Below are 263837 nucleotides of genomic sequence, written 5' to 3' on the forward strand. Positions count from 1 at the left end.
ATCCTAAAATTCCAGGTGATGCAAAACTTGTGGCCATAGCTTATTATAACTGAACAGTAAGGATTATTATAACTTAGTTTCCTCCCCTCTACCTAACACCTCTCTTGTGCTCCAGAAAGCAGAGCAGGGATTCTATAAGGTTCTGTTGGTTTCTATGGCAATATCCTCCAGTGAATGTTCCTACCCCCCCCCCCCCCCCCCCCCAACCTCCTCTCCTCTTCCTGCAGGTGCCACAGGGACAGGAATGCATCCTCTTAATGGAGCTATTTCTGGATATCGTCAATCAGACTCCACCTGGGGTTGTGGGAGACTGGGAGAGTGATGCTGCCTAATTGGTTACCTGGCAATCGCGCCTGTCTGCATGAGAACCTAAGAAGGTTATACAGCACAGCACTTCCCCTAGGGACGGCTGAATTCTTCAAATTTGAGAATATGCAAAATACCTTACATAGACTATGCATATAAGAACATGAGAACATGAGAACATTTAGGAACAAGAGGAGGCCATTCAGCCCATCGAATCTCGTGCTGTTCCTAGTAGCTGAATGATCTTAGAGGATCCAAGTGTTTCTGCCTCAAAAACATGACAGGCAGCCCATTCCATACCCCCACCACTGTGAAGAAGTGCCTCCTTCCCTCTGTCTGAAATCTATCTGCACTTCATTTCCAACTGTGTCCTCTGGTCCTGGTATCTGTACTGAGCTTAAAGTAAGGGTTTGGGTTAACTATGTCAACACTTTTTAAGATTTTAAACACAAACATATCCCCCTCTGATCTGGGTTACAGTCCAAATATTCATTCCTTTCAGCCTTTCTTTGTAGCTCAGTCCTTTAAGCCCTGTGATTAGTCTGGTTGCTCTTCTCTGGACTCACTCCAGGGCCATAATGTCTCTTTAGTGTTGTGGTGACCAGATCTGGACAAAGTAAGGACACATATATTCTAAGATGCATTGGCTTGAAGGTGAGCGCCCAATTTTCAGAAAATGTCAAAGCTTTCTTTTGGAAGCCATTGACTTAACAAATAAATGCACAGAACCTACCTTGAACTTAATCCTGAGACAAAATCAGATGGACGTGTGAAGTGTCTACCAGATAAAAGGGACCTGTATCTGTTTAAGTAGTGACAGACAACTGATTCAGTAAAGAATGCATTCCAGAACATTGCATGTATCAGGCTGGGTAATAACAGTTGTTGTGCTTGTGTTCCTATGGCTTTAAGATGAAGTGTAGGAATCAGCTTTCCAATGTAAGGTCAGCACACACCAAGATCTAACCTACAGACAGACACAGCGAAGAGTGCATTCATCTGGTCCAGGTGAACGGAAATTAGCTTCACTTGAACAGCTGGATTTGTATGCCTCTTTGATATGAAAGGTTACAGCACCTTTTACGAAAATAGATTCCAGGCAAAAAATACCCAGGCTGCATCCCAAAGCATCCTGCTACAAGGTTACACTTGTCTTTTTTTTCACTTTTGTAACCCAGTTTTAAATCGGAACAGGAGGTGGCTTACATTGTTTTAATGTCAGTGGGCTAGCAGTTTGGAGCTTGCATTAAATAAGCTAAGAGGAGGCCCCTAATTGAGATATCTAAAGGTCATTTTTTTTTTTTTTTAGAGTAAGGAACACCTGATTTATTTACATTTTCATCGTGGGGACAAGTTACAGTGTCAGCTCACCTCGATCCACTCAGAGCTGAGGCTGTGAAGAATCAAGAGACGACAAAACTCATTTCATTAAAACCTGATTTTAAAATACCTTGAAATAAAAACAAACAATGCTTTTCTGTACACCATTTAACAAGGCTCTCTGTGCCTGGACGTCTTCAATTAAACCGCAATGCATGCTATTGATTAGCAAGAGGTAAACTTGGGTCTTACTCTTTATTTAGTGTAAGGGGGAGGGACTCATATAAACACGATAGAATTGATAGGAATGATAGTTATTATTGTTTCCTGTCTTTTGATATCCCAGCAGCTGCAGTGTTCTTGCCATAGGCAAACTCAATCAAAATGATCCCCTGTTCCATGACGCTATCAGCTTGCAGGCTTAACAAAAATACTGCATTCACTAACAACGGACTAGCAATCACATGCCTTTCAAGGAAACTGGCTTGAATATCGCCACAGAACAGGGAATTAAACAGATCACATAGCGTCTCTTTGTTATTAAGAACCACGTTTTGAAGCTCCACATCATGTCAGGATACAGTATTTTAACTGAGTGCATCTCTTTAAGCATATAAAGAACATATTGCCCCAAATTCTCTATTGAATTACATTCTTGTACTTGCATCCTAGCCATTAATTATACAATGTGTAGCACACCATGCAGACAGAAAGAAGAGACACAACAACACAATGTTTTCAATAGCTGTTCATTTATACCTCCACCAATTGTTCAAAGGTGATTAAAAAGAGTGAAGCCCAGTTATGCTGAATAAATCACATTATTTTACAAGAATTCAAGGCAGACACACTGGATCAAGCAATACAATAGGATATTGTAACAAGCACTGAAAAACCCATGGAAAAACCTGCACTGTATAGCCCACACTGCTGGTGTAAACCGACTGTTCCTCGCATGACTGGTTTATTTGTTCCCTGGCATTATTCTGCAATCTATAAAGCTGGATCTCTGTATTGAAAGTCATGATGTAATAACTGAGGAACCTAAAACACTTTGCAGACTGGTCGTCAGTGGCACATGGTGGCCCTACATTGTGTTTAGCAGGTTGTTCTATGTTTTGTCTAGCCCCTGTACAGTACATTACAAACTTTAAATTCAGTGATGGAAACACATGTTGCATAGCAGTTTGATCCATTCCTGGTTTTACTATGAGTTTAATAAGACACACGTGAGCTTGTTACCTATACACTGGGGCTGATAAAACCTGGAATGGGTGAAACTGCCATGCAATAGGAGTCTTATTTCTATTATTGAAATTCTAGAGCAGATTACCTTCAAAAGAAGATTCTTTCAGCTGTTACTATTTGCAAACCTGGCTGGAATTTAGTAGATTTAAAAAAAAAAAAAATCATGACCATTTTATGAAGATATAAAAAGTGTACATTTCTCACATAAATCAATTAAAACATTAGTTCTAGAAGATAAATGTAATAAATGCATAGATTTGTACTCAGTAATTATATTATATAGAAGTCATTATCATTTTACTTTGCTCTGTGATGTATCTTTAGTATGTTTTATTTCACATGATTTTTGTATAGCAAACAGCTTCACCCAGTGGTCAATTGTTGTAACTGTGGTGAATGTCAAATGGTAAATCAAATCTGCATTCACTGCATGAGCAATGCCAGTTCATCACAGATATGGTTACATCTCCAATATATCTTTATTTTCATATTAGATCAAGTTTATGCTAAAGAACCTGATTGTTGAATTTGTCTTCTGTATTATTCAGGCTGAAATCGACCTGTTTAATGAAGTATGAATCATCTGACTGTAATCAAACTCCAATTTACAATCAAACAATGACATGCAGTAATGATTCATTTAATTAAAGCTGCAGTGTTCCCTCTTTATAATCAGTTTTAATCCCAGCCCATGACTTTTGATTGATTTAGATGCAACCAATTGCACATGACATGATCAGCTAGTGATTTTATCCCACTTGGTAACCCATCTAAAGTGTACATTTTCATAGCAATGTTGCAGTTTTCCCAAGCTTTTCCAATAGTTACTATACATTTAACATAGTTTACCATGGCATGCAATGCTTTTAGACTTGCTTTACCATGCCTCTCTGGGCTATGCTATGCTTTTACTATGGGAAACATTTCAAAGGGATAGTACTGCTCCATACTTGACCTATTTGTACAGTACAAGCATTATTTGTTAAATATAAATGTCCACTGGGAATAGAACTTTGTCACCTAGGGACACTGCACCTTTAAATAAAGTGACAGGCATTTGTTCACACAATTACAAACAGAGCAAGGGAAGGAGATGGCTTCACTTCTGCACGCTGCAGTATTTAGATGACAGTTTTCATTTGATTCTCTCATGTTAAACAATCATGGCCAGGAATAGAAACTCAATAATTTACTCTACCGTATTGTCAATGTCAGCTTCAGTATTCTCCTTTGCTTCTGCCTCTTGTTCATGTCCTACTTCCTCAGCTTTGTCTACAGCTCCCTCATTCCCAGCCTTATCTTCAGACTGGGCTGCTTCTGTTTGCTCGGCTGGGCCCTCTGTTTCTTCCTCCTCTTCCTCATGTAGTTCTTTGCTGTCATTCTTGCTTTCGTCTGCTTCACCTTCCAACCTTTGTGCCTGAGCTTCTTCTATGGGTTCCTCAGCCGTATTTTCTGACCGGATTTCGGTCTCCTCAGCAGGGACCTCATTTCGTTCTACGGGTTCCTCAGCCTTATCTTCTGACTGGATTTTGGTTTCCTCAGCAGGGACCTCAGTTTGTTCTATGGGTTCCTCAGCCGTATCTTCTGACCAGATTTCGGTCTCCTTAGCAGGGACATTTCGTTCTACGGGTTCCTCAGCCTTATCTTCTGACTGGATTTTGGTCTCCTCAGCAGGGACCTCAGTTTGTTCTATGGGTTCCTCAGCCTTATCTTCTGACTGGATTTCGGTCTCCTCAGCAGGGACCTCATTTTGTTCTACGGGTTCCTCAGCCTTCTCTTCTGACTGGATTTTGGTCTCCTCAGCAGGGACCTCAGTTTGTTCTATGGGTTCCTCAGCCTTATCTTCTGACTGGATTTTGGTCTCTTCAACTGGGACCTCAGTTTGTTCCTGAAGGTCTTTTTCAATGTTCTCGCTTTCTGCACTTTCATTCTGAGCTTTAGCATCAACAGTGGCTTCTTCCTCTGTCTTGAATTGTGTCTCTGTTGTATCATTCTCACTAACCTCTACTTCACTGTGTTGCTCTGCCTGGTCTATTGGTTGAGTTTCATCTACAGGGGCTGCAGAACTTACTTCTTCCTGCAGGTCCTCCATCACTGGTCGAGCTTCTATCTCTGGTTCATCTTCCATGGCAGTTTCAGCTTGTTGCCCCTGGTCGTCTTCTGCCTTAGCTTCATTCACAGTAGCAGCAGGATCAGCTTCTGCTTGGACCATCGATTCTTCTGAAGGTTGGTCACCAGTTTGAACTTTCCTTGGGGTCTCGCGATCTTCAGTTGCATGGTCTCCTTCCTCAATCACACTTTCCCCTGCACCAGTTGCAGCCTCTTCTTTTGCCGCTGACTCCAAAGTTTCTTGAGCTGAACCTTCTGGTTCAGTAACTGGATGAGTTTGCAGTTCCTCACCACAAATGTCCTTGTCTGCGACGCCGACAGGTAAAAGTTCATGGGATGGCTCCTGTCCCAGTTCAGTTGCACAGACATCTCTGTTTGCTGGATCACCAGCTTCTCCAACTCCCATCAGATCGATATCCAGTTCATCAGCACAGATGTTGAGGTTTGCAGTGCTGGTTGTTGCTACACAAGCTGCTTCTATTAATTCAGTGCCACAGATGTCAACAGGCTCCTTATCTTTACTTGAAGTGTCTCTGAATAAAGATGAGAAGAAAAGTTAGATATGCCTATTGATTAAGAAGGATTCTTGGTGCATTTATTTTACTTTGCAGAGAAATACTAAATTCAAATTTAAATATTAAATTATAAGCAATACAAAGCTGAATTTTATCTTTAATTGATGCTTTATCCCAATCCCAATAATGAATGAATTGGCATGTAAACCAGTTTTATAACCAGTTGTATAACTGGCATGTTGTCCCTATTTGGGGAAAAAAGGCTTTGATTCTATGTTTTTTCAGAACCTCTGAAATATGAAACCCAAGTGAAAACCCTGCTGTTACGGTGACCTTATCTACAACCCCCCTGTGTATTCTGGGAGCTTCGTTGCATTCATTGTGTGATTATGACTAATATCCCAGCTCCCTGCTAAAGCAGGACACATAAATCCAAAATGCCCGTGCTTTAGCAGAAACAACTGCAAGTGAATTTTGGTGGCATAACAATCAACGGATTTGCTTGTGTTTGTTAGCGTTGTTGAATGCAAAGTGATCTGATTAGATAATGAGGTATAGTCTTGTTTGTCACAATGTTGGTTAAGCACAAATGCAACGGTACTCTCCATGTTAACTCAATATTACACCAGGGGTGTTCATTGTTTGAGTTTGCAGCGCCTGTCTATAACACATTTGCATATGTACTGTTATGTATCTTTCTAACAATAGTACTACTGTATAGAATTAAATGCAATTTTCCTCAACATAGCACACTGTCCTCCACTATACATACAGTATAAATCAATGTAATGATGAGAGCACTTGGGGTACAGTATTTGAGGAATCCCAATTTGCACAGTATTGTATCATACATCTATACTGGAATCCCCATTGCTAATACCCATTGCATTCTAAACGTTTTATTTAGTTTGTTTGTTTGTTTGTTTATTATGGCGTAATGTATTATGTTAAACGTTATTATTAATAACAACAAGGTACATACTTTCCTTGAGGGTTATACAGATATAACAAGCAATGGTGTTACTGCATTGTGAGGGTGTCACTTAATGTCACTCACAACAGCATGGAACAGTGACTATTGTTTTATATAGAGTGAATTGTGTTGCATCATAAGTTTTATCACAATTGGAATTAGATACATGCATACAGGTGCCTCAACTATATCCCTGTAGCTGGATACTGATATCTGTGCACTATCACATCATTTCCCTTAGTAAATGTGAACTGATTGTGTTTCGTTCAATGTATTTACACAGCAGCTACCAGAACAGCCTTGACAGCATTTTACTCTTGGGAACAATGGTGGTGTCTCATTAAAAAAGGTTTATCACTGTTATTAGTTAGTCGTTTCCAAAGAGGCATCCTAAATAATACAATGTCAAAGTTGGTTGTGTCACCAGACATACACAAACACACATGCTTTCAGGTCTGATTCAAATTTGTAATAAAAAATAGTTAAATTGTCACTGGTTCACAGCAGAACTGCATAATAGTTTCCCAGCTGAAAAGATTTTCATATGCTTTTATTTGCAAATTATTGTTCAAAGGTGCAGGTGTCGACTATACTGATCTAAACAACACAAACAAACAAACAAAAACTGTAACAATCGGCCTGACTTTCAAGGACCTGAACCAGGCTTACATTCTTAATTAAATAACTTAAGATCTCATGCTGAGAGTCTATGATTGCAGAGTTTGCCCCTCGTGGTTTTTAAATCTATTTCTGTAAATGCTTTAGCTGCAATGTCATTGACACAACTGTTCTAATCCTTTTGCATTTCAAAATGCAATTTATAACACATTTTTTTACTTTTAAAAACTCTATGATGATAAGAAAAAAACAAACAAAACAGATGCAACCTCCCTTAGTAACGGAGCCCTATTTGGAAGGACAGACTCCATTCATTTTAATAGCATATATCTAGACTAAAAAACAACACAGGGTATTTACTGAAGTGTTCTTTCCTGCTTCTTGACAGTTAATAAGTTTAAATTGTTTTACACATTTAAAATTGGTGTGAAGCATGAAAATGGTACTGAAACTAATGAAAGGTTTTTAAATGAATACACTTATATCTTAAGTCTGATGCTCAGGTGCATTCAAAACACACTATGCACTATGTAAGGATGATCTATTATTATTAAGCGAATGCAAGTCTGCATGCTACCATGTCCCTCCCCCACACGCATACACCCCCACACATCCACATACAAAATCATACACCAATTCCCTGTCTCCGGTATTAATTAAAAGAACTGAAGGCGCAGTCTTGAAGCAGCTACTGATGTTTGGAATTAGGGTAATATTTTTTTTATGTCCTCTTTCTGCTACTGAAGATGCAATTAATCATGCCTTATGCCACTGTGGTCTTGTGAGACTCAGAGAACTAAAGAATTGAAGGAGTCTTCATGGGCTTGCCTGTTAAATTCTGTGTTACTTATACATAAAACGTTTTATTATAGGGTAAGGGGTTTTTCTATGCTTAACACACACACACAAAAAAGTGCCACAGTACACAGCATCTCACTTTCCAATTGTGCTATACTGCTGCCCCAAGAGATGCCTCTGAATATGTCTACGCACTAAATCTGCACTGTTCTGACCTCAATTCATGAGCTACAGCATGCATGTACAGTGCACCAGTCCATCTAGTGCTCAAATGTTGTAACACTGAACTTTAACAGTCAGACACACCTTCATATAGATTTGTACATACATAAATCATTTTGCCCAAAAGCCTCGAACACAGGCTTACATTTGGGTTTTCAAATGAAAATGAATATACTGTACTTTGGAAATACATACTTTGTCTCCAGGTGGTCCTATAAAAAATGTAGCCACAAATACCATACATTGCTAATAACTTTAGAGATTTTAAAGTATTTCTGGTTTGATTTTGTGTTCAAAGTATTATGCTGAAAATAATTTGTCAATATATTTGTTGAATTTTATAACTACATTTTTCCTTGTCAAAAAGCTGCTCACACTAAGCAAATGCTTAGCATTCAACTAAAATAATATGTTTCACCTGACAAACTAATACAAGCATGTATATCATTATATATGATGTTTATTATAAATATTGCACGGACTTATTACAATACAAAAATGAGATCTGTGCGTGTCCCTGTCCTGCTGCTGCACTCAAATCCTTCCTACAATGGCAGTGGTGGTGATGGCTCTTTGGCTGTCTGCTCTTGTCTGGCTGACATGTAGAAAACGCAACTCACTCATTCTCAGCTTTTGCCGATTTCTTCAACTTTTGCCGGACTGCATAACCTCTATAGGAAGCCTGGATCTTTAAGATGGCTTCTTCTTTGTCAGGGCTGTCAAAATCCATTTGCTCCCCTGCCTTTGTGAAAAGAAAAATGGTTTGAAACAAAACCCGACTGGCCCAATTGTTTTTCTACGAATGGTAACTTAAATAGTAAAGTCAGAGAAAGAATTGACACAAAGTATTTGATGCCAGTCTTGTTGCAATTGAAAATGCTTTTGCATACGATAGCTAACGATCAAGCAGCAACTGGTAATCTCAAATAGAAACCCTTCCACGGCAGGTTTGAAGCACATCCCAAAAACTGGGCAAGATCAAACACATCCAGCTTTTAAATGCATCTAGGAATTACACTTCAGTTTCATTAAACATGTGGTTTTTTAGGACTTTAAATAACAAGATTTCAGCCACCGTAATAACACTTTGCAATACATGATTATTCTCTGCTCTGGTTGTGACAATACTACTCCACCTAGTGGTTTAAATCTTGAATAGTTATTTTGAAGTAAATTAACCACAAGGATTTCTATGGTCACCATACATAAGGTGATTTAGTAGTCCATGGCACGTATATGATGCTTCCTTAAAACTTGTGTGATTCTTACTTACCTCTCCACTTAGCAAATGTGAATCTGTCTTTAAAGGAAAACAAACATAATGCAACATTAATGGAATGAACATGATGTAGATAAAGTGGTGACTTACTGATCTTCAACATTAAAACCTAGTGACCTTAGCATAGCAACAATATATTATCCATACCCTTTGATTTTGTACCTAGGTTTTCTCTTAAGTAAATAAAGCTGAAATGGTTGACTCTTTAAATATATGTGACTTTTACTACCCTGTGTTCTGTATGCTTCCCATCTGCTTCCAATCGCCTGTCTAAGTCTCATAATATCAGCTCCTTCTCAAATATTTCTGTATCAGCAGAGGTAAGCTAGCTAATTATTACAATACAAATGCAATAACAACAATGGAGAGACAAACCAAACTCAGTTAACACACTTGTATTTTATATTATACCCAAGACAGATAGACAGCTATACAACAGAGATTGAAATAGATTATTTAGCTGGTAAATGGCGACCTGGTTTACTTTCAAATGCATAGGTCTGAATGATATTAACATTTACCTTAAATGCATGGTTATTGTAAAACCTGTCTTCAATTGCTGCACCCCATTCCACTGGATCTATGCCGCTTTCTAGAAAATAATAACTTTGATTTATTTTACCCCCCATAAACATGGCACTAAATATTAGCCACTGGGCCATATCAAATACATAAATCAATACAAACACACAAAGGAAATATGTGAGCATGTACAATAAAGACCCATAGCCACCAACTATTAAAATGTTTTGTAAATAATTGTAGTGTCAATAAACGAATAAATAAATAAATAGACGAATGAAGGAGTGCATGCTTACTCTCTCTCTCTCGGAGCAGTCTTTTGAAGTACTGAGCCGCGAATGCGGGAATGTTTTTGGGTTGCTCCCTCAAGACCTCCCTGGCAAGCCCCTGCAGGACGTTCCCAAACCCCCGGGGAACGCGTAGCGATGTGTTTGAGAAAGGCACCGACATCTTCACTGCTTACAGCTCACGGGTATCTAGTATGAAAAAGAAACGTTTTGTTTTGTTTTGTTTAGAGTTTATTGCAGCCTCCATATTCACATAATGATGACACCTGATCGGTTGAGACATCGATTGTCATCTCTTGTGAATTGTATGTGATGAAAACGCATGGTCTACATTTAGTGACCCACCTTCTACTAATTATTTACATCCTTAATACAGCGACATGCTGTTTGGAAGTGTAATATATTTGAACCTTTATGAACTGACTTGGTGGAGCTGTTAAAGATGCTAACTATTTATTTATTCAGTACTATTGTTATTATTATCATTAATGTTTATAATACATAAAATGTTACATCAGAATAGCACTACGCGATCATTACATTACTAACTTTATATTTCCAAGTGCTATGTCCAGCATGCAATCAGCTATGTCCTAAATTATCGTCTCTATACTTTATCAAAGCAAATATGCGTATTTTATAACTGCATTACATGCTTCTGTTTTTGAAAGTCCGTTCTGTGTCTCTATTATATTGATGTTTTTTTACAGTCGTAATGTTTCTTACCTTCTGTCTGGAAAGCAAGTTGCGGTTGCTGTTGGAGTCGTCTGCTGCTAGGCAACGAACTGACGGGCCTCCTTTCCACGGGCCCTAGTGAGGGACAAACTTCACGCAGCGAGCACCGTGTTGCTGTTCAGCTGGTACCCGTGTGTTCATCCGGTCTTTTCTCACGAGTCCAAGGTAAATGTTTTACAAACACAATGTTATGGTAATATTACGTAATTGTAAAATACATATAAATAACATTAAGAATTGTCTATTAAACTTCCAGCTTTCTCTAAAATAGCTGAGAAGGTTTCCTATCCTAAACTGCAAACGTTAATTTTGTAAATAAAATAATAATAATAATAATAATAATAATAATAATAATAATAATAAAATCCTTGCAAAATAAATGGCCATGGTTGTAAATAAAGCCCCCAAAACGGTTGGAGTTACCAATAAGTTAAGGTACACAGGTAGGCCTGTACTGTCTGGGTACATTTGGCAGGTAATAGTTTCTATACTTTAATACTGATATACTTACATGTAGAACCGGGACGCATATATTTAAAAACTACACTTTTGTATAATTGTATAAATACATAATTCCAGTTCCATGTAAAGCATACAGCAGCATGAAAAGAGCGCAGCAACACAAACAAAAAAGATCACAACCAATCCACCTGTGATCAGGCTCTGATTATAAAACAATGCCCGAGTTATCATTGGTGTTAATGCAATGCTTAAATAGATATGGTGTTAGTGTTGATCAGGGTTGGAATGTAAGCATGAAGCAGCAAAGCATCTCCATACAGGAGGTTGCTCTTGAGTATCTGCTAATACTGCAGCTCCCGCTGAAACCGATTCAAAGTTCCAAACAACCCTACTGTTGCCTGACTCAGTTTCACAGCGACTGTAATGTGTGCTGGGCTGTGCTGCACTGTAATGTGTGCTGGGCTGGGCTGTGCTGTACTGTAATGTGTGCTGGGCTGTGCTCCACTGTAATGTGTGCTGGGCTGTGCTGCACTGTAATGTGTGCTGGGCTGTGCTCCACTGTAATGTGTGCTGGGCTGTGCTCCACTGTAATGTGTGCTGGGCTGTGCTGCACTGTAATGTGTGCTGGGCTGGGCTGTGCTGTACTGTAATGTGTGCTGGGCTGTGCTCCACTGTAATGTGTGCTGGGCTGTGCTGCACTGTAATGTGTGCTGGGCTGGGCTGTGCTGCACTGTAATGTGTGCTGGGCTGTGCTGCACTGTAATGTGTGCTGGGCTGTGCTGCACTGTAATGTGTGCTGGGCTGTGCTGCACTGTAATGTGTGCTGGGCTGTGCTCCACTGTAATGTGTGCTGGGCTGTGCTCCACTGTAATGTGTGCTGGGCTGTGCTCCACTGTAATGTGTGCTGTGCTGGGCTGGGCTGTGCTGTACTGTACTGTAATGTGTGCTGGGCTGTGCTCCACTGTAATGTGTGCTGGGCTGTGCTCCACTGTAATGTGTGCTGGGCTGTGCTCCACTGTAATGTGTGCTGGGCTGTGCTCCACTGTAATGTGTGCTGGGCTGTGCTCCACTGTAATGCGTGCTGGGCTGTGCTCCACTGGCACTTTGCAAAGTCATATAGAAAGAGGAAGCACGCTTGTTTATAATTTGATCATGTTTAGAAAGTGGCTGGTGCTCATCACCCCCATCCTGACACATCCTCCTTACAGTTTCTATTCATGCAATCCTCTACCTGTAGTAATTGCTCAGAGGCGTGCTAAACAATGCAATCCCCTTTCTTAAGTCTTAGTAGTGTTATCAACATTATACAGCTTACTGATAATACGTTGGTTCTGTGCATCTGTATAGATATATTCTATATACCTCTCTGTCTATCAGAGGCTAGATTAGTGTGTATAAAAGTAAGAGTGACGTTTGTTTTACTTCCTCTTCTGTGCACTAGATGATGGTGTTAATGCGTACTAATATACAGTTGTAGTCAAAAGTCCACAAAAACAAAACTTATGCTACAAAAGATTTTTCCTATTGTTTGTCTTCAAGAAATTTCTAGAAATTATAAATTTCCATTGGGGTATGTAAACCTTTGACTACACTGTATACTTTGGCTTTGTAAACGTCTGGATGGTAAATATGTTTATCTAGGGTGTTCCCCTATGCGATAAGCTGTTTATCAAACAGCAACAATAACAGCAACTACAGTCAAATTCGATTGGAGAAATAGCAACAACAAGGGCAGAATGTATTTGAATCACATTTAATAAGAAGCCAGTTAAACACATCCACTATAGACCATATAGAGCATGCTTTACAATGAAGGATATACAGGGTCATAAATATAATGTATTGCAAATAGGGACCTATACAATTAAGGGGATTTATACAGGAAACTAGGGTAGAAGCAAGAATAAAACGGTTTCTACAGTGCAATTATAAGGAAGTTTGAAGCAGGTACAAAAATATATAAATAGTAAGAGTGAAAGTAGTTGCTGATTCTTTTTTTCATTATTACAGTCCTGTTTTGAGATCATTTTTCATTATGTATTTAAATTTTTTTAATACAATTAGACATCCATTTTCTGTTAACCTTAAAAAAACAAAAACATGGCTGTTTGGATAATTAAAAGAGGCCTCTGTGTAGCAAGCAACCCAAAAATCTAACTGTCCATAAGAGTCTCTTCTGTCTTGAAATATCCCTTATAAAAGTTTTGACGGTATTTTTCCACTTTTGTCATGCTTTTCCCATGGTTATACAATGCCTTTCCCATAGTTTACCCTGGTTTGCAATGTTTTTTTTAATATGCTTTACCACACCTCGCTGGTCTTTACAATGCTTACCAATGCCATACCATGCTTTCACTGTGCTTTGTTACACTTTGCTATGCTTTCCCTGTGGGTCCAGTTGTACATCCACTGCTGGACCTCCTGAACAAACCTAGCTGTTTCCTCTGACTCATAGTCGTATAATCTCCCATCTGACTTGACCTCATTGCAACAGTAAGTGCGTGGTTTGCAATAAGATGGACATTTTGATAGCAGAACAACATAAACCAAATGTTGCTTTTGCTCTGCCCTATTCTTGTAAATGAGAAACTAACTAAAAAAGAAATAGGGGAATTACAATTCCATGAGAAAAAGATGTTGACTCGATAATAAAACCCTGTGCTCTGGGTATTTCTAGAGATTTTAAATTTGACGTCTGCTGTTATCTCCAGAAGGTGGGTAGAGGCACAGTAGTCACATCTGTCTTGATGAATTAAACACTTGAGAAGACTAGAGATAGCATTTACCTAAATACACTAAATGGTCATATAAAGGGTATTTTCGGCTGTATTTAGCCTCCTGAGCACTGTATAAAACAGAGGCTTGCTGGAGTTTCTGTATGCGTGTTCATTTTGCTCCAAGGGCTTCTGATTGGATGGTGGTGCCCGGAGGGGGTATGGGTATGTAAATTGGACGCCCATTTTTCCTGGCTGGGTTCATGTTGGGGTCATATTGCATTGTTCAAGAGGCCTTCCCTTCACTGTATTTCCTGTACAGTAGTAAAGCTGACACAATAATCACAAACAGGGGGTATGTGACCATTCTGACCGGGAAGGAACCTAAAAAAGGAAAAAGATTATTCATACCAAAAAAAAAAAAATTCTAGAGGCTTTAACCTTGCTACATTTCCTGCACTGGTCGTTTTTGGTTTATTTCCACTTGCAGTCCGTTCTCAGTTCAAACTATCTCCACTGTCTCTCAGATCATTGCACTAAACCCATGGAATTCGACAGTTGATAGGAGATCCATTTTTCATCACTTACTTTCTGGGTTGACACGAACCTCCTGCTGCATGGTTCCATATGCATTGCTTGCTCGACACCAGTAAACCCCGCCATCGCTTGCCCGCCCTTTCATTGTTGCAGTGCTGTTTGTTCCATTCCCCAGTATTGCGTTGCTTGTGTTAAACCACACGACCTGGGAAGCTGGCTCACTCTCCACAACACACTGCAGTTCCAGGTACGACCCAGGAGGGCAGTAGAGGGAGCGTCCCACCAGAGGCTGGAACCCGTCACTGGGAGACAGCCGGTGATAAACCATCTGGTTTAGTGGGGGATCTACAATGACAGAAAATAATGAGGATAAAACAACTCCATTCTCCTCTCACCATCATCCTGAACCTAAATGGACTGTGAACCCAATTCATAAACTTTTAACACTGTTACAAAAAGCACAAGACTGCAATGAATTCATTGGCGCACTAATGATATTTAAACTGGGAACGCATGTTTCAAATGTAAGCGTGTCTTACTACGATAGCATGGAAAACCTTCAATATGGTGACAATTTCTGATGAAACTAGTTTGCGCCTGAATTATATTTGAATATATTAGCATTATCAAAACACCATGTAGTGCCATTATATTAGATGTCTATATGGCAAGGCCATAATTAGTATTTAATTTGGCCCTGGGTTATTAAGAGAATGATTACAAAAGCAGTCTTTTCATAGTAATTTGTGTTGCAGTGGTACTTACATTTTACACTCAAATGGACGTCTCTTGATATTTGCGTTTGGAGTGCTATGTGGGTCACGTTACAGGTGAATACCATCGCCTGGTCTTTGGCTTTGGGGAAAAGCCGAAGATACCTATAGGCAGAGAATGAGCCATCTTTGTGTTTCTCAAGGTGGTCAGGTTTGTCACCCGAGCTCACCAACGCCCCCTTGTGAAACCACTCGATGCCAACGCTCGCTGGGTAAAATCCACGAGCGACACATCTTAGAGTAAACTGTGCACCTGCTACCACTTCTGCATGTTGATCAATGCTTATGGAAGGACGCACTGTAGGGTGAGAAATGTGAGAATCAGTGAGGTTGTTCGTGCCTGTGACTGGCTGACAGAAGTTGTATGGCTTTGGGATTAATTGGTTAGTTTGCTACTATCACTACTGTACCCTCTTCACATAGAAAGTGTGATTGTGAAGGAAGTGCATGGCATGCAGTTGGTTGGATAGGTTACGAGTCTTTCTAAGCTTTCTGTTGTAGAACCAGGTGTAATAGTGTGGCTCAAATTACTTTCCCTTTTAATGATATTTGTTAGTTTTGATTAGAATGAGGGATTTACATTGCAAACATTATGATTAAGCCAATAGTTCAGTATTATCCCCTGGTTCTTGTAGGATCAATTTTATTTTATAGATTATACTGTGGCACAGTTCAATGCTGGTAGCCTTTTTTTTTGTTTCTTTTTTTATAAAGAAAAAAAAGTTGGATGTAAAAATGATTTTGTACTTTACCGTAAACCTCCAGTCTAGTGCCTTCTCCTTCACTGTCAATAGATTGTATTGAAGATGGAATCTTAACTTCACAGTTATACACTCCAGAATGGTTAAAACTGATATTGGGAATGTGTGTCGTCACAACGCATTCAGATACGTTATCCAGGAGAGCTGGATGAAGCAGCACACAGGCAGTGCTGCTTTTATCCAGGTAGTGTTTTTCTTCTTCTGGTTGTCTTTTGTACCATTTGCCATACACCCTGTCATCCCCGGTATAGTTGAAAGAACAGTTCATTGAGACAGAATCCCTTTGCAAAACTGTGAGATGTGAGGGCTGTGAAATCTGCAGTTCATTGGCAAGGAGACCTAGAAAAATAGTTTGGACATTTCAAGCCTTCTAATATTCATCAAAATACTGCTGCCCGCTTGATTGCAACAGTCTATCAAAAACACCCTTGAATTTATTTGTTTTTTTTTTCTGAGTTACAAAATGGCTTCGGTGGATGATTCATAACCTCCTAAACAGCTCACGGAGTGAGGCAAGCAGGTTGGAACACTAACGAGAGAAACATACACAGTGTGTCGATGCCATGATTTTCTTTCCAAACCTTTAACCTGTGAGCTGCCTGCCACACTTCAGCAGTTGCTTTGGCTTCACAGGTAATGATGTTTGTTAATTACTGTGTTGCCTGGCAGTGGATTGATAAAGGCCAAAGATAATCTACCATGTGTCATAAAACATCATTTAAAAAATGCAAACAGTGTTTTATTGACATTTAAAACATACAGAAAAAGAAGAGATCACATTTCATACTGTGATTAAAATGTATATTGGCACTGCTCTTGAGATTTTATATATATATATATATTATATAGTAAATCTTTCGTCACTTTACAGTAGTGTAGTTCCATATTCCCGCAAAGAAAACCATACAAATTTTAAAACACAAAATAATCCATCATTAAAATATATATAAATTAAAAGATAGTTGTGTGGAATGCAGTATTTAATTTTTATTTCATATTTTTTTTCCATAAGAAAATCACTTTCAATGTTGAATAATTTTTTTTACCTGTGACGCACAGTAGCCCCAAAACAGCAGTCCGCATCCTGAAAAGTGTAGGTCTTGACTGGATGTAAAATGAAGATGTTTAATGCCTTATTCACTAGCGCTACAGTATGCTTCTATATTGCTTTTACAAGGTGACCTTTTACTGAACAAAATCCGGCTCACCAGCCCGCTTTATGAGAAAGGAAGTTGTGGGTTTTCTTCTACAAGAACAGAGCTGACCAGCCTCTATTGGCCGCCTTCTTATTGCCACCTACTGATTAAGACTTTTTAATTATTATTTTTTTGTAGCCTGTTTATCAGTATGTGTGTGTGTGTGTGTGTAATTATATATAAGATAGATATATAATGTGGTATTATTTCTGGATGTATAGTAATTGTTTGGAATTCTTGTATTGTTGTATTGTTATTTTATTAAGTATGGGCTACTTAAGTCTCTCTTTGCTTGCACTGTTGAGATGTACCTATGTGGGCCCTGCGGGCACAAAGTGAATAAGCTAAACTAAACTAACACAGTCTGAGTTAAATCCTTGTTACAAGGATATACCACAGTCTTTAAACAAGTATGTGTATCCACAAATCACCCAGCTATGAGTACAACCTTTGAGATAGCAGTATCATGCAGAAGACAATCACTGTGGCCGACATTCACCATTCGTACATGTAAAAAGGTTCACATACAGATGGATGTACAGACAGACAGACAGACTCCTCCTACATCCTCAGAATCCGATATTTTTAACATGGACATTTTTTTTTTTTTAGAAATCATCTTTTTACTTTTTCTCCACTCAATAAATCACTTCATGTTGAAGTTGTGTGCATGCTGCACATCCCCAGGGTTTTCATGATGTCTTCTGCAAACTACCTCAAGGTTCTGTTACATTAAAATAATACTCGGTGTAGCTTCAAAATGAAATGTACAGGAAATATGACCCCAGATTGTCCATCCTGTTTGACTAGCCGGTGTTGTTTTTCGAATGAACAAGCCCATGTGTGTGTGATATATATATATAATATATATATATATATATATATATATACACACACACACCACATTCAAATAAAAGATTGCTTTAAGTACAAACCCTTTATTTGTACTTTAGTATTAAATTTAATACAGGCAGTATTAAATCAGTTTTCTCTATCAATCAATCTATTTTATATAGCGCCTTTCATAGTGGCCCACCACCACAAAGCGCTTTACAAGATGTAGTAACAAGAAAATCCATAATACTTTAAATACAGAGAAATGCATAATACGTGATATGCACTAAAAAACAATGCATATTACATTAAATACAGTAGAAAGTGCATAATACATGAAATAGTAGCTGCAACAAAGCAGCTAACAGCAGATATCAGGCTTAAAGAGCATGGAAAGCAAGAGAGAGAACAGGTGGGTCTTGAGAGTTGATTTAAAGCGAGTGACGGTGGGAGCATCACACACCAAAGCCGGGAGAGAGTTCCAAAGAGTCAGAGCCATGAAGCTAAACAAGCGTTCTCCGAGTGTGGTGCATTTTTGCTTGGGGATAACAAGCAGGCCAGAGTCGGAGGACCTCAGCTTGCGAGCAGGGACATAGCGGGTCAGCAGGTTGAGGAGGTACTGGGGACCTGTGTGATGAAGGGCATTGTAGGTGAACAGGAGAGTTTTCAAAATAATCCTGAACTTTACAGGTAGCCAGTGCAGCTGGGCAAGATGGGGTGATGTGATCACGTTTTTTTACATCTGGTAAGCATCCAGCAGTCAATTTATGGTGCGTGCCGGGAGACCACCATAGAGAGAATTGCAGTAGTCGAGTTGAGAGGAGAAAAATGCATGACAAAGCATCTCCACATCCAGGAGGGAAAGGTAGGGACCTCTAATAAAGAATACAATAACACTACAGAGCAGATACTTCAGTCTTGCAGAAAAACAAGTTCTCTGAGTTGAATTCACAGTTCTAATAGCAAAATATGTAGAAGGATTCCCAATAGGACACCTGTGAAGACAATAACAAGAGGTATTAACTTGACTGCCGTTGTTTCTCAGTACCATAACCCATTAACTTGCTGTGCAACCAGCAATCGACAGACCAGTAATAATCAATGCATTGGAATTCAAGAAGCAAAAAGCCTTCAAATACAACTTTATGTGCAGATTACTATATAGTTAAATATATAATACATGCATTGGAAAACTTTATTATTACACATATATTGACAAAGCCTAAGGAATAAATGTCACTTGGAAAACAAACAAAAGAAAAAAAAAAATCATTCTGTCCTCCTTCACAGTCTAGTGCTGTACATATGATTATAATAAGTCTTACCAGCCAGAGAATACTTGAGGATGACGGCAGCATCTGAAAATAAGACCCACAATAAAAGATACAGTGAATAGTTATTTGTAACAGAGCAGAACTGGGTAGTAATTGAGCTGCATAAGTGGGGGGTCTAGGGGTTGCCTGGTCAATCAAGTGGACATCACTTTTAAAACTCTTTCCTTTGTGGTACTGACCATGCCGCTGTTCCACTGCTGGCTGGGATTTTTAATAGGATATTCAAACTTGAAAAAGCCATTCTGGTCCCAGTAAAACGTCTGCTAGCTGTCTCTTACTTGTACCAGCCAGAGCAGAGGCTCCTTGAATAAACAGCTTCTTTAGTGACCGGGTAATTCAAGTCTGACTCGTTCAGCTGGCATGATATGACTTCTTTGCATAACTCTTGTCGAGTTACGGTTGCTGGATTATTAATTTAAAAAAATGACAGAAACACAACAAAGCCCGGAACATCATGTGAAATACATTGCTGCAGTTCTGTGCTCTGTAATCGGAGTAGGTTACTAAAGCTTACCTTTAACTGAGAGTTCAACAGAGACCGTTTTGAAGTCCTCCTTATCAAACACTTCACAAATGTAAGTCCCGGCATCTTGCTTCAGCACCTTCTTGATAACGAGGTAGACCTTGCCCGGGTCGAAAGCTAAGTCATATCGAGAGACTGCAGTCCTACTTTTCCGGTCTTTATAGAAAATCTGTGTGCCGTTTACTTTCCACGTCACAATGAGAGAAGCGTCATTTTTGTAAGGGTTTTCACATTCGAGCCTGGCATCCTCTCCAACAGTTGCTTCCCAAGTTCTGTCAGCTGTAGTAGTTAGTTATGAAGACAAATAAGAAATGATGCCTTGATTTAACCTTCCAGTAACTTTAGCAGAAAAGAGATGTGTGCATTAAGCAGGCTGCAGTAGTAAAGGGAGTGATTCCATCCATGAGTGCACACTAGCCAACAGCGACGTAGAAGACATCACATAAACCAATACGCTATTTTGGGATTTTATGTCTTAAACGACAGAATCGGCTAATGTGCAATTAGCTTAAGACTATTAGTTGCATGCTTTATTCATTGTTCATATGCCACTCAATGTTTTGCTAAGTCACAGTTCTAGTGAAACATTTAGCAATGATTGGTTTAATTCATTCCCAAGCGCTAGTACATGCAGTTAGGAAGCTAACTAAACATGCTGCACTAGCACAGAGCATTCAGCTACACCTTGATACTTGATGTGCATGGGATGTGTCTTTTACACAACGTTTTGTTTCCGTTTTCAGCACTACAGAATGAATAACTTATTTTGGAATCCATCCTGCCTTCAGTCCAGTGACAGAATGATTGGAGGTGTTGTGCTCTTCCAAATTGCACAGCGTTGCTGTACAGATGTAAAGAATGAATTAAATTCAGCTGCTTAATTTAGGTGTTTTTTTAAAGGTTTCCACACATTGCACTGGCTACATAACCAGAATACTATTCCAACAAGGGCTTGTGAGTTATTCACCCATCTTCATTCGTGGAATAACCTCAGTACCCCATGACTTCATGCAGTATATATTTAACTGAGTTAATAGATATGTGTTCAGCAATAAGCTGAAATGGACACGCAAAATATTAGTGAAGCATGGCTCATCCATTGCATTAACATGAAATTCCACTTACCTGCAGTGCTTCCTTCAAAGACAGTTAATAGTAATAGGGCAATAACAGTTCTGTACTGGGGTGCTGTCTTCATCTTGGTGTACATCTAAAGATTTGGAGGAAAACGTTTCATTACAATTTCCCTTTTTAGAGTCAGATATTTTTTTTTATTGCCTACAAACTCTCAATCATTTTACGGATGGAGATGAGACCTGCTGCACAGCAATGTGATCCATTCTGGTGTTTCTACAGTAGGAGTTTAATAAGACACACCTCAGCTTATTACCTATATACTGTGGCTAATCACAGTATTCTGGTCAAAGCATGTGGCTCTTATTGGTACTTGTACACAGCGCTCCAGATAAGGTTCATTCAATGCAATTTAACCCCTGAAATACCCCAGTTACTGTATGGGAATGAGAGGCTGGACTTTGCTATCTGTGCCATGTTTTCTAAGGCTGAGGTGATACATCGATGTATCGTATCGTTTGACAACTGTCGATAGCCAATCCAGTGCATCGTTTTGTGTGAAGGGTTTTAACAAATGAAAAGTTATTATTTTTTTTATTAAATTTGGAATCTGCAGTTATTGTTTGCATTAAGCGCAGAGCTTCTCTGCTCCCCTCAGGTGTGACTCTCTGAATCTGCATGCGATTGAGCTCACCTTCACCCCCCTGCCCCGCCCCCTGGGAGTGTTGACTGAAGGGATTGCATCTGTGCAGGAGTCTTCAAAGTAACAGAGCGAGTAAAGAGCATTGAGCTAGAATTACAAATACTGTATGGAGCGAGCTACAATGTCTTTCGATGTTTGACAATTATTTTCTGAAGGAAGGCATGAAAGGAAAGCAAAGAAAGCAATACCATTCTTATTCAATTTGCATTAATTGGATAACATGCCAGCCTGCTATCTGTGCCATGTTTGCCCATCTGTGCTATGTTTGCCCATTGTTTTCATATCAAAATCCATTTTAGGCCAGGATAAATACACATGGGCGACGTACAGAGTTTCCCCCTCTGTGAGACTCAACTTTGTAATAAGTGGCCCAGATCGATTTAACCCCCAAAATACCCCCAGGTACTTATTCAATGTGTGTTCTTATCTGGAGCGCTGCTTGTACATTTTGATGTTAAACTAGACTCCAGCAGATAACAGTTTTGCATACACATGTGATTGCATTTAAAATCCATAGCTTGAATGTAATAAAAAAAAAGGCTTTGAACAATGACTGTAGTAAATGTTCGGGGATATCACGAGGTGGGAAACACATTGACAATACCGAATCACATGAGAAGTGTGTGACTTTCAGTTACTAGAAAACATTTAAAAAACATGTATTGCACGCTTGAACAGTCAATTGTGGAAATCAGAAGAAACTTCCTTAAAATGAAAGTGTAGTTGAGCTTGAAACCAGTTGACTTTAGTACTGTACTGTGCACTGTTTTTATCCGGGCAGCAGTGTGGAGTAGTGGTTAGGGCTCTGGACTCTTGACCGGAGGGTTGTGGGTTCAATCCCCAGTGGGGACACTGCTGCTGTACCCTTGAGCAAGGTACTTTACCTAGATTGCTCCAGTAAAAACCCAACTGTATAAATGGGTAATTGTATGTAAAAATAATGTGATATCTTGTAACAATTGTAAGTCGCCCTGGATAAGGGCGTCAGCTAAGAAATAAATAATAATAATAATAATAATAATCCAGTGTGTTCAGGGCTCACGTTGGACCAAATAAGACCATAGAGGGGCCCTACTCACAAAACATTAAGCACTATTTGAAGGAGTTTTTGTTTGGCTTAAAAAAAAAAAAAAAAAAAGTTTTTAGAACTGAAAACTAAAAAATAAACTGCCTGAAAATGTAGTCCTACGTGTCAGTCTAGATCATTATAGTTTATAACAGTAAACATTCGTGATGTAATACTACAGTATCACGGTTTATTGTAATTCAGGCTTACAACAAGGATGATTGTAATGGGTAGGCCTGCATGGTGTGGAAACAAAGAAAGCGTTTTGTGTGAAATCTGCCTTGATGGTGCTAACAGACCGGAAATACAGCGTATAGTCACAACGTTTCCGAGAAACTTGAAATGTACAGCAAACAGTTTCAGACCGTAACCGACCGGACCCTTAAAAAACACCTTAGTTTCCCCTTTTCCCTTTACAGTTACAGAAAATAAAATGCATTTCCCCCTCTTTTCTTAAATTAAGCCCTGATGTTATTTGTAAAATAAATAAATAACCTTGCCAAACCAGCTGCTTAAATCCCAGTCTTTTAAAAACAAAACAAACAAATACAACAACCTATAAACAATCAATACTTCTATTTAATACATATATAATACAGACATAAACCCATATCGTCATATTCTGCAAAACTGTAAAATCGCAACCTCGAAAGATGGTCTATCTATCTCTTGCACAAATAAATTTTACTAATGATAACGGGACAATGGACTGCACACGATTTCGATTAAGTAGAACCAATTCAAAGATCATTTTAACTTGTGCTGCACTGAACAGTAACGTACAGAGTTCTATTTCATGAAGACATATTTCACTAACCGAGCCTTAAAAACATGTTTACCTTAAAAGACTACATTCAAACTGAACTGAAGTCAGTTTTATTGCAAACATGCAGCTAGCCATTATGAAACGAGATTCAGTAATTTTTTGACATCAACATTTTCACAATCCACAATATACAATGTAAAAAAACAATTCGAATTACCTGAGGCCAGAACAAGAAACCCATTCCCAGGGACTGAGTGCTGAGCTTCACATCACCAAAATCACAGCGAGGGCGTGGGCACATTTAAGAGGCGTGTTTTTGCAATAAGAAAGCCCACCACAATGTTTCCATTTTTAACGCTAGCGTTAGAGTGTTTTTTGTGTGTCATTGAGTTTTGCCGTTTGTACTTATTTCTAAACAGGATTACCGATTGAATTGAAAAACATCAACAGAAAGTATATTTTATTAATTTTTTTTTTCATATTTTTTTCTGTTTTTTAAAACAACCAAAGTCCTTTTTGTTTTTTATTTAAAGCAGTAAAAAGGAAAATCTGCTTCTTGAAGTCACAGTATTTGTAAACATGCACAAAGTGTTTTTTTTTTTGGTATTGTATTGCACTGTATTTCACTAAATAGTTAAGTAACTTGGCTACACCCCGTGGAATTACGCGCCCGCGTAATTTTACGCATAAAACGCATAGGCGCTTAATATTAAATAATATCGCCGTTAACAGAGAAGGACAGGGAAAAATGTTGGATCATACTGAGGATCAAGCGAACATTGATCGATGTTGCCAGAAAATGCGACGACACGCGTCTCACGATGAAAATACGCCATCAAAAGAGAGTAAAAGATTTGCTTTCCTTTGCTTTGCACCCTGTGAAGGTGGCACCCGATGCGATCCGGTGCGCTCTACCGCCCGGGAGATTGACATCGACAGGTGACAGTCTTCCTAATTTGAAAACATTAGCTTTCAGATACATATTTGCTTGCTACGTTGATCAACCGCAATAACCGTTTCATATGCCACAATGCATGGCTTGGTTTGGCAATATGTATCGTGGTGGTGCATTGAGATTTACATTTCCTGTGACACTGTTTGAAATGGCATATAACCATATGCATTTACAGATGGCACTGCCAAAAAAAAAAACAGTATCATTTGAATCGGATGTTTAATTTGGAGCACTGCAGAAAAATTCAGTTTTCAGTACTTAACTTTTTACTCAAATTTCAAAACATACAGTATTATTCAGGAACTATGTAACACGAAACAAGCAATTGTGCTAACTAAATATTGTTTGGTTTACACACAAAAAGGATGCATTTTCCACAGCTGTACAGTCTGTTTTTACTAATATGTTCAGTTTATCCATTTGAAACTGCAGATTAAATTCAACTACACAAGAATACAAATAGCATTACAGTATATTGCAAAATATGCAAGCCACAAAAAAAAAAAACTCAGTTGTTTGTTCCATATAAAATAGTTTGCTTTTGGGGAGCCTGCAGGGGGCAGAATCCACTGCAAAGCACTCCTTACCTAATTACAATGCATCTGCTGCCCACCCACCCTTAAAAAATAGAAGTATGACAACAGAGTGGAAAAAAAATATGTATTTATAAACATGTCAGCACCGCAAAAACACGAGTGCTTTATCTGCAGAGATAACACTGTGACACACATTGCAAAACCAACACAGTGCTATTACAGTACAGCATTTAATACAGCTTGAAACTAGACACGTTTGTATTTGTTTCTATGTGAATGTGTGCATTCTGTATGGAAAAGATATCCCGCAAAGCAATGAGATGGAACTCACGCCTTTGCGATGCTACGTTCCCACCTCGGCTGGATTCATTCGCTAAGCTCAAGAGTCTTTGCTCTGGGTCAAGGGTGGCCAAAGCTGGACCCAGTGTCCAAAGAATTGCCTTGCCGGCCTGTGTTTGGACCCCCCTGCTCTGTGTAGACTGCTGTGATGGGTGTAAGCAGAGTTGTGGTGAAAGGGCTTTACTTTCACTTGGAATGTATTACTTCCCGGTCCTCCTGGGTACACAGCAGTTAATGCACATGGCAGCTGGGGTTGTTTCGTCAGCAGCACGGTTTGCTGGAATAGTTAATGACTGCGTACTCGGAACTTGTGCTCAGTTTCCTTGTGACTTCCAGCTGGCTTACATGAAGTCCTGTGTTGTCTTGGAGACTGTGCGGATGGGCCGGGTCGAGCTCTTCATTGGTCCAATCCTGAGTTTAGAAAAATACATTAATCATTGAAATAAATACTGCGCAAATATATTCAATTCGATCTACACTTTTTTTTATAGCTTAGACCCCATTTGCATTGATCTGGGATAGATGGGTTTACCTCACCTGCGTGTCATCGGAACACAGAATCTCCGGAATGCGCCTCTGCTCAGGTGTGCTGCAACCCCTTCCAGAAATAAGAATGTCAGCATAGGGGACTTCTTGAATACTGAGACAGTCTGGGTGAAAAGAGAGGGAACATACAGCTCTGATTCGTATAAAGCTCTCATCTCTGTTTATGTCTGTTATCAGGTATGATGTCCTGTAAAGACCCAGGTCACACAACAGAAAACCCTGCAGCAACAAGCTGGCACGATTCTAGCAACAGAACAACACAATCATCAATTCGGCTGGAGTCAGTTTAGCGTTCCAATTTAAAGCTATTTCCAAAAGTAAATGATGTGGCCTTGTGTATTTTTTACTTACCAGCAGCTTCTTGTGACACAGAACTTCCCCTCCATATCGCGGCATATTCAGCTGAAATTGACAGTAATGTGCATGGTTAAATGGTAGCTTGTTTTGGCAGTTTATGACCAGATATCTCCTTCTGCCACCATAATGTATCGTAAACAACTTCACGGTCCAGTATACACAGCACACATAGTATAAAATGTATTATTTTTTGGGGGGAATAATATATTGTATTTAGTGTTTCGTAATGTGGTTTTTAAATATACAGGGTATCCATTCCTGGGTTTTGAAAACTCTTCTTTTTTAAGTAGATTATAGAAATGATTGAGCTGCAGAGTACTAATTATATAGAGAAGAAACCTTACATACACTTTTTTTTTTTTGAATGAGGGCATTTCTCAACCTGAGAGGGTTAGCAGATAATAGACTAGGATTATGCTTCAATAAAGTACCAGACGCAGTGACTTCAGGGAAGTACTCCAGGTCCTTTCACCAGGCGCCAGGAATCTCAGCATCAAGCCCTTGTTAAGGCTGTACTGAATTAACTGCTGTTGTAGGAATTGTTCATGCAGCTACATGCATGTGCAATGTATTTTAATCAGGGTCCTGGTTGCTCAACTCCTAATCATGACTCTTAATCAATTAAAAAAAAGACTTCCTGGGAAAACAAGGAATGAGTGCATGTTTCAAAACTGAAAATGCACAGCTATTTAATTTAAACAGCAAACTTTAGCGCTGGAGAAAAACTGAAGAAAAAAAAAACACAGAAAAAAGGAATTTGCCAGAAGGTGATCAATGAGGCACGTCCGCAGGCATCTTCATCACTTAATGATAGTTTTTAATCTCATCAGACTGTACCTGATTCCTTACTCTTTTCTTCAATAGATTCGTCAGGTTCTGGGCTGTAAATGTGCGGAAGAAAAGAAAGACATAAATATCATCCCCCGAACAGCAGCTTTAAATAAAGCCTGAGGTCAGGCATGTTTTACATGAGCTGTGGATATTTTCATTCTGTTACCCGCAAAAGAAGCAGCAAAAAGAAACAGAAATTGACAGGAAAGCTGCTGATTCTCCAGTGTAGCAGATGAGATGTAACAGAATACAGCCAGCTCTAATTATTGTAAGCATTAGAGGTGTGCTGACACTCTCGTTATCACCTTTAAGAAGTATTGATCGGCAGGTATTACATAAATCCATTTATTAATATGTTGGTTTCAAAACAAGAAAAGCTGGCTGTTTATGGCCTTGGTACGGCACTCCGGCGGCAAACAATGTCAGCCCCCTGGATGAGAGGAAAATTCGCTCTCAACCGGCTATTAAAACACTCCGCGTGGAAGGTGATCGGTACTCGGTTGTAAAGGTGAGGGAAGGACACATTATTGAATGGATGTATTTCATGCCTGCCTGTTAAATACTTCAAGGAAATTACGAGTGCAAGTATCAGCACAGCCCTAGTAAACACATTTTGTAAACCTCAGTTTGTGGATGTGTAAGCCAATGTGTTAAATGCCGTTGAGTCGGTAGCTACAGGTAGATTTAGCTTCAGTACTAGAGCCCCACCTCTCTTGAGACCCAGTAGCCTGATCTTTCCACTACTTGCAGCAGAGGTAGGTTATAAATGTGTGCAGAAAATCCCAACACACCTTATTATATTGAGTTGATTTGTGTCTTACCTCAGTGAGACAACAAGAGAAGGGTGACCTGCAAAAAAAAACCCAGCAAAGCTGTTTGAAAACATCTGCATTTCTGACTGAGACCGGAATTAAATAAAAGTTTATGGTACCATCATAGCTACACTTTAACATGGCTGTGGTGCTGCCTGCCATCATGTTGATGTAATCTATACCACCCAATGGATGTTTCTTTATTAAAACAATACTTATTGAATAAGAGTTATCTGAAATTAAAGTAATGATACTTTATGATACTGATTGCTCAGTCTCCTGCCGCTTTATTATTTCAAAAACGCTTCCTGTGGATACCAAGGACCGAGTGCAGTACTAGGTGTTTATTTGATCGTTTCCACACGTGCGACTGGTTTAACACACCCCGATCTGCACTAATCCAGTGCTAATCAAATTCTCCAACGTTAGGTAGTAAACTGTGAGAAACACCCAACTTCCAGACTCGATACCGCTTACCAAGACAATTCACAGCTGCAGGTAATCTGCAAACTTTTGCTTTTGCGGTGACATACAGGAAGTCTGACGTGACTGATAGAAAAGTGCAGCGTTTGTGAAAAATAGGCAAACTGAAAAGAGAAATGGTCCAGCGTTACGCTGAGCCTGTGAAATCCCCAGGGGGGATTGCTAAATAAACACATTCCTCAATTTCACTTCTCCTTGTGATTTGAAATAGTACAGAGTCACCACCGAATGTAGTCTGGAATCAGAGAAAAAAGTGACAGGTCTATATCTGGATTCGGCTTTCACTTTTTTTCTTCTTTAAAACAAAGGGACGGTCTGCTAGCTGCAGACTGAATGCAATAAATATTTGAACAGGAACAGGAAAGTCCACCCAGCAAGCATCTACCCTGGCTAGCACACCACTTTTAATATTCTGGTGTTCCAGCTTCCCCTCATCCAGACATGATTTGAACCTGGGACAAAAGCTTAGGGGATTACCCTGCTGACAATTAGCTTTCTAACACATTTTTTGGTGTATTATGTTTATGCATGGTATGTGTCTTTATTTGGCATGGATAAGGTGTGAGGTTACCTGTTATTTTACTCACCTTTCCATTTTCTTTTACTGGTAATATAGAAGTAAATGGCCAACGCTGCCAACACAACCACCAGAGTTACAGTCATAGTTGCTAAGAGTTTTACCAAGTGGAATCCGCCTACAGAAAAGTAAGTTGCAGTAAGTAAGTTATGTCTATATCTATCTATCTATCTATCTATCTATCTATCTATCTATCTATCTATCTATCTATCTATCTATCTATCTATCTATCTATCTATCTATATATATATATATATATATATATATATATATATATATATATATATATATCTATATATATATATATATATATATCTAGAATCACAAAGTGTTGGACAGAGATGTTATAGCTCCATTATAATAATAATAATAATAATAATTTAACTACATTCTCCCAAAATATTGACTCAATCATTCACAGACTGTTTTTAACTATAAAGAATTATAAACAGTAGCTCACCATTCATGCATTATTATTTAACAGGCAGTTTTTAAATGCAGCATTGCCATCTTAACTTACTCGGCTTTTGCACAACAATTGTGATGCTGGTGTTTGCTTCCCCGTAACTGTTGGATGTAAAACACCAGTAGACCCCTGTGTTTGCCTCCTGGATTGCAGTCCATCTTAACTCCTTGCTGAGTATCTTCCTCCAGGACGAGTTTGGTTCTTGTCTCTTCCAGTCAATGTGGGCGGGTGGGTAGCTGTCCACAAGGCACTCCAGCTCCAGGAAAGAGTTGACTGTGCTCACTATGACATCAGAGTTCACCGCTATGAGCCGAGCGTCCGCTGTATGAGCTGTGCGGAAAACCAGACTAACTGACCGAGGACCATCTAGACAGGAAGCAAATGATTGTGTTGATAGCGTTAAGCCACATGCGTCCGATGGAGGGCCATTCCACTCCAGGTTTAACAGGTAAAATGATTAACTAACGTCAGGGTCTGGATGGAAGTTTAACTAGTTCAATTAAACAATTTAGAACAGGGTTGGAACAAAGATCAGGAGTGGAAGAGCCAGCTGGGGTCACCCCTGCATTAAGCAATACCTCAGTAAGTTTAAACACACAGTCATAAACTGGAAAGTTCAAATACATACATAAGCAACTAGAAAAACTACTTGGTATTGAAGACTCCAAATCCAGAGATATTACTACTACTATACTTGTGCTTGTAGATTCCTATTCTGACAGCAGCTACACTTTGTCCCTTTCTTTTCAGTGTGGTTTTGTGATGATAGTCGAGAGGAGCCTCTGCAGTCGGGATAGTAGCCTCTCATACTTACAGTTAACAAGCAGGGAGAGATTGCTCATCACTGGCTGGATCAGAGATGCATGTGACACTTGGCATGCAATCATGTCTTTGTGATGTGTGACGTTGGGGATGAAGGTGATGCTGCTAGTGGCATTGAATGTCCCGTCCTCATTGTCCGAGAAGTACTTCTCAGCTCCTCTTTCAGACATGTGGTGTCCGTTGTGCAGCCAGCTTACTGTGATGTTGCTGGGGTAGAACCCGGAGGTAGAGCAGGTCAGGACTGACTCCCTGCCTGCAATCAGCTGCCTACGTGGGGTGACCACTGGCAGACTGGGCCGGCCTGCAAGAGACAGCATGTATTCAGTGCACCCCTGGGATTCGGAAGACTTCACACTGCGCTAGGTAAAATGAAAGAAATGTATTTGGCTGTTTTTTTTTTTTTTCCCCCTGCACTTCTTTATGCTACCCAGTATTGCTTTGTTCCTTACACAGTGAGCATTGCCATTGACTGTCAATATAACAGCCGTTGCCTAACTGTGAATTAGCCACATTTGTGAATTTAAACAAAACAAAAAAAAAACCAAGAAATAAAGAATTTACTAATATTTCACCTGAATAAAAGTAAACGGTGCTTTACCTTGAATCCGTAGGTCCGTTTTGCATTCTTCCCATTTTTTAAGAGGATATGCCTCCACATCCTCCACCATGCAGTAGTAAGACTCCGGCGTGTGGCGCACAGTGATTTTCTCGATGGTCAATGACAGAGTGCATCGGCGAGCACTGGATGAACTGATATTGACACAGTCGCGGCTGGTTTCTGTTTGTTTCACAGCTTTGTTGTCATACCAGTACTCTCGAAACCATCCAGTGGAATTATATGTGCAGTTGAGTGTAATCGAGTCTCCCACAAAAGCATGGACTACCGATCGCTGTAGACAACTAACTATGCAACCTGCAAAGAAGATTGAGAGTGTGTCTTTACTGTCACAACCATGATATCAGATGTGTCATATTTGAAAATGTTAGCAGTGTAATGTGAACCGATGAACGCTCATCCCTTTGTAGCTGCCACTGTTGTACCATTGTCCCTCAGCATAACTATTGCATCCCCATTGCTTTAATATTGTGTCACTTCTACACAACTTGGTCTCCAAATATTCTTTCGGTATCTGTTTGCAAGGAAGCTTAGAATAAATTAATGTTCTGTCTATATATTTGTTTTTAAATTAAAGAGGATAACGAAACAGAATTGAATAAAATGTTTCCTTTATTTTAAATTAAAACTGAGGGGAATGTTCTTATCTTGAAATAAATGAACAAACACATGTTTAACATCACTGGAATAGGCCACCTGGGTACCTATCCTCTTGCATTTTACTATTGAATGATATCAAATGCAAAACACTATTTCATTACTGGAAAAAAAAGAACTTACCTTGCATGGAAAAGGCCCATAAAAGCAAATTGAGAAACATTCTTTGTAAGCCTGTGTTCAGCTGAGGAGATTATGCTTAAGCACACACTTTTTTTGTCGTCTTCTTTTCACCTTGCTGGTATGCACAGATAGAGCCCAATTTGCATTGCACTGTGCAATAAACCCAAAGGTGTTTTTTTTTTTTCGGTATTGCGAAAGCGTGTCGCTGGGAGGAAGTGGCTGAAGCATGGGTGTGTGTGCAAGTCTTTGTGAAAACAGCATACAATCTAGCAAAAGCATATTATACATAGATCTTAGTAAGTCTTTTTTTCAAGTCTTTGTTTAACAAGTCCCTAAAAAGAGAGGACTTAAAAAAGCATGCCTTGTATTGTACAGCTATGGCGAAGTTTTGCATCACCCTATAGAATTCTATCTAAATGAAACCTGCTGAATAATGTTATGTTAACGTATTGAATTACACACCGTTTTATAGTTTTCCATACACTGAACGAAAAACTGACACATTTTAAAATGTGACGTTTCAAAATCTCAATGAAATACTGTGCTACTATTATGGCTTCCGGTAGACTTTTGCGATATCCTTTTGTAGTTTGATGTTAAATAAAATATCTAAATTGTGTTCATATAGGTTTTCTTAAATTCTAGGGTGATGCAACGTTTTTGGCCATAGCTATAGGGTACGTTTTACACATTCTTACTAGGAATAATCACGGTTGTCTATTGTAGTCAACCATTTTTCAATAATGTCATGAGCCCAACTTAATTAAATTGAATTCAAGGGTTCTTGGGTATTCTTAGATTTGTGTGGGGGTGGGGGGGTTCTAGTGCTGTAATGTTAACAGGTAGTCACTTTTCAAAATAATAAATTGACAAATTATTTTAAAAAGGAGTAAAAAAGGATTGTGAGTTTTGCCCATATATCCCATGTAATGAAAAGGCATGTATTGATCTTAACTGGGTACTCCTCGGAGTACAAACAAGATTGATGCTTGTCGCATGTACTGCTTGCAGATGTGATAAACAGAGCATCTAACCTCAAGTGAAAGTGATGCTCTTAACACCTTAACCAAACAGGGCTCTGAAGATGGAATAAAAGCATCCCCTCTAAAATAGATTTCTGTTAACGGAAAACATCTGTTATATCAAATAGACACCTGAGTGTTTGTGTTTGAGAGATGACGCAATTTGAAAGAAAATGTCCTGAAAAAACGAAGTCACAGAAATAGTTCCCCACCAAAGTATTTTGTTAACAATACATGTTAAACACATTTTATTTACAGTGCCAGTCTCAACACAATTAAATACATTATACAACTTAAAACACAGCTTTCTTTACAGATTAACCAGTCTTGTGGAAAATACATTAATTGCAGTTTTCAACACAATACATAGAAACATGAAAAAACAACTTTGCTGATTATTTTACAATTGCTTATTGTAAAACTGAAAAAAGCAGGTGAGCAGTGTTCACTTCAGTGGAAAACAAGTTGTGCTTATCACATGTGTTTTTATCAGTAATAGTTACGATGACTCATTTCTTCATAAGGACTTGTTTTTAAAGCCGGTACTGATTGGTTAAATAATTCATGAAAGGCTGGTTTCACAGACTCTACTTGGCTCATGTCTTGAAAGATTAGTACTGTGAAACCAAACACAATTCTCTAGTCAGTTTCTTTTAGAAGTTCATGCATACAGTAGCTAAAACAATAGTTAAAACACTGAAGATATGAGTCGACAAGATTATTTTTCGATGGCTTTATTTGGTTTTAAAGAAAGGACAGAGTATGTAAGCCTACACTTATTATTGCTGTGAAATCCACAAATTAAACTTTGTTTTGGTTGGGTATGTATAAGACTGTTCGTTTTTCAGCTGTCTGCCGTTTCTCCCCTTTGAGTTCCAGAAGATTACTGTGATCAGGAAAAATGATCACAATAAAAAGAAGGACAGGGTCTGTTACCTGATACTTGGTTAAACATTCACCTGGTCAATGTCACATTACTGAATAGCAGTGTTGCTCTTTTTGGTCTGCTGTAGGAGATACCAACGTGGAATCCCTACATAGCAAGTAGGGCAGTCAATTCCACTGTCGTGTAATGCAGACTGTAATAAATAATGCTGTGAAAAGTGCATAACCTGGAAAGTAAAAAAAGAAAAAGGTGAGGAATCCTTTGTATTTGTGGTTTTGTTTTTCCATGTATTAATACATCGCTACAGCTCTCCCTCTTTATTTTGCTATTTGACTTGCACATCAAAAAGATATAGAAAACCATGAATTACTGAAGGCTCTTCTAAAGTAAAAAATAGGACTTGTAAAAGTTTACTGTCCACGTGGCCTAATCGCCAGTTAACAGATATCGATGAATCGTGAGCTATCGAGGGAGCTCTGTATTAAAACTCACTTTGTATGATTTCTAAAATACAGAATAACTTTGGAAGAGTTGTAATAAAATAAAACTTACATGAGGGTTTACAACAGGTAGTGCATGAAGGAGACAGTGAGCGACCTGTAGAATATAAAAAAATATATACAAAAAAAAAAATATATATATATATATAATATATATTATTATTTATTTCTTAGCAGACACCCTTATCCAGGACGACTTACAATTGTTACAAGATATCACATTATTTTTACATACAATTACATTATTTTTAACACATTATTTTTACATACAATTACCCATTTATACAGTTGGGTTTTGACTGGAGCAATCTAGGTAAAGTACCTTGCTCAAGGGTACAGCAGCAGTGTCCCTCACCTGCGATTGAACCCACGATCCTCCGGTCAGGAGTCCAGAGCCCTGACCGCTACTCCACACTGTTGATTCTTGTTTAGTGCTGTATTCTTTAAGAATATGTTTAGTGGTACTGTAATTTAAATGTCACCCCTGCCAGTATTTCACATCAAACAGATTTTCATGCATGAATCAGGAAGCCTGAATGTATGTGTTCAACGACATTGCTCGCATGACAGTGTTCTGGAGGGAGGTGGGTAATGTGGTTTCAGAGCGGTAGAACTAGCGGCTAACAGACATATTGTGGGTGGGCTGATACTGTGACCTTGCTTGTCACTTGATCTGCTTGTGTCTCAGATCAAGTGATACTGAATGGGTAACAAGCGAGTTCAGACTAGAAACCCTCAGACATTTTTACTGCCGTACTGAAAATATTCATTTTATGAAAAATGTCAGTGCCCCAGAGGAGATGAAAATTCACTTTCGACTTAAAGTGGAAGGCAATTGCCATCGATGGATACTCAATTGTAAAGGGAAGAGAATTATAGCTTTTCTGGGTTTGAAATCAACACATGAATGAATGGATTTATTTAATACCTGCCCATTTTAAAAAATACTTCTTAAAGGCAGTTGCATATCGGCACACCCATAAGAACAATTGCAATGTATGGAAAGTATTTTTAAACATACATTGAACAGCTGAATTTGTAGAATTTATTTAGATAAAGCTTTGCATCTGGCGAGCGACACAGAGCAATTTTGAATTGTGCGATTGGCCAGTCATTGGATTTGAATGAATGCGAGATAGAAACCATTAAGATCCAGTAAAAAAATAAATAATAATAATAATAATAATAATAATAATAATAATAATAATAATAATAATATTTCTCTGTAGTGTTGAATAAAAGTCATTTAGTGCTAGAACTCAACACTTGTATAAACCACTATATACTGACCTTCTAATGAAATATCTGTGACGTAATCAGAATGATCATTTTGTTTATAAGCTGAACAGGTGTGGTTCCCCAAATCCTCCCTCCTGACTTTTTCAATGACGAGGGAGAGCTTCCCGGGGCTGTACTGAAACACGTATCCGGGCTGGCATCTGTGGATGCTTTTTTGCTTTACAATGGCACACAGCAAGGTATCGTTCGGGCTCTTCCAATGGAGGACCAGCTCTGAGATTGGACCCTGATCTTCGAAAGGGTATTCACATGGCAGTTCAACGCGCTTCCCCGTGCTTGTTTTAAGGTGGTTGTTAACACTATCTGAAAAATAAATATATATATATTATACAATATGATACAAGAGGCCAAGCCCGAGTACAGTTTACACCATTTTCGGTTGAAGGAAAAACTGTTTATGTTATCAAAGTAACAAACAACTCCAGCACACCGCTTTGAGTCCTCCAGTCAAACTTGTCTGTTGTTTTAAGGAACGTTTTGGAGGGTTTTATTTTTATCTCACAAGAAAATGCTGCAATTTTTAATTTTGAAAACATGTTCAACAATGAAGTTTCTGATTCGAATGATTTAAATGCCAATAGCTTTTAGAAGATAAGAACATAAGAAAGTTTACAAACTGGAGGAGGCCATGGTTGTTAGTAGCTTATTGATCCCAGAATCTCATCAAGCAGCTTCTTGAAGGATCCCAGGGTGTCAGCTTCAACAACATTACTGAGGAGTTGGTTCCAGATTCCCACAATTCTCTGTGTAAAAAAGTGCCTCCTATTTTCTGTTCTGAATGCCGCTTTATCTCCACTTGTGACTCCTTGTTTCTTTTTTCAGGTGGAAAAAGTCCCTTGGGTCGACATTGTCAATACCTTTTAGAATTTTGAATGCTTGAATCAGATCTCCGCGTAGTCTTCTTTGTTCAAGACTGAATAGATTCAATTCTTTTAGCCTGTCTAGAGCAGCAATATCCTTTTTGTAGTGAGGTGACCAGAACTGAACACAATATTCTAGATGAGGTCTTGCTAATGCATTGTAAAGTTTTAACATTACTTCCCTTGATTTAAATTCAACACTAAGACTGCATTGTCTGTCTGTGTGACTTACCTGTGGCTTGCAGGAGACAGAGGAAAACCAGCAGTCCTCTAAACAGTGACATAGCGGTTCCTTCTCTTACCCAGAGCCTGTGGTTATTCCTGAAGGTTAAAAGAAAAACAATCAGACCTACATACTGTGCAGTATAATAGCAGATGACAGTCCTTGGAAATACCCAGGCATTCTCAGCACTGTGCGAAGCAGCACTGCAGTCAGTTTTAGCTTTGTCATTTTTCAGTAAGCATTAATGAGGAACTCACATCAGCTCTAACACCATCATGCTGGTGTTTATTTCCTGCGCTTTGGTCCTCTCGCTTGCTTTTTGGCATGGAATGAGAAACGGAGGGAAGCAAGCTGACTAACTGGAAATCAGCTGACCTGACTAGAGATGAAAGCAGACTGCATCCAGATATATCCAATTCAGCACAGCTAGTTCCCTTGCGAACTACAATCCTTTTCTTTTCAGTTCTAACCCTGTCATATTCCTGGAAGTGCAGTGTGCCCACATCATACAAGACTGAACAAGATGACAGTATGTTGCATAAAATAACAAGCACGTTTAACCCTGCAAATCCATTTATGGAGTATCCACAGTAAAGCTGAGCTCTCATCAACCACATATGAATACTAGGTCAGGAGATTACACATTTAATCAGAGGCAAGGTTAGCGGACAAAGCTATACTGTTCACATCAGGGATGTTTAGCTTGTTCAGATGATTCCAGCATAGGGGCTCTAGATGTGATGATTTTGTGGTTCTTATACCAGCTGTGAAAACCTTGTCTCTCTGTCCGTTCCTTGTTACAAGGTTGAGTTCACAATTGCTATTTAAAACAAACTGGTAACATAAGATGAAAGTACGGGCATTAAGAAGCTGATTAATACATTAGGGTTGGCCAATGTATGATGGATGAAGAAGTAAAACATGGGCATGATCCTTGACTTTCCTCCTGGGGTTTTGGTCTGTCCATTTTCATTGCTACGGCATTGCACCAGGCAGGAACAACCAGTACTTGAAACAAAAGGAAAAAACAGGTGCTCGGAAAGTATGAGCACCCAAAGTGGAATATTTGATTGTGCCTGTATATAATAATTAATAATAATAATTTATTTCTTAGCAGACGCCCTTATCCAGGACGACTTACAAGATATCACATTATTTTTACATACAATTACCCATTTATACAGTTGGGTTTTTACTGGAGCAATCTAGGTAAAGTACCTTGCTCAAGGTTACAGCAGCAGTGTCCCCACTGGGGATTGAACCCATGACCCTCTGGTCAAGAGTCCAGAGCCCTAACCACTACTCCACACTGCTGCCCCTATAATACCTATAATATGTATAGGTATGCATCCTTTGTGACAGAACATTGCAGAATTCCTGTATTTGTTTGAGTATGCATGCCAGCACCCTAGGATGAAACCCTGCATCTTATTAATACCGTAGATTATTTATAAGAGCCCTATTTCACTCTAACTATCGCTGGAGTTATCGTGTTGCAAGGACAGGAAGGGCTTGAATGTCACTCTCAGTTAACCGGGTGTCGATTTCATTGTCTCTGCCTTTCTCTTTCTGGCTGTTGGCTCTTGGAAGGTATTGTGATGGTTGAGTATTTTGAGTCAGGTTTCTGAAGAGCAATGGTTGGGTTGGATGTGTTTTGTAAATATCCCAAAATGCTTCCAGCTGTTGATTTGGTCGTAAGTGTAACAATAAAGGATGTGCCTAAATGGACTGCACCATTGTGGATTTTCCATTTCATAATTCCAGGTGAGTTCCAACCAAAACGACTGCTAATGTAGCTAACTTGATTTGGTAACGCCTAACACTGCTGTTCCATTTACAGAATACCTACAGTAAAACGGAGCCAAATGGAATTGTCTTGTATTGCACTGTAATTGCACTGTGGAAACACCCTAACCAATGTACTGCGGTTACAATGCGTAAACATGCTTATTTATCACATTAAACATTTTGCCAGTCTCATTTGTAATAACATTGTAGAAGACACTTCATTAGACATTTGAAGGTAGAAATGTTTTGACTTCTATAACTAAAAAACAAACAAATCCATAATGCTTTCTTCTTCTCATTAGCAGTATTAACCCTGTCTACGGACTGTGACTTCAGCTGTGATAGAGACTGCATCATATCCTGCCAAGGAGGCTATTATTACACTTCAGGAAACTGCTTGGAATGTCCTGTGGGATTTTAGTAAGTTTAGCATGACTGAATAATAATCTTAAAATAAAAACTGTTTATTTCTGTGCTGTATCTTTTATAATGTTTATATTGTCTAATCCTGATGGGTTTACTATTCAGCCTATTACAACAGAGTGCTGTGCCTCCAGCTGCAAGTCAAACTAATTGCTTAAAAGTTTGAAATAACTTTGTTTCTTGGTGTCAGCTGTTCAGGGGAAGGAACATCTGCCCCAAGAAAATGTCCACCTGGTACCCATAACTACTTCACCGGGAAAGCGGATGTAAAAGCATGCCTGGTATGAGATTCCTCTACACTGATAAATTCTACACTGCTTGGCAGCCCTTCTGGACGTATTTTGATCAACTCAAGCTCTATTCTCTTACTTGACTTCCCCAGCACTGTATTGTGTGACTGTGTTTCTGTGCTTTTCACAGCCTTGCCCTCCAGGCTCCATCAGTACAGAGGAGGGAGCAGCCTGCAAGCCGTGCCCAGCCGGTACCTCCTGTGATCCGGGTTCCGGTGAGCTGAGGGCCTGCCCCCAGGGGCAGCACTCACCCGAGGGAGTCCTGCACTGCCTGCCCTGCACTCGGGGCTTCATCTGTCCTGATGGCCATGTTAAAAAGGTTCATTATTAGGATTTCTTTTCATTGTATTGTTGCTGTTTTAAAAATCTGCACATACATGGTTCCACGGTTAAAAACAATATGGGCCCTCAGGCATGTAACACGCCCGAATATCTTTATAATTGTTTTGATTTGCTCCGTCTTCTGTACATGCAATGAAATCTAATCGCAATGATCTTCAGAGCTGCCCCCCAGGACAGGAGCCCAACCCCTCCCAGTCCCACTGCATAGACTGCCCAGAAGGTCACTTCTCATCAGCGGGGAGTGACAAGTGCCAGCTCTGCCCAACAGGTAACGTACTTTACTGCTGGTGTTGCCTCATCGCTAACGTTCAGTACTGTGAGCATGCATCCCTTTACCTTAGCATGGCGCGTGATGGAGATGTGTGTCTCACAATCGATACATGCAAAAGGATGTTAAAATGTGCAAGTTAACGTCTGCATTTCATGTGGTTTAGGAAGACTTCAGGGAAAGATATATTTCTGTGCCAGACTGGCAACAAAAAGGGAGACTATCAAGCGTTTGAGTCAGAACCGGTGGAGTGTGGGCGGTATACTTTGAGCTGTTGCCTGTGCTTTTTCTATAGGAAAAGTGAAGGCGGTGATGAACGCTTTTTAACTGCCTATCTTCATCTTTTGACATCCTGTGTGTCAACACTGCAGGCATAATCAAGCTCATCCTTTTCAGAAAATGGAAAAGATTACCAATTGTGATCGCTGAAGTATTAGCGGATCTGAATAGCGTCAAACATGCGTCGGATATCTCAAATAAATGCATCTCACATACGCTCTGCTTTAATGATTCTGAAACCCTTTTCCTTCCTGTATGTTATTTGACCCCAAGTCAGCATTTAAAATGACAATGGAAAGCATGCCACTGAGTTTCACATTGACTCCCTCTACAGACTTTTTGTGACCTTTCCTTTATTCTGTTTTCAGTTTCTTTATCTGTCACGTAATTCTTTGGGGATCTTGACAAATTGATTAATGCAAAAAGTTGTTGTTTCTACATTACTGCCCTTTTAATGGTGCTGTTTACATAACGGCAGTTGCACTAAAGACGCCAACAAAAGTAAAAGTCATTGCGGTGGATCAGATTCCACTGTTACTGCATCTAAATTGTTGCTGTTCTCCAGTATATCTGGATAGTGATTATCCTTTTGCAAATTTGCGTTTGCGAACTTAAAAGCTTTGGTGTTGTTTTTATCCCTTCCCAGATCATTGTGATGTTGCCGTTCTATACTGCAGTGTGTGTATTGATCCTTTCTGCTTTTATGTTCCCGTACAAATAAAGACACCCTTAAGTAGGCAGTGGAGAACTTCAGTTACGTAACGGTCAGAGTGGAAATGGTATGAAATGACACGGATTGTCATGTAATTCCTCCCATGTGGTGTTTTAAAGGAAGCTACTGTCCTCACAAAGCCACTCCCTGGCCGTTGCCATGTCCACCTGGCTACGACACTGACTGCCCCGGGCAGAAAGAGTGCAAGAGCTGCAACGGGACGTCCCACTGCAAGGGGGCAATGCTTAACCCCTGGGAGGGGGGTGGGAGAGTTCGGAGCACCGCAGCTATGGGTGCAGTGTCTTGTCGTCCCGGGACATACAGAAACAGTGAGGAAAGCCCAGACTGCTTGCTCTGTCCTTTAGGTGAGTATGTCAGAGTTAATGTGTGCAGCTGACCCTGTCTTCGTTAACCGTGTCTTCTTAAGCAACTTTTGTGTAGGCAAGAGGAACCTGGGACCCACCCAAGAAGAGGCTCTAAAACTATAAGTCTTCTGTGCATTTATTATTTTTATATATTTACTTGCAAGATAGCACTTTTCTTGTGTAGAAACAAACACCTAAAAAAGAATTAAGATCAATGACAGTTTCTATCAGACATTAATCTAGCTCCAGTCCAGATGAGGTAGATAGCGAGGTTGATCAGGTGTGTCATGTTGTGATGTTTTAGGTGCTCCGATATTTAGTAGTTTATTAAACCCTAAAAGCACTTGTCATTTAATAATAATAATAATAATAATAATAATAATAATAATAATAAATGAATAAGAAGAAGAATAGTTCCATATACTGTAGTTGTAAATGTTACGATGTGTTTGATGCTGTGCAGGTTATTACTGCCCTTGGGGTACAGCAGTGCGCTGTCCAGCTGGTACTTATGGTGCCAAGGAGGGCTTGCAGAGAGAGCGGGACTGCTCTGTTTGTCCTGCAGGTTAGTACTGTGGTAATGATATCATCCTTTCAATTTCTGCTTTAGCGCATGCCTCACGGAGGGTTATGTCATTGCAAACAGGTGATTTTATTTTACAGTCTTTCGAAACAATACGAGACTAGCTATTGAAACTCTTACTTCCTCTTGGTCGCAAACCTGTACTTCTTGAGGTCATTTACATTGGTAGGTTCTAAAAGGATATGTAGTCTCTTAGAGGTAAAGGGCTTTGTGATTGGCTTGCAGTCCTATCATTAGAGGCAGCAGCTGATTGGTTGAGTTATACAAGTTATTTCAGAACAATGGCCACATGCTCGGAATTAATTCTATGGAAATATCATATGAATTGCAACTGTATTATTTATTTATGTATAGAGATTATAGGAGCTTTGAATTAAGAGGGATTTGTGGTTATAATGATAAAGTATTGCTCAAACTTCCATTAGAATTGAGTTGGGTTTGTCGTGAGGTATTGCCAGGTAAGCAGTTAGGTTACCATGCATATCCATGGTACCGTAAACTTCCAGGGTGTTTTTTCTTGTTCCACACCCCCCAGGTTTTTACTGCCTGGAAGGAAGCCCCCGGCGCCCTGGCTCTGAGTTCCTGTGCCCGCGAGGTTATTACTGTGAGCCAGGCACCAGCGAGCCCCACATCAGCCCCTGCCCACCTGGAACTTTCGGGGAGCACTTCGGACAGACGAGCGTCGCGGGGTGCAAGAGATGTGCAGAGGGTCGATTCTGCCCAGAAGGTATGATAAATAAAAAAAACAAAAAAAAAAACATATATTATGTAGTTGATGCAAACTCTCTGGTGTCAAGATCAAAATGACAACAACAAAAATAACAAAAAAAAGAAGTGTTGTTTAGGGACTTTCCATAACCCTGCCTCCCAGCTGGCTGCTTTTCAAAATCATAGCGGAGTAAGAAAAATGTGCGTATTGACCAATATCATGTTCATTTCACATTAATGGGATCTACTGTAAATGTGACCCAAACCTAACTAGCAAAAATGGTTACTTCCGGGCTCATCTGCCTCTTGTGCAGTTGCAGTGTGTTGAGTCTGTTTCTCCCTCAGGGGCGGCTGACCCAGGCTGGCCCTGTGCCAGAGGGAAGTTCTGTCCAGCTGGCACCGTGAAGGAAATGAACTGTCCTGGAGGCACCTACACCCGGCAGCAAGGGGCTGCAAGTAAGAACCGAGCTGATGATAAACAGCATATAAACAAAATCAGACTTGAACCTCTGTGTCAATAAGTTACTAAAAACCTTCTGTTCTCTCCAAGGCCTGAATGAGTGCTTGAAGTGCCCTGCTGGGTTTTATTGCCCTGAGGGCACCAGCGACCCCCTCCCTTGCCCGCGGGGCACGTTTAACCCTCTCCAAGGGCAGGATGACGCCATGGACTGCAGACTCTGTTACGCGGGTAAAGCCTGCTCCCAGATGGCTCTTCCACAGCCTGACGTGGACTGCATGGAGGGGTAGGTACAGAGCTTGCTGCACGGCAGGCCTGGGCATGCACTGATGGCAGCCTGCAGTCATGTCACACCTTATGGAAAATGTTTGGCATATCAGCAGAGTTGTGAAAAAAAGTTTCCAGACAGTACTGTAGTACCAGAGATGCTTCCTTAGATTGCAGGAATCCCCTTTGCACTGAAACCACCCGCTTTGCCTACACAGTGTCCTTGAGGTTTCGTAGTTCCTGATAAACAGCCCCACATCCTGTTCTGTGCGGAGGCTGATCTTTTTCCAAGGGAAGTTACAGAGAGCGCTTCCAAATAATCAGTCCTAAACTAGCTCATCAGCTAAATCTATTCTCAGCAATGTTATCATTTCAGAATTGTAGAAGCATTTCTTCACATCTTAGAAGTCATTCTTTGGTGGTTTAAAGATGCAAGGAGGTCAGTTGGCCTGCTTCAGGTCATATAGTACTAGCATAGCTGAAACTGTACAGCAGGGGTCTCCAAACCTGTCTCCTTTCCTGTCTATTCTTGGAGACCCTTTTTGTACAGGAGGGATAATAAGCTGAAATTAAACTTCTTAAACCTCATAAAGCTAATGAAGCCTTCAGGTTATTGTCATTCGTTACATGCAGCAGCCTTTCTGCAGCATACTGTATGGTAGCAGTCACGGTAAATGCATTGAAGAGTAATGTCAGCTGCATTATTTGACATGCTTTTTGTCTTGTATTTATTAACAGCAGCACGTCTCCAGTGTAGATCTCATTCAGATCCTAAGCAAGTAGTAGCAGGCTCATCTCCTAACTGTGCTGCTCCTGTTGGCAGGTTCACCTGCCCTCCCGGTTCCTCCAGACCCAATGCTCTGGAGAACGCCTGTCCCCCAGGGACTTTCAGTAACCTGAATAACCTGACTGACAGGTCCCAGTGTGGACTGTGCCCCCCGCGCCATGCCTGCGTGAGAGGTGAGGAGACACCAGCTGCATTGTTAAGGCTCGTCTAGCTGTTATTTTAAAATGTATTATACATTGTTTGCATTAGAAAGGACCTGAGTTTTATGGTGTGCCTGGATTGCTAGGATTTATATTGCTAGTTAGATAGTGTGAATAGATAGATAGATATTTAAGTTTATTTTAATCCTAACGAGAAAGCATAATCCTGTTTTATGCAAAATGCTGCCTGGGCGATATTTCTTTTCGAATAGGCTTATACCTGTGGTGAGCATCTGGATTTAATTTAATGCGTCTACCCTTCAGCTGTACTGATTTTCCTTCTCGAGGTACGGGTGGAATCCAGAGACCCCCGGTTCCCTGCTTTGCTGGTCATTACTGCCCCCGTGGAACCATGTTCCCCACCCAGCACAAGTGTGCAGCTGGTACCTGGAGCGACCGGACTAACCTGGTCTCTGCGAGCGAGTGCTTCCTCTGCCCCAGGGGGTGGTACTGCCTGACTGGGGCAGGACTGCCTTCTGGGAGGTGCAGCTCTGGACATTACTGCCCTGAAGGTAAACCGCCCAAATTATTAAATATGAACGCTATGTATACTGTCTGAATGCATTTATTGTTACAGATTTAACGGTATTGAGATTAGAAAGTCTCATTCATTTTAATTCCAAAGGCACACAGTTTGGCTCCCAGTTCCCCTGCCCTGCCGGTACCTACAGCACACGGATGGGCAATGGACAGAAAGATGACTGCCGGGTCTGTCCCGAGGGATCGTACTGCACTGAGGGCTCTGCCAAACCCACGCCCTGCCCAGTGTGAGTTTAAACACTTTGCCCCATACAGTAAGCCACGGCCCTCTTATCACTGTACAGCCAGTCCCGTACATAATTGTGCAACATATTCAGCAGTTTGCACCACTAGTTGAAAGCTTCTCTTCAAATGTCCTCTTTTTCCTGTTGTGCCTTGTATGATATAGCTGGTGTCTCACGTGGTGTTTGTGCATCCCTGCAATTCCAGGGCTACCTATCGGAGGGTGAAAGGAGGAAAGGCAGCTGAAGACTGCACCCCGTGCCCTGCAGGCTATCACTGCCCTCGATTTGCAACAATCAAACCCAGGGCCTGTGGGACTGGCAGCTATTCAGTAAGGGAGAACTATATATATATATATATATATATATATATATATATATATATATATATATATATATATATATAGAGAGAGAGAGAGAGAGAGAGAGATTAACAGGCAAATGTATAGATTTGCCAGCTCATCAGTCAATCTATACATTAACCAGTAAATGTAGAGATTTACCAGCTCACATATACATTTATAAAATAACCAAGGAGTGATAGTTAATGCGTACAGCAGCTATTGTTTGAGGTGAAGACTTATCAGACCATTTCAATGGTGTGCTTGGTCCCTCCATGAGCCGTGTGAGTGGAGCAGCTGTGAATCGATCCTTTTTATATTTTTTCATAGGTGTAGCTGTGTTTATGTTTTTGTTACTCAAATGCATTAACTAACTGTAAGTTTGTTTTTTTTTAGCTATATGCATTAACTAACACCTCCTTGGAAATTTTATAAATTGACCTGCGAGTTGGAAAATGTATAGATTTTTCCGCATCTCCTTGGTTATTTTTAGGGCTTGAACTTTTTGGTTTTTATTTTCCGAAGCTCTACCTCCCTTCTAAATGTTAATTAGTAGTTGCTAAGATGTCACTGCATCCTAACAAAGAGAAAACTACTCATTACAAACTGGGTTTAAGATGTATTTTTCTTTGCTACATATCAAGGAGATTTTAAATGATTCTCAATTCTCAATTAGTTTAAAGGGACGTCATGTGATCAAAAATAAAACCCGAAAACATCAAGCCCTTATTTTATACATTGACTGGTATGATGGAAAATCTATACATTAACCGGTTAATCTATAGATTTGCCGGTTTTACAAATGAGCCGTAACACACACACACACACACACACACACACACACACACACACACACACACACACACACTGTTTTGAATTCTCAATCTCTGTCTCTCTCTCTCTGTCTCTCTCTCAGAGGAGGAGGAGAGTAATTCTTTACTCTCGTCAGTCGCTTCTGTAGTGTGTAAGAATTTGCTGATGTAAATACTGTATTAGCAGAGCTGTGCAGGAGCTGACTTGTCGAAAGAATGTTTTGTCTTTCACTTTCCCTTGCTGTTAGTTTGCACTGCAGTTGAAGGCAGTCACGAGGAAGCTGCTTGAGAAAACTGGCTGCACAGAATGATGTTGCAATCAGTGACATGCAACGCCATTTTCAGCGTGCTTTGCAGATTTTGCTATGTGTTTGAAAACCCACTCCGATTTGACTCGCTGTATTGATACATTATACCACAGCTTGCTTCTTTAGCTGTCAGTTTTGCCAGGTGTTGTTTTGTCAGGTTATACCTGGGACTTTTTGGCAACACACGGCAGCTGCTAAAATATTATTTTTCAGTACTAAGTATTATTTTATCCACTAGGATCATGGTTCGGCTTTGTGCTTGCCCTGCCTCCCTGGACACTACTGTAGTAATGAGACCACCAGCCAGGAGGCGATGTTGAGCTTGATGGTGTGCCCAGCTGGACTGATTTGCACTGAAGGTCTGGACAGGGAGCCGCAGAGAGCCACCACTCTCTGTCCCAAAGGCTATTACTGCCCAGGAGGAGACATTGTAAGCAAGGAGTGTTGACTGTATACACTGCCTTTCCCATATGAGTTAAAGCACAGTGTATTCATGATAAAGCACAGGCAGAAAATCAACCACATATACGTATGGTAAAACATTGTAAACTCCAATTTACCATGGTACATTTTGATATGGGTTCTAAGGAGTACTGTATTCCCAAATGTCCCCATAGCAATTGAATGCTGGTATTGTATCCTCTCCAATAAAAGTATTTCTTGTGACTGTACGGCCTTTCTTATTCACATTGTTTTTTTTTTTTTTACTGTTTTAAGAATGTTGTTTGAATATGCTGTCAGTAGGAAATCATTTTAAAACAGGGTGCTTTGTCTCAGGAACATTTCAAAATGTAAATCTTTAACACAGGCCGTTTTGTCATTCTTCTGTCCAAAGGATCCTAACCCTAGGCCATGCCCAAACGGGACCTACAGTGACCGTCAAGGCTTGCGAGAGGTGTCTGACTGTACCCCCTGCCCTGCCGGGCAGCACTGCTACAGCGAGTCCCAGGGGATCTCCCGGCCAGTAAGCCAGACTTCTGTTCTGTAATACAAATTATACTGTAGCTTGTGCTGTGTTAGATACACTATTCATACCTCACCTCCTGACTGCTTTCTGTTTACTGTGTTTCAGACTGGAAGCTGCCCTAGTGGGTATCACTGCCCAGTAGGTACAGGGTACCCTTATTCATTCCCCTGCACCCCTGGGTCCTATCGGAACAGCTCCCTGGGGCACAGAGGGGAGATGTGTCAGCCGTGCCCTGCAGGGTTTTACTGTACCAGTGAAGCCACTGAGATCCCCACTGTCTGCCCTAGAGTAGGTGCGGTTGAATGCCTTGGCATTATTTGGATGAAGGCACTGCGTGAAACCTTGGTCTAATTCAGTATACCTTGATCTTGTTTACCTTGCTGCATAGAATTACATGCTTTCCCTGTTCTGCAGGATTTGGATGGATGGAGCCATACTGATCACATTACTAGATGTTTGCATTTGTGTGCTTTCCCGTTGTCATTTTGTAAAAATAGACAGACCACTTCCTTCATGTATTTTTCAGAGAAATGCTGTCAGTTTAGGCCTTTCCCCTATTTCCAATCAAACTTCTTAAACTATAAATACACTTCAGTTTCTTGCAAACTGTGTAAGAACTATACAAAGTGTATTACCAGTACAAAGCCACATCCTTATCTGTCATAGTATTTCAGACTCCTGCTTCTGCCAGTTAAAGATGTCAAGAGAATTAATGATGTCAAGAGAATTAAAGATGTCAAGTGAAATGCTCATATGCAACCTGATTTCCAAACAACTGCAAGCACAGGCCCTGTGAGTGCTGTACCTACAGGCTGATGAAAATACATCATTAACAGTCCATTGCTAAACTGAGTGATTCAAACACAGGATAATCTGGCACAAGGCATATGCTGTAACTATATTAGACCCCACTGCATCTCACTAAGTGGATTCAGTCAATTCAATCAATATGTATTTTATCCCTTTGTGTTATTTACCCATTTATATGGCACTATTCAATCAAACATGGGAAGACATGTTCGCACTTCATTGACAATAATGTGAACATTCTTAAGCCCATAATATATGGCGCCTCTTGAAGTTTTGTTTTGAATAAAGCCAAAGAATACATTGCTGTATTCTTTAGTCTTCAGTACTCTCCGAAATAAAATAAACTGTACCATCTCTTTGTGTGTTTGGTCAGGGTTACTTTTGTGTTGAGGGAAGCAGCAGCCCTGAGCCGTGTGAAGAGGGGACCTACAGTGCCAGGCCTGCTCTGGGGGCTGGTTCAGAGTGCGCTCCTTGTGTTGGGGGTTGGTACTGTGCTGGTACTGGACTGACTGAACCCACTGGTTCCTGTGAAGCTGGGTTCTACTGCAGGGAGAGAGCGAGGTCTGCAGTAAGTACATGAGCAGAGTCAGATAGATCAGGTTTTATCAAAACAAATCAGTTTCCTTTGCTGCTATAGTGTGACATGAAAAGACCTGAAACCCAAGAACTTCGGAAGCAAATGATGTTATCATTGTGGATGTGTCTTTTAAGTTCATCATCTGAACTCAGTGGGGCAGTGAGGCTCCCCTTTGCTTTATGCTTGATGAGTGCTGTCTGCCTTTTACTTGGAGGATGGGGTAGTGTTTTGGTATCTCTGGGCTGCCATAGGATAGCAGTGTTGCAAGGGGGGTGTTTAAGAATGCTGATGACAGTCCAAACTAGCCAGGTCGATTTGTGCTCGTCCCTCTGCAGACCCCTGCTGATGGGCACACTGGTGGACTGTGCCCGATTGGGAGCTACTGCCCAGCTGGCTCTGCCTTCCCTTTGCCCTGCCCACCTGGGACCTTCAGTAATGCCACAGGACTCAGCCGTCCGGGGCTTTGTGTAGACTGCACCCCAGGGTAAGGAGCTCAGCTTCAGTTCACTGTTCTTTACTCTTATATGTGTGCTAAACACAATTTTAAAGTCTATTTTCACATCTTCTTGACACCCTTTTTTCTTCTGTTCAATATTCACTGCATTTTTTGCACTTCAGTTTGTAATTTTTAGATATTTCAGAGTCAACGCTATAGATGTCACTTTTGCTGTTTCCTGGTACCCAATCACTTCCAGTGATCTAGCAGCAATCAGACCACGCACTGTAATAAAAAGATGGACCAGTAATAATATTAAAGAAGCTAAACAGAAAACTGATTTTAAAGCATTGCTTGACACACTTTTCTTTTTTTTAAGCCAGAATCGCTTGTCTTTTTTTCCTATTTTGCACAGCTACCATTGCTCTGGGTCTAATATCTCTGCTCCTGCTGGTCTCTGTTCTCCTGGATATTACTGTACCGGTGGTGCCTCTGCACCCAATCAGCACGAGACTCAGGAAGGACACTACACCCTGCCGGGAGCATTCACACCCGAACCATGTGCACTAGGGACCTTTCAGCCGGTAAGTGCAAAGAGATGAGTCTGTCTGGAAGGCTGCTGCTCAGTGCTGTTATAGGAGGCAGTGCAGTGTTGTGTGATGCACTGCAGTAACAGGTACTACTGACCCCTGCAGGTGAACGAGGGAATGGCAGGTGAGATGAAAAAACATTTTAAACAGTAGTCAACTTGCTTGGGACTGTGAGCTATACAGTTCTCACCCGAGCTATTATTGCTCTCTCTCTCTCTCTCTCCCTGTCTCTCTCTCTCAGGCTCGGGGACGGTCCTCTTGTCTGGAGTGTCTAAGAGGCCAGTTCTGTAACCAGACTGGTCTGGTGCGACCTTTCCCTTGTCCTCCAGGTCACTACTGCCTACCGGGGACCATCGCACCCACTCCCTGCCCAGCGGTAAGCAAAGCCTTATTCAACTCGATTTACCCTGTTTATTCTTTCAACTGCTTTGCAAAGCACTTTGAACCTTAAATGATTGCAAGGTGCTCTCGTCTCTCTTGCAGGGGTCGTACACTGCCCAGGAGGGCGCTGGAGATACTGGGCAGTGTGTGCTGTGTGACCCCGGGCAGTTCTGCAGCATGGCTGGCCTCTCTGTCCCAGTGGGGCCCTGCAAGCCAGGCTACTACTGCACTGGAGGGGCCAACTCCTCAATGCCTGTAAATCTACCATTTACTTAACTACAGACCTGATAGCAGTAGTGCCACAGTGCAGCACAGCTTTAAACACACACCTTAAGCATCTGATATCCCCACCTTATGATGTCATTTATTATGGTTAAGTTTTTATTCGAAATTGAATTCAGTTGGGAAATGTGCCTTCTTTTATCATTTGGAAATGCATTTGTTTTGTAGCCTTTTTCAATTGTTCCTTTGTTAGGTGAACATGCCATTTGGCGACCTTTGCCCTGCTGGCTTTTTCTGCCCGTCGGGCACCAGACACCCCTCTGAAAACCCCTGCCCCCCAGGAACCTGGAATAATGGGCAAGGGGCCTGGAACCAGACTTCTTGCTGGCTTTGCCCCCCGGGGCATTACTGTCATGGTACCGGCCTGACTCAACCCTCAGCTCTGTGTGCACCTGGTAGGCTTGAAGTTGAACAAAAGTCTTCTTTTTAAATGCAAATCAAAATGTCAAGTCCTTTAATTTATTTACCGCTTAAAATATGCATTTTCTTTTCTTCTTTTGTCAGGATTTTATTGCTCGGGAGGGGCTAAGTCTTCAATGCCAGTGGACGGGGTATCGGGTGACAGGTGCCCTAAAGGTCACTATTGCCCCGAAGGCTCGGTGTTGCCCCTGTCCTGCCCAGATGGTTCTTACGCCAACATCACGGGTACCTGCAATCCGTTCTAATAGAGATAGACACTACAAAATGAACCAAGATTTGTGAGCCCTCTGAAGGGTTTTAATATACCATTGTTTTAAACTTGCAGGAGTCGCTGAGTGCCTGGACTGCCCCGCTGGCTATTATTGCTTATCAGGGCAGAGCGTCCAGTTGTGTCCGGAGGGTCATTACTGCCCCGGGGGCACAGGGTTAGATCTCCTGCCCTGCCCACCAGGTACCTACAGTCCAGAGCCTGGGAACAGCCAGCTGGAGCAATGCCAACTGTGCCCTGCGGGTAGGTCAAGGGATTGATCCTTTCCAGTCCTATGGGACTACTTTTGATATTTTGCCTATCAATAAATCTACACTAAATATATTGTATTTGCATTAAGTGTGTGTTTGTACCAGTTTGCTTTTTCATGTTTCTTTCTTTAAAGGCATGTACTGTGAAGACTGGGGTCTTTCTGTTCCTACGGGGTCTTGTCAGGCTGGCTACTTCTGTTTAGCAGGTACTATATATCTGGGTCTGCTTGTGTCTGCATGTATGAAGTCATTTTGTCCTCCAGAAGTTGGCTGGCTCGGTAGTTTAACAGCATTGATCTGATATAACAGCTAGCCTCTACCTGTATTAAACTAAAAGGTTTGAGTTGCACTTCACACTGTTGTGGCCAATAGATTTATTTATTTATTTGTTTATTTAACAGTAGATCGCAGTGGAAGATACGCGTTGATGTTAAGCCATCAATAGGTTTCACAGCAGTAGATGGCATAGAAATGTAAGCCATTTAAATCAGGGGAACAGCAGTGAAATTGGCTGAATGTGTAGCTGGACAGCAGATACCATTATCAACACCACTGTAAGGGAAACACACGTGTTAGAGTCTTGCTTTCTGAGTTATACTATGTCTCTGGTATTGTTTCAATCCCATCAGGTATGAACTTCAGGAACCCTGACGGTAACATCAGCACTGGGGTGGGGGGGCCATGCCCCCAGGGGCATTACTGTCCAGCTGGCACCAGCCTACCCGTGCCCTGCCCACGCGGGACTTTCTCCAGCAGGTGAGAGTCAGGATCGAACTGCAGTGAGAACTCGGGTATATCAGTCACCCTGGAAGAAATCATCACTGCACGTATTCAGTTTTGACTTTAAACAAACTCAGATATGGCAGGTGATAGTGATAGTGTGACGATCAATCTCAAGATCAAAGATAAGGTATTATATGTTTGAAATGGTGCTGCTGGATCAAGTCATTTTCTGTCACAGGAGCAAAGTAGTCTATGCTAGTCCTCTTTTCCATGATTAGCCTTATAAAAGTTTACCACTGTATTTTCGCACTGTATTTTTGCAGTTTTCCCCCATGCTTTTCCCATGGTTATACTATGCATGTACCATATTTTCCCCCTGCTTGCTATGTTTATTAATATGCTTTATATGCTTTGCCACACCTTGCTATTCTTTACAATGCTTACCTGTGTTTTACCATGCTTTCACTGTGCTCTGTTACACTTTGCTATGCTTTTACTATGGTCATCTTTTATAAGGGTATTGAAGGTTGTCCGTCCCTCTCTCTGATACAGACTTCACGTGGTGGAGGAGTCTGGCTGCAGTGCCTGTCCTCCGGGGGTGTTCTGTGGATCAGAGGGGCTGAGCCAGCCTGCCGGACCCTGCAGAGAGGGGTTCCACTGCACTGGCGGGGCGCAGTCACCCCTGGGTAAGAAATCGTGTTAATGAACTGTGTGAGCAAGAAGGTCAACTTCCGCAGAACTGCAGGGCTGTAATTGTATGTGCAGATTTTATAGAAAGCTATAGCCAGTGCCCTGTTTCTGTCTCCAGGGTCTGAGGGTGCAGGCGGCCCATGTCCAGTGAGTCACTACTGCCCTGTTGGGAGTGCACAGCCCCTACCCTGTCCTGCAGGAACATACAACAACCTGACCGGCCAGGCCAAGTGCTTTCAGTGTGGAGCTGGCTACTACTGCCCTGAGAAAACAAGCACGTACAGTGACTTCCCCTGCCCACCTGGCTTCTACTGTCCTGATGGTAAGAGAGGTGCTTCTCAGCAATGAGATGATGCATCAGTCACTGATGCAACCTGCTGGGTGTTATTGCAGTGACAGTAGATGACAATTTGTGTACTGACAAAAAGGGTGCTTCTGTTTTTTCCTTATATAGAAACAGTAAATCTATTTATGCACCCAGTTGACCAGAAGACTTTCTCAATATCTTGAACGTTTATCAAAGAATTGGATTTGTTTCTTTTAGTGTTAGTATGACGTTGAGGATAACGGTAGGCTGGGAGGATCAAGGCTGTAATTTTGTGCTTCATTGCTTTAAGGTACGAGGTACGCCACTCAGTTCCCCTGCCCCAGGGGCTACTATAACCCTGAGCCCATGACCCAGAGCCTAGACAGCTGCCTGCCCTGTCCGCCGGGTCATTACTGTGAGAAAGAAAGACTCACGGCTGTGTCTGGAACGTGTAAAGCAGGTCTGTGGGTTTTATTCAGTAGAACTGCAGCATCTTAATACTTTTTTTTGGTCTAATCTGTATGTCTGTCTTCCTTCATAATGTTTCTCATCTGAATAAATGGTTTTATGATTTGCAGTAAATGTTGAGAAAATGAATATATATTTACTTCAGCCCCAGCTTTGGTCCTTTTTTTTCTGAATTGATTTTGTGTCTCTTCAGGCTGGTTCTGTGTATCAGCTGCATGGAACTCCCAGCCCTTCGACCTGGATAACTACACCAATGCCAACTGCCTTTGCCCAGCCACAGCAACTGGAGGGAAGTGCCAGGAAGGCTATTACTGTCCCTCAGGGAGCTCCGAGCCCATTCCCTGTCCACCTGGAGCCTACTGCAATGGGTCAGGTAGGCACTATATACTATATACTGTACGGTGGTATTATAACAACTTATATAACAGACACTCCAGGGAACTTCACAAACTCTCTACTACTGAATACATAATATCTTTGGACTGTCTTTGAAGATTCAGATTGTCTCTGTTCCAGATACTGTTCAGGGTTCAACTAAACCACCACAGGTTTGGTATTGAAAGTTGAAATGTAGGGACTACAGAAAGTATCGTGAATGCATGGTGTCTTGTTTCCTGTTCAGGCTTGTCCCGTCCTAGCGGCTCCTGCTCCGCTGGCTATTACTGTTCAGGAGGAGCCTCTCAGCCCAACCCTACAGACAAGCTCACAGGGAACAGCTGCCCCCCGGGGAGCTTCTGCGGTAATGGCCTTCTTCCTTCCTCACAAGAGCTTATTGTCTTTTTTCAGCAACTGCTGCACAAGATGTGTGTGATGTTGTGAAATAGAGCGAGGGGACCTTGGAGACCTGCAGTTGAGGGAGCAGAGACTTGTGAAGAATCTATGTTGTGTTTTTATTGTTAATGCTGGGTTGACTGAAAATAGTGCAAGTCATAGTCTGCCATATCCATTACAGTCTATCAGTGGGGAGGTAAGCAAAACTCACTGTGCTGTCATCTGATATCTAGAAGGCTGGACAACAGAGGATGAGTCTAAATTGATCTTGCATGAGACAAACATGTGTGGATTACTGGATTAAATGAAAGCTACGTCACTACCAAAACCATCTCTAAGCGTAGCTACAGCAGTGCCATACACTTGCCATAATTCAGCCCACGTCCCTGACTGATTCATTGTTCTTTACATGTCCCTCTCCCAGGTTTTGGCTCAGGGGACCCACAGCCTTGTCTCCCAGGCACGTTCTCGAGAGTCCAGGGCCTGGTCAGCGAGTCTGAGTGCTTGCCCTGCACCGAGGGGTTCTACTGTGAGACAGCAGGTCTGGTCACCCCCAGCGGCCCATGTCGTCAGGGTAAGATCTAACCCATTCAGAGTTAATACCCCCTCTAGGCCATCAGCCTGTATCTGCCTGCACAGGTCCTACAGTGTTTGGTTGCCTTGTGTGTTCCAGGGTACTTCTGCCCTCCCGGTCAGAGGGTCAGCACTGGCTTTGCATGTCCGGTCGGTCATTACTGCCCGGAGGGAAGCCCTGCTCCTGTGATCTGTGAATCGGGCTCATATCAGAACCTGGACAATCAAGCTGCATGCAAACCCTGTGAAGAAGGTAAGAGGGAGATTTAAATGCAGAGCATATATTAAATGGCTTACTGTTTAGGGGATCTTTTAGAATAAAGACACATGTAGCATTGACTATTTAATTTTTTTTTAAAATATGATTCTAACGCTTGTAGTCAGGTACTAGCATATTTAAATACGTCAATGAGAGGTAAATGTAGATGTTTTTTAAACCCTGATTAATCCCACGTTCGTCGATGACTAATCCAGGTGTCGCTCCTTCAGGTTATTACTGTGATAACAGCCTTGGTCCGGTCCAGGACCCGTCTCAGTACCCATGCCCACAAGGACATTACTGCCCACAAGGCACAAGGTTTGCTACCCAGTATGGGTGCCCAGTTGGGACATTCAACCCCAGGATGAGGGTGCAGGATGTCAGTGGGTGTCTCCCATGTCCTCCAGGAAAGTACTGCTCAGCTATTGGCCTCGCAGAGCCCACAGGTAAAGCTTCAATTACAAAACATTATTGCAGTGAACGCATAGCATGGTAAAAGCATAGCAGCATAAAGCACAGTGCAAGCACTGCCAAATCGGCTAAAATCATAGCTATTGTAAGTATGGCAAAGCATTGTAACACTGTGTAAAGCACAGTGCTAACGCTGCCCAATCGGCTACATCATTGATAAGTACGGCAAAGAATTGTATGGTAAAGCACGGTAAATCCATACTTTTTTTTAAAGCATGGTTATAATGTTAAACTGTAAAATGACCGTGCAATTTTACATCATTAAACCTTTTAATGGCATTTCTATCATAAACTATTGTCTTGGGGTCAATGTGTGGGACAGGACTGCAAACCTGAGCAGCATTATTGCAGAACCTGAATGAAGCACATGCCACCTCCTCCTCTACTTTTTCCTCCAGGAGACTGTTTGGCTGGGTTCTGGTGTAAGCAGGGTGCCCAGACAAGAGTCCCTTCCGATGGCCTTTCTGGTGGAACCTGCTCCCCTGGTCACGATTGCCCCTCAGGTATATGATTCACGCTGTTCCTGTGTCCCCCTGTATACAGCAGTGTCACAGACAAGAGGCTCTTCCATGTCCTTTATTACTTCTCCCTGAGCACATGCTCTCTAATATGCTGTATGTCTGGTTATTCACTGCGGGGTGGTGCCTATAGTGGAGACACTCCTACCTATGAAAGTTGCATTTTGTCTGGTGAAACACAATACAGACATTCCTCCGCACAAGTTCTTGAACGTATTAGAATCTAGCTCATGGTGACAGACTTGTTCTTGAATTCTGGCTTGTGATTGGATGTGCTGATGGTTTATATATCTTAGGAGACTGTATGCTTAATTTAATCCATAACTTTAAACACCCAATGATTGCTTTATTCAGGGCAGGCTGGACCTTGTCCAGTGGGTCACTTCTGTCCCCGAGGTACAGCCACCCCCCAGCCATGCCCAGTGGGCACCTTCAGCAACCTGACCAAGCAAACATCAGAGGTACAGTATGAGGAGATACTACAGCATTGCATCACATTTTCTTACACTGGTAAAAAGAGATATTTTTTTGGATGGATGAATAGATAAATTAGTAATAAAAGACCAATGACAAAGATGCGCTTTTCTAAGAGCATCTTGTGTGATGCTGTTTGATACAGGACGGCTGTATCCCATGCCTTCCTGGTCATTTCTGTGGTTCAGCTGGGCTCACTGCTCCAACAGGGGAATGCTGGGAAGGATTCTACTGTTCCCAAGGAGCCACAGTTCCAAACAGTCCAATCAAAGACGGCAGAGGTGGTCCATGCCCAACAGGTGACCCAATCAAGCTACTTTCCACCCCACAACTCGCAAGCATACTGTGTGAGATACATGAGCCACATGCATTCAGATGTACTGTACAGTGTGCATATTTCAACTTATAGAAGTATATGGTCTACATGCAAATAAGATGTTAACACAGCTGTAGCCCTCTTAGTGTCTATAGTGACGTAATGCTATTCAGGGCTGTTTAGTGTGGGGTTATGGGGACCCTGCGAGCCCCACAGTAAATATGGTCAAATTTAAGTATTTGTATTGCATTGTGTACATGTTGTTACCTCATATTATAATGACTTCCTAACACATGTTACTATATAATTAGCATCAATAAAGTGTTTTCTAAGGGTTTTGAATCGTCGCTCATTGTGTGTTTTGTCTGCTTCTTCCCTCCAGGTCATTTTTGCCCCAAGGCCTCTGCTGCTCCCCAGCCCTGTCCAGGGGGGACGTACTGTGCAGTGGAGGGGCAGGCAAGCTGCAGCCCCTGTGTGGAAGGGTACTTATCTGAGTCCAATGAACTGACCGCCACACTGCAATCACTTTACAGTGCATGCACACTTCGTTGGTAGTCCTTACAATTACAGTCTGTAACCCAGCAGCCTATACATGTACACCGTACTAAAAAAGCCAGCTCTTACAATTAAAAAATAAATATTGCACCAGTAATAATTTAAAAAGATGCTTGGGGTTTTGCAAAACCAAGCAGACAGGATATGAGAATTATTAATGGTGACTGTATGTGATTCGCTGTTTTTACACAGGTACTACTGCCCCGTGAGCAGCTCTTCCTATGCTGGTACAGAATGTGCTCCAGGTCATTACTGCCCAACAGGAACCTCCTCCTGGAATCAGTTTCCTTGCCCTGCAGGCACCTACAACCCATTCTCCCGAGGAGCCAGCGTACAGGACTGTATTCCTTGTGACCCAGGTGTGTGAAATGCCCATTGTATGAGTGTGATCTCCCTCTACACACACTGTAGAGTGTCACAGCAACCACATGTATCATTGTGCACCCATGTCATCCCAATTGGTTCTCATAGGATATATCCATAAACATCTTGTGTCCTTGAAAACACGTTTCTTGGTTCAGCTCCATTTTATATGGGCAGTGAGTAAATCTCTATATGGTCCTTTAAGTCCATAACTTCAAAGGATAAAGGCATTAGCCAAAGTGTTTGTCTACTTGAGGGGGAGATTCATTAAAAAGATGATCCAGTATTTGTGTTTTTCACAATTAAACGAACTCTGCAGAGGCACAGTGTGCCTGTGTTTCTAACTAAAGGGCTTTCCGAACGTTTGCAAGTGTTTTTTTATTCTTTTTCCCCTGATGTGGAGAAATCTATATATGATTTATATGATCATGTTTGAACATTTCTAGGAATGATCTGGCATTACTATTTTGCATTGGCAGGACTCCACTGTGCATCGCCAGGTCTCCCCAGAGCCAGTGGGCAGTGTGCTGCTGGCCACTACTGTGTGGGTGGGGCGCTGACCCCCCACCCTAGCAACGGGATCACTGGAGACCTGTGTCCAAGGGGTCATTACTGCTCAGAGGGGTCAGCAGTCCCACAGCCCTGTCCACCAGGTCACTATAGCAACACCACTAAGAACACCGCGCTCTCAGACTGCCTGCCATGTCCTCAAGGTTTGCACGGCCAAGTTCAACCAAAATACACACCGTATGGTTTTGTAAATCGGCAACAACGTTGTGCAGCCCAGTTCTAATTTCAGCCCTGTCCTTTGTTTAAGTTTCTCATAGCAAAAGCACAGCAAAGTGTAATACAGCACAGTGAAAGCATGGTGAAGCATAGGGAAGCATTGTATAGCCATGGGAAAAGCCAGGTAAAACTGCAAAATTTATACAGGATAGTAAATGATAAATCTTCTTTTATTATTAATATTAATGTAATATGCATTTCTTTATTATAATAATACATTAGGTATCAGTCTCTTTTTCATTCTCCTGGTTTAGTATGCTGGTATTGAACTAAGGGCACTGTGCATGCACACCGTGGCTCTTCTTTCTCTTGTCTTGTCAGGGTTCTCCTGTGACGGGCAGGGCCTGTCTGCCCCCTCAGGTTCCTGCCAGGCTGGGTATTTCTGCCCCCCTGGCCAGAACTCCAGCAGACCAGCCTCCTACACCTGCACGGCGGGACACATGTGTCCCCAGGGCAGCTCCCAGCAGAGCCCCTGCCCTCCAGGAACCTACCAGGACCAGCATGGGCAGGTGAGCTGGATTACAAACAATAAAGAGCACCTGTTTTAAAATCGCAGCGCTATATATGTATAATGTATTGGAAAGAGGTGTAAGTGTGTATCAGTCATTAAATTAGACTCTTATGCCGTGCATCTACTTTACCCAATTGCAGTGTGCTTGGTTACTGAAGCGTTATAGATGAAATTTGCAAACCCACAGGCATTGTGCAAGACGTGTATTGCTGGGTTTTCCTGTGCTGGTACAATTCAGACTGAGACGGGTCTCTTGGTTGGGACACAGAACCCCACCCCCTGCCCGAAAGGTCACTACTGTCCTCCAGGTACTTTTTTATGACGGTTTTATCTGTGCACATGTAATAGCAATAGCTTGCCTGCAACAGATACCATATAATGATATTCTTACACAAAGGTGCTCTGCCGTGTGTTCAGTCACTGAAGAATCTACATTTTATATCTCTTTTACATTCTTTTAATAAACTCTATTGTACATTATTGATGTTTTATGTTGATGATATCTCTATACGTATTTACTTTTATTAATGTACTATAAACTGTACTTTTATTTAAATACTAATATTGCATTGTAACCCTGTACTGCCCTGTAACACCTGTAAGTCGCCTTGGATAAAGACGTCTGCCAAATAAATATGTAAATAATAATAATAACTGAAGGTGACATCAACGGAGTCTTAAATTAATTAACTATTATTAAATATAATCCGTTTTCAGGCACAACATTGGGTAGAGAATCTCCTTGCCCCACTGGAACCTTTAATAACCGGACAGGCCTCTCTGATGTCAGCGAGTGTGTGTCCTGTCCAGCTGGAGAATACTGCAGCTCTGCAGGGCTGTCTCAACCCACGGGGGCGTGCATGACAGGGTGAGGAATCACAGAGCGCCAGAGTCCATATGCAATCACATTCTAATACTGTGTTTCGATGTCCACAAAAACATCCAGAAAAACATATTTCTTGACTTTCAGGTTCCTGTGCTTCCTGGGGGCGTTCTCTCCACACCCCTTGGGTGATTCTACTGGAAGAATCTGCACCCCTGGGTTCTACTGCCCCCAGGGTACCACCCGCATGCTGCCCTGCCCTGCGGGGACATTCAGCACCTTGGAGGGTAAGAGAAGAGTGGGTAAAACATCAACAGACTGCGGGAGATTATGCTAGGGCCACCCTGTCTGGAGTCCCAAGACAAGGGACACTGTGGTAGGCTGACGAATCACATTGATTAGATCAGCTGCCTTGCATTTTTATTGGTGTGGATGCCAACTTGTTACAGGTGTGCTAAGGCCAGTTGAGATCAATAAAGATTACCCCCCATTCACCTGATCAAAAGCTATAGGGACAACTACAGGGAGTCAAGTTAATTGAAAAACCAAAGCATTTTTTAAATCAGATGTCTTTTAACTAAGGTCTGTCGTGGTTGTTGCTCTATGCTCAAAGTCACTTGATATTATTACTTCATATGAATGTGGTAGGTGGTCATTACACAGATCCACATATACACATGTGATCCTGGTTGCAGGCGCTGGTTCTGAAGCAGACTGCCGCTTGTGCCCTCCTGGTCTGTACTGTCAGGGTCCAGGGCTGACCGCCCCGTCTGGAAGCTGCAGTGCTGGATTCTACTGCACCGGGGGGGCAAAATCACCAGCACCTACTGACAATACCACAGGTAGCTGAGCAACCATGCAAAACGGATTTCACTGCAAAGAAACGCAAACCGTGGATGAAATCACTTCACCTTTTAATGTGCCAAGATTGAAAGGTTTAAAAGAAATTCCTTTTTAATAATAGAGGTCAAGCCATGGCTGTATTTTACAGCACTGTGCAGGAGGAAGCACCCTGTATTGCATCAACAACCTACCTGTGGTTATCCCGGAGTCAGTACTAAATATAAATGGTAGATGCAATCCTTCCCTTGTTTTCTAAAATGCCCTGCCCATAATTAAATACAATAAATAAACAAATACACAATGCGTGCAGTACTGGTTGTGCAGTATGTCTGTAAAAGTAAACCCCTTGGCTTTTGTGTTAGGTTATTCCTGTGGAGCAGATACAGAGACCTCTGGTGGTGCTGGGTATTCCCATATAAACAGGTCAACTACTGTCCTCAACCCGAGAGAGGGGTTCACAGGAAACATCTGTCCTGCTGGTCACTTCTGCCCCGCAGGGAGCTCCTTGCCATCTCCCTGCCCTCCAGGTACAATCACACCTAAAACCAATCATTTAATTCAAGCTTCAGGTGGATGTTATAAATACTAGGACACCACGTCATGTTTATCATGGCTGTTCTGGGGTTTTACATTGACTATTTCAGGCACGTTTTTGACCAGACTCGGAGCTCAGTTGCAGACGGAATGCCAGTCGTGTGTCCCCGGATCCTACTGCTCACGGTGGGGTCAAAGTTCACCAGAGAGCCTGTGTCCTGAAGGCTGGTTTTGTCCGGAGGGGTCTGTGACTGGAGAGCAGTCAGGTAAAGGGTAATAATAGGAAATTGAAAAGCATCACCCAGGCAGTTACTCGGAGGCTCCAGATATAGAACAGATTGATATAGATTAAAACAGCAGGAGCAGGGGAACGTTCGGCAAGGGAAAGGGAAAAGTTCAGCAGGATTGCCCAGCAGAGAGCAAGGGTCAGGAAGCTTTAGCACCAGTGGACAGCGATGATAAAGTCGCTCTCTCCTGGGACTGCATTCTCAAGGAAGTCAGTATTGAAGGCAGCCTGTGCCTTTGTGCTGTCAGTAAGCCTGCTGGCTTTTTCCGACCTTAATTACTATCAATTATTTCTTAATGCATTATCAATGCCCTCTAAGTCTTCCAGCTACGTCACATTGGTTCTGAGACGCAACTTTGTTCTTTTTCTCCAAGCAATGTGGTTTTGCTTCGATTTTTGTAAGTAGGTGTTCCAGGCATCTGTCATTGGTCTGCAGTAAACACAATACTATATTTTGGTACTATAACTGCTCATTATATATTTTTCCAGGTCATTTGCTTGTTTAAGCAAAAAAATAAATACATGCTCATTTTCCGTTTTGCATTTCCACTGACAACTTAGAGTGAAACGCAAGCTGGGTGCAATTGAATATATCATACTTCATATAAAGTTTTTCTGTTTACTTGCTGTAGCATATCAGTGCCCACCAGGACATGCTTGCCCCTTGGGGAGTGCAGAGCCTATGCCCTGCCCATCTGGCTCCTATCAACCTGCATCCAGACAGTCCTCCTGCAGACCCTGCCCCCCAGGTGACTCCCGTGCTGTTATCAGTGCTACAGAAGTAGAGCTAAACATCTCAGAATAGATAGCGTCATATCTTTTTTTGGTCTTTGCAGGTTTGTTCTGCCTGCAGGGCTGCTCCTCTCCTTCCCCCTGCCCCCTCGGCAGTGTGAGTGATGCAGCCGGTCTGCAGTCAGAGCTGGGCTGCTCCCCCTGTCCTCCGGGATTCCACTGTAACAGGACTGGGCTGACCGCCCCCACCGGACCCTGCACTGCGGGTGAGTGACCCAGGCCACATGGGACCCCTGTGGCAGTTTAAACTGAAGCATACATTTGTAACCTTACTGAATGAGGCAAGATGCAGTGGCTTTTGTATAACCAAGTGTGATCAAAATGGTATTTTTAAATGCATTTATCACTCCGCGGCCCTTAACTATTCTGGCGTTTCTGTTAAAGCTTGTTTTGCACCTCTGATGTGTTTATAAAGGTTATTACTGCAGTCATGGATCGAAGGAATCCAGTCCTGTCAATCAAACCTTTGGAGATGTGTGCCCACGTGGGCATTATTGCCCTGAAGGAAGCAGCCAGCCTGTGCCGTGCCCAGCGGGTACCTACCAGCCAGCCACCCACCGCGCTGAGCAGAGGCATTGTCTGCCGTGCCCGCCTGGAGCATACTGTAGCTCGGAAGGGGCAAGCCAAGAAACAGGTGGCATTTCAACACATTTCAGTGCCTTAATGCAGCAGGGGTATACCTGGATCTATTTTAAAGACATTTAATCAATAGTAATACCAGCAGTCATCATTTAGTGTCTATCTTAATGATCTAAACTATGGCAGACTGAATAAAAAACACACTGGTCCTTAAATTAAAACATTAGTACTAACTGTGGTGTTTCATGTTACCATATATCAACTACAGTAATACAGTGATTTACTGCACTTTTACTAGGCTTTTTACCATTTGTGTAACAATATCAGTAAAACTTTTTTTTTTTTTTTTCCAGGTCTCTGTTTAGCTGGATATTACTGTACAGGTGGTGCAGTCACTCCTACACCACTAGAGGGCTCCACTGAGAACACATGCCTCTTTGATGTTTTCTGCAAGATCAGAACCCCTGCTTACAATTTCTGTGTAAATGGTAGCAGTAGCAACAGGACTAAAGCTCAGACATGTTTTGATTGGTGTTCAGGTAACGCTATCCTGCTGTGAACCACTTCTGAATTATTAATAATTTGTTTGTTTTAAAGTCTGTTCTGATTACATACATAAAGCAGTCTAGAACCGTCTAGAACAGTTTAATAAATACATATTTTAAAAAATGTGCCTAAATTACCGTTGTTGTCTTTGATTTCATTAAGATTGTGGTTATGTTTGTAAACAGCTGGTCCTTGCTGTGATGGAGAGGGTGGATCTGATCCTTCAGGGAGCTGCTCCCCGGGATGGTCATGCCTGGACTGGACTCTGACTAGCAAACCGTGCTCCGTTCCCCCAATCAAAGCCTCTCTGAACAGCTCAGAGACGCTGCTAAAGAGCGCTGTGTGCTGCGTTAACTTCACTGGAGGTGTTTGTCCCAAAGGTACAATCCCACATTTCAAAAATATGTCTTATTGTTTATGAATACGTTCCAAAAAAACAAGCTGGAGGTGTGAACCGGACATGGGAAATGTATTGCAGCTGTGAACAGGAGCAATTTTAGAATTAGAATTTTTGTAACAGCTTGGTTTGTAACGTGTTTTTTTTTTATTCCTCTTCCTCCAGGATTCTATTGCCCTGAAGGTTCCGCCTGGCCCGTACCATGTGACCTTGGCCAGTTCTGTCACCGGTCCTGCCTCTCTCTTCCTACTGGACCATGTGCTGCCGGGTTCTACTGTGGGGGTGGGGCATCAGTCCCTAACCCCACTCCCTGCCCCCCTGGACATTACTGCCCACAGGGTACCCCTAACCCATTGCCCTGCCCGCCAGGGTCCTTCAATCGTGAGTCATTCTGTGAAAAAGGATTTCATTTGTGTAGTGCATCAAAATAAAAACTGGAAAGAAAACCCCAAGTCAAACAACTATAAATAATTTCATTAAGGAAAGCAATTCAATCAAGCACAAAGGGTACAGCATAAGGCTTTGAAGTAGGAGACATTTTCAAGCATGAATCTGTGCATCATGTTTCACACTCTTTCCACTGTATGCAATATGTAGTGCATACTTGAAATTCACCAGCACACTGTTCCCTGCAGCCTTTCCTGGTGGATCAACATCAGCTGACTGCAGGCCGTGCCTCCCTGGTCATTACTGTGGGCAGCATGGACTGGCTGCTCCTAGTGGCATTTGTGCTCCTGGCTACTACTGTCCGGGCTGCCAGAATTCATCCAGGCCAATGCATTACCCCTGCTCCCCGGGACACTTCTGCACCGAGGTCAGTGAAGTCCATCACTCTGCCATTGTCTGCAGCTAGGCAACTGTGTGAGTTCAGTTCAGCGAAGAAGCAAAGCACGATTGAAACAGCTGTGCTGTTTGTTAAACAGATTTGTTTTTGCTTTGCAATCGGTTATTGGAAGATTGTTTTTTTTAAGGGCAGCACTGTCACCGCGTGCTGCACTCAGTGCACACTGTTTCTTTCAGGGGAGTTCCAATCAGACGAGGTGCCCTTCAGGCACCTACCAGGCTGGCTGGGCTCAGTCTGCCTGTGAAGAGTGCCCAGCAGGGCTCTACTGCCAGGGTCCAGGTGAGAACAACCCATTTCTGAATAAAGGGAAACTGAATAACCTGTACCCAAAAAGACAAATCATTGCAGGGCTTCTGAGGACAAGTGACTGTTTATTCCTAGTGCCTGTATCCTGTATCGTTTCAGATTTTATCTGCATATGGCCACTTACTGTAGTTCAGATGGCTGCACAGTGGCTGAATGCAATAGGTTCTTATGTTTAATAAGCCTGATTAGGTTTTTGGCATGAGAATAATAAGTGAAATCTGTAAGTGAAATAAGAGAATTTTTTTTTTTTGTAGGTGTCATCCATCCTGCTGCCTGTCCAGTGGGATCCTATTGTCCACCTGCCTCTACATCAGCAAATCAGTACTTGTGTCCTCCTGGTAGCTATGGAAACCGCCCAGGTTTGGCTAAGGTGTCTGACTGCTCTCCCTGCGATCCTGGAATGTACTGCATGGGTTCAGGTAGATAGCATTTTTACTGGACTACTTTGTCTCTCTGTCTTTAAGGATGAAAAACAGTTTTTTATCAAGGGAAGCGTGCATGCAAAAAATGAAAAGAAAAAAAAAACACCTTGTGTTGATAGCAGTAATCATGCTGTTTGTTTGTAGGCAGCACCAGGCCGTCTGGGCAGTGCAGCCCTGGGTTCTATTGCACAGGGGGGTCTGCCTTTCCTGCCCCTGGTGATGGTGTGATGGGAGACAGGTGCAGGGCGGGCTTCTACTGCCCCAGAGGGAGTGCCACAGAGCATGCCTGTCCTGCAGGAACCTTCAGGTACAAGTACTGTGAAACAAAGACTTGATTTTGCAGCTAGACATGCATCATTATCATTCTGAGTTTAAAAACAATGGGGAGAAGCTGTGACCCGCAGTGTTGTTTTATACACAAGTACAGCTAAGAAACCTCTTTTTAAGACACTTGCTGCAACGTTTGCCAGACATGTTTCTTCAGTTTCACTTTTGATTTGAATGTTTGCAGCTGTTGTATTTGAGATTGCTTCTTGCAGTAACAGGCCTGGGCTCTCGGACTCTGCACAGTGTCAGGTCTGCTCACCTGGGCACTTCTGCACTGAATCCGGACAGCCAACTGTCTCCGGGCCCTGTTTGGCAGGTAAATTATCTTAATAGCATTATCTAAACTGGTTGGGACTGAAACTTATCTGATAGATAGCCCTTGTGGTATCCTCAATAAAGGTGCTTTCGAAGTAATATCTGTATGGGTTAAAATCCTATTTTTTTTTTTAGGTTTTTATTGCCTGGAAGGCTCTCGGAGTTCCACTCCTTTTTTGAAAGAATTTGGGGGTGTCTGCAGCCCGGGACACTTTTGTCCGAATGGGACAGCCCTTCCTGTGCCCTGCCCGACTGGCACGTACAGAGCAGAGAGCGGGGGGAGATCGAAGGGGGACTGCACGCCATGCCCTGCTGGTAATGTGCATTTGTCTGCAGTGTTGTCATACCGGGTCTCTGTTAGAATCCATGCTCATTATTACCTTCCGTTTTCAGGTTCTTATCAGGGTCTGGAGGGTCAAAGGCAGTGCGACCCCTGTCCTCCTGGGTTTTACTGCAGACCCCAGGCTTTGCATGCCCAGGGAGCGGTGATCCCACAGCCTTGCCCAGCCGGGCACTTCTGCCCCAGAGAGACAGAGTTTGGCACCCAGAAGCCCTGCCCCCGAGGAACCCACAGCAGGCAGCTGGGACTGACCTCCGCAGGTAACCATCAGGTTGTGTGGTCATGTTTCGTATGAGCTCCAGGGGTATTTGAAATGCTTCGTTTTCCTTGGCACACCGTTATTTTTTATTTTTGAGAAACAAGAAGTTAAGAACATAAGAAATGAGAAGAGGCTACGAAACCCCCCCGACATCGGTAACAGCTATTCAAATAAAGTTGTTCACGTCAGGTGAATTGCATCATTTCTTTGTGGGAACTGTCTATTCTGTGATTTAAGAATAACCTCCGTTCTGGTTGCAGCTGAATGCTCTCCTTGCCCGGCCGGCTATTTCTGTGGTTCTGAAGGTCTGGTTCAGCCCACCGGACCCTGCGCTCCCGGCTTCTACTGTACAGCAGGGGCCTGGGTACCGAACCCCAGCGATGGGATCACGGGCGCTGCTTGCCCCAGAGGGAAGTACTGCCAGGCAGGATCTGTTGCAGGTGGGAAAGCCATTCCAAATAGAGCGTGACAGAGCATGCATTGTAGGCAGGTACAGCAGCTCATGTCTTCTGCATTGTGCAGGCAGCTGCTATGCAGGATATTACTGCGATCTGGGATCCAGCAGACCGGACCAGAAGATCTGCCCCTGGGGGTTTTACTGCCCGAATGGCACAGACGCCCCCGTCCCGTGTGAGGCTGGGACATACAGCTCTTCAGCCGGGAACAGCCAAGCGACTGACTGCAGACTGTGTCCCTCCGGGCTGTTCTGTCAGGGTAAGGGTAAACTTAATCGAAAAGGTGTTACGGTTTTTAAAAAGAGAGAATATTATTAGAAATTACAAAAATGATATAATGGTTGATAAAAAATAACAGGACTGTAGCAAAAAAAAAAATAACTATGGAAATTAAATTAGTGATTGCATAGGTGTCTGTTTTAACAACACAGTTTTTAGTGTACATTATATATATATATATATATATGTATGTATGTAGGCGATGCCAACGCTGCTCCAGGGGGTCTGTGCTCAGAAGGGTTCTACTGCCCCCCAGGGCAGATCTCATCCAGACCGACTGCCTCTCGCTGTCCCCCGGGGCATTACTGTCCTGCAGGGTCAGCTGCCCCAAAGCCTTGTGGGATAGGAACCTTCCAGCCACGGGAGGAACAGGGATCATGTGACGTCTGTCCGGCAGGCTTCTACTGCCACCCATCCAATGGTGAGACAAATGTTCTTTAAAAAATATATATATATATTTTTGCTTTTTTCTATGGCGATGTTGTACAAATTCATGCCGACAGATTCCATCATTATAGCTAATCAACACCCTGATGTATTACCGCAGTAGCTTCCTGTGGAACAGCTTGCACCTGACTGGCAGGGAGACCCTCACTCGATTGATGTTTCTTGCTCCTCTCTTATACAGAATCGGGAGTGGTGCAGCCCGAACCGTGCCCTCAGGGTTATTTCTGTCCTCCTGGTACCGAGTCGGGCACCAAGTCACCCTGCCCCAGAGGAACCATCGGACCCCAGACAGGAGCCGGCAGCCCAGCCCAGTGCCAGCCCTGTCCTGCAGGTAAGCTGGGGAGGAAATGGGAATCTAAACGATGGGGTTTACATGCAGTGGGGTTGGGGGGATCTCTCTCACACCCAGTCCTGTTTAATCACTATTAACAGAATAGCTACATTATTACCGGTAATAATGGTACTGCCAGGTTACCGGGAGAAGGAAGCTTGCTGATCTCATCCTGTTTTCCTGTTCTGTGTGTAGGGATGTACTGTGCATTCCCAGGCCTTTCCGAACCCACAGGACCCTGCCACGCTGGTTTCTACTGTTCTGTGGGAGCTAGCAGCCCGAACTCCTCTGAATACATGGTAAACTTATTCAGTTTCATTGGGGGTGCAGTTTTACAAATCAGATTTTACTATAACTTAAAAAACTTCAGGGACGTTGTGTGTTTATTTGTTTTATGCTGCATACATATGTCTACATACATCTTTCTTTTTGATCCTTCCCAGGTTAAATCTGATGGGATTTCCTTTGCTGGTAACAATGTGTGCCCGGTCGGTCATTTCTGCCCAGCTGGTACAGGATACCCACTGCCCTGTCCTGCCGGCTCCTTCTCCAACTCTCCGGGACTGAAGGGAGCAGACCAGTGTGAGCAGTGCCCCCCTGGGTACCACTGCCACAGCCCTGGGCTGGCACACCAGAGCCAGCCCTCCCCTTGTGATGCAGGGTAACTCATTCCATCCCACTCGTCATGATGTAGAAAGATTGCGAATACAATATTATGCAGAATCCACTGTTTTAAAAAGTTATGTGGCATTCAAGCACAGACCTGCCATTTTGTACTTTTTAATGATTCACTGAAAATTGCAACGAGTTCTATTGAGAGAGCAGCACCAGCTGAAAACATCTTCCATGGGTACCATCTTTTACCAGGATATGAGAGTTTGTTTTTCTTTGTTGGTCCTGTGAGCGTCATTAAACGGTACTGCATTTTCTTCAGCTACGTATGTCTTGGAGGAAGTGCTACCACCCGTCCTACTGATGGTCTCCACGGTTACCTGTGTCCCAGTGGGTTCCGCTGTCCTGCCGGGGCTGGCATTGAGGTGCCCTGTGAGCCTGGCACCTATAGCCCTATGCCAGGGGCCAGCGTGTGCCTTCCCTGTCCTGCCGGTACCATGTGCAACTCCACCAGCACTGAGGAGCCCAGCATCTGCCCCAGAGGTAAGATGAAACGACTTATACCCACCAAGGAATGTACTTCAACAAGTAGCAACCAGTACTGGTAGCAACCAAGCCAGATTCATTTAAAAGCTACCTCCCTAAGCAGTCAGTGTTGTGCTGTTGATTTCTCCTTCTGATTTTATGCCAAGTTCAGCAAAAGAGGGTAACGTCATCAATTCCCTCTCTCTCCCTTGGGTCCCCAGGTTATTATTGCCCCCCGAAGACTGCCCTGCCCCTTCCCTGCCCCGCAGGCACACTGAGCAGCCTGGAAGGAGCCCTGTCTGTCTCTGCTTGTGTGTCCTGCCCAGCTGGACTGTACTGTAGGGGAGAGGCAAACGCAGGGCCTGACGGTGGGTGCACAAGTACTGAACATGTGTTAAAATAGATGTCAATAAATGGTCACTGCACAAGGACAGCAATATTAAGATTGTTCCAAATGCTTGGCAAATGGTTACAGTGGAGGATGTTATGTTATTGCAGATCAGGTATTTTGCTAACGATTATCGTTAATCAGTAGGCATTGCAAGTATATTATTTTCCGATTCATTTCCTCACTCCAGGCCCATGCCTGCCTGGGTATTACTGCCAGGGGGGCGCGGTTGATGCAGTACCACAGGGCTCTGCCGTGTTTCCCAAGAACGGACCCTGTCCTCTCGGTCACTACTGCCCAGCGGCAACTCTCACACCAGTGCCCTGTCCACTGGGAAGCATCAAAAACACAACAGGTGGGTCTCTCGAAACGGAGAGAGCGAAGCATGGAAACTCCATGACTCTGTCCCTGCCCTTCACCTGTGTGTGCTATGTCCCTTGCAGGTGGTTCTTCCTTGGCAAGCTGTCTGCCCTGCCCGGCTGGTCACTACTGCGCCAGCGAGGGTCTAAGCATGCCCAGTGGCCACTGTTCTGCAGGGTTCTATTGCCCTTCAGCATTTACCGCCATCAGCCCCAACGCCTTTCTCTGCCCAAAGGTGAGAGCTGGCTAATACAGGGGTGTGTGTGTGTGTGTGTGTGTGTGTGTGTGTGTGTGCGCTCACGTTATACAGAGTTTGAAAGATGAAGGGACCATGGCATGGCACAGATAATACTGCTACACTGGCATTAAGAGAGCACAAACATGTGTGGGGATCATCTGGACAGGAAACTGCTCCCTTACAGGAGAACGCATTATCCTTGTATCTCTGGTAACAGAGGTTTTACAGGCTTCTGTTGATTCCATACCCTGGCCTCTTCAGGCATTAAAAGCATATGTCTTCAAATTCCCATGAATGCCCTATATTGTATATAGTATAACTATGCATGATACTGACACCACCTCTCTCCTCAGGGCCACCACTGCCCCCCCGGCTCGGCTCACGCACACCCCTGTCCGACTGGAGAGTACCAGCCCAACCCGGGGTCTGATTACTGCATCCCCTGCAGACCGGGCTTCTACTGCGAAGAGGCCATTGCTGGAGACCCCCGACCCTGCCCTCCACACACATACTGCCCCGCTGGTACACCCCCCCCACTCACAGTAGATGTTGTGTGTAATCGCCCCCTGCCGTACTGTGCATGTGCTTTATTGATGAGCTGCTGGGTACTCTCTGCTCACACAGCTCCAAATGTCTAAGCACCTTTTAGTGGGATTTGCTTCTCAGTACAATTTAGAATTGCAGTACCTGTTGCTTTGATCCACCATCATGATAAACTGAAGGGTGAATGCTAGTTCATACTTTCATTTTTGTTATCAGCTCTAGCTGGTTGCGCCCCCCCCCCATCATCTCCCGGTTGTTGTAAGACTGAAGTACGAACCAGCCTTTAGAATTTGAAACAGTATTGTTCATGCTAGATAGATCTACCCTTGATGAATTCTGTATTTGTGTTTGTGTGACTGTAGCCACGCAGGTCCCTCAGCTCTGCCCCAACGGGACCTTCACCCCGGCTGCCATGTCCGGCCTCCAAGAGGAGAGAGAATGCTTGCCCTGCCCTTCAGGGAAGTTCTGCAGGTACTGCCGTTTTCTATCACTATGGCTTTTAACCCCCGGGTACAGTTCTGTGTGATACTGGAGTTAGCACCGCACAATTTACTGGGATCAATTCATTCATTTAATTTCAGCCTGCAGCAAATGCTGCATGGTATGGAGGTGGCCTCTCTGTGTTGACTCTTCCACCTGGTCTTGTCTCCTGTCTCTTGCTGTGCAGAGGAGGGAAGATCCAGGGAAGCTGTGCTGCCGGTTTCCTCTGCTTGTCTGGGAGCTCTGAGTTCACCCCCCGTGGCTCTGAACTGGAGAACCGCACTAGCTGTGAGTGGGGAGAGATGTGTGCCGGTCTCTGTCCTGCAGGTAGCGCTCCTGTTTAACCTTTTCAATACATTTAGCATACTAACTTTTTTTTACCCTAATGTATGTTACACCCTTTTCCATGATCATACATTGCAGCAAACTTAAATAAGGGGAATCGCCTGCTATCTACATGCATATTAACCCAAAATAACACAAATCTTTAATTGCACATGTGACATCTCTTAGAGTAAGCAAAACGATGATTCTTTTATAGTTTCTGTGTTTGACTTACAAATATTACCTGAGCAGGGTTCTACTGTCCTGAAGGGACGGAGGAGCCTAGTGCATGTCCAGCACACACCGTCAGAGCCTCGCCAGGGGCCAGCCAAAGAGACCACTGCCTTCCCTGCCCTCCACAGTACTGGTGCAAAGAAGGTAGGGGACATAAAACATGCCACTTGTGTGTTAAATCTAATTTAACATAACAGCCAGAGAATGGTACTTGGTAATGGAGAATGGTACTAATGGTACTAAAGTTACAGAATTCATTCAATGACCCTTGGTAGATTTCGAATGGTCAACTTTGCGTTCCTCCAGGGGACCCTGTCATGTATCTGTGCCCCGCTGGACATTACTGCAACGGACTGAAGGAAAGTGACCCTAAGATCACAGCAGGACCGCAAGAGTGTCCGGTGCACACATACCGCGCTGACCCTGGGGCAGGGAGCAGAGGGGACTGTCTGACCTGTCCTGCTGGATACCACTGCAACTCCACAGGTCTGCTGCATTCCATTTCTAAAGAACTCGCTTTCCTTTTAATATTTGCAATCATTCTGGGTGTAATGTTTTTCCAGTATATTTTTGTATGCACTGTTGGTCAGTGCTTTGCAGACAGAAAGATGATGTCATACCTCCCTTCTAAAGAGAGTTTTGTGGGCGGAACATGCATGACCAACAGAGCAGACTGGCGGAACATGCATGACCAACAGAGCAGACTGGCAGAACATGCATGACCAACAGAGCAGACTGACGGAACATGCATGACCAACAGAGCAGACTGGCGGAACATGCATGACCAACAGAGCAGACTGGCTCGAGAGCAGAGCTACATCTCTAATGATTGAAGTTTCTGCTCTAATTGTTTCTCAGGTCTCACAGCCTATGTCCACCACCCCTGTCCGCCAGGGTTCTGGTGCCCCGGGTCAGGAAGTCCGGTTCTGTGTCCAGCAGGAACCATGAGAACTGAACCGGGCAGTACCGCAGTGAGCCACTGTGACCCCTGCACTGCCGGCTTCTACTGTCCCGATCCGATGGTAACTGGCCAGCCCAACATCCACGGGATTCCCTGCCGTGCCTCCTATGAGTGTCCCCCAGGTGAGAGGGCTGATACTGTGTGCAAGACAGCAGCTTCCCTCCAGACAGTATAAGGGCACCTTGGGGAAAGTTTTCTATGTGTGATCTGTGAAATAGGTAATCATTTCATTTCAGGCACTGTAGGATCCCTTTGGCAACTCATTTTTTTATTCTCCTTTTCTAGGTGCAGTGACTGAAGTGTTATGCAGAGCTGGATCGTATTGCGGACCCCAGACTGGAGCCCCCAGCGCCTGTCCTGGGGGGTTTTTCTGTCCAGAGGGATCCCAGAGTTACAACACACCTGCACAGCTGTGCGTTAACTTTTTTTTTTTCCCCCTAGTTAAACTGAGCTCTAGGTTTAAGTCTATTAAATATGGTTTGAAACCAAATCTAAATGTATACAAGAGAGAATTTACTCTGTCTCTATTGGCCAGGTCTGCCCTTAAGTTAAGGTAAAGTAAAATGTGATATTCTGACCTGTAAAACCATAATAAACTAAGACAAGTAAACACTCGTTTTGGCTTGTGTCTTCTACATTCAAGATGTTGGTCTGCTTGACCTTGGTTTCCCTTGGGTTTAGAAACAGGTTTGTGATCAAGGAGATCAGAGATCTCTCTGGTGTTTTCTGATCGAGAGGTGACTGGGGATTGATCTGATCTGTCCTCAGGTGTGTGTTCCCCTTCTACTGCCCCCCGAGCAGCTCACGGCTGCTGCCCTGTGATGGGGGCTTCATGCCGGTCAATGTGAGCGGCCTCAGGGACTCGCTGGAGAGGAGCTGTGTGGAGTGCCGTTCTGGGACATACAGACCCAGCTTAGAGAGTGAACTCCACTGCCTGCCCTGCCCTGCTGGATACCACTGTCCCCAAGGTACCTCAGGATGTCATGCTATATAAAGGACAGTCTTGGGTGCGAACCTGGAGAGCTGATCAGTGCCTCTGTGTTGTGTTTGTTCAACTCAGGCACAGAGCACTACATGTCGAACTCCTGTCCCATTGGTTACTACTGCCCTGCCAGCACGGCATTGGCGGTACCATGCCCTCCCGGTTCCTACGGCAACAGCACCCAAGCAAAGCATCGTGGGGAATGTTACCCGTGCCCTGCAGATACCTTTAATCATCTGTTTGGCCAGAAAGCCTGCTTTCCATGCGGGAGCTCATCCTTCTCACTTCCAGGTAAGCTTTTGACGTTTTTCAAGAGTTCAGGCCTTACATGGGCAGCCACGGTCACAAGTTACGCTTCTAGTTTAATCTCTTTACAATCCTCCGTGTTCAAGAACATTAGTAGTGAACGATGTAGGCTTTGCATACGCAGCATAATTTGATTGAATGTTGGTGACACAGGAAAATATAATACTGTATTGTTAATATTGAATCTACCCCGATGTCAGAGCTCACTGTAGGGAAGCAGTTGAATAAAGCTGGTCTGACTTCCTCAGGCGCTGACTCCTGCATCTGCCGTGGACTGAACCGTGCCTTCCAGCAGTCCGACGGCTCGTGCATCTGCAGAGCGGGCTACGTGTACTACAATGAGCTGGACCAGAAGAGATCCACCGGCAACAGCGACATGGACTGCCAGTCAGAGGTCAGAGCAGCGCGTCCACTTACACATGGGCTAATTCACTTTTCAAGGTTTACTGACTCCAGTCGTCTGGGGCTACTAATCCAGTGCACTTAAAAAGACCACTCCTGCTCATGAGCATTGCTGCATAAACCTGCTGTGATTGTTCTCCCAGCAACCTTTCCTCCTGTATTCCAGGTGAACGAGCGCTGTGGCCCCGGAGAGCTGCGTCTGGCCTCCACGAGAGAGTGTGTCCTGCCTGGAGGATATGACTGCACGGCAGCCTGTGGGAGCCAGGGAGGGAACCTCTCTGTGGAACTTGGAATGTCAGTGTAGCACTGTGTACACCTTCTAAAACACTGTGTGTCTTTACTCAAACCTGCTTCTTATAAATAAGGTGTGCTCATTCCCTGTAATATCTGTCTAATAACTGATAACAATGTCTGTTTGAATCTCCTTCGCTTTTCAGCTGCCACTGCGCAGAGTACGTGTCGGCTGAAGAACTCTGCGACGCCTCTTGTTTCTCTAAGATGCCCAAGATTACCGCTAGCCTGGGGCCAAATGGACAACTTGTGCTTAACATCAAGGACAGAGAGGCCAGAGGGACCAGGGACAAAGTGAGCCTGTTTTTATTAACCTGACAGATCCCCTTCATTAATACAAAGCTTACTGGTATATATAACCTACAGCAAGACATATTTAAAGCCACATTAAGCCAATTTTTTAAAACTCAAAATGCAAGCTGATATATGAACCCGTAAATCCAAACCTCTTCCAGTGCAGTATTAATGGGATTGCTGCTGTGCTTCTGTCACTCTAGCATGTGGTGGATACCCTGGGTCCTGAACAGTACAGCCCTGCTGGTGGGAGTGTCCATATTGTCCAGTTTGCACCAGAGGGGGTGTTTGGATTGATTGTGAAAGGGAGAAGACTGCTTGACGTTTTTCTCTCAGGTGAGTCTTATTAATCGTCCAATTAAAAACACTTTGTCAAAAACCAAACTGCAGCTACTTAAAATCAAGACTAGCAGTATCAACACTGCATCTAAATACCATACTGTATAGGAAACGGTGGATTTATTTTACTTGGAGAGGTTTTTTTTTATATTAACTAGACAATAAATACCAGCAACTACAGAAAAAAGACCAAGGTTAAAAAGAAAAAGCATTTCTTTTTAATTCCAGTAAACAGTGTTGATAGTTCCTGAGGTTTAGGCTAATTTTTATTTCTTTTTTAAATGATGACTCTCTCATCCTTGTCCATGTCAGGAGAGAGTACGAGTCCCGAGGTGACAGAGACCCCCAATACCTTGTCAAGGAATCGAAGGAGTTCAGAACACGCTGCTGCAGCAGCCAGGATCCCCAACCCCATTGCCTGTCTCAAACCCAACGATATGATCATCTTTCAGCTCTCCCTCAACCACCGCAGTGAGACTCTGCTGGTTATCATTATAGTTCATCAGGGATTGCATTTCTGAATGTGTTTATAGAGCTTGTTCTCTTTATTTCCAGACCGCAGCCTAAGCCACTTCCCAGTGTACCAGAAAGACCATCTCTTCAACAGCAACCCCGGCTGGGATTCGGGAGCCTTCCGAAGACTAGGGCACTTGGTCAAGGAGACGCGGTTCAACTTCTCCAGGTAAGGAGCCCTGGCTTTCTATCGTGTAAGAAAACGTTCCAGTTTTTACATCTTTGTACAGTAGCATGTTGTGTGTGTGCTTCTCGGTCAGATTCGCCCATGTGTTCTTGGAGCCTGGGAAGTACGTGTTGCTGGACAATGCGGCACTGGAGCGCAGCCTCGTCGTGGTGGTCAGCGAGCATCATACCGAGTGCGAGTCCAGGAGCTTCCAGCCCTCGTCACCGGGACATCTGGTCCGACACGGCGTTCTCAAGCAGCGGCAGCTCAACTTGGTACCGAACTGGGGCGCCATTGCAGGTAATCAGAGCTCCGCATACTGAGAGATCACAGTTCAGAACCAAACTGCAGCTTTCCTATCTCAGTGTTGGGCAGCAGTTTGCAGTCCCATCGTGAAAACCACCACACAGTCCCGTCAGGTCAGAATCTGAACTGATTGGAACCCAGCGCCATTGTTCTTCGTAACAAAAGTCACAAAGAACGACAAAACCAGGAGTGCCTTCCTGAAGTGTGTTCTGCCCTGCCAGGTGTGCTTGGTCTCCTGGCCCTGGCGGTCGCTGTGCTGACAGCCTCGGCTCTGGTTCTGAAACCCATTCACGCTGGACTGAGCCCCTGGAGGAGCTGGAAACCCAAGTGGCGCAGCCTGGGAGAGCCCTGCATCCCGCCAGGTTATATCTTCACCAGGGACAGGTACAGTAGAGGGGCCAGCGCCTTGAACAACACCTACTAATATACTGTACCATCTGAACACTTACTAACACCCAGGACCCAGAGCTCTTTTACACAATCACAGCAGTTTAGCAAGCCTTATCAGAGCCCTCAAACGTCTTATTTTTATTACACTGGCAAGAAAATATCATATGATGCTTTAGGGAGGGTGACCTTTCATTCAGGGCTTTTGCTAAGATATACAGTTTACCAGATTGTTGAATTGTGAGACACCGCTGGTACTTTTGCTGTAGTTTAAACATTGTAATATTTTCCTTCCATGTCCTTTTGGAATTCTAGTTTGGAATGCTATGACACTCTTGCTTGCCGGGGAGAGGGAGAAGGAGCAGAGACAGAAGAGGAGTCTGCTGTTTTCAAAGCCGGTGAGGACGTCTAATGATTTATTGATATCAAGTAGTTTGCGTATCAAGTAAAAGGTGTTCATGTGATACATTTTGCTTATATGAACTAATGTAAAAGGTCTCTTTCTAAGGACCATTGTATTTGGAACATACTACATAATACACTACTTGTGTGTGTGCATATATATATATATATATATATATATATATATATATATATATATATATATATATATATATATATATATATGCTGTGTGTTGCAGGTAAAAGGCCAGGGGAGATGGAGCTGGAGGATTTCAATGTGCGGACCCTCTATGATAAACTGGAGGACCAGAACCTTCACCTGGCTGCCCAGCTGGCCAAGCACCGCAGTGAAATGCTGGACTTCTACAAGAGCATCTGCAAGCAGACTGAGGCTTTGAAGGTGAGAGGCTTTGACTGGACCCTCTGCATCCACAAATCAACTGCACACGCCCAGCTTATACAGCGTATACCGTATAACATTAAACTGAAATCTACTGTCCCTAGGAAATGATGGAGTGTATTGACCCTGCTAGACTGGCTGTGATAGAGAAGAAGTGGGTCCTCCTTGAAACATCTGGTCTAATTAAGAGAATTGAAGACCACGAAACCAGCAGCCCAACCAACGACATGCAGACCGAGAGCTGTAAGGAGATATTAAACAGTCCCGAGGCAATGTGCTTTACTATGAGTGCATTCCCTTAAAAAAACCATAGCAAAACCAGCAAGTGCAATGCAATGAATTTGGAACAAGTACTGCAGAGTGGTATTGGTTCTGTAACACACTGGTACTGCAGTGGATTACCACTTAGAATTGGTGCACACTATTGGCATGCAATCATCGCTATGGTACAGTTCTACCAATGAATAATAGCTTAGTAGACACTTAGTAGAGAACCTCTGCGTTTCCATTGCATGTCACTGAAGAGCTATAGCATTTACCTCAATTACATTTGCCATGGAGGGATCTTCAGTCCACTGGAACTGAAGTTAGGAAAATCTCTTGCTCGACAGACTTTACTTTGTTCATACTGATAAGAAATCTTTTGTTTGTCTTGTTTGCAGGTTCCTCCACTCACCTGCTGGAGGCGCTGTTGAGAGGTGTGGAGAGTCTGCTCTTCAGGATGAGTTCAGAGAATCTTTCTATCAGCCGAGAAGCAGCACAGAGGCATTGTGGGATAGCAGATTGCAGCGGGTTGAGCGTGCCCAGTCACTTGGGGATGGATACTGGGCGGGCCAAGGTGAAAAACACACCTGCTCCTCATACACAATAAAAAATATATTCCTAAGAAATTAGGATCCCCTGTAAAAGCTGGTCATATTTATACTGCTTTAATAGTTGCTTTACCCTACCCGTATGTGCTTTACCATACTGCCTGTGCTTTACCGGGGCTCTCTGTTCCAGGATCCCAGCACCTCCCAGCAGCCAGCTCCCAAAGAAACACTAACCGTTGACGCAAAAGAGTCTTTTCTAGACACAGGAGAGGCCTGCCTCTCAGGTGAGCTTGGTTACATTCTCGCAACGCCTAAACCATTCCTTTAATGCGCTGTTGTATCTGTTGTGCCCTTCTGTGATGATAGTAAAACAAAACTGAAATTAAAAAGCAACTTTTCAAGAATGTCAGACTTGATTTAATTGATCAAAACAGACCTATGCAACAGGGTGGAGGGAGTCTTAACCACTACGCAAAAGAGCCGGGCTCATCTGCATTCGTGGCTTTAGGGCTTTTAACCTCACCTCATCTCGACGACAGGGGACAGGACAGAATCCGTAACGGCAGTGCATCACACACCACTGTCCGTTACACCTTCGACAAACCATTTCTTGTCAGTCCTGTTATTTTGGAAGTGTCCCCTATACTGAACTTTCAATGTGTTGGTCTTGCAGGGCAGCAGCTGCAGGTTCCAGACGCCAGCTCGCGTTCTTTAAGTGAACAGGAGCTTGCAGGCTTGATCACAGCCACCCCGCTCTCCAGCACACTGCAGCAGATACTGGAGTCGCTTCGAGACAGACACGCCCAGGAACAAGGCAGGGAAACATGGGATCAGTAGTCCACCACCTCATGGGTGTTCATGTTATTGAAGTTGTACATGCTTGTAGATTGTCAGCCAAGCATTTATTTCACACTTTGGTTTTTCGCATTCAGCACTGGGCGAATGCGCTTCAGAAAAAGAAAACGTCAAGATAATGGTCAATGAAGTTGTGAGGTTTTGTTATTCATTTCCTTTAGTTAGTATATCAATGGAAGAGGGTTAAACTGGTGCTGGATATAGTCTAATGCTGAGGCTGGGGTTTCTAGCTCATGCATCAGGTTTTTAACTGATAAAGTCACTTTACTGCAGCAGTGTTTAAAGACTTTTCTGTGGTGGGAATTTGCTTGTGAGATCAGGGTGATACATGCTATTGACCACTAGATGGCAATAGAAACCTGACAAAGAAAACTACAATACAGTACCCAGTACAGTCCTGCTCATACCAAATGAAGTGGTAGCATGCTGAATGTTTGTTTGCATGTACATACTGTAGATGCTGGTCTCCAGTTTGGTATTACTAGTTATCTTTGTATTTAAATGTCAATGTCAGCTTGAAGTTTTGCAATGCTTTTCCCATAGTTGAGCATGGTTTGCTGTGTTTTCTGTGCTTTTTTTTGTTAAATACATATCAGTAACCATATAAATATAGTAATTGTAAGAAAAGTCAGTTTTATTTGTAATAACCATTGTTCTTTCCAAAGCACCCCTACCTCACCCTTTTTTCTGATTTTGATGTTAATTCTTCTTTTTGCACACAAGGCGTAGATTGAAATTAACTATGTCTATGTGTTCCCTTCAGAGCATAGCACTAGAGAAGCACCCAGGGCACAGATGGAGGCAGGAGAACTAGTTCCTGTTGACTTGGGAGCTCTGACTCCTCAAAACTTCACTGTGTTCCTGTTTGGACGCCACATTGTGCGCCTGCTGTGCAGCACCTGTGACTTCCTCCCAGTCACTCTCCTGCTGGCACACACAGTTCCGGACAGGAGTGGGACTGATCGCTGCTATCAGTATTATTATCACTACACTGGAGATTTCTACTATGACACCTGCACTCGAATCCTGTACCTGCACACAGCCAAGCTGGACGACTTGGGGGAGTTTAGTACTGTGCTCCTGCACACTATGGCACACATCAGTGCAGGTATGGCATATTTTGACGATAGCTGCAGTCATTTTACTTAGCGGTGCTGGTAAATTATTTGCATTCATTTATTGATATTTTGATGCATTCTGTTTATTGCAATGCGCAGGATCTCAGCCCAGGGAAAAGCAGTCTGCTGTGTTTGTCAGAGAGTTTCACAAGGCTATATCAGCAGTGTGTGCTGCATTCTTCCACGCTCACTGCCAAGTGGACACCTGGAAAGATGTGAAGGGAAAGGTAAGATTATCAATGCAAAGTTTATGATCCTGTAAGCCTTTGCGCCAGTAAATCTGGTTCTGGACTGTGACTCTCTTCTGCCCCTCCTGTTAACCCTATTTATTTTAATGAATAGCAGCTTTGCAATGATGGTACCTTCTTGCCCACTGTAGTGCAAGCCTAGCTTTGAAAAATGCCTTCCCGTTTCTTGGGAGAGATTTTCCACGTTGATATTTTCCTGAAGTGCACTGCACGTTCTGAAAGTGATTTGTTAACTTGTATTCAAAGGCAGTGTGGGATTCCTGTGCAAGTACAGCAGGGTCTGACCGGCAGTCCGTATTTGAAGATTTCATGAACCTAAAGGTGCCACCCGAAAGAAGGTTCTCCAAAGAAATGCTGGAGGAAAGGTGAGTCTAATTAAGTTTTGATAAACCCCATTCACTGTGCTGTACCTGGAACACCAATACAATGAGGTACTGTAAAAGTAATATCATTGGCATTCCATTGCAATACAAGTGGATTAACTTGCAAACCCCTACCAACCTGAAACCCGAGCAGGACCCTCAGCAACAAAACACACACTGAACAGCGGGCCTCCTACAGTAACACTAGGGCTCCTGTTATAATACTGCAGTACTGGGCATATGATAATGGGACCATTCTTCTAATGGCTCTTACCATGCTACTCTTGCAGAACGATTGCATTGCCATTTATAGAGCCACTGGGTTAAAGATCATTTGGTGTTGTGTGCTTGCCATTTACAGTACAGTACTGGCTTGCCTTTTGATTTGCCAATAAAATACCTGTAATGTGTTTATTGAAATTGAACATGCTTGTAGATTCTCAACCAAGCTTAACATCCCCCAGGACGTTTCTGAAGCTCTGCTATAATGCACTATTAATAGTTTCACCAGCAGAAGCTGATATAATGACTGCCCATTAAAAACAGTTACAAATCGCTCTGGGGCTCATGAAGGTGTGCAAGCAACGGGTAGCCATGGGTCGATCAGCCTCTTCTTTATTCTTATAAGCCACTAAAACTTCCTTTTGGATTGCAGGCTTAAAAAGTTCAGATCTTTTAATTTGCACCTCAATCTCCGAGAGGTAATGAAACAGAGAAGACAAACGGAGGGACGACAGGCTGCGAACGGACAAGGAGGTGACTAAATCCAAGACTAAAATACATATATACAATAAATACATAATGCAGTCTGGTAAATATTTCAAACAATGCATTTGCAATATATTTTGTAAACATCGTCACAAGTCGTATTTGTCATTCGTGTGTTGTTCTTGTTATCTTAATTAATGAATGGTTGTTTAGAACAGCTTTGTATATAATGTTCTGTTTCAGTCGCATTCCAGGTGACTTTTTAAAATCACACCTGTGGCCTCAATAGAGCTCTCAATGTGTCTTCTCTCAAAGTACAGCTGGTACACCAGAGTGTAACTATTAACCTGTCCCCCCTGCAACACTGCCCCCGGTGGATGTAAGGAATTCCACATTTATTCAATGTGGTATTTCTTACTGATGTATTTCTTACATCCAACAGGGGGCGATTCTGTAAACCGCTGTTCTTTCTTTTTTTTTGGTTTTCAGAAACAGAGCCTGAACGCAGAGCAAATTCAGCATTGCAAGTAAGTAGTAATGTGGGTTATGTTTGTTGCATGACAAGGATATCTGTTGCTACCACACGGGGTCCTGCTACCAATTGCTGTCTGTAACACAGGCGAGGATTCTGACCCTGGAAGAGGAGGCTGATGGGCTCAATGATGACTTCCTGCAGCTCACTACCCAGCTGCTGGAACAGAAGGAGCAGGGCAGGCAGCTGGAGGAGGAGCTGGAAGCCGTGGAGCAGCAGACACAGGTAGGGTGGAGACCAATAATACCCCTTACTGGAGAGCTAGGCAGGGGTGTGAGGTTCTTCTGTACATTCTATCAGCAATGACCAGCTCTCTAGGGCTGTAGGCGCTCCAAGCCTAATACAACTACTACTCTATATACTGTAGTGCCAATAGCTCTACTAAGCTTACTCAGGTTAGTGCTGTAGCTCACACAGCTTGCAACCCCGAATGTTTTCCTGTGTTTGTTTTGATGCAGGATGCACATGACACTGTGAAGGGGGATGATTTTGAGCGTATCCTGAAAGCCCTGGCCCACGGCAGAGGGGAAGCCCTGATGCTAGCGCTGAAGAGACGCTGCGTGTCCCAGAGGCTGAGTGAAATTGAAACAGATCTATCCGCGCTCCGTGTTGGAGTTCAGTGAGCAGCACTGTGACGGGTTGCTGCAGTACGGGGAGGGAAATGACCAAGCTAATATATTCATAGAGCTCCTAACGGCTTGGCTAAGGGGAGCGGCTCCTTTAGTTCACTGGAAAGTAGCTTTTTGGAGCTCCTTTTGACATCTGGTGGCAGCTGTGGGGTACATGGTTTACAAGTACATTGTTTTGTCTGCTGATTTTTATTATGGATCATTTTTGTTTCCCTTTTCTGTGTGTAAAAGTTGTGTACATAAAAACAAGAAATGCTTGCTTTAACACCGTTAATAGGGTTTAGCGCCATCAAGGTAAACTATATATATATATTTCTGGAGGAATATGTGACAGTTCCTCCATTTTTATTACAACCCCTGAATTCTTCAGAGAAAGTTGACAGTTGGAAACGATAGCAAATACTCCCAAATGGCCCACAGATTCATCACTTGTGAATAATTTGAGAAGCTTTAGACATAGAAGCACCTGCCAACCAAGTTCCTACTATCAGCCCGCTATCATGCCCATTGTTACTGAAACAGAGACACATTTTACAATGCAGAATGAATGTCTGGGGTGGAGTCTGTTGTTTGAGGGACAACCATGTACATAAGTGTGTGCTACATAGCGCAGGTGTTTTTTCTTTTCCCCCCCAACCCTACAGTTTGACTAATTTTGCTTGGAACAATTGTGTTTCCTTTTACAGTAAATATCATGTACAAAAACCAGCGCCCATGTGACTATGCTACAGTCTTTACATGTGTTCAAGCTTCGTGTGTAACATACAGCATTTTGGTTGCGTACAGTTGAAATAAACATCTGAAAGCATGTGGGTGATCTATTCCATATTGAGGATGTTTGTCATACATTTTTTTGAATGTGCTGTTATTCACATGATACCAGGCTTTTACTTTGCATGTACTATAGTTTACCAGGCATTCTAATACCTTTACTATACCTCTCTGTCCCGCACTCTGCTTGACTAATCATTTCTATGCCTTTTTTATGGGTTTGCACAAAGGCAAGTGAACCAAGACTTACAAATGCAACTGCTTATTGACTTGATGAACATTATTATCATGGAGCGAGGATGTGTCACCAGCTTGACCATGCCTCTCTTCAACTTAACTGAGGTAAGACGACACCGCCGACTCATCATCCCTCTTACTGGTTTTATTGGGGGTATGATATGAATTCAGCTAGCCAGTCCGTGGACATGATTTCTAACAGCAGTGAAACTGTTGGTGCTTTGTCTGCTGCAGATGTCGCAAGACCGGAATTCCTGAAAAGAATGAGCTGGTCAGGTGGTTCCAAGCAGACCCCTGATCGTTTTACTAGGTATCTGCTTAGCCGTTTGGTATTGTGTTAACTGGGCTGTTACCCAAACACTGACGCGCAATAGTGTAGCTACCGTGACAATAACCCGTAGCAAAGAACACCAAGATATGCTGTCTGAAAACACACATACTGCAAATTACATTGTAATATAATTCAAATAAATTAATACACGTATATTGCATTATAAGAAACTAAAGCAGATTCACAGAATGTTGTCATCAGTTTCCAAGCCAGCAGAACAGCTGATATTAATTTTGAGGACCTTAATCCATTTTGTTACGCAACTTGAAGGACCTTTAATGATAGTATATGCTGTACAATTTTTTTTCTAGAAGTGTGTTGCATAGCAGTTCTGTTATGTAACGTGCAAAGGAATATTTTCCAAAACCGTTTTGGGAATGACGTCGTGCTAAACGAAAGACCGCACCGACAGCAAAAGCTATCGAGTAGGGAAACCGAAATTAAGTTTTCAACTCGGCCTAAGGCTCAGCGACGAAGCCAAGTACGGGTAAGTTATCTCTTTCTTTGTTTTGCGTGGAGTTTGGTTGAATGTGTGCTTCCAAATAAAGCGTTGTTAACAATGCGGGCAAAGTTGCTCCATCTGCACGAGATAACAACTGCACGACCCACGCTTCTATTTATAAGTAAACCACAAGACGTTTCACAACGTTTGAGTGAATAACTAAACTGTTTACAGCAGCTATGTACAACACGATGCTCACAAAGTACTGTTTGTCTTTTTTGTTATTATTTTTTACATTTTAAATGGATATCCATCAAGGACAGAGAAGTGTGGTTCAAGAGCGCCAGCACGCCTGATCAAATATAAACAGCATTAGCACTATTTATGGGCACAAGCTTTCTAATAGGGATAGAACCACCATCGTTATTATTCATTCATTTATTATTCATTATTACCACAGCTAAATGTTTGGACAGAATATTCACGATTGGTTTTGCATCTGCATTCCACGCGCTTTGGGTGACCAGATTTAAAAACTGTACAATTGTTTTATTTGTTTTAAGAGTGCTTATTATTAGAATATTCAATTACTGTTTCCAGTTTCACATTAAATTAACGAAAAACAATAACCTCTGACTGCTGCACCTTCCCTTTCCAAGTCGTGGCCATGTTTAACTATATGTTATAACCACATGTATTGCTATTGTTACCCTCATGTTTGCATACTTTTAATTTAGCATAGTAATCTATGTTTAAAAAAAAACAATAATATTCTGGAACCATATTTTAATATGATTGCCGATTGTTTACCTAATGTAATGGGTGTTAACTGGCGCCTGGCATTGTAAGCGTTGTTAAACCTGGTCACCCAACACATGCACAAATAAAGAAAAAATAACAGACTTTAATGTGCCCTGGAGGAGCAACACAATAATGTTAGCAGTTCCACATAGCTTACTCCACGTTCTTTGAATTGAAGAGTTCTTTATCAGCAGACACACCAGGAAGCAGTTCATTAGAAAGCCCAATCTACTCAGCAATGACATACATACAGGATCCTCAGCATGCCTCTCAGTACACAACAACGACCGTATAACACAGCCCTTGACAGAGAGCTCATTAATACAAATAGACTCCACAATAAAATGCTGTTTGTGTTACCAGGTAGCCAGTCGTTACTGCACACATCTCTTATCACAAAGCAAACGCTGACTGGTCTGTGGTACCGTTTCCACTTCAGGTTTGCACAGTGTGTTTAGTTTAAAAGTCGTCTGTTCTTTTACTTTCTTTAGAAGTCAGAAGTAACTGGTTGAGGAAGGGAGGAGAGGCTGTCAGTTAAAACCGGTGGGCTCGCTGGGATTGTTTTCCATTGACTTCCTTAGAGATTGTGCAAAATATAAAGCCAATGGGCCTTGTTTTCAAAGCGTTAACTCGTAAACATTTTGTGAAGAGAGAGAATAATGTTACAAAATGACACGCAACACTTTGATAGTGCTTAAGAGAACCTGAAAGATATTACACAGTTGTTAGGTTCTCGTTTTGTAAAGCGAACAGACGTTCTAAGAAACAAGTTAATTAAACTTAGGAGTAAACGCTTTGAAAATATTGACCAATGTGTTTTTATTTCCCTCTCATTCATCCGATTTGTCTTTCTGTCAGTTTCTTCTGTGCTTCGTTCGCGAAACAGGATGTGGTACAGCGCTTGTCCTTTGGGGAGAGGAACCGTGCTTACCTAAAACACACAAACAATGTGAAATAAGATTTCACTCGCCCGGTCATTTTAACCATGACAACAGCGCTGGAATTCAAATCCGACAGCATGCAGATTATTAAAACATGCCCAATGTGGTCAGGATGCTGTTGAATCTGTATTTTCTCAGTGAAACTCACCATCTGCTCCCGGTGATGATGGAGAAGATGGGCTCTTCCTGGAGAGTTTCTTTGTTCTGTTTAAAGTGACCTTTGTATCTCCTTTGTTTCCCAGTGTAGCTACAAAAATGAGAAGATATTTATCAGGAGCAATATAAGCTTGTTCATTTATAATCGGTGCCTTGTTTGACATTTTGGGGTTGAGTACTGCAGTGAATTTATGGAGTAACGGTGCGCAAACGGTGGAAAGTTTAAGCATGTGTAATATATAGAGCATAAAAATATATATTTTTTATCATACTGTCCACAGAAGCAGCAACTTGAAATAAAAAGACTTACTAAGAAATTTTGAACCAAGATCCCTATCATTTAACATCGGGGTATACACAGGGGAAGAGCCTGAGGATCCTGCAAAGCAAACACATGTCAAATGTACAGCGTTTAATGTGCAGGTAGAAGCTGGGATTTTTCACACACTGGGAATAGTGACACTGTTTCTGAGTTCTTTGACTGTGTTTCTACTCTTCCACTGTTCAACATCAAGAATATGTCATAGGAGAGGGTAGAAATAGGGGAGCTTCTGTTTTGATTTGGTTTATCAGTCTCGGTCTGTAGCGAACAGAATATTTAGTTGCCTCGTTTGAGAGAAAATGATGACCACATGAATGAAGCACATCTGGCTGTCGTTTTGCCAGCTTATTGAAAAGTCGCCTTTGCTGTGGCATCACCTTACTGAGGAATCACCTGTGCAGGTGAGAGAGACTCACTGCTAACGCTGATGAGAATCAACTCCTCTCGCTCATTCAGGACCTCACTGGCGTAGCGCCGCTTGTTCTGAGAGAGATTCTTCACCTGCCCGCTCTTGTCCGCCAAGTCAATCTCCTCTACAGGGCACAGATAAGGAAGGACGCTAATCTGTCACACATGACAATAGAACAACAGGGATGGAAAGAAGACTCGCATTGTATAGCAGTCTGATCCATTTCATGGCTCTGCTAGGAGTATAATGATACACACCTGAGCTGGTTACCTGTACACTGGGGCTAATCAAGCTTGTAGTAAAACCTGGAATGAATGGGTGAAACTGCTGTGCAATAGGAGTCTTGTGTCCACCCCTGGAACAAAATTACAATACCTTCTGAAACTAAAATATGAGTTCATCATCAAAAATATTAAAAGACAATCTGTAGCTCATAAATACTGTGCATGCACTGTCAGCACTCACTAGTAACAGTGAGCACAGTTTGTATTAATATACATTGGTGCCCAGATTTGTAGCTTACCTTCATTTTCACAGTGGCAGTTGTGTTTAATGCAGTCTAGAAGAAGAACCGTTTGACACTGGATATTAAACAGTGCCTGTTCATGATCTGAAAAAAATATATATATATATATATCTTACAAAAAGAAAGCTTTGTCTTATCAAATTCAGATTTAATTTGAACCTTTCTCTGCGGCTCTAATTAAAGGAGATCATGTTTCAAACTGCAAAAATACCAAGAGTAGGAATCCAGTTTTCTTTAAACAGTCAAGTGGCATCAACTGGACAACCGTTTAGAAACGGACACAAACACCACTGCTTGTCTGCTTTAAGAACTCAAAGTTTGTAAGTGAAATAGTCTACCTATTCTTGCATGGCATCAATAGCAAAGAAGTCAACCTTTGCACTTGCTTCATTGCCTTTCACTAAACCTTATCAACCTAATTAAAAGATCATAAGGACGTCTTGGTCTTTTGACTTTCAGACGACACATTTTAATCCAAAGAAAGGTACAGTATAGTGCTTACCCCCGTACAGTACAGTTATGAACATCCCGGGTTCCAATCCCCCAAACTCTTTCAAAGTAAAGCTGCTGTCCTGTTAATGTCATTCAGGGAGTGCTGCTGCCTCTACTTCTGTAATGTTTCTGTACGCTGGTCTTGGTTGTTTGCAATGCAAGACTGGGCTTGTTAATGGTGTGTAAATAAATGAAGCTGCTGAAGTGCTACAGTACTTATTCATCCAAGGATGTGGCGACAGCTCCAGTGTGCCTCATGATTTATTGATGTGCTCAAGATCACAGCTGAACGAGTCCGGGTCGGAGCTGGGGTCCTTGCACAGGATCTGGTGCATTGCTTCTCTATAGACACCACTCTGTGTGCTTGTTGAGGGTTACCAGCAGAGAGGTAGCATTGCTCTGCTCTCATATTTCACAACCACGATAAAGTATCTGCACCTGGAATGATCTTATATCATTTTTAAAAGGAGTCTTGTAAAATAATTCGGGAGACTGTATAAGAATGAATTTGTTTGTTTTGTTCAGTGGTTGTTTTTGTAGGCAAGCTGTGTCCGTCACAGGTGTGTATAAGACTTTAGGTTTTGAAGATCAAGTTTATAAATGAAATATGTATAGTGTTTGCCATGGCTCACTGCCTATTAGATATATGATGGACTTTGTGTTTTGTTAGTTTCAAATTCACCACCATTTTTCAAACCTTGTTAGCTCAATGTCAGTGGTTGGCCCAATTGTAACTTTTAGGTGAGTTGTGCCATCTTCCATTTTAAAATAAGCCTGTAGTTACCAAGTTCAGCCACCTGAGGGAGCATAAAGCTTAGTGTGTCTACTATGTACTACAGTGACCATAACTAGAAATTATAGAAAGGAACTAGCACGATATATGGAGGTAAGGAGTCTTCCAGATGGAGAAAAGCAGTCATGGGAAGTCATTGTCTGCCTTTGACAATAAAATACCTAATCGGTTGTTAATCTAGACCTGGAGCAGTTTATCTGAACAGAAATGTTAAGTGCTTTGGTTGACTGTGTTTGAAGAGGGACAGGGCCTGCCTGTGTGTCTGCAGCTGTAACCTTGCTTGCCCTCGAGCAGTCAGCAGTCACTTTCCATTGGTGTTCCAGCAGATTCCCTACCTTATAAGAAACACAACGACTAACCCTGCTGGTTCCGTGTGTGTCTTTCTCAGCCGCTGCGGTGCACAGCCTGCACTGTCACAGACACAAGTGCAGACATCGTGCTCTATTGCCAGTCACAAGTATTCTGAACACCACAGCATCCACTGTGCTCCGATTAGGAAGAACGTAGAGTTTAATTTAATATTCCCTTGCTTACTGGAATGCTTGACTCGTTTGTGTGACGGACATGTGCAAAACCTGCATTTGAGTCAGGTAATGGAGTATTCTATTAGAATGATATTGGAATCACCTGCATATCTTTTTACCAAATACTGCAGAATAAACTGTCCTAACTGGGTGCCGGGAAACAAGGGCGTACGTACGACTCCCAGTTATTTTTCTGTTTTATTTATTTATAATCCTTGTTTGTGACAGTGCTCAGGGTCTCGGTAATTAATTTAGTTATTTGTTTATATTTCTATTATATTTCTACGATAGCAATTTCTAAGCAGCTGTAAATAATCCCCAAGAGAAGTAAATGGCTTTTTTTCTTTTACATAATGCAAAAACAACTATAGCAACCAGCCTGATATTGTCAGCTGGGCCTCTTTAGTGTGTTTCTGGCTGTATGTAAATGTGGATTGATTTGAATAGTACTGTCCCCCTGGCTGTATGTCTGTCTTAATATCACTTTAAAAAATTAAAACAAAGATAATCTGACATTTTACAGCTCGACATTCTGTTGAACTGTTTATTTATGGTAAGTGCAAGAGTGGAGACTCGATTCTTGTTGCCGTAGCAACAGAGCTGTTCCCTGGCATCCTTGGAATCACAAAGACAGCAGAGCTGAGAAGCTGTAGAACTGAAGGGCCTACAGGCCTCAATAAATACCAGCTGTTAAATGATTTTGTTTGTGTGTGTTGGGGGGACAGTCTTGCTATAAAGGATTTTGTTTAGGTTAGACCCAGTGTTATTAAAATTCAAATGGTAGATTTAGAGTAAGGCATGTGGTGGACTTCACACATTTATCTAGTGTTCTTTTCATCTGGCTATCAGGTACAGTGAAAAATCTTTCCCCTGTAGATCAAAGGTACTGGAAACCAAATTTCTCTGTTAATCCACACCATGATGACAGCACAGGTACAGTAACAGACAGACAGCTCCACCACTAATGAGCTTCAGTTACCCTGCCCTGGAGAGAACAGCCTCTTGGGGGATGAGCTCATGGTTTTGATGCTGCTCTCTTATTGAGAAGTACAAGACAATTACAGATATATGCTAATAAAAGGGGGAAGTGGTATTAAGTTGTTTGTGTGTGTTGAGATCTCAGTATGGGTTTGATAGGAATGGAGGATTACCAGTCTTCTGGGTGTCTTTGGGACTGTGTGGTATAGGAAAGCTCAACCCTACAGCAGACTTCTTTAATTTATTCTCCTTGTTAGCCTTCATCTTCCACAGCTAGACACTTTGGGGGGATTAAAGAGAGCCCACGTACAAAATAATCCAGTTTCTTTTTTTTAATCGCTGTCAGATAAAAGGCTTTGTAAAAGGAAATACTAATTAAGCCAGATATGGCATGCTGTCTTTGTCCGTCATTTAAGAGAGAAAGGAAATCCGTCAAAGAAGCTGAGAACTGGGATATGTTAATCTTTAAACTTTTCATACCTGGAAAAAAAGGAGGCTAAGCCTATCTTTTTATTTATTTTTTGTACACGAAGACAGTTAGCGCAGCTAGGTTTTCAGATGAGTTGTCAGAAAAATTGTTTACGCTGAAGGACTCGGTGATCCTCTGAAACGTAGACATTGATTGAGCTTATGAAGGATTCTCTGTGACAAGGACACTTTAAGAATGGACATTTCTCATGGGGGAGAAAGGCCTTGGTTACTTAGGAACATGGAAAAGTAACAGTTGAGACCAGAGCTTTGTACTTAATCTGCAAGGCTTCTGTCTGGTGTATGATGCTTTCTCCCATCCCTGCTTCCACCTGCTCTGGTGCAGGCCTATATTAATTGAACTGTCTCTTTTTCATCCCATGATAATCATACAATGCTGCCCAAAAGGTTCCATTACGAAATGCAAAAAAAGGCAAGCTCGCTAGACCTCAGCTGGCTGTGGCACGGTGTCTTAATGATCTCACAAAACTATAAATAAAACTGAAAAAAGCAAACCAAGCAGAATGGGTTTTTTTATGTGTTATTTTGGGACGAGGCAAGTCGTCAGACCCTTAAATCACTGCGCTGCAAACGGGTCGGTTCAATCATAAAATGCTGCGCCTCTAAGAGCCGATTTATTCTGCTGTATGAATTTTCTTTAAGGATCAGTGAACTTAAACAAATTACTTCACCTGATGATTCATCCCGCCAGCTGTTGCAGTGGGTTGCAGCAGAACCGTCCAGTGGGCGTGTCTATTTTAAGTAAATAAGAATAAAAAGAAGTAAAATAAGAATTTGAATAATGATCACCACGACCGTCCCGAGCCTGCCATCCACAATGCATCATGTCTGATCACTGGGGCCACATGTGCACACTGTGTGCCAGTGCAGCACGATGGAACCCACACAGGTGGATGTCTGAACAGCGTTTACACATCAGTCCACATCAACAACCTTAACACGGTTTAGCACAATTGTCTGCCACTGTTTGGGAGATGTCCAGGATTGTACAGTAGCTCAGAGCGACAGAGCTTGGTGGCGTAGATTGCACTTTTAAAGCCCATACCTTGCTGGATTGATCCTTGCTGAAAAGATCATTCTGTCCCTAGAGATATTAAAGATTATACGTTTATAAAATTGAATAAGGGCTTTGATTCTAAGAGGTTCTAGTTACAAATGTATGATGTAACACTGCCATAAAACTGCTCAGAGGTGTTTGATACTTTGAAACTTAATTTCTGTGCCTACCGTAATCAAAGTTTTGTACAGTTTTGTAGCCAAGGGGTGTGATTTAATCGACCTTAACTGATCTGGAATAAGCCACAGCATTTTAATAATGTTCAGAGCTCTTAGATACTTTGACACATGCAACCTCACTTCAATGCCTATTGTTTAAGCCACTTCATAACAAGACTTATCTGGGTTGAGATTGCATGATCTTGCACGTATATCTCGCTTAACTGTGAACATCGACAAAACCCTGGAAAAGTCATCTGCAGCAGTAAATTAGATTGCGAAAAGAAGAGGGCAGCAAAGAAAAGGCAGCTGTAGAGGAGCAGGGCTATGTTCTGTCTCCTCGTTTTAAACCTGCTAGCTCTGTAGTTCGATTTGCACAGCCAGTTTTCAGCCTGTTCAAAGCCCGTGACCGTGCAGTCAGTTCAAACTGTATTTTAATGAACTCTGCTACATAACAATTGAAATCAATATTCAGATTCTGTAACACGATCAACCAATTCCAGTACAGCATACAAACCGGATTTATATTGTGAATGTTTTAAATAAATCTTAGCCGTCCCCCACACAGCCGACATTACCAGTAACCAACATTACTGAATAATAGTACATTCTTATAGCCTCAATGTTACATAAAAATATTTCGTGACAAAGTGCAACCGCTAATGTGAGCAACACAAACATTTACATTATTGGAAATATCGAAAGTATGCGGATCTAAAATACAGATGCTTAATGATGTTTTCTAACGATAGGATAGCAAATAGGCTCCTTCTTCCCATTAAGGACCAATGAAAAGTATTAAAATATCCACATGCCATGTTTTGCATTGTTTTGATACAAGCGGTTTCAGAGTTTCTGCTGTCATGATCAGACTGGTTAGCCGGTCTCTCGGCAGACGTGTAGCTTAAGAAGCTATGGAAGCGTGCATGGGTGTACCCTTTAACGCATGCGCATTAACTAGTGTTATGTTCTGGAAACTGTGATGTAGAAATCCATTCCGAATACAAAGAAAACAGTTATGCCAATAATAATAATAATAATAATAATAATAATAATAATAATAATAATAATAATAATAATAATAATGAAGACACACGCACGCCTACATATAACGGCGACGCTGTATATACATCAATGCAAGAACTACAACTAGGGACGCGGTATTTACCAATCATCCTCCAAGGATTTAAAATAAGGCCGTAGCAAACCCCCGTGGATGCTTCTTTTTATGCTGTTATCATTAACACTTTAATAAAACAACGATTCGCGTTAATACTGCTGGTGGATGAATATGCAGATAACCGGATTAAACGATGAGGATCTTATTTAGGAGAAACGCTGCCCCTTCTGATTTTATAGGAGCTACAGTCCCGTCCCGCCCGTATTGACGTGTCTGAGGCGCTGTCCGTGGTTCTGAAGTCGAAAGGCTGACAGTGAAACGGTAACTGTTTCTCTGAGGAGGATAAGGTTTCATTAAAAAAAAAAAAAAATCTCGATACGTAACCGTGTACTCAAGAGGAGGACGGATTTTATTTTTAAAATTTTGTATTCAAAAGAGCGTGTACCTGTTGAGAACTGGTGTTTTTTTTCTGTCTTTCTACCCACACACAGGCAGACTTAACCTGGCAACTTCTGGAACCCATTATGGTATTCATAAGGAGTCTTTTTAACTCGCTTCCATTATTGATTTTAATGGGTAAGTAAGCGACCGTGCTTGCTGTGTGTGTGTGTTCGTCTCGTTTATTTGTTTTCTCTCAAATGTTTCATGCTTAATAAAAACAACTTTTCTTTATCTTTTGTGTTTTTTTTATTATTATTGATATCTGACCTTTTGCATTGTGGATGCTGTATTAATATAAAACAATATATGCAACATAACGTTATTTTAAAGCGAACCCTTATTTGCCTTTGTGCTGAACTGTGCATTGTACAGCATACTGTTGTTAGCTCGGCTAATTATTTATTCACCTGAAACGCTATTTGCGTACATTGTTTTGTGTCAGTAAATGCAATATTCCACTTTACCAATACGCGTAACCTTAACCTTAACACTGCATGTGTATTTGTTAAGGTATTCGATATTATATGTGGGCATTTTGGTACCGTGCTGAAATAATTATTAATAACAAAGTACTTTGTTTGCTGAATGTTGCTGCTGTTGGAAGCCGCAGATCGCTACGATAGCTTTACAACTTAGTAACATGGAGCGCATTTGAGAAGTAATCTATACATGTAGTGTATGTTTGAAAGCGCAGATCTACGGGCTCCTTGTTGTGGTATGTACAGTACCGTATATGATACTGTATTGCTGCACTCGGGTCGCATATTCAAAACGCTTGCGACAGACGCCGAGGACGCGCTTTCAAGAACTAGAGCTGGTTATTTTTTTGTTAATTTCTCTTCAAATTTGTACTACAAGCTCTGGTAGAAACGGGGCTGAAGACGACATTCTCATTGGTGTGTCACTTCTAATAGGAGGATAGATACATCGGGTTTATACAATCATTTAAAATATGAATAAAGTGCAGATGACCCGCTTTAAAATGTTATATCCAGAATAAAATGTAGGCAGTGCAGTAGGTTCTAGTGATTTAACAAGAGTTTAGTAGTTCTGGTTATGTCACATATTTTGGTGGGACACGGTTAAATAACAAACAGACAGCCGCATTAAGTTGTTTGATTAGTTAAGAAGGGTTGTTTGCAGACCCAGAGAAGCATTGCATACACCTGTAGACAGCAGATATATTTAATGTTGCTGTGGATGGATATACAGACGCAGACGTCAGTAGGAATAACATACTCCTCAGCATACTGATTGGAATGAAATATTCCAGACCAATCCAGTCTACAGATGTGGCCAACAGTGTTGCATCACCCTATAGAATTATTATTATTATTATTATCTTAGCTGACGCCCTTATCCAGGGCGACTTACAATTGTTACTAGACATCACATTATTTTTTTACATACAATTACCCATTTATACAGCTGGGTTTTTACTGGAGCAATCTAGGTAAAGTACTTTGCTCAAGGGTACAGCAGCAGTGTCCCCACCGGGGTTTGAACCAACGACTCTCCGGTCAAGAGTCCAGAGCCCTAACCACTACTCCACACTGCTGCCCCAACCCGTTTTGCTTCTAAAGTCAAACGAAACCTGCTGGATAATGTTACGTTAACATATTGAAATACTTGCCGCTACGGTTACCGTATTTCAGATCCTCAAAATGAGGACACTACCCAGGAGGGTTGCTGACGGGCAGGACCGATTTTTATTTAAGATTAATCTTTCGTTGTGCAAAATTAACACGGAAAAGCTCAATTTAAACTATTTCTACTTTGAACACCTGAAAATGCTTAAAAAACACAAGTATAATGGCCCGCATCAAACATGCATGTAACTTTTTACAGTCAGTACTCTGTTGCTTAGCAATCATAAAGGTCTTTGCAAGATGACTGTGTCAGATCTGTGCACCAGCTTTCCTTTGCTACCGTGCTTCTTCTTGTGCCCATGCATATTTCTTTGCAGAGCGTATCTTTCTCAGCAGTGGTGGGTTGCTCATCTGGTAGCTCTGAAAGTCTTTGCAGGATGTGTTTCTGAAGTTGTACTGTACAAGCAGAATCCATTTCAGAGACTCAGCAGTCAGGTTGTTTCTTTCCTTTATCCGTCAGTGAAGAAACTCGCTCTACATTTGCACTGTGAGAGGGAACAGCAAAGAACTACAATCTGTAACAGTTCTGAGTGACAGTCTTCAATGTTTTTGGACTTGAAGAAATATTTGGCCCATTTTGGTGTGCTAGCAAATTCTTATATAACTCTTTATCACTTTTGCTTTCCACATATTTCTTGAGATTGCTGAACTGATCAAAGCGCTTATCTAAAGAACAAGAAAACGTGTTAAGTTTGGGACTCGCCGTAGCGAAACACCGAGGATGGAAGGTGCCCACTTGATGACCCCAGAGATGTACCCTACTCAGCTCAATCCAGACGGTTGTCATGCTGATGCGCTGGGGAGACCGCACTGTGGTTGATCCCCGGAGCCAGCATCGCAACCGTTGTGTGTGCTGATGCGCCAGCGAGGCAAAATAAGCTGATCCCTGGAAGCCAGCATTACACTTCAGCCATCAACACCAGGCAGAAGGATATCGACATTATCAGATGGAAGGAAACGCAAATGGGTGGAGATGCAGATGGATCACATTCTTTTACTGTAAAGCTACGTCTTATTTGGTGCTTATCTTGGCGATAGCCAAGTTCAAATCAGCATGAAGTTTAAATCATGTGAAGTCAGATGTTTCTTTTGAATTGGTTACGTTTTGACACATAGCCTACATGTTTGGCTTGTTTAACAAGGTGTATTATATACAGTTGCACCAAACACGTTGTTTTATTTGTGTTATTTTGGTTAACGTGATGCAGTTATATTCTGTGCATACAAAAAAGGGCTATCCTGTTTTCAGTTTACTATATTTTATATTACACAATGCATTTATTTGAATCAAAACTAAAGGATTGCAGAGTACGCTATAACTAAATAAACCTGAAGAGCCTTTTGCCGATCACGAAGTACACACTCTCGTCTTTCAGGCTGTGAATGAGCCACCGTAGTTGAAGCTTCTCCATTTAAAAACGTTCGATCAAGCTCTGGTCCAGTTCTGATCCTGCTCCGGAGCAACGCAATACGTCAAAGAAACAAGATCAAATGCTGGATCCAGTACAACTGGCCCCGGCGAGCAATACAACCGCACGGCGTCTGCGCAGACGTGGCGCTAGTAAGGCATCAGCCGCAGCAAAGGGTCGACATTTGTTAATTTTTCGAAAATCCGCCCGGACGGAGATCAGAGGCGTATGGTAACCCTAACTTTGTAGTTTTCTATTTTAACGAAAAACTGAAAAATTGAATTTCAAAATCTAACTGTACTAATATTAGGGCTTCCTGCAGACTTCTGCGATATCATTTTGTAGTTTCTTTGACTACATGCTGTTAAATAAAATACGTAAATTATTCACATATATTTTCAATCCTAAAATTCTAGGAGATGCAAAACTGCTGCCCATAGCTGTAGCGGTTAGATGATCGAACAGCTTTTACACAGAGCTTGGTTTGCATTCAGATTTTTCTAATGGGATTCATCAATAGTCCATTATAATTTTGGTTAATGCATTATACTGTAATTGTGGTGCAGTGCGCTTGGTTATAATCCAGTTGGTTATTTTATCCCCATCATAATGCTTTTACACAAATGCAGTTGCACACAAAAGTAAAACCATGAGAAAAACCACAAAGTGATTTCCATAATTTCTAACTGTTCTATTAAAAGATATAAATTAAAGTAGATATTCAGCTTTATAATAAAACCGATTATTACATAACATGCATACAATGAAAAATAACATGCAAAAACGAATTTCATACTTTGACAAAAGTATTTGGGCATCCTTACATTAGTATTTTGTGTGCCCACCCTTTGCTTCCTTTACAGCTTGCAGTCTTTTTTTGTATTTTGAATCCAGTTCCTGGCATCTTTCCAGAGATACTTTTGCCCATTCTTCAACACATACACGACTTTGGTTTTCTTTTTGCAACAGCAGCCTTCATGTCAATCCACAACATCTCGATGGGATTCAAGTCTGGGGACTGAGATGGCCAATCCATAACTGTAATCTTCCTTTTTTCAGAAATCCCTTTGTATACTTCGCAGAATGCTTAGGGTCATTATCCTGCTGGAATACAAACTTCCATCCAATAAGCCTTCTATCACTGGGTAGCAAATGAGAGCATTCATTGATCCTTCTACAATACAAAGGTCGCCAGTACCTGAGGAAGAAAAACAAGCCCATCCCATCACACAAGCTCCACCATGTTTAACACTGGGCATGATGAACTTTTCTTTAAATTCATCTTCTCTTCCTCCAAACATATTTTTGCTTTTTTGGTGAAAAAAGTTATATTTTGGATTCGTCTGGTTGAATAAATCATCAGACGTCATCAAATATTCAATGGAAAACTCCAATCGCTAGTTCTAATGTACCTGTATTTGAAGTTTCCCCAATACGGAAACCATTATTCTCTGGCTCTGTTCAATTGATTCAGTTTTACATGCTTTAACAAACACACATTATATTAAAAAGACATGCAGAGATGTTGGTTGTGATAACTACGGTCCAGCCTTGACTCCATGATCGGTGGCAGGATTCTGATCAGCCGCTTTTTTAGATCAATCAAATTGACGTTTGCAAGAGCTACTCACTCAATAAATTGATCCATAGCTTTCAAAAGCAGCCTGCCCAGGGCTCTGGTTATGAGGAGAGTAGGTTGAAGAAGTCTCCCTCGATAGAGCGTAGCGTGCTGTGAAATCGATGTATGAGCTAACATGGTAACAGAGCCCACAGCTGTTTCAGGGGGACCTGCCAGTGCTTTCTCTACTTGACATCTTGTACTCTAATGGCCAGGGCTGTAACATTCGCTTGTGACTACCATCCCTACCTCTCCTCAAGTCGTTTTCTTAGGGAATGCTCTGGTTCAGTGATTCGTAATCTGTTTAGAGCCAAACAGAGTTTGTCATCTTGTTAGAAGTACCACCCAGCAGTGCTATCTCTTGAGAGTCTGGGAAGACATGGCTGTTCCACAGATCAGGAATCCTCTCTTTGTTAATCTCTCTCTGCAGCGGGCAGCTGTTGCTCAGTATGTGTGGAGGTCCCATCCGATAACTTGGCGGTGCAGGGCACTAACATGAAGCTGGCCTGTATCTCCTGTATGAAGAGGGAGGAGGTCAGTGCTGAAACTGAGGTGGAGTGGTTCTACACCTCGCCCGAGGGGGAAAACATCACGGTAGGTCAAAGGTCACTTGCTGTACTTAAAGGGATATGACCCCTATATTGTCTAAATATTTCATTTCCATATCCCAGGATGTGGCTTCCCTATCTTTCTCTGTTGAAGTTTTTGCTTTCAACCACTGAACAAGCTACATTTCTAAATGGAGCAACTATAAATCTCGCTACACAAATCACCACTTCAGAAATGCCTCTTTTCCAGTGTTAGTAAGCTTGTTAAATAAGGAACTGGACCGAAACACAGTCCAGTAATAGAATATTAAGCAGTAAGAAACATGTAGATGGTATATAACAACGCCAAAACCTTTAGTTACACATCATCAGTGACTAGTTCTTTTTGATATATATAATCTAGACAGAAAATAAAAAATAAAAAAATGTCCAATGCTTAGTTAAAAGCACCGCAGTGTTCGGTTATCTGTTTTGAGTTGCACTTTCTTCAAGAAAATCTGCTTTAGAATGAACTTTAGTTGCTTCTTCATCAATCTATAAAAAAATTTGCTGAAGTCATAATCGGCTTGAATAAAACTTGGGGCGAGCATTAAAATTTCCTCGGAGTTTCATTTCACAAAAAAATATGAGTTTACCTTGCGTTTCAGCAGAAAGCGGTGTTCACAGACATAAGACAGTTTCTTTAAAAAAAAGACAAAAACCTATGCAAGTCTGATTTTATACGACTAGCTGAACTGCTCTGCAGATCTGCATTTCTGTTCCAGCTCTTTCTATGATCCACCCACTCATGTGCAAAAGGTTGTGTCAGCCCCAGCCTGGACTTCGCTGTAAGGAGCTTCAGTAGTGAATATGTAACTGGAACTGCACTCATTTCATCATGGAGTAAGATTTGTTTAAAACATTTTCAGGATTTGTTAATGTGTAAACCGGATAGCAAAATAAAGAAGGAGCCCTGCATGCCGTTACAATTTGCCCGTAGTGAAGTGAGTTTCTTTTCCGCGGTTTCGTGGTTCATCCTTGGCAGATGTGCAGCTATTACAACGGTGTGCAGAGGGAGGTTTGCCCGTATAAGGATCGGCTGATATGGAATGGCAGCAGGGATTTCCAGGATGTCTCCGTATTCCTCATTAACATCACTCTGAACGACACGGGGAGGTACACCTGCAGGATCAGGAGATACTTAAACTTCGAGATACACAGGCACACCACCGAAACCGAGAAGTACATTGATCTGCTGGTCACAGAGGAAGGTAGGGGGTTAGGGTGGGGGCGGGTTGGGGGGTTGGGGGGTGTTCACAGAGCTCTTTTTAGGATGCATTGCAGAAGTCATTATGAAGTACTGTTCAGCTGGTCTCTTCCCAGAGGAAAGTCTTCTGTTGGATAATTTGGATAATCTCATGGCAAATGCTATTACATTATTTTGTCAGATGACCAATCCAGACATTTCTTTCACATATTTTTACATATCATTCATATGTAAATATCACATATCACTCATTAATCGCGTGTTAAATCGAGTTTGTGCCCGCCCTGAATGGCTCAATTGTCTTGTTCTGTGCAGCCGGGGAGGACTTCACTGCAGTCGTCTCTGAGATTATGATGTACGTTCTGCTGGTGTTCCTGACTCTCTGGCTGCTCATAGAGATGGTTTACTGCTACATAAAGATCTCAAGGGCTGATGAGGTGGCGCAGGACAGTGCGTAAGTACAGTAATATTCACTCACAAAATGAATCGGAAGCAGTGCGCTGAGCAGGAGAAGAAGCTGAGTAAATCCAGCCTGAAGTGTTACTAATAATCCATTGCACAAGATCAGTTTGGGAAAAAGGTGACTACATACGAGAGAATATTAAGTGGGGCTGCTTTGATTCGGTGGAAGGACAACCAGTTGATAAAAAGAACCCCAAACAAAACAGCGCAGTAAAGCAGTGCTGACTTCTTTTAAATGAAGTTTAAATACATTTTGCAACCAGATGTGTAGGATTTTTACTGTTTGAATGAGATCCTTTGCTTTTGCCAGTTTGTTTTATGATTGCACTGTACCTGTATTAGATTTATTTCTCGGTTTTCTTTTTGTGTTGTGAAAGGATTGTAGCGTGCATTGAGCATGCTTGGTTTTCTGTTTATTTACAGGACAGACTACCTAACAATACCGTCTGAAAATAAAGAGAACCCTGCTGCCCAAGTTGGCAACTAAAAGCGATCAATCCAAACTCGAATGGTATTTTAATCTTAAATGTATAATTTGCTAAATCCATCTCGCAGTTCCTCCTGTGCACAGCTGAGATTCTTCATCATGTTGTTTTGTAAATCAGTTTCTAATTTTATCATCCTGATCATCACACCCCCCCCCCCCTTCCCTTCCCTAGAAATAATTTCTGAAGAGAAAATGCATTTGATTTTAGTTTAGTCTGTCCAAATGCTTCATGTTAATTGCAATTGCAAGTTGATGAGTGAAGTGCTGTTTTAAACTCCATTTCAATCCTCTTTTGTTGTTCTGTGTTCCAGGGAAAGCATTGGATCACTGGAGCAAGGGAAGACGCCTGAACCTCCAGAACCAATACAGGGAAGGTGTACCGCACTGCATACACTGTGATGATCCAGTATCTTGCAATTCCGGACAGTATTCCTATGTGTTAGTCAGCAGTCTCTGAGCACCCACCATCGCGAGTTAACAAACCCAAGCTGAGTTGTCTTTGCGTTCGTGTAGCATGCTGTTCGGAGGACGTGGGCAGTGTTTACTTCACCATTGTTTCATTATTTTGTTGTATTTTCTAAATTACATTTGTGATCCTAAAACCTTAACCCAGGGATGACACAGCAGTCCGTGCTCTGTGTAATGTGTGCCTCACAATACTTAAGGGATCTGTCTGTATGAGAGCTCACAGAATACACGGCATTTATATGTGTTACAAATATAGATGTGTTATGTTGCGATCACAAGATAAATGATCTCGGGTACCTGACATATTTCTGACTGGAAAATGGAAAGATCCGCTACACAGTGACAGTGTTTAGGTGGCCTTAGCAATAGGAATTTGTGCATGTTACTGATGTATATATTTCTGCATGCTATTGTGACATCACAAACACAGAATTATGTTTTTGCTAGTAGTGTGTGTGTGGTATACGTGTAGTAGCCTGTAGAATATCAATGGAAGCCTTTAACTACGAGTTGGATTCAAAAGAGCTAAGATTTCAGGCAGCTGAGAGCAAGAGAGTGCTTTGTCAGATTGTGTGTGTGCTTTTCTTCTTTATTATGAAATGGTTTATGTAGTGGTATTGTTTATATATTGGTTAATCTGCTTTAGTAGTGACTTCAATATAATGCATACTGTATGTTTTGTAGGTTTGAAAGTGCTGTTGAAAAAAAGTTATTGAAGTTTCATTGGAGTTTGTAATAAGAAATAAAGAAAACCATTTAATCTGGAACCTTTTTGTGACTTTTTTCCCCCTAAGAATGATGTTATTAGAATAATCGATAATCGCAATCGGAATTATTTTCAAATATCGAATCGATAATCGAATCGACTTGTAAAAGTGATAATCGCTCATCACTACTTCATACCCCATTTCAGTTAAACTGAGGCAGGCCCCCCTTTAATTGCCCTTTTAAGAAAAGCACACCAGGTCCCCTTTTGATCTTGTAGTTGCCCTTTTAAGAAAGGAATGTTTGTTAGGGACTTGATTAGAGACAGCTGAGGGTGGTTGTGCTGTGCACTGTGTCCTGCTAGAACAAGTGAGGCAGGGTTTGCTTGCCAAGAGTAAAGTGTGTCTCTACGGTAAGCTGGTTTTGTGGCCTGACTGACTTGAAATGCTTGTTTATCTTCAGCAGGCTGCCTGTCCGGTGAGAACATTCCTTTTATTAAATGATATGCAGAGTGTTTTGTGGTACTACTTCTTTGATAGTGTTCTGAAGCTGGTGCATGTATAAGTGTGTGTGTGTATATATATATATATATATATATATATATATATCTATATATATATATATATATATCCTTGTGTTAACCACTTGTCATTAATGCATGGTGTTGTGTGTTAATCCGGAGGACTGGTTTGCAGTCGCCTCTTCTCTTTTGTTCTGTTCCTGAGCCTTTGTGAGCATTGCTTGTCTTGGAACTAGTGGTATAACTAGTTTTTTTTTGGTTTTTTTTTCTGGTCAAACCAGATTTTGAGGAGGTGTTTCCTCGTTTTGTGGAAAGGGGTTTCCAGGATAGGTGACGTGTGCTGCAGAAGAGGAGCTGTGGAGCTCTTGTGGGAGTGACCTAGACAAAACCACATGGGTGTCATTTCAAGGCTTGTTGCAAGGACTTCCCAATGAAAATATATTGATTAAGTTAAGGGGTCGGGGCAACACGCTATGGTCCACTTGAGCTGGAATGACCCACTGGGCAGATGTGTGCTGCTGGAGCCTGATGCATTCACAAGCCACGGTTCATCGCATTGCCACGAACAGTTGTTCCACAGCAAGTGACTATCGCAAGCCTGGTCACCCCTCTCATTTTCACCCGAGTCTCAGGCAGCAGGTTTGTTTCGTTTGGATGGGGGGCCTGCTTGTCCGTACGGGCTTGTACATTTTGAATGAAAAGTAAAGCAGGCTACTTGTACAAAAAGTGCGCTAAACTTAGACAATATTTTTATATAATTCATTTTCAAGTCTGAGGAACATTTCTGAGTGACCCGATTTTGTTACGTTTTTTTGCAAAGCTCCCCAGGCAATAATCTCATCAGTCGATTTGCACTGCGACACACAGAGGAAATAAACAGGACACATTCGATAGAGGCACACATCTTGTTTGTTGAGATGCTGTGTTCCCTGTAGTGTAGTGAAACATACATGTAGTTTGGGGTGTTTTACGAATGGACCGGACCACATTCTCCCCCAGAAAATAGACATCCAAGCAGCCTGACCTAAATGAAATCTTTAATGAAATGAGTGACCTGTAAAATATCAGCAAGGGGCTGAGAAACATCTATAATGAGTTCTCTGTTAAGAATAGCAATATCAGATTAATTAAAATATTCATATATACAATAATGGATTGCAAATTAAAAGCAGGTTTTGCATCTGGGATTATTTTTCTCTGATGATGTAAAATACTGCAGAATCTAGGTTATTTCTTTATTTTAAAAGGATTCCCACAGGGTCCTGCATTTTCTTAGTATATTTCTGTTCAGTTTTTTACTCCAACACAGTTTAAGGATCTTGGGAGTATTGTCTTTATGAAAAGCAAACTTTGTCATTTGAAAAACAACCCTACAGTACAGAGTTTAAAACCAGGGTTGCGATCAATTTGTTTTTCAATTCTATCGCCTCATTGATCAAAATTGCAATTAGCAGTATTCTGTTAAAATGAGCTTCTCACAGTGGCAAAACTAATTACATTGAAGTCACTGTTAGTCAATCAAATTGGCTTAAAATGAAAGCAGCTGCACAGTCACAACAATTGTCTCTAAAATATGAATGCCAGTTCTTATTCCTTTGAAGAATTTGGAATTGGAATTCGGAATAGATTTTAAAAAGGAATTGGAATTGAAAACAGGAGTTGACCCCACAACCCTGGCTAAAACTACATCCAGGATGTCTGGGGAATGAGAGGGGAGATGGGCTGTAGACTTTTCCTGTGTCCAGATATTAGGTGTCTCAGAGATTACCAGTAATCACATTGTGAATTTGTTGTAATGTTCACACAACACACAGGTTTTATTGAGGACTTGCATTGCAGATTTTAGATTTATAGGATTTGTAGTCTCTTACTTGGTGTCAAATTTGTGGCTCCTTAATTGTTCATGGCTAACACTGTTGCAATTTACAACCGCGATTACTTCAGTTCTACCTGAATAATGGCTACTGTACTTGTGTGTGTTGTTTGAAGTGCTGTAACAAGGTGTTTTTTTTTTTAAGACCTGGATGTCACTTTCTAAGCCATGTATCTTGGGTAAAAAATGGTTTTAATCTCCAGGAACCCAAAAATTACACTAATGATGCAGAATATGGAGACCCTGTGACGAATTCAGTGTAAAATAAATAAACACAAATGACACAAAATTAAAAGTTTGTTCAATACTTTATTCATACCTTCATTTTCTACTTTACATTTACTGGATAGACATTTTTATATCCTGGTAGGCAAGGTTATCGATATACCCAAACCCACGCACAGCGCAGAGTTTTTATGTGTGTGTGTGTGTGTGTGTGTGTGTGTGTGTGTGTGTGTGTGTGTATATATATATACACACACACACACACTAGATATTGGAGATCAAAACAGGTCTAACATACTTCAGTTAGCTCATGCCATGACACACCTTGAAGAACACAGTCCAGAATTTTTTTTCTTTTTTTTTTCTTTATATATAATTTTTAATTTATTGTCATCATGTTTGCTTGTGTCATTCAAAAGAAGTCACGTAACCGGCAGACTATGAATAGGTGGCTGTAAGTTCTGTTGCAATGTGGGCAAAAGGCAGTGTCTGGGATACCTGGGTTATCGGGGACAGATACATTTACATTAAAGCTATTAAACACCTCCCTGACAACAACAAAAAAATACAAAATAAAAAAATAAAAACTCCCCTCCCGTGTAAGTTCAGAAGAGCCAAGAAAAAAAAACAACTCCAGATTCCAAACTCCTCTCCAGTCACCGGAGTCCTCCGCAAATTCTAGATAGATCTCATTTCATAGTAAAGAAACCCACAGTTTAGGTCTAGTACAGACGTATCGTACGATGGCAAGCTAATTCACTTGCCGCTGCTCTGGCCGGTAAGTAAATGGCAAGCAACCGACTAACATTGCACTGCAGCATCCAGCTGGTGGGATAGACTAGGATTCAAACAGAACCTTTACAAGGAGGAACATTTCTGTTAAAAACGGACAAAAAGAGAGTCGCTAAGTTACACAAAAAAGAGGCTATTTTCAAGAAAATCCATGGAATTAATAATCGTCATCATCATCATAATGAAGTAATACAAAAAAACAGGTATCCCCTGAATATCTTATTCATTGAATCACTTTTGTTAGAACTTTGATACCAATAGCCTGCCCTTTTTTAAATCATTTTTATAAAACAGAAACATTTCCAACCATCGTGATGTCCACAAAGCAAAGACCCAGTACTGCCTCTCCCATCACCGCTACTCTTGCATTGTTCACACCACACACAGCAGAGTCCAAGCCAAAAGCATGCTCCAAGATACCAACGATCCCACCTCAATGGTGAGCGAAATGAAACACAAGCACAGTACTGAAAACCCAAAGACTTCATTTCATAACTGCATATGAAAGGACCCCCGTTCGTTGTAAAAAGTGATTTTTATTTTTTATTTTTTGGTGTATCACTTAGAGCAATCTTGCTTTTACATTGCAAACCTGTGCTGCTGTTGCTTTTTTTAATTTATTTTTTATTTTTCCCATTTCCGAATTACAATATGAATATGCAACGGCTATTTCGCCGCCTTCACAAATTCTCAAAAGGCAGCGAGCGTTCCGGATTGATTCACTTCTGAAATCAAGCGTCCGACGTGTTCTGAAGGGTCCTCTCATTGTGCACACAATTCCCTGTACAGTTACAGTCTAGGGATAAATGTCTTTTAAACTGCATGGGGAGTATGCCCAGAACTTACATTTGCATCATAATAATAATACGCCCCCATCATGTACTTCAAATATATTATTAGAGCAATGAGGGTATTCTGCCAAGAGCATACTTATTGTTACTGGAATTGGGTGTTAAGATCAAATTGATTATTAGGGATCAGGGTTCGGGTTAATTCCAATTAAAATCCATTCCCTTCAGACTGGGAATTGGAATCGGAATTGATTAAAAGGGAATTGGAATTGAAACAATGGAATTAACCCCAACCCCATTAGAGATATGAATACAATTCTCCAACACGTGTTTTGGGGAACATTTTCAAGCAGTTTTCACACTGGAGCTCAATTCAAGACTGTTTGAAAATATTGCTTTGACAGTTGCCTGAAGAAAACAACCCAGTAATATTTCACTTTCGGCCAATTGTAATATCACAACTGGTGCAGATATTTCATACTCTCGGATTGACGTCGTACTGCAAATCCATTGAGAGTAACCTCGGGACTGGGTTGATTTCTGGTAAGCTTTAGACATCGTGCTTCACTGGGTATCCAGGGGCAAGTCATAAGTACTGTATACAGGACCTGCATTTACTCTGAAATGAACAGGCATTTTATTAGTTCATTCTCTGACAGATTACCCTCAGCGTCTAACAACAAACACAGGACATCTCTCACACATGACCTGCTCAAAGACATGAAGCACAAATTCTTATTAGAGTCTGGACCACCCCTGTTTGCAAAATAAGCTGGCCAGGTCCAATTTAACTTTCTGTTGAACCTGAATATCTTGGATTGTACCATCACTGACAAAGGGGGAGCCACATATCTGTCGGGTCTAAAAAGGTGGTCCAAAGATTGCTGATGTTAAAACAGCAAAAATACTGTTGGTAAAAGTCTTGAAATATATTGTGAATACATACTGTATGTTTCCCTGAAACACATTATAGAGATATAGGTATATATTTACAAGCTCTACAATAGATTCAAGAGATCTTAACAATCATATATATATTTGTATATAGATTCAATTACAAAATGCATTTTGTACATTTAAAAATTAACCATACATTTTAAAATTAAAGTTTTTTTCTCAAAAGGAAAAAATTCAAAAGAATATTGGACCCATCATAATGCTTAACTCAATAAAAACTGTGTAATTAGAATGCTTTACTACAGCTGAGGCAGCACCCACATAGTTATACTGACATTGTGTTTGCAAATGGAACTTGAATCATATTAGGACGTTACTTCAATTTTTTTCAGATCAGGATAAAATGAAGCTCTGGGGTATATTTTGTATATGTTTGTAACTCTGTGTGGTATGGAAGTCTTTTTTAATGTATGTATTTGTATAGTTTCTCTAAGGGTTATGTCCTGAAATGTAAACCAAATACTACAATCTTTAAAAAGAAACCATATCTCCGCTATTGATATTGCAGCACTACAGCACGCCTCATGCCTGTGCTTGCACCAAAAATCACACTATTTAGAATAGGGAATGTTTTCTATGCTAACAGCGCATAATGCCACTGGTGGCCAGACTTCCATGTATCGAGCACAGATTTAATATCTGTATATAATATGATTAACCACTGTAACCCACGCTTAGCCTGTTTAAAAAAACATTTCCAATCTCATAACGTGTGAAAAACTTCAAACGCTGCACTTCTGCCTGTTCTGAATGAAGTTTTGAATCCATCAAGGGCTGAAGACCCTATCATAGAACATCGCAACCCATTCCTACAGCGCTGTAAATGACATGATCCATCGATTACAAATGCAGTAACACCGCACGGGACGCAGCTCTTGAGCTGGGTAGTGCTGTGCTCCGCCTTCACGGCAGCAATATGACAATACTGCGTCTCAATCACATCTTCCTTTTTAATATATTTACAATAAGTATATGCATTAATAACTTCGTCTGTAGTTGACGTCTTGTTTCAACAGCATTTCCTTTTGTAGATCTATAAAGTGCACTAAAACGCTTTGCTGTACTTGGGGTACGTTCACCGGCGTTTCCTTCTGTACCAAGGTCAAGCCTTTTCACAGGAACCTGCAGGATCTGTATTGAAATAGGACTGCGTTTAAACAAATGACTTTTAAACACAGTACCATGAGGTCTGTTTTAAATCTATCTGTCTTGAATCTGATTTGCCTGCCCTTTGCTGGACTCCTACTGTTGTATCTGCTGTCTTTGGGAAGGGTAATGAGGGGGCACGTTATCCTAGGATGGATGAATACAGAGCTGTACAGTGTTTGTCTCCCGCTGTCTACATCAATAGCAGCAGTATGTATTTTTGGTTTAACACAGTGTATAATTTCATCTTCTTTACAGGACCTTTTGTCACGGCATTACATGTTTTGACACTTTTTTTAGCATTGTAATTTATCAATCCTTTTTTTATTTTCTTCAAAAACTTTAAAAAGGGCAAAACCTTTTGCTTTCAGTTATTTAAGCGCACTGAATTTTGGCAGAAGATTTTTTTTTTTTGGTCGGTCAGTGTGGCTCTCTGCTGTACACAGTGAAAACAGGAGGAAATCAACACACTCTGCTGATTGGGACGAGACAATGAATGAAATGAAAAGTTCCCAGCCTGTACTACCACTGGAGTACAACGTATATGCACGGACTGTTTAGTAGAGGTGTGCTGAAACCTGAGCTTGTAATCCTAAACAGCTGTACTGCCTCGGTACAGGCGAGAGGAAAATCCGCTTCTAAAACATGTCATGCGGAACTACCATTGATTTGTACTCCGTTGTGAAGGTGAGGGAAGGACAGCTTCTTGTGTTTTGAAATCAACACATTTTTAATGAGCGATTTTTGTTTAATACCTGCTGATAAATACTTCTTAAAGGCAATTATGAGTATGAGAATCAGCACACCCCCACTGTTATAGTAATCCACTTCAAGCATATCCAGTTTTGACTACAATCCAGTGGCACTGTCTGGCAAGAACAGACCCAGCAGTATACAGAGCTGGTGCCTTCAATTCAGTTTCTCTATTGGCCACCTTAACATAGCAAGGCCCTGGCCAGGTGTTTTATCTTATCTTATCTATCTATCTATCTATCTATGCAAGCAAGTGGCCGAGAGCAATGGATACTCTAGTTATCAGACAAAGCAGAATAGACTTCTATGCAAATGAAGTCCCACACCAGAACATGTGAATCTCCTTGTGCCCTGCGTCTATTGTAAATGACAGTGTCTCTGTTTTAATTACTCCATTGGCAGTACAGGTAGAAGCTGAATACTTGAGGCGGGAGCGCCCCCTCATATTCAACTTGTTTCCCAACAGCGACATGTATTCTCTGGGAATGATCACTAGCTGGATGTGTAAGGAACAGCCTTCTGTTATACAGCCCAAAGCAGATTGTCTTTCTATACACAGCTATTATTATTTAGGGCTATTCATAAAATTGACTACTACTCCAAGAACCACTGGCAGTTCCGTTCTTAATGTTAAATCTTTTTATTTATTTTTTTTAAAATAATTAAATTTGCTTTTATTGTGCATTGCATAGGTATTTTAAAGTGTCCAATTTTATTTATGGTGGAAGTTTTCAGTTAAACGTGGGCCTTGTTTCAACTTCCCACAAGCCTTTGCTTTAACCTGCTTTTGCTAAAATACTCCGGCTGCAATATCCATGGATCCTATGGACCTTCACTATAACAATATGGGATCTGTCCTCAATTTACAAGCAAGCAGACTGTCCAGGCAGATTAAGAAGTAGTCCTGCCGTGGAGCTAGCATTGTTTTTATGAGTTTAATCTGAAATATTGTCAGGAATGTAGCTACTAATCTCAAGGATCCTATTCTTGCGTCAGTCTGTTCTGCAGTTGAAACGTCTGCCGCTGTCATTCAGACTAAGCACAGGTGTAATACCACGCATTGGCCAGCAGATGGATACATCCGGTTGGGTTTGCAAAAGGCAGTTTGGCTATGTTACTATTAACACTTCAGCTACTGCATGGACACATACACAGACATGGAATGGTTAACATTTCACACGCAACAAGCATCCTACATGTCACAGACATGCCTTGATTGATGGTACAGAGTAACAAACACAACAGACACACACTTGTTTTGTCTCTGACCCGCCTGTAACAGCTCTAAGTTTTCTCTATATACATAGTCATAATAAATAATCTGCATTATAATTCTATTCTTTTTTTTCCATCTTCAAGCATTTTCAATATATTATATTCACAGTTTATAATTCATACATTTAGAACATTAAGGTCACTCAAAAACAGTAGAAGCTGCAGCGCCCCTTTTTAAATGACAAGTTCTGAAGATCAGGTCTCTTCCCCATACTCTCTTTCTAGGAGACACATTTGTTTAAAAGTAGCTGGTAAACCCCACCCCTCTTTCAATCTTTGTTGGTTTCTTGCAGCCCCAGACAATTTTACTTATCACGATTTGTTTGAGAGAGAGTTCTATGAGACAGGACCCACCCACACCTATAAAGAGAAGGATCTCCGAAACCTTTTCAAAAACTAAGCACAATGCTTTATTATACCAAAGGGCTTTCAGTATCCATTCACAGTGCCTTGATTCTGGGCAACAGTCATGAGTGGGTTCCAAACCCTGTGGTATAACCACTGCACACGCCCAGGAATAAACCAATCTCTCATAAGACTACCTGCACAATCCCATACGCTGGGACAAGATTTTTGAATCTATTCAGATCGCTGGTAAAATGAAGGGGGTGGGGGTGGGGTCTCGCTAGACTGAGTTGTTTACAGAAGAATAATTTTCTAGCAGTAAAACTGCTTTATTATCAAGCCTCTATATTAACATGGGTTACTCCATTTTAGTAGGGACTTTCTGAAAAGTAAAATCAGTTCACCTGCCATAAGCTGGAATAGTCAATGGTAGTTAGAGATGAACCTTGACTTACACACGGGTGTGTACAGCACCATGGCATGGATCTACCAGGGGAACCTGCTCCTGCCTTTCCATGGAAGCTTAGCTTATACAGCGTGGGTGCACTGACAGCAAACAAAGGTATTATTTCTATAGAAAAAAAAAAAAAAACAACTTCAGAAAATACGTTACAAAAAATAATGATCAGTGCACCTGACTGCACCTGGTCCCCTCCACCTGACATCAGTTTAGAAAAGGGGCGCTGAAGTCCTGGTTCTTGGGTACGGTCTGGAGATGCCTGAACAAGGTCTTCAATAATATTATTAATAAAAGCCTCTCTTCTTTTAAATCTGATTTTAGACAGATTACACAGGACTTGAACTACACGCCTTCATTGAACAAGGACAGTCTAGAGAGTAAGTTACATGCCTTTTTTGGGGTTGTGTTGTGTTTTTGCACAGTACAAGCTTACAGTACAACGTTCTAGAAAAAGCCACCCCTTCCCTTCCCCCCAAAAAAATAATGAAATAAAAATATATAATAAAGGAGTGTAGGCCCAGGTTTGTGTGGCTGCGGTCTTTCCCATGCTGCCTCAGTGTAAGAGAGCTCCACTTCCTGTTTTGTGGGCGAGTCCGGCTGTTTTTCAAGTCCCCTTCTGGGGAGCAGCAGCAGCCAGTCCGAGTCCACTATCCTGTGGTTCCAGTACGTATACTAATCTTTGTTTTTTTTAATTTGTCTGTATGGATATTTATATATTGCACACCGTTCCCTTTTGGCCATTGAATTGTCTTGTCAATGATAGCGGTTTCTCTTCTCCTCTGCCTCTGAACTGTAATCCCTCAACCCAATACCCTTCTGGAGGTTTAAAAGAGAGTCCTTCATCTGTGAGAGAGAGAGAGAGAGAGAGAGAGAGAGAGAGAGAGAGAGAGAGAGAGAGAGAGAGAGAGAGAGAGAGAGAGAGAGAGAGAGAGAGAGAGAGAGAGAGAGAGAGAGAGAGAGAGAGAGAGAGAGAGAGAGAGAGAGAGAGAGAGAGAGAGAGAGAGAGAGAGAGAGGTTATTATAAACACAACTTCATTGTTACATTTCACTGTGGCTATAGCAGGGCTGTGTGGTATATTTGAGCTATAGAGTTCTACAAAGCTCAACACCCCTGCTCTTATCTCATATGATGCCATACGGTCTTTAACCCCTTCACAAACAATGCATCCATTCACAAATTCATCGATCTGGTCAGGCTTTAGCAGGAGACGCCCAGTGATCCTGAGCCACAATTGAATAATGTACAGCATCTGCAGCAAATGTTAGTGCCTCATGCCCGACCAGGCATTATTAAACAATCCGGTGCTGTGTTTGTACCTGATCTAAAAGCAGCACTGACGATCTGATTATTTTCCTTCCACTTCAGAAGCTCTGCGTCGTGGTATCGCTGCTGTGATTCCAATAGCTGGGCCCACTCCATCTGAGACTGCGGCAGCTTGCTGGAGAGCAGACATGCAACTCTGAACGACTTGCACGTACACACACACACACACACAAAATACATGCAGAACCCGATAATGCAGAGCGATTGTGGTGGAACGGCTGTTGCTTCACTTGCTGAACATCTCCCTTAACTTACTACAGCGGTACCCCACATGTTATCTGTTTATTACTGCATAACGTATCTTCATTTTACCCCCACAGGAATGTGTTTCAATCTCCCGACTAGAAGGGCAGATTGTAAGGGTTACAAAAACAACAGTTCCCTCTCTCTGAATAGCTGGAGACTTGCACGTGTAGCATTGTGCTTGGGTCTCGGGCACTGCCAGCGCCATGGGGGGGTTAAACACTCACTTGGTTTACTAATAGAGTGGACTCCACTGTGTCTCAGCCCCTGCCTGCTACAGAATGGCATTGCAGCCAGTATACTATACCTCTCGTGAAGCCGTAGCCCCTGCCACGTGGTGAGGCTCTGTGTGGTGTACTCCAGCACCCACAGCTTGTAGAACAGCATCATGTTCAAAAACACCAGTAACACCAAGCTGCAAGAGGACAGGGCGGTGAGTGAGACTGAACTGAGAGGGAGCAGATAGAGGCACAGCAGAACACATGGGAAGAATACAGATCGGATCTATCCCTAAATCCACATGTTCTTACGCATGATGTACTTTGTGTTTTATAAATGCATTTCAAACATCAGAGGCCACACTTTTTTTTTTCAGTTTTGAAATGTGAATAAGTTATTTTTCATGTTTTAAAACGTCCACTATAACGCATGCACACAATACTATCAACATTACTGATCTGAAAGCACAAAATGCCGCCCGTAACAGAGAGCTAATGTTAGTGCCCATCCTCATTAAAACTAGAGAGCTCGACAGTGCTGGACATGATTTCAAAAAGTACCTTAAACAGATCCTATTGAAGGCAAGAAGAAAACAAATATTGTATCAAAACAAGAACAGTAAGAAAATTATTAATATTGGTTAATTTATTATGTCATAAAAAAAAACAACATCAAAAGAGGAAGTTGTGGATCTCATACTATGAAAAAGGAACCCCAAGCTTCCTAAATGTAAGCAGGGATAGGAATAAGACTCCCATTGCATAGCAGTTTGAGCCATGCCTAGTTTTAGTATGAGGTTAGTAAGACACACCTGAGCTTGTTACTATACACTGTGGCTAATCAGGAGCGTAATAAAATCTGGAGTGGGTGAAACCGCTATGTAATAGGAGTCTTATTTCCATCCCTGCGTAACCTTCACTACACAATGTTAATTACTAATACAGACGACCCCCCCCCCCCCCCCCCCTTAAACTGCCTATCCTCCAATAGCTTGATCAATACAGTGTACAGAGGTGATTCAAAGGCGGAACACACTGTGCAGAACACACTGCTTATTGTTAAGTGCCACCTCCTGGTAAAAAAACAGATTACAGAATGAATCTCATTGTGAGCTGCAATAGTCCGTCCTACTTACACAAAGCTGACTATCAGCAGTAACTTGGAAACGCTGTACAATGCAAAGCTAGGACCTTCTTCTGGGATGTATTTAGTTTGTGTGGAACCTGAAAAGACAAGAAAAAATATGTATCATTAAGATTCTTTTAAAACACTGCCTCATATAACAGTAAGATTCAACACGGCAGCAGCATTTATAAATACCATCTGTAACATTCGGTATCTACTGTTTATATACAAAAATCACAGATCATATAGTATGGTAGATTTCTAAAGACACTGCAATACATTAAAAGCTGTTGGTTAAAACTGAACCAGATTGCTGGAATAGAATAACACCAAAAGACAGCTGGTGGTCTTGGCAGCTGAACAGAGAGATACAGAACAGTATCTTCCTTTATCTTCCTTCCTCTTCTCTCCAAAACTCTTGAAAGGGCTGCAGCCAGCCAGCTGATGAAAAATCTCACAGATAACAATCTGCTTGAATCTCTGCAGTCTGGCTTCCGGCCGCATCACGGTACCGAAACTGCTCTGCTCCGGATTGTGAATGATCTCCTGCTTAATGCTGATGCTGCTGCTTCCTCTGTGCTTGTCGTCCTTGACCTAACAGCTGCTTTTGATACCATAGATCACAGCATTCTTCTTGACCATCTTCAGAGGTATGCTGGGATCTCTGGAACCTGTCTCTCCTGGATGTCCTCTTACCTATTTGGACGCATGCAGTCTGTTTTCTATGATGGAAGCAGTGCTGACGAAAACCCGGTTACCTGCGGTGTCCCTCAAGGGTCTGTTCTTGGGCCTCTTCTTCTCTTCAATTATTCGTACAATATGTAAGGACAGATTGAGACTGGATGATATTTTCAACGCACAAGACAAGGTCTGAACCACAACTCGGGTGTTTGTTTTAATCAATGTATTATTATTATTATTATTATTATTATTATTATTATTATTATTTCTTAAGCAGTGCCTGTGCTGTGCCTTTGTGTTGTTCTGGTAACCAACCTGTAGGAGGGGCCTCTTTTCTGGATGAGAATTCCCCCCCCCCCCCCCCCCCAAAAAACGGTGTCCTTCCAATGCAGTGATTTTTAGAAGGGCGCCCCCTCTAGGTTGTGCCACATGTTGGATGCAGTGGATGGGCAGCTCATAGGTTCGAGTGATATTTGGGGGTGGTGGGGGTGCTCTTACCTGCCACGTGTTTGATGCGGTGGATGACCTCTTCGTCAGTGGGGGTGGTGACTGGGCTGATAGCCTCCTCTAGGTGCTGGGCACGGATGTGAGCGAGCGGTCGTTTCCTCCGCCGCACGCTCACCGTTTTCGTCGTCTTCTCTTTGGGGGACTGCCGGTGGTGTTCGGTGAACAGAGACTCTGCCTTCGTCAGCTCCATCTCTGCAGGGGACACATTTGAAGCATTTGAATTAAAAAAACCAAATGAAGAACGAAAGATTCTCAGCACAACAAAAGGGGCTGAACTACAGTACTGAGCTTCAAAGCTAGGATCTTAAGGACGCCATGCAGTTCTCACCTAGATGTCTGAAGTAGTCATCCAGGCCACTCCAGAAGTTCTTCTCTATAAAACTCTTGACCAGCCCCCAGGGCTGTTTCCTGTATCGAAGCTCTGTAGACACCCTGCCACACAACCACAGTGTTTACACAGTGCTGCCATTGAGGATGCAGACATGTTTACTACATTAGGAGAGTCAGTTATCACAATGATATCATGCAATGAGCTAATGATGTATTAGGAATATCTGGCTTGGAGTGCATTATAAAAATAATACAAGGTTGCATTAAAAGGCAGAAACTGTTTAAGCAAAAAGATATTTTAAAAGGTAGTATTGCAAATATTCCTGTTTTTACATCCACTGTTGCTAAAGGACCGCAAAAGCAATAAAAAAGGGGTATGCCGCTGGGTGACAGTCAAGTGCGTTTTGAGACCTCGCTGGTTACTGGCGAAGTCGTGCTTGACTGTTTAAAAGGTGGGGGCAGTATCCACACACTTTCTCATTGCTGCAGTTATGCGTGAAGGAGTAACAGGTTCGCTCACCTCAGCCGGCACTTGTTTTTGGCTACTCGCGTAAGAGTGTATCGGTTCAGTGTGTAGAAGTAGTCATGATACGGAACTTCATGCGTTATCACCTCCGCGTCGATGACGTAACACTCGCTCTCCTGGCTAGCTTTGTAGAGTGTCTGCAATAAAAAACACAAAGTTATTTCAACGAATTCCTTGGTGCTATTGTGTCTCTCGTTCTGCGTGAGGGGGAGAGCTCACCTGCGTTTCGTTGACGGTGGCAGTTTTGGGGGCCAGGGGGTTAGTCAGGGTGATTGTGTACATGATCTCTCTGGTTTGATTGCCATTGTCCTCCTTCTTCCACGGGTGGTACACCATGTCTGAAGGGGGGAAAAAAAAGTGATATACATGTGTGACGATTGTAGCACTTTTATCTTCATGACCATTTTCCATCTTTACTCCATTCTACCTCTTTGCTTTTTATACTTTCCATGTTTTTACTTTATTTTACTTGCTGATGTCTTCCCCTTATTTTCTTACTTTCCTGAATTCTACATTGTCTCTCCACTGCGTACACGACTAGGTGTACTTGGTGATAAATGACCAACTCTATATAGGTTAAAGTCTGCCCATGCAAGACCAGCATGCACTTCTTATCTCTTAATGGGGACACCTTGTCACCCTGGGTGTACAGACCACACCAAACCCAGTGTAATAAGAAGGCATCCCTAAACCTCCTGAAGTGAGAAAGGTTCCTAGTGGGAATGCTTAACAAAGCTTCTTTTGTCTTACTCCAGCACACAGTGTGTTCTGTCACGGCTACAGTACCTGAGAACCTCCTCTGCTCCAGGAAGTCCCTCATGAACTGCGACTCTGTGAAGAGCAGGCTGTGCATCTTGTCCACACTGAACTTGAACACCTCGTTGATGAACACCCGTCCATTCAGGTCATCGTAGAACGCCTGCACCTCGCCTGTGGAGCACAGAGTCTGATTAGCCAAGCAACTGACACACTGCAGCACTCCAGAGAAGCATGAAGTAAAACTATACGTGGCGTTTTGGCTAGGACCCTGAAGAAGACACTAGCTGGAACGTTTGTTTACTTGACTAAGTTTCCTCCTAGATTTAGAATTCTGATTGAGGGTTCTGAAGTTCGGAAGGTCTTACAGAGACTGCAACAACCATCTGAGCAGGTCAGAGAAAAGACAGAAATCCGGCTGGCGAATTGTTCGGAGGTCTGCTGCCCCAGGGAAGGCTCTGCCTGGCTGCCTACCCTCGTCGTGTGTCTCCGAGGAGTCACTCAGCTCAGTCGGGAGGTCCTCGTTGTCATTGAAGTCCAGCGAGGGGGAGTTGACCAGGATGCTGTTGTCATTGTCGTTGATCTTGTCGTTGTTGATCTGGGGAGCGAGGAGATCTCCGTCGATCTGGCAGTCTGTGTCCTCTTCCACCATGAGAGCCCCTTCAAACTGGGAAGGGAGAGGGGGAGATGAGAGCACGGTCAGGGAAGCTTGTGAAGTTAATGAAGACTAGACAATAGCATCTGAAGACTTTAGGGGATGAGGGCCACACTCTCTCTGCCCCGGTACTCACAGACGCCAGCGCCTCACTGCTGCCCGTCGATGTCAGCGTGCTGTTGGTCACAGATTTCTTGTGCAGCTGCGGGCTGGCGTCTGGCTTGGCCTCGATGCTGCTCTTGGAGGAGTTGTCATTCACCTCGTTGTCCTCGGCCGGGATCTCCTCACAGTACCTGCACCAGGGAGGGGGACAGCATCTGTATGTCAAGATTATCAGCTCTGAGCACGCACTGAGCACTTTAGAGAGGATGGTGCTACTGTCCTGACACAGAACTACCTCCTCCATAACAAGGGACCAGCAACTGCAACCTCCTCATAGTGAATTCAATACTGATCCACGTCCATCACGAGACTCAGGTTAGTCCTTATTAGATGAACAGCGATTGTAGTTTGGTATAGCCCTCTTAAAAGAGGAAATGACTTCACTTCCCCAACCCAGGTTGTTTCCTGCTTTCATCTATCAAGCCCAGTGCAAAACACTGAACCAAGACTCAATGTGTCGTCAATGGGGGGAAAAAAAGCTTTTTTTTTTGCCACCTTCAGACACAGTGCGGGGCATGAGTTACCCTAGCCGCCTTTCCCTGGCATCATGTTCTCAAATCACACACGGTTGATGTAGAGATGGACGAAACTCCTCCCCATGGTCTGGTCCCCTTGAGCTGCAATGACCCTCCAAATATAAGGAACAAGCTAATAATATGACAGGATGTACACTGAAGAGGGACTCGCGAGGTCAGAGACAGGACACAGCAGGTTAGGGGAGGGTGTGCGTACAGGTGGTCAGCACTCACCCCATGGTGTTGAAGTCATCGTCGGGGGGCACGTAGTCTTCATCGTCGCTCGTCAGGCCCAGCTCGTTCCCGTAGCACTGGTGTACGAAGTGCCATAGCTCCTTGGGGCACAGCGGCTGGGCAGGGGCAGAGAGAGAGAGGGACGGGTTAACCTCTCCATGGAGAAATGTGCAGTGCTTGGAAAAGTGGGTAGAAATCTTACAGCAGGGAGTTTATGCTGTTTAAAAATAACCAGTCCATGGGTTGTGGTTTTTAGATTTATACATGTATGCATGTTAAAGTTATATGTTTGAGAATATGTTTGTATTATAAGATGTTCATTATTAAAAAAAAAAAAAAAAGAAAATGTTTATAATTAAATTACAAAAAAACACTGAGATTCAACTGCACCAATATATTCCTGCCTTATGCTTTTGTTTTTAATGTTTGCTAATATAAACAAACTGGCAAGCCAAATGCGGCCAAACGATCAGGGGGTGTCATATTAATGTGCAGGTGAGGGCTTTCAACGACATCATTTCCTGTTACTCGGGTTACTGTACAAAACAAGACACAGTAAAAACACCACAAACAGAAACGCAGTGCCGATTCATCAAAGGAACAGCACACCTGTGTGTGTGCAGGACTGGGGGGGTGAGGATGTAACTGGGGTTCCGATCGGATTAACGTGGGCTAAATGAACAGGTACCTTATCAAGAAGTGCGTTCTGCCACAGTCTGAACATCATCATGTAGGTTCGGTCCCGGGCTCCAAATGAGGTAAAAAAGTGCTGCGGAGTACAAACACTGACTGATTAGTACAAGTGGAGGAAGACAGAGGCTTCACAAGAGCACACAGCGAGAGGCAAGAACACCATGTCAATAAATAAATAAAACAGGTGTGCAAGTGTTACTTTTACTTTGTGATAACAGAATTTAAAGCAGCGTTACTTACAGGTGATATTTATGCCTCGTTCTGGTCGCAAACCCTTATTTGAATAGCAACGGCTTTACCTTTTCAGTGTCAGTGCAAACTTGAATAGCATTGGGAATGAGGCGAGCGGTTTTCTCTTTTGTCATGTAGCAGATATCCTTCAGGCGTACAGTCAGCTGGGAGAGAGGGAGAGGAGGAGAGAGGAAGAGAGGGAGAGATCAGAGAAGAGAAGGCCAGACTAAATCATCATTAAAAGGGAGGCTGTTCTTCATAAATGTCTTTTATTATCTTTTGAAGGCAGCTCAAATCCTGCAGAACCAAGCGTCAAGTGTGGACTAGTATAAAAACAACTTGGGAGGCTTCAAATGTAAGAAACTTTAGAACAACATTTAATTTAATGAAAAACTAAACAAAAACACTGCATCAAAGCAGAGGCACCCTGTGCAGGTGTAACGGAACAGAGAAACGATTTAGGAAGACAGATTCCAAAATAATTCAAACTTTTGAATCTCATTCTCCGGGCTAATTCCGCAGGAAGGAAAGGAGGTTGCAGTTATTTTTGGCTGATTTTTTTGCAACTGTGACATTTTGTGTTATAACCCAATTGCTTTAAAGCAGTGTCTCTTAGCAGCCTATGTTCTGTAACACAGTTTCATTAAATATCAAATTATAGACACTAGTGTTTTGCCATAAGAAAACAAAATGAAGTTGTTTTAGAGGTAATTTGCAGATTGCAAATACAGTGGAACTTAATCAGTTGCAAAAAGTATATTGCCTCTGCAGATTACCTTTAGAACAGATGCCCCTGGAAAAGTAACTTCTCAATGCCTGCCGTACATTTCTCTTTGAAGTACAGCCTCCATACAGGTTGTAATTGGTTTGTAGTCTTTAAAATGGTCAGCACCTCTTGAAATAATACTGGAATACAGTACTATACTTTACCATAAACATGGAAAGCAGAAACTATAATACATGTGAAGTTTAGAACTTTGTTTACAACATGTTTCTTTGTTAATTCCTTCTGTAAACCAGTATTCTTAGACAAATGCGTGGCAGGCTTAGTGCATTTTTTTCCCTAAAACATCAAAAAGCCAAATAAAACAAACACTGTATCTTAAATTATTTATAATGGAATAAAAATACGTTGATGCATGGGAAAGCTACTTTGAGCAGCCCTTCTCAACGGAACTCGGAAGTTCATGTAAACACACTATTGCATTAATAATGCATTAGCAAGATAATGCTGTATCCAGTGTTTTTAACCACAGTTCTGGAAACATCAACTGCCTCGATAATGCACAAAGTTAAGATTACTTATCACAAAGGGAAGGGCTTCAGGCTTCTAAAAACACAGCTGTCAAATATTTGTGCATTATTGCATGAGTAAAAACGATTCTGAATACACTATTAGACAGACAGTAATGATTTTCTCCCCTAAAACATAGATGGTGGTGACATAGCTCTTATTGAGCTGCTTTCTCATGAGAGGCCTGGATTAATGCTGAGCTGCTCCTTCTGAAACAAAACATGCTTCTGCTTTTACTTTGTGCTTGAACACAATTCTATATTATGGAGCTTCCTGACCACAGCGCTGCAATAGACCTGCACAATCATCCTTGCCTGCTGTTGATTCAGGTCTTGTGAAGCAGTGTTAAACCCAGTGCTGTGCTGAATGCGTAATGTGTAATGCATGTGTCATGCCATTAGAAGCCTGTATCTCACATGTTTGTGCTGTTTATTTCTCTGAGGACGGGGTGCCTGAGAACCACAGCTTTAAAAAGCAAAAACCCTTAGATCAGGAAGCAAGAGAGAAGTGCAGAAAGCAAAGTCCATACCAGAGTTTCCCATCTGAAGATGTTGCTATAGAAACAGATCCAGTTTTCGGAGAGGTAGAGCCGGCCCTGAAGGAGAATGTCTTTTTGCAGGGCGCAGGAGTAATCTGCCAGCAAAGAGGAAGGGTCATTACTGACAATCTGCACTGCACTGAGCTGAACAGCAGCCTGCACACCCACCCAGAGGATCTGACTTCTTTAACCTGGTACAACGCATTGGAATATTGTATTCAAATAAGTGGCGCCAAATGAGATATATTTGAACATAAAGGAATTAACATTGGGTTGTTACAACCACCTGTTAGATTGAGTTTAGTTATTAAACTCTTTACTGTAGTTTACACAGTATAGATCCATGTGCAGTGTATGGTTTCTACAGTCTCAGTGCATATAAGAAAGCAGAGTATAGTATAGAGCCATGTGCAGTACAGGGTTTCTGCTGACCCAACGCATATAGGAAAGCAGTGTACCGTACATCCATACAGACACGTGTCCATACTCTTGTGTGTGTTGTAATATCCAGGTTGCAAAGCGAAGATGCATGTGTAAAGAAGGTATACTATCACTTATCAATAGCGACTGTTCAATGGAGGGACGTGCTACAGATTTATTAACAGATTATCTGTACTGAGTTCCTCACCCACTATGAGTCGCTCTGTGTCCGGCAGCTGTTTAAATAACTTCCTGAAGTCTTCATTGCGCTGTTTATACGTTGGACTCAAAACCTGAAAAACATCGGAAACGACGTCAATATATTTTTTGTAACTTTCTGGGCCACTTTACCAGACCACGCACCCTGCTAGCATCCAGGTCTGCAGTATTCACAAAGCATTATCTTGCACTGCAGCCCTACTCTGTTTAATGGCTGGCTTATGCTTTGTGAATACTGGGCCTTTGGCATGATGTCATAATCAGATGCAGCTACAGGATTGGTTTGGAACTCTGAGCGTTGGATTCCAAAGGGACGGGTTAACCTGTGAACAGTCCTAGCTCAGTACAGCACCCTGTCAATCCCTTTCCAGGAGGACAGATCTTTCCATTCCAGGCTGTCAGTCTGAAGAGCGTAAGCAGGTGGTGTGGTAAAGTGGTACCAGGCACAGCAAGGCTATCACTGTTTGCATACACCACTGAGCAAACACAGTGCTGGGGAATCCTCCTGAACACAGGCTCCCAGAGCTAACTGCAATAACTAACTAACCACTAGAGGCATTACAATGAAGGGTTAATTGCTACAGCAGCAACATCTTGATTTAATTAAGCCTCTCCAACTGAAAAGCATATGCATGTACAATGAGCAGAGGGGTATCTGGTCAAGCAAAAATTCACCATCAGGGCAATTTATCTATTTTGATCATCTAAAACAGAGGCAGACTTAAATAACAATGCCTTGGAGTTTGTAAACCTGAATTAATGTAGTAATGTAAATAACCAAGAACAATTATTAATATTATCATCCCTCTAATTGAGCATGCAAATGTGTATTTTTTAATGGTTTATTTGTTTGACAGAATATTCTATATAATAAATCTGTTGATATAAGGATATGCTTTACATATAGTTAAACTCAACACCACATAAAAACAGCGCTTTTAAAAAAGGAAGCCAGACCTTCCATAATAATTCTTTCACTATTTATAACAGACACACAGCTTGGCAGCATTTTTAGTCTGACTAAAGACAGATGAAGCAGTGCTTTTAAGATAACCGCTCAGAAATATATTCCTGTGTACAGTAGAAGTCATGGTCTCGCCAGGTGCTCCCACGTTCAGTGCTGCAGAGGCGCTTTCTTACACATCCTCACCGCTGCCACATTAAAGTGTTTCACAAGGACATCAACCCCTCAAAATGCCCTTTCCAGCTCTATCCTATGGGCAGCATGTTTTCAGTTTTTTTTTTGTCGAGAGATTTCTCAGCCACCTTGCAACCTGCATTCTCATGTTCTACACCCACAACAAAATATTCACAACGTAACATATAACCAGGGTTTAATCCCCATTGCTGCCCTCCATGGGTGACGTGCATAACCCACTGTTCCAGCTACTGCAGCCTCAGATAATCCTGGGCAAAACAGTGTGGCAGGACACAGGGGTTAATGCAATGTTCTTTAATGCCTTTCATGACAATCCTCTGCATGTAAGCCCTGGCCAACACCAGGAGTTCCACAGCTGGAGTACCCGCACTCTACTAGTAGCATCGGTAAAGGCTTTAAGCCCACTGACTGCGACTTGAAAGGTTAAAAATTACAGAAGCAGAGGACCTCAGGTTTGGAAAAGAGTGGAACAGGTGGTATAGTGTAAGCTAGAGCCAAGCCATGTAAAAGCTTCTAAAAGTTAGACAAAATGACATCTGCATCTGTTAGCCACTGGATAAACCAGAAAGCTTGTGTATTGAGCCCATGCAACAAGACCCGACAAACCCAAGCCATTGGAGTTGGGGAGAGTGGAGGTAGCCCTGGCAAGGCAAGGAGACACACTTACTGCTGGAATGTCTTCTGAATCCAGGTCTTCCCACACCGCCTCATCCTCCTCCTCCTCCTCCTCCTCCAGAGTAGCACCCTGTAGTCTCTGCAGGTACCACAGCACTTGGGCGTCCTCCAAATCAGTCATATGATCCCAGTCCAAAACAGAGTCGCTCGTAGCCTCCATGCTGGAGAGATAAGCCCTCTGCGATTCCAGCACTGGATTCACTGCTTTATTCTTTCAAAATGATCCTGGCAGTCTCTGATCCAGTCCTCGGATTCCCCAAATCAACTTCTGTTTCTTTGCTGCCCTTATTAAATCCCTTTAGTCACCGATGCGGTTAATTATTGACTTGTATCACCGTGCACATCTCCGCCTATCTCTGCAAACATAGGAAACGCCTGCCGCTTCCGAATACAGTTGAGAGGTAAAGGCTTTGCAGCACCAAAGACTCATCCAGACTTTTCACGCTTTTATTACTGCCCAGCCTGTGGACCCTGCAGACTTTGAGCACATGCTTTAAATGAATGCCCTATAGTAACCGTGACCCTTTGCTAGAGTTTTTTTCCCCAGATGTTTCCTGTGCTTGCTAGCAATAGGCTTGGCTGCTACTCGGTCTGAAGAGTGAACAGAGAAGAAAGATTGCAACCAGCTGGAAATTAAAGTCATAACAATACGTCCTCTGCTTAAATTTAAAGCTGCCAGAACTCTCAGTTGTACACAGATATGTATAAAGCACGAAGCGCTTGTAAAGCTGAGCCCGAAGCTTGTAGCTGCCAGTGATGGGTTTTGTTTTAAATACGACGCTTAACAGAAAGTTTCAGAGAAGAAAAACACACACACATCGCCCTTGGAAGCCATATGTGTAACGGATGTCAGCTAAATAAATCAATACGCTTAAAAATAACAAATAAAATAATCACGACGCAGCAGTAAAGCTGTCAGGAACGTGTTTAAAAACGGAACGCTCTAGGACACTATTTCACATCCAGGGAAAAGGAGGGATCAGGTCGCAAGGTTAAAGAAAAGACTGGTGCTCCTTTCTGGAAACTGTTGTGTCGGGGTCCAGCTGTCAGGTGCTGCTCTGGAACTGCTCCAGTTATGCCAGTAATGTGGGAGTGGAGAGCTGATCCATTCCCCAGTGCCCACCACGCACGTCAGCGTGCCAAGGACAAAGGCAACCAGGCTGCAATGCTGGAGCCGGACTGAACGTGATGGGTTTTATTCAGCAGCAAAGTCTCTCCCAGCCTAGAACAGTGACACAGCACTTAAGAGTTGAAGCAGACACCTACCCACCCCTTTCCTCTTTCATTCAAGCCACTGTTTTCTCCTTTAATAGAGGCAGGCACCCCAGCATATCAGCATTGATTTACAAACTCGGAACAGTTTAGGGGTTCTGTTCTTAAAGTAAACTGCTTCTCAAAAGTTTAAAAAAGTGTGGTTCCTCTGGAAGAACAGTATGATGAATCAGGGAATATCTGCTCCTTCCTCAAATGATGTAGATAAGTAAAGCAAAGGTTCTTTGCATGCAAAGGAACAAGCAGTTTTTGTCTATAAATTATTGCCAACAACACGGAAGAAACATGTGGAATTTTATAGTAATCCACACCAGGTTTGCACAGAATCCTGCTCTTCTAAATTTCCAAGCAGTCCAACAGATTAGTCCAAAAGGACCAAACTGTTTTAGTTTCAGACAGAAAAATCCTCTGGATGATGATAAAACCAATTATTAAAAAAACAAAATTACACATATATCGAAAAGGTGACTTAATCCACATGGTGAAACCTATGAAACCACAAGACTAGTGGTAGAAGACTGTAGTCGTCAGGTCTCCATCACTCAACACTGGGAAGTGCCAGCGAGAGCCGTCTTTAACTCTGAAGCAAATAGACAAGACTGGAAGCACCTGGTGCCCAAAAGAGGAATGACCTGAAGGTGCCATCAATTACACTACAGAGCAATGAGAACAAACGAAAACCTGACTGCACTGCAGCCTCTGCTCCTAACACTTTCTTACAAAACAACTCCTAAGGCGTTGAGCCAGCAAAGTGGGAGGGGTTTGTTTTCAGGCATGGCGGGAGGGGGGTCTGTTTTCCTTAAAAACATCCTCCTTGTCCAATCAGGGCAGGGCTGGAGGGTTTTCAAATGAGAAGCAGATGTATAGGATTTTTCACTGTGAATGTGTGGAAGCGGGGGAGCTGTTGGCAGAGAGAATCAACAGTGAGAGTTATGAAGACTGAAGAGAGACCCTCTTTCAGCTGAGCAGTAGTGCAGTACTTTTTCCAAAACAGGTTACGAAGTTGTAGGAAAAACTTAATTGTTTGGGTAATTTGCTTGTATTTTTCTATTCGTAGAATTCAAGTTAAAAAACTAATGGAGCCTTCTTATTTGTCTTGAATTAATATGAAACAATAAAATTAACTGCTGGATTGAGGTTGTGAATTTGATATAAAGATATACATAAAGCACAAAAGATATGTTTTTGTTTTGTCCAGCTACCTTAATTAAGAATCATTTCATACAATTCCATAAGCTTACATATTTTATTAACTTATTCAGGAAGAGAAGCTCAATGTAATGAACTTTTGAAATGGGTTATCTAAAAGGCGTTTGTGAGATTCTTAGCCCTTCCCATCATCATCACACAGTACAGCTCTTTCTTTATGTCTCAAGCTCAATGGAATCAGCCTTTCCCAATGGCAAACGAGTCCGGCCCTCCCTCGAAAACTCCCACTCTCCACCCTTAGCTAGTCTGCGGGGTGAATGAACTCTGGGGCCACTCTATTTGATGGGGGTGGGGGCGGGTTCTACACATGCCAGAGAAGGAAAAACAACTAGCGGGCTGCCAAAGATGTGATTCACAGGTCTCAGAGAAGCTCACATCCTTTACACTTCAGCTCTGATTCCAGGAAGGGTTTCAACTACTCTAGTAAACAGCAGCAGAGAAGCCCCTGCAGTCCGTACAGTTACAGGCTATGCTGAGGGCTCTGACACGGGTCCTCATTTGTAATACAGAACCCCCCACACGACTGCCAGGGTATTCTGTACAATCCACACTGTATAGCACGTACCTTCCCAGCTAAAACACCATAGGATACTATACAGGACATTCCACACCTTGTACTGTACACAGTACTGCAGAACACAATAAAGGTGTGCTTTATAGTACAAAAGTTTCCTAGGGTTTCCTTACCAAACACTCGCAACTCAATCTGCTTCACGACAATGTAGAATACCACCAATTAATTAACAGTGACCAGTTTCAGTTTATTTAGCAGACTGGGGTGTGTGAACTATACATCAGCTGCAGAGTCACTTACAACTACGTCTCACCCGAAAGACGGAGCACAAGGAGGTTAAGTGACTTGCTCAGGGTCATACAATGAGTCAGTGGCTGAGGTGGGATTTGAACCGGGGACCTCCAGGTTACAAGCCCTTTTCTTTAACCATTGGACCACACAGCCTCCTGGGGGTTCAATACAGACAGCAGCAGCTAAAATCAAGTTGCAAGGGCTGCAGCCGGCAAACACAGCAGCCACTGCAAGCAAGCAACACAGCACATGCAGAGGAGAATTGACGCAAAGTACAAATCTAATTTAAATGACTGTAAACAAGAATGCCTAAAGGGGAAGGGATTTCCCAGCGCACTACGCAAGGGATTTGTCATGGTGCCACCCAGGTTATGCATTAATTTGCAATATTATTATTATCATTTTATTATTTGTTTATTTAGCAGACGCCTTTATCCAAGGCGACTTACAGAGACTAGGGTGTGTGAACTATGCATCAGCTGCAGAGTCACTTACAATTAAGTCTCACCCGAAAGACGGAGCACAAGTAGGTTAAGTGACTTGCTCAGGGTCATACAATGAGTCAATGGCTGAGGTGGGATTTGAAACGGGGACATCCTGGTTACAAGCCCTTTTCTTTAACCACTGGACCACACAGCCTCCTGCCTATAAAACATGTTGGACTCAGCAACTGGACTAAGTGGACCCTGAAGACATGCTGGAAGCATTTCTGAGCTGCTCGGAGTCAGATATCTTGTCAGCAAAATCCACTGCACTGTAGACTAGAAACACCAACTCGCCATTCGTGTCACTTATCTTAAAAAACCCCCAAAACACCATTACAGTTCTAAAACGAATAAGAAACAAACTTAAGACTACTTGCAAGTTCCTAAGTTAAAAGGCCTAGTCATTTAGATCTGGGTTGTTAACTCTATTGGGTGGGTTTATCCTTTCTGAAGAGAAATGTGCTGATGCCGCGTTTAAAGTAAATAGCTTTGAGAATTTAGCCCTGTGTGTTTTATGCCAGGGAGGAAAGGCAAACTGTTTGTTAATCTACAGTATGTCTGTCATTAAATCAGAGAAACTCTTCAGACAGGACAGTGCTTACATTGTCTTACTGTGCGCGGAGGAATTTAACCTAGCGAGTTTCGGTGTAGCGAAGGGAGGGTCCTTAATACCTTTCTAAAGCTCTGTTTTGCGATGGAAATGGTGTGGTCACATATTTGTTTTAGATACTGCCAGATACTCATTAATAGGATGCAAATGCAAAACAAGCATTGATTTAAAATTTGGGCCCTTGATTTTATTTGCAGATATTTGCAGTTGTTCAGTAAATACTGCATACATGTGTTTTAGTATGCTGGTCACAGGGTGCAAGGATGCGTTTTATAATAATATATTTGAGAGTCTGTGTGCAGAAAGCTATAAATCCTTTATTCCATTCCTCGAGCAATGAGTTCTCGTCTGTTTGCACTTTGTTCCACAATCAGCCACTGCCAACTGAGACGGTTATTTTGTGAAGTGAACTTTTGTCCCCTTGGAGTAAAGCCAAGAGCAACACTCTTTCCCTGGAAACCAATCCCAAAGAAAACTATTGGGTTCCTGTCACTGTGCCTTGGGCCTGCAATAAACCAAGATCCACTCATCGAGGAACACCCAGCAGCCAAAACAAAACCCAGAAACTACGACTTGCAGCTTGCTGTAGCCAAGCGGGGCCAGGGTGTGGTGGGGCTCATGCAAGCTCAGGCGTTACTGGACGGTTGGGTTGCAAATCAGCCAGTTGTCATTGCCATGGCAGCTCATCACCGCCCTGTACAAACACACAGGCTCACCCCGGGCCCTGTGGCAGCTGTGCTTCCGACTACCTCCCTGCTTGAGATACTTATATAAACACTTCCATGCGTGTCTGAGAAACAAGCCCCTTGAGCAAAGGATTTCTAAACACACACTCGCACACCACTGTCCCCTCTAGCTGGGTTATACACCAACGGAAGACATGGTATGGCTACGGCTGGATTTTTAAAAAAAATAGCTCATTTCACAGTCTAAAAATAGGTATTTCAAGATATTTCGTGATTAGCAGAACACTGTCCTTGTCACATTGTAAAGTGATAATTTTCTGTAGAGTTGTAATACAACAAATGTTCTTGAATATTTAAGTGCTTAGCTGAAAAACAGTAAATGCTAAAATGTAGAATATTTCAGGTTTTTTTTATGTCCACCTTTTAAAGACATTCTATTTTCCCTATCAGCGAATTATCAAACCAAATGAAAAACATAAATAAAATGTAAAAACAACAACAGGCACATGAAATTTCTGATCTTTTTCGTCGAAGACAAATTTAACGCAGTGTGTTCAATCATTTACCGGAAGCAAACTAAACCGGCTGCCAGATCCCTAAACTTTTGACTTAGACAGTGTTAGCGACCGCACCTTCGGATATGGAAGCACCTGCAAACCGAGCTCCTGCTATCAATAAAATTCTGCCAGGTCTGCTGTACTGAAACAGGGAGATGCAGATTTTATATGCACCAGAACATGCGTCAGGGATACCACTCCACTTGTGTCCTACATGATGCATCACATTTTTTGTCCGATCCTGTATAGAAAATCAGGAACGGATTTTGGAAGGGGGTGTATTTTCGTGTTGACGCGGCTGAAAGTAAGACTAAAACATAGGCAGGTTCCTGTTGGGCCCGGGTCATGTGCTGAACAGATTCATGGTCATTTCAGACAAGAAAATTCAAACTATTTAACAAATGGTTTGTGTAGAAGTAGCTGTGAGAGGTAAACTCTGTCGACATGGACAGACAATGGCTCTTCTGTTTGCGTGCTGTGTTATCAGGCACTCTGTTACTCTGGAGGGCTAATGTACATCATGGGTTGCGCTGCCAGTGTCACGCATTTCTGGATTTGAATGATAATCGTTTGGGAACTCTGGACAGTGCTGCATTGTTTATTAGTTATTGATACAGAAGCAGCGCACACGATGCTTAGCACTTTATTTAGTTTAGTGTCAAATATAGACAAGAAAACGTTTTGTTGATTATTAGGAGATTTAATAAAATAAACATTATGAATTAGATGCAATTCAGAACAAAAAAAAAATATTTACAGATCAGGTGAATAACAATGAGATTCCCCACCCCAACTTTAATAGTTGCATGATCTCTTCTTTTTAATATATCGACCCTTCCATAAACCGGAATAAATGCATCTGTTCAAGCTGTTCCTGGGGGCTGCTTAGGGGACCTATCTCCCATGGTCATTGTGGCTTCTCATTGCATTGGCTGGGTTTGTCCAGAACAACACGAACAGCACTGTAGAGCAGAGCTCAAGGGGTCATATTTCATGAGCTTATGCTTTTAATGCAAAGTCTGCACCACAATTTTAAGAAAATACATTTTATTTATTATGTACTGGTTTTTTTTTTTGTATTTTTTTGCACACATGCATGATCAGGCAACACAAACCATTGGTAAACAATCTGTAAACAAGTAGAGACCAGTTTAAGGGTGGATTTCATAGATCCCGAGTAGACTGAAGTTCTTTCCTTACTAGTCCTGTTTATAGCAACAAGCAAACACCTTTTTATACAGAATTTACAAAATTAAAAAGGTGCCACATTTGCACCAGGACACTCAAGCTAAGCATATCAAGTCAACTACATGTGTCTTGTTATTTATATTGATCAATGCACCAGTGCGTTAAATTGTTTACCATATGTTTGCATTGATAAATGCACCATTCCTACTAAACTACTGCATTACAGAAGCTGGAACATGCGCACACACACACACACAGAGGACAGCACACACATTAAACTGGCCAGTCAGCACAGGATAGAAAAGGAAGCTAGAAATACAAATCATGCTTACTCTCATGATGTGTTGTCTTTCATGCTGAGAAGACAGAGAGAAGGAAGACAGAAAAAAAGGAAAAAGAATATAAGATAGACAAGAGACTGACACGATCACAGGAAACACATTGAAGAGAAATGGGACAGCAGGAGGGTTCAGCATTATCTAAGAGGTTAGTAGTTGTTGTAATAGTCTTAACAGGACAGGCAACCAAAAGGCAGAGATGGACAGGCATGCAGGAGTTCTGAAAGTCTGTAGGTCTTCCTATCTCAGCCCCGCGGAGTTCTTAAGCTCTGGAGTCATTTGAAAGAATAATGCAGTTTACCCTGGGGCAAAAGCTAAGGAAACCTACCCCCTGGACTGTTCACTAAACAGAACCAAACCAAAACCTGCAAAGCTTTAACACCTGAGCATAATCACATATTTGCCATTGAAGATTTCAGTGGGTATAAAAAAGTATTACACTGCCCTCTCGTGGTCAACAAGTTGTATTATGTGTTTAGTTTGTTTTTTACAGTTTGGTCGTGAACTCTAAGCTCCTACATTTTAACCTACCATTCTCTTCTGGACTCTTCCTCATTTGGACACTTACAGTGAATATAGAAGGAAATCCAAGCAAACCAGTCACAGTAACTTCACACATAAAAAAGGACTTTTTTGTTTGCTTTTTACAACAGAAAGATCTAAATCAGTTACAGCTATCTGGACAGCTGTCACTGATAGATCTTTTTTGTTGTAAAAAGGAAAAAAAAAAATGTATCTGTTGCTCAACTACGCCAAAGGGAGGCTAAAAAAATGCACTACTCAAAATTAGTTTAGGATCACTTTTTTTTTTCATTCCTGATAACGCTTGTAAATATGGAATGTCTGCTATTCTCCGATTCTCAAGACAGGCAGGTTTCAGGAGTGGGTTATTTGCAGCTTTTTCACGGGACTGTGCATTCACACAAACCCTTTGTCTGAACACAGCGATGCCACACACAGCACTCTGACCCAGAGAAGCTGCAGCTCGTAGGCTGGGCAAGCTACAGCCCAGTGCATTCCACCATCAAGCAGAGCTGAGCTGTGATCCTCAGCACTTTGAACACAGCGATGCCACACACAGCACTCTGACCCAGAGAAGCTGCGGCTCGCAGGCTGGGAAAGCTACAGCCCAGTGCATTCCACCATCAAGCAGAGCTGTGCTGTGATCCTCAGCACTTTCTCCTGTTGCCAAACCAACGTCCCGATTTCACAGCCTTTTAATCCACAGTCTTCTGCAATATTGTTTGCCCCGTTTAAAACGTACCACCATGCTTGTTTACAGCACCTGCTGCTCTCCTTCAATTACTAGATGTTAAGCTGGGGGTCAGCCAGCCTCTGATATAGAAGCATCTCTACGCCCAATATCAACACACGGATTGACAGGTCTTGACAGAATTATTAAAACCAACTTCTGTTCAAACAGGTCTCCGTGATACAACTGCACAGTTTTGCAAACCCAGCGGTTATAATAGGTTAAACCAAACCAGGACTGTTTTTAAGTGGAGACAGACCTACAGGTGATAAAGTCCTTATACAAAACAGGACGGTGCATTTTACATTACAAAACACAGATACATAGAAATCAAATATATAAAGAAAAAAAGAGTGACTTACATTGTACCAGCTCTGGCTTTTCTGTAAATAAAAAAAAGAGAGAGACGGCAGTGAGTTAAACTGAAAGCACAAGAATTCATTTCAGGGGAAAAATAACATCCAGAGGTTATTCAATCAAATCTTGAGTAACCTTGAGTAACTGTGTGGAGTGCACCCTGCTTGCCCTGATTGTCAGGCCTGTGAAGAGTTTCTTTATTAACCTGCACCTCAAATTTCACAGAATTAGCACAACTGATTAATTTTACTAACAGGCTCTCGCACACACACACAGATCAATATGCTGATGTGAATTACCTCTTGACTCGAATAATTCAGGTACCTATGCTATGTATAGAACATTGCTATTGATAAATAGTTTAACCCTTTAAGGCTTTTTTTTTTTGTCAAAGCCTTTGTCAAAGCGCACACTCTCTCCGTTAGCTGTGGTTATTCCGGTACAGCTGTCAAACTGTATTTTTGTTACTTTTGTGTTGCTGATTTCGCTGCCTGTCCGTTGACTGACAGACCCAGGTCATAATAAACAAACAGAGCAGCAATCGAATGCCGAGATGGCTGCGCGGGTGCTGACAGCTGGAGCAGCTGGTGTTCGTGAACCTGCCTGCCCTGTCAGCTAGAGTTTCAGAAGAGCCCAGTGCTGATCAGGGAAGAAATAGGTCTTGCACACCTACACTTCATGGATGCTGGTAGCCAGGTCTCACTTTTCAAACCCCTGTCTTACATTTTCATGACATTCGGAATAGTTTTGTATTCTGTCTCTCCAGTATACAGATTTCATTCTTTTTTATTTGTTTTAATTTCACCTGTGTCTATTCTATGCCACAAAGTATGTGAAGCCAACAGAGTGGAAAGGTCACATTGTCACTGGATTGCTAGAGAACTAGGAAACAAAGGCAGATGGCAAAACATTCCTTTTACAGTGTGCAACAGAGATAACTAAAAAAAAAACCTCAATATTAAAGCAATAGAAGTCAGAACCATTCAAAATCACTGCGAAAGGTGTTGCGATTTGTCCAAGAATATCACTTGGCATTTGAATAACTGCATAAAAATAAACACAGTATCAGATTCATTCACCCCTTTCAGAAAATGAAGTTGTTAGCGTAGTGCTTCTTTGACCCCACAAGGTGGCAGCATTTTCATTTCTTGAAGTTAGTATTATCTTATGACCTTTTGCATAGACAGGTCACTGGTTCTCGTCTGCACCCCAAGCACATGCATACAAACACACACACACACACACACACACACGTCCGCCTAAACATGAAACAGGATTTCCTTTTGAAATTGTAAAGAGATGTTTGTCTGATTGTGTGTGTGGAGCACAACTAACCCCGAATCCGATTTCGAACAGTAAAAACAATTAGCACGGTAAGCAATTAGCACCCACAGCTGTATCCCGCTGTCTGCCACCGCACGCCTTGAAAAAGAGGTTTCGTATACCTTACAGAATTACACAATCTAACATCATCTTCTTAGATCAGAACAGATAGGAACAGGACAGGAGAGTTTACCATGGCCAGAATACTGTAAGAAAACCCAGAATTCCACTGTGCACTGCAGAGCGCAGACTGCACACTCAAACAATGCTGGTGTTCTCACTTTGTTTCAGTGGAAAACATATGAACATATGAAAACTTTCGCTTTGTTACAATCCCAGCCTCTTCTTTCAAACATCAATAAATGCACTCAAACTGAACAACCAGAGCAACTCGGTTACAAATGCTGAGCCATGCTGGTGCCTCCTGCTCATCCTAATCCTACGCAATCCTTTCAGAGACCCCATCATCATCACATTCTGCATTGACCAAGCAATGTGTCCCATTACCCAATGAACAGTATTTTGTGTACGATTTGGCAAAACCTTAAATGCCAAACAGTCATCAAAAGCAATTCACATTTGCAAAGCGTGTAGAGTCTAGAGCAAATGCTTTGAAAATATAAGCCACTGCTGTTTGTTCATTTCTCATTAACTTGTATTGAAAAATAACCGTCTAGCAAGAGCAGGGTTTAGAGTACTGTACACACAGCCCTCCAGCGGACAGGGTAGCTGTGCCGGATTCATACTCTGAGACCAGCTCTAATAAGGAACTCTGGATACACTACAGGGTCTCTGGAGGCTATAGCTCACAGGTGGAGGGGACGGGTCAGCAAGGGTAGAAAGGGAACTGGAAGTGAAATCTTACTTTGATCAGGTTTAGCCTGTCACACTGGAAAGAAAACAACAGAAGAAATGAACAGCAACAAACAGGGAAAGGAAGAAAATGAAACAAGTTAAAATATAACTGATAAAAATAAATAAATAAATAAATAAATAAATAAATAAATAAATATTATATAAAAAGAATATATGGGCTGCAGGGGATTTGTTTTTTAAAGGACATGGGGCTTGACTGTACCTGGAAAGAGTTGAGGACTGAGCACAAATGATCAAATGAACTACTGCATCCATGACAGTACATACTGTAAAGGCAGGATTGTGTACATTCTTGTGCAGGAATGGAAAGAAGACTCCTATTGCATAGCAGATTCACCCTTTCCAGGTTTCACAACAAGCATGATTAACTACAGTGTATAGGCAACAAGCTCAGGTTAAACTCATATTACAACCAAGAATGGATCACACCGCTATGCAACGGGAGTCTTATTTCCATCCCTGTTATGAAAACACAGTAGCACAGTATTACTATGCCGTACAATGATATCGAAGAGCATACTGCAATTTATTACAATACTATCTCAATAGCTTGCTACGAGTGCCGAGCATCATTTTATAACATCCTTTTAACACATTTATAAAATATCAGAACTGATCCTTGTATTTCAGCCCACTTACTTAGGTAACTTGATAAGATGCAAGGTATACAGTATTCAACAGCATGCAGCAGCAGTGGCTTGCTCTGTACTTCTAACCCATTCTCGCTCTGCTTCCGCGGTCAGCTTTAATGATCTAAATAACAGCGGAACTAAATGTAAACCCTCCCTATCACAGACCCTACTGCGTGTGTTATTTGAGGCTACAGCTGAGAGACTAATATAGAGTTATCATGGAAGAATTTACGGTAGATCAGCCACTGCTTAGATCATTAAAAACATACCCCCGTCTTTATTGTGCTTTGCACCAATCTTGGCTTTAAGTAAGTTTGACTTCACCAGTAAGAAGAAACTAAGCAAATGTATACAGTGCAACCCCTTTATAACGCTGCAGACAGGAGTCGTAGTTAAGAGGCTGTGGGATGCGTGTTCCACGACCACACCACATTACTACTGGTCCTGCTGTAAATAGAGACCTCTTGTACAACGCAGTACTCTAGTTTCCTTCAAACTGAAGTTCAGAGCTGAATTCATGCAAGCACAGCACTGTAAATCTGACCGATCCTCACTGACCTCCCAATACAGCGTGACGTCCACTGAGCCAGCACTAACACTGAGAACAATAAGCAGATCACAGGGAGTTATGCTGCTGGGAGTAAGTTCCTTTCCACTAGCCACACTTCCCTGACTTGTTTTTATTGCATTAGTCTAGGTTGGAAGAACTCACGTTGTGGGAAAGTCCCAAAGCCCTACAGACACAGTGTGTGTGCGTGTGTGTGTGTGTTGTTGTGCCAGTGCTACAGTAAACGTGACCTTGCAGGAGTGCTACATGTGTGTGCATCTGACATAATTCTGCAAAGTGTGCGAGTAGCAATATTAAAATGCCAATCATGAAGCAAAAACTGTCAAATGTTTTGGGATTACACAAGGTTTCTGTTCTACAGAGTGAAAGAAGAATGTAAAATCTACTGTACTAGCTTACCGTAGTAAAGTAATAATGAACTAATACGCTAGGGAAGTAGACTCTCTATAGGGTGGGATGCTGAATTAAGCCATTTTTCGATTGAGCCTATGAATATTGCAACAAAGAAATGCATTGCATCATTCCAGATTGTGCTGCATAAACTCCCTAGGGGTGTAGAGTTGGAATCTAGTCAACGCCAAGGGGAGTATTTGGACAAGAGCAAAAATAAAGGCCTTTTCGAGTCAGAAAGCTGTTGTCGGCTTGCATGGCATTCACATTAGCACTGTGCTTGTTGCAGTACAGCCAGACTGTCTGTTAACCAATACAGGGACTAAACGTATCAACACATTTTTAAAAGGTGGAAAGTATGATGCATGATTATTAAGAATAGAAAATGTATCTGAAAGCTGGTTGGCTCAATCAGGGACATCTGCACAGCAGAATCTGGGACATCAGAAATGTTCAAAGTTTATTTTGCAAATGCTGGGATTGATAATCTGAAATGAAAGCCGATTTTGAATGGGAGGGGGGTGGGGGGGTAACACACCGAGATATAGCAGGGGGGTGGGCTTCAGGGTAGGAGATGGGGAGCCGTGATGCACGCACACACGCACACGCACACACACACACACACACACACACACACACACACAGCAGGGCACAGGACACACAGGGTGATGCAGAACAACAGAAAAGAAGAATACTGCTTACTTTGGAAAGTCGCTTGTGAGACTAGGCATGCATAGAAGAGAATAAAAGAAAAATCACAAAATAAAACTGCAGCAGCAGCAACAGTCAGAGCATCACTACAATTCACACGGTAACCTAAAAAACACAAACAAACAAACAAAATGACAAACCAAGACTAAAAGCAGCCGGACAGCAATTTGAAGTAGATGCTTCTCCACTACTGCGCTCAATGCAGTGGCCCGACCATGAGCTCTTCTGATCTACACACAAACCTACAGTACTGTGTGCAGACAGCCCCAGTATGGTGAAACCCTTGTCTATATCTGAGCCTGTTGAGTCTTGGAAAACATGAGGCTGCTCTGTGTTAAAAAACTCTAACACCAAGATGGCAGCACATAACACTGTTAAGGGTGCAGAGGAAGTGCTGGGATCCTCTGAGAAAACCCAATTGGCAATAACTACCCAGGATATCATAACGATCAATACAAAACAAAACCAGCATCACGCATGAATGCATGTTATTGATTACAGATCTGCTAGGCTGGTAGCAGAGCAGTGTAGGTTTTTAGAAGAAATGTCACACAGTTTACTGCAGAACCATGCCCCTGAATAGGTAGCCCCTAAACACCCTCACCACTCTCTGTGTAAAGATCTCATTCCCTCTGTCCTCTGTCGATCTCCACTTAACTTCCAACTGTGTATTCTTGTCCTGATTTCTGTACTGCGATTAAAGTATTGGTTTTGATCTGAGGAACAAAGGGCAGGATGGCAGGAGCTGGCCTTCGATGAACTTGAGCTACTTCACTAGGCTGGCAGGTTGGACCACACTGTAAACGATACAAGCGGCTGAGCCGTTTTTACTTTCCCGTTATGTCCAAATCAAATTCATTTGAAGTCTTCACTGTCCTCAGGGCACCCCTGGAATGGAGCTGGTCTCTCCCTCCCGTCCCCCGTCCCCCGTCCCCCGTCCCACACTCACCTTGGAGTTCTTGCCCCCGCTGCGGCCTGACTGCGAGGAGTAGCTGCGCTGGACCCCCTGCTCGGGGGTCGAGGGCGATTTATCCGAGGAGTGGTCCGAGCCCTTCTCCACCATGTTCTCACCCTCCACGCTCTGGGGGGTGGGCGATCGCGAGCGCTTGCGAAGGATGGGCGAGCAAGCGGGCGTGCTCCGGTTTGAGTTACTGGCAGTGCTGGAGACACAACAGAAGAGAAGAAATCAAATAAACATGTGACAACATTATCAATACTCCCGCCTCCCTCTCCCATTGACACACACGCACAAGCACACGCACACGCACACACATACCAGAGCGAAAGCATATGTAATGTCTTGTCAATATTAATATGATTGATTGTAATTCTATTTATTTCTCGGCGTATTCTTAATTGTGCAGCGCTTTGTGATAATGATGAAAAGGCGCTATATAAAAACCAACTGTATTGTATTTTATACTTGTATATTATCAAACGGTGGCCTAAACAAAAATATCAATGAAACCCTTAACTATTTGACCAATAAGTAAAAATCCCTTTAAATTCAAAAACAGTGACTGCTTTTGCAACAACATCATAAATGAATGTAAATGAAGGTGAATAAATCTCAAATGTAACACCGGAAGTACCCTGCACAATAACAGAAAGGATATCAGAAAGAATAAAGAACAGCTCTACTTGGCAATGCATGACAACACTTTTTAAACTTGAATTAAAATCGAAACAGTTTTAATTTCCGTAGTCAGTCCATTCTGAACCAGCCACACCCTGGAGAACACAGCTATTTAGAGACACTTGATCTTTGTTTCGCTCTTTGAAGCTGTTAAATCACAATATGGTTCACGCGTACTTCAAAAAGGTACTGTCCTCATCCGACCTTTAACCTTTGGAAACCCTATAGTATTAACAGTGAGCAGCAACAAAGAGGCCAGCCTTAGTAAGCTGTTAGAAAGAATCATCTAAAACATTTTTGAAACTGTACCCCTTCTGTCGGGAGGGTTCAGCTAAAGCACCCTTTGTAATTTTTGCTCACTGAACGGTACCACAGTTGCAATAAAAGGCAAAATAATCCAATTAACACGTGTTTTCCCATTTACTTAATATATAACTGTTCACAACGGTCTGGGACTGACAAACTGCTGGTTAAAGACAGAATACCAAACAGTAGGTTTCATTCTTAAAACTTAGAATCTATAAAGCCAGTATTTTACAAAGGATGTTACAAACAGTATGGGATTACTGAAGAGAACAACAGTTTTATAAAACCAAGACATTCTACTCCAAGAATTCTAACAAACACACAGCATGAGGCTTGTAGCACAGGATCCACACAGGTTTTGGAACGATACACAGCAGTCCCATGGTGCGGGGTTTATCATTAAGGCTGTGCATTCCTCTCGCACAGCGGAAATGAAAGATGAGAATGTGCCCAAGTCAATGCCCAGATTGTCTGTGTGTGTCAGCGAGCTTGTCCGGGAAATAGCACTGAAAACCAACCGGGCTGGCCACAAAAATGCTCCAATTGTACTGGATCGCGTCTGCTGTGACACTGCTGTAACAAGCAAGGCGGATGAAGAGCACTGCTCCTAATGTAGAGGGACGCTTCTCAATGAATGCACTCATTTTATTTGTGTGGTATTCATGTACAGTGTATTGCATATACTGTATGTCCCTATTCATGCATTACTCTCTGATTTCATACACCATGTTGATGTACAGGGGATGGATAACAGGGCTTGTGTACTGTGTCTATATACAGCATATGCATACAATATGTAACCTCAGATAGCACACATTCAGCCTTTAGGGATTCTTTACTTATTTTTACAGTACGGAAACAATAATATAACTTATGCACTGTTTGGTTATGGGTTTTAACGGCACACAGTTTGAACCATATTGATGCTGCTGCAGTCGTGCCCTTTCTCTACCCTTCCTGTCCCTTTCTGAAGACGCTGTCTGGTTGACAGATAGAGGGCCGTCTCCCTGCTAGCAGGGCTCTTCCTGACACACGTCTTAATTGAAACGCAGCGTCTCTGTGCCTGCAGCCGTCACCTTGAGAAGTCCTCCAATCTGTCAATCCCAGCCCGCAGCTGTGCCACTGCACGGGAGACACTCTGCAGCCTGACCAGCTACCCTGCTTACCCATGACAGAGGCACCTCACCAACAGAGTGGCCTTCCTGCACTCACAGGACATGCTGCAGGAACTCCACACTGAACCAAAAGAAACCTCCTTGAATATCCCCTCTTCAAAAAACACACAATTCATTTTAACAAGCCAGTTGTTATCTATTAGCTGCCAATGCAGAGTGACTGGATGGGATACCAGTTTCTGTTTTTCATTGGACTGAAGGTGTTGGCCATAGAACAGGAAGATAACAAAAGCGTCACAGCTTTCACAGAAAGGGCAGCCAATTAGCAACCTTTCCACAAGAGAAGCCTGCTTTTGAAGTCTCTAGGAGCCCCTTTCTGCCAGCCTCTCTTCAAAAGGTCATGCCATTCAGTCCGTCTCTTACGGCGACATCGGAACTGCCACCGCTTTGAATTTCACAGCAGGGCCATGTTCTGTTCCACCACTACGGCGATATTGGACTCAAACGAAGGGCCATTTTCAACACAGCCTAACAAGAAGTGAAAAACCAATCCCTGCTCTTTCTGGAAGACACCCCTGCATTTCCAACCTGTTGTTTTAACCCTGTTTCTCTGGCCCTATGCAGGCCTTTCTTTTCTAACTGTACACTGTTGATCATCAATCTCTTCTATATAATAGCTTTCATCTGTTCTGAGAAATAACTCCCACATATTGCAATATTGAAAAATTACTGGCAGCTAAGCTATGTAATGCAACGCTATGCAACTTCCACATGCTTCTGCTCTCGAAAGCCCATTCACTTTGACAAGATGAGGCAGATGGTTTTAATGCTCACTCCTCGATGAACTATCCCTGCCACTGAAAAGGCACGAGCGCTGTTTGTGAGCAGGTGCAATTGGCAAAAGAGCTCTTGCTTGAGCTACTATCAGATTATCCCTAATATTTTCCATTAGTCACAGCTAGATAGGTAATGTTAACCCAGCACTGTCATTCTGGATACTCTGAGTCTGCACTGGCTGATCATGTTTCTCCAATAACTGCCCTTGGGCACTTTTAATAATTTATGTGATGGACACTAAAGGATCGACCAAACTAAAAAAAGAAGAGAGATAAAATCCATTAGGTTTTTCTATGCCTCCTTCATTCTGCATCTTTGACATACCCTTGCGTCAAATTAAATTGAATAGTGAAGCATTTAAAAAGGCAGTAAAACTTAATTGTACACTACCTTCATGATTACACATGACGTCACTTGTAATTTCATGTTACTTTAGAAGGTACAACACAACGCATTACGTCATGTTCAACCAATCAGATTGCTGACAAGTGTACAATTATCTAGCTATATTGTTACGCCTGGACATTCCAAATCATTGTGATTGGCTGCAGAAACATCTGCCACTGCACCCCCCTTAAAAAGTAATAAAACAAAAACAAAACCGTGCTTGTCGATCGTACTGTTGGTGTTATTAGTTACTTGCATTACCAGACACATACTGTTCCAGTATTTCACGATAACACAACTTCAGTGAACGAGAAAAGACAATATTAAATTGATTGTTACATAGAGTGCATGAACATTTGCTTTCAATCCACTTGGAAGCGTTTTTGTTTTGGACGTCAACCCAAGGGGGAGCAGCAAGGCCTGAGACGGGAGTGCGGTGGACAGTGAACGCACATGGACGCACCTGGGAATGGCGTATCTGAGTACTGGGGAGAGTGATGCACCACGTCCCCTTCCGAACCTATTGTAGGGATACAGTGGCAGCAACAGGACAGCCCTGCCTTACTGCTAGTGGATAAGCATAACAACGCCAGCCTGCTGTGTCTCCATGGTTACTAAAACGAGGAAGACAGGATCTTTCTCAATATTAATGACCCGCTCCGAACAGCTCTTTAAAACTGCAGTCTGAGAGCCAGCGTGATTCCTGCATTGTGGAACACAGCACACCTCATTGGGGGGCTGATTACAGGCATGCAAAGAAAATTGAAGGCAGTGGGTGAAATCCTTTCCTGTTTTAGCTGGTTATTTTTAAACTTTCTTTCAAAAGGGTTTTCTGTTTTACAGTAAAAAAAAAAAAATGTATGTGCAATTGCATATTAAATTAATGTTAAATTAATATGCAATAGCTGGTTTCTTGCTAAATGTTAACCAAATGTTGATTGAAAATGTAATTGCATATCACGTCCATTTATATTACCTTTTGTTACCCTTGAAAATATGTAATAATTTCCCATTGTTTACATGTTTTTAATTGAAAATACAGTTAATCTGACTGTTAATGGAAAATAACAAGGAACAATTGAATGTAAATGTAATATCAATTGCATATCTATTAAATATTAATTTATGCCACGCAATATAAAGCATTACCAAAATTTCTAGCACCTTGTAGACAATACTATCATAGCATTAAAGGGTATGAATACTTTTGAATTAGCATTTTTGGAGTTTTGCAAAAAAAAAAAAAAAAAAATAGCTGAAATAAATAAATCTATTTCTTGCAACTTTTCTTCCTCATCCACAAACGCAAAACTTCTGCTACAAAAGATTTTTCCTAAACTTCTAGAAATTATAGATTTCCATTCGGGTATGTAAACTTTTGACTACAACTGTAAATGCCTTCGACCTTGCTCTGACAGCCTGCTGGCTGCCTGCTGTCACTGTACATTATTGATTGGCAGACGACTCAATCCTCTGCAGCCGCTGTCTTCCAGCGATCACCGACAGCTTCCAACTGCCCACAGACAGATCGGCATTTGTCTTTTGGGACCTTGTTCTCTGACATACAGATGCTTAAGCTACTCAACTACTCTTCGACTCGCTTTATGGAAAACTAACCACCGGTTCACAGCTGTAAATCTTGTGTACTACGAACAAACTTTGAATTTCCAAAACAAGTTCTTCACTGCGCAGCACCATGGGATGACGTTGGTACCCGGGAGCCCTTAGCAGAAGCTGATTCTCCATCAATTTAGCACACTCTGCTCAGAAGAAGCATAGGACTAAAATGAAGAGCTGCTGGGGTTTGGGTGGATCGCTGTTCTCCACAGAGTCTAATAGCAGAAATCATCACAAATCCAAGCAGCTGTTTCTTCACTTGTTTAATTTTCAATGGCAAATTAGTCTAAATCAACACCAATGACCCTCATCTGATCGTCAGCACCTGAGAGCTCAGTCCGCTTCGAATAATTCTTTCATGCAGCACTAATCTGTCATTATTTGAAATACCACATACAGTGCATACAAATTACACACATACATTCTGACAAACATACATAAAACACACAGCTATGCAATAGAATACAATGACATAAGTTACTGCAAAGACACCCACCTACATACTGTATAGGACAGATGCTCACACAGAGGCACTAGAAAGACAGCCCTTTCATTCCTGCCAGCCCTCTTGCTAGCAGGTAAGACGGGCAGGCAGGCTCTTGGAGAGGTCTGCAGTCAGTATGGGAGATTATCTACCCAAAGCATGCAGCACTGACATTTCCCAGCAGAGAGCCAGCCCCTGCATGCATGGATGCTGTGACGCACTGAAAATTCAACCAGTCCACCAAATACTTAAAAAAAAACACTGACCGAGCCACTAAAGCAGCAGCAAAAAAAATAAAAATAATAATAAATTACTCGGGGAAGATTACGTTTAGGATTGCTGAATTGATCCCCTAATAATGAAGGAGATTACATTGCCTCACTGGCACCTGTTTAAATAAAAAAGAAATCAATGGTGCTTCAGATGGAGATACAAAGACACACATTTATATGAAAAAGCACCTGCCCCATCAACGTGCCCGGATGCTTGTTACTAGCACGGTGCTTGTGCATGCAATAGGTTAATGATCTTAGGAAGCAAAAGCAAAGTCGCACTAACCTGGTAGCCATTAAGGACTGTACCAAAGTGATCTGCCCTTACTAGCTTCATTCATACACTGCAGACCTGTATGGAGGTGAGAGGGTCCTCACCTCACTACCCTACCAGACAGGACGGACAGTCAGAGCCCACCACAGTGGAATCGTTCACTGTTCTCGCAGCCCCTCGACCGACATGCCTCTCCTGTACAATGCTGTTTCATCTCCTGTATTATCCAATCCTCCCCTGCTCACTGCTGTGGTGTGGTTCTCTTTCTGTAGCTGTAGCTGTAGCTGTCTCTCTCTCTCTCGCTCTCTCTCTTTACATAACCGCTCCTGCTTGGTGCAGAAAGCTTGCTGGCTGTTCAATTATTCAAGGTTTTCATGAATGGAGGGTCTGACATCATTGGTTTTTAGGTCTGCTTTCTCATGCCCTCCCCTTCCTCTCCTTAATCATTGCTTTACTACTATTACACATTTTTTATAAAAACCACAGACCCGACTCCGGGTCTATGAAACACGTCATTTTTGTAGCAATATGTTTGCATTCTCACACAGCCTCAAACTCATTACAAACAGCAAACAAAAGTGTAACCGGTTCCATTATGAAACTATGCAAAATATAAACAGGATTTTTCTCATATTGACAACAAAATCTGCAATACTATCAGTTTCATAAATTCACAATGCTTTCTCTGTGTGTTATTGCAATAAATACTTGATACTGCTCTATTTAATTGATGGTCTATTCCACATTCTTCTGGGCAAAACAATTATGCACTTTTACTAATGCAACCAAAAAAAGAAATCCACCCACAAACACGACTTAAATCTATGAACAGCCTTCTACCTATTCAAAATGAGACAAAGGTTTTAAAATGCATTGTCTTCGCTCTCAATAGCGTTAGCAACATTGCAGCCAGTTCCAATATTGCTCCAATCACTTTTGAGTTCTGAAACCGACACATATCTTTTTAATTAACCGTATGTTCCAGAGATGTTTTTGAGCCAGCACAATGGAAACAACATCTACTGCATTAATTCCATAGTGATCAGCACGCACCTGACTTCAGCAACATGCCCCAACAGCACACAGCAGCCAACGCCGCGGGACACCACATACTTGGAGTTTTAATTACGATATCTGACCCACAGTATAATCCAAACCATGACATCATTACGGGTGTTAACAGGTTATAGTTTAATGTAAAGGTTACCCAAACCTGAAGATGATGCTATAGCATGGCTAGGCAAAGGTTGGCATGCAGCTACTGACACCAACAATAAGGCATGACCCCCCCCCCCCCATCCCATCCCATCCCATCCCATCCCATCCCCATCCTCCTCCACAAGCAGCGGAGAATTCGAAGCATATCTGGAATCTACTGTAAATCAAGGTCAGTACATTAGGTCTCGAAACACAGATTCTATCCCTCATCCTAAGATCGGGCACCTTCCTGCTTACAAATGAACCCCTGATGAGTCTTCTGAGCAAGGGTGTGGTGCCACCTGTACTAGTTGCCAGCAGATGTCTCTATATTTTGTGGCTAACAGGCACCTGAAAGGTGAAATGTCTGCTTGTTAAAAGAAATCTGCACACAGTCCATGACAAGGCATTGTGATCCTGATTCCAGGCGTCATGCGATTGCTGCACGGAAACAGCCACATGCATGTTGTTTTTTTTTGTTTGCCTTCTTAAGATGTAGAGATTTCCTGGACCTGCCACTTCTGTAACACTAAACAGCTTGTTTTTCCTTGGGCAGAAACATGCAAATTACAATCCCATCTCTGCTACCTGGCCCACAATATAAGCTGTTCTGCAGCATGTGTCTCCACTGCTCTGCATTTTACAGCTCCCTTCCGAACTGGAGCAAAGACAGATGTAGGAGCCGTCTTGCTTTATAACAGTAAATTACAAAAGCAGGTAGATTTTAAGAAGGAATCTACAGCTATAAAAACAGCGGCAGGGTGAAACGAAAGAAGCAGTACGATAACAAGGAGGTGGACTCGCTGCAAAGCGCCGTTAGCATCATTCTGAAAAGAGAACTGCAGCTGCTGATGTTGCAGAACTGGAAATAAATACTTGACAAACACCAAAGAGCCTTTGAATTAAGTTCTAGAGACGGGTTTTGTAACTTCAACGGGTCTTTTCTAATTAAAAATAAATGTTTTACAGGAAACCTCGAGAGTTCACGGCTGTGTGAATTTGCCCCTAGGCGTTTTGCTTTGCTCAAAGTTAGGAGCTGCTGTATTCTACATCTGTTTACTGCTAGCTTTAAATATGAATGTACCCAGTTTGCTTGTAATGTTTTGACATGTACAGCATGTTTTTGTTTTTTTTATGGTAACTTGCCCCAGGACACCACTAAAGTAAAATAAATAAATAAATAAAATCAAATTCATATTGATATAATTACCACTAAGGAAATAAGGAATGGTAACATGCAAGTACTATATATGAATATCATATTTTAATGTCTTCTTTCAATTATTATTATTATTATTATTATTATTATTATTATTATTTATTTCTTAGCAGACGCCCTTATCCAGGGCGACTTACAATATACCACATTATTTTTACATACAATTACATTATTATTATTTTTTTTTTTTACATACAATGACCCATTTATACAGTTGGGTTTTTACTGGTGCAATCTAGATAAAGTACCTTGCTCAAGGGTACAGCAGCAGTGTCCCCCACTGGGGATTGAACCCACAACCCTCCAGTCAAGAGTCCAGAGCCTTAACCACTACTCCACACTGCTGCCCTACATCATGAATGTACCCTATGCATGTATTTGTGGACGTACACACTAACAGTACAGTGTGTGTGCTACTGAAGCATTGCATTTGTTTTTTTAAATCTCAGTTTTAAACCTCTAACTGCAGTGCAGTCCAGTTAGTTACTGTTAACAGAACCACATGCATGCACTGCAATAGATTATAGACTTAATATAAATTACATGCACGGTACTCGGAACACAAACAGTAGTGCAAATGTGTCCGGATGTCTCAAGGCTGACGAGACACTTACATGGCATTCTCAGCTTTAATTTCTAAGCAGAACTGTGACATGACAGCGCTGTGACTACTAGGACTTTAGCACAGGACTGACAGGCTGATACAGCATCACTTTCCTGTAAGCGGACAGGGATGGGACAGGTGGCACAATGAACACGCTTTGAGGTTCACAATGCAGAAAATAAACAAGCGGTGTGCATGTGTGCTGCTTTTACAAATACAGAAGAGTGAGCGTTATGAACTGACACCTCTACAGCAACCCACATCAAACACTTAACACCATTTCCACGGCAACGGAACGTGTGGCGGCTCACTGCTGTCATTCTGCATTCTAATATCCACAGTTTCCATGGCAACTCCAAGAACAATCCCCAGCTTTTACTGGGTAGAGAGAGAGAGAAACCAGAGAGAGAGAGAGAGATAAAAAAAACGGAATCACTGCAACGTCAGACTTTTTAAATGGTCTGTCTTGAACTACAATACAGCAATACAAGAGCACTGGTCAGCTACGCCTCCTGCATCTATTGTGTGCACCGTCCACACCAGACTGTACTGATTCAGGCAGTGTGCAGAAGTTAGAGTCGGCAGGACTCTGTTACAAACCCTTTCACTGAAGTTAAAAAGCCCACTTTTAGGGACATGAATTTAAATGTAATTCAAGAAATAAGGGATTAAAGACAACGTAATTACAGAAATGTAATTACGTAAAGGTATCCATTATGTAAAATGGAAAATATATGCATCAGGGGGCAGGGATGGAAACGGGACTCCTATTGCATAGCAGTTTCACCCATTCCAGGTTTTACTACACGCTTGATTAGCCACGGTGTATAGGTAACAAGTTCAGGTGTGTCTGATTAAACTCATAGTAAAACCAGGAACGACTCACACTGCTATGCAATGGGAGTCTCATCAGGTCAAAAACAATGCAGCTGTGAAAAGGTTAAATCTTAACCACCTTGATGAGTGGCCCTTTATTGAGAGAATCATAGAATCCAGCTTGTGCATACACTGTCTGAAGTGCTCCTTGCAGGAATGTTTAATAGTGTGCAGCTGCAGAAGCGGGCAATTGCTGATAGAGCACAGATTGTATCGGGAAAGACTTGCAGAGATAAAAGACTTAATGAAAACATCTTGCATGTGTTCATGAAACAAGCTGCATTGATCAAGAACAAACAAGCATATTTCTTATTCCGACTCTGTGCTGTGCTGAGCCTGAATCAAAAGCCCAGCACAATGGCACAAATGCAGTACTGTGTTCCCCTGCTGGAGCATACAGAGGGAGACACAGGGAGAACTTCAAGCTGTGGCTGAGGAAGTGAAGTTGCCCACCAACAAGGTCAATCGCCGGCCACTGAGGAAACAGGCTGCCAAACAAACAATGCACTGGGCGGCGTGGGCTGGGAACCTGGCCGAGTGCAATGTGATTCACAGTGACTCTGCTTCGTCACTTCAGTACCAGAGCGGGGTTTACTCACTGCTCCTGGGGCTCTCCCCCTGTCAACAGCTCCTTAAAATCAGAGGAGCAACCAAATCAGATCAATACCGCTATTGTCGTCAACATGATTAGCAAAGGAATCGCTGGCGGGCTCCTTCGGTTTTTTTTCTGTCTGTCTGTCTGTCTCTCTTGCCTACCTGCCTGCCTGCCTGCCTGCCTGCCTGTGTGTGTGTGTGTGTGTGTGTGTGTGTGTGTGTCCCAGTTCTCAATGTTAACTGGTCAATAGCTCACTATTGCAGCTGCTCACTGCAGAGGAACAAGCAAGAATCAGAAGAACAATCAAGAATCACAGGACCTCAGAGTACGGCCAGGAAAATAAATGTCGACCAGATACCAGAGATGACATTTACTGCATTTTTAAATCAGTCCGATATTTCACAGGAATTGTCCCTTTTAATACCTGCGCTAAAAAAAAAAAATGGATGGTTCCTTTGCAGTCATGTGTTGAAAGCAAAAAATAAAAATAAAGAAATACAAAATATTACATATACATACGTATATTTAGTTTTTTTTTTTAAAACAGGACACTTGACAAAGATCTGGTAAAGTTCACCCCTTTTGAAATGAGAATGTGAACCTTGGCAGGGCTGCTCACAGCTGCCCTTTCATTTAAAGGGAGTGGAGTCACATGTGCTGTGCACGGCTGCCCAGAGAACCCACTTCCCTCTGTGGAGCAACGTGTCAGCATCTTAAGTAGGACACGGAGAGCTGCCGATCCTAAGGCACTTCACAATAAATCTGGATTTAAAGGCTGTTTAACACTGAGTGTGCTGACTGTGCAAGAGTAGGGCACAGGAGACCCCAGCGCTGAGCTGAGGGGGCTCCTCCTTGAACATGCTAGAACGGATCAACTCGGATAGTAAAACACATCACCCATCACAGCTGTGATACAAAACGAGAGGTATCAGTGTGATGAAGACGCGGATCACAATATATACTGTACATGTAATAAGTGTGACATACAGCACATACGCATGGTAGGACAGGGGCAGCCAGAGGATATTGTGCTGTGTTCTTCACAACATTGCTTCAAAATTGGGAAAAGCGGTTCTCTGGCAAGGGAGAGTTTCTCAATACCACCACAAATTGGTATGTTGACGGTCACGACTGTCTGTCAGCACAGACACTTCCAGAGGTTGGAAAGGCTGGACGTATTCATAAAAACCCCAACCTACGTCTCTAGTAGACACGGAGAGAATAGAGAGGTGTTGCGCAATGGAGGCAACTTCTGGCAATCGTGACTCTTGGCCCTGTGCTAAATAATGAGTCATGGTGCCGACACTGCCGTGCCACCGTTGCACACTGGCAGTAGCTAATTCAGCAGGCAAAGGATTTACTCAGAAATGCCTCAGGGCCACCATAGCAGAGGAGCAACGCTAGGACTTCAGACTGTGGATCACAGCAGCCTTTTTGCATGCGGTCATCTCAGGGAGAATTCATGAACTACTCCCACTGATCTCCACTGGGGATGGGCACGGGCAGACAGCTAACTTACCTGCAAGAAATAATTCAGTGGAGATACATGCACTGTGATCACACAGCATCAGGATAGGAAATCTAAAGCATACTACTGCATCGTCTTAAAAGCCATCGTTCATTACAGCCCTCATGAAGGTGTGACGTTCTGCACGGATGCTGGTGGTCCTTCAAACAGATAGATCAGTGACAGCACAGCTTCGGTTTGTACAATTAAACTGCAATTAGTCAAATCACAGTGAAAAGAAGCTTGTGATATTTCGCTGTTTTCTGCTTCCACAGCCCCCCCACTCTGTGTCTCTATTGACTGCGTGTGTGACTAAATCAAAAACTTGAACCCGCACTCGCGCTGGTATTTACACAAACGTGCTGCCGACCAACCCACTGCTCATTTCCCTTTCGGTGGTTTTGATTCTCTTAGAGAAAAACAAACTTCTCACCAGGGGCTACCCCTCACTGCCCTGCCACGGGATCTATTTTTAAATGTGGTTTTTAAAAGGGAGTATTGCAAGGTTGTCCTCTCAGTTAGGTCAGCCCACAAAAGATGCTCCAAACTGCTTGACGTGCTGTAACTTATGGGAGATGTATATCCTTTATATACCTACCTGCACGGAAACCTCAGGGTGGAATCAGTTCAGTTTTCAGTTAGTAATTAGCGATATAGAAACAATAGGAACTTGTGTGAACAAGTTAATTAGATCTCTTTGTGCTTTAATTAGGCATCTTAAACACCTTCTAAAAAGTGTGATGTACTTTACCATTTGTGGCAACAGCGTGTGTTCCTTTTAATCTTACTATTTTAAACGAATTGCATGTGTGGCCTATTAAAGTCATTAATTATATTAGACAATCACTAATTTGCCTATTTTGACAATGTTCCAAGATTACAGTGGTTTGATGTCATATGCACAACAAATCAAAACTACAGAAGCAATGGGGTGTTGTAATAAATGAGCACACTGCTGTACCAGCGGATACTGTTATAACTGAAGCTTGGGGAGAAAACTATGTGTTGAAAGCTGCCAATAAATGCAGACAGAAACGTGTAGCTGGACTACTTCATTATTACCCCAACCGTGAGGCCCCGTCCTCTTATAGGAGGCTGTGTGGTCCAGTGGTTAAAGAAAAGGGCTTGTAACCAGAAGGTCCCCGGTTCAAATCCTGGCTCAGCCACTGACTCATTGTGTGACCCTGAGCAAGTCACTTAACCTCCTTGTGCTCTGTCTTTCGGGTGAGACGTAGTTGTAAGTGACTCTGCAGCTGATGCATAGTTCACACACCCGAGTCTCTGTAAGTCACCTTGGATAAAGGCGTCTGCTAAATAAATAAAATAAATAAGACAGCACAGGACACTACTGTAAAGCTGTCAGCTTAAACAATGCTTTACTGCCTGCTAAATAATTCACAGGGGAAAGCACTCCGGCTAAAAGTAACTACCTGAGCTAAACGGACAAGAGGGCTGCCAGTAACGACAGTCTTTAGAAACCCCTGGTGTTAAAATGAATGAATGGGAGTGCTTTACGAGCCATAAAACACGCGCTGCGGTTACGAAAGCATGCGCTAAACACACGATGCAGGCACTGAAAACAGCAAACACGCACACACGGGAGCTGCAAACACATACACACGGGCGCAGCAAACACACACACGGGAGCAGCAAACACACGCACACACACACGGGAGCAGCAAACACACGCACACACACACACGGGAGCAGGGAAACTACTTTTTATTTGCTTAATTTCAAAACACTGCATTTGTTTTTAAGCACTAATTAAAAAAAAAAAAAAAAAAAAAACACACCACCACTATGCATTATAAATAATAACAGATGGCTTTTAAAACACGTGGGATTTCAGACCCTGGCTGTGTCGTTAACAAGGAAAGCTTTAGCAGATCTATAAGTGCATGGTGTACTGTATACACATGCATATATAGTTCACTATAAATACACATCTAACTATAGTGTCCTTCTCTTGTTCTGGAATCATCCGTTCACACTGAGCTGGTCTCTAAGCGTTGATCATAAGTGCTATTTGATGTATAGTAACTACCTTTAAGTTCCTTTGAAAAAGGCAACCAGCCCTGTCGGCTCCAACAGATCACCATGTTGTAACCCTACCATAACCCATGCTTTACCCTTTGAAAGGCACACATTCTGAGAAGATTGTGTCCATGGAAAATGTGCTAATGGAAAGATCTGAAGGTCAGAAAACAATGCACATTTTTTTCCAGTGAACTATTTTGGGGTTTTGCTTGTGATCAATACATACGTATAAATTTATCTAAAATTAGAAAACATGTGGGAGTCATACTGCTACTGAATAGAAGAATGGGGACAGAAATCCAGCAATCCCCAGTATGGTGGCACTGCAGGATGGAGAGAGACCCTTGCCTCTAAGATCAAGGGTGATCCTTTCAATCCAGGGCAGGCTTGAGGCACAGAGAACAAACTGCTCCCTCCCTCCCTCCCTCCCGCATCCCCTAAAAGACAGCATGATCCTTCCAGACAAGGGCAGGCTTGAGGCACAGAGAGCAAACTGCTCCCTCCCTCCCTCCCTCCCTCATCCCCTAAAAGACAGCATGATCCTTCCAGACAAGGGCAGGCTTGAGGCACAGAGAGCAAACTGCTCCCTCCCTCCCTCCCTCCCTCATCCCCTAAAAGACAGCATGATCCTTCCAGACAAGGGCAGGCTTGAGGCACAGAGAGCAAACTGCTCCCTCCCTCCCTCCCTCCCTCATCCCCTAAAAGACAGCATGATCCTTCCAGACAAGGGCAGGCTTGAGGCACAGAGAGCAAACTGCTCCATCACTCCATTCGGGTTACACCTGGAGATCCTAAATGACAAGGCTTCACACTAGCAGCGTTTAAATCCCACGCATCCCATGAACGAAACGTTCCGGTCGTGACTCATGTGTTTTTATACTTGCTGTCCATCACTCCCTCTTGTATTAGACATGCTCTCGATAATGCCACTGCTTCTAGCAGGCAGGGTTTGTATCTATTCCAAAACATGACACAGGTGAAAGACTGCCAGATCTCTGTTTATCGTAAGGACACCTCCTCTGCCTGCTTAATCACTCTAAAGACACCGTGCACCTTTTTTCCAGTAATGAGTAATACAGCTTAAATAAGAAAACGCTTTCCAATACGCATTTCCAGATGACAAAGAAGTAAAAAAAAAACAAAACAAAAAAACAACCACCCTGAAGCACAGTAGTGACCTCCTTCATACGGTTTCTCCCAATGATCTGAGCACAATAACAAAGACTACAGTATGTATGCATATTGGTGCCTGACAATAGGCACTACGTTATGAGTCTCCAATGTGGGCCTGCTAGGGATTTCATGTGATACTACAGCGAATACAAAAAAATATATATAAACATAATTTAAATTCATGTTATCAAAGAAACCTCAAAAGTCTACCGGAAGCCATTGAAGTATTTCAGAATAGATTTCTAAATCAGGTGTTTCAATTTGTCAGTTTTTTCGTGAAGTACATGTATTTCAGTTTGTTAACGTAACATTATTCAGCAGGTTTCGTTCAACTTTTTGAAGCAAAATTGGTTACAGTAATGAACTGCAATACACACTAGACCTACTAAACAGTCTTATTATCATGGTTATTACTACTAACAAACAATAATAGCGACGGTACTGCAAGTGAAGATTAAGTTGCGGCTGTTTCGGATCTTAAATGACTACATTTTGAAGCTCTCATTTTACACTGCAGTCTAGAAAACATATCTGCATCATATTCTAATCAAATGTACTTGTTATGAAGAACTAGTGTTTGTACTAGCGGCACACTAGTTTAAAAATAGCCTGCTTAGTTTCCAGTTGTTCATTGTCTACACAATGAAAGACACATTCTGTCACATAAACGTATGTTATGAGCTCAGATAACCAGCTGCTGTACTAAAGTGCCATGCCATTACCATTAAACAGTAATGCACTGCTCTTCATGCATAGTAACAATTGCAGAAAATGCCATTCTATAGCCCTAAGGAAAAAACTTGACATCATATCAAAGACGGGCTACACATGATTCATAGGACATATCAATAAGCACCCATCACCCTAAAATACACATTCCTGGTGGCATATCCAATAGTCTGTGCAGGGTTTGATTTTGGAACTATACCATCTATTAAATATGATTTTTTTTATAAATATACTGAATTGCATGATATTACCAGTGTATGCAATACAGTTGGGCTACACTAAGCAACGTGTCAGTAGCCCAACTATAGTCACAGCAAACCGACAGGAAAGAATTCTGCAAAATGTTACTTAAAAAGGACTGTCACATGTAACACAATATCCGAGCGATCAAGATGCAAAAATATAAAAACAGAAAAAAAAAATCAAACCCTAAACACAAATAAAACCTGCGAATAAATACAACACAGCGCACAAATGAACATATCTTACTGAGCATCATCCACAGTAGCCGCGGTGTCCATATCCATTACATTCCCCTGGTCGTGTAGCTGCTGTTATCTCTGCAGTAGAGTATAATTCAGCACTTAAATATCTAGTGAAGATGCAGGGAACACAGAGACAAACTGCAGGCCGTTTAGGCACTGCAGTCACAATGCAGGAGGCTGCCCTGTTACTGCCAGTCTTAGTTAAATATGATTACAAATATATAGATAACTAAGCGGGTGGTGAGAGACAGAGAGAGAGATGGAAGCAAGGGAGGGAGAGGGGGGGCTGTCCTTTTCAGCCACAGGTCGTTAATTATTTTTTATAAAGGTGCTGAAGGGTCAAGCAGCAGTCCTCCCTCTCTCCCATCTCTGCCTCTCTCACAGCCACTGTGCTTACCAGGCAAGCTTGAAGCCTTTCATTAGTGCGGAAAGGAGTGTCCGATTGCCATAGCGCCGTCTCCCCACTCAGCTGGCCAAGCATTCCACGACATGTCGGAGGCGATCGACGCAAGGTAAATCCTGGCTGGACCTTGTATCCCATGCAAAGGGTCTCATCGAGCCGTGGTGGGCCTTCACCTTGTGTGTTTTTTGTTCACAACCGTGTTCTTATTTATTTTCACAGAGTTGCTGTTCCTGCCTGTCAGGAAGACTTCTCTATGCACGGACACACACAACCCTGCAGCAGCAGCAGCTAACACTCTCTGCACTTGCTACCCACAAGCTTCTACTGAGCATGCTCCTCTCTCAACCCTCCCCCCCTCCACACACACACACACTGTATGAAACCATCACCATCCTGCTCTGTTTACAGGAAAGAGGATGTTTTTTGTTGCTGTATTAGTGGTGGGGAATACAAGAACACAAACACATACAAATCTCAGAGCATCTCCACCTACCTACTTTAATTTTCTGCGCTTCATGACGGTCTGTTTGTGCTCCCTTCCCAATATTTCGCTCATTCTCAGAGGACAGAAAGGATTAGAGAAACCTGCCACGCTGAAATCGGAGCCAGCAGCTGGGACAGTAATCTCTTAATGCTTTGAAGACACTGTATAGTATTGTACAAGGGGGTGAGGTGGTGGTAGATTTAAAACAACCACCTTTTTCACTCTTCCAGTTGCGCCTTTTACCTTTGGGGTTTAGTAGGCTAGCCTCAGCATGCAAACAGGGCTTGACAGCGCACTTTTTAGGGTCTAACCTTCTGGGTTCTGTTTAAGGAGTTGACCACAGCCGCTAACATTGAACCTCAAATGATAGGTGTTCAATACACAGGAGACTTTAATCCTTTAAATGTTATATGGGTCTGAATTCCGGTGGTGGGAGGTCTTCTGCCAACAACAGCTGGGACGCACTTTAGCGATTTCACCTAAAGCTCTTAAGTAATCAGTTATCAGCCCTGTTTCTCAGGATAATAATATAAAACACAATTCAACAAGCACTCACCGGTTGCATAACCATTGCTCTATGAAACCATGCCAACTCCATTAGTGTATAATACAGTAGGAAGCATCCGTTTTCACAGATCCTGGGAGAAAAACTTCCATTTATTTTGGTTCTGATTATCAGAATTGAAATGCAAAGCGCACCGTGCCTATCAGCAGCAGATCAATTCTCTCTGCGGCAGGAGTCCTGACCAGCTGGGCATGAGGTCAACTGTTTAACCTTTGACCACATGCCCACACCAGTTGAACTCAGTAACAAGTTTTTATTTTTACTTTAGCTATTTAGACAGAGATTTTGCATTTACTAAACGTTAAGCCAACAACAGGTCTGGCAAAGTTTCAAGAACAGCAGAACTTCATCAATAGAGCCGAGCACACAGTATCGGGTTCCATTCGCCTCATTGAGAATGCAATTCACATGCTGTGCTATAAGGACAGCACCCCTGCTTTGCAACAGCATCCTGCATTCAAAAATCAACGAGTGCTGCTTCAGCAGAACGGATCAGCTGTTCTAGGTGCTCTCCATTGTCATAGATCAGCCTGTTTCCTCCCTTCTGATCTTGTTGAATTGAATCTGGAATCTGTATGAAGGTGCCTTTTTCAAGCAAAGGCGAATTCATTTAGAAAGCTTGTCGTTTTTGTTAGAGGCGTTATTTAAAAGGGGGTTAGTAAAAGAGCCCAGCACTTCATTCCCCTGCTCCAGGGAAGAATTAAATCAAACTTTCTATATCACCTCTAAAGATGGCAACTAAACTTTAAAAAGTCATGGAAAACAGCAGATCCATACAGCGTTTTCAGTACGATGCTGTTCAGGTGGATAAACTCCTGTGTGCGAGACAGTAATGTATGGACCAAAAGGAAAAGCACATTATTTTAGCAGCTGTTGCGCTCTTTACAGATCGATCATTTAATTCCTCATTTGTTTTGCTCTGTAATTTGTTAGCATGCTTAGAGCCGACACTTTGAGGGAATTGAAAAGTTTCCTCTGACACGAACCCCTAGCATTCTGGATTCAATGCTAGCGGGTCAGGACTGCAGTGCAATCCTTTACCAGCGGAACCGCTGGGCCTTTGTTTCAGGGGAGCCAGGAACGTCTTTGCTAATGGCATTAGTCATTAGTCTGGTAATTACTGAGCTCTACCGTCTCAGACAAATAAATTCCATCCAGCCTTCATATTCAATTACCTGGGTAATGACTGTGTGAAGCAGCTGGAAAGGGCAACGCTGGCAGCCGGATCAGAAACGCATGCGGGTTGTGCTAGAAAAAGTTACACGTTTGGTTCTAATAAACACTCGGTTGGAGGGGAAACCAAAGACACTTCACTAGATTTTCTGATCAACAATCAGACAGAAACAAAAGGACGTTTTCGTTCTGCTCATAGGCTTATTCATTCTTGATATCTTCCAAGCGTAGCATTCCCCCACCCCCCGCCACCCTGTCCAGGATTTGTACTTACGCAGAGTATTTTTAGCGGTACGTAGGTAAATCCTCGACACCCAATCAGCTGCAGCTGGGACAGATCAGGTGACCTGCCCCCTGTCAGTCCTGCTTTCTGTCACACGGGTAATATGTAGCACCACTCCTAATCCTTGAGCTGCTTCCACAGAAGAGGCAAACATCAGAGCTGAACCCACTCCGCACGCTCGCATACACCCAGCAGAGATTAATGTGATTGGACAAGCTCTGTGTGGTTCATAAACTCCATGTTTACACACATTACTGAGCAAGCTATTTAGGGAAGGGAAAGTGGACTGCCCTGCTCATCCCCGGTCTGTGACAGTAAAGGGGATCTTTTGTAAACGAGCTTCAAAGCAGAGAAAGGGCATGGCATTGCCACTGGAGTCCCTGCCCTTGCAATCTGTTACTCCTCGAAAAGACTCCAATTGGCTTACTTTAATGGTAGGAAGCCTGTATGGTTATTGACATCTTTTCCGATCAATCCAGGCATACTGTAGCACTACAAGCCGTTACTCTCTTAAAGAGGCATGACAGTCATTTCAATTACTGAACAGAAGAATGTCTACGGCCTCGTTAAAATGAATCCCAAACCTTAAAAACCTTGTTTTTCTGCTATTTATAGATAGGAGCATCCTCTTATATTTGTGCAAATTAGATTACAGTACAACTGGATATCAAGATCACAGTACAACACAAATATTGCAATTTCTTACATAGCTATATATTTAATATTGATCATTTTCAACTGACCCCAAATAATCCATAGTAACCCTTAGAAAAGTTGACCACAGTAAAAGCATAGCTAAGTGTAATAAAACACAGTGAAATCACAGTGAAAGCGTAGTAAAGCATAAGTAAGCATTGTAAAGAAAAATGAAGTATGGTAAATCACATTCATAAGCATGGAAAACCAGGGTAGACTATGATGAAAGCATAGTATAACTATGGGAAAAGCATGGGAAAACTACAGAAATACAACTTCTAGAAAGAGAAGTGATGTTTTATTTTACCCGAGCTGTCCTGCACAGACTCCAGGCGCACTCTTAAATACAGACGCATGGCTTATGTTTCAGAAATGAGGGTACAGTAAATTAGCAGATGCGAGTACAAAGGGAATGGGAAATCCATGTGCACCGTATTCAGATAACAGCTCCTGGGGCAGAACGGTGGGATAAAATGACACTTTCATCTCAAGCATAAAATCCAGCTGCCTGACCCAACGACAGACCGGGTCTTTAATCTTCTATGCTTTTAATCACCTACCTTTCACAGCGTCGCACAAATCAATGTATGACAAGGGTGAAGAATGACTCGCTGTGCATTTCTCCAATACCCACATCTAGCATCAATTCAAATGAACGTTGTTTTTTGCACACAGGCGGAATTATAAAACGGTGTCACTGATACTTCGATGCTTCGAATCCTACTAGCGCATGCAGTATTTAATAAACAGATTAAACCTATTGCTGTATATCAAGAAACCTGGACATCTTCTACTGCTGTATATTAGTTTGAGTTGATACACATCATAAGGGTGTTTGACAGATACACTGTTAGCCGGTATAATAAACCTTCTGACGGGCACACGTGCATGAACACATCCACATACATACAAGTACGTGCAATATGCATGAAGAACACCAAAAGCTAAAACTATCAGGTTTATTTAAAAGTTGCTTCAGCTAGATACTATTTCTTTCGTAATTGTGTTTTTTTTTAAATAAATACACCAAAGGAAAACTTTGCAGTTTTTCACCTAGAACATAAAAATGTACACACGAACATGACACATGCACGAACACAGATGCACACACAGACACGCACGCGTCCCTAACTGCTGAGGCGATTGAATGCGCTCACCAGGGACAGACTGGCCGGGTAATCCTGCAATAATAAGGAAGGGTCTTAATGGCTGGCTGCTTGCAGGGGTCAGGAGAGAGAGAAGGCATGCAACTCCACGCTTCCTGTGCCAGAGACAACAGCGGAGGGGTGGGGTGGGGGGCGGGAGACGTCCCCTCACTGCAACATGAGCCCGCATGACTGATACAGGATCATTCGATACACAGGAACCCCACTGCTCCGACAAGTCTGTTTCACACTCCTTCACAGAGGTTTACTCATAATTGGTGATAATTACCAGTGCTGAAACACTTTAGAAGCTCCTTATTTAACAATACAAGTTTTTGGACTCAGTTGAAATGTACTGGGTTACACTTCTTTATTTTTTTTTAGGCTCCTCTAAAGCCCCACAGAAACACGCTGAATATCAAGAGATCGATGAGCATTACATGTTTGCAAGCGTGCGCTGGAGGGATCTGCAGTGCCAGGCAAACACCCTCCTGGTTCATTTGCAGGCTTCTGCAAAGCAGTGGATCTTGTTGGGTCCTGTTTCCACACACTCCTCCTCTTGCTGGGTCTCTAATGTCTCTCTCTCGCTCCCTCTCTCGTTTGCCTCTCTCCGCTACGCACATCCCCCGAGCGCCTATTCACTCTGCTTCATTGGACACATTTGTTTTCAGTGCCTTTAGTTGCCCTCCATTCTCTGCATGACTCGTTGGCTATTCATGCATGAACATGGCTAACTTGCTGACCATTGCAAACAAAAATAATAATAATAATAATACATTTCTTATATCATCTGTATAATTTAAATGTTTCAAATGTTAGGGCTGCATATATCTATGGAGTATTTTTAAATGCAACTCTGGCTGTTCACACCAACTATATTATTCACCTACAATATACATGGAGGTTGTGCTATCATGCAAAATAGGCTTTGTAGCTCTAACTATGTTTGAAAACACAGCAATAAACAACTGTGCATGCTTACGAATGAAAATCTCCTGAACATCACTGGATCAGAGTTCTTGCAAGGAATTTGGAACTTCATTTCGCAGAGGAGAGCTGCAATGCGTTTTATTTTACTGTCGGGGTCTTTAAAGGTTACTGTGGGGTCTTCAGTTTCCACAAACCCCTCTCAGCCCTCACATCGTGACTCGCATGTCAGTGTTCAAAATGATTCCCTTGTGAATGTAATGTGGTGGAGGCGAGCACTAAACTGTAAGATACCTACATTATTGATTTTCTCCACCCCCAGATGCAGCTGAGTTTCCAGCTCCCAGTTCTGTTTGACTAGAACTTTGATGTCCATCCACAAGCAAAACAATTGCTCTTTTGACAACAGCTCATGGCTGCCTACGGATTACACATGCAGAGGCAAGACACAGGCTGTGGGCATGGTTGCTTTTAGCTATTGCCTATCTCTCGCACCGGACACTCACAAGACAGGCATGGGTCATCTCATAAGGTCAAATAAAAAAAAAAGCTATAGTGCCCAACAGCCTTGTTTGTTAAACTGGCAGAACTACAGTACCAGTGAGAGTTAGGGCTGTAACAATTGGTTGTTTCTGCCTGAACAAACCCTTTTTCAGGTTTGCTGCATAAACACATTTTCTCCTTAGCAGCTTGCGAGAAAGGGATTTGCATGCAGCGCAGCAGGGCCCGCTCCAGTGATGGGTTCAATAGAGGGGCTATGGGAGCTGGCACTCGCTGCAACATTGTGCAATTCCCAGCGAGGAAAGCGTCACTGCAGTAAGGAGACTGACTGTGCGATGTTTACAAGACACTGAGGCGGAAGAAACAGCGTTTCCATCTGGGGTCCTGATGTATTGAACAAGATTGCCCATAGGAATGGACATAGAAACACAAACACCCAAGCTGTATACAGCTCATGCCCACACACGCAGGCACACACGCATGCACACACATGACTGTGCACCCATACAAAGTGGCACACATGTTCCCAGGCTCGCAATCAATACATGAACTTTGAGTTATCACTTTGAGTGTTCAGTTTTATCAGGTCAACTACATCAACATTTCAAATAAACTAAATGTTGTACACTGGGTGTATGCATCATTTCAAATGGACAGCTGTAATACAGACCCCTCAATTCTGCTCTACATTTTCACTGTATTAGATTTGTATTTTTTCACCTCTCGTCAACATGATCACGATTGCACTTTACTAAGACTGTTAATGCATTTTGCAAAAGAGAAATCGCTTTCGTAAATCAACAGTTTGCTGTGTTGCTGTAATATATTTTTAAACCAGCATGTGTGACTGATCACAACAACAAACATCACCATTTATCAAGCTTGACGCCTGCACTGCAAACCTGCCACCTGCTAACCTGCCACCTGCCACCTGCAGCCTGCCCGGAGCCTGTATTTTCCAATAATAATGACTGAATTACACAAGACCTGTCACCGAGTGTCACGCAGGTGTTGTGCAGTCAGCTTCCAGGTTACGTGCAAACGGTCCTACTTGCTACCTTGAATGAATGAAACAATCGCAGAAAGAGAGAGACAAAGAAGTAACAACCGCCCCCCCCCCCCCCTCCATCAGAGCTGATGACCATCCCTGGTCATTAATTTACTGTGAGGTTTCCCCGGTTCCCGGTTCCAAACACTGTAGGCAAGCCTGCCTTGATTTCCTATGTGCTGTCACTGCTCACTTTGACCACTGCAGGTTTTATTGCCATGGAGACGAATAGGGCCTGTTGGCTTTAATATCAGAAATATTCCACGCTCTTGTTGAAAAGCAGCTCCCCCCCCACCCCCCCCACCCCACCCCACCCCACCCCCCCCCACCCCACCCCACCCCACCCCCCCCCACCCCACCCCACCCCCCCCCACCCCCACCCCACCCCACCCCCCCCCACCCCCACCCCACCCCACCCCCCCCACCCCACCCCACCCCCCCCCACCCCCCACAATGCAGCTGCTGCACAGCACCAGGGAAGTCGCTCTCTGTTGTGTAGACGTTTACCGGAGATTAGGAAGGAATTAAAACTCATGGTCACCAGGAGCTTAAAAAGGTGGGGTCCCTTCTATTTCGAGCTGACGTCCACGCCCCCCTAACGAACGGTTCAAATAACAGCATAACGTGTTTCCTATTCACAAGCTCTGTGTGGTTTATTCATGCACGTTACTACAGCACTGCTTGGATATGGTATGCAATGTTACTAGGATCAGACGGACATTGGGTCACATGACTGACAGCACTGAGCGATACAGTGCACATGGAAAGACCGATAGGACCCCTCCCACCTCCATGTTAGATCACTGATAGGAAATCAGATACACAGGTTTTGATTTGGGTTTTTTTTAGCTTGCCCAGCTGAAAAACACAAGGGCTTTGGCTAAAGCAAACTGCGTCCTCTAGTGGCCACTCTGAGTGTTTTTTTTTTCTTCTGTCTTTGTCAAGCTAACATAAGCACCTCTGCTATCAGAGTTATAATCAGAGGAGAATATCCTCCAAACACAGAAGCTCGTAGTCACGTTTTGGTAAGAAGCCTATGAGGAGTAATGAAAACCAAAAGAAAGAAATAAAACACATTCTTTTGACTCCCTGCTGTAAGCACTGTATCCCATTGAACAAGTGCAGCGTTGTCTACATTACACAGTAATTTAGTCCCACACTGCCGTGTTAACATCTGTAATGCATTTTGATTTATGTGCTTAAGCCGGCACTGGTGTATTAAAATTAAAGTTAACTTTTTTGGTAATTATCCAAGAAGGTCTTGTCCATGGTGCTGAAAACCTCTCTCAAGCCCTGTGAATCGTGGATGAAGCACATCTATGAAAAGGATGAACACAAATTGCAGTTCTCGTTTTAATAGAAATTAATCAGAGAATGTGAATTAACCGATAAGCCACATTAATTTTTGAAGTCTCATAATATATGGGATTTTAACAAGCCCAAAATGAGTAGTGAAGTACAGAACATTTGAGTAAATGCAATTTAAATTTTTAAACTAATTAAAAGGTGTTTAATAAAAGGTGCTGATTTTTGTGTTTGGTGTTCGCTACTATTTAAATTTTGAATCGATTTAAAGAAAAAAAAAAAAATAAATCAAGCTTTCGTGATTAATTAAATATTTCCTAAAATATATAAAAACGACATCTTGTAAAACCAGGGAAAAAAATGGTGTAATTTATGCAGAAAGTGTTCCCCGATTGCCCTCGTTCATTGTGATCTCATTCCTGGTAATAGTGACCTGCATTACAGCGGGTGGGAGTGAATGACTCCACATCCATTATCAGAGGATCAGAACACTGGTGCTCAGGCCCTTGTGAAGGCGGCTTATTTTAAACTGCTGCTCAGCTGAGTGCCACTTTACAAGGTAATGCCCATCACTGTGCTGGGAAACACTGTTCTGCTGATAAAGCAGGGGATTCACTCTGGGGTGGGCAGTGCCTGTGGGCGTTTGGGTGCAACAAGGGACGACAAATTCCTTGCTGAAGGATTGATTCGCATACATTATTTTTATTAACTAGGTTTTATTAACTTTTCTGAAGGGTTTATGCTCTATACTCCTTATAGTACTCTTATAGTACAGCAGCTAGTGCATTCACATTTCATAAGTTCTTCTTCTCTATATATAGCTCTACATTTGTGACAATGTGACATTTGATATAGCAAGTGCAACTCCATCCAGACACACCCACTGACTTGCGCACACACACACACACACACACACTCCCGTGAGATGGAGAGGGATGTTGTGACAATCAATTCAACTTCTATTTTATACTATGTAAAATGTCCCTAATATTTAATCTCATTTAAAACACACTCATGTGTGTTCTCTATGATTCTCTGCTGTTGTTCTGCTCTGATCATCATTTGTCATGTTCACTGTTTTTGCAAAGATTTGTTCCTGCTGTGGGGGAGGGGGACGCATATTAGCGTTGCACATGCTCCAGTGCTTCAACTATGATCCTAAATGCACAGCGCACCGCTATTCTTCCCAACCTCACTTTCCCACAATACAGTACAGTCAAGACTCAGTCCGATCCCTTGTCACAGTGTCACTTGAGCCAATGTTTTTTAAAAAACTGTTTCGATAAACTAAATAAAGTTTCACAGAAATTAAACTGCTCTGGACTCTTGTCGGTTTATTTATCAGTTGTCTGTGCCAGTTTGGGGAAAATGTCACTTTATTTAATTAATCAAAATATCTTGAAATGTCTCACGACTTTGTGAATAGGGACCAGTTTGTTAAAAAGGTCAAAAAAGACTGTGTGTGGTTTGGTGCCTTCAGGCAAAGTGAGCTTTGGTTCCTGCCAGCCTCCAGCATCCATATACTGTACTGTAGCACAGGGAATTAACTGAGAGTGCACAGAACAACCAGCTGCATTTACAAACCAACAGTATTACAATTTCTATACAGTGCTGTATATTCATTCATTCATTCCTACCTTTGCTGTCTCCATATCAGTTTCTTCCACTTCTTCTGTTTGGCCTACCGGTAAACGACAGAATTCAGAAACACATTATGAGAAGACAAGCCCCACTTCACTAGGACTGCCCCAGAGGTCTCAGGGGGCTTGTGTCGGGGTTACACCAGTACATTTACTCATGCCCATAGCAATCAAGGAAAGGGAGACGTGAAGATGGAAGCAAAGTGGCTGCATTATCCACGCACACACATACTGGAGGAGTCCAATCCAAAACCGGTCTCCAAATAGTGATGGTACGTTTCAACTTCATTGACAGATCAGGAGGAATTTGTTCAGTCTCCAAATTCTGTTTAACTGCAAAATCGCATTACTCAATATTGCAAATTATTATTAGTATTTTTTATTTTTTTTTGCAGCTCATTTAGTTTCACGCTTTCATATTCAAAACTGAATTCAGAAAATCTCCTGATCATAATGATCATCTCACTTGCATGACAGGGTTATAAAGGACGTGTAACTGCACTCAGTAAATACACAATATACATTTTTCTTTTGATCTGTTCAGCACCTATTCGTTCATGGATTTTGGGACGTGGTCTGATGGTGACGGGGGTCTAAGCTGAGCCCACCAAACCCCAATCTGCTTTTTCAGTTCTAACCCAGAAAGGCAAGCTGAATGTCACTCCACCCATTCATCAATGGCAGAGTCAGGTTTATCAGAGCTGGGTGCTACTTATCATACAGGTTATCTCTGGATGTGAGACTGGTGCCTCCCCAGAGCTGAGCTGTGTATCTGATTGCATCAGTCACAGCGCTGCTCTTCTGATCCGACGTGGGGGAGGGACAGGAGGAAGCGATGGTCTGAATACTGGGCTGCTTTTTGAAAACAGACGCAGTCTTTTAAAATAAGTAACTATATTACGATTGCTACCGATGTGTTCCACTCAACTAAGTAAACAATATTTGGAACCTCATGAAAGCGGACTCCAAACATATCTTGTCATCATTTTCAAATATTTTCAAGTTGACTGTACATCTGCAAGTATCATTATAAACTGACAGCAAAGTGGTTGACTCTTTGAATTGCACATCCTTTAGCTGACAGCCTAGTAAATAATTGGATATTAAGAGTGTTTGGAGATAAACCAGAAATATCTATTGATTTTCTGGAAAATGACCATTATTTTTTTCTGAATAATCAATTCCGGGTTCAGCAAATATAAAGAACAATATTTTACACAGCGTGATACTCTTTAAACAAGAAAAAATGCTTGCAGAAGTATGAATGTGTTTTTGGAGCCTATTGTATATTCCCAAGTCATTGACAGAACCCACCCTGTTCTACCAACCTTTACTTAATGCACAGCAATAGGAAGCTTGTCCTTTATCTAGGTGGGTTAATTCTATCAGTTACAGCCTCATTCATGCTTTTTTTTTTTTATCTCAGGTTTGAAGATGCTGGCGTTTCACAGTTAATGGATTTTACTTTGGCTCGCTTTTGAAAATCAATAGCTGTTTTCCGGAGACTGTGAGAGATAACGAATACTGATCATGTCCTTGGGTTTTGAAACACGACAAGGAGAATTTAAGAATTGCTTTGGCCTTTATACAGAAGCTCTGAAAAGGTATGGCTCTGTAGAACAGGGTAATAATGCAGGGGCTGTATTTTTGGGTCCCAATTCTTCTTAACTGCAAAACCTCATTGACGTTTCTTATTCCTTTGCATTTAGTTTTACCATCTTGTATTCATAAATTAATTGAGACAAAGCTGGAGGGCCGGACAGCTGGACGCTCTGCTGTACAAAGAGGACAGTGGCCTGGGGCTGCAGCAGGCTGGATGGTTCAAGTGGAGACCGCGCATGCGGGGCTCTAACTGGAGCAAGCCATGAGGTTTGCATTTCCGAGCCCAGGCTGTCATAATAAATAATGGATTAGGAAGGATTGCCGTGTGCTGTTGCACCTCTCTCTCTGTGTGAGGATGATTAACAGCTCCCAGTAGGCTCAGCACTCGCCATGCTACAGCTGGAAACGAACAAACCTGTGTCACCTGACAGCCACCAATTAGCTAACAGCATAGGGAGGGAGGGAGAGAGTGAGAGAGGGAGAGAGGGAGAGAGGGAGAGCGAGAGCACCCTGGATTTTTTTTTTTTTTTTTATGTGTTTTTGAAATATGCATGCATACACTAAAATAAATGTGGTGTGTTCTAATTTGTTCTGGGTTTTGTGCAAACTAGTGCAGAATTCTGACAAGAGGAACTGTTTCACGTGCACTCTTAATGTTGATTTATGTGATGGGTAGTTACTAGTTATTAATTCACAGTATTATTAGAGATATTATGGAATACAGTCATGTTAACATTTCACATGAAATGGATCCAGGTTTATAGTGCTTGCTGGGTCAAAAAAGTCTCCACAAGGAAGGAAGGTCTGACACAACCTACCTTATGAGGACACAGGCCAAGTCCTAGTAGTGTTTAAACAGATATTAAAACAGAAATTACTGTTTTTTAAAACAAACTAGAAGTGCCCAAATATTTTGTTTGTTGTTGACTTTCACCCTGCGTGGAGTTTTATTTGTTTGACTGAAGTTAGGAATAGTAAATCAAAATATAGTGAGAGTCAATGCGAAGTCCTCATAAACACTATAAACAAACGCGTGTGTGTGTGTGAGAGAGAGAGAGAGAGTGAGAGTGAGAGTGTGTGTGTGTGACAGAGACAGAGTGAGAGTGTGTGTGTGTGAGAGAGAGAGAAAAAGAGAGCTAGAGTGAGTGTGTGTGTGTGTGACAGACAGAGTGAGAGTGTGTGTGTGTGAGAGAGAGAGAAAAAGAGAGCTAGAGTGAGAGTGTGTGTGTGTGTGTGTCAGACAGAGTGAGAGTGAGAGTGTGTGAGAGAGAGAGAGAGAGAGAGAGAGAGAGAGAGAGAGTGTGTGTGTTTGTGTGTGTGTACGTGTGTGCGTGTGTGCATGCAAGGGTGGGAGGTTACAGTACATATTTTCCTTTGTTATTTTAAGGCTACAACCATACTGTAATATACAAAACCACCAAGAACTTAGCACGGGAAAACAGATAAGTGAGGAAAGCAGGATATAAAAACGAGAAAGGGAAACTGGGCCAGATATAACTTTTAAAGCTCCTCAGCAAAAACATCTCATTGAGGCACCACAGAATGGGGCTGTTCTTTCACCCTGCAGATAAAGAACCCTACTATGAATTATTGTACACCATTATAAATGCGCACGTTATTCCTCTCGTTATGCCACACTGCCTGTTTCATGGAATCGGAAAAAACATATCAGCAGGAAAATCAGCAGGAGACCGAAGGGAGATGCAGTGTGGGATATGTTAGCAAAGATCACCTGGCTTTTAAAGGGTGTATAGGACCCATCCCCTTCCCCCGAGTACTCTAAACGCACAACACTACAATACAATGGCTATTCAGCACACAGAGGGAATGAGGATGCTGTTCTTTGGGCATTCATAAACCTCCCATGGGCATTCTAGCAATGCTCATCTTCACTGACTAACAAAGAAAATATGTTATGCAAGAGGTACAGAACACTGTCTCTTGGATTATAAATCACGGCACAATATAATGAAGAATTAGCAGTTTTGCATCATCTGTTCTATTTTATGCTTTTAATTAGGAGGGGACAGAACCCACCTGAGCATCCACATTACTGTATGTGTGCCCTTATAAAACATCTGAGAATTCAAATTAAACTGCATGTTAGGACCATACAATATAAAAGTGCAAAAGTAATTTTTATTTTTTTTAGGTAACGGGTGCAAAATAAAGTTTTCTGAGAACCTAATCAAGTGCACGACAGACACACTACAAGATCATGATCTATCCAGCTATCTATCTAGTATAAAGTGTTGGCATAGATAGGAGAAGGCACACATATACAGTTACTACACAGATATACCAAATTCACATTAAAATATAGCAAGCTTTACTCCCACGCTTTGCAATGCATGTAAGCAAACCCTTCCAGCTTTTAAATGATTAATCAGGTGTTACTGGAAGAGGTAGGAGGATGTTACGGGAAGAGGAGAGAGAGAGAGAGAGAGAGAGGAGAGGGGGATGGGGTATAGAGGAGGCTTAGAATACCTGACCTTGTGCATTGTGAACAGTATAACACCATTCTGCTCCCCCGCTCGCCTGTCATCGCAAGCAATGAAATAAACAGAGCCCAGCAGCCAGCCGGGAAGATTCTCTCAGGCAACTTGCTAAGTCACGCTCGGCAGATCCTTGCACAGACATCTGTGCTGCAAAGCATCCCTCCCAGACTGAGCCGGGCTAGAGCCACCTAGAGGGGTACTGGAACTGAAGACAGGCAGAGAGAGGGAGAGGGAGAGATCAATGCTGCCGTTGTGCTGCGAGTGCTGCTATTTGTATAACAATCTTTAACCCTGTTCCTCCCCTGGAGGAAAGAATGCAAGCGTTCCACAGCTACGTACCGGAATGCAATTTGTGTTCTGTTCCGTAAAAGCGATGAAAGGGTTAACACATAGCACGCACACACACAATGGCAGCCTGCTCCCCCCCCCCGCCCACCCCCCCCAATATCTTTTGTAGAAACGACAGAGGTCTTTCTTTCTTGGAGGTTACAGTGCTCTACCAAAGATCCAGACTTCGATCTCCACAATCAAGTTGTATATTCCATGTGTGACTGGGTTCCGTATTGTCGCACACTCCAATGAAGAATGCCTTGTGATGGGTTACGCAGCCCCACTTTGTGCATTAAGCTGTAGCCATGAAGGAGACACAGAACAGGGTTGATTCAGGACAATCTAGCAGTTCAGAAGATATGGCAACTGGGAGTGATAACCAGAGGAGACAACATATGCTTCTTAAAGTCACAGACACAGAATAAATGTCCCTGTCTTTCTATTCTGAAGAAGCAGGTTTGACCCCCTCACCCACTGTTCTCTTTAAAGTACAAAACTGTATTTAATCTTTTAGCTGCTCATTCTGGAAGTCCCTGAAGCATTTTAGCTGCTTTTTTTTGGTATTATCTGGCTTGTACAGTGTATCCCAGCAACACTCCACTAATCCATTAGTGTTATTCTTTTAATCCATGAAAGGTAGAAGATTCAGCATCCAAACTGAACAAAGAGCAGCTGGTCACAGAGTTGTGATTCTGGCTCTTCTCTCTCCAGGCCGAACCTCATGCCCAGAGCTCCCGTTGCAAAGTGGCTGGTCTGTGTCACGACAGCTTGCAAGCAGTCCGCTCAGAAGCCTAGGAGATGTCTCTCAACCTCCTCCTCCCCCCCCTCCTCCTCCTCCTCCTCCTCTCGACAGGATCCTCTTTCACATCCTGCCTGCTCCCCACAAGCACTGCTGCTGCTGCTGCTGACTCAAGCCGTGAATGGGCGAATCAGCACTTCTCTCTGGCTTTGATGGAACTGCTCTGTACTGTGACCCCCAGTACCTGCCTGCGTGCACATGACAGGACAGGACCCGTCTGTGGAGGGTCAATTGAGATAACGCAGCCTGTTTTACAGTTACAATAAGGGAATTGTGCCATCCCACACTTCAACCCTGCATAATCTTTTCAATTACAGATCAGTGCACTTGTAAATAAGATATATAAAAAACTCAGACTGCGGTCTAGACTGTGAAATTGCCTAACATGAGAAAGGTTCAGCTGACTATAGAAATGGTACAAGGTATCATTTAAATGTGTTTTGTTGCTTGCAAACATCATACAGATGGGCAGACAGATTGAGATAGTGTAAGTACATGTGTGTTACAGTTAATATAAACAAGTGTGTCTGAAGCAATTGCAAAAGGATCAAGTTTTGCTGACTTTTCCAGACAAAGGAGAAGCCTAGGAGGGGGGTGTAGTCACTGCATCGATGATGTTGCAATTTGAGCAGCGTTTACGTGCTGCACCTCGAATCTTTATACCACCTGCCCCAGTTATCAGACAGCATGGTCGTGGCTCCCACTTGCCCCATGATGCCAACAGCACTTTCATTGTTATTACAAGGTGGAAAACAATATCTCATAACTAAAAAAGCACTGACTGTACCAGCGATATTGAAAGTGCATGCATGAAAAACTCACGAATGGTAAATACTGTATGTAAACATAAACGCATTAAGAAAAAAAAAAAAAAAAAGGCTATTCGGATGAATAATTTACAATAACCAGTTATTGCAAATACAAAGCCAGTGAGCTAGAGGAAACACAGATTTCTGTATTTCTAAATTGACATCATGAATAAGTAACAAGGCTGCCTTGGATAGAGATCAGCGCTCTGTACTTAAACATGTATTTCAATATGCACCGGATCTGGTAATTTAAGGATGACAAGGCGAATGCAAACTGCATCCAAACTATTCATCAAAAACCACATGCCTGCTTTCTCTTACTAAACATGGGACCTATTCTGAAGACAGATGTAAACCTTCAATGCATGTTTTCCCAAGGACTCTCTCTTAAAATGAGGCAGCCTGCTTCTCTTTGAATGTAAAGATGTTTACTGTAATGCTTACAACAGCCTTCCATCATCCACACATCTAACACAGCAGCTTTGATAGCGACTGATCGCTAATCTCAGTCCCTACTTAACTCTCCATTAACAAACATTAAACAGCACTTAATTGCGTAGCAGACTGCACAGGTACAGTGATAGACCATTAGCAGACATTAAAAGGTCTGAGGTTTGAAGACACGAGTGTGTCATTACCAGAATAAAAACAACATGAGGGCTGATCGAGGGAGACCAGCCTAGCTTCCTGTCCTGACAGTGCATTAGTAGCATCCCAGGCCAATGGACCCATGCCAGGCAGAGGAAGAAAAACACAAAGGCTACAAGCTCCACCTTGAATTAACCTCACATAATTAAGAGGCCTCCGCACGTATACCTGTCTAGATATCTCCAAATGCCCTTGGAAGACCCGCCGCAAATCGCTAACAAACTTTAAAACTGAAGGCTTTTTCTTTTTTTTTTGCAATGATTTTTTTCTTCCTTGTGAAAGCTAGCACAAATGTTTCCGTGCTTAGCGGCTTATCATTTGACAGCAAGGATTTCCTTCACCCACCCTCGTTAGCATCTCCTTCCCAGCCTCTGCAGTATGCCTGTGTCAGTGGCTCATAGTTTTCAGGTAGGTCCTGGAACAGCAGGCGATAACAGACCATTTACATCAATTCTCGGCTCACATTCGATATCACAGATACAACCACTGCCTGTAAAGGTCATGAAGTACGAATGCACGTCATCCTTATCATATAAGCACGATAGATTTAAAGTATCTTGTTTGAGTCCTCTGTATGAGAGGGCTTTTTCACCAACACGTCTCTTAACCCTTCACTGTCACAGATTCCACTGTGTGGTTCTGTTTGATGAAAAGCAGAACTTCATGTGCAATTGGGAAGCTTTGGTTAGCTGTAACCACCAGAATGAAGCAACAGCAAGCTGTGCTTGTATAGCCATTAATTACACTTTATTCAAATACTATTGTCTCTAAAGCCAAAGACCAGTTTTGTATGGTTACCCGATTGATATTCCCAGTACAGTGCGCTTGTATATTCTGCTCCAGATCTAATCACATGGTACTATTGAATCCCATTTTGTTCAGCAAATGCACAGGGAATTCAAAAGATGAATGAAACCCAGAATTCACCACCACAGACATGCAGATAGCAACAACCCCCAAATTAAAAAGAAACCAGAACAGAATCCTTACCTACAAACACCTGCTGTCAAGCCTCAAAACACTGTTTCCTAATGACAGGCCAGCCGTATCAACAGCACTGCCAGCGAAGAGAACTGCATTCCCAAAAGTTTACACACCAGCTACTGAAAACAGAACCAAACCCCAGCATAGAACAGCAAGCAAAGCAAAACCTATTGCCGACTGCAGTGCAGCGCTGGTCACTATTGTGTTCAACATATAGATGCAGGATCGGGCCTATTAACAACAGAACACCACAGGTTGGAATTGTACTCAGCAATTGACTTAATGTTGCAGACGATGGCTGTCCAACCGAACAGCCGGCTCTGACAGCTGAGAAGCAGGCAGGGTAGCTCAGACAACACGCTGCTGAGCCCTTATACATGGAGCAATTCACTTTGGAAAATCAGCTTACGGTTTTCCAAAGTGTTTACTGCAGCTGCACTATAGGTTTACCACGCTTTACTTACCATTATTTCACTATGCTTTACTATACTGTAGCCTGCTATGCTGTTTACCACGGTATACATTTAAAAGGAACAGCACAAATGAAACTCGTTTTTGTGACACGCAGTAGCATTGTTAAGATGTTACTCCACATTGCATTACTGTTTTTCAAATCCAGTAGACCATTGTACCCGGACACTTTTCAGCAATTTTTACCTTGCAGAAAAAAACGTGGGAGCAATTCTTTCTTTTTTTTTGTACTGCTGTGTACAGAGCAAATTGCATTCTTTATAAAAGCATAAGAACTTTTGCACCAGTGCAAAGCAATCACCAATTGGACCCAATCAAAAACAAGGGATGCAAAATATATATAAAACACAGTATATATCAAAAAGTTTCGCTTGGAATATTTCAAACGCACTTACCTAAACTTCTCGGCTCCACCATCAGACCTACAAGACAAAGAAAAGGAAGCACATGAGAGAGAGAACATTGCAGAAAACGCTCTTGATGCAAATTCCTAGGCATTTGGTATCATAACGAAAAACGGGCTTCTCTAACTCACTGAGGACTCAGCTTGACTACCCACCCTCACAGGACAGGTGAGACTGAAGCAAATACTGCAGCTTCAAAGAAAGAAAGAAAGAAAGAAAGAAAGAAAGAAAGAAATCCTGCAGCACAAGGAGCACATTCTGAGAATTTTCTACATACAAATTAAAGAAGTTCAGTTTTGCTTCTCCAAATTCTCAATTTATAACCAAATTTCCTCTGCAGTTTCATTCCATTTCTCTTAAATAATAATACAGACCCATGCCGCTGAATCAGACCACCCATGCCGCTGAATATTCCACAATCTTATTTAACCACCAACAGCACAAAAAAACATGCAGATTGTGCTAGCTGCATTATAATGCATTAACTGAACTCCTCAGCTTTGAAATCTCACCAATGGCTTAACCCAGCTAAAAACAAAACATGCTTTGCAATACTGATAAGTTGTACAATTCTGCAGGCAACTGGCAGCTCTCCACAGTACAGAAAGCTGTAGTACACATGCATGGGGAACATGCCAGCAGCATAAATGTTAACCAGGAGAACAAACTCATTGGGGTCAACCAACTAGAAACTGTTAGACATTCTACATTTAAAAAAACAAAATAAAATGGCAAGACGAAACAGTAGGAACGAGATTGCATTTCCGGAATGCAATGATCTGTGAATCTCCAGCTTTCAAAACAGATGGTCACAGAGTGCAATTGTTGGATACCAATACAGTCCCCTACCACTGTGTTAGGAGTGGGATGTTAATTACTGCTCTGTAGAGCAGACAGGCAGGAGAAGAGAATCGCATCCTTCAGCTAGGACAGCGTGATTGTGTTCATCACAAGACGGGTAATTAACATTCAAAAGCAAAGCCTTATTTAGCAGATGCTAAGTGGGAAGCTTGTGGGAGGAGGACAATGCTGGTAACATGTCCATTTGGATATGCAGTGTACCAAATGTACGGCTGGTTTCACTCACACCAAATTGAGAGTTACATGTACGGCTGGTTTCACTCACATCAGATTGAGAGTTACATGTACGGCTGGTTTCACTCACACCGAATTGAGAGTTACGTATACGGCTGGTTTCACTCACACCAAATTGAGAGTTACATGTACGGCTGGTTTCACTCACATCAGATTGAGAGTTACATGTACGGCTGGTTTCACTCACATCAGATTGAGAGTTACATGTACGGCTGGTTTCACTCACAGACCTGGAGTGGCACTAATTTCGGATTACCTGAGCTTGGGTAACCTGTGAAACCAGCCGTGGAAGAAATCACAACACATGCTTCAGCAGAATCACTGCACCCGGCCATCCACTGTTCTTTTATGCCAAAAATCCACAGTAGCATTGCCTTCAGAGCCAAGGAAAGACTAGTCTAGTTTTTGTCTATAAACCCAAGTATCGTTTTAATGTGCCATGCCAACCCCATTTAGATGTCAAATGTATTATGGCCGACTATAGCAACTTCTGGCATTACTGCTGAATAAATGCAATCTGTACTAGAAATAGCTTACAATTTGACCACTGCAGATCAATGCCTGCATCTGCAATATTTTTAAAGAAAACTTCCATATCTCACTACTATTTAACAAAAAAATATATGAAGGCTTTGGTAAAAAAAAAGTTCTGGCTGTTGCACAAAATCTGACTGACCAGACATGAAACTGATGTTAAGAACTAAGATGGTTACTATAGTACACCTACAAATGTATAAAGCTATTTTGTGATACAAGAATTGCATTTTCTTTTTTAAGCTATATACCATATCCTGAACAAACATCTTTCAGTGAAGACACTCACTTGGTCCTGTGGAAGGACAGCCGTTTCCGTAGAGATGAGACGTGAAAGTGGCATCCTTGTTTGACAGCCATGGTGCAGGTGACTGGCTCAGTGTGGCTCTGAACCATGGTGAACAGATGACCCTCTATCACTCTGGAGACCCACTGGCTGACCAAACTCCAGAACCCTCGCTCAAATGGAGCGTTCCTCCATCACAGCCTCCAGTGAAAGCATCCCCTATTCTACTAGAAAAAGCCAGGCAGAGTCTGCAGTCACGAGGAATGCACACCACCCTACAACTGGCAGGACTCCCTGCTTGTCTCCAAGCTCGGAAGAAGCTGAAATCCTGCCTTTCATCATCCGTTACAGCATCTCTGTTCAGCTACACCAGCAGGTACGGTCTCGTTCTATCACAGCACAGCTGCCACTTCTCCAGCTTTGCTGAAGCACTGCTTCTGCAGTTTTTTTTGACGAATGCACCTGCCCACAGACTTGCCCCCCTGGAGACCTGCTCATACAGCACTACAGTGCGCCTTGTGTTTGCTCCCGGGGGAAGGTTTTCTTGACAGAGTAATTCGCCGCACGTGTTACCCCACTTTGTTTCTTGTGAAGACTCTTTAAGCGCCTCCTTGAGCTTTTCAGCCATGCTTTAGGCTGGATGGGTAGATCCATGCAGATCCACAATGACAACATGCATGATCACATGCTGCAACATTAAATTGAAAAATTAAAAGAAGTGGCCCGGTGTGCTACAGATGTACAAATCAATTAAAACAACAAAAGGGAACACACATTAGCAATAGCATGCAGGAAACAGGATTTAACCAGCGAATCCCCTTCTGAAATAATGGAGAACAAAAAACTACTCCAGAACACAACAGCCTTGAAAGACCCCAAGACTTTTACATTAGGAAGATACAATGTTCACTCCCAGTATGAGCACACACTTGTAAGTATTCTGGGCATCCTGATTTATTTTATATAGTTAAGGCTTTAGAAAACACACACACACACACAAATCATCTGTTGATCATTTAGTTGTCCAGAATAGGGTGCTGCCCCTGTATCCTGCCCTGCTCAAAGTCCTATCTGCAGCACATGTTTCAGCTGGGATGCCCACTGCACAGGAAGTGAATCTGTGTGTTGGCAAGTTAAACGGACTTCACCAGATTGAAATAAACGTCTGAAAAAAACGACAGGAAAAATGACAGGGTCTTGCTGTTGTGCTAATGTTTTTGTAGTCTTGGCTTTCACCTGAGACCACCAGACTTGCTTCGCTGTCCCCCAAGTTGGAGATAGAGGGGGTGAAGTAAGCAAGTGGTGTGCTCTTTCACTTTCAGGACTACAGTTAACAAGAGTATCTCATGTACAAAACAACACCAATGCAGAACACATTCTAAGTCTATATCAGCAGCATCTGCAAGCACACCTAGGAAACACTGGGTTACAATCGCTTGCTGTAAATTAAGACAGAAATGTTAAGATTAACAAAAGTGGTGTCACTGTAAACACACACTCTCTAAGCACATCACAATCGCTCTGCCGCTGCATATTCAGTTTGCAATGCCAAGACGATGCTGCCGGGATGCTTGCTTTTCTCTTCCCGTAAGAGACAAGAACTAGAAAGGCTATCCTCCCTTTCTACAGAGCTGGGAGAGGGGAATAGAAAAATGAATGCATTACCTGCAAAGGAAACATGACATTCTAAGCCCAGGTACAAAAAGTACAGGCGTTAGTAGCACAGGTGGAGGATATTCCATCGAACAAAAGAGAAAAATAGAATAAACTAAGCAGCAGCAGCAGCAGCAGCCGGTGTGCAATGTACAGTGTATAAAGACACCGCGCTGGAGGGCTTAGGACGAGGGTTTTGTTTCTTGTACTGCACCTGCACTGGGACGACCTTCAATATCATGCGTCTGGAAAAAATCTAAGAAAATTCACTCTGGGAGGATGAGAGAGAGAGAGAGAGAGAAAGAGAGAGAGAGAGTGTGAGAGAGCTTCCGTAATGGAATTCAGTGCGCTCTTTTGTAAAGGCTGCTGCTGTAATGCTCAGCCCCTGACTGCTGGAATGTGCAGTATCATTGTGCACTGTCGCTGTATTCCTCTGAGCTCCTTTTAAAAGACAGGAACGCTTTTGAATCAGCTTCATTTTGTGTTAGAAAACGGCTGTATCATTACTGTAAATAAACCTTCTAAGCAAAAGAGAGAAACTCTCGTCTGCACAGTACAATGAGTATTATTTATTTTATACATTTATGCATTGGTTTGCATTGCATACGTTTATTTAAAGAATTCTGTTTCAGGAATTCATTTCAGCATGGTCATTTGTGTCACCGGATACAGTACGTTTCATGCAGTGTTTTATATTTTAATATTTTTGCTAGCACTACACCTAAGCCACCTAAAATGAATATGAATGAATACAAATAACCCGATGCAACCCTTCCTTCACTATGTGAAACACATGCGATTTGCACCTAGCAGCTACAAAAGCAAGCGACACCGCACAACGTCCCCAGCAGCATCACCGTGTGCATGTCTGTCTCCACTCTCCGCAGCTCCGCAGGGCAGTGGATACAGTATATCCCTCTGTCAGCACCCATCGCTTCTCAGGATCTATTGTGAGACCTTGCAGATAACCTTGTTATATATGATTTATCCTTCTTCCAGGCTCATGGCCAGCTTGCAAATTGGTCAGATTTATTCAGCTACTCGGTCCAGGCTTAAATCCTTGCCAGACACGTGAGTACTTGATATATCGAAGACGACACAGGGCACTGCTGCTTACGAGCACAGAAAATCAGAAGTGGTTCATCAAACCAGGGGTTCATTTGTGCCAGATCGCACCGGATCCCAGATACAGCATGAATTATACAGTTTGCAAATGATAAACTGTATGGAGGAAAAAAAAAGAACTCTATATACATAACATGTTCTTCAGATTAGTTGGCCCGCCACTGGTATTGTTCAAACCTGAAGATTATGTTCAGTAGGCAATGATCAGCATGCAGCTTCTGACACCAACAATAAGGAACGAAACCTGCAAGCAGACGAGAACTTGAAGCGTATTCGGGAGCTGCTGTAAATCAAGGGCAGTACATTAGGTCTAAAGTGCTCAATTTCAGATGCCATACATTTTGGTGTCAAAGGGCAGATCAGAACACTGCAGATCAAACTAACACAAGTGCACGCAAAAAGAGGCATGTTTGAAGGCTGCAGATTCAGAAACAAAAAACGCCCTCCCCCCCAATTACCGACAGGGTTAACTTACAGATTCAATTAGCAGCCACTGAAAGGGGAACAACAGGAACAGGTAAATAATACACCTGCTTACGCAGGACAGTACTGGCCAAGCCCTGGAGATCTAGTTATCTGCGAGGATTACCGGAACGAAGGAAGAGCACCCAGCAAGTCATGCAACTCCATTGATCAGACTTGATCATTAGGCTTATCAGCTGGCATTTTAATAAGTCATGAGTACCAGGTGTTTTGTTGCAGTAACTTTCCACCGTATGCAGCCGCATGGGACTGTGTCACGTATCCCCCTGGTGCTGGTTTTGCCTGAAGCGCAGAACCAGGAGTTTTATTTTCTGCAAGGCATATGGAGGAAAGCAAAACACTTTCACAACAAGTGCAGCATCAGATATTTCAAACTGAAGGGCTGTTGTTCCTGTTCAGCTCGGTGCTGACTGCATTAGGCACTGCTTATTTTAGGAGCTGCTCAGACCCAACTGCAATGTTGAAATGAGAAGCTCTTCACGGTGGATTGAACATGGGCTTGGGCGAGAAGCACAAGAAAATAAAATCTTTACCTCGGGCCTCTTGACGCATTTACTGGAACATCTGGCATTGAATACAGAGCGGCCCTTGTAAGAACTCACTCTGCACACGGTAAATGTAAAAAAGCATGCCTGATTGATTGTGTCACACCATCCCCAACAAAATCAATTACAAAAGAAAACGCTGTCCTGAGTATTTCTATTGTCAAGTCCTTGGCCTCCAGTGCACGTGGCCACACTGACTCACGCCACCAGCTCATTTTCCGCTTTTGAAAAGGCAGCTCTGTTATCTGCATGTTCGCATGGGAAATGATTTGTCCGAGTCACATACCCCATGGCTCAGTGTTTCGGATTGGTCATCGTTTATCACTGGAATATCAGAAGATCCCTTCTGTTGTCTGTTTCCATTGTGACACGCAGGCTAGTGACAGACCCGACAGTGAAAATAGAACAGGACGAAGACTCTGTGTGAGGACGAGTCATGCGACATCCTTGTGCACAACGGAGGGATGGGGAGATGGCATGACTTCATCATTAGGCATAATTAACATTAGTATTAGTGCTAGCAGGCGTATATTCTACTGCACTCCTCTGTGCAGTACAGTTGATCAGAAAACAGGTTTTGTTGCACGGCTGGTTTGTACTCTCTTGCTGTTCCAGGTACAGAAGGTTCCTCCCCCTTTTTGAAGGGCATGAATAGGATCGAGCGGGTCTGACCACGCTGGATGAGGCAGAACGGTCGCCAGCGCTGAAACACTGGAGCGCGGGTCTGACCACGCTGAAGTTCATACGAATATTCTAATAATTACAGTTTAAATGTAGCTAAACAGGATCATCATTTATTTTAATGTCGTGCCCGGAGTGGTTCCTGTAATGTTATATTCCAGTTTCAATCCTGATGCTGTGACCCTCAGCAAACAACATTAGCCTTGCCAAGAATACACTTCATACATCTTTGTAATTACTATTGGCTGTAAAACTGAATACTATTTTTTTTTTTTCTTTTACAAAAGGTGCCAGAAATCATTCTGCTATTGCACAGTGCTCCTCATTACTTATGTATATATGCTGTTTTTAACTGTGATTTAGTACCCTATCATTTATCCCTTGCCAGACCACTCTCCTATGGGAATCATTGGCTACATACAGGAGAGTTGTGCCACAGTTTTGATGACAGGGCGCCCTCTAGTGGTCAAACCTCAAACTTACAAAGCATTCAAATACAAAAGAACAGGCAACTGTTGAGAATGGACAGACATTAATAAAACATCTGGCTCTTATCCTTACTGGACACATCTCTGGGGGTTTATGCATCACGGTTGTAGCCAACAAAATAATGCTGTAAGTCTCAGGTACACTGTAGTGCACAAACACTTATTTTAAATAAGGATTTCAGCTATTACACTAGGTTAAACTGTCCCCATGTTTTAATCTTAGGAAGCGTGGTACTGCTTTACCAGTGTCTTCTGGGTCAAAACATGTTAGCATGTCAGTCAACAGGGGAAGCAGATGGTTGGTTACAGGAAAGAAGCCATTGAAGGGGTGGGGATAATTTCACCTTCCAGGTGCAAGGCAGTCTAAATGTCTACCGGAAGCCATAACAGCAGTACAGTATATTTCATGTTAGATTTCAAAATGTCAAATTTTTCAATTTTTGTCGGTTTTACGTTAAGTATATGAAAAACTGCAAATGAGCATGTAATTCAATATGTTAATGTAACGTTATTCAGCAGGTGTGGAACCAGACTTCAAAGGGGTTTCAAAAGGAAACCCCTTTGCAGCCAGCACAGTGGAACAGCACACTCACTTCTCCTCTCTGCTGAAGGGGGTCAGGAAGCGAGCCGGGTCGTCGTCATGGCTACTCTGCTGACTGCTCTGCTGGCTGCTGCATGAGAGAGAGAGAGAGAGAGAGAGAGAGAGAGGATCAAAACATCTCCATTTCAAACAAGTTTACAGGGGTACAGGGCCTACAAACTGGGGCCTCATAATTCCCTTGTTTTGGTATATTAAATTGAGCAGGTTCCAGAACACTCAGGCCATGGGGGGTACAATTTAAAAGATGCATTTAAAATGTCAGGAGCTTTTCAGTTGTTAGAAAAAAAAAAATGGCTTTACCAGGCCTCCATGTCTGATAAAACCAGAATATGTTTTCTGCTAAAATCTCTTCTTTCTTGGAGGTTATGAGCAGACTTGTCTTGGGGAGTCCAGCCAGTAGCCTAATACCACACAGGCTTTACTGAATTACAGTAAGTGAGTTTTTTTGTCTTTCTCTTTGAACTTTGCTATCAGGCAAAGTGTAACTTCCTGAGTGTTAATTGAGAATAACTGTGAAGCTGTTTTAAACTCTTACATTCGAAACTAAAATGTAACGCCACTGAAAGCCACGCAGAATGTGCTGTAAAATGTGCTTGAGGCATCCACTAGAGGGCCCTGTCTGATTCAGGCTGCAGCTGCTTTCACAGCAATCAACACCCTGCACTACTGTGTATTCACAAACAGAATTTTAAAAGCAGCAAAAAAAACCCCCAGCAATTCCCTGTTCCTCCTTTTCTAAACAGATGTGCCCAGCAGATTCTCAGACGTGCTGAATAGCACACAGAAGTACTTGCAGTGACTCAAACACATACTCTCTGGCTATACTACCTACATTAACCACAGAGAACAATATTTAAAAAAACAACAACAAAAATGTTTACACTTTCCCACAACTGAACTTTAGAGAACAAGGGCTGGTGAAAGTTTTCAAGGTCAAGTGTCAAAAAGTACCCGCTGCCAAAGCCAGACACACTGCAGGCACACTAGGGTTTCACGTGGGCCTCATTCTGTGGAGGCGTTTCCTCCATTTGTGCAGAATATGAGCATGAAAACCACCAGCTGAGTCACTCCTGCCCCCACATGGTGAGAAAGTGTCTAAAGGTGGCAAAAATTACCAGTCTGATGACCAATGACCTCATTCCCCCCCCCCCCCCATGTGGGGTATGACTTAGTAAAAATAAAACATCAATTTGAATGCATATTTCAGGGCCTGTCAACAAAAAAAATACTAATTGGAGGTCAGGAAAACCCCTAACGGCTAGTTTGAACAAGGTAAAAGGTACACTCTTCAAAGAAACTTGTCAGAAGTTGTTTTATAAAAGGTTTATAATGCAGTAGTGTACTGGAAATGCCCATTTTAACCAATTAATCAGTTATAAAACTCCAATCCACTCATGCATGATTGCTTGGTAGCAGGACCTCATGAATGTAGCAGGTCAGGGTTAAGGAACTACAGTGGAGCGCTAAATGCTGGAAGTCAAAGTACTGGATACATGTAGAGCTGTCATATCCCATTTGTCTGTTTCAAAGGCAGAGTCACTCAGCTAGCAAAAAGCTATTGGGTTAACCATTGAACATTTACTGCCACACAAAAATGGCTTTAGAAGTCACGGCTGCACAGCAGACAGCAAAACAAGCCAGACTCTGCACTGGTGGAGGAAAAACAAAACTACCGCTAAATAAAGTATTGGTTGTTAACAATTTGCTGTAAAAGTACTTGCAGCTATTAAAGTAAAATGTGCAGCGAATTTACACTCCCGCCCCCCCAACATGTCTCAGATCTTTTAGAATTGTTACATTTCTTTATTTAACACTAATAATACTCATAATAATAAATACAGACCCTAAATTGAACGTCAAAGTTATTTCTGGTTAAGCTATCACACTGACCACAGGCGGTCAAAGCAAGCAGAACTCTTTTTTAAGCAAGAGGCAAACACCCGTGAAACACCAAAACTAACCCCAAACCCTGTCTATTTCCTCTCACAGTTAACTGCAGACTGCAGCTGCCATGCGGTAGGGTTCTGTGGGGGGGGGTGCATCAGCAGCACTGCCCCAATGCTAATGGGATCTGACACACCAGCTAATACTGTTCATCACATGAGCCGATACAACCTGGCTGTCAAGCCCTGCAGGAGAAAACCCAGCTAATTAATCCTTGTCCTGTCCAGGCCCTCCTTCAGCCTTGGTTGCATTAACGACAATACAAAAAACACATCCCTGTTTGACATATTTACATAACAGGTCACCGTGTCCCAATGTTAAATATCTATAACACTGTATAATATATAAAGATGTATTACAGTAATACTGTGCAAAACGCATCCTAATATAATTCTCTACAACACTTACATGATTTAATTTTCCAGCGCATAGGAAACGGATTTGTGCAGACTGGAATCAATCAATCAGAGCTGACAGGTCACAGAAACTAAAAAACAAACACTAACGGCATTCTCATCCATTTAATGCAAATGAATCAGTGAACAGAGTAGCAGAATGCAATGCAGACACTAATTACAAAGTACATTAGCAACACCAGGAGGCAGCTTTATGTAAAGGAGCTTAAACACACATGTTGCAGCATTGGTTGTGCAGTAAACAAGGCAGAGAGCTGCTGGAAGAAAAGATGTATTCAAATTTGATAAGGGTGTCAAACGTATTTAATGAATTGCAAAAATAATGTCGCGAAAATAAAACAAACCGATGTGTGTGATTGGTAAAGATGATGAAAGATGCCAGTGGTATAGGATTGTGAAAGTAATCTACCAACATGCACAAGGACCTCAACGAAAGGGGCTGCACGTGCAATATCCTTGGGACGTAGCTGACCACTCCTACAGTGTACAATATTAAAAACTAAATGAAAGCACTGCACTTTTTTTGCAGACTGTCAACACTACAGTCAATCAACAGCAGTGACCTCTTGCGCTATGCACTGTACTGTAGCGTACTGAATCCTATATGAATCCACATAAGGGGCCGGGTTTTATCCACCTGGCAGCAGAGCTTGTTCAAGTTTCCATCCTGTCTGTGCACAGCCTCTTGAGTCTTATCACTAGCTCTAAAAACAGGCTGGTGTGCTCAGTGTTCAGTTCACATTTTGACAGGTGTCTGATTCCTCCGGCGGCGTCACCCTGCAGGCTCGACTCTTTAGGCAGCTTTCTTCTCGTACATTCTTCTCAAAAACCCTTCAAGCTGAGAATGTGCAGCCTGAGCCTGGGAGAGAAGATGCTGGCCAATGCAAAAAACAAAACGTGCTCAGCGCTGAGCAGAATTGCAGAGTCGTGTTCTCTCTTGTGTACCGCACTGCACAACAGCAGGAGTTTAGCTGTCTGTACCACTATTGAAATCCCTGTGCCAGACCAATACCAGGGTTGTAACCATTCACTGGGTATCGATGAATCATGATCAAGTCTTGACATGCTGTATCGTATCACACTTGACGTATGCACGAGAGAGCTCATTGTAGATCACCAAATGGTTCTCGAATAAAGAATAAGTGTGTTTTATAGCTGGCATGGACACATACTGTACTCTCCCTATCAGAGTGAATTTTTCTCTTTTAACAAAATGGTCCATTATTAAATGAGAATTTGATCTTCTTAAATGAGCATTTGATCTGCCAAGCAGCTTTACAACCGCAATGTATTTGAGACTACCAGTTCAACAGCGGTTCAACTCACAAATAAATACACTCTAAATAAAGTGGAGGTATGCACTCCTTTGACGGTGATATTGTTTAGTGCATAATAGTCTAACTGATATAGGAAAAGGGGTCTGAACCATTCCAGGTTCTACATGCAGAGCGTTAGGCAACCCGCCAAAGTGGCCAAATCTCTTAATACAACCTGGAACGGCTCAATCTGCAATGCAACGGGAGTCTTATTTCCAACTCCACAGGGAAGTCAAAAGTTGATTTCAAGGACAGTATATCCCGGCACTAATCTCTTTGGCACTGAGAGAGAGAGAGAGAGAGAGAGAGAGATCAACAGCACGTTTCATCCGACAGGATTATGAGCAGGAGAGCAGCATGGCGGTCATATACACAGGCTGGCAGTCAGTGCCCTGCTGAAACATTAGATCTCCTTTCCTGTCTGGTCTTGGTACCGGGCAGCATCTGTTCCTCTATAGCCGCACGGCATGCCCATGTGAAGAAACATGCTGGCGAGAGTGCCGACAGGTGCTGTGGAATGGTCTTTCTAACAGCCAGCCAGCCAGCTTTCAACAGCACTGGACACTGTGTGTGTGTGCAAGAAGCAATTCTAAGATCTGCCATTTAGTCACTGCAAAATCCCCTGGATATATAGAACCCATTGCAGAAGCACAGCAGAGTCAGATTTATTACTCACAGTATGCAAGGGTACTTGGACAGTAATACCTGCTTAATTACTTTTATTCAATTCAAAACTCTCCAAATAAAATATAATAAATCAATAATGTAAAAATAAACTGTATTTCGATAAACATGCATTTCTTGTCACTAAGAAGATTTGATTATAAAAAGTATGCCTTTACTCCACAGTGCTCTCTGCTGGACAATTAGGAGCTCACACACACACACACACACACACAGCAGCCAGTTATATCCAGTCAGTTTACACTCATCTGCCACAAATAAATATGACCATTGCAACCCCTTTCTGTCCAACCAACCAACCAACCAACAATAAAGCAATCAAGATGCAGGAAAGCACCGGCTTCATTCATTTAGCAGACTTACGCAAGTACAGCAGAAGCACAGTAAAGTACAGAGAGGTATTATAAAGCATAGAAAAATACATTGGTTGACTGTGGGGAAACCCTGGTAACTCTCCGATTCAATGGCACAGAAGCATTCCCAAGAACAAACACCCTGTGAGCATTTATTTAATCCATTCTCATGGGAAGCCTGTTTCTCACACACTTGAATCCGGCAGTCCTGAATTCAAATCACTCAGCCAGTCAGTGCTGTAGTTTTGCTGTTACCAAAAGATAATGAATTAGCATCTTACTCACCACATCCTGGGAGAAGGATTTGAATCGGTGTTCTACACCCCCGAAAACCACTCTTTTAAAGACTAGACTGCAGTCTTCGCAAACTAAAAAGTTCCATGAAGGAAGTTCCGATTCCCGGTGAGTCACTGTTAGTGAAGCTTATAATGGTTCTGAAAAGGACCAGTTTAAACATTAACTCTTAAAATTAACAACTATGCTCCCTATTACAGCTGCAATGCATGGAATAAGCAGGTAAACATTCACTAGGATTAGGAGACACACACACACACACACACACACACACACACACTTGTGCTGATGCAAAGTTTACCCTGGTTTCATTGATGTTATAAAACTAGGAATACACATTTTAGGTGCAAGTACAGGTGTCAGCAGCTACATTAAAGTGACTTCCTAGTGTTGCAACATGAATATTATTTTTCTGTGATCATGCAAGATGAAATATGTTCTTAACAGTATGGCGTTGATTTGTTCTTAAATATTTAGCTCAGGAGTAAAATTATATTAACGTGACTTTGACCCTTGTGCAACTTTTGTCTTCCTCAAAAGTTAAATATTTCTGTATACTCTGTTAAACTCAAAGTTAAAGTTCAATGTTCTTTTCTTTAACGATGCAGAATTTCAGCAGTGTAATTTGATGAATCGCTCTTAATATACCTATATTAATAATTTACAGAACAATTATTCCCAGCACTAGCTCACTCAATATTAAATGGAGAGAACTTCATCTGTTATTTTTCCAGCACCTCTCCGATAAACTACACTGAGCAATGTTTATCCAGCGATCATCCCAGATCACGTGAAAACTTGTAATGGAGTGAAGTTATTTTAAAAACACTGTGAGAGAAAGTCTGTCCCGGAAATGAGTGGGGAGGCTGGGAGGTTCCTATAAAAATAATCAGTTTTCAACAGTAAACATGTGGTTAACAGCTTTTCACTATAACCAGTACATTTTTTTTTTATCTATAGCACATATTCTGCCCTCAACGCCTTAACTGGCTTTCCATGGCAGCTCCTCATACAACTGACCTGGTAGCAATGTGTGTTTGCAGCTTCATGAATAAATACCAGCAACACAAGAGCACCAGACTAACCCACACAAACCACACTGAAGGGAACTGGGTCATGCTATGCCTACCCTTGAGAGATACACTTGTGGTGCAGCTAGAGCCTGAAACCCGAGAGACTGTCATGACAACAACAGAAGCGATGTGATGTCCAATGAGGGCTGCCCGGTGCTTTCCATACACCGCCAACACCGTGACCACAGGGAAGTCTGGGTATTTTTCACTATCGATCCGCCAGATCAAATGATGTGAAACTATTCCTGATTGAACAAGGCTCCCAAAGCGTTTCACACTTCAGAACCTGTCCCCGTGACCATTCCTGTCTGCCTGTATTATATTGTAAACATTATGCTGTTGCTTCAATGTATTTCAGATCTGGAAGCTGAATATGTCATTTGAAAAGTCCACTGAAATGATAGTAAATGCTGAAGTGCTGAAGTGAGCTACAGCAAAACAATTTGCTTAATTCAGTCGAGGGAGCAGCTAATTTACACAAGGGGATACAGCAGCTGTGGCTTTCTGCATGAATATTATCATAATCATGCATCACATGTCTATACTGTAAAGAACGCGGCTGTACAGAGTACACACTATGGCTAAAAACCTTTATTCTGCAGTGTAGGAAAACTACAAGTGTAAGAAAGCTATTAAGGTATTGTAACCTGGACCCGAATGAATTCCCTCACAATTAATCATTTAAACAGGATTCTATTTCTTTCTGCCAATACGCAGGCTGTTTGCTGGAGTTACCCGAGATAGGGAACCACAGGAAAGAATTAACACTGGAACAGAAGTGTAACATGAGCAGAAACGCGGAAAGCAGCCATTCGTCTTCCAGGGCTGGCCTGCCGGAGCCAATGAATACACTTCAACCCTGTTTCGCTTGTGTGACACTTCTATTACAAGCTTCTTATTTCTTACGATAGCTCTAGCAACATTCACTGCCCACGCCCCCACCCCGACTGGCATGTGCTGAAGATCCTAACATACTGTTTGTACATTATTATTATTATAACTGTTGTTATTTATGTATAAATGCAATGTTACTGATCAAAAAGGACTAAAAAAAAAAATTCCCCCCAGGAAGCAGCCACTTAAACTTTCTTTATTTGTAGAGCGGTACTTGAAAAATCTGCATATCCTGCATAAAAATGTTAAAACAAGCAAACACTCAGAACACACACTCAGGGCACCAGGCCTGATGTTCCTGGTGATAAGGGGGTGACTTATTTCACAGCCTCGGTTATCACTCATTTCAGGATCACCGTTATACTAACAGCCTTCTAACTGCTATCTAACTTCACCGAGATAGGCCACGGCTGGATTTATTTAGAGGTAAAAGTTAAAAGTCAGCCTCTTCAGCTTCTTATGAATTTGCTTTGAATTCTGATTGAGTGCTTTGAAGTTATGGATGTGTTTTTGTTTTTTGTTTTTTAGAGCATTGTACAGCACTGGGGAATCACCCTGAATTGCATCAGCCACTTATCCGTGGGCATCCTGGGCTTACCCCAAGAACTGTCTGATGCCATCCAGGTGCTTTTAAAAAATCCAGGCAGTACAGGTTGATCAAATCACCACCTTAGTTTAATATATATATATATATATATATATATATATATATATATATATATATATATATATAATTGTGTCATTAGTTTCAGAAAGTATTCAGGAGTATCAAATGTGTACAACTACATTGCCAAGCTTTGAAAACCCAACTCTATAAAAGCCACAATGCTTCAGCCAAGAAGTTTGTTTCAGTCCAGCACCTGACGTGTGAATAAGACAAGCTCACTCACTATAAAAGGCAAAGCTGAGATGAAAGCACGGAGAGGAATGTGAAGCGTGGCGATTGCTTTTTGGGTCAAGTTAGAGCTACAGAGGAATATGCTGATTGTAAAGCTGGCCAGCAATGCTGCAGAGCGACTCTCACTACTTGGCCAGCAGCTTGGATCAAGTACTTTATCTTCGGTGTAAGGACGGTAATGTTTTTTCTCCTAGATTAAAGTCTTCCCTTGTATAGAAACCTTTTACTGTGTAGAACACTCTTAAGAGTATATTGCACTACTGAGTTAAAACTCCAGATTGTTTAACAGCAAATGCAAAACCTCCCTCTCTCAGCCTTTCCATCTTTCCAAATGCTGCCACTTCCATGAGCTGCTTGATTGTGCCACTCAAAATACCCTGTTCCCATGTCTGTGTCTTATATTATAGCACTAGACACACTGTCTTATATCCAAGGGTCAGGTTAACATTTCACACAGCGCGGAATGTTTTGCACCCTTTTTCAACAGCGCTGGTTATCTGTTCTCTGTCCAACTTTTATCAAGCTTCCGAATATAGAAACAGGAAGAAAAAAATAAATAAAGCTACTGCTTAGAGCGCAGCGTGCTTCTGAGAAAGCTGCCGCACAGCTGCTATTAGGGCACCTGAACAGGCAGTTTCTCAGCAACGTCATCTCTCAGAAAGGACTTGGAACATCAGCTGCCTGTTTGCGTCGGTACATTTTTGAGGTTACTTAAAATATATTTCAGGTTAGCTAGAGAAGAAGCAGAGATCTATTTTCATCGAAGATGTATTGTCAATTGAAAAATATCCCACAAGGCATGTAAAACTATCAATCCTACTATTCTGTAAGGATTGGGGGCTTTAACCAAGTTACTGCAAATGTAATCTCATTAGAGCTACAGGGATCAACATGACATAATTGATTCCTCTTTCATCAATGCATATCTTGCTCCTAGTCTGCCTTGTACTAGACTGCTGCACTAAAATGTGGGCACATTCCTCCTCAAAAAAAGAAGAGAAAAATCTAATGGTATAGTTAAGATTAATGTCTGGTTCCACAGACCAGGAATAGAACTACAGTAATGTTGCTCTAGTCTGTGAAACTAGCCTTTTGTCCTGTTTCTGTTCTGCTTTTTTGGTAAAGTAAGTTTAACCTGGCATGCATCAAATCTGAAGGCTAATTCCAAGGCTAACCCTAACCCTGAAGAATCATCCGATGCCCTGAACACAGTTTCTAGTGGATATTCCTTTGTGCTGCGACGGACTGCGGGGCCAAAAGATTGTTTTAGGCATATCGTGTTACTAAAAAAGTACAAGGTATTCAATTTAAATGTAATCGGATCAATTTTTTCTTGCAAAAAATCTAACAAAAAAATTGAATTGCTTTATTAAACAATGCCTCAATCTCCCCTGAAACTAATACAAGTATTGATTATCATAAGCCCCCTCAGATCTCCAACGTCAAAGCAGGGTCTCTCTATATATAAAAAAAACACCCCAGACAGCAGATCTCTAATTTAAAAGTAGTGCAGTATTGCACAGCAGGATTAGAGGGACATTAGACAACTATACTGACAGTCTTCTGCTAGAAGTGTGTTATTAGGGATGCAATAGCCCTGTTTTTCCGGGGACTGGAATGATAACATGTTACATTGATACAGGAAATTCACTAGAAGACACAGGAATCCACACCCTTCGGTGGTCACTTGTGGGTACACATATAAACCTTGACGTTCAGTCTAAAAGCACTACAAAGTACCTAAAAGGTATCAAGATGATATGGCTCTAGTGTTTATAGTAAATGCCAGCAGTTGATTTATGCAAGTATGAAAGCAAGGATTAAGAAAGACATACAGGACACTGACATGCAGTACAGTATACTGGAATGTTCAATACAGACCAAGTAAAAAAGAGATTTACACACAGAGTACATAAGCACACACACACACACACTGTACATACATACAGACATAGAAAGTTGTTGAAATATTCTGGATGGCACTAAAACTTTTTGACAAGGTACAGCAGGAAATGACAGTGGTGACCTAAAGCTATTTTTTTAGTTGGCTTTTGGAGACAAATATAAAACACACACACAAAAAAAATAATACTAATAATAATAATAATAATAATAATAATAATAATAATAATAATAATAATAATAATAAGTTGGGTATTTTGAAATACAACAGGATTTTTGCTGGATTTCATTGTAATGCTAAAGTGTACCTTACAGCTGACGAGGGACAGTAAATCAAAAGGACACTGATGGGTGAACAGATCCTGCTCTTTCCTGTACACATACCACTTCAGAGAGAAAAAAAGAAAGAATGACAGATACAGGGGGACGCTCAAGCTACCCCTTTCCCTCCCACCTCTCAGAGTTCCAGATACCTACCTGCTCTCGCTCCCATGGTCCTTCTTCTCGCGTACCTTCAGCCACTTCTTGAGCAGGAAGCGCTTGCGTCGGGGAGAGGCGCTGGGTGTGGAGCAGTTGGACCAGGGTGCTTCCTCGTCGCTGGACGGGGTGATCTCGATGGAGGGCAGCTGGAGGTACTCCTTGGAGCCGGAGCAGCCCCTGCGCAGCTCTCCGTTCCCCAGCTGCTCCTTCTCGCTCAACACGTTCTTCATCCTGCGCATCTTGAAACGCTTCCGTCTCAGCGTGGGGGTGGACGAGCTGGACCAGGCTACTGTCCCCGTCACAGCGGCACTGTCATTGCTGCTGCAGTCGCCAGGGACCTGCACGTGAAGGGCCGGAAGCCGGAGGGCCTCGCTCATTGCTTCTGTCAGGGCTGGATCGAATTCAAAGTGCAAAGGGCTGGTTTGCGGTTTGACAAAGAAAGAAACAAACCAAAAAAGTCCCTCTGGCTTCTTTTTAAAAAGCTAATCAGTGTGAAGGTGGTGTTGGGAAGCAACTAAACCACAAACACTTCTGCCTTTGTGTTCTTGCAGCCCAGACTTGTTTTATTTTGCATCAAAGTTGTATTTGATATTTAATAGACTCCTTTTCTTCCTTTATTTAATATACTTTTAGTCTAGAGAAAAGGGCTTCAGTCAGTCCTTCTGCACCCCAGTTGCTCCAGTATCAGTAGCCACTCTGCTTGCCTGCATTGTCCTGTTTAGTATCCTCAATCATACTTGAATTGGAAAGTGAGAGACTTGTTTAGTTTGGATTTTTCAGATGGAGTTCGCAAGAGATGCTTCTTGCACTGACGACAGCAGTGTATTGAAGAGAGAGAGGGAGAGGGAGAAGGGGAGAGAGAGAGAGAGAGAGAGAAGGGGAGAGAGCAGCAATATTAGATAACAAAGAGGGATTCTGTTCTCCGTGCAGCAGATGAAACATAGAACACTGCTGGAGTGTGTAACTGTACTCCCAGCTCCCGTGGGACCAGGGCTGTGTTACGCAGCTACTTCTTCAGTCCAGCTCGGAGTCCCATCACAGAAAGAAAGCCTGGCCAACTTCACCGGCAGCTCATAGACTGACCTCCCGCGATCTCATCTGTCTTCAGAGTCTCATCTGAGGCGCGCTTTCCTCCTCACAGCCCTTTGTCCTCGTTCACACCGGGGGAAGAGAGCCTAAAGGTTAGAGTAAGGTGATACAATGTACTATACTGCCGAGGCTAGCGTGGTGCACACACACACACGAGCATGCACACTTACATGTTCACACACATACACAAAGGGTCACGTTTGTGCAGTCACTCAAAGCAAGAGACTGACACGTACAAAGTCACATCAATATGACCAGCTTTCTTTCAGTACAAACAAGAAACTATGCAATGTACTGATCTCAAATCCAACTTTATGTCAACTACAAGGATCTCAGTATGAATAAAGTAGAAAAGCTCACACAAACACACACACACACACACACAGGTCCTGTGTAAATGGTTGGCTTCTGCTATTCTAACACCTGAATGATGCGTTCAACCTCTGCCATCAATAATATATCGGACAGACAGCAGCCTCAATGACTGTAAGATATTGGATGGACAGCTGATTAAACAGGGCCCTGGGTTCAAGTTGCAGTCAGTGGGGGACTAAGTATCAGATATGTGAAAATAAATTGTTACACAAAAACTCTTCCTCAGGTTAGAGGAATGTGTACGAGGAACAGAAGCAGGGAAAGACATCAAGCTTGAAAGAATAGCCGGCTTTGTTCTGTTCTTCTGGCCCAGCCAATTCTGCAAAGGTGTGAAGAGGAAGTTCAAGCAATGTCTGGACTGAACTCCACCCTCCTCCGATCAGAACTCAAATACATACCAGTTACACTGTTACCAGCGTCTCAACTCTCTAATTAAGAATACACTATGCAGAAATCTATTCCAATTACAGTGCACCTATCCTGTCGTGACATGCATATCGTGATACGTATCATGACATTAGTTTGTCATTACTGATTCTGTTTTTTATTATTAGTTAGGAAAGTACTTTTTTCCTTACGGTAAAATATTATTAAAAAAAAAATCTTTACAGACTCCTAAGTAAATCACTACTGCAGTTTACCCAATATAGCTCTGAAGAAAGCCCTGTACTTCAAAGCTCAGGACAGGCTGAGTGGTCAAACCCAGCACTGACATGCTTTAGCAGACCCAATTTACTCTTGATAATACGATACACTGATCCAGTGCTGTGCTGCCGTGAAGGTGAGGCTGGACTTTGGTATTCACCTATAAACAATTCAGTACATGGAATCTACTGGAGAGTGTGACCACTGGCTAGTGCTCCCTTAATTAAAGTAGCATTATACTTTGCAGTAAGCGGAACATGGAAATGGTTATTACGTCACCGAAATTTAACAGGAAATCATATTTTAATTCATTAAAAACTTCCCATAATTTTAAGATCAGAAAATCTATAAGCAACATAAAGTACCTAAACCAAACAAACATTCTCTAAGCCAAGTTGCATGGCTAAAACCAAACATTCCGACATAGCTATTTATAAGACCATGTTTATATATTTATAAGATCATGCTTATACATTTATGAGATCATGTTTATTCATTTATAAGATCATGTTTATACATTTATAAGAATGTTAGACATATATTGTCGGATCCCCAGTATTTCTGTCTTCAGTGCAATTCACTCCTGTCTGTTTCCTTCCCGCAGGGAGCAACGGTTTCAAAGCAGGTTTCCAAGCTGTTGGTTTGTGCCAAATCCCATCCCTGCCACATGGTTCCTGAACACTGAAGAACATTTCAGAACCATGTTGACTTCTCCTCCGAGAACTTCTGCTGATGCCACTCAGACAAGAAACCACGGTTTTAACAGAGATGGTGCAATGCTGCCAGTCTGGTTCTGAGAAAGCTATTCTTTGTCTATCTGGTATAGATATCTGCTGTTGCAACACCAACAGAAAGATAAATATAGTTCATACAATGAAACGTGGGACGCTGGGCTCACAAAACGCTAAGGTCCGTTTAAGGAGTTCTTATAATCACTGCCTTATGTTTAAATTATTTTAATTGTTTTTGAAATGGAATGTTTCTACAGAAAGTACATTTATTAGTCCATTATATTATACAAAAATCATTGTTGTGATACATGTTTGAATTTCGTGTTGGAGTGTATATCATACAACTGCCTCCTTACAGTAGTGCGACGCCAAAAACTCAGTGATTAAATCCGAATTTCTGACAAACAGCAACGCATTCCTGTCCGAGGCAATTCCCGTAGGTTCGGGCAGGCAGAGATCACTGGAGAAACCGGATGGACGAAGGGGATGGAGGGATGCCATCCTTGTTCTCTGGCTGTTTCCGAGGCATGTAATTCAACTCTTTACTGTGCTTGGCACCCATTGTTACGGCTCAACTATTACTGAGGTAATAAGACACAAAGACTTTGATTTGATCAACTTACAATATACTCTGCTGGGTTAAGCCACAAGTGGCTTATAAGAGCATTTCACAGCACTGGGGAAATCAACTACTTTCCAAGACAATTCCTTGTAGCTGTAAAATGCTCTAAACAATCCAGCCGCGCCTTATCTCAGCATGTTGAGCGGGTTTTTTGATGCCATGGGTAAATCATCCATATCTTCAAGCATGCAATCATAAATACAGAAGCACAGCTCTAAGCGAAGAGGGCAAACATTCCGGTAAATGCAATTTTAAAATCACAATTAAATTTCCAATTAAAATGTAGTTTACATTTTCAAACTAGTACTGTTTGTTGCTACACATCTATTATACCTAACTGTCTTGCAGCGCGCATATTTCTATTGGTAATCAAGATATTTTAAAAAATTTTTGGTGTATGACTTTTACAAAACCCCAGAAGTGTCATTAAGTCAGAAGCATCGACCCACTGCTGTTGCATATAAACTCAAACACTGCTATGCAAACACTTTCATCTTATCTTGTTGTGATATAACAGAACTGTCTGCCCATTCGGTGTGATAAAACACATTGAATAAAACACATTGAATGTTTGCCTAAGGTATTATCCATCTGATATCTGACTGGCAATCCTACAAGCATACTGAAAGACAGCCAGTAAACCACGAACGAAAGGGGTGGACAAAGCTGGCCCTTCCAGTCCTTGTCTTTGCTCCAACCCTGTTCCAAAGTGTTTAACTTAACCAATTAAACCTCTAAACCTCGACTGGCTCTACTGTGAGTCCAGCTGCTTCTAGTCTACCTGATCTCTCTCCTTGGGGCTTCATTTCACTATGTGCTACCAGCTGAACAAAACCAGGCATTAATAAGTACAGACACAGTTCAGGACCCCATCTGATCTCCATTTTAAACTGAAGACACCTGCCCTCCCGCATTCACACCTGCACAGTAAGCCAACAGCATGAATAAATGAAGAGATACTTTGCAGGATGTGCCAGACATTACAGGCGAGGCAAAAATAAAGAAGGTGTGAATATACAGTGCTTCAGCATCTGGGTGATACGTACTGCTGCAGCTTACAACAGCCATGTTAAATTATAACTCTTTGAATTTTTAATATGCTACGGGTTTAACGAAGGAGAAGAAGAAGCATTACCCAGGTTCAGCTCACTGAACCATAAAAGCAGCATCCTCATAGAGCAGACAGCAGCCAGGTGGAAACAGAAGCGAGGCACACTACAAGTGTGTTCTCCAGAACAAAACAAACCCTTTTTTTTGGTTGGTTAGTTGGTGTTTCATTCGGACCTGGCCCAAGCTTTCTTTTTAGGTTAACTGCATTCTTTTAACATGGTTACATTTCTTAACTATGCCAGTCATTTCTGCAGGCTTAATGATTTCTGTAGCTAGAGTTACGAGAACTGCTCGGCAATAAACCTTCCAAATGTGGGGGTCTTGAGGCGATTTCTAGATCAGCCTTGTTCCTGTCTTTTCAATGTGAAAAGAGAGAGTGGACTATGCAATACTGTATGTAATTCTGAATGTTGAACACTGTGCAAAATGACAATTTTAAATCACAGACCCATGTAGGGATAATTGGTCTTGTCAGGAAGAGAATAAAGATAGCATGAAGGCTTTTTTTTTTGTAATTAGTAGCCTACGTAGTTAATTGCTTCACAACAGCTTTGCGTACTCTAAAGCATGTTAATTTAATGCAGGCTGTAAGTGGGGTTCATTAACATTTCTGTGTTTATCGAGTTGCACAACCGTCTCTTTTACAAATCACCCGATGCATGATCTTTATTGTGACACAAACCCTGTTAAGATACTGGGTGTGTGTGCTGCATGAACAGGAGGATCAGTGTGTTTTGTCTTGACATTTATTCTAAAAGAGAATCTCAATAGTTATCTGAAAGAGGAAGCAATATATGTCCTAATGTTCATCACACATATTTAGACAGAGGTGTCCACCCCATAAAACGTATGTAAACCAGTTGAATTTGTGTTGAAACCTCCCTTTAGCCAGACGTGCAGCCTGTAACTATTTGCACTTAACTCTTCAGTGAAATGTGCTTTATGAATACAGACCATTAAAACGGACTCACTTTACTACAGTACTGTAAGATGCTGTATCAAGTGCAAACAGGTTATCAGTAAGAGTCACCTGGGAATGCACACTCATCACTATTCAACAGACAGCAGAGAGCACAGGTCAGCTCGGCTACAAGTGGATGTTGTGCCACCTGGTGGGAAGAAAAGGCGCTACCGTGCACGGTGCCAGAATTAAAAAGCAATAACATTAATAACAAAAATCGAATTAATAACAACTCAGAAAAAAAATGTTATACGTTTTCTAATAAGGCTAAAGGTATCGACCCCATCTGGTTGTGTTTTTATGTTGTACTGCAGGAATATTACTTAAGTTCATAACACGCTTGTAAAATGAAACACAAAAGACAAACAAACATGTATTTTTTTTTTTTTTTAATCCATCTAGTTTTATAGATATATTAAAAGAAGCAGCAGATGGTATCTGCAAACCTACAGGTAACTAAACAAACCACCCACTGCAAAGAGTCTGTTACCAAGGATAGGATTCCGAGAGCACAAAGGTGATTTGATTTCATAATAAACAGATATACAAATATACAGTATTATGCACATTTGGCGGGCATAAAGCATTTCTTTAATAGAATGAACTGCATCTGTTAACTGGTCTTTCAAGACAGTTGGTCACTGAAACAGCTGTTTGTACCAGTGCATACTGTTCTGTATGAGCAGACACCAGTCTGGTACACTCTGTCATGTCGAATGCGTTATGTCATTGGGAATGAAATCATCAATACTGTTTTAAAACCAGATCTTCATTCACACTGCTCTGATATGTATCACAGTTCATAAGCACACAGTGCAAAGCGTCACCATGCAGTTTGTTTAACGAGATTAGACACCGGGTGTCAAACAGCTAACCTCGTGGGAATACAATGCTGTTTGCTGAAGTGTGCCTGTTCCCATATCAACAACGATGCTGTGATTTGTGCATGAATACATTTAAAAAGTCCTGATTACAGTGAAATGCAGATGCAGAGGGCTGGTGAAAGGGACTTGTTAATCCTTTATCAAACAGTAACACTAAAAAGAAAAGGTTGGACTAGAAGACTCTCATTGATACAGTCTTAGCAATGCTTGATAGAGAGCAATAGTTTTTTAGATTTTGCATTATTGTCACCCTCTCTGTCTCAACCCTGAGGGAAGAGACCCTGTGGGTGTTTAAACTATTGTAGAATGCACAGAGACCAAAGACCAGCAACAAGTACAGCGGACTGACCTTTGCAGCTGACCACTTCCTGAGCTTAAAGGAGGCGAACCGACAATATCTGCTGTGTGTGTTGAGCTTCTGAAGAAGCGTATTCATAAATACTGGTGTATGCAGCATCAAACACACTCTTTATGTGAACAGAACTTCAAGGACATTCCTAGGACTCGGAATTCCAAAGTGAAAGTGTGCAGCGAGGACAATACAACACTAGCTAACTAACTAACTACTGTAGTGTCTCGTACAGTTAGCATAACACAGCCGAAGACGACCAAATAACCTCCTAGAGAAGTGATTAAGCGCCCAAAACGCCAAACCTTTGAAGTTTGTAGTAATCAAGGAGTTTATATTATAGATAGATATATTGGGGTTTAATGTATACAGTATGATTGGGGGGTTCCACTTCGTTGTTTAGATTGTGAATCTCTACAGAACTGTACATTAGTGTCTAGCAAATTAGCTGGCCTAGATACACACAAACACAATCATTGTTTATATATATATTTATATAATATATATATGTTGAATCTGTGTTTAAAGTGTTGATGGCTTTCAGAGTGGGAGTTGATTGTATGGATTATAAATTAGTGTTAGTCATTGTATTGCAAAACAGGTATCAGGCAACAGAGATAAAGCACACAGTTGGAGTGGAGGGCGGGGGTGTACATGGAATAATTCATTTCATATCTCAGATATTTCTGAAAGGAGTATCTTTCCTAGTCCGTTGGTACAAGCTGGTATATTTATTTAACTCTGTTTTCACAGCAGCAGTTCTGGAGCAATGCTTTTCAACTCGAGATTCTCAAGTACCCACTCAAGGCCAAGATTTCATCCAAACAGCAATATTTAAACATGCACTGTTATCCAGTGCACACTGCCTACAGACAGACAACCTCAAGGACTTCAAACAGAGTGCAGTTCAAGTATAATTGTTATTTATTTCAATAGGATTTTTGCTCCGCACACAGTGCTACCCTGTGGACAAACCTCAAATGGAAATCTCGAATGGAAACTCCTAATAGTATCTCTGGCCACAAAGCATCTGGTTTCTCAGCTGTGTCTCCTGAACACCTCTCTTGAACCACTGTTATGTGGATGATTCTTGTGAATGTATTTCTCTCTATACAGTTTTTAGTAAATGAGGCAGTTCTATGTATTTGGTGGATATTTGCTCCTCCCTGTGCTAATTACAGAACATAACAACTGAGCCCCAGCAGCATCAAACACACTCTTTATGTGAACAGAGCTTCAAACCACTTCCTAACTGCTGCGTTTCCCATTTCCCCAGAAAACCCATCAGTGGGCACTGTGTCCAATGCATAATGAATACTGTAGGGAACCCAAAATCACTGGGTGTAGAGCAGCTTTTCAACAGGGACTACAAACTGAGCAGTAAAGTAAAAAGAACCACTACAACTATTCTTGCTGAAGGAGCAGAATCTATCTGAATTGGGACATATGGTCAGACACTATTAGGCATAAAGATACAGCAGTCTGTGGATGTGAATCTCTTGAGGTATTTAACTGTATCTTATATAAACCTGGTTCTTTAGACTCTAGGAGACAGGATGCGGCGTACTCCACTTCACATCAAGTGCAATCAGGAAAGTCAAACTCAGGTCAGACCCGCTGTCTGTTACACTTTAAACAGTACGTATCTCACTGCCTTCCTACCTCGGACCAAACAGAATTCTGAACCAAGAATTTCAAGAAAAGGCTCCATTGTCTCCGACTTCCACAGGATGAGTTCCAGCTCTAAATTCCAAACAATTGGGCAAGAACTTCGGCATGCATGCATGCTGTGCTGTGAAACCAGACAAGCATAATGTATTTATTCTGCAAGCTGCAATATGCTGAACACCTGGGGCCACGGTCTGTGTGTTCAAATATAGCACCGTGGACTGGATTTGTCACTTCCTCTTATTATGCTGTGTTGAAAATGCCACTAAGTAAATATCTGTTTAAAAATATGAAAAGAATTGTAATTTTAGAGTAAAAGGCAAAATATTAGAGAAATTGTTACAGCACGGGGTGTTGTATGACTGTAATAGTGTGGCAATTCAACCTTTCAACTCTGCAGTGTAGACCAGTATAGTACACAGCAGTATAGAAATCGGGTGTTTCAGCGGATTTTTACAAAGGAAAATGAATTGGGAATGTTGACACTATGATGAATCTTATTCTTGTGCCAAGAAAAGGTTTCATACACACAGCCTTTTATTGCCTGCAATATACCAGAACTAACAAGCTAGAAACTGGCAATTATCCATTTAGAGATGCTATATAAAAGACCCAGAATGCAGCTCTTTCCTTCCAACAAACATCTGAAACAACAATTACATAAAGTCCATCGGGTAGCTTCAAAGATAAAGCCAATAAGAAAGTCAAGTGGACTACTACGTCACGTGTGAGTCTATTGTGACATACTGTAGAACTGAACATGCAGAACTTCCAGCTGTTCCAAAAAGTCCTCTATTAAATCAGCTGGAGCCGGCGCTCTTTGCTGTTGTGCTACAAGAAACGCAACAAGCAAATACATTCTTTTTATATAGATCATTATAACGAATGGTTACAGTGCTGTAACCGAAACATTCTCCGCATGCAAGTAACAGTCTGAGAATTAAATTTTACAGATTGATGAAAAACGATTGCATTGTATGCCGTAGCTGATTGTATAATACAGAAATCCCTCTGAAATCCATGGTCTATGCACTGAATACACTGCGCTTGAAATGAGGGACAAACTGGATCACTTAAATCAGGCATCATATTGAGGAAGAACTATTAACACCCTGAATACATTAATCAAATCCCCAAGCTAAAACCACCAATACTACTACTAATAAACCACTTAAATCCGGGACGCAATCAAATCAAACAGAATGAACCGGACTGAGTCTTCATCCGACTGCAACGCACTGTTACTGTAGCCTGCACAGTAATGTAAAAACTTAAGACCGCATCTTGGGAAGCTAAAAGTTTGCCCGGATATGATTGGAGTGGCCAGTGCCGTGACACGTTTAGCAAGCAAAGGAAAAGCTTGAGCAATAAAACGTGGGAGATAACGAGTACGGTAATCTGGAAGGATGACGGCTTCAAAATTGTAATTAAATCAGGATATACAGTTATAGAAAACAGGAACCGTATTTTTACAGTTTGATCCGTCAAGACCTGTTGCTTTCATATTTTGCTTATACTGTAATTACAGTTGTTAAAATGAAACTCTCCAACAGTTTGAATTTCGATTTTTTTAAAAAATAATTTTATAAACAGAATTCTACCGCGACATGACAAAGAACTCGTTGCAGTAACTAAGCAAAAGTGTACGGGTACACATTACTAAAATAAAGTGCACGTCTAGCTTACACAAACGACTTTAACAACAACGGGCAATACAAACCGCAACTTTTAACAACAAACAAACGGGCAATCGACAAGGAGCGTATAGTGTATCCTGATCAAATCCATCAGAATACAACCTGCGGATCACACAAGCAATGGAGCAAACACACGTCAAATGCGCGCAGATACTTTAGAGGCTGTTGTCGTGTGTTTTATATTTGTTTCCATCACACCGGCTCTTCCCCATTGACAAATGTGCGCAAAGTAGCAATGCGCCTTCTCCTGTGTTGCAAACTTCAGCAACAAACAGCGATTAGACTGTTCACGCTTGTCGTTTATAGAAGCACAGAAACGGCTTGAAAACACCATGTCCTACCTTCAGACTCGTCCCCCTGCACCGCAGACACACTCTCTGGCTTTCCTGTCTTTCACCCACATGCACGTTTTATTCTAATAGCATTATTTAATTTATTTTTTATTTCTGCTCCAGTTTGTAGATTTCCTTTTTTTTGTGGGCAGGTACCATTAGACGACTAGGGGAAATTACATTGCTACATAAACGATCCGTCAAATATTGTATATACTGATATCCAACCATCCAATTAATTTAAGTTTCTAACAATTGTTATAGCACTTTGAAATAAGTAGCGTTTGCATGTTAGTCTCAAGATAGATTTGTTTCCTTTTATTTCATTCTTCCCTCCCCTTTTTCGTAAAAGGTGGGCTGTTCTGTCAGCGTCAATTCATTCAAGATTCATTACAGTTTTGATTGTCGTGACTATCCTTCAATTAGAATCTAGCGTTCGCCCAAAATTCGAGATTCTTCTCCTTGGCGATCCAATCATAACCCTCGATGGGCGGAGACATAATGTACCGTTAGATTCTGTACATGCAGTCACTCTATGTGCCAAAGAAGCGGGCCATAATCAGGAGCTCGCTATCAGCTGTAAGGAAATGCCAATCAAAACAGAAGAACGGAGAGTGCCCAATGTTAAACATATAAGCTGCAGCAATAACTTTGCTTGTAGTTACACAGATCCACTACTCTGATTGAGAGCGTGCATCACAGTTCAAACCTTTAAAAACATGTGAGAAAACTACATGATGTCTATGAAAAGGAGGCTGTGTGGTCCAGTGGTTAAAGAAAGGGGCTTGTAACCATGAGGTCCCCGGTTCAAATCCCACCTCAGCCACTGACTCATTGTGTGACCCTGAGCAAGTCACTTAACCTCCTTGTGCTCCGTCTTTCGGGTGAGACGTAGCTGTAAGTGACTCTGCAGCTGATGCATAGTTCACACACCCTAGTCTCTGTAAGTCGCCTTGGATAAAGGCGTCTGCTAAATAAACAAATAATAATAATAATAATGAAACCAAATAGTCAATAAGGGTGGGTGTCCAGGATTGACCAAGGTGTTTATTGAGGCTCTAGTGTTAGCTCTGTCCGCTCTCGGTGAAATTGTCCTTGCAAATTTCAGGACAGTGAGAGAGCAAAGAGACCTGCTTTGGGATGGAATGGTGTCTGTTCAATCAACAGCTGCTGTCAGCAAAATCCGCTTTATAAATCCTCTTGAAAGGTAGGATTACAATGACAAGAATGCAGTCTGCAGGCACAGCAGGGCAAGGCACCAATGCCATAAAACAGTGACATGCAATCTTCTGACACAAACGTGCATGCAGCACATGAAGTGATGTACAGCCTGTGATACTGCATGATGTGAACTGGTGCAGAGCACATACCGATCTGCTGCACCTAAACGTTTCTCTTACTCCATTTGTAACGAGTGACAGGAAATCTACCTGAAGTAGGGACATAAACTAATGACTAACTTAAATGTACATGCGACTAACCAGGGTGGGCATATAGACATTACACCAGCTGCAACCACCAGATCATGTGTGATGTGAAGCAAAAACAGGGACGGAAATCAACCGCGGGCTGTGTATGTGATAAGCTGCATGCAAGGACAGAGGGAGAACTACCCCAGAGCCGAATACAGAAACTTCCAGAAAGTTCGTCTTAGACAGCCCCTGCGGCAGAAGCAGCACCAATCACTAAGTGCCAAATGGACTCACACACCTATGTGGCAAACTTACTAATTGTGCAATCATAATGAGGTATAAGTAACGTTGCAAACTGTTGTTCTGAGAGTTTGCCTTGTGAAATTCCACTTGTGTAACCTCCCGGGCTTGTGATTAAAGCTTTTCCTTACTACAAAGACAACGGACTGGTGTGAATTTATTTCCCCTACATCACTACCCCACACACAGTACCATAAACTATAACTCGCTTGCAGTTCACTGCTTACAACATTCACAGCATCATGGTTTGGCCTCCTTTGCGCTGTGTTGCAACGTGGGAAAACAAGCCTGTTAATCAGAAGATGGAGGAGTTAGAGGAAATTGCAAGCTCTCTTCTTCCAACGCAGTCTAAATCCAGAGATAAGCACTGCCCTGTCATGAAGTAAAGGGAAACCCAATATGACTGTGCTTTCCTGTGATAGGATCAAGCTTTCAAAACTCAAACTCAAGACCATACGTTTGTCAAGTCATACCCACCATACTTACTTATCCACGGTAATAAATTCACGTCCTGACTCGATTCAGATGTCTTTAACAATTCCCTTACTATGTGATGGGGTTTGCAGTTATTCTGAGTGGTTCTGTTGTGTTGCTCCCACACTGAGCTCTTATCATATTTCTCCTGGCTTTGTGCTTGTCTGGGGAATCCTAAATGCCAGGACTAACAGCCTTCCAGGGTCCACCCAAATCATGTGACAATATACTCTTGCCACCTCCTTCTATCTTTAAATATAGTATACAGTAGTAAGGGGAGTAGGTGGGGCTGGCAGAGTTGAAGAGCCACATTGTCATATGAGTTGAAGGGAAGGAGGATGGCTCTTCAGTCCCGGCACTTATGATAGATACCCAGACAAGCTCAAAGCAGCTCAAAGACAGGTAAAGGTAGATTTAGATAAATACTGTAAAAACTCAAAATTAAGGATTATAACAACATCTTCTTGATCTGGAAGAGGAAGGACGCTCCGTGTGATAACGTCATTTGAGGGATTTAAAAAAAAAAAAAAAAACTATTGACCTTAAACAGCATCATGGGGGCAATAGTTGGATCTATTTTTGGTCATGTGATGAGGTTTTAACCAATCACATGCCAGAATGTTTAAGGACTGTGTCATCTATATATATATATATATATATATATATATATATATATATATATATATATATATATTTATTGTGGATGCAGTGTGGTCCAGTGGCTAAAGTCCAGGGCTTGTAACAAGAAGGTCACTGGTTCAAATCCCACCTCTGCCACTGACTGACTCACTGTGTGACCCTGAGCAAGTCACTTAACCTCCTTGTGTTCCATCCTGTGGATGAGATGTTAAATCAATGTCCTATTGTAAGTGACTATAGCCTACCTCTGTGCTTTGTGATGGTGGTCCACTATGAAAGGCGCTACATAAAAATAAAGATATATATACAGAATATATAACTTTATTGTGTTTATTAGAGAAAGTTGTAAATGTTCCTACTTAATTGGCCTAATTTATTTAATTGCATGCAGCGGTCTAATTTACAGCAGAAGTCCTACATAATAAAACTACCCTATTTCCTTTGTTCAGAATTGTACCAAGGGTAAAGACGCTAAATTAGTGGACCATCCAGCTGCTTTATGAGCCAGGCTGATTTTATCCAGGAAACACTGTGCAAGCCTCAAACCAGAACAGCCTCATTATTACACTGTGTAGAGCCCTGCTTTGTATCTGAGTATGTGCAGTATGTGAACTGCGGAGCTTTCTGTTCATTACGACACAGCACTGCCTCCACCTGGAATCTAGCTCCCCTGTGTCTTTATTATGGTGATATATTTGAACTGTGTGGTTCACCGCAGCACGAATTAGCAAATCACTAGAATTAGCAGTTCAGCGACCTTGCTGGATGTTGTGATGCGTTTCAGCTGTCGTGCAACTAGCGAGGGCTGCTGCCTGGCAACAGACGAGATTAAATTTGTTCTAAGATTTGATTTCATGTACAGGAAAAAAAACAAAACAAAACAAGATATATCCTATACACTTGGGTGTAATTGCATGAAATAAAGCACAGTCGTTAGTCCCTTGTTTCATTTTACAACATTTCATCAAACGAGCCGGGTGTGGTCGTCAGTTTTGCACTGCCAGGTCACCTCAATAGGTGTGCCCTGTTCAAAGCCCTGGTCAGTGCCTTGGCACGACATGGCAGAGACCCCACAAGGTGCTGGCAGGTGAATTGGCTGGTGTTTATCTATTCAGTCATTAACATGTCAAGCAGTGGATATGCAGAGGTAGAGGATCGTGATGATGTGCTCCAAGTCAGTCCTAATAAAGTGGCCAGACAGTATATATGTCTAGAGGTTTTTTTTTCTTTTATTGAAATCTTTATGATGCAAATCCAGACCTTTCAGCTGCACTGCTGTATAAAGATCCCAAAGTGTGATGTCTGGAATCATCAGCTCCTCCAAACCACATTCCCTTCAGACTCCCCCAGATGAATTCTTCAATGCCGTGTGTGTCAGCCCTCATTCTGCCTGCCTTTATTTGGTTTGCACTGTCCTCTCCTGCTATTCTAGATATACATATTCACTACATTGCTGATACAATCCCACATTGGGACTTCTGAAAGGAGATGATTTATTGAGACTGGTGAAAAGCAGAAAGTAGCAAAAAGTGAATTCACATTTTGTAAATAAAAAAAAAAAACAAAGAAGATTGCCTTCAAAACAAAACGCTGCTCCGGGGAAGAAATGAATTGAACAAGTGAATAATATTAAATAAATCCATGGAGATGGGCGTACTGCTCAAATATTGTCAATATGTGTATATTAATAGGGGCTTTGAAGTACATTTCAATTTTAAAATGCCCTACACAACTCTATTTCACACTGTTCATCTTATGCCTTCTTGGAGCTAAAAGCTTTGTAAACCTGACAGCATTTATTTGCCAGTAGAGAGTTTAGCTTAAGCATATCACAGAGGAATTATGCAACTCATGCTTCTAAATGAGGACCAGATCGCCAGCAGGCAGTGCCCATCAGTGTGTTTACAGGGAATATAATTCATAATTCAGTCAGCACATTTCAGAGAGAGATGCCAGCTGTTGAACAGGATCTTTATTTTAGCAGCATTACTGCCACTGACAATGTCTCTTTGTTAGTGGGTAGAAGGAAATGCAGAATTAATGTACTGTACATCCTGACTTAATATTGGCCAACACAAAAACCTGGACTGCTTACCAGCACCACCAGTCATATGCATTTTGTTGGTATGGTATTGCTTTATGAATACTGAATGCTTTATGAATACTGTAAGTCCTTCAGGGTTAAGTACTGTAGTCCTGTAGTATGCATGCGATGTACAGTAATCACAATCATGTTTGTATTATTAAATAGGCATCTGTACACTGTATTTTGAGATAGAAGTGTTGCAGATTTCGATTTTTGGAATGGCATTAGCTCCCCTGTCTGCTGTGCAGTACAGTAAAGTGCGCTGCCTTTTTCGTTACATCCCTCGCCTACCTTTCTGCTGCTTTCCATCAGCTTGCCAAACAGAAAACTACACGACCCATGCCTGCCTGCTCTCCTGCCTGCCTGCCTGCCTGATGCTAGTTACACAACACTGCCCCAGTTAGGAGATTAGAGAGCGGGCAGGGCAGGGCATATCACGATATGGATCACAATGAGCTGGTGCTGATGGGCTACGTGCATGATGCATAAGAAGATCAAATGGTCATTTAATGATGGACTAATATGTTAAAGACGGAAATGTTAATTGAGTTAGAGAGAGTTATGTATTCATAATTCATAGCAACTATAAAACACACTCATTCTTCAGTGAAGAACCATTTGGTGAACTACAATGAGCTATGTTGTGCTTTTGGTCTTGTGTCACAATACAAGCGATACAGACCTCTGTTAAAATACGATACATCATGTAAATAATGCATCAGGAATCATCAATACACGATGAATCATTCCACCCCTAATGGTATCCCTTTAAATACAGGTAAAATGAAACAAACAAGCAGGCAGATGGATGAATGTGTGCGTGTGTGTGTGTGTGTGTTGTCGTGTCTGTTTGGAAATGAAGGCAAATCTAATAATGAAATCACTTGTGTGGGTCAGGGACACAGGCTTCTTGGTTGATTAACTGAAGTACACGGATGATTAAACTGTTTATATAGTTGGAAATGCATCTGCATCCCTCGGCACAAGAAAAAGGAAATGAGCCATTAATCTTCACCAACGTCCATTAAGATGAGAGGGGGTGCTTTTTATAACGCTGAAGACCGAGAGCTTTGGGATCACTCTTGAAAAGACTGAATACAACTATTAACACAACAACAAGTTAATCCGTACAACATGCAGGGTAGTGTAGGGCTTTGTTGTACGGAATACTGGATGTGATTCTATTTCTATAGAGTAAGCACATTGTGTTCTACACGGTACAAGGTTTGGCAGGTGTGTACTTGCAATTGTTCTGTTAAACCAACTTACTATGCAAAAAAGAAAATCAGAACACGGCTGAAGTTTCAAAAAGGTCTCGCCAGGATTGATTATTGAGTTGCAGGATTGTCAAGGGTTTCAGCATTCCAAAGATTCAACAACTGGCCAAAAGAAGATTACTTGCAGTTTGTGGAGATGTTTGCAGATGTACGCCAACACAGAACACCCTCACAATCCATCTTTGAAGCCCTGCCTTTTGATTTCAAACCCGAACGGAGGACAGCAGGTCAGAGACAAAAACGCATGTTTATTAAGATGCCAGATAGAAACAAAATAATCACAGCCACTGCTTCATCAGCCCAGTAATTATAACTAACGAAAGAAGCAGCTGTACACAAAAGTTTCATAAATATATACAGTATACCAATATTGTTGACAGTGTATAATCAGTGGCGTTATGAGTTTGGAAGGAATGGTATGTGCTGCTTAGTTGAAATCTGGGGGATCAAAGTATTAACTAATATGCCAGCATATTCCCTGAGGAGTTATTTCAGTTTCCAAGGAAACAAACATGATTTTATTGGCTCATGGCTCCCCAGTTTTTATGAATTGCTTTCTCAATATTTTCTATTTGTTTTCTTTTCATAGAACTTCACAGACGCCGTTTCATCAGGAGGGACATAAACACTGGATAAATATTTCATAGGCATTCCTTAAAATCAATACATATCAAATCTTCAGGAATTCTCTGTGTTAACCATTTCACGACTGGAACCATAGGTTTCAAATACCTAATGTATGGTGTAGCAGATACAGAAGGCTGGTTCTGAATTTTAAAATCCTTGGCAGTAAAATAAATCAAGGCATTTTAATGATATGCAATACAGCTTTTTTTTAATTTTTGACATGTGTTTAATCTATTCAGATTTCGCCATATGAAGTAGTTTGCACAGTGAATTCACAGGGTTGTGAAGTTATATAAATGACAGCAGTCTTTACCCCCCGACTGAGTACGAATGTGATTGGTGTGAAAAGCCATCCTATTAACTCTGCATATACCTATTCGTTCCTTGAGATCAGAAAATGCAGAATTTTTAGTTGTTCCAAAAAATCGTCTTAAATCAACCAAAGCCAGAGCTTTTTGCTGTCGTGCTCCTCGTTTGTGGAATTCTATTCCAGCTGACATCAGACAGGTTGAAGCATTGGATTAAGTCTAAATTGAAAGCATGCTTTGTTGAATGTTCTTTTATATAACTGGTTGTCGCTGGAGTGTATTGTACATGTGAGCTCTCCTGTTTTGTTTTTAACTTTGTACATGCTCTGAATGCCATGGTGTGGAGGGCTCGATACAGCTGGCACCCCTTTATCGGGACGCCTCAGGAGAAGGAACAATAACCAGAATAAGCGACTGTCCCAATTAAACGAGAGGCACATTATGATTATATGTTAAATACATACATTTAAATCCGAGTCAATGTTTTTTTATTCCCAAACAAAATTAATCGCACCTGCGATGCTGAGACGAAAACCTTCTTTGTAACAGCAGCCTGAGAAACCACAGGAGAATCCTCCTTCCTTCTTATTCACATGCCAATCAAATCGGTCAGGGACGAGGCTGATCATTAGTGCCAATTATCCTGCAGAGACATCCAATCCCAAGTCACTTGACTGTGTTCAGCCTGCATGCTTTTCAAGCAGTGTGTGCAGCACAGGAAGCTGGTACTTGTTTTCCTTTTCAAAACTGACTGTAACCCTTGCTACGAGTCATAAGTTGAAATTGCAGGCAATTGTTTTTTCTCGTATCTTTTGATAATGCAAAGCCCTCGGCGGGTGTAAGTGACTTACTGCTTAACTACCTACTTAAAATAGAAAAATTAAAAAGTTCCCTGGCACTGCTGCCTGTACGAGTTCACATCATGCGTCACTTTAATCAGGTTAATTAGCAAAGCTATTATAAAGTGACTAACCGACTGATTACAATGTAATAGCAGCTCTTTGCTGCTGCAGTGGCTAAGTAAAAACCACCTGACTTAAATAAATGCAAAAAAAGTGTGGTTATTCTGAAGATAAATGATACAGGAAATAAAGAATGCTTTTAAAACCACACCACCACCACCCTGCATACAGTAACAGAGCTTTCTGTTCAGTGCCCTTACAATCACAGTGCAATGGACCATCGTTGTAGGAAAATGATCAACTATGAGGAAATCAATAGGGTTCTCTCACCTGATTTCACAGAGCCCAGTTACACTACCTTGCCTGAGGTAACATTAGGTAATCTACAAGGAGCGCTCATCAGGGTCTGTGAAACCAGTCGTACATGTTTTCTAAAGAAAGACTCACGAGGGTAGCACACCCTTTAGATTACAGGGTATCCATTGCTATGTAATAAGAACAGTAATAACTGGGTCACTACCAGTATGATCTGCTTTTACGTGGTTACTCCTCGTGGAATACGTGTAATTACCATGTCACAGCAGGGGCCATGGGTAATTACCCATGTATTACCATTTGGTATCCATGTGATTTAATCTAAAGTGCTACTGATACATCATTCTGATTAAATAGGGATGGGCTATAGTTCTGCATATGATGGCTTAAAATAATCAACATGTTCATGTGAAGGGAAGCCTGGTTTCTACCTGGAAAATACCAAGCTCTAGTTCTTCTCAGAATAAATGACACTTTTCAAGCCAGTATCTGATCTGATCAGTGCCTGCAGACAGACGCCTCAATCTTCATTTTCTCAGTGACCCGCAGTTAGAAACTTTTCTAAAAGACGTGCCGCTGCAGCGTCTATCACAGTCGAACAGAACGGTCCTTATCCAGCAGGTATCCAGTATTTTGGGGATTTCCTCTGAGTGAGGAGACAGGGTTGCTGCAGAACATGCACACAGAGAAGCTTCACTAAATCCTGTTTTCCCTGTCCTCCAGGGAACCCTGTTTCTCAACACGATGAATCATAACTTACAATCCTTAGAGAATAAAAGGAAAAAACGAAATACCGTTGGGATACTGCTGCATTAGCAGTGGAAAACCCTGGCAGGACACTGGTTTACAATCGATACAACTGGCCAGCTCACAAAACTCAGAAGCTATTTAAAGACTGATGGGTTTTTTTTGTTTGTTTTAGAAGTCCGCTTTGATTAAATAAAGTGTGATATTCATGAACTGCTCGAGACTGTTAAAAGAAACCTTCATATCAAACCTGATTCAGTTCACCCAAACTGCCTCCCGAGTTAGCAGCTCCAGGAATAGCTACTACGCTTGGTTCATGTTATTTTCACATTGTACCTGTGTATTGTATGATACACCACTGCCAGGGTTGGCAGTGGATGAATATCAGTTGTTACCACAGGCATTTTCACTGTATACACAGAGACAGAACCATCACAGGTCAGCCTGTCTGCTTATCCAGTCTTGAAACAGCATCGTAATGTTGCAATGGGAATTAGGTTAACTGGAGCTAGCCTTTATTCTCCGGACTGGGTTCTTAAACCTCATACATGATGCCCAGGTAACAATTACAACATTTAACCACCTGATGGCACTGTGTGCGATATAAAATACAATGTCTTAAAAACATTACAAAAAATGGATAGATAGATAGATAGATAGATAGATAGATAGATAGATGTGTGCTTTGGTCTTATTTATAACACAGTTTGTGATGCTGTGAAGACAGAGGTGGCTCTAATGACAATCACAGAGATACACCTGAATCTCTGAATGCAGGTTCTGCGGGTCATACATAGGCTTTGTGTTATATCTGAGGTGCACAGTATAGAGAGGTTACAGTATATATAGCATGCTATTGTGATTTGGCAGACTGCAGCATAATGCACAGAGTGCCCATTATACAACGTTACAAAGTGAAGATAGTTTAACATTTTGACATTGCAAAGGCACGCTTCTGAAGCAAAAAGACAAGACGCATTAAAAGATATCCAACCAGCCTTGCATAATCCAGACAGCCTTCTGAATTCCTGTCTGGAATAAAAGGTCAGGTTGACGATCAGAGAACATTAGACTGCTTGGTCTAATTTGCATCAAGGTTTAAGGAATATGTCAAAACTCTTTCAGCATATTTCTTGTAATCCCAGACGGCCAGCATGTATAACAAGAGCCAATGTTGGATTAAACAATATATGGTCTTTTCATAAACACGTCTGCACAAAAAACATCTTTTTTTTTTGTTTGTTTCTTTATGAGCCAGGAGGCTGTTTTACTTTTCCACACAATATAACACAGCCTTGTTTTATGAGTCAGCTCTACCTCCTACACATTCTACCTGCAAGCACCCTGGAAGATCAATTCACAGCAGAGCAATGAGTCCCACCTAGCTGGAGGAGCTTTCTGATAACAGCTACAGTGATTCTGCAGCTACTGCCAACCAAACAGAAACCTCTTACAAGTGTTAGAAACTGCTCCATGCGGCCACAGCTCTCATACCTTGAATGACCATAAAACACAGCTTTTCTACAGAAACAATAAACACCTCTTGACATAATGAAAGTAAAGATTTTAAGACAGATAAAAGAGCACATCCTGGCCAGCATGTGGGATTACTCTTTCACACCTGTCACTGGCTTCAGCAGATCTCCTGCAGTCTTCCTTAATCTATCTGTATCTGTATCCGTAAGAGAGCTGCAGTTCCCATGGAGATCGTCAGCCTTTACAATGAATATTTTAGTTCTTGTTTTACTAAAGAAGGTTTTTGCATTTAGGAAAAAAAAATTGTCAAGCCTTATACTTTCAACCTTTGCAATATTCAGGGAATTCGAGCTATTTCCCCAGTCACTTACACCCAAAGTTGTACTTGAATGCTTACTGAAAACTGCATCTGTGTTTTGGAAAATAAGAAATGAAGCCTCACATATTATTCACTTAACAAGTTGGTCAATTTTGAAAATGTTTTATTTCTTTTTTTTTCTAGATGCCAAAGTAGTCCCTGGTTGTAATCAAATGATAGCATCACTATAGCCTTATTAAAGTTTACCACAGTGTGTTTGCATGCTATCGTTGCAGTTTCTCCATGCTTTTCCTATGGTTGTGCATTTGGGAAGGCTTTTTTTTTTTAATATGCTTCACCTTACCTCTCTGAGCTTTGCTTTATCGTACATTACTATGCTTTATCGCACATTACTATGCTTTTACTATGGGACATTCATGAGGGTAAAAACACTCAAAATCACTTCTTGTTTGTTCCATGATTATTGTTCTACAATGACATTCCAGTGGGTATCAAAAAGCTAAGAAACACAATTGTGCTTAGCTTTCTGTGTTGTATAGAAATACCACAATGAGTTTCACTACCAATGTTGGACTTGAATGTGATAATGCTCTTCAACTTGAAAAGGCACTTGACTATCACCATGTATGACATGTAGCTGATGTCTAAGAATCTCTTGTGAATTACTTTCATTGAAACTGAGACAGAGTGCTGCCAATAATCCAAGAAGCTTTTACTTGTCTAATTGGTCCTTTGGGAGTAAACTTTTCTACTGTGATTGAATGTGCTGTAGAAAACACCAAGCAATGATGCAACAGAAGAGCGGTTCATTACTGGAAAGATCTTGAGCCATATGCATATATGTAAATAGTGCTTTCTAGTCAGAATACCCATCAGCCCTGATTAGGAATTGGTGGGTAAAAGCTGAACTTACAGAAGGCAAAAAAAACCAAACCGAATCCAAAGTCCTCTGAATCCGCCCTTGCCATACCCTGTCCTGAACATATTAATACTTGTCTTGTTTTTTGTGGTTAGTGTGGAGTACACATGCCTACTGTACAGTATGCACCTGCTGGGTAGATATGCAAACCTGCCCTGTCCAGACGGGTACAACAAAGTACAGCCGTAGACTATTATTTGCATGAGGAACACAGCGCTGGTATTTACAGCTACAGTGTATTATTAGAAACCGCTAGCTGCTTCTGAAAGTCGCAGTGACATTTCAGAAACAAACACTTCTGCGGGTTGGTTTTTATTTTAATTTTTTTTTTTTGCAATTATGGTGAGAATTTTTTTTGACAGCTCCAGAAAGCATTTGCAGTAGATCAGTGTTTCGCAAGTTTGCCACAAGACCAGAGTGTTGCAGCTGACATGCAATACTGCAATACTAATGTACTGGTTGGAGAACTAATGCAATTAAAACCCTCTACTCTGAGCCCTCAGTCTCTGCTTTTGTGTCATTTGATAAATCTGTATCTTGATACCATATTATTTTATATTTTGGAATAAGTAGTTACTTAAATCACGGCTAGAAAGACGTGTCCTATTACATAACCGATTCACCCGTTCCGTGTTTTCCCGCAAGCTTGATTAGCCACAGTGTACAGGTAACAAGCTCAGGTGTGTCCTATTAAACTGATAGTAAGACCAGGAATGGATCAAACTGTTTTGCAATTGGAGTCTTATTTCAATCCCTGTTAAATGTTAAGAGAGAAAAAATGATCATTCCCTCGACCTTATGAGAAACACACACAAGCCAGTCGCCCAAAAAACTGAGAAAATCTGACTTAGCTGTGCAGTATGAACCGAAGGAACGGACGCTGTTACACTGTCATTATTCTGCTCTGCAATGTCATCGGGATTTAAATTCAGGTCGAGCGTCAGTAGTCTCTTCGGAGCACGTTTTAACTGTGACGGCCTAGGATTGCAAGAAAAATCAGACCAAATCTGTTTATTGATCCCTGATTAAATCAACCCAAGAGATGTGTTAAATTAGCCCCAAGTTCTCGTCTCCTCTGCATAATCCCCTGTGACCCAGCAATTTGAGTCATGTACTGCAGAAGCTGACACTAAAAGATGATGCGTTAGGCTGATCGATAGGAATATAATAGCTCGGTATCTTATGCTCGCTGGGATTCTTGTAATTCCAACCTACATGGAGAAAATAGACTTAATTTGCAACCTAATGGGCCCGATTCACAAATCTTTATTCAAAGGCTGTTTGGATGAATTAAACAAAGTTTGAAGATTGCTACTGGCTTTATTAAGAGCAGATGAGTTTTAGGTATATCAAACTTTATCTTATTGATGGAATGATTTTTATTTTTATTTCCTAGCAAGCATTACAAGTGCATTCTGTATCAGTCCTCGCTACATGCCAGTTAATAAATACACACGACACACATCATATCGCTACCTGCATATTGCAACAGGTATCGCAGGATGACATTAGTACTGTATATCATTACACCCCTACAAAACACAATAGGATATTAAATAGTTAGATTATTAAATATTAAGAAAATGTTAGCATAAAGCACCCAGCCCTTTAATCTAGTGTGTGCTTGACTGCACAATGCTATATTGATGGATCGCACTGGTAAGTACTGCTGTGGCAGCATCTGTCCTCAGGAATCTTTATTAGATATTCTCTGTGCATCAAAATTCTATCCTGCCAAGACGGTGTTTGGGAAAGGTGGGAAACTGCTAGGTCTAGGCATTTAAATAAAGTTACAGGGATTGAACTACATTTTGTATTAAATTCACAGACGTTTGCTCCAAGTAAACCGCAAATCCCAAACTGTATTCTCTTCATCTGAGTGAATAATTTGCAAGCACACTTGATTTCCGTTATAGGAGTCAAAAGGCTAAAAGCTTCATCACTGCATGTGCAGATCTGGTTAAGTAGTAGATTAGCTTGCTTCAGGGCAGTGTTAGTGAATGGTATGGTGATGCCGCTTATGGTTGTTGTGATATATTAAATATCTAGATACTGGTGAATTCCAAAATTACATTGTAATCCTGTGTATGCAGATTGGCAAACTGAGACCATTATACATGCATTTTGGGCTGTGTTAAAATGAATGCAATATGGCAACAAATTCATGAATACATTTCTGATATTAACAAAGAAAGGCGCGCAGTGATACAGAGATTTTTGGGGTGTAACATCTTGTGGTGTCCCAGTTAATAGAAATGATGTTAATGTTGTTTTAAGCTACTGTTCTTTGATACTAAAAGTTCATCCTTAAATACTGGAGAGGAGAGAAACGTCCAGCTTTCACAGAAGGGAAAGTACATCCAAAAGCTGAAGCCACAGTGAAATATGTATTAGGTTTACTGGCAGTGTGGGTTTGTGACTCAACAGCAGATAAGAAAGGTGGGCTAGCATTACATTACTGGCCACAGTTTATGTTATTCAGTACTTTTTAAGAGAGAGTATAAGGAGGGGCACCATCATTTAAATTGAATCCCAGGTTCGGTCCTTAAAAGGTTTTGTTAAAAAAAACGGCTTCGCTTGTGAATGCCTCTGGAACACGAATAAAAGAGTGCAGGCAATGTAAGAGAAAGCCTCCTGCTGGTTTCAGCCAAACAGGCATGTTGAACCGTGATCTAACGGGCAGCTTCCTGAAAAAATGAAATGATTTAGGCAATGTATTCAGTTAAATAAAAAGGGTGTCAAGTTATTTTAAGTGAAAAAGCCACCCAGCCAGCAACACACATGCTAGGTCTCCACGGAAACCAACAGCTGGGAGGATGAGCGCTCCGATTGAAACAAAAAGGACATTGGTTTTCATCTCTGAATTGTTCGTTATAGGAAGAGCATCACAGTCAGCATTGTAATCCTTTCCTTTGTCAACTTTTCCTTGGGGTGCCCAGAGTTATAAAGTCCCGTTTTTTGTGGGTCATGGATTTGGGTCACAAGATCTAATTATTCCATTTTAAAGCATCACTCCAAAGCAATAGGAAAATACCTGGTAACCTTGTCCTTCTGAAAAGCACACACAAAAAGATGTTCTATTCAAAGTCAGCCTCTGTATCTGTATTCAGCCCTTGAATATTGTATCCAAGAGCACCTGTAGCACAAAGAGTGGAATAGATATCCGGGTTTATATAAAAGGATTCACGCAATTCTTTTAAAATCATTGCAATGCATTTATGGTGCCATTATATCATTCTCATATCTCTAGTGGAACAAAGATAATGATCCCATTCAGAGGAATTTCACATTGCAAGTGTGTGGCCCCTAACGATTCCTATTACAGGTTGCAATTTGGCTTTTGAGCTCTCTGAGTTTTTGTCTTGGGGCTTTATGCTTTAATCTGACCAACTGATCAAGGGAAACGTTTGAGATTTATTCTAAACTGTGTGACAAACTAAACACAGCATACCCTTTCTTGCATTATATGTCTCTGGAGCGAAGAGAGTACATTGCATCTGTGGTGTCAAGAATATTCTCAATTATTAATGGATTCTACTCTCACCATGAGGCACACTGCGTCATGTAAGCCATATCACAAAGCAGCAGGTCCTTTTTAGGACTTAAGAAAAAGCTATCAGATAAAATAATGATACATCTCATTAGGGGAGCAGTAACAGCCAGTGTCTTTGAGTAGGCAGTCAACCGTTTGAACACGGAAGAGAAAAGCCATACTAGTTCATCTTGAGGGCAACGAAAGCAATTGGAAAACAAGAGATTTCAAACTAAAGCCACGAGATCCGTATCGCTGCAGTGGCGCTGTGTGCTTGTGTTTCCATTTACTGTTCCCAAAGGCGGATCATTCCTCTGCATAATCGGATGCTTTAGTTCAAGCTCGTTTCATAGTGCTGACACACAAGCATTGCCGGAACAGGACAGCGATGCTCGCCAGGTTCTCTTGAAAACAGCAGGAAACAGGAAACTGTTAGGGCCTATAATTGAGCACCTTTCACAAGAATGGATTGCACTAAGACTTAATAAGCTTGGGTAGTTTTATGAAAGCACATCAAACACATGGCAACTCCCAGGCAACATTTTTCGGGCATCCCCTTATAAAAGTTGACCACAGTATTTTTGCAGTTTTATCATGTTTTTACCATGGTTATACTATGCATTTACCACAGTTTACTATCCCTGCTGCATCCTACACACATAAATAAATAAATCACCCTTCAGGTGATGTTACAGTTCATGGGGGTTAATACCCCTAGTAGGCCGACAATAGCTGACACAAGTATTTCTATTTGTATAGGTCCTTGGTTGTATGGATCTTTGCAAGGAGAACAAAAATGTGATTTCTTGTTAGCAAATGTATCTCTACTTGTCCACATCAATGACAAGGTGCGCTGATGTGGTAAACTTACTTTCTAATCACCCTGTATATTTATATTTGTACGAGCGGTTCTGAATATATAACTTTTCTTATTACTCCTAAAGTAGGTCTCCATGAATCGGTTGGCACATAACAAAAATCATATTATTTCATAATCAGATGCTTCAGCTCAAGCAGGTTTCGTAGTGCTGAGACAAAGCACCCATTGCATTGATTAAACTCCCATGCGTGTGGCTTGGGATGTTGTACTGTCCATTATAAAAGCTTTTCAAGCAGTTTTTCCAATGCTTTTACCCTTGGTTATGCAATGTATTTACCATAATTTGTCATTATTTTAATATGCTTGCCCATGCTTTACAATACTTTCACTGTGCTTTATTATACTTTGCTATGGTGTTACTATGGAAATGTTTATAAGGGGTCCTATAACGGTCAGCTTTGTTACTCCCACATCTCCTCAGAAACAGCATCTTCTACCTGCCCACTGAAACCAGCTCACCACATCACTCATGATGTATTTAATTAAAACTGCCTGACACTGCCTTGGTAGCATTCTCTTTATAAATCATTTTAGATCCGACTAATTCATCAGCCAGCATTTATTCAGGAGCCTTCCAGAATAAAGCTGTTTTTAATTCTTGCAATTTAGTACATTTCCACATACAGTATAGCTTAGTTTATTTTAGTACAGTGTTGTTTTCCAACAGATAACACATGCACAATTCTCAAGCACAGCCTCAGCTGTTTAAACCCTCCAGCCACACAGATATTAAAAGATCATTTGTTTAAAACAGTCTCCTGTCTTAATGCGTTACAGCGTATTGTTATTAGGTCAGGCATTTCTTTGTTCTTTGCACTGTGAAATCCAGGTTTAAAAAATATCTCTTGGAAGTTGGTATTTTCTAAACCTCATATTTAATGCGTTAGAGATGAGAAATAGTGTGCGCTTGCATGCATCTTGGAAAAACCAGAGCGTTTTGTAGACTAGAAAAATGATTCCGCTGCTGGAGCAAGCAGCAGAAAGAGTAATTTTTGTTTGTTAGAATCGAATTGGCACAGACTAGACTACTACTGCAATAGCTTTTTCCGCTATAAAAGCTGCTTTTAAACCACAAAGCCACGTACAGTTTATTTTGTTTGGTTTACCATGATAAATGCATAGTGAAGTGTGATAAGGCATAGCCATGATGATGCTAAACAGGTCATTACAACATTTATAATAAATGTATCGAATGAAAAAAAATACTAATTTCCTATCATTTCTTGTCAATAAAGCAAAATGAACACAGCCAAAAAATTGAGTAATTTTGCTTTGACTGGGCTCTCATTGGATAAGCACAGAATGTACCTGAATTCTAATCACAGTGTCACCCTGGATTCTAATAATTGTGTGACAACAGAGAGTGGTCACTGGTACTGGGTATACTGCTGCTGCAGCATGTGCAGTTTGCATTCCATATGCAGTCACGTTATGCAGTTTTAGTTTTACAAATCAAGAACTCAGCAAATCATTATGTCACTAAACTGAAATCCATGCTTCCCTAACAGACACGGACTACAAAGTGAAAAGCCAAGCTTGCCAGACCAATTCACTTGTCGACAATTAATAGATTTCATGGTGCAGGCCTTATCCTTCAAACGAGGTCTGAGGTGTACCACAGTATATCTGCCCCAGGGACACTGCCGTAATTAACCTTAGGATACAAAGATCATTTATTTCCTTAAGAGGCGGAAGGAAGGACAGGCTGGTTAATTGATTTCCTACTTATACTGTACAGACACAAAGCCAGTATGGCTCAAAGGGACCTCTAAATGATGAACCACTTAACTTGGGTGATCCCTGAACAAAAACTGGGTGGCGTTCAAATCAGAGCACTGGTTATACTGGAATTCAAACCTTTCTGTTCCTGGTGACTCCTGTCTCCTCATCCTTGCTAGACTTCTGGACACTGGTATTGCTTTTTATTTTTATTTTTTTATTTTACTCTCTCCGGGGGAAACGCATTGGTAAATGTCTAAATAAAACACACATTTCACAGCTGAACAGCTTACGAATGGCTCCATGCATGTCCCTGCAATATATTCATGCAGTTAACTGGTCACTAATGAGTTACAGATCCCACAGCTATGCCCCTCTGTTTTCAAAACCAAGGCTTCTAGCGACCAGTTACTTTTTTGTTGCTTTGAATCTCAGGCATCTTTATTATACATACAGGAGTCTATAGCTAGTCTATAGTATATCTGAGGGTGTGGGGTAAGCTTCATGGGTCACATTCTCTCATTCAACTTCCATTACATCACTGCAGTTCACTTAACATGTTCAGACTCAGACCCGTGTCTTCTGTTACTCAATAAAACTGTTTAAAATCCTCAGAGAAACATACTAAAGAGTTAAGTTACGAAACCGGAATTTCCAAAGTACAGATTCACAGAACATACTAAACAATATCAGAAAAAAAGTATTATTATTATTAGTAATAGTAGTATTATTAATAGTATTATTAAACTGCAATTTATAATATCATTTGTGCTGTATAATGTTTTAAGTAACAATGCACATTTCAAACCATATCAAAATATATACTGTACATACACACACACACACACACACACATCTATACACAGATATGACAGCATTGTATGTTATAACATACGTACCATGCAATATACATTAAAACAACAGAAACCTTACCTTGATTTGGAGTAAAAGTACATCTTTTTAATGCCTGCATGCCTTTTAATTCAATTCAGATACTGTACAGGGGCTGAAGTGCTATCCAACAATACATGAGAATCCCTCACTACACTAACAAACACAGTATATATATATATACACACTGTCAGAAATCCAGGAAAGCAGAGAAGGGATTCCTCTCTTTCCTTGTAGTGTGTCTGTCCCAGTACTCCGGTAGAGGTATGACTGCACTCTCTCCCTCACATGCAAGACTCCTCTCTCTGCCTGCCTGCCTGCCTGCCTGCCTCCTTCTATGAGCTCCATCCACTACAACACAGCCTCCTGCTGTTAACACTTTATCAACCGGAGCAGAGAGAGAGGCCAAAGAACACAGTGATCAGTATGCAATTCTACACTATAGATAGATAGATAGATAGATAGATAGATAGATAGATAGATAGATATAGTATTAGAGCCTGTTGTTTTGTTATTATTTAGCACAAATCTGCTGTTTCTATGTTATTCATGTATAGTGTGTATAGCTGACATAGTTAAAGTCTTGAAAATGTACAGCCCTTTTGTCTTCTTCATGTATACATGAATGTGGTGGTTAGGAAAGCGAGAAGCCAAATATCCGATCAAAGAAAATAAAATGGGATAGATAAGACACTCTACCCTCCAACAGTAACTGTGTACTGCAGATAGATGTATTAATAAATACATTGCCCGCTGAATCCTTTGGTAGCAATTCCCCTCTCGGTTACATACATTATTAATACATTCCAAAATTTCACAGATTATCTGCTTTACAATTAAAAACAAACACTGGCATTTATTTATTTATTTATTGATTTTTACCGCGAACAAAAAACAGTTTTTATAACTCAACAAGTCTAACATAATTCCGTAATACAGTGCCATACACAAAGCTGCCCCTTTCAAACTTGTGTCTCGTTTTATGAAACGTCACATGTCATACTTGTCCACATTCACCGAACTTTTTTTGTTTCTCCAAGTCCGTTTAAAGAAACATACTAAAATGTGATAGTCACGGAACAGTTCTAGAGCGCTGTCTAGAACAGTTTCACGATTTCCATGCTTTAGTTTCTTCATAGAAACAAACTCACGAATTTAAGCTGATCAAAAAGAACCCAGTAGCTATACCCAAGAGCCTCATTCTGTAGACTCAGCTATAATGAACGTATGAAGCTGGAGGTTTTAAAGGTGGATTCAGACACCTCTGGAGGGAGGGGAATGTTTGCTCATCTCTTTCTGCCTGCTGGATGGTGGGCTGAGAGGGGCGGTGGTAAATGATCGCTGGGGAGCGTGCGAGTGGCACACCGTTCCCTGGAAAGCAGTTCAGCACTAAAAGGATAGAGAATGGAGCACTGGAGTGGGACTCAAACCCAGATAACACTGTCGAGTGAGCTTTCAGAGGGAGCCTGTTTCACTTTGGTTGTGACTTACATAATTAACTTGACTAAAAGCATTTCAAATCGTTCTTTTCGACTAGAGACGGTATACCAGATATAAAGAGCCGGGTTTTTATGACATTGAAAAATGTGAATTGCGTAGCTCAAACAGAGCCTGAAATAAAATAATGAATAAAAGGTCGACAGAACAGCTGAAATTACCTGCCACTTTCAAATAACAGACTAATCTAATTATTGCCTTTGCAAAGAAATAATTTGCAATGCTCAACATTAGAACACGTCATGGGAAATATATACAAAAGGAAATATATAAAAAACCTACCAAGGCTTGTAATGATTAGGGGCATATGATTATTTTTTATAACTTTGTCTCCATTAGTCTTTGTTCAGTGATTTTCTATAATGAATACAGTAGCAAATTAAACCAAAATGTGTTGTAGGTATGGTGAAGGATTCAATTTGCAGCTACAGTACTTAACTGGCTTGTTTCATAGATACTAATTAGCACTAACCTTAGGACCTTAGGTTCTATGAAACCAGCCACAAGTACAAACGCTCGCTGAATTTTATGATTTCTTTTTGATTTTGTGTTTTATTCCTTTGTGAAGGTGCTATATATAAATTCAATCTGATTGATTGGTTGACTAATTGAGATGCTGTACATAAGCTACTAAATGAATCAAGTTATTTGTAATTACCATCAGTTATTTCAGTATAGCTGTACAATACACTGCTTATAAAATGTGGATTAATAGCAGTTCAGAGTTTAACCACATACTGTATATTTGTCTTACTGTTCTCAACCTGCCTCCACAGATTTATGAGAGCGCGATTGGGGCTGGATTAATTTAAAGCATCTTGACACCATCACTGCCAAGATGTCTTTGTCCTCTGTAGTAAAACATTGCTGATTAAGGATTCCCTCTTCCATTGTAAGCATGCTGGTTTTCTAACCATACCATACAGGATCTGCCTGCCACCATGTAATGCAGTTCAGGAGTTCCCCGTCATCAGAATATATTACATCGGTGCTACACTAATTAATTTACACTGTAAAACATATTCCTTGTGATGCAGACATTGAGTGTGTTTTTTTAAATAACATTGCCCGCTTTTCTATCACCATACACAATTTCTTTTTATAGTGCAGAAGGGTTTCTTATTTTAAAGCATTTGTTAAAATTGCTTCATGAATGGCAGCTAATGCACCATGTATAGAGGTTGATTAGAAGTTTACCACATCAGCGCCCCATATTACTGATCTGGTAAACTTCCTTTCTAATCACCCTGTATATCCCTGGTTGCTGACTGGTGGTGCATTGCTGCTTGAGCTATCATACCTTGGATGTGCAGACTCCAGTGCTTCAGCGACACAGAATTATTTTCGACTGGAATCAATATAGCGTCTCATCTATAAATGATATAAGCCGGAATACAAATGGCAGTTGCTGTGGCCTCAGAGCACAGACGGGGAAATAAGAGGTCAAATGAAATAGCAAGAGCAGGGATTGAATCTGAAATCAGGTCACACCAATATCACTGAACCACTTGAATGCCAGAGATGATCTTCTGCCATGGCTGTGTTACCCTGTATTATCCAGGGTCAAGACAGCTTTCAAGTGGGTTTAACCCATTGCTTTACCTACAAAAGGAAGCTGTTTCAGCAACAACGGGGGCACATGCATACCCTGCCCGTTTAAAAAAGACAAGGTCTGCAAGAGTTTCCAATGGGAAGAGATCACAATGACAGCTTTAAATGTGTCCGTTATATAAACAAGGACAGTAAAAACTTCATTTGATTTAAACAGAATATGTTCAAACACATGACTTTTGGTACATTACCCTTGTGGGGATGCTAAACCCCATTGCCGTGGGGTCTTCAAGGATTAGTGGGGGGCCATTTACCCCCCCCCCCCCCCCCCCCCCTCTGTCAATGCTCTTTTACAACACCCACCTGAGCCTGTTATTAATTCTCATTGCAGATACAAGATGACATTTTAGCATATTCAATTAATTCAATTTTGTTTAAATATTTATATTGTTTATATACTGTATTGTGTATTATAAGATTTGAATAGCTGTGCAATGTCTGTGCCAGAGCTGCCTTAGTTTGCTTGTAAGCATCTGTGAAAGGATTTCTTTGCTTTCAGAAAGTTCGGCCCCAGTGATAGCACCTATCCCGTTTCATTTTAATTCCCAAACCACCTTCGAAAGTGTAGAGCGATATTCCCTTATGATATTCAATAACCTTTCGGACAATCCTGTGAGTTAATGTTAGCATTCCTGTTTGCACAGGCAGAAAAAGAATGAACTATTTTAGCCTGAAAATGTCACTGGATCTTAATGAACTTGTATTTGCTATTTTTATTCCCCGTAAACTTTAAATCTGCCACCAGGGGGATCGCTCTTGGCAGTTCCTCTCTCTGAGTCATTAATAAGCGCAGAGGGGTACATTCACTAAGATGGGCCGGTCGCAGCGCAAACATACCGCAGTTTGCATTTCTGTTGCAACAATTCGTATGCATTTTGTCGTATGTACTAAGAGAAAGTATGTTAATAAATATACTAATTTAAATATGTGTTGCGTCCTCGTAGTGAGTGTTCTAGCATTGTGAGTCATGCGACATTTTTTTGAATAAATAATGAAAGGCAGTTTAATCCCATCAGATTCTATAGTGGGGCCCCCACCTTCACCCCCAAATAAAAAACGTGTTTCTATCAAAAAAGCTTTTCATAATCACACAGTAGCCCCTCGCTAATCCGGACATGTTTCACCATCATAACGAGGTGTCGGGTTTAAAAAAAATACAGTCTCACTTTGGGGTCAGATCCTGATGGCGGGGGTCAGGGTTAGGGTGAAGAGCCTCAGTGGCTTGCTAAAAAGCCCCTCGCTGGCTGCAAGGCACGTCAGTCATTAGGAGAATCGAGCAGCTGGCTTGATACATGGAGGCATTAGTACGCACCACCGTTTACAAGCTAACTGAACTTTAGAAATCGAACATAAAAGACACAACAGGTAGGCTGCCAGAGATTTCTAAGCCAGGGTCTCTCATAAAAGTAAAGCTCTGTCCAGGTTAAAATCTTTCCTTTCAATGCCACTGTAAAAAGCTTAGTTCCTCAAGGGGTGAGTAATCTGGAGAGGCATTGTACGCATCACATGAGAAACAGCATGACTCTCCACCCACGCTAAACCACCACCACCTCAAAATACATGCAATGTCAAATCACTTCTTTTTGTTTTGTACTGTAAATTAAAATGAGCAATACCCTCTTTGTGCTATTTCAGAACCGTCTCCGCTCTGCAGAACAATGAGCCTCAAGAGACCCAAGGGTGAGGTCCAGTCGAGGTCAGCTGAAGAGACAGAGGCAAGGTCTTTTATTACCTCTTCTTGTCAATACATCTCAAACCGAACCTGCTCCCTCATCCATCCTGCTTTCTCATCCTCTGTGCTTCCTGTTCTTCACGTTTCTTGGTGCACAAGCAGCTCTGCCAATTAGTGAGTTGATGGGTTTATAATGTGGGGCAGGAGGGGCTGTACTTTTGATCCTGGGATATCTTTGAACAAACATTGCCCCCTTTACAGCGTATTTCAACAACAACAAAAAAAGATTCTTAGAATACTGTACCAAATACTGCACCAGTATGTTCCCCCTGAGCACAATCTCAATTGTTGGTACATAATTAAATCAGATTATGCCAAGAGTGGGTAAATCTGATTAAAATAGCTGGCATACTTTTGAAGCTGCTGAACGCTGCATTTCTTAACTCGGTTACCATAGAAACCCAGCGTATGATTTAGGCACTCGCTGAACTAGAGGTGAGGAAGAGTTATCAAAGGGTACAGGAGCAGGTCAGACTGCTTCTCATGGAAACAATAATATCCCGTTTTCTGTCAACTGGAACATACGTGTAGTGCTAGAAACCAGTTTATTCATTGAGGGTTACAGCTCTATGCACTGTACGCATGTGTATATATATATATATATATATATATATATATATATATATATATATATATATATATATATATATATATATTTTAGCTCAAAGAGCCAGCTGCCCTTATATATATATATATATATATATATATAAGTGTATATATATATATATATATACCCATATATATATAAGTGTATATATATATATATATATATATACCCCAGAGTCTCCAAGAGGGAAGACTGTTACCGACAGGGGGCTATAATGCACAAAGCCGCAAGCTGAGGACATTGCACCCTGGAGGTAACAATAGTCTTCCTGAGGGACATTTCATTGTCCACTATGAGCTGAGTCTGCAGCCCATATTTAATATATGAGTCAGACAAAATAATAAGAGAGGCAAGGTTAGATAGAAAATATATATACTGTAAAGACATAAATATTTGCAAGCCGTTTATTATGCGTTTTTCGTGTATGTATATATACACATATATCTATGTTGCCTATAATAATATACTGCATCTATCTATCTATCTATCTATCTATATATAATGCCTCAGAGTGATCCAAAGCCCCAGACAACACCTTCCTCTACTCAATCTATCAGACAGACGAGGAAACTGCAGAGAAAGAGTGCAAAGAAAGCAAAAACAGTTCAGTCAAACACAAGGTGACATTTTTACATATTAAGAAGTTAAAAAGTGTTCACCTTTTAAATCACAGTTTAAACGCACATTTATATAAAACTGTTTTGTTTTTTGTTTTTTTTTAATTAAAACCACGCAACACTTCTGCTTTGAGGTGGCAGCGCATTCCACAGTCTGGGAGCTCAGTGACTAAAAGCTCTCTCTTGTGGGAGGCACAGCAGGCCCGCATCAGAAAGGTACAAATGAAAACAGTTCAGCCCTATTCTGATGGGTATACAATATCCATTCACACTACAGCACTGTTTTCATAGGAAACAATCCTGAGATTGCATGTGAGAGATGAGGATTGAATTGTATTTAATAAAGGCAGATTGTTGGTATGAGGTAGTAAAAACCAGGATAATAAAAGTGTCATTTCCATATCAATCCAATCAGCAGAGACCTGTCAGCCCAGCATGGTCCTTGTGTTTTCTATTGGAATGGAAGGCTCTTTCTTCCTTAGTTCTGGCTACACCCTGTATTCACACCTCATGCATGATTGACAGCTGCTTCTGATGCCCTGCCTCGTGTCTGAAAGAGCAAAGGTGGGCATGCCAGTTCTGACGCCTTACTCTCATACCTGCTTCATTTATTCCTTCAATACAAAGGTAATAGCACCTCAATGCAAAGACCTGGCAATCACACCGTGCCCTTCTTTTGAAGCAAACCCCAGCAGTATTAATACTTAAACCTTTGGACACGTCACCAGCCAATATGAATTAAACATTTCCACAGCCAGCACATGTGTAACTGGGCCACTTTTAAACCACCATAACCAATGCAAACTGTTATTACTCTGTTTAAAATGTAGTGTTATTGACGCAGGAAGCTTTGGTTCATGACACAAAGACAGAGCTTGTTTCCTTCTAATCTTGTAACTAAAAGAAAATGTTTTTTTTAAAAACAAACTCATATACAGTAACTAGCTGGTTCTTCACGCTTAAAAATGAAGCACTGACCCGAGGATTTTGTAATATAGACAATACCGAAAACCCAGAATGTGTCATTGAGTAAAGAAAGATTATTTCCAAAGAGCCAACTCTAATTAAAAAAAAACAGAGGGCTATCCGGCATGATATTCTTACTGGAATCTCTCCCACATACAGCACTGAGAAGGGCTATGTCGGCTCCCACTCTAATGCGTTCTGTTGTCACGAATTACATTCGGATCCCTCATGCATTTATGGAATATAGCCAGTGAACCCGCTGTGTGGGTGATCGAATATCACACTGTCATAGTAGAAGGGGGGCTCATTTGGAAGCACTGTTGATGTATGTGGTAATTGCGTTATTACCGGTTTGAATGATCCCCCCCACCCCCCCCGAGGCACGGTTTTTAATAACCATGCCTCAGGGGAATGTCCATGGTTCCATGGATTGCAGGTTGTTTTCGGACAACTCTAACCCATTGTACACTTACTTATCCCCTTTACTTTTGGACCAATCGGGTCCTGATTACTGGTCTTTTCAGTGAATGATGTCATCACCAAGGATTACCTCCCATAAGCATCACAGCATTCTCACAAGTCTTTACTGTTTTGGTTTTCCAGAATTGTCTTTTTAACTCTTTCCTGGCACAACTCACTTCCTGTGTTACCGGCAGTAGAACCCCACTTTAGCCTTACACTCCATGTACAGGAGTTGTGGGGTCAGGTGGGATCCCATTAAACGTGACACAGGAAGTGAATAAAGAGAGTAAACCAAGTGCTACCTATAAAACGTACGGCAGGAGAAATAAAAACACACAGCAAAACAACAGAACACGCCAGACATCTTCAGTCACGAACCGATCTTCTCAATTGAGTTCACATAAACACTGAAGATATGAAGTTGGTAACAGGGATGCTTCAATGCGTAATGAAAACGCTTCAATTGCCTTTGTGCTTGGGTCCCAGCAGGTAAGGGTTAAAGATTCTAGTCACATCAATATATATATATATATATATATAGCCCTGTTAATTAAGTGATTGACGAGCTCTCAGATCTGAGACACACACGCCTGCAAATGACCCAGCCCTGGGACAGAAAGGTCAAAAGCCAAAGGTCCATGTTGCTAATCTGCAGTGGCGGCAGGTGACTGTGTAGAAAAGCAGGGAACCAATTAGAAAAGATACTCTTGTCTTCATAACTCCATTGCCACAGGTCAGGCAATCACAGGATGGAAACACCAGTCATCAGTCTGCCTACAGCTGGGCTTTGGTGACTTCTGGGGAGAAGGGACAACATTGATGGATGAACTGGAACCAGTAACCATGGCAGCAAACAGGCATTTGAGCAGCTGCTGGGATCGGTTCAAGCCACTTAAACAGTGATGTGTCTATAAATAAAATAACAGAATCTCTATCTGCACCGTATCATTCTTAATCATAAGAATCATTCGATATCTTTTCTAGGGAGAAATGTTTTGTGCACCAAAAATGAAATGTATTTTCTACTACAATATTAGCAGTGGCCAGCAATTCTCAAGCTTTATTACCCTGCTGATTTGCTAAGCTAACAGCAGTGCTAATCAATGTGTATTTCAGCGCCCTGTCATGCCGCTAAACTGCAGTAGGAAATACACTAAATGTAGCGTAATAGGTGCTTCTGCACTCAGTATGAATGTCTAGCAATGGAACCGCAGTCAGAACTTACTCTGACCGCTGTGTGTGTTGTAAGAAGTGAGAAATGACCATGGGCTTTAAAGAAGTCCTGAACAAAACATTCTTTAAAACAGTTTATCATACTTTGTGGATAATGAAAAATACAGTGCTTCCCTTTATAATGCTGTAGTCGGGAGCCATAGGTAAGATTCCACCATATATCGAGAAATATATAATGGGGCAACTGGAGCCATGACCCCCTTATAATGCAACCTGTTCCGCGGTATAAACGTCTCATAACAAGAGAGCACGGTGCTTTAGTAAAACACATCAGTGCGATTCGTTTATACAGCTTGGATGAAATTGCAATTTGTAGGAGGCAACATACCTCAACTTACATTTACAAATAACAGCCCTTAGAGAAGCAGAAGTCAATGTCAATAACACAGAATAAAATGTTGTTTCAAGACAATGTATTTACTATTATTTCACCTCCAATAGAAGGAGCTCATTGGGACTGTTTCTACATTTCTTTCAGAGATGCTATTTTTGTAGAGAAAGAAAAATCCCATACGCCCTTAGACCTTTTAAAATTGTAACAGCGACTATAATAACCATTATCAGCAGTAAAGACGGGATACCAGCAACATCAAATACTACAAGTTTATATATGTTATATATGCAGGACTGCACTATACAGATAAGGGACTCAAAAGTAATATCTAGGAAGAAGTAGGCAGAAATTTTTTGGTACAAACCTTGCATCCCTGTGGTTTAAATCGTTCACATAATCATTAAAAAATATGACATTTACTGAACAGAAAAGCACAGGAAGGTGCATGACACCTCTGAATCATCACTTCGCTGTTCAGTTTTTATTATTTTTAATTTGACTATGAGGAGGTGTTCTCATGAAATAATGGAATAAATTATATGCCCCAGGGATGCTGGCTTTTGTTGCTGCAAAGATATTTGATGACTTAGACCCTTGAAATTTTAAAGGTTTTCTTTCCAGGAATGTGATTCACAAATGAGTACCTCTTGCTGCTGCTCTTATGGGTGCCAGTCGAGTCAGAGAGACAATACTTTTGAATTTTAAAATCAAATTTAGAGTCATGATGGAAGGATGTGAATCAGCACACAATTCTGCAGCTGGGAGTTTTATTTTCTTAGAAGTAAAAGGGAAGCAAAACAAAATTGCGACTCCCTCGGATTTGACATATGAAAAGGCAATTGCGAACGTCTTAGTTATACATTGGATACGGACCAGAATATCTTTACACTCACAGTATACAGGTTCAACACTGATGCAAATGTCAAACAATATATAATCACAGCCTGCAAGATCTTCTTTAGCAGCCTTACTGCAATTGGACCTCTGCTGTCACAGCTTCATGTGATATTTTTACAAAGGAAATCCCAAGTCACAGTACACTTTAATGAGTGATTTTCTAAGAAGCGGGGCTTCAAAGAATCAGACTTGCTGTCACCACCAGAATACAGATCCTATTCTGGAATTGTGATCAACACTACAGGAGTCATACGTTCAGAAATGCCTTAAGCAGAGCTGTGACAGGTGAGGCTGTTAAACTCTCCCAAACCAAGTGTGATCACGTCAAAGCCCTTTTTCTGGCAGCAGTTATGCGTGATGCTTTTATCCAACACAGATGTATTTATTTTACTCAAAATGTGTAGGTTTTTTTTCATGCACAATTATCTTGTTTTCTCACATTTTACTAATGAGTCTTCTTTTTTGCAAGTGAAAACTGCAATGTTTCCTTCCATGCTGTACTGTATTTGAGTGTGATCTGAGCAGATGGTTAGCTCTAAAAATGACACAGACATATGCTCCTGAAAATGTTCCTCCTGTGTGCTTTTGCAAAGCCATTGAATCCTACAGAAAGCAAGTCATCATGAACAACACAGTACGGGAGGCTATTACAATAGTTAATGCAGGAGGCATAAGGAAGCAAAATGCCATAGACCCATAGAGCTTTGGCACCTTAGAAATGCATACAAATAAAAATATAATAGCCACATATGCAGGAAGAACGATCTCAGACAGTGGAAAAGGAGGGGTACTGTCAGTGCTGAATCTTAAAATCTTGTTTAGCGCTTCTTGAAATGGAAATGTAACACCCTAACCAAAACAGTGTGTGTCAGGAAGGGTGCACGCTGCAACCAGAAAATGACAGAGACATTCTGTGTACATCGATAGCTACTTAGGTGAGCCAGCGGCGAGGATTCTGAGTGAAAGAGAGCTTTACTGCCAACCAGATTCTCCCAGGGAGCCGTTTTCAACAAGAGTATTCTTCAAGGCATGCTGCAATTAACCTGCCGTTGTGCGCAGTTGCAAAAAACAAAACAACATCTACTCATCTGGCAGCACTCTATATGCCACTGCTAATTATTTCAATATTCCACAGCTCTACTCAAGGCCAGTGGTTCATTTGAATAGAAATCCAGGCTGGTGGTAAAAAAGGAACGGGAAATGTCTGCAGTCATACTTCATGGACTTACTGCAGTAAATGCTCACATACTGGAGCGTGATCCAGCCATGACATTTCTATCCGCATATAAAGCTGAGGCCGTGGCACTCCGGTCTCGCTTTAGATAATCGAAGGCAGACTGCCTTGACGTTCCAAGGGGCTCCAGGCTGTACTGACACAGTGACAGAATCGGGATTCTTTCCCAGTGAAAATGGACTGGTTATGATAATGGTGCAAATGGAAAATGCCACACATCCCTGTTGTTGTTAACGGTGTAGCCCAGCAGAGTATTCTCTTTTGCATATTGGTAATTATTTATTAATTTTTTTACAGACATGTCACTGTCAGATAGAGGTATTCTATATCTCATCTTTGCACAATTTGCCTGAGATTTTCTGTGCTTTTATCATTTGTGTGTCTGTGTGGCAAAGTGCCCCGCCCCTGTGTGCATTTGTGTGATCTGTGTTGTATGTTGCGTGCGTGTGTGTGTTAATGTTGGTGTATAGATTGGTACACGGGATATAAACGGGTCTGTGTTTCACGTATATTTAAAGTGTAGATTTGTATTTAGGCACGAGGAGAGCACAAATCACTTCACGTGCTGGTTAAATGTAATATGTGAGCACGGGGTTGCACAGAATTAATTCACGTGCTGGGATTCAAGTGAATGATTAATTAGTAATTGAATCCCAGCACAACAGTATATATAGATGCACATTTTCACTCAGTCGTGGTTGGGTGTTCGGAAGAGGAGAACGGGTGAGAGAGAGAGGAGAGTTAAAATCATTAGAAAGATAGTAAATATAAGTGTTTGTTCTCACCGTGTTTGTTTGTCTGTCCGTGCACCGTTTGTTTAGTGTTAGTCCGTTTTGTATGTCTGTTTATTTTGGCGTCAAGTGCCGTGTCCTGTTTTTGTACTGTTTACAACCCTTTTATTTGTTATTAAACGCTGAGTGCAGCCATTGCACTCAGCTCATCACAACCACTGTCTCTGTATTCTTTCCTGCTTCCGGTCTGACGCCACCCACTCTGGCCGTCTTTGTGACACGTGGTGTCATCGTGGGATAACAGCGCCTCCAAGCGTCAGACCAGGAGAGGGGGTTTTGTGTTTAAAAAAAAAAAAAAAAAAAAAAAAAAAACCACAGGACTGGTTTCAAAAAAAAAAAAAAGTGAAAATGGAAGGCTGGAGAGACGGCTGCCGGGACCTGGAGGACCTCCTCGGGGGCCTCGAGGACCAAGGCTGGTGCATGGCCTGTGGAGTCTACGGACACACGGTGGCGATCTGCCCCTTCCAAGGTGAGGAGGAGGAGGAACCGGATAAAGAGGTGAAGGACAGGGAGGAGGAGTGCCGCCTAAGGGCCAGGCATCCACGGCGATGTAACAAGCCATCGCCGGGGTGCCTCCTCTGCGACCAGGATCACCTGTTCGCCCACTGTCCCTTCCGCAGCTATGGGGAGGAGCCTGAGCGTCCACAGACCAAGCGGGAGGAGCCTGAGCGTCCACAGCCCAAATGGGAGGAGCCTGAACGTCCTACGCCTGAGTGGGAGGAGCCCGAACGTCCTACGCCTGAGTGGGAGGAGCCCGAACGTCCTACGCCTGAGTGGGAGGAGCCCGAAAGTCCTACGCCTGAGTGGGAGGAGCCCGAACGTCCTACGCCTGAGTGGGGGGAGCCCGAACGTCCACAGCCCAAGAGGGGGGAGTCGGTGCGTCCACAGCCCAAAAGGGAGGAGTCGGTGCGTCCACAGCCCAAAAGGGAGGAGTCGGTGCGTCCACAGCCCAAAGGGAGGCAAGTCGGGGCTTCCACAGCCCTGGGACCCAAGCCACCAGCAGAGGGAAAATGCCTGCTGGTTCAGCCCCAAGGGCCGGAAGGGGAGGAGTTACAGGCCCAACCCCCTGGAAATTTTTGGGGGGGAGAGGGGCAGGAGGCTGGTGTCCCCCAGCAGCCTCTATTCATGCTGCTGAAGGCAGCACGGCGCGCACCAGCCCAGCCGCCACAGCGGAGGGAGCCAGCGCCGCCAGGAGCAGAGGAGCTGCCTCTGCCTCCGCCACCTCCACCGCTTCCTCCACTAGGAGCAGAGGAGCAGGAGCTGCCTCTGCCTCCACCACCACCAGGAGCAGAGGAGCAGGAGCTGCCTCTGCCTCCGCCACCTCCACCGCTTCCTCCACTAGGAGCAGAGGAGCAGGAGCTGCCTCTGCCTCCACCACCGCCAGGAGCAGAGGAGCAGGAGCTGCCTCTGCCTCCACCACTTCCAGGAGCAGAGGAGCAGGAGCTGCCTCTGCCTCCACCACCTCCAGGAGCAGAGGAGCAGGAGCTGCCTCTGCCTCCGCCACCTCCACCGCTTCCTCCACTAGGAGCAGAGGAGCAGGAGCTGCCTCTGCCTCCACCACCGCCAGGAGCAGAGGAGCAGGAGCTGCCTCTGCCTCCACCACTTCCAGGAGCAGAGGAGCAGGAGCTGCCTCTGCCTCCACCACCTCCAGGAGCAGAGGAGCAGGAGCTGCCTCTGCCTCCACCACCTCCAGGAGCAGAGGAGCAGGAGCTGCCTCTGCCTCCACCACCTCCAGGAGCAGAGGAGCTGGAGCTGCCTCTGCCTCCACCACCTCCAGGAGCAGAGGAGCTGGAGCTGCCTCTGCCTCCGCCACCGCCCGGAGCAGAGGAGCAGGAGCTGCCTCTGCTGCCCGTACCTCCGCAGGGAGTACGGTGGCCGGAGCCCCAGAAAGGGGAGCTGCCGGCCACGAAGAAGGGGGACGAGGTCTGGAGACCACTTTCCCCAGCAGCAGTTTCGCTGCAGGAGTTCTTGTGGCCGGAGCCCCACAGGAGGGAGCTGCCGGCTACGAAGAAGGGGGAGGTCGGGGGACCACCTGCCCCCGCAGCTTTTTCGCTGCAGGATGGGACCAACAGGCTGTCAGCCGTGCCACTACCGGCAGGGGTGCTGACAGCATTGCCAGCCAAGGGCCCACTGAAGCCTCCCTTCCCAGCCCGAGACTTTGTTCTGGACTGCTGGGTTTTTAAGGGGGGAGGTGGCCGTTGAGGCCATGTGTGCTGCGCACAAGGGGGGGTATATGTGGCAAAGTGCCCCGCCCCTGTGTGCATTTGTGTGATCTGTGTTGTATGTTGCGTGCGTGTGTGTGTTAATGTTGGTGTATAGATTGGTACACGGGATATAAACGGGTCTGTGTTTCACGTATATTTAAAGTGTAGATTTGTATTTAGGCACGAGGAGAGCACAAATCACTTCACGTGCTGGTTAAATGTAATATGTGAGCACGGGGTTGCACAGAATTAATTCACGTGCTGGGATTCAAGTGAATGATTAATTAGTAATTGAATCCCAGCACAACAGTATATATAGATGCACATTTTCACTCAGTCGTGGTTGGGTGTTCGGAAGAGGAGAACGGGTGAGAGAGAGAGGAGAGTTAAAATCATTAGAAAGATAGTAAATATAAGTGTTTGTTCTCACCGTGTTTGTTTGTCTGTCCGTGCACCGTTTGTTTAGTGTTAGTCCGTTTTGTATGTCTGTTTATTTTGGCGTCAAGTGCCGTGTCCTGTTTTTGTACTGTTTACAACCCTTTTATTTGTTATTAAACGCTGAGTGCAGCCATTGCACTCAGCTCATCACAACCACTGTCTCTGTATTCTTTCCTGCTTCCGGTCTGACGCCACCCACTCTGGCCGTCTTTGTGACAGTCTGGTTTCAAAAAAAGCCATTAAAAGCTCTTAGGCAACACGCTGGAAGGTATAAAGCTTCCCATTCTAACATGCCTGCGCACTGAACAATGTGTAGACCAATGACAATTACTCTGCAAATGTCATGTTCTGATTTCTCATTGATAACTAGGAGCAAGTCTAGTAAATGCAGCTATGATCACCACGATTACAAAGAGCTACATTTAGTTACAAAAAAGTGCTGTAAAAATTGAACAGTACAGATCTTTTTATTTATGATTTTCTGTTTGTTAGTTTGTTTATTTGGAACAAACCCTTTTTTAATGCACTGCAAAAATAAGACAAAACATGTACTATATAATAATACACCACAAATATGATACTTTGAAGCTGGGGCGCCCCCCTGTGGACATAACCACACCTGACAGCTTATTGAAGGATGTTACTCTGCAGCTGTGAAGCTGTGAGAGGATGGATTTATAAACATCATTTATTGGCAATTAAAAAAAAAAAAAAAATTTGATCAAACAATACAGTGATTTGCCTAGCATCAACAAATCATCTTATATTGCACCTGCATCAAAATAAAATGTGTATTGGACTGTCGCTGAGAAGGAAGCATCCTTGCAAAGCTTAATGTTTGTTTTTACATGATCTGGGTGTTTCATTTCTCCATGGTGCCATGGCATTTTGTTGCAGTGTATTTTCAATCACAGCTATAGATCACTCTCAAAATGAAACGCTTGTTCCAGTGGTCAAGGCTGCAGATATCAGGGTAAAGAAAAAGAAATATTGTAATGCTTTTAATTAAAACGGAATTATTCTTCAAAGCAGACAAATGACGGTTTCTGGAGCAGCTTTCAGCTACAGTCCATAGTGACAACATTACAAGCAGTGGGGTGTAAATTGGCAGGAAATCAATGTTCATCCCAGACTGCGTGCTTTTTTATGAACTGATGCAACATGAGCTCAGCGTCACAGAGCCAGTAAACTTGCATTCAAACACTGTGCAAGATACCCTCTTTTTAATGATTCTTTGTGACGCTTTGCTGTGCTAACTTTAAGGGAAGCCACATCTGTTCCTCTCTCAGTCCTCTGCAATCTTACCAGCGAATCCTGTGCAGCTTGTTTGAGAGTGTTTAGTCAAGCACGCCATGCAGCAGCTTGACACAACAAAGCAAGGCGATCGTAAAAGGATACAGCAACAATATCACGTTACCAAAGTTATAAAGTACATCTGCCAACAATTGACACCTATAAAGTGGTCAAATCACCTCTGAACAGCATCTCCAATGCCAAGAGCTACTGGATTACGGGACGCTGTGAGCTAGGAGGAGGCAGTACAGTATCACAGACACCGGGAAGTACAGTACACAGTTTATAATGTTTGATCGTTTCCAGTCAAGTCGCTGTACTGTAAATTAAATGTGGAAATACAATTAGTGCCGATGAGAGACTGGAATGCAACAGCTCAGCTGAGATGCATCCCTTTTGAATCAGTGTGGCAGCAGCAGCAGCCTGCAGGGTAGGTGCAGCAGGGACTGAAAGGAGCCATGCAAAGACAAAGCTGACAATGCACAGTGTCTGTGGTAATGGAAACTCACTGGGTCCCACGAGGCTGTCCTGTTCCCCAGCGCTGTGCCGAAATGGACCTGTGCGTGTGCAGAAGGGCAACGTGTGAAAGAAAGGCGGCGCCCCTCAGTGCTGTCTTAAACAGCAGTTAAGGAGCCACACTTTCAAAAGCTTGCAGTTCACCTCATTTTTATGATGTGCTCAATCATTCTGAGTGGGTCTGGAGGTTCTTGTTTCAACAATCCGAACAAAGGGAGTTCTGAAAGCCAGAGTTTCTAACACTGCTACAGCAAACGCAACTATGCTATACTATAAAGCAGGCAGGGCCAGTAGATTTCACAATTCCATTAAACCAACGATCGCTCTAAAATAAAGAGAAAGAACTGTATGAGAATTCAAATCTAGCTTGTGACTCATACTGTCCTGGGTATCAGCTAGTACTGCAAAATCTAATTAGTGCTAACTCTCTAAAACGATGCCCTTGTTCCCAGCTGCCCCCATCACTTGGCCAGTGTTGCTATATTTGGTTCTTCTCTATAACAGCAGCAAAGCTCAAAGCCCCATTTGCGATTTCTTTTGCACTCTCTGCGGAACACTGGGAGAGCCCGTTAGAGCTAATCAATTACACAGTGTGTTTAAAATTAAAATATCATTACACGAAAGGACAGTGGAACAACCTCTGACATTTACTGACTACAGCGCTTATTCCTCCAAATCCAAGTACTGTGCATACTTTTGTCAGTTTCTTTCCATGTTTGTAACCTGGGTGATTTATCCTGGGTTTCGAGTCAACAGGTGGATTGTTCCTAAAGAAACCATTTGAGTTGATATTGCTGCTCTATTTTAAAAGAACAAAACAGCTCAACATGTTGCTGTCGTCTCTGAAAGAGTAACCTTGAATTGTATAATACTGGTATGATTACAAATGTTTTGGAGTATACTACAGCTGTGTGCCTTGTACAGTATAAATCTGTTATTGCATTGTGTGTGCCTTGTACAGTATAAATCTGTTATTCCATTGCATATGCATTAAATACTGCAACCCCCAAAACACATCTGCAGAGAACACGCTGCCCAGGCCAGGGTTTTTCTTGACCACTGGAACACTGGGGCAGCAGTGTGGAGTAGTGGTTAGGGCTCTGGATTCTTGACCGGAGGGTTGTGGGTTCAATCCCAGGTGGGGGACACTGCTGCTGTACCCTTGAGCAAAGGTACTTTACCTAGATTGCTCCAGTAAAAAACCCAACTGTATAAATTGTATGTAAAAAATAATGTGATATCTTGTAACAATTGTAAGTCACCCTGAATAAGGGCATCTGCTAAGAAATAAATAATAATCATAATAATAATAATAATAAAAAAATGTTTCATTTTGATAGTGATCTGTAGTTGAAAATACACCGGAACAAGGAACATGGAACAAATCGAGCATAATTTCACTTTGATCATTATCCTTACACAAGAAGGTACATGGTAGACTGGTAAATTAGATTCTGCATGGACCAAGACATGCATAATTTGCTGTGATCCTGTAAAAAAATCTGTCTGCACCAAAATTATTTTGAAGCGGAAAACTATTAATACCTAAATTGGGCTGCGTCCAGCTGTTGAATTAATACCAGCTTTCAGAGAGGCTCTAAAACGTGTCTTAAAGAAGAAGCAGTATGTCATAAGCGTATGTTCTTGTTAAATACTATAAGCAAAGGACAACTCCAGCTCAAGTGGACACAATTCTGGTTTTATCGCTGTTAATGACACGTAAATCCCAAGTGATGGAGAACAATTGGTGAGTGTTGTGTGTACATTTTTGTTTAGCTTCCCTGAGCCGGAACAGCTGGCAGTCCCACCTCCTGCAGCAGCAGACAGTAGCAGAACAATGTCTGTGTGGTTCACGGAATGGTTTAGCTTACAGGGAGGTGTTTCTGAAGCCAAAACTACCTCATTCCCCAGCACTGCTAAATCCCCAACAGCAGCACAACTAATGTGGAATTAATGGATTTGTTCTAACAGAATGCCCTTTTAACAAGATCTCGCATATCCTACCTGCACTGTGGCCAAACACTATGCAATGCTTGAAACATTGTAGTATAAAAAGCTTTATCTTTTAATCTCTGATCTCTTATCTGTATACACAGTGGCTTGTTTCCTATCTGGAGCCTGCTTTCCTCGACAGGAAAGCGAAATCTATGTTTCTAGGGTTTCATAAATAATAAATCCCTGGATGAAATCCCAGTGCAGGACACTGAAATCAATGGCACCGTACAGTGAAAGGGGTCCTTTTTGCAAAAGCCACTGAGTCTGAACACAGCACACAAAGGAGAATAAGAGGAAAATATTGACCTTGGAGTGAATGCATCTCAGCCGTGTCAAGAAAACCAATTCCAATCATGGTTCTGAGCCAGTCAGCAAGATCCATACCCCGCACCCACAGCCTGCATCTCTCAGTCTCTTCAGCTAGCTGTGGAGACTGGACACCGAAACGTTCACAACACGAACGCGACAGGTGCTATATAAATTGCTGTTGCTGTTGACACTACACTCGCAAGGTAAGTTAATGAAATACAATCTTAAAAGAATTGCTTCAACGAAAGTCTGTTTAGATTGACGGCACACTCAAAATCAATATGCTCTCATCATGTAAATATAGCATATTGAGGTTCACTGCATTAACATTGCCCTGACATTGCCTTTCCCTTTCCAGAAAAACATATCATGTACTGCAGCCTAGGTAATACAATCCAAGGCTATTGATAGCTTTGAATTTGAGAAGAAATGTCACATTGTTTAACTAGTGAAGTCCGCTTGTGTTTTGAGCAGCACAAATATAATGTATTTACTACAGTAGCCACTTTCAAAGCTCCTCATTTCATAGGCTCTGCATTCTGTGTTGTCGGCTGAAACTTTTTTCAGTGTGTGTAAATAAATACTACAAAAATAAAATGTTCTCCAATACGAAAAGAGTAAAAGCTGGACAGCTAGTTATCAATTGCATTACATTCCCCTCCACCACCTCACTGCCTTCTCTTTGAAGGTGCCGTTCTTCCAGCAAGCACAGTAATCTCAGTACACCTCATTACTTCAGGGATTCCCATACCCTTTCAGAGAGCGCTTTCTCCTTGACCTTTCGACAAGCAGCCTCTCTTCTACAGCATTTCAGCCTGACAGCCGAACAAAAGGGACTCAGGCAGGCCGACTCGCATTGAAATCAGTCAAACAACCCCTCAGCACAGCGTTTCCACTTTTCGAGTTGGGTTCTCGAAGGTGTAATGCAGCACGCGCGGACATAAGTTCTAGTGTGTGCATGACTTAGTTTGGTATGAGACTAAAAGTAAGGACAGTCACAACACATTCAGACTCAACTTACTGTAGAGATACTGTATCAGCCCCTAAATGAATCCAGGCCATTCCGTTTCGCTTTGGAGAGCACGGTGTTAGCAATTCACTAATAGGACCTTTAAAACCAGAGAAGAGAGGAAGATCAAATTCCATCTTCAAACTAGTAATGTAGGGTGCCGAATTCCCACGATGAAGTAAACAGACCATAACTGCAGTGCAATTCAGCCTTTTAATGCTCGTTCTTTAGAATTACCTCTATGTTGCAAAAAAAAACAAAAAAAAACACTGGCCATTTGTTGAGTACAACCAACATGTGAGTTCTGAAAGTAATAATAAAGTGAAAGTCTTCCAGTTTTGCAAAAACTGAACAGTAATCTAAAGTATTCTGCTGTGAATAAACTGAGTAACTGTGATACCATTTTTGAAAACATTATCCTTTTCTTGACAAAACTACAACCAAGCGACTGAAATGTCCCAAGATAAAATGGACTGGAAGGCTGGTCTTTACTGTATTAGTTTACAACTGAGACGGCTGTGAACAGGGCGTGAAGGTAGAGTCACGGGTGCTGACATTATTACAACAGCAGTAAAGGCATTGTATTGTCAATTCTGGAAAGCATTCGCTTGCAAAGTTGACAACACCCACTGATGCCTGGACAGGATTAACACACCTACGACTGTACGAATCTGCATCGCAATAGTTGCTAGTGTAACCAAATGCGAATAGTATTATCCAACCGGCATGCCTGCCACTCTTGCTGCTACGAATGATGTAACTCAACTATGATGAGTCGTCACAATCTTCCACTTTGGATATGGGACCGCATAGCTATAAACAAGAGCCCATTGGCTTGTGTTACCGATTGATTGTTTACAGTCTCAGCAGTAAATCTGCATTTAAATAAAAATGTTACTCCCCTGTTGTATTTTTATAACATTTTAATAACGTTATGTACTTATTATTTAAACAATACACCGCAGTTATGCTCGCTGGACGTTCACCTCCACACGGCTGCTGCTGTAATATAATAAACCAGGCTGGCTGTGCATTTCCTACCTGTGGTGATTTCTGGTCATCGCCGGGGAGGACGGCTTGCTCCGTTGACTCTGAACGGGGCGCTGGGATCTCAGCGAGATGCTCTTAACCAAATTGTCCTCCGTGACGTCCTCCAGCTTCAGCTGCGGGATAATATACCCCGGGTTTGCAAAAGCCATTTTCCCCTACACGTGCATAAAATATAATTATGATACAACAACTTGGGCTGTCCAATGTCATGCGATATAACGAAACCACAGGAGGAGCGGGAGGAGGAGGACGTGGCACGTGTAGCCTACTGTATTTGTGTTGTTGCTGCTGCACACTGTATTGTCGTGGTAATGTTTTAGGATGGAGGTTATCGCATTGCTCCTCCTGTGTGTTGATACAGAACGGACGGGATGTTGCTGAGCTGGGTTAGTGGAGCAGCGCGTCCCTCTGTTTTCAGCGGAGGGGGACGCGGGCGCGTACACCTGTTCCATTGCCCTGGATGGGGATTGGGGACAGGCAGTGTGCGCGCTGCGTGTGTTGAGTACGCGCTCGCGTACAGTTATCGCTGCGGGACGTCAAAATATGTGTAATAAGCATTAGGTCAGCTTCACCCTTTTTTTTCCTGTCATATGTATAAACACAACATAAAAATGTGTAGTTTATTGGCTGTAAATCCTATTCTGTGTTGCTATATGAATGAACATTTTATTTTTTTTCCAGCACATACCGCGTTACAGCTCTGTATTGTGCCGACTGCTCCGTCTCAGAGTCGGGCGGCTATATTTACGTTTGCAATACACATGAGAATGCGTTATAAGGAAATACAAATCTGTTATATTTACCGTTGCATGTAGTTCTAGGGGCATTAACAATTAAATATCTATGCAGTGGTTTTGTACAGTATGTTGTATATTTTTTGATCACGGTTAACTTGTTTTAAAACGAATAAATAGGTATTCCCCCTTGATTACATGGTAACATGTTAGCACCGCATACTAACGACAGCTAGACGTGCAGTGCTCTCTTCAGTATGGGGCTGTGTTATTGTTACCCCACGATTACTTTGCTATTAATGTAAAAACCCCGATTTTAATATTCCATTCTGCTGAATTTAATCAGCTCCTTGCAGTCTGTATTTGTGATTTCAAATTAGTTCTAAATGCTAGAGCCCTAGTGAAATGAGTTCTGAAGAACAGATTCATTTGCTTATTAACCCTCCCAGCTTCCTTGTTTTATTCCAGAGAAAGCCTTTTTGTGCGGATCTTTCTATAACCTCCTGAGCTGATTATCTTAGTTTCCATCTTAGTTATTTGCCTATAAGGTAAGCTTTGTTCGTGGAAAAAAAAATGTATTCATATCATGCCATGAAAAATATTAGAAAAAAGGCTGATCTGAGACAGACAGAGACAGGCAAATAGACTGTAGATAGATAGATAGATAGATAGATAGATAGATAGATAGATAGATAGACAGAATGATATTGTAGTTCTTGATGTCTGCCACCAGAGGTCCCTGGAAACAGCAAAACAATGACACATGTATTAATGGAAAAGGAAAATAATTATTTTTGATCAAAGATGTATTCTTTTTCCAATATTGAGTAGTAATTTTTCTCTCAATCTGCCATTCCCTGGCTTTGAGCTTGCTTTCGGCTTGCACTGTCATTCAGTTGCCGGTTTTGGCTCTCTGAACAAGGACAAACAGTCCAATGTGAAAGAATGGGGACAGAGTATCGCAGTTCAACACAGCCACGTTTCCATGGCGATTCTGAAGTTTATCCTGAATGCCCCAATGCTTCGAGAGTAAGTAGCATCACATTTTATTTGAATTGCTTCTTTTCATTTCACAGCCCAGCTCTCCCCGTGTGATCTACATGAGTATCTCACCCTCTCCACCTGCTCCACTTTGATTCTCCGCTCGACTATAATTAGCTACAGCACAGCTACAAAAAAATAAGAGGGTTTCAATCTGGGACAGGCTTGTTTCACGTCACTGAACGTCTCCTAAAAGTCCATTTTTTTTTATTTTTTTTTTTAAAGATAATTAATACAATCACGTTCTATCTACAGCTCCGTTCATGCAGTGACTATTATTAACCAGCAGAGGGAGGTACTGTATAGCCTCCAATCTTCTCCGCATTACAAGATATGCAGCCAGTTATCAAGTTATAAGCAAAGGTTTATAAGGGAAATGCTAAACAAGGTTGAAATGGGTCTCCCTTTCCTTGTGTTGAGGGTGTTTTGAATCTGATATTCCAAGTGTTCCATTTAGTAAGGTGCACGAATCTGAACTGTGTCCATTCCCAACTGTTTGATTATTAGTGTATCAAATACAGATGTTAATATCATGATCTATGATAACATCATGCTATTTGAATCCTTATAAGAGTTTACCATGGTATCTTTGTACAGTAGGTTCTGCCATGTGTTTTTCCCATTGTTATAGGATTTACCATAGTTTACAGTGCATACATATGCTTTATCATACCTCGCTGGTCTTTACGATGTTTACCTACACTTTATCATGCGTTCACTGTGCTTTAATACAATTTGCTATGATTTTACTATGGGGAACTTTTATAAGGGAATACAAACAATATTCTTTATCCTTACCCCAGGACACTTTTTTGGAAGGTGTTAAAACGAACTAACCTCATTTAAACCACAAGATGGCAGACAGATGTAGAGCAAAATGCTTTGGAGCACACAGTATATATATAAGGGCTACGTGGCTTCAGATGCCCTTTCTAATTTATTTGCACGTTTATATATATATGCTTACAGTCATTCTGAGTGGATCTGAGTTATTTTTCTCCAATATTGAACTTCGATATTTATTTTCTGTATCCAAATCCAGCTGGCATTGTCTTTGCCCGTAGAATCCTAGTTACCGGAGTCTCTCAAGCATTTGTCTTCTCATCAAAAAGGTTTTCTGAATGTATCCCTGGTATATACTGTATGTCTGTAATGTCTTTGCATGTGCAGTATGCATGTATGTATGTAGAATGTCTATTTCTATCTAAAGATCGTTTTTAACAATTGCGCTTTTATCTTGAGTCTTGAGCGGACATTTTAACTTTTTGAAAGCACTCAAACCCGCTCTCACATTGTTACTTTTATAATTATTATTCATATTGAATATAGTAATTCAGGTTAATTAAACATGCAGGAGTATTTTGTAAATGTTTAATGGATCCCTCACCACTAGCCCAGCCACCTTAACTCTGCTTGACAGCCAGGTGAGTCCTGAATGATAAAGGCTCTAAAGATAATGTTCACTGTCTGACTCACCGTGTAGACAGGCAACTAACTAGCGTTGCTGTTATTTAAAGCATATTGTTGAAGTCTGCTTTGCCGGGTTAAATAAAGGCTGGTTTTCATGAAACCGTTTCCAAGCTTGTACGGTGTCCATGTGAAAGTGCATTTCATCAGTCATTATGGGGCACATTTCAATGGGGCTCATTAATGGTTCAGCTAGGGTTTCTCCAGGGTAAACATGATAAGCTGGTGTTATAATGGCACCCCAATGGCAAAAATGTATGCTAATGAGCGGTGGAACTGATTGCTTGGGTGTGCACCATATAAAACAAACTCAATACAAACTAGCCGCTTTGTGATATGGATTCCATGCGGCTTTAAGTAGCCAACTGCACGTGGGCCACTCGGATGATAAACCACGGCACACTGTCGGCTTTTAAGAATGTTTTCCCCTTGAGCAGGGTGTCCTTTGAACCGCAGTATGAAAGTCAAATCAATTTATTTGCTGAAGAAAAGGCAGTCATCCTCACTGGGTGTCAGCGACCTTTACAGCTGCCAATAGAGAGGAGGGGGAGGCCTTGGATTTGGGGACCTGCTTCCGAGGTACACAGTCCAGTGCCTGTGGGGACATTGCTTTGTCAAGCAGTTCATTGAACTATACGTGTTCTGCACAGGGCTGTGGAAAGGTTCAATGTACCCTGTGGAAATGGATTGACAAGATACTGATTCATACTGAGACACAAAAACAAACAGCAAGAACAACAGAAGCTTCTTTTCTGTTCATGATGACAAATTGACTTGAGATTTAGGGTAGTTAGAAGGAAAATGTTTCCTTAAACAGTGCTGGATTGGCAGTACTCAAGACTGAGAATAGTAATTTCCTTATAGCTTTTATGCATTATTATTATTATTATTATTATTATTATTATTATTATTATTATTATTATTATGATTATTATTATTATTATTTGTTTATTTGACTCATTTATTCAAGGTGACTTACAGGTGTTACAGAACAATATAAAGTTACAGTGCAAAAACAAGATTTAAATACAGTGTAGTTTACAGTAAGTGCCCTGTACTGGAGGGAGCACCCTTTCTCTTAGGGGTTGAGGACGCTGTTCAGTTTCCAAGCCTTTAGCCTGTCCTGGAATGGAGGGAGCACCCTTTCTCTTAGGGGGTGAGGATGCTGTTCAGTCTCCAAGCCTTTAGCCTGTCCTGGAATGGAGGGAGCACCCTTTCTCTTAGGGGGTGAGGACACTGTTCAGTCTCCAAGCCTTTAGCCTGTCCTGGAATGGAGGGAGCACCCTTTCTCTTAGGGGGCGAGGATGCTGTTCAGTCTCCAAGCCTTTAGCCTGTCCTGGAATGGAGGGAGCACCCTTTCTCTTAGGGGTTGAGGACGCTGTTAAGTCTCCAAGCCTTTAGCCTGTCCTGGAATGGAGGGAGCACCCTTTCTCTTAGCCTTTAAAAAACAAAGTCTTTAAATTGCATGGGGCCAAAAAGTGAATATAGTATTTCAATAAATAATTGAACCAGTTTTGGAAGAAGCAGCGCCACATCTGTTTGTTCCGCATAAGACATTGTCAAATATGATAACGACGCTGGAGCAATGGACTGGAATCGGGTGATGACGTCGTGGATTTTTCACTGTTAAAAGCCTTTCCGAAATGTATTTTTAAATTTGAGTTAACTTTAAACGAATTGCATGGCCCCAGCTACCGCGCTAGCTTTATTTAGTGACATTAAACAGAGGTGTGCTAAAGAAAGTGTAATTCAAAAGTTAATGAACAGCCTGAGAGAGAGAGAGAGAGAGACCGAAAGGACAGTTTTTCAGTAGCAATACATTGCTGTGCAATGGGAGTCTTATTTCCAGCCTAGGTGTTTTCATCTTTTTTTATTTATTTTACTCTAGTAATCATTAAACGCCCTGCATTATGGGGAATTGTGGTAACATTCAACAGCTGTATTAGTAAATCCATCACTGATCTGAAAATAAATGAAATATTTTTCACTTGTTAAACTCTTCAGTGTTTCCTGGGAAGCAGCTATTGCCTTCTGTCCATCTCTGCATCCTGTCCTTGCATTGCACATCGATGCAATTCACGTTCGATATGTTCAGATTCATTCCACAGCTGAATATGACATTTCCCCAGGAAATGTGAATACAAATATCAAAACGGTTATGTTGAAAAATATACGTACAACTCAGCACCCAGCAACGGATTATAAACACATTTTAGTATTTATATTCTATGCACTGTGATCTTTTCGATTGTCTAAAAGAAGTCTAAAACAATTAACACATGGAATAAAACACGATCTGTCAAAAGAACACTCTGTATGCTTGAATTTAAGCAGACCATTAAGGCTACACATCACACTTCAGTGCCCCATTTAGCACCCACCTCCGTCTGTATAATACAGATCATTTTGCATTGGCTTTGTTATTTTCCACTCGTTATTTGTCATCAGCGTCTACACTTTTGCCCTACTGATGCCCCTTCAGGGTGTGGGTAATGGTGTAACCAGCGGGATTGTCCGGAGATGCAGCGGCTTTTAAATATGGTTGCCCCTGGGCCATCATTTCTGAATTCATTTCATTTCTCGCAGCACAGCTCAGCTGTCACATCGCATAAAACACACAGATACAGGGAATGAGAACAGTGGGGGGACCTTTCATATTCTATATAAAGCTCTTATGAATTTTGTGTTGCTTGTTCCCTTCGATTGCCCATGGACAATGCATGTTCAAACCAGGCTGTTACTGTTTACCTAAAATAACAGGGAAGTGCTTAGAAACTTTAATCAGGACAGGGTTTAAATGCATGAAAGCATAGTGCTAGACTACATACTGAAAGCAAAAGCTATTCTCAAATTAATCAGTCACACTTCAAGGGCTTTTTTTTGTTTATTCAATTCTAACATATAACAAATGTTGTTTGTCTTTATATATACAAAAGTAACATATTTATAAACTGTTATGTTTCATTCTGCTTTCAAAATTGCATTGGTCAAAAATCAAAAGCAAATGTAACCAATAACACCCTTTTGTTTAAACGTAGAGGTCTTGAAAGCTAGTCTTTGTATATCACAGTTAATCTAATGCAGTATCAGCTCTTCAAATCTACCTTCATTAACTCAGCAAAAAGTCTTTTGTAACAATGCCAAGGTTTTGTGAAAACAAACACGTGCAGGCCAATATCTATCCTGTTATCTGAATTCACAGAAAATGTAGAGCACAAGGTCTTGTGAGACATGTTCTAGGGTTATCTCTTCTGCAGTCTATTCAAGTCTCGAATTATCGGGCTGATGACTTCATCAGACCACCAGCACAACCGATCCCTGTAAAGCCCAGTTCAGGATATCGCAATCGGAATACATGAAAAAAGTCCACTGCCGAAACAGATTGCACGGGCTTATTATAAAAAGGTTCAGTACCATTTTAAGGTACTTTAATGTTTTCTCAGCGCATATTGAGTACAATCAAAGTCTGATGTCTAAAACCCTCAGTTTTAAAATGGGAAGTTCTGCTACCCCCAGGGGGTTCAGTTAATGGAAGATAAAGTAGGACAAGATATAGCATAAGAACATAAGAAAGTTTACAAATGAGAGGAGGCCATCGTTTGGTTGTTAGTAGCTTATTGATCCCAGAATCTCATCAAGCAGCTTCTTGAAGGATCCCAGGGTGTCAGCTTCAACAACATTACTTGTGAGTTGGTTCCAGACCCTCACAATTCTCTGTGTAAAAAAGTGCCTCCTATTTTCTGTTCTGAATGCCCCTTTATCTAATCTCCATTTGTGACCCCTGGTCCTTGTTTCTTTTTTCAGGTCGAAAAAGTCGCCTGGGTCGACATTGTCAATACCTTTTAGAAGGAGGGTCACAGGGTGGGTGATTGAAAGAGTTGGCATCGGTCAAATGTTTAAAAAAAAAAAAATCGGAACTCTGGAATTTGGCAGGGCAGATAAACGTGCTTTAAAAGATGCTGCTTCCTGCGCTCCATTAAGAGTGGCGTTGCAAATCTGTGCCCAAGACAAGTGAAATGAATCACGAGACCACAGCCAGTAGCTTTTCAACTTGGACATTAATTCCGGTACTGTATTATTATTATTATTAGATTGACAGTGATATAGTTTAGTGTCCCATTTTACGAGGTTCATTATAATTCCTACATCAATTACCATTATTACACACTGCATTTATTCATATGCTATTTCCACTTGTATTTTTCATAGAACATTTCCCTTGCATACAGTATGAAGTTCTCATATAAGTAGATCTATGGAAAAACCAACTGTGTACACGGCTCTCCTTCAAGCATTGGGTGTGTTATGGTAATTCTTCCCATGCTGTACTTTTTGTTTAAAAAAAAAACAAAAAATATTTACATATACTACAATTCTACTGAGAAGCATTTTGAGACAGGATTGCCAGCAATGATCTCTGGCAGCGGCTGTGTTTCTGTGTTTCTCTCTTCTTGTACGATGACATTCATCCCCAAACCTTTGTCTGGTCCTGTTTCCTAAATACATCTTGCCTGTCTTTCCATGAGCAATTCACCCACAGGCACGGAGCATTCTACTTTCTTACTGTGACATCACCAACGCACTGAGCCTTCCCTGTGACATGCTGGTTTTGCTTAGGGATTTTGAGTATTTAACTCAATGGTACATTACTATTAGTAATCCTTTGCCATGTAAATGTTTATGGATACCATTGTTCTATACTATACTGAAACACAGGTGTGTCATCATCACAGGTCCTTCTGGTATATAAAAGGTTGACCAGCTTGATAGCAGCAGGCTGTCAATTAGACTGGTACTAAATGCCCTGAAAGCATTCTCACTTTGAATAGCAGCTGTTGTGTAAAGACTGCTACTCCAAGTGTCCTGCTGGGGGACTCAATAGGAATTTTACACTGTGATAGTCACTGAACAGTTAAAGGGTTGGAGTAAGCTTGTAATTTATTGTCAGGTTTCTGTGTCGTGGAAGGGTGAATGTTCCTGGGATGACTGTCTCTGGATGAAGTGCCTGTGCCAGACAGCTGCCACTGCATTTAGCAGAAAGATCATTCTAGACCATGGTAGAGACAAACAATACTGAAGCTCCGTTTCGAAGAAACATCACAGGAAAGGCAATGGAATGGCAGAACCCATTAAAATGGCACTGGAGGCTGTTTACTCCTTCAGCTTTAAAAGCCTGCCGAAGCAATTGTTCATCACGTAAAGTGGTGCCTTTCCTGCAGTAACCTTCGTGCAAAAGCAATTGACGCGAGAGCAATTTCACAATGCAGCCCTGTATCAGGAAATATTGAAAGCCCAAGACTCAATTATTGGGGATTAGGGCCCAGATGGCCACTGGTGCTGTGTGTGTCTGTGCGTGTGTGTGTGTGTGTGTGTGTGTGTGTGTGTTGAGGAGTGAAAGTTTTTTAAGTTTCAACATCAATTCAAAGTCTAGATGTCGCTCCCTCTTTCAGTACAAATCAACATGAAGCAAAAGGCTATCTGCCAGATCCTGGTCACACCTCTCCCAGTATGACTGGTCTTGTTGTGAATCACAGGAAAGGATGAAGCTGGCTGATGGACACGTTAGTTGTAATGAGTAATGCTAGAACAAGGCAGAAGAATACAAGAAAGAATCATTTGTCAAGTGCCTTCAGTTGTCAGTGTTCCGGCAGTCTGTGCTGGCCTAGGGGTAATCCTGCTGGACAGAAACTCTAACTAAAAACACTTACTCACAGCGCCGTTTCTTAAAAGTGAGCAAATTACCATCAAAAGAGACATCTGTCACTTTCTATTGAGGATAGGTTGCAAACGTCCATGGGCTTCCTGCATTTTATATGCCAGGGCCCTTTTCAGCTGGCTGATCTTTAACAGACTCTGATAACTTTTGATATTTCTTTTATAGAGTACCAACAGGAGGATGCAACACCAATCCCTCCTCAGGCTCAATGGGAAATGTTGATTGAAACACAAGTGCCTGAAGGCACTGCTCACACACTAGAAGCAGCCATGCAATCAGGAAACCTTTTTTATTCAGTCCTGGGCCTCTTAAACCGAGTGGACGCACATTACCAAATGGTCTCACGTTTTTGTTGTATTGATGCTGTTGTAAGGAATAATAACAGGCTATACAAATTGAACACATGGGCTTTTTCTGATGAACATGCACCCGGTGCGGGTGGTGTACACATGGTTCTGTTTCAGTTAGATGGCACAAGCTCTGATTGTTTCATCAGCTGTTTGTTCCTTTCCATTACGCAACCATTGCTTATGTGCTTATTTGAATGGTGAAGGAGTGATAAATCACTGAAAGTCTGTCTCTAAACATTGTGTGATTTTCCTATGTTTAATCTTTTCTAACCACTGTTTAACACTGCCCAAATTAGTGAACCATGCAATTCTGCACAGTTTTGCAGTGTATCACAGTTCCTCCTTTTGCAAGAGCCTGCAAACCACAGAGAAAGAGGAAATGTTTATAGTTCAAGCCAGCCACTGTTGCAATAATTTATGGTTATGTTAAACCATATGCTTCAGAAACCTTTAATATTTTTACTGCATAGATGTAGGTGACGAAGATTGCGTTAAAAGCCACTGATTGGTTTCAACATATCATGAGTTCAGCTTCTGCTTTCAATATTATTAGGTATCTTTATAAAGTAACACATGATGATTTCTGCTGTTGATATGATTAATAGGGTCCGAGCTAATTTCGCCTGTTTTTTTTACTGTTGTTAGATTTGTGGCTGTAACTCTTTAACTATAAAGGTCACAGGTACATGCATGAAATGAATGTGCACACACTAGGCTTCCATAAAAAAAAGAAATAGTCTGAAACTCACCCTGTTCAATACAGATAACAAAAACCACAGAAAAAGAGAGATACAATGAAATGCACAAGTAGGTTTGTGTGCTTTTGCAACATGTAGAGCTAGTGTTAATAGGATTGCGTATTAACCGACTACGCCAACCAGTATTACAAAACAAGGTCAACTTTGATTAAGTAGTGCTTTTACTGGCCAAAACCGTCTGGTAGCCAATGGCAGCCTGTTTTAAGATGGTCACAGACATGCCCAGTAAAGACCCTAGCAGACTCTGAAATGATCTCAAACCACGTCAACTTGAAGCTCTGTGAAGTTTTTCAGGCTGTAGTTTGATAGACGCTTTGAGACCCAGAACTCTTGTTAACGCAGGCTGTACCGTGATGTGTCCACCCCTGCTTTGCTCTGTACACTCTGCTAGGAGAGTAGCTTTGGGTTAGCTGCTGTACTGACCACAATGGGCACTGGACCATGCTTAGCTCCCATAGGGAAGTCGTTTCTATGTCTGCTAACTTCAATCTTCCACCCCTTTGCTAATGGCACAGCTAGGCTGTCAGATGTGACTCAGACTTGTTGTGTGTTTCAGTATCCCTGACAAGTTTGACAACAGGCTTGTATGAGAACTCGTTAACAATTAGTTTGTGATGTATTTAAAACTGTGCATAGTTTCCTTAATCATTATCATAAGGAGTCAAAAACATATCTATACAAGTTACTTTTGATAACAAATGATTCATTCTTAAGAGCCATCTGTTAGACAGAACTGCTAACATAAAGCACAGCAGAGCATAGAAAAAAGTAGAACAAATATGTGCAAATGTATGCTGGGCAGTCTGATAGAAAAACGTGGTGAAATTATTTCAAAAGCAGTGAGATGCGTACGGAAGCAAGACGTTTTTTTTTTTTGTTTGTTTTTTATTGATTTCAATCCCATCTCTATAGTGGCTATTGAAGGAGACATAGTCTAAATGGAAATCAATATGTGCGCTATAAGAAAATGGGACAGCAAAGACTACTGAGTCTAAGCCCTATTGAATTGCTAGTGGTGGTTATACAATACATGCTGCCAATCATCTTTATAGAATCTATGGTCAGTGGCTTCGTACTGTATGTTTATCCTTCATGTGTCGCTTACTGTCTGAGTCTACCCATCATGAGAGACATCACCACGGCCTTCGTTAGCCCCGGGGGAATGGGAAATCTGTAAATAATTTAGTTAGGAGACGAACACAAAAAGACAAGCGGTCAGTTACCAGATTTTCCTGTGGCAGGAAGTTAGGAGACTGGACAGCCTCGCCCAACACAGACACTCTTTCCAGCGTAACAAAGGCATCCCTAATGACAGGCAGAGAACATTCGTGTCTGCCCAGCTGAGCTCCTGAGAACAGAACGCGATATTAGTGTGAACACCTTTCAGATCAGATATGCACAGTCACTGATGCTAAACAGAGTGACTAGGCAGGAGCGGCAGGTATGGACAGTGCAATGTTGAAATTCCTTCAGAAAATAGATTGAACATCTTCAGAATAATATTAATACAAAACCAAGTGGAACCCTGGACATTGACTGATGTACAGAATCTAGCAAGATTTCCATTTGATCTGGTGATCCGTGTTGAAATGTACGCAGCTCTCAGGAGATGTGACGCCTACCTGTCAGTGGCTCTGTGCATTTCTTCATAATAAGAAAGGTAAACTTCAGACAGAGAGAGAACAGCATTTTATATACAGTAATTAAGCAAATACCTTGCAAGGAATGAATGAGATCATTAAACCCATCTCCAGAGCAGCGCGGTCTAGAATTGACTCCGGGGTGCTGGTGCTTAGCAGAGGTACCCGAGCGAGGAGGACCGATTGATCTGCACACCGTTCAGGTGCTTTACCACAAGATGCAAGAGGACAGAAATCCTATCAGAGAATGCATGTACAGTCACACTGTCTATTTGTTTAAGGAAAAAAAAGAAATGCAAGTCAGTTTTAATTGGTGTCAAATATCCACCGTTATGAAAAATAAGTGTTGTTTTTTTTAACTTGTTAAATGTATGCACTGTAGAATTGTCTAAAACAATTATTATTATTTGTTTATTTAGCAGACACCTTTATCCAAGGCAACTTATAGAGACTAGGGTGTGTGAACTATGCATCAGCTGCAGAGTCACTTACAATTACATCTCACCCGAAAGACGGAGCACAAGGAGGTTAAGTGACTTGCTCAGGGTCACACAAAGAGTCACTGGCTAAGGTGGGATTTGAACTGGGGATCTTCTGGTTACAAGCCCTTTTCTTTAACCACTGGACCACACAGCTCCCAATTGCTGGCCACAGTCATTTGCACAATAGATTGTACGGTGGTTTTGGTATTTGGACTCATCCATTAAGGGCAATGTTGAGAGAAGAAGTGCATTAACCCACTATGTCACCTATCACCTTTAAAGTTCACAACGCTAATTATTCTAGTAAATCTTACCTAATATAGATTGCCATCACCTCCTAGGTCTCCCATTTGAATTTGATTATATTATTTAGTTTTCTAAGCTAGTGATGAAGACATTTTCACTGCTTGCAGAAATCTCAGTGTTGCACTTCTCCGATGTCCTTACAGTCTGCTTCAAGAGGTCACTGGAAGAATGCATGAGCTATGCGTGATGTGGCCTGTTGAAGTACAATGCAGAAAAGTGCCGCAAAGTGCTACAAATATGGGATCTGCATATTCTGTTCTGTTAATAGCTGCACAAAAAACACCAAAAATCAGGCTAGGGGAGCTGGCTACCACCCCGCTGTGTTACGTTTGTTGTGTTTCAGCCACTTCTAGCTCAGCACTGAGCCCCTGAGTCAAGGTGACCTCTTTAATCTTGTTGTCTTTTGATCCAGAAACAATTTCTGTGGAACAGTGAGGTGGTTTAAGATGTGAATGCATTGAGTGCAAACTCAATCTTTAAGGTATTTGGTGCTCACATGTCTGGATTGTGTTGCAATTAAGCAACACTGTGCAGTATGTTGCAAACCATTCAAAGTGTTCTGCAAGCCTCAGATAGATAGATAGATAGATAGATAGATAGATAGATAGATAGATAGATAGAAAAATATATGTAGCGTTATAAAGTCGCTTGGCTTATTGCCGCTGTGGAAAACATACTGCCTGTACAGAGATTTTCCACAGCTGCACACAACACATTAAAGTGTAATCTTTCTTTTACTGTCAGGGTTCACCTTTTATCCAAACCTTTCATGCTTTTTTTTTTTGGTATGCTCCTGGAACATCTCCCAGTGTGGTTTGCAATGATCCCAGTCTTATCCCTTTATATATTATATATTGTAGTGCTTAGCAGTGCTTTGATAGCTGGTACTTCCCGCAGCGACATAAGAAGTTTTAACTTGCATCGAGGACCGTCATAGAAGCTGTGGCTTCCCAATCCTTGGACTGTTTACTGTGCTGCCACAAAAAAATGTCAATGAGATTCAAGGGCGATGATGCTTGTTGGACATGAAAGCTGGTCTCTCCAGCGCTGATGCTAACGCGGCACAAACAGATTTCACTTAGACCCCTAAATGTTGTCAGGTGGAAAGGAAATTCAATCACTGCTCGCTTGCTCTGTAATTGAACTTGCGACCCAGAGGTGAAAAAGCTTCCCATCCTATTAGTGAGCCACCTGGCTGAAGTGTCCAGAGTTGGAGGCAGAGCAATGCAAAGTGTTCGTGGCTGCTGTTTGAATCATCCTTGCCTTGTCCTATATGAAAAAAAAAATCTAATCAATTAAATAAAAATCAATACCTTCTTCTGCTGGTTTGTTTGAATTCTTTGTTTTGTGTGGTGGACACCAGGCATCCTGGCTGGATCGATAAAGGAGGACGTGGATCATTCCCTCCTGACCGCTGTGATGGCTTTGAAATCGCACCCTGTTGCATCTACAAGGGCAAAGTGCCTGTCTGTCTGTTTCTGTAAAGGACATGCCAAGAACCCATCAAGGTTATTATACGTAGTTTGTTGGCATTGGGGACTTCAAGCGATCTAAATGGTGGCAGATCTGAATACGTGTTAAATCATCTAACAGGGTGTGTCAGTCTCTTAAACAGAGCAGGGAAGCAGTTATTTAAAACCCAGCACATGTTGCTAAACACTCTTCAGCTGAGTCCAATTGGTTTTGATGGAAAACTCACCAGCATTTCTTCAGTCTCCAGCTAAAATTCAGAAAATGTTAACATGTTTCAAATAGCCCAAATTGTATTAATACCAAAAGACAGTACAAGTTTAAAATACATACTTGTAGCCAGTAAGTTTACAACAAGGGTCTCTAGTTATAAAGTAATTGCGTTAGTGTTTGTATTCCAAGCACACAACCATGTGTAAAAACAATGTCATTACAAAAAGAGAAACCGCTAACATGTTTTATAATTAAGTATGTTATTGCATTGCAACTACACAACTATATTTAACCCTCACCTACACCTGCCTCCAGACTTTGAGCTCGCCTATCTGTTACATCAGTTCCTCGAAGACCTAAAGACTGGATGCAGCTGACCGGTAAGGTCTCAAGGGACTAGATGCTGTAGTGATATGCAGTGAGGCAATGGACTATAGACTCTGCAGCTTATCAATGTTTCTTTCAAACCCCCGAAATGGTGAATTCTACAGCTGCTATTATTTTCTTTCCGTTTTGACTTTCAGGTCAATGCAATCAAGTAATGTGCCCTTTCCAAGCACACCCTCAAAGGGATTTTAATTATACAGGTCTTTTTTGTTCAAGCTTTTCAGCTTTTTTGCTAACAGATACAGTACTGTACATCATGAAGTCAATATGCATTATTGTCTGGGTAATTAAAATAATGGCGGACTAAATCTATCCTAATCGAGTTTGTCTGCTTGACTAAGAAGTTTGTAAAGTGCTGGTGCTGGTCATGGTGAGTTGCCAGCGTTGGCTTTGCAGGGAGCACTGTGTTGGTGTAAGGATTGTGGAAGCAATTATAATCATTTTAACATTCATTTTAGTTAAGCCATGTTATTTATTATACTTGACAACAGTGAGTAAATTCAATCAAACATATTTATTAACGCGTACATTATATTAGCATTCAAAGATTATTATGAATACAGAAATGCACAGTTACTGCTGAATCGAAATAGAGATTTCACAGGGCTCAGATTTCACAAGTCTTAGTAGCCTGGGAAAATCTGTTGCGGAGTTCGTTTAGTCCTCTCGGGTTGGGTTGGAGTGGTGAGGCAACATTCAAATTGGGCATTTCAGATTTGGTAGAGAAACAGGCGTACGGTGTGTGCTGCTATTTCAGTTTGAGTATGGTTTCGCGATCTTGTTTTAGAACTAAGGACCTAAGGAATGAGACCGGCTCATCTTTACCCAGTCCAGACAGATCTGTGAGATGACGCAGCCAAGCAGAGTCGTAAACAAAAGGGTGTAGAGTTTAAACAGAGAGCCCAGGAGGCTGGCGTGTCTGGATACAAGTGAGGAGCAAAACTGCACTGAATGAAAACCACGTGCTTAGAATATCTCTAAACTTACACCCAGCAAGGTACTTCATCTGTCATGGAGACGCACAGTTTTGTAATGCAGCTATTTTTAATGCTTTTCCTAGGAGCCGAGAGTCACTGGAATTGAAATGCCATGAGCGCAGGAGGAATGGGCTTCTATTATGGCTTGCAGTGATGTGAAGCACTACAGGAAAGCAAGGCATCGTTTCTTACAGTTATCACACGGCTGCTCCCTGCCGCAGTCTGATGGCCTATACCTCTTTGTGACTGATTAGACCCTTAGTGTATTTGCACTGACCCATGGAAACCTAGCTGAGCCATTAGCGGAGAGCAGCATTGACAGCAATGGCAAGACACTGGGTTGGGAAAGATAAGAATGATGCTGACATTGTAGGACACTGTCAGTATAATGGTACCAACCACGTTAATCCTGATGTATTGATTTCTACTGTTGTGATACTATTGTTATGTCTATATGTACTGTACTTCAGATAGCCCACACCACTAGCTGCATTGCCTTGTATGCTAATGTTTTAACACTGACATATTATTATTATTATTATTATTATAATTGTGGAATATGCTCATTCATCTGAATAGGACCGTAAGAAATCCTTCACACTTTATCATCTGGGAGAATCCACTGAAAAAGACTTCTGGTCATTTGTCATTTAATTGATTTAGTTTACTTTAGTATTTATTAAAAGTGGAAAACACTTTTGTATTCAAATGAAATAAGGGTCAAGACGTTCACAGTCACACAACTGTAGATCACAACAGCGTTTTTTGTGATTTGCATTACTAAGAAGATCAGAGTGAATTTTCTGCTATAATAACTGAATCATTGATATCTTCAGCAGTAACAAGATGACATTTTTTAATGCTCCCTGTGTTTCCTATTATTGCTAGTTTCACGGAGAAGAGAACTGGAAATCACTGGAGCGCAAGTCAGATTCTCGTTGACTTGCAACACTGCTCTGTGCTAAAAATAGGCTCCTCAGTGCTTATTCTTACCCTGTATCATGGGACATAATTGGCTTGTTAGTCTCCTGAAAAGGCATCGATCACGTGGATTGGGCAGCTTTACAAACACCGTGCCTCTTGATTAGACGCAGGACTTACAGAGAATTGGTGAAAATGACAACGGGCTCAAGAACTGCCATCACAAATAATGAGACATGTATACAGTAGGAAATATTGAAGCGAGACTGTGTGTGTGGGATTTTTCCAGCATGTTTTCCCCCCTCTATTTAATTTCTTTTTTTTTAAACAGTATTGTGCAATATCTTTAACATTTTCAAAAGATTTTCATCTTCATCTTAGCAATCTTCACTGTCTGAGGCTCCTGGGGTCAATCGAATTACCAATATGTTCCAGCAGAACATAAAAAAAGTCTTAGAAACTTAAAAAAACAATCATACATCTTTAAGCTTTTTTTTTAAGCTGCTTCTCTCTGCGGTCCTTTTAACTTTAAAATGGCTAATTTTTTATAACACACAGCAAAAATTACCGCACAGCGTTCCATTTGATGAGTCAAATACACATTTCTCTGGCTAAGGAAATGCCTGCTTTGCATCCGAGTTCATCTGCAGGTCTAATCACGAGGCGCTCTATTTAATGAACTCAAGTAATCCATTTCCAGTTATGGATTCTAGAAGACAGAAGCCCCATCATCCACTGTGACATTTCCAGGTGACCAGTTGCAATTGACTTCTCTTTGTGGCCAGTTAATTTCCTACTGGGGTTTCTCAGCATTTTAATCATGTTCCTGTTAACAATGGGGCAAAAATCGTTTGAGAGAAGCAAAGAAAAACAAAAATGAAAAGACCAACAATTTGCATAATGGTATACTAGAACTGAAGGCTATAATTTAGGACTTCATTAAAATGAAGATTGCTGAAAATAAAAATAGCGAAGACTTCTTTCTATGTTAAGATTCAGCATCCCTTCCTCTTGTTGTTTTTATATGTATATATATATATATATATATATATATATATATATATAGAGAGAGAGAGAGAGAGAGAGAGAGAGAGAGAGAGAGAGAGAGAGAGAGAGAGAGAGAGACAGCCCACTTAATTAAACAGAGAGCTTTTGAATTAACTTCTTGGTCTTTATTGCTAATTCTAAATGCATTATTCAGCCATTTCCTTACAAGGGCACAGCCTACATTCATATTATTTTCTAATGCCTAACCCATGTATACATTCAATAGGAAACTATTTCAATGATCTAAACAGACAGACACTACTACCACCAGTCCCAGTGTATTTATAGACCCATGCAGGGTTTAGAAATAGATTAGAAATATTAAGAGTTTCACTGTTTACATTATTAAGAGACCCCGTGTAATTTATACTGTGCATTATGTAAATACATTTAAATACTAACATATAAATTTAGATCAAGCTCACACCAGGGGCTAAACAGATAAACACCAACACAATGTAATCCTTGAATAAACTGCCTATTCCTCGTCTTCCATTTTTCATACAAGCTGGATGTTTACTATTTTTATTTCAAATGCTCGAAGGTAAAAGACATGTTTATTTTTAGCACGTAGCCTTTCCTTCTCTTGCCAGTACGCTCCGTGGTCCGTGTCCCGCTGTGCCACACACTGTGAGATCCCACGTTGATTCATTCTCCTGTCCTCGAGAAACATGGGACACTGTGGCTGTGATCCACCGGGGGAGGGGGGGGGGGGGTTATACATAAATGAAGCTCCATCACCCATCACTATTTCTAAAAGTTTTAAAAGCAAGACTGGGTGAAAACGAATAAGTAATGCATGCTACAAAAAGGCAAAGAAAAAATACACACTGAAAAGAGCGTCAAGATATTAGGCTGTTTTTGGTCACCCATACCAACAGATATCTCGATCTCAATCTCATGAGTGCACATCTAAAGTAACTTATAGACTAACTGTGTAAACTGCACACCAGTCTATGCAAAGCTGAAAATACACAAAATGAGTACAGGTATATTAACTACACCAGGTGTGGGCAACCCTGGTCCTGGAGAGCCACAATCCTGCAGGTTTGATGGTTATCTTTAAATCATCAATGGCTAAATGCCTTGGAAAATGTTTTAGTGTTGATCAATTAAGAACGTAATCAGTTCAATTAAGTAATTGAGAACTCAGGTGGAATGCAAACCAGGAGATCCTGCGGCTCTCCAGGAACAGGCTTGGCCACCCCTGAGCTACACAGTCGCTACACTTTTCTTTATCTCTGGGGCTGGGGTGAGAATCAGCAATTTTAAATGGCTAGTAATAAAGACAGGCAACACAGGAATAAGCACAAGCAGTTTCAATGCTCTAAAAGTAGTGCTGATGTGTTGTTTTCTAATATGTTTTTTTGTATTACCTGCTTTTATCGTTCGTATTTCACCCCAGTTTGTGTCACATGCAAACTTTGTTTTGTCATTGTTTAACCACAAAATATAACCAAAGTAGATGAACTTTAAAAGAGTAAAGAATGGACAATAACGGGACGTTAGTACTTGCCTCAGACACAGACAAAAGAAAACATGTGGAAAAGCACATTCCATTCCTGTGCGGCTGCATTCAGCTCGCTGGAGAACGGGTCTGCGTGTTCAGGGGTAAAGGATATCCATTCCTCTGCGCTCAATTTTTAATGTGCCATCATTCTTCTCTGTAGGGCCTTGTCAAACTAATTATCTTGCCTGGCTGGTCCCTGTGTCAGTCACGCCTAAAACCATTATATTACTGGAAAATACCCTGGGTCCTGGATTAGACAACCGCTCACAGTAACAAAGTTTCTCTTGACTGAATTTTCTTGTTGAGTTTGTTTTAGTGCCTACGTTTAGCTATGTTCTTTGAGTTTTAAAATCAGAGTTAATGATTCTGTTTGGCTTTGAAATGCGCACACATGCAAACAAACGTATTTTGATTGAGACAACAAGGCAGTCTTAAGTGTACAAAGTGGAGGTTTTAACTTGTTGACGTATTCATTTACGATTACTGTATATTGATAACTATCATATGGCAATGTTTCATACAACAGGCAAACCACTTAGTTATTTTCCGCATCCACAGCCATAAAAAGTGGATTGCAAGTGTTTACTAAGGCTTCTCCCACTTTCTTTGTGCTTCGTATTGCAGTCTGTCTTCATTTCATTTCCCCCAGTTTTCCATTCGTCTGTCTCCCTGACTCAAGGTGTACACCAGGGGGCTTCGTTGCTTCATATTTTCTTCATATCCACTCATCTTGCAAAGGGCAATCTTTCCGCTAACCTGAATGGCATCAATAACAATGTTCAGAGGGACTGAGATTTGCCAAAGTGGTCTTTGAAATATCTTTTCATCCAATGTCCTGAGTGCATTCTCTTCAATCTGAGTGCAAAGGACCTGAACATGCCAACATTACTCAGGCCTTGGATCTGCTGCACAACTTGGGTGATGGAGAGAACGAGAAAGAGAAGGGTGAGAGTGAGATCTCAACTGTGCCTCCCCAAAAACACAACACAAACGCATCGCCTCGCAGCACATCAAACAGACCTCAAATGGTAGCTCAAAAATACAAGGTTAACAGAAATAAACACCCAGTTTTTTTTTTTTTTTTTTTTGAGCATGTCGCTAACCAACTAGGACTTTTGAGTTCTAGTCATCGGTAATGAATAATACAAATGCATAGAGAGAACCATATGGAGCAGGGCAGAGGCTGGGTGTGAAACAGCAACCCTGCGCGCTGCATCAACCACTGTGCAAAAGAGCCACCCGTTACACACACAGTAAATGCCTGTCAAAACCCTTCCCCCACAGACTAGCTGGGGATTTTGTTCTGCTGGATATTGAATTACTGTTTTTTTGTCTGACATTTTCATTTAATCATAACCTCCATTTCTGCCCGGTCCTAATGGGGAGTTACAGACAGCTAAAGTTAAAGTGACTTGTTATGGAAGAAGTGATAAATAAACCATGTTTTAATAGTACTCTAAACTGCAGCTTCTCTGTTAAGAATAGCCTGCTAGGCAATCCCTTTTAGGGCAATGTGGAGTAAAACTATATTCTTGTTCAATTTTCACCTTCATGAAGTATCCGCAGGCATATGGTAATCTCTTCGTTTTCTGAGCATTGCTCCCCTCAAGCAGAGTCAACCTGCACACTGTTATGAAAAATATTGGACAATTAGCATTTCAATTCGCCTCAGTTCTTTAGGCACTTTTATGTGAAAAATAAAATGAATTATTAGCAGATCATTTTTTTTTTATCCAATCCCTTTCTTTCAATCTAAACTCCTCAGAAGAAAGGAATGTCCCTTAAACTCTCTATCACAATTTAACCTAAATACCTTTCGAGACATGTACTGTGTTAACTCCAGCCCAATACATAAAAACAGTACCCACTCACTGTTAGCATTCCCAGTGGTAATAACTAAAAATACAAGTACAAAACAAAGTTTTGTTTTTTTCCATCTCGGTTACACAAAAATCCTTTTAACTCTGTCTCATGTTATTCAAAGGTCAAGACTGATACACTTCATATATCTTGGGTAGAAACGGTTTCTCTTTTTGGAAAACCGCAGAACAATGATGTCACAAAAATACAATTGTGTTCTTAAATTCAGAGGTTAAGGCTGTGCACACAAACATGGTCTTATCGGTGTGCACTGCACTGCCATTGTATTATATATTTATATTTGTATCCCAAATATACAAAACATAGTGTAACAAAAGCGAGGTCTCGGGTGTGTGTTTTTATTATTATTATAACAGACGCTATGTTTCATGTGTTTTCTATAGCAGGGTAACAGCATTTAAGCACAAGGAATGTAACCTTTTTAGTGCTCACAACCCGTTAAAACTCAGACACAAGAAAGCGCGTTGAAAAGCATGCACAGTATACATTATAATACCCGTCTTGCATAGAACAGTTTGATTAGCAGTGCTAATACTATATAACCCGGCAGCAGTGTTTGCTGCAGCATGATTAATACCATTTCATTATTCGGTAGGTGCCATGAATTGACACACACATTCTGAGCAAGTTCTTGGGCCATAGCCCCCAGACTACATCCGTGTTTGAATCCAGTAAAACATTGCTGGGCTGAGCTGACGAAGATGGTGAAAGACAGCAGTTCAAATTGATTTGTGCAATCAGTGCTTTACCCAAGGGAGACTGTTTGGGCTGTATAGGGTACCATATTTATAGTTATTCAAAGGTAATGCAATATTTAACAGTGCACTCCAGTCAGACAGGCAGTAAATGATAGATTGATTCTAATCCCCTTTATCTCTGAACTGACCTCTTGTCTGAAATGGAATCCCTAGCCTTTTAACTCCCGTTTGTCCAAACCTTCTCCGTGTCTCTGTTCCAAAAACTACAAGTTTGGAAATATCAACAGAAACCTAATGAAAAAGACTTCTAGTAGAAACGTTTGTCATTGAATTTATTTGGTTCCTTCTAAGCATTTCTATATTCAGCGTGTTCAGTATAGTTATGGATAAAAAGCACTGGTTGCCAGCGCTCAGGGCACTGGTGTACATACTGTATATAACGAGTCACCATTCACCATCGTGCCTGCATGTTGTACCAGCAGCGCGTCACTGATTTACACACACTGTCTTCCTAGTGGATTTTCTTAGATCGCTTTCCATCTGGTAGAGGGGCCAGTTGATTCCCTTGACGCTCTCTTGCGATGAGTTTGAAATCCATTAAGGAAAACTGTGTAGTGCCTGCAGAGGTTAAATAAACTGATGCACGATCCCATCCATGACCTACAATAAGAAGCTGCAGGCCATGGAAAGTTAGCATCAACCAATCTGTTAAGCCTTTACTACCGAGCATGGGCAACGCTTGGATTGGATTACATCAAATGGACTGCTACCCAAGAGTCACAATACCTGTAATAACCGGAAAAACTGTTTACCATCGCATACACGTGCTCCAGCATGCGTCCTGAAGCTGTGTAGTGAATCATATATATATTTATATTTGTTGTTTTATACTGAAATTATGTAGAACTAACCATTGTTCAAGATATAGAGGAAAACAGTAAAAGCCCCTGGAATTCCTCCCCCGATAGTTCAGAATGT

The 263837-nt window shown here is 41.8% G+C and overlaps 5 protein-coding genes and 1 long non-coding RNA gene across 10 annotated transcripts; 3 read left to right on the forward strand and 3 right to left on the reverse strand.

Annotated features, from left to right (window-relative positions):
- Positions 1-2359: 2359 nt before the first annotated feature.
- On the reverse strand, positions 2360-11067 carry LOC117966677 (fibrous sheath CABYR-binding protein-like). Its single transcript, XM_059009885.1, has 6 exons — positions 10924-11067; positions 10207-10386; positions 9910-9980; positions 9383-9409; positions 8730-8851; positions 2360-5516 (listed from the first exon to the last, which is right to left on the reverse strand). Exons 2-6 carry the CDS (start codon positions 10358-10360, stop codon positions 4064-4066), a joined length of 1827 nt encoding a protein of 608 aa, XP_058865868.1. The 5' UTR covers positions 10361-10386; positions 10924-11067; the 3' UTR covers positions 2360-4063.
- LOC131707359 (uncharacterized) lies at positions 11023-39344 on the forward strand. The gene is made up of 4 exons (XR_009311151.1): positions 11023-11097; positions 38679-38793; positions 38987-39077; positions 39217-39344. It is a non-coding gene; the product is annotated as an uncharacterized LOC131707359 (long non-coding RNA).
- On the reverse strand, positions 24855-32253 carry LOC117966678 (uncharacterized). Its single transcript, XM_034913236.2, has 10 exons — positions 31796-32253; positions 30998-31312; positions 30392-30700; positions 29632-29943; positions 29122-29229; positions 28061-28088; positions 27246-27289; positions 26403-26453; positions 26043-26155; positions 24855-25916 (listed from the first exon to the last, which is right to left on the reverse strand). Exons 1-10 carry the CDS (start codon positions 31833-31835, stop codon positions 25767-25769), a joined length of 1470 nt encoding a protein of 489 aa, XP_034769127.2. The 5' UTR covers positions 31836-32253; the 3' UTR covers positions 24855-25766.
- A 178-nt stretch (positions 39345-39522) lies between the features above and the next one.
- LOC117397123 (zonadhesin) lies at positions 39523-83693 on the forward strand. The gene is made up of 90 exons (XM_059009491.1): positions 39523-39696; positions 40807-41052; positions 41516-41617; positions 42171-42362; positions 42689-42799; positions 42894-43086; positions 43891-44027; positions 44342-44566; positions 44680-44821; positions 45024-45147; positions 46515-46706; positions 47112-47240; positions 47349-47531; positions 48427-48621; positions 48966-49114; positions 49482-49650; positions 49898-50032; positions 50140-50292; positions 50513-50714; positions 50824-50964; positions 51065-51250; positions 51393-51464; positions 51888-52014; positions 52534-52667; positions 52790-52993; positions 53289-53438; positions 53640-53819; positions 54069-54185; positions 54642-54791; positions 54891-55043; positions 55280-55495; positions 55919-56023; positions 56393-56499; positions 56658-56811; positions 57211-57310; positions 57576-57742; positions 58226-58459; positions 58854-59041; positions 59231-59351; positions 59854-59911; positions 60014-60153; positions 62366-62527; positions 62750-62955; positions 64009-64182; positions 64864-64966; positions 65248-65412; positions 65560-65722; positions 65955-66058; positions 66193-66372; positions 66451-66657; positions 66917-67096; positions 67179-67370; positions 67590-67811; positions 68019-68168; positions 68364-68467; positions 68612-68829; positions 69103-69323; positions 69527-69673; positions 69884-70048; positions 70137-70288; positions 70645-70813; positions 71197-71305; positions 71502-71641; positions 71891-72016; positions 72179-72358; positions 72731-72955; positions 73119-73245; positions 73602-73801; positions 73894-74106; positions 74370-74515; positions 74690-74817; positions 74961-75108; positions 75312-75444; positions 75760-75918; positions 76003-76129; positions 76221-76426; positions 76654-76816; positions 77135-77217; positions 77461-77621; positions 77726-77864; positions 78284-78459; positions 78624-78717; positions 79107-79247; positions 80052-80396; positions 80506-80633; positions 80901-81019; positions 81672-81772; positions 82214-82251; positions 82344-82481; positions 82715-83693. The coding sequence occupies exons 1-90, from the start codon at positions 39561-39563 to the stop codon at positions 82877-82879; spliced, it is 14061 nt and encodes a 4686-aa protein (XP_058865474.1). The 5' UTR covers positions 39523-39560; the 3' UTR covers positions 82880-83693.
- Positions 83694-84475: 782 nt separating this feature from the next.
- Positions 84476-105100, forward strand: LOC131707316 (sodium channel subunit beta-3-like). Of its 5 annotated transcripts, XM_059009745.1 has the most exons (7): positions 93328-93753; positions 93924-94008; positions 98980-99143; positions 100122-100347; positions 100659-100797; positions 101229-101316; positions 101604-105100. In XM_059009745.1, the coding sequence occupies exons 2-6, from the start codon at positions 93957-93959 to the stop codon at positions 101290-101292; spliced, it is 645 nt and encodes a 214-aa protein (XP_058865728.1). In that variant the 5' UTR covers positions 93328-93753; positions 93924-93956; the 3' UTR covers positions 101293-101316; positions 101604-105100. The 5 variants fall into 5 exon arrangements, with proteins under 5 accessions (XP_058865727.1, XP_058865729.1, XP_058865726.1 ...); XM_059009744.1 differs by lacking the exons at positions 93328-93753; positions 101229-101316 and adding an exon at positions 84476-84711; XM_059009743.1 differs by lacking the exon at positions 101229-101316 and having other exon boundaries at positions 93322-93753.
- Positions 105101-105147: 47 nt separating this feature from the next.
- LOC117397177 (protein Aster-B-like) lies at positions 105148-201952 on the reverse strand. Its single transcript, XM_059009742.1, is given in 23 exon segments — positions 105148-112445; positions 112920-112952; positions 112954-113041; positions 113477-113584; positions 114524-114611; positions 115693-115893; positions 116030-116133; positions 116552-116694; positions 116777-116895; positions 117344-117487; positions 117788-117980; positions 118105-118261; positions 118880-118995; positions 119568-119648; positions 119872-119967; positions 121627-121730; positions 122264-122348; positions 132873-132893; positions 138317-138527; positions 173427-173453; positions 180919-180996; positions 191178-192355; positions 201653-201952. Coding segments are annotated over 22 exon segments (2667 nt in total). The 5' UTR covers positions 191558-192355; positions 201653-201952; the 3' UTR covers positions 105148-112355.
- Between the last annotated feature and the right edge of the window lie 61885 nt (positions 201953-263837).

The sequence above is a fragment of the Acipenser ruthenus genome, chromosome 39, assembly GCF_902713425.1.
Source record: "Acipenser ruthenus chromosome 39, fAciRut3.2 maternal haplotype, whole genome shotgun sequence".
Taxonomy (NCBI): Eukaryota; Metazoa; Chordata; class Actinopteri; order Acipenseriformes; family Acipenseridae; genus Acipenser; species Acipenser ruthenus.

Excerpts from the sequence above, each read along its gene's own strand:
- LOC117966677 (XM_059009885.1), bottom strand. The coding sequence starts at position 10,360 with ATGTCGGTGCCTTTCTCAAACACATCGCTACGCGTTCCCCGGGGGTTT. Across the intron at positions 9,981-10,206 it reads ACTGCTCCGAGAGAGAGAGA|AAAGCGGCATAGATCCAGTG; the intron begins GTAAGCATGCAC and ends ATTATTTTCTAG. Across the intron at positions 8,852-9,382 it reads CACATTTGCTAAGTGGAGAG|GCAGGGGAGCAAATGGATTT; the intron begins GTAAGTAAGAAT and ends CTTTTCACAAAG.
- LOC117966678 (XM_034913236.2), bottom strand. The coding sequence starts at position 31,835 with ATGTTTCTCAATTTGCTTTTATGGGCCTTTTCCATGCAAG. Across the intron at positions 29,944-30,391 it reads TCTCTCCCTGCTTGTTAACT|ATGGTCCTCGGTCAGTTAGT; the intron begins GTAAGTATGAGA and ends CTTCCTGTCTAG. Across the intron at positions 28,089-29,121 it reads CAGTAAAAGAAAATGGAAAG|GTCACCCTTCTCTTGTTGTC; the intron begins GTGAGTAAAATA and ends TTTTTTTTGCAG.
- LOC131707316 (XM_059009744.1), top strand. The coding sequence starts at position 93,957 with ATGGTATTCATAAGGAGTCTTTTTAACTCGCTTCCATTATTGATTTTA. Across the intron at positions 99,144-100,121 it reads CCGAGGGGGAAAACATCACG|ATGTGCAGCTATTACAACGG; the intron begins GTAGGTCAAAGG and ends CATCCTTGGCAG. Across the intron at positions 100,348-100,658 it reads TCTGCTGGTCACAGAGGAAG|CCGGGGAGGACTTCACTGCA; the intron begins GTAGGGGGTTAG and ends TGTTCTGTGCAG.
- LOC117397123 (XM_059009491.1), top strand. The coding sequence starts at position 39,561 with ATGAAATCTAATCGCAATGATCTTCAGAGCTGCCCCCCAGGACAGGAG. Across the intron at positions 52,015-52,533 it reads CGCGGGACTTTCTCCAGCAG|ACTTCACGTGGTGGAGGAGT; the intron begins GTGAGAGTCAGG and ends TCTCTGATACAG. Across the intron at positions 81,020-81,671 it reads AAAGAAATGCTGGAGGAAAG|GCTTAAAAAGTTCAGATCTT; the intron begins GTGAGTCTAATT and ends TTTGGATTGCAG.